Source organism: Salvelinus alpinus, chromosome 25 (genome assembly GCF_045679555.1).
Source record: "Salvelinus alpinus chromosome 25, SLU_Salpinus.1, whole genome shotgun sequence".
Taxonomy (NCBI): Eukaryota; Metazoa; Chordata; class Actinopteri; order Salmoniformes; family Salmonidae; genus Salvelinus; species Salvelinus alpinus.
In genome coordinates this window covers 7,410,499-7,665,389 of record NC_092110.1, presented here as the reverse complement: position 1 = coordinate 7,665,389, position 254,891 = coordinate 7,410,499, and the positions used below count along the sequence as shown (strand labels likewise).

The 254,891-nt window shown below is 42.3% G+C and overlaps 5 protein-coding genes and 1 long non-coding RNA gene across 13 annotated transcripts; 2 read left to right on the top strand and 4 right to left on the bottom strand.

Annotated features, from left to right (window-relative positions):
• Positions 1-11,738: 11,738 nt before the first annotated feature.
• On the bottom strand, positions 11,739-27,651 carry LOC139553284 (serine/threonine-protein kinase VRK1-like). Of its 3 annotated transcripts, none has more exons than XM_071365452.1 (13): positions 27,571-27,646; positions 26,536-26,695; positions 26,299-26,354; positions 25,930-25,999; positions 25,226-25,313; positions 23,862-23,970; positions 23,505-23,597; positions 20,635-20,767; positions 19,920-20,040; positions 19,762-19,820; positions 16,210-16,382; positions 14,385-14,481; positions 11,739-14,300 (listed from the first exon to the last, which is right to left on the bottom strand). In XM_071365452.1, exons 2-13 carry the CDS (start codon positions 26,693-26,695, stop codon positions 14,089-14,091), a joined length of 1,371 nt encoding a protein of 456 aa, XP_071221553.1. In that variant the 5' UTR covers positions 27,571-27,646; the 3' UTR covers positions 11,739-14,088. The 3 variants fall into 3 exon arrangements, with proteins under 3 accessions (XP_071221553.1, XP_071221552.1, XP_071221555.1); XM_071365451.1 differs by having other exon boundaries at positions 13,946-14,300; positions 27,562-27,651; XM_071365454.1 differs by having other exon boundaries at positions 13,946-14,300; positions 14,385-14,478; positions 27,562-27,651.
• Positions 27,652-28,055: 404 nt separating this feature from the next.
• LOC139553069 (protein phosphatase 1 regulatory subunit 37) lies at positions 28,056-97,774 on the top strand. Its single transcript, XM_071365040.1, has 11 exons — positions 28,056-28,527; positions 29,614-29,711; positions 36,237-36,282; positions 37,457-37,557; positions 37,728-37,847; positions 39,287-39,434; positions 45,942-46,097; positions 46,536-46,648; positions 66,237-66,378; positions 66,596-66,762; positions 96,318-97,774. The coding sequence occupies exons 1-11, from the start codon at positions 28,374-28,376 to the stop codon at positions 96,447-96,449; spliced, it is 1,377 nt and encodes a 458-aa protein (XP_071221141.1). The 5' UTR covers positions 28,056-28,373; the 3' UTR covers positions 96,450-97,774.
• A 3,121-nt stretch (positions 97,775-100,895) lies between these two features.
• On the bottom strand, positions 100,896-116,703 carry ak7b (adenylate kinase 7b). Of its 2 annotated transcripts, XR_011670627.1 has the most exons (19): positions 116,410-116,703; positions 115,981-116,163; positions 115,744-115,852; positions 115,092-115,186; positions 110,366-110,476; positions 110,160-110,243; positions 109,495-109,583; positions 105,708-105,798; positions 105,523-105,600; positions 105,181-105,330; positions 104,803-104,931; positions 104,461-104,563; positions 104,219-104,347; positions 103,938-104,003; positions 103,468-103,665; positions 102,995-103,215; positions 102,195-102,353; positions 101,744-101,841; positions 100,896-101,361 (listed from the first exon to the last, which is right to left on the bottom strand). XR_011670627.1 is itself a non-coding variant. In XM_071365448.1 (18 exons), the coding sequence occupies exons 1-18, from the start codon at positions 116,701-116,703 to the stop codon at positions 101,803-101,805; spliced, it is 2,328 nt and encodes a 775-aa protein (XP_071221549.1). In that variant the 3' UTR covers positions 100,896-101,802. The 2 variants fall into 2 exon arrangements, 1 of the variants encoding a protein (XP_071221549.1); XM_071365448.1 differs by having other exon boundaries at positions 100,896-101,841.
• LOC139553283 (galactocerebrosidase) lies at positions 116,618-125,448 on the bottom strand. 2 transcript variants are annotated; one of them, XM_071365449.1, is made up of 17 exons: positions 125,238-125,448; positions 125,027-125,095; positions 124,832-124,895; positions 124,539-124,652; positions 124,230-124,369; positions 124,063-124,101; positions 122,227-122,357; positions 121,875-122,030; positions 120,385-120,509; positions 119,954-120,081; positions 119,383-119,472; positions 119,204-119,293; positions 118,785-118,929; positions 118,453-118,633; positions 118,061-118,224; positions 117,724-117,800; positions 116,618-117,538 (listed from the first exon to the last, which is right to left on the bottom strand). In XM_071365449.1, the coding sequence occupies exons 1-17, from the start codon at positions 125,376-125,378 to the stop codon at positions 117,395-117,397; spliced, it is 1,998 nt and encodes a 665-aa protein (XP_071221550.1). In that variant the 5' UTR covers positions 125,379-125,448; the 3' UTR covers positions 116,618-117,394. The 2 variants fall into 2 exon arrangements, with proteins under 2 accessions (XP_071221550.1, XP_071221551.1); XM_071365450.1 differs by lacking the exon at positions 122,227-122,357 and adding an exon at positions 123,523-123,650 and having other exon boundaries at positions 125,238-125,447.
• A 1,189-nt stretch (positions 125,449-126,637) lies between these two features.
• LOC139553280 (myb/SANT-like DNA-binding domain-containing protein 4) lies at positions 126,638-130,383 on the bottom strand. 4 transcript variants are annotated; one of them, XM_071365447.1, is made up of 11 exons: positions 130,005-130,383; positions 129,637-129,707; positions 129,373-129,549; positions 129,221-129,282; positions 129,039-129,125; positions 128,910-128,951; positions 128,668-128,841; positions 128,553-128,588; positions 127,900-128,454; positions 127,507-127,618; positions 126,638-127,412 (listed from the first exon to the last, which is right to left on the bottom strand). In XM_071365447.1, exons 1-8 carry the CDS (start codon positions 130,160-130,162, stop codon positions 128,553-128,555), a joined length of 807 nt encoding a protein of 268 aa, XP_071221548.1. In that variant the 5' UTR covers positions 130,163-130,383; the 3' UTR covers positions 126,638-127,412; positions 127,507-127,618; positions 127,900-128,454. The 4 variants fall into 4 exon arrangements, with proteins under 4 accessions (XP_071221548.1, XP_071221547.1, XP_071221546.1 ...); XM_071365446.1 differs by having other exon boundaries at positions 128,553-128,841; XM_071365445.1 differs by having other exon boundaries at positions 127,507-127,830; positions 127,900-128,841.
• A 65,165-nt stretch (positions 130,384-195,548) lies between these two features.
• Positions 195,549-197,256, top strand: LOC139553279 (uncharacterized). The gene is made up of 2 exons (XR_011670626.1): positions 195,549-195,963; positions 196,076-197,256. It is a non-coding gene; the product is annotated as an uncharacterized lncRNA (long non-coding RNA).
• The last annotated feature ends 57,635 nt before the right edge of the window (positions 197,257-254,891 follow it).

The following is a 254,891-nucleotide window of genomic DNA, read 5'->3' as shown; positions in this document are numbered from 1 at the left end:
TGGGAGGGGCAAAGGGGGAGGAAGAAAGAGACATACGAGAGATGGCGAAAATGAGAAGAGGATCATTGTGATCAGCAGGAAAAAGGTCTGGTTGTTTTTATTGTAGATGGTTGATGTTCTAGTACAGGTGAACGCCGATCCATCCCATGTTCTTCTTCATGATAAAAGGGGGAAGAGAGGAAGTGGGAGTGCTCATTAAAGGAACAACGGGTTGTAATCGCGTGAAGTACTTAGACGTGTAGACTACACATGTCTTCATAATGGAGCAGGGCACTTTACATGCTTTACACACGTCATGGTAAAATGCTTCATAAAACATCAACCCACACAAACACACACACTAACGCTTCTCTGTTATTCTCTGAGTCACACCGTTATTGATAACTATTAGCACATAAGCTGTAAAAAGATATATTAACATATTAACTCAAATCAAATCCAGGCTCAACCAGAGCCCTGTGAATAACCTATTGCACTGTCTAACCTATTGCACTGTCTAACCTATTGCCCTGTCTAACCTACTGCCCTGTCTAACCCACTGCCCTGTCTCACCTACTGCCCTGTCTCACCTACTACCCTGTCTAACCTATTGCCCTGTCTCACCTACTGCCCTGTCTCACCTACTACCCTGTCTAACCTACTGTCTTACCCTCAGAAAGAAAGGACAAATCCACATCCAGTTGTAAGTTATTTTTGGCAGAAATCCTATTCCCTTTCTATCACGTGATCTCTCACTACGTATCCATCATATTAATGTTGTTTTGAGGCACCATTTTTGTCATATTGTTGTTCCCTGAGGTTGGATGTGGAGAGGTCTCTAAATGGTTTCCAAGGGGACAGTAACCAGGGCTGGGTCCCAGGGACTGTGCTAGGGGTAGGGGTAGAGAGAGAGAGAGACAGACTCTGTTAGGGAGAGAGGACAGGTGAACTAAGGACAATGTGACGACACCATCGTGAGCAAGGTACACAAATACTAGTTATGCACATAAATGTGAGGTTAAGTTAGTCAATGATTTACAGAGTATAACAATAATGTCCATGTCTAGGCATTCATTGTGTTTCACAGACAAAGACGGAGATATAAGTACACACACATTGAAGATTAGGCTATCTCTGGTTCTGCTCTTCTGCAATATTTCCCTCAGACTTTCACATATTCACTATTTCAATATCTGATGCCCTTTGGGTGCAGTAGGCTCTGGGTCACATAATGGACACTGAAATACAGCATAACTCAACAAAAATTGACGTATGTGTATTTGAATGACCTCCTCTGTAACCCACCTGCTCGACTCTTGACCTATGCTATAGTATGCACCCTATGCACCCCAGATACTGAATTAGATTAAATCCAGCACACACCTGCAAGCGCCCATCCCAACCTCACCCTCTCGGCCCGACCCCTTTGCATGCTCCTGCTCCCAGTCTATATAAGTGGGTTACCACTTCAGCTTGGTTCCCCTCATGTATGTTTAACTTTACAGTATGGAACAGAAGTCCTAGGACTGTCCTCATTTTGAATGACATCCATATATAGGAGGAGGATGATGAGAAGAGGAAGTGCAGGAAGAGGAGAGGTGAGGAGGAAAGAAGGGGTGAGGAGAGGAGGAGAGGAGGGAGGGGGAAAGGAGGGAGGCGGAGAAGGGGACATGAGGAGGGGAGAGAAGCTGTGGTCCTTTGGACTTGAACTTGGTCATGATCTTCCTCCAGCTCGGATATCCAAACATAGTGCCATCTGGCCCCAGAGCCTGGCCCTGACACTGACACTGATACACACACTGACTTGACGGAGGGCTGGGGAGAGGGCTAGGGAGCAGAGGGGTTAATATCATACGGTTAGGCAGCGGAATAGAGACTGCAATTATCTTCAATTCCAAGACACAAAATCCTATTATTTGATGGTGAGTCTGACAGATGGACGGGCCAGCCACATCCTCTCCTCCCATTCCTGAGCAAGTCAATCTGGAGGCCAGGGGCCGGGGGTGAGGAGAGGGGGAAGGGGAGGAGGGATGTGGGGAACACAATGGTGAGAGAGGGCAGAGGGGGCAGCTAGGTTGTGTGGTTGTTTTAGGTGGCGGGTGGTGAGGGGAGGGTGTGCCCATGACACCTGAGATGGGAAGGGTTACCCCTTCTCCTCCCCTTCACCCCTACTCTCCCCCCTCTGTCACAATGGGAAGCAGGGCCGTTTGAAAAGCTCAGCTGTTGGGAGGTGAGGCAACAGATGAAGATATCTACTCCCTGGGAACAGCGAGAGAGAGAGAGAGCGAGCAAGGCAGCACACTATGCATTTTGTACAGTCACTGGCAATTGGCAAATGAATGTCCTTGTTACTGTATATACAGTTAAAGTCAGAAGCTTACATACACCTTAGCCAAATACATAAAACTCAGTTTTTCACAATTCCTGACATTTAATCCTAGTAAAAATTCCCTGTCTTAAGTCAATTAGGATCACCGCTTTATTTTAAGAATGTGAAATGTCAGAATAATAGTAGAGAGAATGATTTATTTCAGCTTTTATTACTTTCATCACTTTCCCAGTGGGTCAAAAGTTTACATACACTCAATTAGTATTTGGTAGCATTGCCTTTAAATTGTTTAACTTGGGTCAAACGCTTCAGGTAGCTTTCCACAAGCTTCCCACAATAAGTTGGGTGAATTTCAAATCAAATCAAATCAAATTTTATTTGTCACATACACATGGTTAGCAGATGTTAATGCGAGTGTACCGAAATGCTTGTGCTTCTAGTTCCGACAATGCAGTAATAACCAACAAGTAATCTAAACTAACAATTCCACAACTACTACCTTATACACAAGTGTAAAGGGATAAAGAATATGTACATAAAGATAAGTGAATGAGTGATGGTACAGAACGGCATAGGCAAGATGCAGTAGATGGTATAGTGTACAGTCTATACATATGAGATGAGTAATGTAGGGTATGTAAACATAAAGTGGCATAGTTTAAAGTGGCTAGTGATACATGTATTACATAAAGATGGCAAGATGCAGTAGATGATATAGAGTACAGTATATACATATACATATGAGATGAGTAATTTAGGGTATGTAAACATTATATTAAGTGGCATTGTTTAAAGTGGCTAGTGATACATTTTTACATAAATTCCATCAATTCCCATTATTAAAGTGGATGGAGTTGAGTCAGTATGTTGGCAGCGGCCACTAAATGTTAGTGGTGTCTGTTTAACAGTCTGATGGCCTTGAGATAGAAGCTGTTTTTCAGTCTCTCGGTCCCTGCTTTGATGCACCTGTACTGACCTCGCCTTCTGGATGATAGCGGGGTGAACAGGCAGTGGCTCGGGTGGTTGTTGTCCTTGATGATCTTTATGGCCTTCCTGTGACATCGGGTGGTGTAGGTGTCCTGGAGGGCAGGTAGTTTGCCCCCGGTGATGCGTTCTGCAGACCTCACTACCCTCTGGAGAGCCTTACGGTTGTGGGCGGAGCAGTTGCCGTACCAGGCGGTGATACAGCCCGACAGGATGCTCTCGATTGTGCGTCTGTAGAAGTTTGTGAGTGCTTTTGGTGACAAGCCGAATTTCTTCAGCCTCCTGAGGTTGAAGAGGCGCTGCTGCGCCTTCTTCACAACGCTGTCTGTGTGGGTGGACCAATTCAGTTTGTCCGTGATGTGTACACAGAGGAACTTAAAACTTTCCACTTTCTCCACTACTGTCCCGTCGATGTGGATAGGGGGGTGCTCCCTCTGCTGTTTCCTGAAGTCCACAATCATCTCCTTTGTTTTGTTGACGTTGAGTGTGAGGTTATTTTCCTGACACCACACTCCGAGGGCCCTCACTTCCTCCCTGTAGGCCGTCTCGTCGTTGTTGGTAATCAAGCCTACCACTGTAGTGTCGTCCGCAAACTTGATGATTGAGTTGGAGGCGTGCATGGCCACGCAGTCGTGGGTGAACAGGGAGTACAGGAGAGGGCTCAGAACGCACCCTTGTGGGGCCCTAGTGTTGAGGATCAGCGGGGTGGAGATGTTGGTACCTACCCTCACCACCTGGGGGCGGCCCGTCAGGAAGTCCAGGACCCAGTTGCACAGGGCGGGGTCGAGACCCAGGGTCTCGAGCTTGGAGGGTACTATGGTGTTAAATGCTGAGCTGTAGTCGATGAACAGCATTCTCACATAGGTATTCCTCCTGTCCAGATGGGTTAGGGCAGTGTGCAGTGTGGTTGCGATTGCGTCGTCTGTGGACCTATTGGGTCGGTAAGCAAATTGAAGTGGGTCTAGGGTGTCAGGTAGGGTGGAGGTGATATGGTCCTTGACTAGTCTCTCAAAGCACTTCATGATGACGGAAAGTAGATGCCCCCACCAACTTGCCAAAACTATAGTTTGTTGACAAGAAATTTGTGGAGTGGTTGAAAAAACGAGTTTTAATGACTCCAACCTAAGTGTATGTAAACTTCCGACTTCAACTGTATTCCTATATTGTACGTGAAAACGTTTGGAATATTCTACTATATTTCTAAACATTTTACATTTAAATAATACAGTATAAAGGACACTCAAAGTGCAAAACAATAAGACAAAAAACAGGGTCTACAGTATATTGAGGAAAAACCGTTGAGGTTAAAAGATTTACCAAGCCAATTCCCAAAGCTAGTGCTCCTTGTGTATATCACACACAACCCCAGAGTCTCTCTGCACACCAAGGGCTATGATAATGCATGTATTTCCCATCTAGACAGAAGGCTGAGTGTAGATTCAGCAGCGTTGACTTTTCATGTACTATCAGACCCAGGAGAGTAGCTTTACAGGGCAGGAACCAGATAAAAATTCATTCTAATTACAGTCTATCAGGCGCATCAAAATGTTGTATCTCCCAGTTTAAATGGAAAGTGGGACAAATCAAACACTTGCACTGAGGGCAGACAGTGAATAAATCAACACTAATGGTGTCACGGATACATTTTAAGGCTATTTATGAAGCTTGTTTTTTAAGTTGTAAATGTTGTTTATCAGTGAAAAGTTATATAATAAGTACATCAAAATTACTCTCGGAAGCTGAGGCAAAAGGCGAGTTTGGAAATATTGTACCTCCCTTTTTCAACAATTCCACTGCCAGATACTGTTACCACTTCAACTCAACATAAAGGGAGATTTCCCCTTGAAAGCCATTGGCCTGCAGGCAGACAGACCTTCCTACTCAGACCACTGACTGACCACAGACAGACCGGTTGTCCCAGACCCTGAACAGCCTACAGGCTACCACAACAATGTTCTGTGGCCCATGTGTGGGGACATCGCCCCGGGCTCCCTACCAGGCCTCTGTGTTCAGTGGATAAGCACAAGTGCCCTGACAGGCCCTATCTTCCACATCCCCCCACTCCCACCACCCCCCCAGCCACAGCACTCACACCCCGGTCAGATGGATCATGGCCTGGGGCCAGTCGACCAGCTGGACCTTGTCACCCCTCCCAGACATCCAGGAAGAAAAACAGCAGCGGTCTCCCTCCGGACTCTCCCCCTCACCACTGTATGTGTGTGTTTGTTGATAACATAGGGCTGAGGTCGCCTGGGCAAGGGGTAGGGAGGGGAGAGCAGACGGGGGGGACGGGGCAGTTGTGGCATGGCAGAACCAGGGAGAGAGGATGTATGGAGGGTCGAGAAGTATTTTGCAGCAAAATTGAGCATCATCTATAACATATGAAATACATTGAGGTATGAGATCCATTCACCGGCAAAAAATCTTAATCTACATTCAAGAAACGCTTTATTTACATTTTGCTGCACAATTTTAAAAAAACAGCTATGAGTGTGTTATGTATTGGCTATGAAGGGGTATAGTTATGAACCTGTTATAAAGTCCTTGTTCCTCAGCCATCTTTGTGAAGCTAATCTTTGACTGTACGGTAGGTATATCTGTGCGTGCTATTGAGCAAAGCCAGGGGTAGAAAACAACGGCTAAGCCCCGTGGACTGTAGCATTCAGCAATCAACTACGCTCCCTCCCTGATTATCCACTAATAGACGCTCCTCAGCCAACATGTAGATTGGTTAATAAATATGTCCACATAGGTTTATTTCCCCTTAATGGCGCTCCCAGCTTGTTGGCCATTAGACACTGTGACCTAATTTAAGATCCATTGCTCACACGTTACGTTAGCATCATCAGGGCCTGTGCACAAATGGCACCCTATTCCCTATTTAGTGCACTTCAATGGCACCCTATTCCCTATTTAGTGCACTTCTTTTGACCAGGGCCCCAGGTCCATTTGGGAAACAGAATACTTGTGCATCCTTTCTTTTCCTCGCCTCGACACAGCCATGGCGTGATTTTGATATGACCAGCCGCTGCCCCCATCCCTACTGAATGACAATGATCTGAAGGGGAGGTGGGGTGTAACGGGGCGTAACGTAAGTTTGAAAGTCCTCTTTAGGACCCCATCAGAGTTCATTAGAAGCCCCAGCCAACACTTAATTAATAAGATCTCTCTCTCTCTCTCTCTGTGTGATATGTGTATGTGTCAGAGTAATTAAAAACTGCCGTGGCTGATGCCGTTGTTGAAGGTTAACACCGTGCTGTCACCAACATTTACCCACTCCCATATCATGGCCACTCACTTGTCCAAGTGGCAGAGGGGTGGAGAGGGAGGCGAGGGGTTGAGAGGGGACGTTTCAAGACTGAGGAAGGTTATGGGTGGGGAGGGAGGTGGGTGTGGTGGTATGCAATGAGGAGGGTTGTGGTGGTTGAGCGTGGAGGGAGGGAGGGGATGAGAGAAAGAGGGAGGGGGGGGGGACGTTAAGCACGGACAGTTCCAGAGTCAGGCAGCCTGCCGCACGCTGATGAACATGTCTTTTTGATGACCACTAAGCACACTCAACATCGCTGCCAGGGCTAAATCAAATTAAAGCCCTTCAATTTGGCCCGCGGACGGAGTACTCCGCTTTGGCACTTTCTTCGTGGAAGAGTCCTCCTTTCCTCTGCCTGGGGGATCACAGGCTGCAGAGAGGAGACAACACTTTCCCTTATGCTCTGTCCCCTGAACTTGAACTTCTACAGCCCTGCCGAAATCCCAAGCACACACACATCACGTACAGACATAAAAACACACACACAGACACACAACACACACACACACAGCTCTAAAGGACACAACAAAAGAAAGAAAATTAGAAAAGTATAAAGAGAAACAACCGTAATTTTCTGGTGGCGTTTTCTTTCTCTCTGCTGCTGTTTCACCCAAAACAGAAATGAAACGTGTATCTACATTTTATCATGTCTGGTATCGCCTTTGAAAATTGCAGGTAGTGGAGTGTTTAACATTCTCTTGTCAAGCATGCCCCCGCTGAGACAATAAATGCCTGTCCAGTTTTGCTCACAGCGGCAGCAGCAGATTAGAAACAGCAGGAGGACGGTGTAGTGTGAATACAATACCGATAAGGACGCATGTCTTAGCCCCCACTGCCAAGCCTGGATTCTCCCAATGTACTGAGAACCCGCTGTTTCTAATATTTTACGCACAACTACAGTCACAAATGTACCATAACTGCATTGAAAGAGCTTATTTTCACCCCACCCACCTGAAATCAGGGTATAGTTTAGGGTGTTTTTGTCTTTTGGGAGACGGGTTGTTTTTGTAGGAGGGAGGGAAGAGTGGGAGGGAGGGGTGGGCAGAGAGGGGGAGTGGGACAGAGGAAGGTAAATCAGAACACAATAAGAGTGAAATTTCTGTGGTTTCTTTTCATCAGAAATGCTGGTGGAGATAGATAGGTGTGGACAATTGTGGCAGTGAAGCTTTTATCTAGGTATTTATTTTGAGAGAGAAATACAGAAAGTGACTGTAGGGCCTCGGCTGTATGAGCTACTGCATGAACAGGTGGTAGAAGCCAGAGCTCTGGACAGACACACACAAAACACAGAATCATATAAGTTATATATACACACACAACATACATTCACATAACTTTTACCCAAACGCACACAGCAAATTCTCCAGTGTAAAAAAACGAAACAAATCAACACTGACAGTGTTAAATCAGCACTGAACAAACACTGAACATTGATTTAACACTCAGTTTGAATTTGTTTTGTAAGTATTTAAAGTATTTTGAGAGCCTAGTTTTATGATAATACAGGGGCATGAAACTCATGCACATCACTTTGAACCAAAACATTCATTATCATATTTCCCAGCATGCTCTATTGCAGGTTGATTTTTAGAATAGTTTGTTTCAAAATCAATGTTTGTGCATGTTCATTGATTTATTCATTAATCTTATGCTACACAAAGATAAATAGCCTTCATATTTATAAACTAATCCTGATTGTTTGTTCGATATTTTTTCCCCGTTACTCAAATGTGTGTTCCAGTTTAAATAGTTTAGGTAGTCTACTGACAAAATGCCAAACCCTGGCATGCATTCCAAATGTTGATTGCAGGTGAATAAAAAATTCCAACTGTTGGGAGATCCTAATTCTGTCTGGGATTGTGCAGGTCTGATGTGGCGTGGCCTGCGTTATGAACTGGGGGACAGGCATGCACTTCTAAGTAAAAGTACAAAGGATGACCTTACAGGGTACCACTAGTGCCAAGTGTTTGTACCCCTTCAGGAACAAAATAATAAAATGCAAATTCTGAGTTTAACATACTGGATGAATTTACAAAATGTTTGTAATTTATATTTGAGCAGCATAAAATTAATGAATCAATCAATCAATGTGCAAATGTATAAACGCAACACCCATGTTTCATGAGCTAAAATAAAAGATCCCAGACATTTTCCGTATGCACAAAAAGTGTATTTCTCTCTTGTTAGTTAGCATTTTTCCTTTGCCAAGATGATCCATCCACCTGACACATGTGGAATATCAAGAAGCTTATTGAACAGCATGATCATTACACAGGTGCACCTTGTGCTGGGGACAATAAAAGGCCACTAAGAATGTCTAGTTGTCACACAACACAATGCCAGAGATGTCTCAAGTTTTGAGGGAGCGTGCAATTTGCATGTTGACTGCAGGAGTGTCCTGTGTTTCATTTAATCTGGTAGATGTCATTTGCTGTCAGCGAACACCTATACAGTACAGTCAATGGTCAACACAAACAGAAATACTCAAAACACTTCAGACTCACAGGAAAAATAACTCTCCCTGGTCTTCTCTTAGAGTTCATATTTTCTTAACTTTGAACTCTGAGTGCGCCTCAATAAATGCGACCTCACATTGCCTCAAAGTTACAAGACTTAAAATAGTGACACTAGTGAGTTAAAGAGTTATTGAGTTTTATGAGGCTGGGTCTGTCTATATCGGTCTGAGATCCATATCATGGCCTGGTGCTTCAGGAGGGACAAGAGGTGGTTATACTACTGCTGGGAAGGTAGTCACGATTCAGCATGTGTCCATCCAGTGTGTGTGCTGCGGATGGTGTATGTGTTTCGGACAGTGGGTGTGTTGTGTGTGTGTGTCCCTCAGCCACATCCCGGCCACGGAGAGCATGTAGACACCCACCTGCAGTCAGGCACTGGATAAAAACACAGGTCAATCAATGTCCGCAGTCGGGCACCGCAAAACACTGTCACCCCCTACCACTAGTGTAACTGTTACAAATGGCATCCTATCCCCTACAAAATGCACTACCTTTGACCAGGGCCCATAGTGCTACCATTATGTGCCATTTGGGACATAGTCTGTGACTGTGCCTGGCCATGAGCGTTAGTGAGGGAACAGGTGGTATTGTTATGTTTAAGTGTCATCTCCTTCACCCCTCCCCTGGTTCTCCAGCCCCCCTCTCTGTGCCATCATTATGTGCTACTGCCCCCTACTGAGGAGCGATGGCTGTGCGCCCCCAAGGTCACGGTTTTGTCCCAATCATCTATCCTTCCTTTCTCCCAAAGTGTGCATTTGTTCACTGCCCTCCATGGGTTTGAAAGGAAATGACTGGTATATGAAAATTCCCTGTAGCCTACACCAATACAATACTTTAAAATTTGTGGGGAGCAGTGAACGAGTGCACTCTTCAGGAGGATGGAGAGATTATTTGGGCGCAACCCAGGTTCTGGGAAGGGAAAGAGAAGGGAACAGGCAGGCAGGGGTGCACTTACTACCTCCCTCCATGTGTCCGGGCTGGGCTGAGGGGATCGATGCCACCACCATGCAGCCATGAGACCCTGCAGGCTCACAAAACACAAACATTTACAAAGACATCTTCCTCTGTGTGTGGTGTGTCACTTATAGCCAGGGCAGCGTGTGCCTTACAGTGTGTGAGGGACGGAGGGAGAAAGGCAGGGATCTAACCAGAGTTAATGGGGGATAGATAGGTCTGTAGTTTCCCTTCAACAGAAACACCTGGTGCTGAGATGTCTGTATGGGCCGAGGGAGTGCATAATGGAGACAGTGGTGGTAAGGTGGACAGCGTATATGACAAAATGCAGCTCAGGTGACAAAAGGATGAATGTTTTTAGAAACAAGCAGGTTTCCTTTTTTTTTTTATATATATGGTAATATCCTGAACCATTACCAACTATCAGGTGAGGAAAAGGTGGATGTCTTTTCAAAGCTTAGATCAATATGCATCATAACAATGTGACTATATATTTAAAAAAATGAACAGGGTTATTACTTTAATCAGTAATAGAGGCACTATTCCACATTGACCTGTCTTTCAAAACATTGACGTTCAAAAGAACCACTTCTCCGGACCAAAGACGATGGTAAAATAGTGAACTTTATCAGTAGTACGGGCTACAGACACACTAATCTATGTCTGACCATCTCTTCTCGCCAAATGTAAACCGAATGACCGTTAAATAATCTCCAATCTCCTCGCATTAGTCCCTTGACCCTAAATACTACGCTCGGCCCCAGTCAGGCGATTTCAGTTACAGAAGTTAGACACAATCGGTCTAATTTGCGACAGTTTTAGTAAATCCTGTCACTTAATTTGAAGTCCTGCACATCAGGCCTAATTACTGCACTCTGAAGCTGTGGCCTCCTGGCCTGGGTCCAACCCACCGGTGGCGGATAGGCCATGGGAGAAGATAGAAGCGGGGAGGGAAGAGTAGAGTAGAGTGAGGAGATGGAAGGGGGAGAAGAGAGGAAGAGAGGGAAGGGATGGGGCATGAGCCCTGGTACCCAAACATGTCAGACACGCTAGAGCACCAAACTGACGCTTTACATTCCCATTAGCAGATTACAATATAGACGGAGATACTTATCTATTAGGGTTCACGAGAAGAAGAAAGGATGACCAGTTTCTACTTAACATTATGTTGTAACTGGAAACTATGCAGGATAAACAGTTTAGGAAACCAAGTGTATTGTATGTGTGGGATGACTGAGTAGCATGGAGGCATTTTAGATTGCCACATATTTTTCACCTATTGGATTCAAAATACCCGACACACGTAAACATGATATAGGGTGCCCGATCAAAAACACATCTTTTTTACATTTAATTCAGCTCGTCATGCTGACAACTTTGACGACGACAACCACAAAATGTAAAATCTTCAACAGTTGTTACGAGAAACCTGCACCACATCTCTGTGCTTATTATCAGATGTATTAGGTTAGGGAATCCATTTTTTTTTTGATACACAATAACTGTTAATGATATGCCTGAGGTTAACACCCCACTTAACATTTCATATTTGTCTTGGTAAGATGTATCTTATAAACATAAGGAAGTGAAATTTCATCACCAAATAAAGAGTGGGTGGACATCCTGCATGACACACGTTTTTGGTGTACAGAAAGCATACCACAGAAACTCTCATCACTATTATTTTATTATCCGACTTACAGAAGGCCTTGCGTGTTAACAAAATGAAATATAAAAAAATATGCAGTGCAGAAGAGATACAAACGATACTGTACAAACTTTTAAAAGGGAGTATCTCCTAAAGTGGAACTGACAGCATTTTAGAAATATGAAATCGTATTAAAATCTGTTCATATACACCCCCAGGAAGAATGACACGTAAAAAATATTTAAAAAATCTGACAAGCAAGCATAACGTCAATTTCCCATTTTTTCATAAATTTGGGGAATTACGTATACTAAGGTGGTTGTGAAAATTCTTTAGCAATATAGAGTGGGAAATTGGCAGTGCGTTTGGACAATTAATAGACTGCAGCAAATAAAACCTAATAAAAACATCTGTCTTGTCCAAGACCGGAGTCTACACAGACTGGTGTGCTATAGCAAATCAGAGCTACGGTAGGGCTTTATACAAACAAGCCATTTGCCACACGGGCCTGCCATCATTCACTTTGAACTGGACTGTGTGTTTACAGGCAGTTGCAACAGCACAACTTTAGATCATTAGAACACATTCGCCAAAAGCAACAAAATACACCTGAATGGATTTCTGCAAATATGTAAACACCAGAGTCCTCTTACATTTGGGAACATTACAATCATTAAGAGGTGGGCTCTCTCTCCCTCAGTTATGCAAATCAACAACAACAACAAGATCAACAACTAATGCTAGCCAGAGCAAGATGAGCTAAAATCTAACAAAGGGACATTAGATACAGTTGAAGTCGGAAGTTTACATACAATTAGGTTGGAGTCATTAAAACAAAAGAAATCAGCCAAGACCCGAGAAAAAAAAAATAGTACCTCTCCGGGAGCAATTTCCAAACGCCTGAAGGTACCACATTCATCTGTACAAACAATAGTACGCAAGTATAAACACCATGGGACCACGCAGCCGTCATACCGCTCAGGAAGGAGATGCGTTCTGTCTCCTAGAGATGAACGTACTTTGGTGCGAAAAGTGCAAATCAATCCCAGAACAGTGAAGGACCTTGTGAAGATGCTGGAGGAAACAGGTACAAAGGTATCTATATCCACAGTAAAACGAGTCCTATATCGATATAACCGGAAAGGCCGCTCAGCAAGGAAGAAGCCACTGCTCCAAAACCGCCAGAAAACGGTTTGCAGCTGCACATGGGGACAAAGATCGTACTTTTTAGAGAAATGTCCTAAAAATACTCTAACATTTCACATTCTTAAAATAAAGTGGTGATCCTAACTGACCTAAGACGGACTTCAACTGTAAACCGTCTCAAACTTATTCAGCTAGTTGGCTGTCAAAATTGCACTGATAAACAACGGGGAATTGTAGCCTACTCGTCCTTCTGCAGCTTGCCTGCCAATGCATGCTTGTCCCAACAAAGCACCCAAGCTAACTGGCTAAAGTTGGCTAGCTACTTCCAGACACAAACGAGAGAACACCTCACTCTGACCATTTCACTCACCGTAGCAGAGCTGGTTAGGCTGTTTACATGTTAACTAAATTGTTTGTGATGGACTATCACATGTTTACTGACACTGGTCATATTCCGCAAGTGTAAATGCATCAGTCATTCTGGGCTCTGGCACACTCAGGCGAGAGTGCACTGAAATCGGAGTAGAGAGCCAGAGTAAATTTGCAAACGCAAGAGATATGCTAACTGAATAACAGTCGTTCAAATTCTTGCTAGCTAACCAAATGACACCTGCATCTCTAGCTGTGTATAGCCACCGAAAAACAATGAGGGGAAGAAGCCAGTCACTCACCCACTCCTCCAATGGCATGACATCCTCCTAGCGTTAGGCTCCGCGTTTTTAGCTTATTACATAAATAGATACTCTAGCCTATTAGTCACGTTATGACTGACTTGTGACCATTGCCCTTGCTAGTTCGATTGTATTGACATTCCCATCCTTAGTTACATTCATCAGTTTTTGTCCAAAATATTGAGTCATTGAAACGGTGCATCCCGATTGGAGGAAGCAAACAATGTACCAGGCCAGCTGTGATTTACAACCTGATAGCAATATTTTTGGGGCGAATTATATTAATCATGCATTGAACTGCATCCAACTACTCTGCCAACAATGCCTTAGTGTACATCATGGAATGTTTAGTCAAATAGAAGCTATTTCTTAAAACCGTTACAAAGCGATTTTGTAGCGTAAACTGGGAATTTGACTTTTTTTGACTGGTATTATGATTGTTTGTTTAATATCGGCAAATTAGTTCAAATTAAAGCTGTCAGTTCCACTTTAAAAAGCGGACAGTGAGAGGAAGGTGAGCGAGGGTGGCTGGAACACAGAATGAGAAGAACAACTCATTCTGATTCTAATGGGTCTGCCTTTTTCTTGGGTCTACCTCTGCCTCTCTTCAGGCCAGGAGTGGTCTGAGTAGCCATCTCCACCAGTATCTTCTTGGGGCTAGCAGCCTTCTTCTTTGGGCTAGCAGCCTTCTTCTTTGGGCTAGCAGCAGTCTTTTTAAGGGTCGCTTTCTTCTTGGGGACGACTACCCTTTTCACTCCATTCAGCTCTGTAGGGAGGAGATTACAATTTAAAAACGGTAAGATTTAACCTGAAGAGAGGGGAGAAGGAAAAAAGGAAAGGAGATTCTTACCTTTCTTTTCAGCTTTTCTTTTCTTGGCGGGAGTGCCGTCGGTCTCGTCATCAGCCTCCTCTTTATAATCTACCGCTCTCTTTCTTTTGGGAGTCTTCTGTGAGGAGAGGGAAAGAAAAGAGGGATGAGAACAAGTGCAGAGAGAGAGAGCGACAGCAAGAGAAACAGCGAAAGAGAGAGCGAGCGCAGTGGTCAAATCTCCCGGTCCGCTCGCAGAATCCTTGGAGGAGGCCGAAATCAAACATGAAATGAGAAACTCTGCTTGGGTACACGACGACGACCGAACGTTTACATCTGCCCAGAGCCTTGTGTGACATCCGAGCAAATGCAAATGATCACTGCCATCTCGCAGAGTAAGAAAACCTTCTACAGGAATAATCCATTCAGAGTACAAATTAAATTATGGTTTCCATGACCGTGACTATCTAAATAACAACAATGGTCAGGGCTAATTCTGTTTCTTGGGTCATCATTTAAGGCACCTGGAACTTTCTTTGGGGTCAAAGTTGAGATCTGATGGTTTAGTAACTGACAAATCTTTGCGGTCAAAGTTGAGATCTGATGGTTTAGTAACTGACAAAGCAGAGCTGTATCCGTACTTAGTGAGGTGATCCCCTTGGTACCATTTTCATAAACTATGACTTCATTTCCCCCCCCCCCTTATACAGATTAAAGACTAAAACGAAATAATAACATGAAATCATACCGGCCGAGAATGAGGCGACGAGAAAGATGCACTTAACGACAGCAATCAAATCCTCCATCTCTCCTTCCTTCCCTCCTCCCTCCCTTCCACCTTCTCCTGCATCTCTCAGACTGTATAATGAACGCTCGCCCCTCTCTCGGACTTGAACTATCACTCACCCAACCCCCCCCCCCCCCCCTCTTCTCTTCCCTCTCTCCTCTCTGCTGACTTCCATTTTGCCAATTGCTACCTCATGATTACCAGCAGACCCTGCTGAGCTGAACAGATTGGCTGGATAATTACATACAATAACGGCAGTGGGCAGGTAACCCTCAACTGGCATGGGCCAGCTCCCCGGTGGCACCTTCCATATGCAAACGGCATTGTGGGTAGTGCGAGGAGGGGGGAGGAAGAGGGGCTGAAGGGAGAGGGGAAGAGGGAGGAGATCCCTCCCTCTGCCGTGAGAGCGGTGCGCTGATTGCGGGGCCGCGCCGACTCCAAGGTTACCGTGTCAGCAAATTTGTGATACATTAGCGAGGGATAAACACAGGTACTCAGACCTGTCGGAGAAGAGGGATGGAGGGAGGGAGGTAGAGAGGAAGGAAGAGGGGAAGATAACGAAGAGAAGAAAGGGGAGAGGAGGAGGGAGATAGGTAAGATGGAGAAGAGAGGGCAGGAAAGGGAGGGAATTGTGAGAATTGAGAGAGCGGGGAGGAGAGAAATGGAAAAAAGGCTTTTTGAGATGGTTGGAGGAAACCCAGTGTGTAAGCCAGAGTAATGTAGAAATGGCTTTGATCAGCAAAATGAAGGCTCTGTGTGTGTGGTTTGGGTGTAAAAACGGCAATAAGCAGCGGTCAAGGTACATCTGTTAAAAGCATCACACCTTAATTGGATTTGAAAATCAATGCACTTGGCAGCCATTCACACTAACGTGCACAATTAGTCTGGGATCGCGCTCAGGCATTTTTACATTTCAAATGGATTTTAACAGGTAAACACATTAGGGGTGGTTGAAATGGGCTCCGTTTGAAAGGCCGGGCTTCAAAAAGTTCTGGCGCGTGCCAGGTTTTAAATGCTGAGGCTACCATGACCGCACAGCAACACGTCTCTCTTAATGTGTTGGGCTGTGTGTGAACCGACCTCGACAGAGGACGATGGCCCGACTCCGTTGACCGAGGAGAACTTCAGCTTGTCGTCATCTTTGGCGCCGATCGACTTAAGCCCCGCCTCCAGAATGGACCGGAGCTTCTGATAGGCCGGCTTGTCTGTGTAGCCTAGAGTCTTCACCTCTTCCATAAACTTCTGAAGTTCGTCTAAAAAGGAGAGAAAACAATAGATATGGGGGGGGGTACAGGGTGCACACCATGAAAATACAAGTTTGATATTAATCACATTTATTGATGCGTTTCAGCCCCTGTGCTTCAGCTGCTGCCTTCCTCAAGGGAGGCAGAACAAAGCAGCACCATCTCCAGTATATAAAAAATAATTAAAATAATAATAATTTAGATGTTCCATTTATGGTAATATCTACTGGGAGATTTAAGAACACCTTTTAAGTGAGTCCTATCCACAATTAAAAAGGTAGCTAGCTGCATCGGTTACATTTCTACTGTTCAATGTAGCACACAGTAGAAAATAGTACGAGGCAATGAATTTCTACCTGTTTCCCCAAGCTGCTCCAACAGCATTGTGATAAGAATACAGTCATCCAACACAGAGAAACAACGGACCATACTGAACCAAAAACAGACAAACTAAGTCAAATCAACGATTCACAACTGACGATAAACTGAAAAACTGACGCTCCGAACGGCTGTTATCTAGGTGTTGATCCACCTCTATGCAGACGACACCATTCTGTATACTTCTGGCCCTTCTTTGGACACTGTGTTAACAAACCTCCAAACGAGCGTCAATGCCATACAACACTCCTTCCGTGGCCTCCAACAGCTCTTAAACGCAAGCAAAACTAAATGCATGCTCTTCAACCGATCGCTGCCCGCACCCGCCCACCCGACTAGCATCACTACTCGGGACGGTTCTGACTTAGAATATGTGGACAACTATAAATACCTAGGTGTCTGGCTAGACTGTAAACTCTCCTTCCAGACTCACATTAAGCATCTCCAATCCAAAATTAAATCTAGAATCGGCTTTCTATTTCGCAACAAAGCCACCTTCACGCACGCTGCCAAACATATCCTCGTAAAACTGACTGTCCTTCCGATCCTCGAGGATGTCATTTACAAAATATCCTCCAACACTCCACTCAGCAAACTGGATGCAGTCTATCACAGTGCCATCCGTTTTGGCACCAAAGCCCCATATACCACTCACCACTGCGACCTGTATGCTCTTGTCGGCTGGCCCTTGCTACATATTCGTCGCCAAACCCACTGGCTCCTGGTCATCTATAAGTCTTTGCTAGGTAAAGCTCCGCCTTATCTCAGCTCACTGGTCACCATAGCAACACCCACCCTTAGCACGCGCTCCAGCAGGTATATCTCACTGGCCATCCCCAAAGCCAACACCTAAATTGGCCGCCTTTCCTTACAGTTCTCTGCTGCCAATGACTGGAACGAATTGCAAAAATCGCTGAAGTTGGAGACTTATATATCCCTCACTAACTTTAAACATCAGCTATGTGAGCAGCTAACCGATCGCTGCAGCTGTACACAGCCCATCTGTAAATAGCCCATCCAACTACCTACCTCATCCCCATTTTGTTTTTATTTACTTTTGCTTTTTTGCACATCAGTATTTCTACTTGCACATCATCATCTGCACATCTATCACTCCAGTGTTAATTTGCCAAAATTGTGATTACTTCGCTATTATTGGCCTATGTATTGCCTTACCCCCTTCCCCCATTTGCACACACTGTATATAGATGTTTCTATTGTTATTGACTGTACTTTTGTTTATCCCATGTGTAACTGTGTTGTTGTTTGTGTCGCACTGCTTTGCTTTATCTTGGCCAGGTCGCAGTTGTAAATGAGAACTTGTTCTCAACTAGCCTACCTTGTTAAATAAAAGGTGAAATAAAATAAAAACAGGATTTAAAAAAAGGTGTTAGCTACTGCACTTCCTTCCAGTTACACTCCTTCTCTACTCGCATTCCTTTCCTCTCTCCTAATACAGCACTGGCACTTTGACCTTGGGGCTAAGTCAAGAGAGAGTGAGGAAGAGAGGAGAGAGGGATGAGGAGAGGAAGTGGCACGGTGCGTCAGCCCCTCTTCCTTCTGCTCCGTCGCTCCCAAACTGTTGTTTACCGTCTGGGTGAAAGCTAAAATAAGTCACACCAAACAGAATTAGTGATGATGGCGGACACAACAGAACCATGACGGCTCCACTGCAGTCACCTCTCTCTCTGTGCTGTTGTGATGCGTGTTGCTGTACGCACAAGACAACAGCCCGCGGAGAAATCTCTCCTTCTGTCACACGGCTGCCACAAAGCGCAGAGCGGGCGCTGCCACATAGGGATCAGAGGAGAGGAGGCCGACAAGAGTAGGCGGAGGGGAGGAGGGAGGCAAGGCCCTGGCTTTAGGATTAAAGGGATAGTTAAACTCCCCAAGTCAAAGTTTGTTATAAGGCCCAGTGCAGTCCAAAACGTGATTTCACCTGAAACGTTTCCACACTATGAAGTTGGAATAATATTGTAATATTGTGAAAATTATGAAAATGCCCTTTAGTGTAAGAGCTGGTTGAAAAGACCGCCTGAAACTTCAGCCTGTTTTGGTGGGATGGGGTTTTGGCCTGCCTGGTGACGTCACCAAGTGGTAAATTAGTTAATAGACCAATGAGAAAGAGTTCCAAACCTCTCTGCCAGTAACAGATAGTTTTCAGACCACTCCCAGACAGTCCTAGCAAAAGTCTTGCTTGAGAAATTGCTCTTTGCTAAGATGCTATTTTTGTTTCTTTTTGACCACAATTGAAAACAATCACAGTAAAGGTACTTAATTGTTAACTAAAAAGGATTTGATATCGTGTTCCTACTTCAGATAGAATTGTCTTGTCGACTAGGCCCCCTAGTCCATATTCTAAGGTGAATGATATGTAGAGCCAAATTAAATCTACAGGCCTCAATACTGTACGAATGACAAATCGTTCAAAAATAAAATCATAGATATTTAACAAATCCTCAAAAAGTTTACACCATATTTGTAGTGTTTTCACTCTAAATGGCTAGAAAACTTCAGTGAGCACTCTAGCCGTCCCCCATACTGACTCTCACCTATGCTTCACACTAATGCACTCAACACATATGTAAGTTCACGGCTTCACAACAAAGTTAAAGTGGAAAGTTTTGTTGCGGTCGGAGAATTAGCGGTGGTGCTAATGAATTAGCATTCATTACGAGGGAAATCGGCAGGTCCCATTATTATGGAGTGAACAGCCACTCTCCTCTCCGCTGTGTGTGTGTGTGATGAAGAAGTGCTTCAGTTCAATTAGGGCTGGTTGGGGCTGTGAATGGAGCAGAGGCAGGGCATGTAATGTGGAGGGCTGAACTCACAACGCAGGTGTTCTCAAGGACCACAGAGAGTCAGTCAGTTCGGCTAGTAATGGCGACGTAACTGGCAAGTCCCCACAGCAATATGGACTTCGACGTCCACACAAAAAGGAAACTGATACGAGGGGCGTATCCAAAGGAGTCCAAAATAAATAAATAAAAAGTGAATGAAAAGACCTCACCTGGCTTGTCTTGTGAGGAGAAACACTTAGACATGAACTCTGAGACGTTATCTCTGCATCTGTAACGGGGGGGGGGGGGGGGGAAACTTAGAGGGATGTGCGCACAAATGTGTGCTTGTGTGTGTTCTGCACATGCAGGTATGTGTGTGACATCTTACCGTAGTTTTGAGTCTCTGACGTAGAGAGAGTCTTGCAGCTTGTCTTCCCAGGGCAGTTTACTACAGAGCCACTGGACCATACAGTACCACAGGATCTCCAGATCACTCCTTCTACAAGGTGCTGTAGACATACAACAGTTGAGTTGACCAATAGACACTAAACTCTGGACTTACATTTGCCGACATAATCAGCGTTGGAGCTGTTGAAATCAGCCCGCGTAGGTGTGCATTACAGCAGTTGTTGTGGTTATCCAATTGCAAAGCGTGATTGTGAGAGCAGCCCACCCCAATGGGCTGTCGCGAGGTTGCATAGCAGAAATGTGCAGAAACGTGGGAATTTTTCAACGCAGCTCGCGAGCTCTCAGGTCGCCACCCATTAAGTGGGTGTGTCCTTATGTTTCCTCCTCCCATCGAAAACGACTGGTCGCTGGTAGCTAGGTGTGAACGGCAGGTTATATACACCTTAACGACTGGTCGCTGGTAGCTAGGTGTGAACGGCAGGTTATATACACCTTAACCGCTGGTAGCTAGGTGGTGTTGATACAAGTAAAGACACATTAAAAAAAATAATAATAATAATTAGACACTTGACCAGACAAAATTTCAAAATCGAATGTTAAAATGTTCCGTTTCAAACCATTTTCCCGCCACCACATGCTCCCAAATGAACGTGCCCTGGCTTGGCTCAGTCAGAGGTGAGGTGTGCTGTACTTACAGACTCCTTTGTGTGCATCGATGGAGGTGAACTCGATGGTCCCGTCGTGGCACCTCTTAGGGTCCTCCTTGTACTCCTTCAGTATGCCTTCAGGAGAGTACCTATAGGCCAGCCCATAATCTACTAAATAAACCTAGAGGTTTGCAAACAAAACAGACAAATTCATGCATGCACACACACACGGACACATATCCAACCTAAGGAATATACACGAGATGGGCCTAGAACTAGTATATTACTAATAATAAACTGTACATGTGTACGAAGTTCCATGCTTTTATAAAAAAGTGGGGGGGGGGAAATCACCTGGACTACAAGAATAAAATAGGGATCTTTCCCTTTCAATAAGATTCGATACATGGGCTCCGATACAGGAACGATACGTTATACAGTAGTTTGAAATGATTCCATACGATTCGATTTGATTAGAGAACAAATCGATGCAATTTGGTTGGATGCACTAACATTTGTTGCATAAACACATTCATTTCCTATTCTAAATTCAAATCTGCTGCTGATGGAGCTCATGAGCTGGGCCTCTCTGAGCTAGATCTGTCTTGAGCTGACTTCTATGTGTGTGTGTGTGTGTGTGTGTGTGTGTGTGTGCGTGTAAACAATGTATGGTCTATGTACTACGTAGTCACCTGAGCTGAGCCATAAGGGAGACCAATACCACCCCACTATAAGATTGTGGGGGGGACAATGTAGCCTGTTTTTTGTCCCCCCCCCCCCACTTTGTTTCTGAAATCACCATCACCCACTAATTAACTTGTCATTTTGGCAGATTCAATGTTTAAGATAGCAATGTATCAATATTTATTGTTTACAAATTAGCTATGACATAGCCAATGAATATATATAGCACAATTTTGGATTTCACCCCATCTCAAAATCGAAGGGTTTCGACCGACAGTTTGGAAGTTCTCCTCTTGCTTCAGCCATGCAGTGCACATTGCAATAATGATAGCTCATTGTATATCTAAAAATGACCATGAAAGCAAAATGACCAACGCTGTTGTTGATGATGTCCCTGATCAAAATAAAAATCTATGGTAAACCCCGTTTAGGAGTTAGAGCCAGATTAGAGTTGTCTCTGGCAGCTTACTTTTATTTCGGTAAAACACCCTGTTCAACAGCACATAGATAACAATAAACCTAGCAAATGACATCGGTTGTCACTCAACTAATAAAAGCCCAACATCACGCAAGTAAGTTTATCACTTGAACGCTAAAAGGTGCCACGCAGACGTGCAAGATCAGGAACAGGCCACCAACCTGGCATTGGTAAGCACGCGAAACTGGGCATAGCACTCAGTTTGACGAGGTCATTGATATTGATGCCAGCAGCATACCACCCTGCATACCACTGCTGGCTTGCTTCTGAAGCTAAGCAGGGTTGGTCCTGGTCAGTCCCTGGATGGGAGATCAGGTGCTGCTGGAAGTGGTGTTGGAGGGCCAGTAGGAGGCACTCTTTCCTCTGGTCTAAACAAAGATCCCAATGCCCCAGGGCAGTGATTGGGGACACTGCTCTGTGTAGGGTGCCGTCTTTCGGATGGGACGTTAAACGGGTGTCCTGACTCTCTGAGGTCATTAAAGATCCCACGGCACTTATCGTAAGAGTAGGGGTGTTAACCCCGGTGTCCTGGCTAAATTCCCAATCTGGCCCTCAACCATCACGGTCACCTAATAATCCCCAGTTTACAATTGGCTCATTCATCCCCCTCCTCTCCCCTGTAACTATTCCCCAGGTCGTTGCTGCAAATGAGAACGTGTTCTCAGTCAACTTACCTGGTAAAATAACGGTAAAATAAATTTAAAAAAAATAAAAAAATTGCCTGGGGATGTTTGGCACGCACGCAAAATGACGTGTAGATCAATGACAGTCAACACAGTTTACAAGCAGTTCGACACTGAAAGAGAGGACCCATCAGTCGTCCCAAAAGATGGGTTCGGGAAGGTAGAAGGAACGCAATATGAGCAACAGCAGCAATTCGTACCGCTTTTCTGACAGACGCGTGCTACATTTGGATAGGTTTGGTTTCCACGGACCGATGCGCACCGGCGAATCGTCACATCCGTACAACAAAGCATAGAATACAAGTCATGGCTACAGTACAGTAGGTGGCTCCCTCCTTGCTCAAATCATCAGCTCCCAGAAAGTCAAACAAATCTTCCCAACAACTGCAGGGAGGGAGGGAGAAGGCAGATTGAGAGAGAGCTAACCCCGAGTCTCCCAAGGGGCCGCTTTCTAAATTGTCATTTAAAAATAGCACTTTAATAACACACCGTGGATACATTATTAATCTCTAAATTAAATATTTGCCCCTGCCCCCACCTTGTTTGCTTGAAAGATCTCTTACCAGTCATCTAATCTCTCCCCTGTTTAGAGGAATGATGAACGCCCCCATCACCCTCTTCTCTCTCGCATTTGTTTAATTGAATCTAATGAACCAGTGGCAGGAGCATAATCAAATAAATAAATATATCCAACGTTTTTTTCAACTTAGCTACATATCGGGTCAAAGGAATTACTTCCCTTGAAGAGGTAGAGACAATCATTTGAAATCGTACCCAGACTGAGAAATAGGCCTCCTGTGAAACTGTAATCCACTTCACACAAAGCACATAGCCAGGCTACATAGCCCTGATAATATAGTGTACCATGTACGCGAGCCATATCAGGACTAAAAGCTCCACTACATGACCGTTTCTCAATCCATTCCCGCGGTGCCGTCACACCCGATTGAACTAAACTTTTACATCAAGCAATGGCTTAATAACGAGCTTAAATCGGGCGTGTTAGCACAGGGCCAGATCAAAAATGTGTCAATCAATGCAGAGTGAATAGCACAGGTGGGACAGCCACTGACCTGATTGGGGTTGTCGTGGCTGAGGAGGAGGTTGGAGGCTTTGATGTCAGCGTGGACATACTCATGCTCATGGATGTACTCCAGAATGTCAAGCTACACAAGTGAGGGGAGAAGAGAAGTCAACATATAAATATCAAACCCATTATTTACTGAGATAGTAATGCATAGGCAAACAAAATGAGGGAGAATATTTTTTTTAACACAACACTCAAGACACAGTAAATTAAATAAACAGCCAACATTATTTTAGAGCGTGAATGAAATAAATCAATGCTTTAGTTAGCTGTTGTTTTAGTCTTTCCCCCCCCCCTTTGGCTCGGTTATATAAAATCGGCAGTTAAGATGACTAAAACTCACGAGTCTCAGTCCGAGCTGCAGGACCAGTTTTCGGGGGAACCTCCTCCCACTCTCCTCAAACTTCTTCTGCAGGTCCGTCCCAAACCGGTCCATCACCATGAACCTGTACCTGGGAAGGGAGGAACCAGAGGGAAACAGATTCAGGGTGCATCCCAAATGGCACCCAATTCCTATAGTGCACTACTTATATGGCACCCTATGGGCCCTGGTCAACAGTAGTGCACTACAAAGGCAATAGGGTGCCAATTGGGAAGCACACAATCGCATATGTTAATCAATCAAGATCACTTTCTTTGCAGCTGGAGAAGCAGTGGGTTGGTTGGACATTCATGAATGCATAACTTTATGAGTGTCTGTAAAGTAAACAATTGCTATGTTGGTTCAAAGCAGTGTTGTCACGATACCAGAATTTTGACTTTGATACCAGGTTCAGTATCACGATACTCGATACCAAAATGCCACCACGGCGAAACGAGAAAGCGTATTTGCCAAAGTCATGGAATGGCACTTGATCCACAAATATTTTTGGTTTGTTCAATATCACTACATTTAAAATGTTTGAATGTATGCATTAATGAATCAATTAAACAACCAATTTGACGCCGGTAAAAAATAAACGAAGTATATAACAACATAACATAATAGTCTATTGATAAACTGGGTAAATCAAGATGTAGCCTAGGCCTATTCACAATGCAGGTGGATGCATATTAAATAGGAGTGTGTGCAGGCATTGAGTTATTGAGCTTGTTTTGGCTGATTTCAAATCAAATGTTATTTGTCACATGCGCCGAATACAACCTTACCGTGAAATGCTTACTTACAAGCCCTTTTCATGGGCCTACAGTTGAAAAACAATATTTCCATTCAATTTGGGACTTGTTTTCAATATCTTCTTTAATAAAAGTGTGTGCTGTCTCTTTAAGACCCATGATGGCATTCACACACACAGTTGCAGGCTCAAGCAGAGATGATTTTGACTGGGAGAGACGTGAGGCTGGGGAGATTAAGTGAATAAATCAAGTTTTTCGGTGACAATCAGCTTTGAAATCAGCAATATTCTGTGGACAGGGTAGAGCTAGCAATGAGTAAGCGGAGCAGGCACGGAGCGCTAGCGCTATGAGGGGACATCGGCTGCGTTGATCGACTTGATCCTCTCTCGATCAGTAGATGACTTGAGAAACATTTGACAAAAGTACCGAAAGTAACAGAAATTCTAGTACCGAACTGTTTTTCATGTTATACTATCGAAAAAAAGTACTAAGGTTTCGGTATATTGTGTAACACTAGTTCAAAGGTATTTAAATGAGGCTGCCATCAAGGTACTGAAAAAAAACAGGTTTTAAAAGGGCACTAGTCAATACCTTTTCCCTCCTTTCTCATGCAGTCCAGACCCCCAGTACTTTGGCACTCCCAAATACTTTGTCTTGTGAGACTTCATCCAACTCTGAACTACAATACAGAACAAGTGTAGAACGGTTATAAAACAATACTACATATGAAAAACAGCAAAACACTCACCTAAAACAACATTACAACATGCTAAAAGACAGTCACTTGTTAAGGGTTAAACTACATGACTGCAAGTGAAAAGTAACAGTAAGGCAAATCAAGGTAGTACTATTTAGCCTTCATACGAATGCTTCTAAACACACCTCCTAAAACTTGGTGGTGGTGCTCAAAGTAATGAGAAGGATAATTCCATGGGAGGGGAGCCAGAGGCAGTCGCAAGCTAATCTGCTACCGGGACAAATATTTACCAACAGACACCACCATATCCCATGAATAAAATATGAGCCTTCGTTCCTTAGTAATATAACAGTTAATTGTCAGGGGAGATTGACATTTGGATTGTTATGATATAAAATGAAAAGTTGTGGCCTTGGGGCGAACGCAGGAGCCAAAGGCACCATGTTGGAGAGAGAAGACCTCACTGCATGGCCCTACTACTTCACTTATTTAATTAAGAAAGTTGTTCCATTTCTCTATTCGTGTTTGTTAGTTCCAGTGTTGAGGGACCGCGTGGGTGTGCGATCACGAGGGAGGGAGTGGTATGTGGTATGCATACTTAGATCCGGCTTGGCAGCTCGCATGTAGAACTTGAGCTCTGAGAACAGTGGTCCGTTGTCACTGGGCTCCTAGATGAAGAAAAATAAAAACAGGACAGCTTTATTCATCCCATTAGTGTCAGTTTATGACATAATCAGGAGCATAAGATCAGTTATACTCATCCTGGAAACACTACACAGAACATGCAGCATAGGTAAGCCTGGAGTCATGCAGGGTAGTCAGAGTATATTGTCATCAACTGTACAGGCATACAGTAAGGATGCTAAATGTTTCCTTTGTCTTGCGTGTGCATGCATGAGATAGAACTGAGGCCAATCAGGCAATCATATACAAAAAGGCATGGGTTACCAAGCCAGAGTTGTCTTACCACTTTGATGACATATGGGGCACATGCACCAACCGTTTCAGATGAATTCTCATCGGCTGTAAAACAATAACAGACCTCAGACTAGCCTAGAGTTTAAAAGGGAATGGGCTGGAAATACATATGCAAGACATGTAGTCCTCCTGATCTTCTGAGGTCAGCGGATGAGGAATTCCCGATCAATAATCAATGAACTAGCCTAGATGTGTTTTATAACCCATGTTGCCATGCCTCTCTTACCCAGATAGAGCAGTCCGAAGCCGCCCTGTCCAATGGGGGCTCCCAGTTTCCAGGACTTCTTGCCAGTATCTGTAAGTACTTCTCCAGGGGGGAACTCCTCAGCAAGCTTCCTCTTTTCTGGTCCTCTGCCCTTCCTTGCTGCCTTGGCTTTAGGGGGCATCTGGAGGGACAGGATAGAGAATCTATGCAATCTAGTGATACATCTAGCAGATGTAACAGTGCTTCATTCAACAAAACTATCTTGTCACTGCCAGCCAGTAAGGGAGCCTGGCTCCTCCCAAAACATATAGCTTGTTATAAAGCTAGCAATGCCTTAATTTGACCTACACCAACATAAAGCAGTTTACTTGAATGTCTCGGTGAAATTTGAATATGACGTGTAAACAGCATATCACATGATACATCACTTGAGTGGCAAGCGACTGAATGAAGGTAACCAATAAGGTAGCTAGCACATAATGCTCGTGGCTGAATGGAAGCAAGTCCCCGCATTAATGTTCCAACATCTAGTGGAAAGCCTTCCGAGAAGAGTGGAGGCTGTTATAGCAGCAAAGGGGCTCCAACTCCATATTCATGTCTATGAATTTGGAATCAGATGTTAGACGAGCAGGTGTCCATATACTTTTGGTCATGTTGTGTAGCTTATTATCGTCAATCTAGCCAGTTTCACTTTCACCAAATGGGTCGAGAGGGTTTTCCTATTTAGCTAACGTTATTAACTACTAGTTGGTAGCAAAATTTTGCGAACTTAAACGCCAATATCGGGTAAACAAGCGTGCATACGTGTGAAAGATTGTCAGGCAATTTCAAAAGCCAGTGAACATATAGCTAGTTAGCTTAACTATTTTGCTAACGTCGTAGATACATTAGCAATGGCCTTCATTCTGATGAAGCCTTGCCTTTGGATGATTAGATTGCAAAACCTAGCGTTGTCGTGATAATCGTGTTCTTAAACACGGTATATCAATATATCTAAAGAAAGGCATTGGATTTCACATGTTTATAACATAAACCTTTAACGCAAACCTCGCTGACTTTGTTGTTATTTCCAAGCTATCCTCGAAGCTTCTCAAAAATTCCCGCACTACAATCCAACCGGAAATCGATTGGCGCATTCTGCAACACTGCTCAAGCCTATTGGTCAGAAACACTTTCTTTAATTTGCATATTTACAGGGGTGCTGGGAAATGAAGTTCTAAATCGAATGTGACGTTGATGCAGGTGCTCATGCTGAGGAGGAGATGGAGGAGGATAAAGGAGTAGAGCAGCAGCAGCGTATACCTCTATCTACATGCAAAAGTAGAAACATTTGATAGGTTTAGTAAAGGTAGTAGAGATTGGAGGCAGTACATTTGTATGATATATATTATATATTGTATAATTATCAATTATATTGTAACCTATTTTATACAAGTTTAACGGAATTATTATTGTACTTGTTGCTGGCCATTTGATAGCTTTAGAAAATATCGGGTTTCACTTGCATCACATGGCACGGGCTCATGAATAAGATATGGGCACATGAGTAGCCCTATCTTGTTTCTAGCCTGAGCATCTCCCTGGAAGTGTTGCACTGGAAACCTAAACTTTGGGAGAGTTTGAATCCTGTGGTCACTAGACGAGGAGTTTATTCAATGCCATCGCTTTTATAACAAAACGTGTAGTTTGATGACCTGTGAGCTACGACTGTATAAAACAAGAATGGCCCTTGAGATGTCCAACGGTAAACGGATAAAACTCGGAGCGCTCTGGTGACTCGAATCCAATTGCGCCCCTATCCAAAAAATATCCTCCCCAACCGGGAGATTCATACTGGACGTTTGGAAGCGGAACGAACGATGACTAGACGCAGTGACAGCGATAATGACGGAGAGACTTCATCCCCGTCTCCGTCCTGGCGCCCAAAGAAATGTAAAGGTGAAAAGCATGTGTCTTTCCCTCCGGATGAGGAGATAGTGTCAGGCTTCGCTGAGCGCAAGGACACGATCAATGGTGAGCTGATGTCCTCTACCTCTTCTCATCCTTGATGGCTCTGAGGGAATAAGGGAGGGATAACTTTTAGTGATTGATATAGGCCCACTTAGAATCTGCACGTAGGTATGGTATAGGCCAGTCGGCATAGGCTAATGTTGTTCTGTGTAGTGTGGAGGGCTGATTGATGTAAGGTAGACCTAGCACTAATCAGTTTCATACTCCACTCATTGGACACTTTGACATTTTACATGGTCTCAAGATCAAGTCTCCTGATTTATATTCTGGTCCTCCCCTCTTTCCCTCCCTGATTCCCCACCCTCCTATATTTATTAGTGATTTGCATAAACATGGTAACCAACACAGAATCGCAGCAGTATCTCCTAGTGACCTAAATGTTTTGAAGTAAATTAATTAATTACTGTATATATGTTTTAATTAATGGCAAGGATTTAAGCATCCTGAGGCGCGCACACACACACTTTTCTAATCAGATTCAAGATAAGTGTTTTTATTGGTTTAGAGGGAGCTGTCATTCTCTGGATATACTTACATGATGTTTACAGAACCATTGGAATGACTATGGAGGCCATTATCATGTTATGGTTTTAGTGATAAGTGGTGTGAAATACATTGTTTGTGAGCGTTATAACTTTAGTGTGACAGAAATTATGTATCAAGTTTGAGACAGTCAGTGAGTCAAGTGTTTCCAAGTCCTATAGGCCTAGCTACACCTGCTAGGCTCACTCCATAAGGCATCTTGGATGAATTTGATCGCTTGATTGGTTGATTTATCAGGCAGATACTCATTCTCTCTGCCCTTCCCACTTCCAAATGACTGACATCTTCTCCCTTCCCCACAGTCAGTCAATCAGAAGTGTACAGTGTGCATCCAAAATGGCACCCTATTACCTATAAGTGCACTACTTTTGACCAGAGCCCTATAGGCCCTGGTCAAAAGTAGCACACTAAATAGGGAATAGGGTGCCATTTAGGATGTGGGACAGTTTACCATCCATATGGCCTAAGCACTTTGGAGTGGGAGCTCCCAGTTCATTGGGACAGAGAGACATTAAGGTGGGTAATGAGTGTATTCTTCTATTTTAGTTGACAGCCTCACCTTGGCAGAGGTAATTGAGGCCTACAAGAGGAGCTGCGACAAGCACCAGGTGGAACCTAAACCCAAGATTCTGGAACAACTTGAGGTACATTCCACAGAGATCCTATTAAAAGATTAGTTTCATGTAATTCTATGGTACATCCGTAGAAAATATGCTTCTAGAACCAAGACTGCTTCAAAGCCATATTTCATATATATTGTCCCTAAAATCTTTTATTTCAACCCATTTTTGCCAGTAATTGAAACCTGGTATGGGGTCGTTTTAACCCTCCCAAAATAATCCCCAAATAACCTTGTTTTTTTACAGTATACAGTACATGTTGCACTGTGGCACATTAGTAGTGAAAAAGAAAGACAATTATGATCAGTTCATATCGGTATAATACCCAGTGATATGAATAATCTCTGACTATACTGATTTGTGGTGACAGGATACATTTTTTGTCAAGTAAGACAAGATTTTACCACAGATAGGCAGAGATACTGTGGTCCCTTGGCTTTCTAGCAGACACTCACAGTAGTAGACACACAGTGTGACTGCACATATTAAAATTCCAAGGGTAATTTGGATCAGTTCGTTCAATCAGCCTCAATCAGGCTTATTGCACAAAAAAATTAGAACTGCATCTCTTGTGCAAATAAGAGGCTAAGAGCAGGTTAACTACTACATTGGATTTAAGTTAGTGGCTTTGTAAATAATAGCACAGCTGTAGACAAAAACAAATAAACATGGGCTAGTGCGGGTGTACACACGCACACACACACACACACACACACACACACACACACACACACACACACACACACACACACACACACACACACACACACACACACACACACACACACACACACACACACACACACACACACACACACACACACACACACACACACACACACACACACACACACACACACACACACACACACACACACACACACACGCACTCCGACATGTATAATTTATTTTATGTACTTACTTATTATACTTGGACCAGCCATGTTAAGAACATCAGTTTCCCTCCTGCATAAATGTAAGATTAGATCAAGGAGAATTCTTTGTTGGAAATTAGAGACTTAGCAGTGCTTATATTAAGCACACACACTCACACATTCCCACACTGTATTATGTTGGACGCACTAATGAACCCAATTGCGTTCAAAATGAATGTAGGTGGTCCTCCTAAAAGAGTAAAATATGTATGGTTAAGGAGTAGCTAAGAGGAGAAATATTTAGCCGAGAGAGAGAGTGCTGAGAGTGAATTCATAATAAGAGTATGCAAAATGAGAGTGTGAGCTTAAAGAGCATATTTATTAAATTAGGTATTTTCAGCAGGGTAATCCCCCTGAGGTTGGCCGTTGAAGACTATTTAAAGCTTTTATTGTACCCGTGGGCTTTCGCTGTTTCTTTGAAATGTTTTAAGTGGATAAAACAGTATTGCTTTTGGTTACATCTTCATAAACAATAATGGGTTTCAGCCCAGGGCCCTGGGCTTCCTTAGTTAAACACAGACTCTCTTACGCTTTCATTTCATTTTCCCTCTGAAGTCTGGAATTTCATGAAGCTTTATTTTCTGGGTTAGATCCTGTGATTATTTACATAATTCTGATAAGTCCTATCAACATAGTTAAGCCCTATTTAGGCATGGGGTAGAAAGGTTAACTTTTCAAAATGCTGCAATCATTCAGATTCAAATTGAGACACTTGACTTTGACATGAAGGACTGTTGTAATTTTTGTTTGAATGGCCCAATGGCAGCCATGTTTGCATCAATAAAGTACCTTACTCTAATAGATTTCCATTCAAATTTGGCAAAAAACTATTTCTCAAGCAATAATTTTGCTGGAATGTCTGGGAGTGGTCTGAGTGGGGAGGGGAAACTTAAAACTAGAAGTTATTGGCTGAGAGGTTTGGAACTCTCTTTGTAATTGGTCGATTAACCAATTTATCGCATGGTGATGTCATCATTGAGGCTGAAACTCCCGCCCACGCAAATCTGATGATTAGAAGGTCCTGTGTAGATTATATTTTCAACCAGAAACTATCAGGAAATAACACTGAAGACATTTTCTCTCACTTTTACAGTGTTAGTTTCATCAACTGTTGTACAATATGATACAAAACACAGGAACAACCGAATGTTGACTGCACTTGGCCTTTAAAGTATGATTTGTTTACTTTTATGTTCATTAATTTCAAAAGCACCTCCAATTTTATTATTGTCCTGTATTCATTTGGAGCTCTCACCTACAGTACAAGGGTGAAATTCAGAAATGATTTAATATGATTCCAAAATACTATAAGACTCAAATCACAATGACCTATATAGGATTTAGTATTCTCTCTGGGTTGTAGGCACCAGGTGGAGTAGCCTAAGCTAGGAATTAGTTGCTTGTTGTTGAATCATTTAATGAATAGATATCGGTTATTTCTCTTGCAGATTTTTCAGTTGAGTGGACTGAGGAGAAATCAATTACCTCGACATAAATTCCCTATTTATTGAAGGATGAATTATCCCTCCCGGTGCAAAGCTGCCAACGTGATATTCTATTGCTGTTAAATTCACAAGGTTTAATTCACAGAAATGTCGTTTTTGTTGTGTGTGTGTGGCTAAATCCATCCCAAAAAATCCCCCCCCTAAGGAATTTAAAGACAAGAAAAAATATTTGTGCATTAGATGCAAACCCTGCTGGTTTCTCATTCTCTTGATTAGCGGTAATATTGTTCTGCTGTAGCGGCCTACCTACAGTACGGTACGGTAGCGTTACAACATGATCCTTGGCTGCTGCCAGCCAGTGTGCCTCTCACAGCACACAGAGATCTCTCTCTCTCTTCCTCGCCTCGTGTAATTCTAAAGAGAAACACATTAAAACAATTAAATGCATTCAATTATTGTTATTGTGTCTCCCCAGGTGTAGAGAATAGGCAGATGAGAGGTAAATGTCACTAAGTAAGTGTTGCACTATTTACAAGGCTGTTGTTAGTGCTTCAGATGCAAATAAAAGCTGAGAGAGGTGAAAGGGATTTGAATGTTTCTGACTGAATGCAGGCTTATCAACAAAAAAAAACAGGGGAACCGGACATATGTCTCCTCGCTCATTACAACACAGACAGCGATAAGAGGTGACGCTTACTGGGGCAATGCCCTAACCACAGCTATCTGAACGCAGGAGTGTGAGAGCCTGAAGAGAAGAGTGCTTCCTTTCCTTAGCTTGGCTGGAGGCCATTGGGAACCTACACAGGCTCACACTCAAGATTGTAGTTTGGTAACGCTCAGACAAACCTTCACTAAAACATCCTTTTTTAGAAGTGAAAGGATCGGTGCCTCCTCTCAATACACATTTTAATTTGACGGGAGCCCTCTAATATGGTTCATTTTGGTTTAATTCAAATACATTCAACATTGGACAAAATAGCTTTGAAAGTTTTGGGAAATAGATAGTGATTTTATAAGTAACCAAAAATGTTATATAAGTAGTATTACTCCTATTTTAGAATAACAGCAGTATTAGTATTAGTGATTATTGAATTAATTTGCAGTTGTAATATTGCTGTTGCAGCAGCACCATCTTGATAAGATCTGACATATCCAGAGATCAGGCATAGTTTTTTTTAAATAGCTTACATTTCAAACCAAACGGTTCCCATTTGAGTCAATTCTGTTGTCTGTGTGTACCCATCTCTCCCTCTCTCTCCTGTGCTCTCTGTCTCTCTCCCTCTCTCTCTGAGCCCTGTACCTCAGCATCCATCAGAAAAGCACAGCGTCTCTGATATGCAATAACCCTCTGTCTGCCCAGCGATACGATACAAACTCACAAACATCTAAACACCATCCAGTCTAAATAACTTCCCATGCAGACTTTTTAAAAACTTGAATGTGTGGTAACACACACCCTCTGGACTTTACTGATACACACACCACACACACAAAGACCCCCCCCCCCCCTCTGGACCTGGCTGATGCTGTGCTTTCTGTAGTATGGAGATGATATTTGTGATGATATTTTTAGCTCTGCTACACACCACAAAAACACACATGCACGCAGGCACACACACGCACGCACACACACACACACACACACACACACACACACACACACACACACACACACACACACACACACACACACACACACACACACACACACACACACACACACACACACACACACACACACACACACACACACACACACACACACACACATATGGAAGAGCGGAAGCATGCAGAGGCAGGTGGTGAATATAAACATTATATTTTACATCTAGCATTTAGGGATACAATACACAGGTACTTTACATGAAGACTCATTAATAATGTTACCAAATGTACTATCACACATTTCAAAATCATTACAGATGAACAAAGAAAGACAGTGGGAAATATTTTCAAAGTCAATTCGAATTTTGTGTACTGTACGTTACATTTTTTTTTAATGATAAATGAAGTTACTAATTTTGTCTCTTCTCTTTCTAGACACTGCAGGTTTAATTGCTAATTGTTAACTGGGAATGAATACATTTGCATATTAATTCGCTCCCAATTTACTTTTTTTTTTTGCTGCCTTCAAAGGGTGTGAGATAAAAGGTCGTGTTATTTTAAATAATTTATCCTTTATTACAGAAAAGATGCTGAATGGAAAATGTGCTGGTGATTTTAACCCCTAAGAGCTTTAACTGTAGAAAAGTGCTCAGAAAAAAAACAACTTTTTTTTCAACTAATTAAATGAGTAAAAAAAAAAAAAAAAAAGCTGCAGTGAAACATTTGTTAATACAAAGGCAGAGCGCGGGACTGGGATTCCTGGACCGACGACTGAGTGATGAATGGCAAATGCACCAGAGATGACTTCGCCAGAAGTCAAGTTTATAAACCATATCCCTCTCTGCCTGGGAGAGGGAAAGCGTTTCTTTTTATCCCTTCATTTTGTCCCTCTCCCTCCTGGTACATCAATAGGTTTGGCACTCGGTCCCTTCGTTTTTCTCCTCCACGCTAGGCAGCACATCTCAGCAGCAGAGCAACAGGGAAAGGAAGGGGGCTCATAAGTTCAGAAATTCATTAAGATGAAAATAAAGCAACTACTCTGTGTGTGTGGGGGGGGGGGGGGGGCACTTGCACTTGTGTGGTTGTTTGTGTGATCGGAGGGGTCGGCCGGTGGTTGCACAGCCTCAAATTATTTTACAGACATTTGTCACATCTCTGTACTCTATCCCAAACAGAATATATACAGTGTATTGACCGACCACACTGTATAATACTTTCATGTCTCCTGCTCATCAATAAAATCCTCTCTTCAGGTTATTCTGCTCGGTACTCAGAAGAGATGCTATCATAAAGTAGAACAATATCATAACTCATACTGCTATAATGTTATATTAGGGGTTTTAATAAATTGATATGCATGCTCTGTTTTGTGGTGGTGGTTCCTCTATAAATAAAATATGGATAATTCTCAGAGGGATACACATTTCAGAGACAGACAGAGAGGGAGTACTGTTTCAGGGCATAGTAGGCCTACATGATGCTGTTCATTCCAGGCTCTAACCTATTAGACTGTGTGTGTGTGTGTGTGTGTGTGTGTGTGTGTGTGTGTGTGTGTGTGTGTGTGTGTGTGTGTGTGTGTGTGTAGTCTTTTCTGCCGCCAACATTGTCTTTGGCACAATATGTGCTGTACGTTCTTTTTAGGCGAATGTGACACGTCACTCATGTGTCTTGCGTTATTCCTTGTATTGTTTTGGTGCGTTTCTGCACACTGATCATTTCAAAGGAAATGTGTAATTATAACCAATAATACGCCTCTATTTACAAAGTGTAATTTATTTATGTTATATCGATTAATGTAGTTTGGTTCTGGCTGAGAACATTTTTAAGGGGTCTATTGTCTCTCCTCCCTGCTCCTAGACAGACAAATATAGGAAATCATTCCTTCAAGGTATTTTGTACTCTCATGTCCCTTCAACAACGAATCATATTTAAGGATGAAATAAAACAGGCAGTATATGAGAATAAGCCGGTGGCGTCTTCACACAGTGGGATTTGGCAAAACGAAGACGGCGTGCGTTCGGTTCCTCCACTTGATGTGAGGGAGAAACAGTTGAAATGATCGCATTCCTTCCTTTCCAGAGAGAGAGAGAGAGGGGGGGGGGGGGGAGACGAGGGAACATGCTATCACATTCTTTTTTCATCTGCATGTAAGGAGGGATTCTCTTTCGCTCCTTGGCTGTTGTGTTCTGGCTGTCAGGAGAATAAAAGACGACAATTTCCACGATGCACACAATTATGTCACCTTTTGGAGATTGATGTAGTCAAATTAGATGTATGTGGAACAGTGGCTTGGCAAATGAACGCCTCAACAGATGACCAGCTGTTGCTAATTAATATACACTGGTTAATTAGGACATGGTGTTGCCATCAATAGTAAACTGTGTGAAATCCATAATTCATGCTCTCATGTTGCTGTTGTGGTGGTGGCAGTGGAAGCTGGAGCTTCTAACTCTGAACAAACAAGTCAGAGAGCCATGGAGGGATGCAGAGGCCTCGTGTTAGAGGGGTACATTAACTGTATTGTTTATGTTAATGAGAAATGCTACATTTTCTCTCTCCATCAGCAGGTTACCAGTTTAAATGGCAGGGCCCCATGTCTGGATTTGAAAGGTAAGCTAATGTGAAATGTTTGATCTAACTTTATTTACGACATAGGGTATGATTAATACGATATTTTATACAGTGAGTGGTGTGGTGCTTGTTGAGTGTAACACGAATGACTATTACAACCGTTATAACAATGTAAGATTGCAATATTACAATACTAGAAAGTTAGTAGCCCGAAAGACATCACATTCCAGTACATTATACAGATTATTTCTAAGTAGCCATCGGTTTACTGTAACATACATTTACAGTACCAGTAGAAGTTAATCACTCCTCTGATGTTGTGAAGCTTCAGTTGGGGGTTAACCCCTGCCCCCCTTTGATGAGTGTAACAGGAGAGCTGCCACCCCAGTGGGGATGTGTGATTCCAACATGGGGTCATCTTGTTCCCCCCTCTCAGTTGTCACGCACTGATGACATCACACTGGGTTGATGACACCCTGCATTAGTTATTATCTTCCCCAACACAGAGGGGATTAGATAGAGGGGATTTCAGTTCCTCCCCTTCCTTGCGGTTCTCCCTGTTCCTACGGTACAGTTAAGTGATTATTGTTTAAACATGTATTTTTTTTTTTTTTACAAATGATTATGCTAATGATGAATAAAGGAGGATGTGTGTGAGCTGTGAGACAGCGATGTGCTGTTTGCTCCCTCCCTTCGCGGTCATGGAGATAAGAGTTTATGAGGGGAAGGAAGGAAGGAGCTAGGGCCTCTAAGAGAGGCGGACTGATGCTGCGGCCATCAAAGTCTCTCTCTTTGTTCAAAAGTCATCTGGTGTTGAATAATCAGACACCCTTTAATTCATGACTGGGAGGGAGGGAGGAGGACAGTGGATGGGATCTTGTTAGAGAGAGAACGTCTTTCGCCTTTTAACTCTGAGTCGTCGCATCACACTGTGCACTAACTACCAGTCACATAATCTGCGGAGACGCTTTTCTTCTCTCAGAGCTTACTGTACAACTTTAATTCAGAAAGTAAACAATTGCACAGATAAAGAGATGATTTACGTTTTCTAAAGGAGGGGTAGGAGGGGAAGGTTGTTTTGTGTGCTCTAGCCTCCCTGAGTTTCCTAAAATTCCAATCACAAAATAACATTGACTCCTGACTGGGGACATGGCAATCTGACTGTTAGCAAACAGTCCCAATTATCTTCTGTTTGATTGCTTTCCCTACTCAGGTGAGCGATTAGACCACCTTTCCTGCGAGGCTCTGGAAGTCATACTGAAATCACTGAGCTTTGATTTCATCAATCTGCAAGCGGCAGAGCTGGAGGAAAATGTGAGTTTTATGAGCAAAAACTTTCTTTTTTTCATTTTTACTTTCCAATTGGGTTTTGTATTCAGCTGTCCCTGTGTATCGGATTTTACTCTCCATCAAAGGAACTGGGAACTCCATTACTATTTTGCTGTTGAATTTAAACCTCGCTCCCTTTTCTTTTTTTCTTCCAGGGAGCATCATCCTTGCTGGATATGATTTTGTATTATGAATCTACCCCCCATCTTGACATCTCTGACAACACCAGCATGGGGATATCTGGTTGGAAGGCCCTCTCTCATTTGATAAAGCAGGTACATGCAGTTCAGTGTAATGTGTTTCTATGTGTGGATTTAGGCCAGGGGTGAGAGAGTGTACATACTATAGGAGGGAATGTATTCCAGAAGTAAGACGAGTGAGTATTGAGGGCAAAAAAGTATATTCAAGTTCAGCAGTTCCCAGAGAAGCTGCCTAGCTTTGTTAGCTAACACACATGCATGCACACAATCGCGCACGCACGTGCCATTACCCCCCAGTCAGTACCTCAGACTTCATTACCATGGGCATCTGATTAGCTAGCAGAGCCAGGAGAAATGATCCTGCTGATCCCAAATGCTATTTCTGAAGGCCTGCCTGCCAGCCTGGTCGTGTCCTTGGGGTGATAAACCTCTCAGGGCCCAGGGCAGGACTCAAAGTATGCAGGGAAAATCTTCCCAAGCATCTTACGTTAGCTGACTGTGTCTGAGAGACAGACAGATAGGCAAACAGATGAGGGATCTAGAAGTCATTTGCCAATGACAAAATAAGCCCAGATGGCAACCTCTACCATTCCTTAGAGTTTCAGAGTGCTAGATGGAATCGGATAGTTATAGTATACATTTATTTCAATGTTTGTTCAATTAGTGATAGTTCTTAGATGAAAGAGAGGTGAGGTTTTGCCTCGTGGTGAAATGGACTTCAAGGGTGAGACCAAAAGCCGGCTCTTAGGCAGTATTACTCAAGATCAATCAAAATCACCTTGGTGTAGAGCGAGAGATGGAGGATGCAGCAGGGGAGAAAAAATCTGGACACGTTTGATGTGCCGACCAGACGGACGGAGAGATGGCGGGGGGGGATGGAGACTAACAATGGCCCCCAGACCTGCCGCTCTCCCTCCGTCACTCAGGACTGTTTTCTTCTCATCCTTTTTTGATATTCTTCCTCTCCTCTCCTCCTTCAGACGGGCTAGTGGTTGCTGAGGAGAGGTGATGCATGGAGGCCAGTCCCCACCAGGGACGCAGCCTAGCCCTTCAGCCACACTCTCGCTCTGTCACTCTCTCCACCTCTCTCGTTCTGTCAGTCAGTGTTGTTTTGCCTTACTGGCATTCCCCTCTTCCTCTAGTGTTTGAAGGTGAGGTAGAATAGGGAGTTCAGTCCACACTTAGGGCACGGCCTAGCCCTTCAGCCTCTCCTCCCTCCCTCCCTGCCATCTTTTTCTGACAGGTTCTGGAAGTGTTTGATCAGAAGTAAGGTACAGAGGCCAGTCCATAACCTAGCATCTCAGACCCTCACTCTCTCTTACACGTCTCTCTCGCTCTCGGTCCCTGTCATACCCTGTCCTTCCCTCCATCTCAGTTTTTCCATCCCCTCAAAGTTTTGCTGACTTTCTCTCCCTTTATCTCTGTCCTCTATCTCCCCACCCCTCTCTCTCTCTCCCTCTGTCCCCCGCCCTCCCCCTCTCTCTGATGAGATCCTTGTGTTTGTCTCTCTGTAGAGTGTGTGTCTGTTGAGGCTGGATGTGTGTAACGTGGCCCTGCTACAGTATCCAGCCCAGGTCCTGTCAAGAGCCCTCCTCAGCAGCAGACTCACCATGCTGCACCTCCAAAGCACCTGCCTCAGCGGCAGACCCCTCTTCACGCTTGGTATGCCCTGCACGTATGCATAACACATACACACACAGCTTTGTTTTAGAGAATTATCAGGACTTTTTGGGGAGTAAAAATGTGTTCCCATTCAAAAATCTATTTTCCATAACTCTAACCTTAACCCCTAACCCTAACTCTTAAACCCAAACGCCAAACCTAACCCTAAAATAGCATTTTAACAAATTCAGGACATGGGAAAAAAAGTCCTGACCTTTCCAAAATATTCTTATTTTCCTACCTTGTCAGGACATTCTGGTGACTTGTCAGGAAATTGTGGTCCTGATAAGGTAGCGAAACATGTACAAATACACACACACACACACACAGTTTTGTACAACTAACCTTGTGGGGACACACAATTCAGTCCCATTCAAATCCCTAACCCTAACCTTAACCCGAAAACCTAAGCTTAAAAAAAAAGTCCCCAGTTGGTAACATTTTTGTTTATTTACTTCTGGTACCCACAAGTATACATAAACATATACACACACACACACACACACACAATCTGTTATTTCTGAGTTCTTCTTCATGGCCCGATAGGGCTCAGTAGTATCTCCTGTGTGTGTGGGTGTGTGTGCGGGACTGCATATATATGTGTTTCTGTGTGTCTGTGTGTATTTTGTGTGTGTATGTGTGTGCACTCGGTGTTGTCCATGCTCGGCCGTGGCCAACAGGAACAGATGACGGAGGACAAGGAGCGGAGGAGCAGATTTTGGCCCCGTGACCCTCACAGTGGGACTGGCCCGGGATTAGATGTCCTAATCTTCAGCCTGTCACTTTACACACCGCCGCACCGATCCACACCGTCACCGTGGCCAGAGACACTATCCTCTCTACCTAGGACTTTCTGTAGCCAGGTACGAGGACCAGTAACCAGGCCTCAGAACAGTTATTTCCCCAGGCATCAGGTCTTTCACCAGAGATGCTAAACTCATTTTGCCCCGCATTTGGTCTTCACCGAGGTCCAGAGTGCCGCACTTACAATTAATTGTATTTCCTCACTGTCAAAATGTGCAAAAAATAATACTTTATCCATCGCTTTTTTCCCCTCTAAAACCCACATACCCCCAAAAAATATATTATATAAAACATTAGGAACACCTTCCTAATATTGAGTTGCACACCCAACTTTTGCCCTCAGAACAGCCTAATTTTGTCAGGGCATGGACTCTACAAGGTGTCGAAAGTGTTCCACAGGGATGCTGGCCCATGTTAACTCCAATGCTTCCCACAGTCGCGTCAAGTTGGCTGGATGTTCCCTTTGGGTGGTGGATCATTTTTGATGCAAATGGGAAACTTTTGAACGTGACACAAACCGGTGCACCTGGCACCTACTACCATACGCACTTAAATCTTTTGTCTTGCCCATTCACCCTCTGAAGGGCACGCATACATAATCCATGTCTCAAATGTTTCAAGGCTTAAAAATTATTCTTTAACCTGTGTCCCCACCTTCATCTACACTGATTGAAGTGGATTTAACATGTGACATCACTAAGGGATCATAGCTCTCACCTGGATTCACATGGTCAGTCAATGTCATGGAAATCTCAGTGTATAATGTTTTGTACACTCAGGGATTTCACCATAAGGCCAATGGTGACTTTAAAACAGAGTTTAATGGCTGTGATAGGAGACAACTGAGGATGGATCAACAATATTGTAGTTACTCCACAATACTAACCTAAATGACAGAGTGAAAATATGGAAGCTTGTACAGAATACCATTTTTCCAAAACATACATTCTGTTTGCAATAAGGCACTAACATTAAACTGCAAAAAATGTGGCAAAGAAATGAACTTTATGTCCTGAATACATAGTGTTATGTTTGGGGCAAATCCAACAGCACATCACTGAGTACCACTCATCATATTTTCAAGCATGGTGGTGGCTGCATCATGTTATGGATATGCTTGTCATCGGCAAGGACTAGGGAGTATTTTAGGATAAAAAGAAACAGAATAGATTAAGAACAAGAGTTGCTTACCAAGACGTCATTGAATTCTCGAGTGGCCTAGTTACAGTTTTGACTTATATCAGCTTGAATATCTATGGCGAGATTTGAAAATGGCTGTCAAGCAATGATCAACAACCAACTTGACAAAGCTTGAAGAATTTTTGAAAGAGCAATGTTCAAATATTGTGCAATTCAGGTGTGCAAATCTCTTAGAGACTTACCCAAAAGGTGATTCTAACATGTATTGACTCAGGGGGTTGAATACTTATCTAATCAACTATTGTTTAATTTTCCAATCATATTTTTCTTTCTTTGTCTTTCACTTTGACAGATTATTTTGTGTAGATCGTTGACAAATGAAATCCATTTTGACTCCACTTTGTAACACGACAAAATGTGAAAAAGTCAAGGGGAGCGGATACTTTCTGAAGGGACTGTGTACATATACAGTACCAGTCAAAAGTTTTACAACACCTACTCATTCCAGGGTTTTCCTTTATTTTTACTATTTTCTACATTGTAGAATAATAGTGAAGACATCAAAACTATGAAATAGCACATATGGAATCATGTAGTAACCAAATAAAGTGTTAAACAAATCAAAATATATTTTATATTTGATATTCTTCAAAGGAACCACCCTAAGCCTTGATAACAGCTTTACACACTCTTGGCATTCTCTCAACCAGTTTCATGTGGTAGTCACATGGGATGCATTTCAATTAACAGGAGTACCTTGTTAAAAGTTCATTTGTAAAATGTCTTTCCTTCTTAATGCGTTTGAGCCAATCAGTTGTGACAACTTGGGGTACAGAAGAAAGTCCTATTTGGTAAAATTCCAGGTCTATATTATGGCAAGAACAGCTCAAATAAGTAAAGAGAAACGACGGTCCATCATTATTTTAAGACATGAAGGTCAGTCAATAAGGACAATTTCAAGAACTTTGTTGTTGAAAGTTTCTTTTAAGTGCAGTTGCAAAACCTATCAAGCGCTATGATGAAACGCCACAGGAAAGGAAGACCCAGAGTTACCTTTGCTGCGGAGGATAAGCTCATGAGAGTTAACTGCACCTTAGATTACAGCCCAAATAAATGCTTCACAGAGTTCAAGTAACAGGAAAAATGATTTAAGGACAACAAAGTCAAGGTATTAGAGTGGCCATCACAAAGCCCTGACCTCATCCTATAGAAAATTTGTGGACAGAACTGAAAAAGCGTGTGCGAGCAAGGAGGCCCACAAACCTGACTCAGTTACACCAGCTCTGTCAGGAGGAATGGGCCAAAATTCACCCAACTTATTATGGGAAGCTTGTGGAAGGCTACCCAAAATGTTTGACCCATGTTAAACAATTTAAAGGCAATACTACCAAATACGAATTAAGTGTATGTAAACTTCTGATCCACTGGGAATGTGATGAAATAAATAAAAGCTGAAATAATGTCACGGCCGACGAATGAAGTGTACCAAAGCGCAGCGTGGTGAGCGTATATTTTCCTTTTATTAGGATGACGCAATCAAAACAATAAACAACACAAAAACAACCGAGAAGCTTAAGGCTATGTGCCACAAACAAAGTTAACTTCCCACAAAGAAAGGATGGAAAAGGGCTACCTAAGTATGGTTACAGCTGTCCCTGATTGAGAACCATACCTGGCCAAAACATAGAAATAAAAAATCATAGAAAAACAAAACATAGAATGCCCACCCCAAATCACACTCTGACCAAACCAAATAGAGACATAAAAAGGCTCTCTAAGGTCAGGGCGTGACAAATAAATCATTCGTTTTACTATTATTCTGACATTTCACATTCTTAAAATAAAGTGGTGATCCTAACTGACCTAAGACAGGGACTTTTTACGAGGATTAAATGTCAGGAATTGTGAAAAACTGAGTTTAAATGTATTTGGCTAAGGTGTATGTAAAATTCCGACTTCAACTGTATTATACAGTATTGTGCAAAAGTTTTAGTCAGGTGTGAAAAAATGCTGTAAAGTAAGAATGTTTTAAAAAATAGACATGTTAATAGTTTATATTTATAAATTAACAAAATGCAGAGGTGAGTGAACAGAAGAAAAATCTACATCAAATCAATATTTGGTGTGACCACCTTTTGCCTTAAAAACAGCATAAATTCTTCAAGGTACACTTTTTGAAGGAACCCGGCATGTAGGTTGGCCCAAACATCTTGGAGAACTAACCACAGTTCTTCTGTGGATTTAGGCAGCCTCAGGTGCTTCTCTCTCTTCACGTAATCCCAAATAGACTTGATGATGTTGAGATCAGGGCTCTGTGTGGGCCGTACCATCACTTCCAGGACTCCTTGTTCTTCTTTACGCTGAAGATAGTTCTTAATGACATTTGCTGTGTGTTTGGGGTCGTTGTCATGCTGCAGAATATATTTGGCGCCAATCAGATGCCTTCCTGATGGTATTACATGATGGATAAGTATCTGCCTGTACTTCTCAGCATTGAGGAGACCATTAATTCTGACCAAATCCCCAACTCCATTTGCAGAAATGCAGCCCCAAAACTTGCAAGGAGTGCTTCACTGTTGCCTGCAGACACTCATTCGTGTTCCGCTCTCCAGCCCTCCGGTGAACAAACTGCCTTCTGCTACAGCCAAATATTTCAATTGACTCATCAGTCCAGAGCACCTGCTGCCATTTTTCTGCACCCCAGTTCCTGTGTTTTCATGCATAGTTGAGTCGCTTGGCCTTGTTTCCACGTCGGAGTTATGGCTTTTTGTCCGCAAGTCTTCCATGAAGGCCACTTCTGACCAGACTTCTCCGGACAGTAGATGGCTGTGCCAGGGTCCCACTGTTTTCTGCCAATTCTGAGCTGATGGCACTGCTGGACATCTTCCGATTGCGAAGGGAAGTAAGCATGATGTGTCTTTCATCTGCTGCAGTAAGTTTCCTTGGCCGACCACTACGCAGTGGTGGTCCTCAACATCCTCAACGTTGCCCGTTTCTTTGCTTCTGCAAAAGAGTTTGGACAGCATATCTGGAAACCCCTGTCTGCTTTTGATTTTCTGCGTGGGAGAGACCTTGCAGATGCAGTATAACTACCTTGTGTCTTGTTGCCGTGCTCAGTCTTGCCATGGTGAATGACTTTTGACAAACTCACCTTGTTATCTGAGTTTTATTCCTCCTACACAGCTGTTTCTGTTTCAGGTAATACTTGTGTTTCAACCTACATATTGAATTGATGATTATTAGCACCTGTTTGGTATAATTGTTTAATCATACACCTGACTATATGCCTACAAAATCCCTGACTTTGCAGGATTTTTTCACACCTGCTTAAAACTTTTGCACAGTACAGTACATTTTTTACTCACACCAGCCACAGGCTGGACTGAATAGGCTCGCAGGCCGGAGCAGTATGCTTGACACCCATATGTCACCCACAAGAGGCCAACACTGCCCTCCAGCACACAGCATTGGACTTCCAATAAAGGGACTGGACTTTCCCTTACAATAATATTACCTTGGTCAGGAGCAAGATATACAAATACCTTAATTTCTTTTTGAGAATTTTACAAGTTATGTTGAGGGGTATTATAACATTTACTTCAATCATATTTCTGTAATTTACTAATTTGTTTTTTTAATCATTTTTACCACAAGGCCTTTAGCCAAGTAGAGTTTAGGGTTAAGATGAAAGCTTTCACCGATGTCACACCCTACGGCTCCATGGTGATGGCTTTGGTCCTGCTGTCCTTGGACAGTGACCTTCATCGATTGGCTGGTGTTTCATCTCTGGGACGTAACCGTGACGACCGAGGGAGGTGTTCCTCTTCTGTGAGCAGCAGGGGGCTGGGCCGGTGTACTCTAGTGATCAGGGAGGAGACAATGACCTGTAAATCTGTAAATGAGCCAGAGGAAGAGACAGGCACATACACGTACACGCTCTTCCTTCTCACCACTGAGACAGAGACCCTATCTCTTTAAACCCTCCTGGATCCTTTTGATATTTTTGGGCCGTGCATCCAGCCTCGTCGCCCCTGCCTACCCCCCTGTCCTCCCCCGTTCGCTTCCATCCTTCTCTGCGGGGGGCCCAGCTGTGGATCATTGCCTTCGATCGAAGGGGCCCTGATTGCGGCGCTCGACGGGCCGCGCGCCGTGGAGTCGTCCAGATCAATCCAGCGATCCCTCCATTTGGTTCCCACTGTGCATGATGACAATGTTGGCATTCCACATGCAGCCCAAAGGGCCTGATCAAATCTACTGCATCGATCCGCTAAGGCTGGGCTGCGTGACAACCCACCAATGCACACACAGACACACACTTCACTGTACAATTTACCGAGAGATAGTGTGCAATAAAATTATGCTTTGAAATATTTTTGGTAGAATAATGGGAGATTTGTGCTTTTGAGAAACGCTAGTTGACTCTTGAGAAATACTATAAATACAATGGTTTAGTCTCAAACGTTCTTAAGCTAAAGTAGGTTATTTATTAGACTAGCATGATTCTTTACCATCAAACCAAACTTTACTTAAAAAGTAATATTGCTTTGGTTTCTTTGTCCATAGTGGCTGCTCTGAAGAGCAACAGAGCACTCCGGGAGCTGTACCTGTCCAACAATAATCTGAACAGCGAACAGGACTCTATGCAGTTAAGAGACCTGCTCAGATACAACAGCTCAATCACTACTCTGGACCTCAGCAACAACACCATAGCAAACTCAGGTAAACTTAAAGAACATATTCGGTATGAAACAGTACCAGTGGAGGCTGCCGGAGGGAGGACGGCTTCTAATAATGGCTGGAACTGAGCGAATGGAATGGCATCAAACACATGGGAACCATGTGCTTGATGTATTTGATACCATTCCACTTATTCCGCTCCAGCCATTACCACGAGCCCGTTCTCCCCAATTAAGGTGCAACCAAGCTCCTGTGAACAGTACCATCACTATCCTGGACCTCAGCAACAACACCATAACAGACTCAGGTGACGGTCCTGGTACTGTCAAAGAACAGGACCATTTTCACTCTGTATCACTCACAGAGATTGAGGTAGCAGCAAACTGTTAAATTCCCCTTGTCATTTATGTAAGCCCTTTAGGACTAGCCTAGTGCACTGTAGTCTTAAGTGTTTCATCTCTCTTTTCTGGTCTTGTGCAGGACTGGAGGAGATCTGTGAAGGTCTGAGAGGTCAGACAGATGGACTGAAGGTTCTGATTCTATGGAACAACCAGATCACTGACAATGGACTGGTCCATCTAGCCAAAGTTCTGGTGAGGAACACAGATCTTATGTTGATCCTGTATCAGAAATTAGCTGTGTTGATCCTGGATTACCATTTAGCTCAACCCTTAGCCTTTGACTCAGATTTAGCCTTTCCCTTTAGCAACATAAACTGCACCTTTGTCATTTGAGTGGTGGCGATTTGGAAATCAAAGGGGTATACATTAAAAGCCTTGGCCCACTGGCATATTCAAAGAGAACTCACCCAGGCCAAAAATAAAGTGCCCCTCGCTCTCTCCGTTCTGCCACCACCAACAGTTTGATTAAATAATAGATATGTGTTTAGAAGTGGCTATCATGCTGCCTGCCACTAAGAAGGAGAAGTAGAAGTCTTGGCAAAGCATAATGACGATAATTAGGCCAATGGCTGGTCTTGTCAAATATGACACAGGAAAAGCTGTTATTAACCTTTCTCGTTTGTTGTATTTCTCTTTTCCTTTTGTCCTCTGGGCTGTCTCTGTTGGAAGAGATAGACAACAGAGTGAGAGCGGGTTATTTGGGTCGGACATGGAACCACTTTGGTGTCACAGAATGTAATTGGGTTGTAATGTTATCCAGAACACACATTTAGTGTAGTGACAAATCACTATACAGTATAACTCCCTTTTTCTGTGAGTTTTATATTTGTTATTGGTATAGGTACTCCGGTTTTAGTTCCTCTTTTTAGGCATTTATTTGTCATTTTTTTGCTTCTTAATGGACTAGTTCAAGGATACTCAACTACTTTTTGAGAAGGTCCGTTCACACAAATGTCCTATCTGGCAAATGTTCTGATGGATATTGTCATTTATCGGCGTAGTAGCAAACCACCACCTCACGACCCAAACTTTTCACACCCCTCTTTTTGGCGGAATGATTTTTTTTACAGTTTTTAAGCTAATTTCTTTCAACTCTACACATTTATCCATGTCTTATGTGTGTTCATATGATACCTGAGCGACTCAACAAAATCAATGGGAATCAAAGCTGGCCTTGATAACTACAAGATTTAGATAGGTAAGTTAGTTGGTTAGCCTAACTAACATGGGCTAGTTAAACATAGATTATAAATAGCTCTCTAAATTAATGTCTTAATGACATAAGAGGAAAGCTGCCATGCACTACAACATTTACAAATTGCACCTTGTACATTCTACTAGTACAACTCTCAAAAACATTAAATTGAAAGCCCGACTGAGTTGTTAAAAAAAGTTGTTTTTAAGTTGGGATCTGCGGTCCATACCAACCCCATTCTGGGTCCAGATTCGTACCGCGGTCCGCCTGTTGAGTATGGCTGGACTACATCTTCACAATTTATAGTTCTGGGTGTTCACTCTGTTTAATCCATTTGTTTTGTCATCTGAAACCTCAAAATCTGTCTTAGAATTTTTGGTTTTAACTGAAGCCCTGTATTGTGTTTTCCCCAAAGCTCTCTTCTCCAAACCTACAGTGGTTTACATGCGACAGGCCTCATCCATGCTTGACTCAAACCCTCAAACAACCAGTCAAGTCTTTAATTGGTCGCTATTATCCCCTGCGTTCCCCTTCAAGCATCTCCTCTCTCTGGGAAAGGTTTCAGTCGTCCATCGGACGTGTCGTGCCTCTGTGTATCCCTCTCCCCTCTGCACATCTCTGAGCTGGCATTAGCACAGACACAGCAAGGGCCTCTTGAGTGTGCCACACACACACAGCGAGGGGCTCTTGAGTGTGTTTGTAGTCACCACTGTACAAATTAACTCTGAAGACGCACTTCCTCAGGTCTGCAGTTGCCAGCATCTTTCCACCCTCGCGTTCATTCATTACCTCCTCAGCCGGGTGACCAAAGGAGTGGAACGGGGGTGGCATTGAGGTACGCTGGTGTATCGCTCCTCACTCTGACTATAGTATACTATAGTATTCGTGTTATTGCGGATATGACCGTAGTATATTGTAGTGTTTTTGCTGACATGACTGTAGTATACTGCAGTGTTTACAGTAAATACTGTACAGACATGTTTGCAAAAACACTACAGTAGTCTCACGATGCCATACCTCCAGAATCACGTCATGGTCACGCCTCTCTTGGAGGTCTGGAGAATTTGTTTTGCAAAAACATTTTGAATGGCCCGCTGGCTCCCAACGGCAAGATTTTGATTGGATGTGACATTTCATGAACCCTCCCCCCACACACCCGTAGAAGTGGTGCTGTGTGTTATGTGCACCACTGTTTACCGTCCGGGTAATTGTTGCCTATGCTAGTTTTAAGTGCTAGTTTTTAAGTTATAACTGTCGCCCACAGTTATGCGATTTACATTTAGTGAAATTGAAAGTGGATTACGCTGGTGAAGTCAAACATCACAATATGGTCAATACCTCTGGTGGTACACCTTTTTTTTTTACTAAATAGTTTTTTCCTCCATTCATCCACATGGCTGCTGGCGGCGCTTTAATACGACCAAAAATATTGTGAATATTGTCCATTATTTTATTTTTTTGAGCCAGTGGGAGAACCTATTCAAGTAAGTAAATACATGTTTTTAAATGTTAATGTATTATTAGCTAGCTGGCTGGCTACAGTAGGCCACTTTGTAGGCTAACTCAACTGAGCTGCTAGCTAGCTTGACACACTGTTTAGCTAAGTGAATTAAAATGTCATCAGCTAGCTAACTTCCCATTAGCTAGCTATCTTGATGTAATCCTTGTACATTGTAAATTAAAAACAGTCTCCAAATGCATTTGTAGATAACAGCCATGGAAGAGGGTGACATTGCAGTTCCAGCTGTCAGTAAACAGAGAGTGTAGGCTACTGGACAGGGCAGGTATCTTTGTGGGATGACATTATGAAAAGTGTATCCAATTCCAGTCCCCAGAGGGGAAAACTTTGAGGACAGAGATATAATAGTAATATATTATTTAGTGCTTTCTAATTTGAGTATATCTGTTTGCCTGTTTGTGATTTTCTTTTTCTGTTCTCAGATATGGAAAGCTTTGAAAGCCTGTTCGCAGATGGAGAGCGCTCCCAAGGAGTGTCCCAAGAGACGAAGAGTATATCCTATATGCCATGGATTATATGTGTAGGCCTACCTATTTTAGCAAATGTCGCATACAAAAATACAGTTAAACACAACACACAATGTATAAACCTAATACATGTCTGCCTACCCAGTAGATCAGGGATCAGTGGAGCAAGATTGTAAGGTGGGTTTTTTGGTCACCTGAAATTATGCTTTAGTAATATTTGCATACTTGTTATTGCTCAATTATCTTTTGTTGTTTAGACTAAGATTTTTGATCTTTACGTATGTGCTTATTTGTACATTTTGAAGTGCTGAAGTGTTGATTCTTTGAAGTGAAGTGTTTAAATTTGTTTTAATTGTTCAACTATTATTCAAAATGAACTAGTGTCAATGTTGGTCAATCGCATATCACAATTCTGCAATAAAGAGGGGAAGGGGTTCTGTCTCTAATGTGTCTGTGTTGTAGTGCTGAGCGATTAGTGCTTTTTGAGTTCGGTTCGATTAAGAAATAATCCCGGTTTTTGATTTGTTTCAATCTTTTTTTTTCATGACTGCTGAATACCAAATATAAAATCACTTAGATCGTGCATTTCCAGGTGGAAATACCTCGCACGAAGCAAATGCTCCTCTAGATCGAGCATTCTTCTGTCTCTTTTACGCAGCAGGCCTATAACACAGGCTGGCCAAGTAGGCATGCAATGGATTATGGCCATTGTAGTTAATTACCACATTTTCTGCACTAAACTAAGTAGAATATTAGTCTGTTGCCAACCAACTCCCTACTACATCGCACAGTTCTGGCTTGATCTGATTTATCTTTAGAGAAACTTTGCAATATGCGCATTGAGCTCATAGAAAAAAACAGAACGAAATGGAATTCAAATATTTATTTTATTTTTACCCCCTTTTTCTCCACGATTTCGTGTTATTCAAATAATTGAACCGACAGTCAATTAGTCGTTTCCTTTTCTTTTTTCATAATGTCCGTTAATCTCTCAGCGCTACTGTGTTGTATTTTCAAATGAACATTTCCATTTATGTCTACTTGTAAGATTTCCAATCTGTTTTATTGATTGTCATCCTCAGTATATCAGCTATCTGAATCCATTTAGCAGCTTATCATATGGCAGGCATCGCCAATGCAGCCATAGGTCTATAGTAAGATGGCATTACTGGCCTTATGGGCATCTGTCATCTGAAGCAGAGAATAGCAAAACCCACATTTGTTTACATTTTGAGCTATACATTCTCAATTTAAAATGATACCAGTAGACAATGTATATGAGGCAAACCATATACCAGATGTTGTACATGGCTTATGTGCTGACAAATACAATTGTTTAGTGCAAACCCAACCATTGTAAAAGTAGCTACAGTATGAAAATAATGAGATGACAATTTGGCTACAGGAGATGAGCATTACAGGTAACATTTTAGTTCATTCATTTTAGCAATATTGCTTGCAAAATGATTGCTGTTGTTCCCATAGACCCCTTAAACAAAGATTGCAGTTTTGAAACTACAATAAAAGTGCATTAACTGCAGTTGAAATGCAATTATTGCAAAAGTACTGCAGTAAAAAAAATATATATATAGGTTGCAGTATTTGTAGCGTACTGCAGTTATACTGCACTCGACCCTGGATAAGCTAGCGATTGGGCTAAGCTAACATTGTAGGTCAATAATATGGTTAACATGTTGGCTTTATAATCGAGAGAGAAATTTAACTAGCGCGTAAGTTCATTTGCCTAGGTAGCTTACAAGGTTAGCTTACTTTTCTCAAAACAAACCTCTTTGTAGCTAGCCAGCTACTTTTTGTCCTACTTTAGAAACGTACAGATTTATAATCCTTGATATGGCTAGCATTGTAGACCATTTATCCCCTCTTGCTGCAACTTTAGCTCATCTCAAAATGTGAAAACCAGCAACGCATTTGATTCGTGTGACAGGTTTGCAAGTCGTTACTGATTTACACCGGGTTCCAACCCCTCTTTAGCTGATTTCTGCCATGGAACTTCCCCAGGCTACCCATTTTAGGGTAGCCTGGTTCACGACGAGGCTATATTTACTGTGGTGTTTTTGCGGACATGACTAGTTACCATAGTGTGTTCGCGGACATGATTGTAGTAACTACCAGACTACACCTCAACCAGAAGATAAGACAGGTTGGTGACAGGCCACCTATTCAGTTGAGTCAACATTCTGAGAAATTCAACAGACCAGACAACACCTTAGCAAAAATATACAATTTTAATAAAAATTGTAACATCTAAAACTTTAGACACAGGTTGTAGGTGACAGGTGTCAAACTCATTCCACGGAGGGTCGAGTGTCTGCGGGTTTGTACTTGATTGATGAATGAGGGTCACTAATTAGTAAGACACTCAACACCTGATTGTCTTGGGCTTAATTGAAAGGAAAACAAAAACCTGCAGACACTAAGCCCTCCATTGAATGAGTTTAATGGGCATAGAACAGGGTTGTCAAAGGGAAACAGTACAGAAGCAGATATAAAGAACAAGAAAAGTTGATTAAAACTTAGACCAGGTATTCCAAACTGGGGAACGTGTTTGAACATGTGAATATATTTATATTTTCCAATGGGGCTATACATTTGAGTGAGGTTTTTTTCTCGCCTGAGTAGCCTCGTTTCACTGCCCCCCCCAAAAATGAAACCATCTAGTGTTCAGCGAAATAACAATGTGAAATACAGATAGCCTAGTCAAATAATTAACATCAAATCACATTAACCGTTACTCTCTTGCGGGAATTCCACTAACAGTCTGTACAGTGCCTTGCAAAAGTTTTAAAAAAGTACTTCTCCACAACTTTGTCCCTGACCTGTTTGGCGAGCTCCTTGGTCTTCATGGTGCCGCTTGCTTGGTGGTGTTGCAGACACTGGGGCGTTTCAGAACAGGTGTATATATACACTGAGATCACGTGACAGATCATGTGACACTTAGATTGCACACAGGTGGACTTTATTTAACTAATTATGTGACTTCTGAAAGTAATTGGTTGCACCAGATCTTATTTAGGGGCTTCATTGCAAAGGGGAGAATACATACGCACGCACCACTTTTCTATTCTTATGTTTTTAGAATTTTTTTGAAACAAGTTCTTTTTTTCATTTCACTTCACCAATTTGGACTAATTTGTGTATTTCCATTACATTACATTAAATAAAAATAAAATACATTTAAATTACAGGTTGTAATGCAACAAAATAGGAAAAATGCCAAGGGGGTGAATACTTTTGCAAGCCACTGTATGTAGCCAAACGTTGCTGCTGTTCATTCCGTTTGCTCAAAAATTGATAAATGGTTAAAAAAAGCAGTACTACACGCTGTACTACACCTGCACCTGTCGACAACACAAGTTGTTCTGCTTCCACGAGCACATCCAATGCTAGCATCAGTAATTCTACATTTGTTGCTAGCCCAGCTAGCATGGACACTGAAAAATTGTGAATCTGATGCAGCCGAAGAGCTACTGCTCCCTTACCCGGGAAAGCACCGAACAACAGACAGGGACGTTGGACCACCGAAGAGGCGCAAATATGATGAGAACTATATTGATTTGGGGTTCACTTATATTGGGAGTAATGCCTTTCCTCAGCCACAGTGTGTTATATGTGCAAAAGTACTATCTCACAATTTGATGAAACCTTCACTCTTGCACAGACATTTAGAAACAAAACATGCCAATTTGAAAAATAAGCCACTGGAGTTTTTTGAGCGAGAATTAAGATAACTTTCGAGTAGTGAGACTTATAAAAGCAACAGACACCATTAATAAGAAGGGTCTAGAAGCGTCTTATATGGTGAGCTACCGAGTGGCTAGGACAGGCAAGCCCCATACTATTGTGGAGGACTTAATTATTCCTGCTACCGCCGATATGGCTGGGACAATGCTGGGGGAAAAGGCCCCAAAAAATATACAGACAATGCCTTCATCAAACAACACTGTTTCACAACGCATCAGTGACATGGCAGGAGATGTTTTGAAACAATTACTGCTTTGCATACAGCTGGATGAGTCAACAGATGTGGCGGGCCTGGCACAGCTCCTGGTATATGTCCGTTACGTTTATGGGGGGTCAATTAAGGAAGACATCCTCTTCTGCAAACCACTGTAAACCAGGACAACAGGCGAGGATATTTTTTAAGTACTGGACAGCTTCGTGACATCAAATGGACTTTGGTGGTCAAGATGTGTTTATGTTGGTATCTGTACTGATGGCACAAACGCTATTACAGGGAGACATAGTGGAGTGGTAACGTGCGTGCAAGCAGTTGCTCCCGACGCCACTTGGGTACACTGCAGCATCTACCGAGAGGCTCTTGCTGCCAAGGGAATGCCTGACAGCTAGAAAAACGTGTTGGACACTACAATGAAAATGACTAACTTTGTTAAAACAAGGCCCCTGAACTCTTGTGTATTTTCTGCATTATGCAATGATATGGGCAGCGACCATGTAACACTTTTACAACATACAGAAGTGCGCTGGTTACCAAGGCGCAAAGTATTGACACGTTGTTTTTAATTGAGAGACGGGCTTAAAGTTTTCTTTACTGACCATAATTTCCACTTGTCTGACCGCTTGCATGATGACAAGTTTCTCACATGACTGGCCTATCTGGGTCATGTTTTTTCTCGCCTGAATGCTAACATCAAGGCGGTGACCCGTTCCTGTAGGTTCATGCTCTACAACATTCGCAGAGTACGACCCTGCCTCACGCAGGAAGCGGCGCAGGTCCTAATCCAGGCACTTGTCATCTCCCGTCTGGATTACTGCAACTCGCTGTTGGCTGGGCTCCCTGCCTGTGCCATTAAACCCCTACAACTCATCCAGAACGCCGCAGCCCGTCTGGTGTTCAACTTTCCCAAGTTCTCTCACGTCACCCCGCTCCTCCGCTCTCTCCACTGGCTTCCAGTTGAAGCTCGCATCCGTTACAAGACCATGGTGCTTGCCTACGGAGCTGTGAGGGGAACGGCACCTCCGTACCTTCAGGCTCTGATCAGGCCCTACACCCAAACAAGGGCACTGCGTTCATCCACCTCTGGCCTGCTCGCCTCCCTACCTCTGAGGAAGTACAGTTCCCGCTCAGCCCAGTCAAAACTGTTCGCTGCTCTGGCACCCCAATGGTGGAACAAACTCCCTCACGACGCCAGGTCAGCGGAGTCAATCACCACCTTCCGGAGACACCTGAAACCCCACCTCTTTAAGGAATACCTAGGATAGGATAAAGTAATCCTTCTAACCCCCCCCCCCCCTTAAAAGAGTTAGATGCACTATTGTAAAGTGGTTGTTCCACTGGATATCATAAGGTGAATGCACCAATTTGTAAGTCGCTCTGGATAAGAGCGTCTGCTAAATGACTTAAATGTAAATGTAAATGAATGATCTGAATCTAGGATTACAGGGACTCTCCGCAACTATTTTCAATGTGTGGGACAAAATTGAGGCTATGATTAATACGTTGGAGCTCTTCTCTGTCTGCATTAACAAGGACAACACACAGGTCTTTCCACCATTGTATGATTTTTTGTGTGCAAATGAACTCAAGCTTACGGACAATGTCAAATGTGATATAGCGAAGCACTGAGTGAATTGAGTGCGCAATTACGCAGGTACTTTCCCAAAACGGATGACCCAAACAACTGGATTCGTTATCCCTTACATGCCCTTAAGTACACTTACCGATATCTGAACAAGAGAGCCTCATCAAAATTACAAGATGCGGTTCTGTGAAAATTGAATTTAATCAGAAGCCACTGCCATATTTCTGGATTGGGCTGCGCTCAGAGTTTCCTGCCTTGGCAAATTGTGCTGTTAAGACACGGATGCCCTTTGCAACCACGTACCTATGTGAGAGTGGATTCTTGGCCCTCACTAGCATGAAAACTAAATACGGGCTCAGACTGTGTGTGGAAAATGATTTAAGACAGAGAATCTCTTCAATACAACCCAACATTGCAGAGTTATGTGCATCCTTTCAAGCACACCCTTCTCATTAACCTGTGGTGAGTTATTCACAATTTTCAATGAATAAATAAGGTTTTATGTAAGATGGTTAAATAAAGAGCAAAACTATTGATTATTATTATTATATTATTATTTGTGCCCTGGTCCTATAAGAGCTCTTTGTCACTTCCCACGAGCTGGGTTGTGACATAAACTCACATTCATTCTTATGTTTAATAATTGTATCGTATAGTGTGTGTGTGTGTGTGTGTGGCAGGCTTACAATGATGGCAAAAAAACAACAGGTGCTAGAGGGGGTAGGCAGCTTTAGGTTGAATGTTTGAAGGGGTACGGGCCTATAAAAAGTTTGGGAACCACTGACTTAGACAATTAGATTTGCATGTTTGACAGATAACACATATTAAGTTCACCAAAATGACTTAGATCTGTTACTTCCACTGGATAGGTTTCTGAAATGCAGTGCTTGGCTTTCAGAGATTCAGATGACCAACTTAACAAGATGACCAAAAACAGTGTCAAACAATACTGTACTTCTGATGGTAGAGAACAGTTAACCACTGCATTTACATAAACAATAGATATTTTTGAAATACAAATGACTTTACAAAGTCAACTTATTGGAGGGCGCTGCCAATAAACTGCCTGGACCTCAAACCAGCAAAGTCTCTCCAAACAAAACAACTGAAAATGGTGGCTTTACATAATGAACATCTTGAATATTGTCACACATTAATAAACTCACTGATGGTCAAACTCAACACATACCATTCAGAACATTAGAACACCCCTCAAACGTTTCTTCAAGACCGCATGGTCACAAAATAAACAAACTGCACCGCCACCGTACAACCTACACAACCACAAATGACCTTCCAGGTATACAGCTCTCCCCTGAATTCTTCGATGGGGTTTAACGGCGGTTGGCATTCAATGTTAATGGTGCATTACCGCCACCAGCTGGACGAGTTATTGAATAAGAAACTTAAAAAAACATTCTGGGAAAGGTGGATAACAACATCATACAAAATAAAACACGCCAACAAAAAAAATGTAAAATTATATCAACATCATACTTCTTCAATCATAGTCCACTCCAAAATACATCCCTACACAGGCTCAGGGGCCTGTGATGAGCAGACATTCACCGACAAGATTTCTCCCATAGAAAATCTTTGGAGGGAGTTGAAAGTCCGTGTTGCCCAGCAACAGCCCCAAAACATCACTGCTCTAGAGGAGATCTGCATGGAGGAATGGGCCAAAATACCAGCAACAGTGTGTGAAAACCTTGTGAAGACTTACAGAAAACGTTTGACCTCTGTCATTGCCAACAAAGGGTATATAACAAAGTATTGAGATAAACTTTTGTTATTGACCAAATACTTATTTTCCACCATAATTTGCAAATAAATTCATAAAAAATCCTACAATGTGATTTTCTGGATTTTTTTTTCTCATTTTGTCTGTCATAGTTGAAGTGTACCTATGATGAAAATTACAGGCCTCTCTCATCTTTTTAAGTGGGAGAACTTGCACAATTGGTGGCTGACTAAATACTTTTTTGCCCCACTGTATATCCTCTGCCTTTCTTTTTTGCGCCAGCCCAGAAATAACCCCCTTGATTGGCGCCCTGCTACGAACATCCATGCAGGAAACATTCCAGTCCGACATCTTTTTGAGTTTTAACACACGCTTCTTCTGCTCCGCAGACCAAAAAATAAAATAAGACCACTTCTTGTAACTCTCACCGACTTTGTTCCAACACATTCCAGATTTTCTTGGAGACGTTAAACGGATTTACCAAGTAGCATTCATCCAAAACCCTGACTCCGACCAAAAACGAGTCTAGTGGTTTCCTATTTTCCAACATAGCTTTACTTCTCCTTTCCCGCCACTGTAACCCACTCATTTTCACTTTCTGTACTATTAGCTTCACTCGATTCACTGGCAGTTTCAAACAAAACCTCAGTTTCCGCCATCTTCCGTCCTCTCTGCCCTCCCCAATATTTCCCCGGCCTCTTCAATATGGTTTATCTAAAAGGAGACACCGATAATAACAGGCATAAACAGTAATGAACATACATAATTAATAGGCTGTTAATGGCAATAATCATGAATTGCTAGAAAGGGGGTACAATAGCATGCGGCATGGTAGGCCGAAGCTATAGCTGGCTAATTTATTAATGGCTACATAGCATAGCATGGCAAGCAAACAAAATATAAAATAAACAAAAGTAACAAGCGTAATTGGGTCGCTGAGCTATGATCCACCGGGTCAGATAAGACTTGAGGTGTGGTTTAAGGGGGGCGTGGCTTTCACAACCAATGAGAGTATTTTCACACACATATTTTTCATTAACATTATTTAAATATTATAACAAAGTGGAAACTATCCCAGCATTGGATGTGCATAGGCACTTAACTCTTAGGGATCCCTTCACCCCCATTCCCGCTCGGATCCCGTTAACGGGATTAATTTGACAACATCCAGTGAAAGTGCAGCGCACCAAATTCAAAAACAGAAATACTCATAATAAGAATTCATTAAACATACAAGTGTTATACATCAAAATACAGCTTAACTTCTTGTTAATCCAGCCACAGTGTCAGATTTCAAAAAGGCTTTACAACGAAAGCAGACCATGCGATTATCTGAGGACAGCACCCCCCAAACAAACACATGAAAATCAGATTTCAACCAGGCAGGTGCTACACAAAAATCAGAAATAACGATATAATTCATGCCTTACCTTTGAAGATCTTCTTCTGTTGGCACTCCAAAATGTCCCATAAACATCACAAATGGTCCTTTTGTTCGATAAATTCCTTCATTATATCCCCAAAATGTCAATTTATTTGGCGCATTTGATTCAGAAATACACCAGTTCCAACTCGCCTACAAAGTATCTAATAAGTTACCTGTAAACTTGGTCCAAACATTTCAAACAACGTTCCAAACTTATGTATCCTAAAACGTAAATAATCGATCAAATTTAAGACGGGAAATACTGTGCTCAATACCGGACGGAAAAAAAGTGAAGCGAGTTCCAGATCGCACGCTCCAAAAGACTTGAGTCCCTTTGTGTGACACATGGAAAGAACAGGGCTACTTCTTCATTTCTCAAAGGAAAAACATCAACAATTTCTAAAGACTGTTGACATCTAATGGAAGCCATAGGAACTGCAAGCATATTTCTATTAAAAAGAGCTTCCCATAGAAACCTAATGGAAAACACATTGAGCTCAAACATGTTTTCCCCTGGATGGATTGTGCTCGGGGTTTCGCCTGCCAAATCAGTTCTGTTATACTCACAGACACTATTAAAACAGTTTCAGAAACTTCAGAGTGTTTTCTATCCAAATCTACTAATAATATGCATATACTAGCTTCTGGGCCTGAGTAGCAGGCAGTTTACTTTGGGCATGCTTTTCATCCGGACGTGAAAATACTGCCCTCTAGCCCAAAGAGGTTTTAAGGAACTGATACTCTTGTGTAAGCCTTATTAAAGCTACAAAAGTGTCAGTGCTCAACCTTAACATGTGTTGACAATACAACAGAACAGATTAACTGGAATGACATCATGGGTGGCCAAAAATAACTATCTGTAAGCCATGCCTCCAACTGGCTGGTTCAAAATAATCTAATGTGTGTTCTGTCCAATATTTACCCAAATTCGGTTGTTTTTAACCCAGCATATATTTTTTTTTGGGGGGGGGGGGGGGTGTAATGAGCATAACAAAGGCAATTCAGAAAAAGTGCAACAATTATTAGCGTGTCCATTAGCACTACAAGTACCGAAGACAACAGATCAATATTGTAGCTCTCAAACTCTAAGCGGCATTCTGCTGTCTCCCTACAGTTTTCAGCCATTAGTTTCGCCCACAATAATTCATCAGAGAGAAAGAATCGTTCAAATAAAAAAGAAAACTTACTGTAGAATTTTTGCACAGATCCATACAGCCATCGGTGCCTCAATCCGACGAAACTACACTTCCGTTACACTTCCCAAGTCACACGCTTGAGCTAATTAGCACATGCGGTCGCCTCGTCTTCTGTCTGTTTTCCGTAAAAACAAGCACTGTAACATGGAGATATGGCCGTGTGGGTACACTAACCTGATAAGATGTGTATCAATTTAACCTTTCGTTATACAAAATAAAAAAAAGATTTCTAGATGATATTTAAGATAAGATCTTTATACTTCCAAAACCGTACCACAAGCAACGAGTGTTAATGTTTAGATTGAGAATAAGGACTCTTAACAAAACTCCCCTGTACAGAAGGTGCCTTCGTCCAATGACTTATGTGTAATTTAATGGAACTGAGAGTCATGATCAAGGGATAGGAATTCTGTACAAAGATTCAAAACCAACTGGCAGTTCCTTTTGGGTTTACCAGTATAAATCAACAATTATCAGACAACCAGTAATACATACCCAGACAGTGGCTTGCTCTACTCAGGCAATCATAAATATGGTAGGTATTTCAAATGATCCTCTTCGATGATATGTGACTTAAAGTCCTAAGTATTTATGATTGAGTAGAGCAAGCCACTATCTGGGTGTGTATTATTGGTTGTCTGATGATGATTTATACTGGTAAAGCTGGTTACTGTGCTCTGTGACGTGGATGCGGGGGAGGGCATTCGTGTCAGGTGTGCCCTCTAGAAAACCAGTATGAGTGTTTGCACTCAGGCTAGAATGGAAGGCGACCGGTGCGTAGGAGAAGAAGATATCTGTAGAGTTCAAAGGGTACTCGCACTGAAAACCATGAAAAAGGCATAACCCTAGGAGGCCGAGATTCAAAAAAATAATGCACTTATTTTTATCCATGCGCAAAAGAATACAAAAGGTGAAAGTGCAAGGTGCGAAAAAACAAAAACGAAGCATATGTTTCAGCCTTATGCCTTCATCAGTGCTGTACAAACAAATTAGGAAGACAAGTACTTAAGGAGACACACCTGCTGTGCGTAACAGGCTCAACAGGTGCAAGCAGATAGTTGATTAGATACTGGAGAATAGGGAGTCAATAAATATTAACAAGGAATATGTAGAAGAAAATAGAAAATGGACAATTCAAATGTCACATATAATCGGAAAAAGGCTAGGCTACAAAACAATATCAGAAGCAATAGATATAAAATACTCAAGTAGACTAAAAATCTGAGTGCTGGGGGGGACTGCTGGTGCTTAACCGTAGTTGTCTGCGTGTAACGCTAGTGTATTGCAAGCCACATGGTGGTACTGTAGATACACTACATTGTTAGATCCACAGGTAATACATCTATTGATAGTGTACCCATCTGTATGGCCACGTGAGGACAGCGAGCACTCGTGGCAGATGTGCCCTCTATATAACTTTATGGCAAGGTATTTACTGTATGGGCAGGTTCGAGGGCACCTCCTTTCAATCCGGGTCCTTCACCCAGACAGTGTAGTTGAGCACGACAAACAACAACCACCAGTATGTGTAATTGAAATGGGAGTACAAGCCTTTTCTCTTACAAAAGAGGATAAGACGAGGACGCCCAAGCCATTGTTTGTTTTTTATAGTTGATATTGGCCGCGAAATGCTAACAGCTCATTCAAACAGCCATTTTGAGTGTATTGATCTTTTCTCTTTGATACTTGTGTTAATGGCCACATGTTAATAATTGTTGCACTTTTTGTGCATTGTCTTTGTTATGCTAACTAGGCCTGCTTTATGGCTATACTTTCTACTTCTGCTAGCCTAATATTGTTTATTTGCTTGCCATGCTATATAGCCATTGATAAATTAGCCTGCTATTGCTTCGGCCTACCATGCTGCACGCTATTGTAACCCTTTCTGGCCATTCATTGTTAACTGCTGCTATATTTAAATAGTTTTACCCATTAAATGCTGCTATTAACAGCTGATGAATTATGTATGTTCATTGCTGGTTTTGCCTGTTATTATTTGCACCTTTCTCTATCTCCTTTTAGATAAACCATACTCCAGACAAATCCAGCCAAGTCTCAATTCAAAACGAGTCTCATGTCAACCATTCCCTGCCATGTATCATCTCCATTACCTGAATCTATAATGACTCTTTAACTGAAGTCCCACAGTAGATGGGCATCACCATAACCCTCACCTAAACCTCAATCAGTTACAATATTGTAACAGAAGAATATTGTGTGACAGGCCAGGAACCAAAGTTGTAGTCAGTGTTTCTCTGTGCACCCTTATTAGGGGAGTACATGCAGGGTGGGGTGGGGGATACGGCGTGGCGTCATTGCTTTTTATTCCTGTGAGCAACTGTTTTGTGACCTTGCGGTCTTGAAGAAAATGTTTGGTGTGGTCTATTATGAGTGGTATGTGTTCAGTTTGACCATCAGTGAGTTTATTCATGTGACAATATTCAAGATGTTCATTATGTAAAGCCACTGAAATGTCTTTTTGTTTTCAGTTGGTTTGTTTGGAGAGGCTTTGCTGGTTTGAGGTTGAGGCAGTTTATTGGCAGCGCCTAAAATACATATTATTTATGTAAATACAGTGGTTAACTGTTCTGTCTTTTCTACAATCTGAAGTACAGTATTGTTTGTCACTATCACTGGTCATCTAAATCAACAATTATCAGACAACCAGTAATACATATTTCAAATGAAACTTGGTCAGCTGAATCGCTGTGAAAGTATTGTTGTATTTCAGAAAGCTATCTAGGATAAGTAACAGATACAGTGGGGAGAACAAGTATTTGATACACTGCCGATTTTGCAGGTTTTCCTACTTACAAAGCATGTAGAGGTCTGTAATTTTTATCATAGGTACACTTCAACTGTGAGAGACGGAATCTAAAACAAAAATCCAGAAAATCACATTGTATGATTTTTAAGTAATTAATTTGCATTTTATTGCATGACATAAGTATTTGATCACCTACCAACCAGTAAGAATTCCGGCTCTCACAGACCTGTTAGTTTTTCTTTAAGAAGCCCTCCTGTTCTCCACTCATTACCTGTATTAACTGCACCTGTTTGAACTCGTTACCTGTATAAAAGACACCTGTCCACACACAATCAAACAGATTCCAACCTCTCCACAATGGCCAAGACCAGAGAGCTGTGTAAGGACATCAGGGATAAAATTGTAGACCTGCACAAGGCTGGGATGGGCTACAGGACAATAGGCAAGCAGCTTGGTGAGAAGGAAACAACTGTTGGCGCAATTATTAGAAAATGGAAGAAGTTCAAGATGACGGTCAATCACCCTCGGTCTGGGGCTCCATGCAAGATTTCACCTCGTGGGGCATCAATGATCATGAGGAAGGTGAGGGATCAGCCCAGAACTACACGGCAGGACCTGGTCAATGACCTGAAGAGAGCTGGGACCACAGTCTCAAAGAAAACCATTAGTAACACACTACGCCGTCATGGATTAAAATCCTGCAGCGCACGCAAGGTCCCCCTGCTCAAGCCAGCGCATGTCCAGGCCCGTCTGAAGTTTGCCAATGACCATCTGGATGATCCAGAGGAGGAATGGGAGAAGGTCATGTGGTCTGATGAGACAAAAATATAACTTTTTGGTCTAAACTCCACTCGCTGTGTTTGGAGGAAGAAGAAGGATGAGTACAACCCCAAGAACCCATCCCAAACGTGAAGCATGGAGGTGGAAACATCATTCTTTGGGGCTGCTTTTCTGCAAAGGGGACAGGACGACTGCACCGTATTGAGGGGAGGATGGATGGGGCCATGTATCGCGAGATCTTGGCCAACAACCTCCTTCCCTCAGTAAGAGCATTGAAGATGGGTCGTGGCTGGGTCTTCCAGCATGACAACGACCCGAAACACACAGCCAGGGCAACTAAGGAGTGGCTCCGTAAGAAGCATCTCAAGGTCCTGGAGTGGCCTAGCCAGTCTCCAGACCTGAATCCAATAGAAAATCTTTGGAGGGAGCTGAAATTCCGTATTGCCCAGCGACAGCCCCGAAACCTGAAGGATCTGGAGAAGGTCTGTATGGAGGAGTGGGCCAAAATCCCTGCTGCAGTGTGTGCAAACCTGGTCAAGAACTACAGGAAACGTATGATCTCTGTAATTGCAAACAAAGGTTTCTGTACCAAATATTAAGTTCTGCTTTTCTGATGTATCAAATACTTATGTCATGCAATAAAATGCAAATTAATTACTTAAAAATCATACAATGTGATTTTCTGGATTTTTGTTTTAGATTCCGTCTCTCACAGTTGAAGTGTACCTATGATAAAAATTACAGACCTCTACATGCTTTGTAAGTAGGAAAACCTGCAAAATCGGCAGTGTATCAAATACTTGTTCTCCCCACTGTATAAGTCATTTTGGTGTTCTCTTGTTAATGTGTTTCTAAAAAACAAACCTATCCTCTGTTCTAATCAACTTTGCTTGTTCTTTATATCTAGTTCTGTACTGTTTCCCTTTAATGGGCCTAGAATCTGTCGAATGTTTTGGATGTTACAATTGTAATAAATGTTTTATATTTTTGCTAAAGTGTTGCCTGGTTTGTTGCATTGCTCAGAATGTTGACCCAACTCAATAGGTGGCCTGTCACCAACCTGTCTTATGTTCTGGTTGAGGTGATCCACTTATTATACAGTAACTGTCGTAGTCTGGTGGTTCTGCAATTTTAGCTAACCCTAGTCAGCAGGTGTTACTACAGTCATGTCTTCAAAAACACTACAGTGAATACTATAGTGTATATACATTTAGACCATAGTATACTTTAGTATACTTTAGTATTAGTATTAGGCTGTGAATGTCTAAAATATTTGAACTAGAACCACAATGGAATTAAATACTTAATGAATTAACTTTGTTTTCGACAAATCTCTAAATGCATTGTATCGACGTTTGTGGTTGTATTGTGTTTTTAAATCGATTTTGACGATCAGTCAAGGGATACTACAGTGTGGAGTAGAGTATTCTACAAAACTCTATAGTTGGCACACCACGATCTAGGGGGAACCTCAGGAAATCCCCGGCATGAGCTCCCTAAGGACATTTCACATACTTTTCAAATCAAAATGGCATTGTTAAAGCTAGCTAGCCGTCCAATCTGAAAATTCTCAATTAAGTACTACGTGACAAAGGATATTACAGATAAGTGATAATGCCCGACAAGCCGGTGTTTGGAGGAAATATTGACACAGGTGTTAGGAAAATATATCCTACAAACACTGGCCCTGAGGGCATTATCACTTTTATACAACGGGTTACCAACATCTTCAAATAATGATTGACATATTTTCATGAATGTTATTTTGATTTATTTATTCATACTATTTCCTCCTTCCACAAGATATAGTCCCAAAACAAATCTTGGGTTGCTACCCAAGCCGGCTGGTCGTTGGTTCTATCTGTTCGGTTGCTAAAGACGCCACCCAGTCATTCAGTCTTTTTGTTCTGTATCTATGGACACGACCCAGTCGTTTGTTCTAAATGTTACATTGCCATACTGGCTGGCAACGTTCTTAACCCTTACTTGCTAGCTAGGAAACTATGGCTAACAACTACGGCTAGCCAGAATAACAGCAAAGTAGCTTCATTTGCATTTGTTTAAGCTGTTTTCTAGTGACATTTATTTGGATGCATCCATAACAATGAGCTAAAGAGGCGTGATTTCGCCTGGCATAGAAAATGTGCTCACTCGTCAGGACACTGTTGTTCAGAGGAGCTAGCCAACAACAAAGCTAACACAATCACTTCAAACTGAAGCTGGAAAGATTAGCTGTACTTCGTATCATTTGACCTTTTTTCAATTTACATTTCTTTGTATATATCCATAAAAATTATGCCAGCTGATTCATGATTTCGATTGGGTGAGAAACATTGCCTGCCTGTCTCGAGACTCCCGAGACATTCATTACTATGGTACAGCTGTAGATCGAATTTGAATATTGAAACAATGTTGCAAATGTCGGAGAGACAGACAGCAAGGTTTATACAAGTCGCCGCTGTTGAAAACTAAATGTTAGTCTAAAAGAAATGTGAGATGATGTATAGATTCTTTTTATAGTGGAGATCAAGTTCATACATTTCCTGGCTGGGCTGATGAGACAGAGGATTGAGCAGTCAGATGGAACAGAGTAAATAGGCATTTTAACGTCATAGATTTAGCCGGTGGTAACTTGTGGAAAAGACACTGGCTGGAATGCGGTTTTAACCAATCAGCATTCTGGATTAGACCCACCAGTTGTATAATGTATAGTATTCTACACAGTATACTACAACATTCTAAAGTAAGCAGTACATAATCAAGGAAACTACAACATGGAGTATAGGATTCTACACTGTACTATAGTTTACTATATAATTCTATAGTAAGTACTAGAGTGAACTGTAGCATTTTTTTATGTGGACAGGAAGAGATTAAACATCCTGTAACAGATTCATAAACACCATAAACAACTTGCTGCAAAATATCTAAAAATGTAGTTGAATGTGCAGATTTATTGTCCCTGCTTCACTAGTTGTGGTTCTATAAGAATGTCAGAATTGTTATATTTTATTGGATGTTATATTCAGGTTGAGGATATAAGCTATGTGCCAAACGGTGCACTATATAGAGAATTCGGGACGCACACAGAGTACGATCTGTGGCCTTGTGTTTGTGCTGTATTCCAGCCTGTCCTAAAGACTCTGGAGACATTGAACCTGGGGGAGAATAACCTGCAGAACAGAGGTATCCACACACTGAGGGAATCTCTGATGATGAACCACTCACTTTTGCAGCTAGGCCTGGAACACACACACATCACGTGTGAAGGTACTCACCTTTCACACAGTCGTCACTCATGTTATTTTGTGTGTTTGCTATCTCTTCATACTACTGTGTTACTATAAATGTGTGTGTGTGTGCGTGTGTGTGTGTGTGTGTGTGTGTGTGTGTGTGTGTGTGTGTGTGTGTGTGTGTGTGTGTGTGTGTGTGTGTGTGTGTGTGTGTGTGTGTGTGTGTGTGTGTGTGTGTGTGTGTGTGTGTGTAGGTGCTGTGGCTTTGGCTGAGTTCCTAGCTGAGAGCCGTCAGATCCAGCGTCTGGACGTGCGTGAGAACGAGGTCAGGGCTGGAGGTCTCATGGCCCTCTCTCTGGCCTTACGAATCAACCACAGCCTCACCTCACTAGACCTGGACCACACACCCAAACAGGAACAGGTACATCAGTCTCAAGCATCTCAAATTCTACCCTATTCCCTATGTAGAGCAGTACCTTTGATCATAGCAACTTTTCCCTATATAGTGCACTACTTTTGGCCAGAGTCAGACACTAAAAAGTCATCCATGGCGATTAATGTTGCGATACGTCTTCAGTGTTGTTGCCTTTTTGTCCTCTGTGTCTCTTGAGGAGACGCAGAGCTGAGGAGAACGATGCGGCCACAACTTAAATATGAATACTTTAATCCACAGTTGTTGGTTGGTCATGTTAAAGTTCACAATTAGAAGTCAGATAAAGACGACTAAAAAGTCATCCATGGTGGTATGTCAGTGTTTTTCTCCTCTGTGTGTGTCTGTGAAGGCCTGAGGAGAACTATTCTGCCACTACCTTAATACAGGCCCCTGCTGGATTCACAAAATAATTACCCGCACTTGCCATCTGTTTGTCATGATTTTATCTCAGCTAACTTATTTGCATATTAAAGCATTAATTAAAATCTCCAAGGAACGGAATTCTTACTTTAAAATTAACTCCAACGGCTTCTTGTGGATGGGGCTCTAAACTTGTTTTATTTTAGTGTTTGCAGTTTCATTTTGGTGTTTACTCATTTAATTCAAATTCTATTAAATTTCTTCCCCGGTGACAGAAGTCAACTGGATATACAGTATATGCCTGTTTATGTGGGGAAAAATGGGAAGCTATTATTTGAAATGATGATAGGTTAACGTACTGTGCATACTGTGAATGTGTACCTATACCAGGCCAGGTACTGTATCAATTTTAATGGGGACAGAAATAAATTCCTTGTTGGAGAAAAGCATTTCATGCCTAGCATCAGACACACAACCTTATGATTAGCGTTTCTGTTGTGGAGACAGGAGTTACTGTGGTTTCAGTCCGGGATGTTTAAGGCATGGTAATAAGGAATATTTTTGCGCTGTGCCATCGTAAGGTTTGGAGTCACACAGCTGGGATTTGTCTTGGCGGTCGTGCTGATCCAGGTGGGAAGAGTGACGATTGTATTAAAAAGCAAATCTTTCCATCAGAAAGCAGCAGGGGGCCAGATCAAGTGTTCCTCACTCAGTCCCGCTGTATTCCCCGGGTCGCAAAGAAATGTGAAAATTTCATTTTTCGAAAGGAAAATGACTGGGTATGTGTGTGGGAGTGTATGTGTGTCTGTAAAAGAGTGGGCGTGGGATGCCGTTGGTCTGCCCGTATGTGGTGTGTGTGTGGCTATGTGTGTGTGGTTCAATTGTGGATGCGCATATTTAAAAGACAAAAAGGTGGCGGGGCCTGGGACTCGGAGGGATGGGAGGAAATCTGGGTCCTTGCATCTTTGTTTACAAGCGTCAGATTTCTCATGTCTGCTGCCGCACTGCTCCATTTGATCATTGGCCTGTTTGCTGTTAATTATTAATTATTTACCCATCTAAAATATTCATTGAGCCAGCAGCCTTATGAAAAGCAACATTCAGAGCGTGTAGATATCTGTAGCCGCTGCTTCCCTGCCTGCAAGGCTGCAAGGTGAAGAGAGGCTGTTTATCCTGCTTATCAACCTGCCTAATAAACAAACTACATGGGCTGCGTACCAAATTGTCACCCTTTTCCCTATGTTGTGCGCTATATAAGAAATAGGGTGCCATTTTGGACAGACCACCTCTTCATCAAACTTCATTTAGCAGCTGCCTCTTAATCGCTAGTTTGATGTGTGGGTATTTCGTTTTGTTGGTCAATATCCTGTGTGGCTCAGTTGGTAGAGCATGGCGCTTGCAACTCCAGGGTTTTAGGTTCGATTCCCACGGGGGACCAGTCTGAGAAAATGTATGCAGTCACTACTATAAGTTGCTCTGGATGAGAGCATATGCTAAATTATGTAAATGTAGAACGGCTCTGCCCTACAGTGGAGGGGTACAGTGAGGAAGTTGAATACCTAGACTAGGTTGTCATTGTGAAAGTGTAGTTCCCTTCAAAGAGTGATCATTAGGAGAGCAGGGGGTGGTCTAGGGTTACTTGAGCTGGGACTCTGTGGGGAAAGATGCAGAGTGGAAGACACAGCCTTTTGGAAACTGTTTTAGAATGCTGTGTGTTGGAAAGTTATTTTGTTGCTTTGTGTGATGGCATTGGGGCGTTGGTAGAGGGGTACAGGTGTGAAGGGAGGAGGATGTGGAGGGGGTCTCTGGGGAGCTGTTTTGGGGGGGCTCTTTATCACACAGGGGTGCAGTAAGAAAGGGAGGATGAGGCAGTCATTGGGGAAGATGTTTTTTGGGGGCCCCTCTCTTTTGGCTTGGTCAGTCTCGGTGGCTGGTTGTTTGACGGCTGGGATGGGACAACCTGTCCATGCATATAGTCAGCACTCAGGTTCAGGCTCAGAGGGGTGATGGGCTGCATCATCATAGGCAGAGCCAGCACAGCGCTCCAGAGACCACAGCAGAGGTCGCGTCCCATATGGCATATTCCCTACGGGCCCTGGTTAAAAGTAGCGCACTAAATAAGGAAAAGGGTGCCATTTGGAACACAGACGTACGCCACCCGACCCACCCAGAACCACAGAGATGATGCCTCAGAGATGGAGCCCTCACACAGAGAGCGAACTGGCATTCAGACCCTCCCTGCTTTTCACCGCATTGCTGCAATAAGAGAGGCACGGAGGCTTTAACGAGGACTTCTGCATATTACCCTAACTCAACAACTATCAAAAGACCACTCTGACCACTGTTTCGGACATTGCTATAATCACAAAGCCATCTACTGCTGAACTCCGACTGTAACCATCACCATTAGAGCTGCTAGTAATGCATCAGAGGATAGAGCCTCTCAAACAGAAAATGAACCAGTGTCTCTCAAACACAAACACAACAACAAACTCGTAGCTCGCTGCACTCCTGATGTATTTTCAGGGAAAAATAGGCATATTTGCCAGCTGTGTAATTTACTGCTGCTCTCATTTGCATATTAAAGCCTTAATTAGCCCCTCCGAGCGTGTGTGTGTGTGTTTTGGGGTGGGGCGTGGGGGGGGTAGTGTAATCATCGGACGTGTAGTCACGGGGGAGGACGATGTGTTTGTGTCCGGGGGGAGGTGGAGAAGGGGGGGAGTGGGCCCGTGTGGGAGGGATCCGGGAACGGGCCAGAACAGAGGCAGACTGCACAGTCGTAGTCTTCTGGGGGTCTCTGTTGACCATGTACTGCATGCTGTATCCCTTTGTTCCCCCTGCTGCTCTGGGGGGGAGGAAGGAGGGTGAGGGTGCTGTATGTATGAAGCAGGGGTTGCGTTGCGCCGTTTCGGAGCTCTTTCCGGGCCCTTTGATGTGTCACACTTGGTCTATCTATCTTGCTATCATTTTAATGGCTCCTCCTCTCCTCTCCAACACTTCTCAGCAGTCAGAGGTGTGACCCACACGTTCACAGGAAGTACAGAGGGCTGTTTTTTTTGGTTGTGGTAGACAGGGAGATGGAGAGGAGAAAGGAGGTGTTGGGAGAGAGGGTGGCAATATGCATGAGAAAACAAACTCAAGGGCACATTTGGTCTTTTCAAGGCTGGCACGAGGGTGTTCTAGTTTATTGATTAGCTCTTATATGTTTTCCTGCTCCCTCCTCCCCAGTTGATACCATATGTGTATGGTTATTATGAGGTCATGAACTACATAAACTCAGCATAAAAAGAAACGTCCCTTTTTCAGGACCCTGTCTTTCAAAGATAATTCGTAAAAATCCAAATAACTTCACAGATCTTCATTGTTAAGGGTTTAAACATTGTTTCCCATTCTTGTTCAATGAACCATAAACAATTAATGAACATGCACCTGTGGAACGGTCGTTAAGACACGAACAGCTTACAGACGGTAGGCAATTAAGGTCACAGTTATGAAAACGTAGGACACTAAAGAGGCCGTTCTACTGACTCTGAAAAACACCAAAAGAAAGATGCCCAGGGTCCCTGCTCATCTGCGTGAACGTGCGTTAGGCATGCTGCAAGGAGGCATGAGGACTGCAGATGTCGCCAGGGCAATAAATTGCAATGTCCGTACTGTGAGATGCCGAAGAAAGCGCTACAGGGAGACAGGACGGACAGCTGATCGTCCTCGCAGTGGCCAGACCATGTGTAACAACACCTGCACAGGATCGGTACATCCGAACATCACACCTGCGGGACAGGTACAGGATGACAACAAAAACTGCCCAAGTTACACCAGGAACGCACAATCCCTCCATCAGTGCTCAGACTGTCCGCAATAGGCTGAGAGAGGCTGGACTGAGGGCTTGTAGACCTGTTGTAAGGCAGGTCCTCACCAGACATCACCGGCAACAACGTCGCCTTTGGGCACAAACCCACCGTCGCTGGACCAGACAGGCCTGGCAAAATGTGCTCTTCACTGACGAGTCGCGGTTTTGTCTCATCAGGGGTGATGGTCAGATTCGTGTTTATCGTCAAAGGAATGAGCGTTACATTGAGGCCTGTACTCTGGAGCGGGATCGATTTGGAGGTGGAGGGTCCGTCATGGTCTGGGGCGCTGTGTCACAGCATCATTGGACTGAGCTTGTTGTCATTGCAGACAATCTCAACGCTGTGCATTACAGGGAAGACATCCTCCTCTCTCATGTGGTACCCTTCTTGCAGGCTCATCCTGACATGACCCTCCAGCATGACAATCCCACCAGCCATACTGCTCGTTCTGTGCGTGATTTCCTGCAAGACAGGAATGTCAGTGTTGTGCCATGGCCAGCGAAGAGCCCGGATCTCAATCCCATTGAGCACGTCTGGGACCTGTTGGATCGGAGGGTGAGGGCTAGGGCTTTTCCCCCAGGAATGTCCGGGAACTTGCAGGTGCCTTGGTGGAAGAGTGGGGTAACATCTCACAGCAAGAATTGTAAAATCTGGTGCAGTCCATGAGGAGGAGATGCACTGCAGTACTGGTGGCCACACTAAATACTGACTGTTACTTTTGATTTTGACCACCCCCCCTTTGTTCAGGGACACATTATTCAATTTCTGTTAGTCACATGTCTGTGGAACTTGTTCAGTTTATGTCTCAGTTGTTGAATCTTGTTATGTTCATACAAATATTTACACATGTTAAGTTTGCTGAAAATAATCGCAGTTGACAGTGAGAGGACGTTTATATTTTTTTGCTGAGTTTACATGTATGCAATACATACAGTACCAGTCAAAAGTTTGGACACACCTACTCATTCAAGAGTTTTCTCTTTATTTTGACAATTTTCTACTTTGTACATCAAAACTATGAAATAAAACATATGGAGTCATGTAGTAACCAAAAAATCCAAATATATTTCAGATTCTTCAAAGTAGCCACCCTTTGCCTTGATGACTGCTTTGCACACTCTTGCCATTCTCTCAATCAGCTTCATGAGGTAGTCACCTGGAATGCATTTGATTGAACAGGTATGCCTGGTTAAGAGTTAATTTGTGGAATTTCTTACCTTCTTAATGTGTTTGAGCCAACCGGTTTGTGTTCAAATCAAATCAAATCAAATCAAATTTTATTAGTCACATACACATGGTTAGCAGATGTTAATGCGAGTGTAGCGAAATGCTTGTGCTTCTAGTTCCGACAATGCAGTAATAACCAACAAGTAATCTAACCTAACAATTCCACAACTACTACCTTACACACACACACAAGTGTAAAGGGATAAAGAATATGTACATAAAGATATATGAATGAGTGGTGGTACAGAACGGCATGGCAGATGCAGTAGATGGTATAGAGTACGGTATATACATATGAGATGAGTACTGTAGGGTATGTAAACATAAAGTGGCATAGTTTAAAGTGGCTAGTGGTACATGTATTACATAAAGATGGCAAGATGCAGTAGATGATATAGAGTACAGTATATACATATGAGATGGGTAATGTAGGGTATGTAAACATTATATTAAGTGGCATTGTTTAAAGTGGCTAGTGGTACATTTTTACATAATTTCCATCAATTCCCATTTTTAAAGTGGCTGGAGTTGAGTCAGTATGTTGGCAGCGGCCGCTAAATGTTAGTGGTGGCTGTTTAACAGTCTGATGGCCTTGAGATAGAAGCTGTTTTTCAGTCTCTCGGTCCCTGCTTTGATGCACCTGTACTGACCTCGCCTTCTGGATGATAGCGGGGTGAACAGGCAGTGGCTTGGGTGGTTGTTGTCCTTGATGATCTTTATGGCCTTCCTGTGACATCGGGTGGTGTAGGTGTCCTGGAGGGCAGGTAGTTTGCCCCTGGTGATGCGTTCTGCAGACCTCACTACCCTCTGGAGAGCCTTACGGTTGTGGGCGGAGCAGTTGCCGTACCAGGCGGTGATACAGCCCGACAGGATGCTCTCGATTGTGCATCTGTAGAAGTTTGTGAGTGCTTTATGTGACAAGCCGAATTTCTTCAGCCTCCTGAGGTTGAAGAGGCGCTGCTGCGCCTTCTTCACAACGCTGTCTGTGTGGGTGGACCAATTCAGTTTGTCCGTGATGTGTACACCGAGGAACTTAAAACTTTCCACCTTCTCCACTACTGACCCGTCGATGTGGATAGGGGGGTGCTCCCTCTGCTGTTTCCTGAAGTCCACAATCATCTCCTTTGTTTTGTTGACGTTGAGTGTGAGGTTATTTTCCTGACACCACACTCCGAGGGCCCTCACCTCCTCCCTGTAGGCCGTCTCGTCGTTGTTGGTAATCAAGCCTACCACTGTAGTGTCATCCGCAAACTTGATGATTGAGTTGGTGGCGTGCATGGCCACGCAGTCGTGGGTGAACAGGGAGTACAGGAGAGGGCTCAGAACGCACCCTTGTGGGGCCCCAGTGTTGAGGATCAGCGGGGTGGAGATGTTGTTACCTACCCTCACCACCTGGGGGCGGCCCGTCAGGAAGTCCAGGACCCAGTTGCACAGGGCGGGGTCGAGACCCAGGGTCTCGAGCTTGATGACGAGTTTGGAGGGTACTATGGTGTTAAATGCTGAGCTGTAATCGATGAACAGCATTCTCACATGGGTATTCCTCTTGTCCAGATGGGTTAGGGCAGTGTGCAGTGTGGTTGCGATTGCGTCGTCTGTGGACCTATTGGGTCGGTAAGCAAATTGGAGTGGGTCTAGGGTGTCCGGTAGGGTGGAGGTGATATGGTCCTTGACTAGTCTCTCAAAGCACTTCATGATGACGGAAGTGAGTGCTACGGGGCGGTAGTCGTTTAGCTCAGTTACCTTAGCTTTCTTGGGAACAGGAACAATGGTGGCCCTCTTGAAGCATGTGGGAACAGCAGACTGGGATAAGGATTGATTGAATATGTCCGTAAACACACCAGCCAGCTGGTCTGCGCATGCTCTGAGGACGCGGCTGGGAATGCCGTCTGGGCCTGCAGCCTTGCGAGGGTTAACACGTTTAAATGTTTTACTCACCTCGGCTGCAGTGAAGGAGAGCCCGCAGGTTTTGGTAGGGGGCCGTGTCAGTGGCACTGTATTGTCCTCAAAGCGGGCAAAAAAGTTGTTTAGCCTGTCTGGGAGCAAGACATCCTGGTCCGCGACGGGGCTGGTTTTCTTTTTGTAATCCGTGATTGACTGTAGACCCTGCCACATACCTCTTGTGTCTGAGCTGTTGAATTGCGACTCGATTTTGTCTCTGTACTGGGACTTAGCCTGTTTGATTGCCTTGCGGAGAGAATAGCTACACTGTTTGTATTCGGTCATGCTTCCGGTCACCTTGCCCTGGTTAAAAGCAGTGGTTCGCGCTTTCAGTTTCACGCGAATGCTGCCGTCAATCCACGGTTTCTGGTTTGGGAATGTTTTAATCGTTGCTGTGGGTACGACATCGTCAATGCACTTCCTAATGAACTCGCTCACCGAATCAGCATATTCGTCAATATTGTTGTTGGACGCGATGCGGAACATATTCCAATCCGCGTGATCGAAGCAGTCTTGAAGCGTGGATTCAGATTGGTCGGACCAGCGTTGAACAGACCTGAGCGCGGGAGCTTGTTGTTTGAGTTTCTGTTTGTAGGCTGGAATCAACAAAATGGAGTCGTGGTCAGCTTTTCCGAAAGGGGGGCGGGGGAGGGCCTTATATGCGTCGCGGAAATTAGTATAACAATGATCTAGGGTTTTCCCAGCCCTGGTAGCACAATCGATATGCTGATAGAATTTAGGGAGTTTTGTTTTTAGATTAGCCTTGTTAAAATCCCCAGCTACGATGAATGCAGCCTCAGGGTGTGTGGTTTCCAGTTTACAAAGAGTCAGATAAAGTTCGTTCAGGGCCATCGATGTGTCTGCTTGGGGGGGAATATATACGGCTGTGATTATGATTGAAGAGAATTCCCTTGGTAGATAATGCGGTCGACATTTGATTGTGAGGAGTTCTAGATCAGGTGAACAGAATGACTTGAGTTCCTGTGTGTTGTTATGATGATCACACCACTTCTCGTTAATCATAAGGCATACCCCTCCGCCCCTCTTCTTACCGGAAAGATGTTTGTTTCTGTCGGCGCGATGCATGAAGAAACCAGCTGGCTGCACCGACTCCGTTAGCGTCCCTTGAGTTAGCCATGTTTCCGTGAAGCAGAGCACGTTGCAATCCCTGATGTCTCTCTGGAATGCTACCCGTGCTCGGATTTCATCAACCTTATTGTCAAGAGACTGGACATTGGCGAGTAGTATGCTAGGGAGTGGAGCGCGATGTGCCCGTCTCCGAAGCCTGACCACGAGACCGCCTCGTTTGCCCCTTTTTCGGCGTCGCACAGGGTCGCCGGCTGGGATCAGATCCATTGTATTGGGTGGAAGGCAAAACACTGGATCCGTTTCGGGAAAGTCATATTCCTGGTAGGAACGATGATGAGTTGACGTTAATCGTATATTCAGTAGTTCCTCCCGACTGTATGTAATGAAACCTAAGATTACCTGGGGTACCGATGTAAGAAATAACACATAAAAAAACAAAATACTGCATATTTTCCAAGGAACGCGAAGCGAGGCGGCCATCTCTTTTCGGCGCCGGAAAGGTACAAGGTAGGGGTGTTATAGAGATGATAGCCGTATTTGGTAAAAGTTCACATTATGGCAAGAACAGCTCAAATAAGCAAAGAGAAACGACAGTCCATCATTACTTTAAGACATGAAGGTCAGTCAATCCGGAAAATTTCAAGAACTTTGAACGTTTCTTCAAGTGCAGTCGCAAAAACCATCAAGCGCTATGATGAAACTGGCTCTAATGAGGACCGCCACAGGAAAGGAAGACACAGAGTTACTTCTGCTGCAGAGGATAAGTTCATCAGAGTTACCAGCCTCAGAAATTGCAGCCCAAATAAATGTTTCACAGAGTTCAAGTAACAGACACATCTCAACATCAACTGAATCAGGCCTTCATGGTCAAATTGCTGCAAAAAACAACAACTTAAGGACACCAATAATAAGAAGAGACTTGCTTGGGCCAAGAAACACGAGCAATTGACATTAGACCGGTGGAAATCTGTCCTTCGGTCAGATGAGTCCAAATTGGAGATTTTTGGTTCCAACCGCCGTGTCTTTGTGAGATGCAGAGTAGGTTTCCAGGTGAAGCTGGTTGAGAGAATGCCAAGAGTGTGCAAAGCTGTCATCAAGGCAAAGGGTGGCTAATTTGAAGAATATCAAATATATTTTAATTTGTTTAACACTTTTTTGGTTACTACATGATTCCATACGTGTTATTTCATAATTTTGATGTCGTCACTATTATTCTACAATGTAGAAAATAGTAAAAATAAAGAAAAACCCTTGAATGAGTTGCTGTGTCCAAACTTTTAACTGGTACTGTATATTTCAAACTGAACTGTCAAAGTGTCATGTAGCTTTGACTCTCACAAGTCATAGAGTTCCCTTTTAACTGTCCTAACCCAAGTGCATTCAAACACACGTGGTTCATTCATTCAAACAGTGTTTTTATAATGACCAAAAACACAGAAAGTTCTGCAATTTATATCATACCGCTCTTCGTTAGAGGGGGGTTTAGTGTGTATATACACTACCATTCAAAGGTTTGGTGTCACTTTGAAATTCCCTTGTTTTTGAAAGAAATTCACATTTTTGGTCCATTAAAATAACATCAAATTGATCAGAAATATAGTGTAGACATTGTTAATGTTGTAAATGACTTGTAGCTGGAAACTCTGCCTAGAAGGCCAGCATCCCGGAGTCGCCTCTTCAGTGTTGACGTTGAGACTGGTGTTTTGTGGGTACTATTTAATGAAGCTGCCGTTTGAGGACTTGTGAGGCGTCTGTTTCTCAAACTAGACACTCTAATGTACTTGTCCTCTTGCTCAGTTGTGCACCGGGGCCTCCCACTCCTCTTTCTATTCTGGTTAGGTGCAGTTTGCGCTGTTCTGTGAAGGGAGTAGTACACAGCGTAATATAAGATATTCAGTTTCTTGGCAATTTCTCCCATGGAATAGCCTTCATTTCTCAGAACAAGAATAGACTGATGAGTTTCAGAAGAAAGTTCTTTGTCTCTGGCCATTTTGAGCCTGTAATTGAACACACAAATGCCGATGCTCCAGATACTCAACTAGTCTAAAGAAGGTCAGTTTTATTGCTTCTTTAATCAGGACAACAGTTTTCAGCTGTGCTAACATAATTACAAAAGGGTTTTCTAATGATCAATTAGCCTTGTAAAATGATAAACTTGGATTAGCTAACACAACGTGCCATTGGAACACAGGAGTGATGGTTGCTGATAATGGGCCTCTGTACGACTATGTAGATATTCCATAGAAAATCTGCCGTTTCCATCTACAATAGTCATTTACAACATTAACAATGTCTACACTGTATTTCTGATCAATTTGATGTTATTTTAATGGACAAAAATTGTGCTTTTCATTCAAAAACAAGGACATTTCTAAGTGACCCCAAACTTTTCAACGGTAGTGAAAAGGTAGTGTTGATGTTATTTTATTTTAATGGACCAACGGTAGTGTGTGTGTGTGTGTGTATATATATATATTTATATATTTATATATATATATATATATATATATATATATATATATATATATATATATATAGTTGAAGTCGGAAGTTTACTTCACCTTAGCCAAATACATTTAAACTACGTTTTTCACCATTTTTGATATTTAATCCTAGTTAAAATTCCCTGTCTTAGGTCAGTTATGATCACCACTTTATTTTAAGAATGTGACGTGTCAGAATAATAGTAGAGAGAATGATTTATTTCAGCTTTAATTTCTTTCATCATATTCCCAGTGGGTCAGAAGTTTACATACACTAAATTAGTATTTGGTAGCATTGCCTTTGAATTGTTTATATTGGGTCATACGTTTCGGTTAGCCTTCCACAAGCTTGCCACAATAAGTTGGGTGAATTTTGGCCCATTCCTCCTGACAGAGCTTGTGTAAATGAGTCAGGTTTGTAGGCCTCCTTGCTCGCACACACTTTTTCAGTTCTGCCCACAAATGTTCTATGGGATTGAGGTCAGGGCTTTGTGATGGCTACTCCAATACCTTGACTTTGTTGTCCTTAAGCCATTTTGCCACAACTTTGGAAGTATGCTTGGGGTCATTGTCCATTTGGAAGACCCATTTGCGACTAAGCTTTAACTTCCTGACTGATGTCTTGTGATGTTGCTTCAATATATCCACATCATTTTCCACCCTCATGATGCCATCTATTTTGTGAAGTGCACCAGTCCCTCCTGCAGCAAAGCACCCCCACAACATGATGCTGCCACCCCCGTGCTTCACGGTTGGGATGGTGTTCTTCGGCTTGCAAGCCTCTCCCTTTTTCCTCCTTCTATTTTTGTTTCATCAGACCAGAGGACATTTCTCCAAAAAGTATGATCTTTGTCCCCATGTGCAGTTGCAAACCGTAGTCTGGCTTTTTATGGCGGTTTTGGAGCTGTGGCCTCTTCCTTGTTGAGCGGCCTTTCAGGTTATGTCGATATAGGACTCGTTTTACTGTGAGTATAGATACTTTTGTAGCTGTTTCTTCCAGCATCTTCACAAGGTCCTTTGCTGTTGTTCTGGGATTGATTTGCCCTTTTCGCACCAAAGTACATTCATCTCTAGGAGACAGGACACATCTCCTTCCTGAGCTGTATGACGGCTGTGTGGTCCCATGGTGTTTATACTTGCGTACTATTGTTTGTACAGATGAACGTGGTACCTTCAGGCGTTTGGAAATTGCTCCCAAGGATGAACCAGACTTGTGGAGGTCTACAATTCTTTTTATATATATATACAAAATATATATGCGATGCATAAGTAGGGGTGTCGGATGGTAGCGCCTCTGTGGGCATGTCCTGGTGCTCTACGCTCAAATGCCCCCGAGTCACCAGTCACCCATCGTAGAGCCCAGAGAGCCTGACGCCCGCTCATCTGAATACCATGAAGCTCTCTGTCTCACTCTCGATCGCGCTCGCTTGCTCTCTCCCCGCTTTCATCAGGATCTCACCATCCACTGAGAACCAAGCCATCCCTTTCACTTTCAAATGGCTGCTGCCTGCCTTCTCAGCTGCTGAGAAGGAAGAAATTGACCGGTCCACGCTGGCTGAGGAGGATTTGGGTATAAATATGGATAGTTTAATTTCTTCATTTCAGTCACTTGCCCCAGCGAGGGTGAGTGCTCCACCACAACCACCCCGCTCTTCGTCCATACGATGTCCCGCTGTCTGATCGTCTGTCAGGGAGAGGAGCAGCGGGGACCTTGGTGGTTGGCCGATGGAGCCGGGGAGGAGAGACACTCTAACGGCTGAGTACTCGGCTGGGTCGGCCCAGTGGCAGAGAGAGAGAGAGAAAATAAGTTGAGACACTTTCCCGAGTGTCTCTCGAAGACGAGAGGAGAGTGGGAGAGGAGTGGTAGGTGAGGGAGAGAGGAGAGTGAGGGAGGGGAGATGAATTGGCAGGTTACCTCTGTGGCTTTTCCCTCTCTCTCTCCTCAGACCCCCTGGAGTGGTGATAATTCCCCACACTTCCTCCAGGTCTCCTTCACCTTTAGCTCTGCTGGGATGGTCTGTCTGCTAACAGATCAATACTCAGCCCTTATGATCAGCACTTAACATGTAGTGTCCCAGTCCGCACCTCTCAACCAATTTGTTTATGAAGATTTAATTGAGTTATTGTTAAAAACAGGACACAGACTCTGAGAGCCATGCAGCGATGATTAAATGCGCCCAAATGGCACCCTATTCCCTATGTAGAGCACTACTTTTGACCAAGGTCTTTTCTTTATTTCTGTTCTTTCTTTCTGTTCTTTCTTTCTTTCTTTCTTTCCTTTCTTTCTGTTCTTTGTTTCTTTTGAAAAATCACTTTCAAATTGTCTGTAAATTATGCAATTGTTTGACACACATGGACTGAAGTACGGTGCTGTATACTGTAGCATGTGTTTCCCCAGATTGTCCCAGGGTTTTCTCACATAAGTAGGCGGTGGTAATATTGCGAACAGATCCCCAGTATAGACAGTATCAGGGAAGCACACTGCTGTGAATTAACTCTGTCACCTCTCCACAAAGGCATTGTTAGTGTGACTGTTTCTCCCCTTCTCCCACTCTCCCACTCTCCCACTCTCACTCACTCACTCACTCACTCACTCACTCACTCACTCACTCACTCACTCACTCACTCACTCACTCACTCACTCACTCACTCACTCACTCACTCACTCACTCACTCACTCACTCACTCACTCACTCACTCACTCACTATCTTCTTCAAATGATTGGCCCGCTCATGTTCTCTCTCCCTCTGTTTTAATCCTCTTGAAAGACTCCTTTCCTTTACTGAAACTTTTCCTGTGTGTGTCCTTTGTCCCCTGTCCCACTGTCCCCCCCATCCCATACCTCTGTCCCCTGTCAGCTCTAACCCCTGTGGTCCCGGCCCGGGCAGACGCCGTTGAGGGTAGATAATTGGATATGTTGTCACCTCCAGTAGCTGCCAGTTCCGGGCGCCGGGCGTCTGCTCCGCTTAGTGATGAAGACATCAGTGTGACATGGGCCCTGCATGGGAGAGGATCAGCTGCAGTCCTGGACAGCCACTAATAAAGTGCTGGCCAGCCAGTCACGGACAGACAGGCTGGGGGCAGCTGTTACCCCTATAGTCCCCCCACAGTCCCCAAGCCAGGCCTGAGAGGGGGGAAAGGAAGGGGAGAGAGGGGTCAGGTCTGTTCCCCGTACACTCCCTACGCCAGGCCTGAGAGGGGGGAGAGAAAGTGGTAAGAGAGAGGGGGGTTGAGGTGAAGGGAGAGGGGGTTGAAGTGAGGGGAGGATAGTAGTGGACAAGTGTTAATCATAGCAGATGCCATGATGCCCCCATGATGCAGGTGTCCCTCCACAGAACAGACAACACTGCTTGAGAGGTCATGGTATTCACTCATCACACTTCACCTGTCCGCTCATCCATATTGTACGACTCAACCGTACCAGAGAATACATTGTTATGTTATTCACCTTTGTTATCCATTCCACTGAGTACCCGCTTGTTGTCCCCTAGTTAACCCCTCTGAATCGCATGTGGTGTGTGTGTGTGTGTGCGTTAACATGCAGTGTGAGGCCCTGGCTCTAGGAGGCCCTGGCTGTATCCTAGTTCTCTGCTCCCTGGCAGGTTATGTGTGTGTATGCTCGCACATGCGTATGCTAGAGGTGTGTGTGTGTGTGTGTGTGTATGCGATGGGCAGAGGAGCGTGGCGGACACTGGTGGCACAGTGATCGGCACCTGTTTGGCTGAGGCGTGGTGTTTGTGAGCTCAAGGGTGGGTGGGTAGCGGTGGGGTGGTGGTGGGTAATGACGGGCGTGGCGTGCGGAGCGTGTGGAGCATGCAGAGGGCCAGGTGAGGAACCCCAGAGGTACTCAGTAATTAACAGACTGGTGCTCCATCATGGCTGCCCCATGCCTGAACCCGTCAGGGCCCTGCTGTCAACACCGCTTTTATTAAATTCAGCTCTGAGGAGAAGAGGAAACTGAGTCCCAATTCCCTATATAGTGCATTTCTTTGGTCAAAAGTAGTGCACTATATAAGGAATAGGGCGCCATTTGGGATGCAACGTCTATGAATGAGACCGCATGGCTTGGGCTGTGCTGTGCTCTGACCTGATAGGATAGGATGAGGCAGGTGAAGGCCATTTTGATAGCCATCATGTGGGTTTGTTGCTGAGAAAATACTCTTGTTGAACAATGTTTACATACAGTATCATTCATTGTATGGACATAGTGGCTACCCTGGAGTTGGTTTAGATTTGAACAATCTGATTGGTCCTGGCTGTGCTTTTGGGAAGTGTTTGTTTGTGTGTGTGTGTGTGTGTGTGCGTGTGTGTACAGTTGTACCCGTGCCTGTGTATTCGCGTGCCTTGTGTGTGTAATTGGGGAAGAAGTGGGTTCTGCAGGCTGAGACATCCTCTCTCCCAGGGGATCAATTACGCAAGGCCTCGTTCAGCTCTTTCTATTCAAATGAACACCTGAAGAACCCGGTTGTGTGTGTGTGTGTGTGTGTGTGTGTGTGTGTGTGTGTGTGTGTGTGTGTGTGTGTGTGTGTGTGTGTGTGTGTGTGTGTGTGTGTGTGTGTGTGTGTGTGTGTGTGTGTGTGTGTGTGTGTGTGTGTGTGTGTGTGTGTGTGTGTGTGTGTGTTTGTGTGTGTGAGCGCACACAGGGTCTCGCTGTTCCATGGAAGCCCAGGATACCGCCGGATAAACGCACACCCAATACGAAAACTCATCAACAGCAATTTGTATGCTTTTAGGCTGGCAGCAGAGAGTGGTACCTTTTTCAAATGTCGTCTTTCCCTTTGACTCCTGCCCTATTTTTATCTCGCCTACATAGGGAAACAGGTAACCCACCATTGAAGTAGTACGTACGGCATACTGCTCCTCTATAGTGAGTATTCCTTTGGGAGTTGACCCTTAATGTGCACACATTGGCTTGCCCTGCCAGTTGAAGCTCCCATAGATTAAATGAGTAAAGGAGAAATGGTATATTGTAATCAGTAATCAGTGGACCTGTACCAACATGTACTGATTCAACATACTGTATAGTTGAAACCAACATACATCTGCTGAAATACAAAATAAATATGTTTCTAATGAACAAACTTTTTCTACTAGTACTGACTTTCATGATAGCTACTGCATTGAGGAAAAATGTGCTCTCTATGACTGAGATATGTGGTTGTCTCGCCTAGCTACCTCAAGGTGAATGCACAAACTGTAAGTCACTCTGGATAAGAGCGTCTGCTAAATGACTGACGTGTCAATGTAATAGCTGCGGCCCACAGCAATGTTTACATCTGACAAACAGGGCAAGTTGTGGTATGCTTCCCATTTGCGTTAAAATGATTGTAAGTTGTGTAAGTATATGCCTGGGCAGCTGATTGGTTTGTGAGGTGTGGTGATTCATTTGTACTCCCTAGGCACCTCAATCACTGAATTGTTTTGTGAGGCCTGCAGCCCAAAAACGAGGCACCATGTCCTGTCCTCAAACTATCCACCAACATAACAATTAAAGCATTCCGCTGCGGATTCTCAGAGTTACACCATAGTGATGTTTTTTTTAAAGTCACACTGAAAGCACATAGAGGAGCATTAGATATGTATGTGATGATGATGCAGAGAGAAAGGGACGGTGAATGGTGGTGGTTCCTCTCCCTGAGTCTTCCTGGGTGTCAGAGACTTAGTGCCCCCCCTTTCTCACACCTTCTCACCAGTCTCCATCCCCTTGGAAGGGTTACGCTTCCACTCCCACGGCACCGGCTCTCACACCTGCGGCGACCTAGCCCTGCCATCCGTCTCCACGACAACCTGCGTCGGGCGGATTATGGCGCCTGCCACACTTCCGTACAGATGGCGCTTTACCGGCAGCGATGCCGGACGGTGCATAATCTTTGTACACCGCAACAGAAGAGAGAGGGAGAGACTGAAAGGGTGAGAGGGAGAGACTGTGAGGGAGAGACTGAGAGACTGTGAGGGAGAGACTGAGAGACTGAGAGGGAGAGACTGTGAGGGAGATACTGAGAGGGAGAGACTGAGAGACTGTGAGGGAGAGACTGAGAGACTGAGAGACTGAGATACTGAGAGGAAGATACTGAGAGGGAGAGATTGAGAGGGAGAGACTGAGACTGAGAGGTAGAGAGTGAGACTGAGAGAGAGAGACTGAGAGGGAGAGACTGAGAGGGAGAGACTGAGAGGTAGAGAGTGAGACTGAGAGACTGAGACTGAGAGGTAGAGACTGAGAGAGAGAGACTGAGACTGAGAGAGAGAGACTGAGAGGGAGAGACTGATACTGAGAGGTAGAGAGTGAGACAGAGAGACTGAGACTGAGAGGTAGAGACTGAGAGAGAGAGACTGAGAGAGAGAGACTGAGAGAGAGAGACTGAGAGGGAGAGACTGAGACTGAGAGGTAGAGAGTGAGACTGAGAGACTGAGACCGAGAGAGAGACTGAGAGAGAGAGACTGAGAGGGAGAGTGAGAGGTAGAGACTGAGACTGAGAGGTAGAGAGTGAGACTGAGAGACTGAGACTGAGAGAGAGAGACTGAGAGGGAGGGTGAGAGGTATAGACTGAGACTGAGAGACTGAGAGGGAGCGAGTGAGATAGAGAAATAGAGAGAGGAAGGAATGAAAAAGCAAAGCAAGATGCAGAGAGAGCAAAAGAGACAGAAAGAGAGTGAACTGCTCTCTCTCTCTCTCTCGCTCGCTCTCTCTCTCTCTCTCTCTCTCTCTCTCTCTCTCAATTCAATTCAATTTGCTTTATTGGCATGACGTAACAATGTACATATTGCCAAAGCTTACTTTGGATATTTCTCTCTCTCTCGCTCTCGCTCTCGCTCTCTCTCTCTCTCTCTCTCTCTCTCTCTCTCTCTCTCTCTCTCTCTCTCTCTCTCTCTCTCTCTCTCTCTCTCTCTCTCTCTCTCTCTCTCTCTCTCTCTCTCTCTCTCTCTCTCTCTCTCTCTCTCTCTCTCTCTCTCTATAGTGTGCCCTACACTAGTGCTACTGTCATACCACCTGAAAAATGAACAAAGGCATTTAAACAACAACACTTAATTCCTCTTTTTCTCTCTCCATTTTTAAGCCTTTAATGAAAATGTCACAGTGCAAGAGACCAGCCGAGGCAGGGTGCTCTGTTTTATCTAAGCAGTATGGCTTTTAGAAGAGTCTGTAATCCAACCCCTCTCCTAAAACACAGAGACAAAACTAATGGGAAGGCAATTGGCAAAGTTTACCCTCAGGGAGTCCATTTTTTTAAATGTCACAGACAGACGTGAAGCGTTTTAAATAGCCTGGATGCATATTCACCTGTAAAAACACAATAACAGGTACTATGATTTCTGGGCTAATTCATTAAACACCTGTGAAGGCATGTTGTGGATGGAAGGCAAAGGAATCAGGAGGAGGAGGAGGAGGAGGAGGAGGAGAGCGAGCAAAACAAAAAGAGTTTTTGTATCGAGAATAAGCCCTTCCACGCCCACCCAGAGCTTGCTTTAACAGCACTGATATGTAAATGTAAAATAAAAAATACAACTTGCAGAGATCAATTAAATGAGCTGTAGCTACAGCTGGTGGTGCTTGAGCACGGCCCGAGGTCACAGCGGTGGGCTCTGTGATCATTTTGTGTGAATCTAGACCCTCTTGACACACACAAACACGTACGCACACACGCCCGCGCACAAACAGACACGCACGCGCTCTGTGATAATGTGTTCATCAAGACCTTCTTAAACCTTGTGTCCTCCCCTCCCTAATGACAGGTAGGAGTGTGAGCGCCGCTGTTAAAGAACAGATAAAAACTCACAATGGTGACACATGTAGAGAGGGACACGTGCAGGAGCTCACCAAGACAGACAGAGAGAGGGAGGCGGAGGAAGACAGGAAGGAGGACGAAGGTCGCTAAATTAGGAGAGAGGTGTTGCTCTCATAACACTATGGAAACTCTGGTCGAGGTGTCCGTGTGTACGCAAATGTATATGTGTTTTAAATCTATTCACATTCATTCTCTTCTTTTTTATCGCCGTGACTATTTCTCTCTATTTATCCATCCCTCTGCTTCTTTCCAAATAGAAAAATCCTCACAATATAATTATTGCATCATGACTTCCCCTAATCTGCTGATGTTATAATTATATAATGCCCGGAAGGAAACCACTACAATCAAATCAAATGTTATTTGTCACATGATTCGTGGACTACAGGTGGAGACTAACAGTGAAATGCTTACTTACGGGTCCATTTACAACAATGCATGCTGAAGTTAAACATAAGTGTGAGAATTCAACCCAACAAATCCTTTTCCTAATTGCTATAATGAATAGGCTGGCAGTAGAATTCACTCTGTTTTTACCTCCTTATTTCTACGGGGGGAGATGTATTGTAAATACTGTACAGTACACACTGTAACCACAATCGGATCTGCTACCTCAGAGATTCAGGTATTTCACTCAGGTGTTTGAGCATAGAATCTTTTACAATTGGTCCACTGTGTTCTATTGAATGAAAGGCCTAATAAGTTGTGAAATACAGATTGTTAAGTGTGCACATCATGTTCGTGTGCAAATTATTACCTGGACATGTTTAACAAGGAAAGTACAAGCTTGATTTGGTAAATGTAGTGGATTTCCAGACATTCAAAGTTCAGGCAGAGCAGAGTTGTTTTAAATGTAAAATATGCTTCAAACATCCAGCTTCGTATTGTCCTCGTAAAGATGAACATGCAAACATTTTTCCCCCCAAGTAGTGTCTCTCTCTCTCTCTCTCTCTATTTTCTCCTGAGTATCCATTTTGTATACAATAGTGACATCTTCAGTTGAGTTGGGAGAATAGAAAGAGGCAGAGGCAGCAGCCAGTCTACCTGGTATACAGTACTACAGTAGACAGAGATACTGTAGGACAGTAGAACAACACTCTATTGATGTAACTGCCCCAGAGAGACCAGGAGAGGAAAAACGAAATGCACTGATAATTATAGCAATTTATGTGAAGAGAAAAAGGGCATTGTAAGATGCTTAAAGTGCATTCATTAACATTTACATATCGACAACATTAGTCGCCTTTAGAGAGAATAAAAGAGCAATTCCACAGCTTTGTCTTCTAATACGCCTAACGCTGAGATAGGGCAGAAGAAGGTAGAATACATCCGGTTTGATGAGTAAACATGGCTAGATGGAGAAGTTTATTTCTTTAAATAAATAATCGGCTTGGTAGAGAAACTACTGTCTTAACTTAATCATGCATTGTGAAAAATATTTTCATTGCCTCTGAAATGTTCTGCTATTAAACGTTTGAATTTTATATACTGAAACTTTTCATTTTAACAGTTTATTTTACTGTGCAGAAAATAGTTATGGTGTAAATTATCATTATTGTGAATATTTGTTTTAGTTGGAGAGTAAATGTTAAACAGAAGTGTTTATATTGCATTATTTCAGTGTACCCAATACCGCCAGATCCTAGGAAAAATGCCACAGAAAAAAAACAATATATACGCCTCGAAATGTAAAGCACTTGCTTTGTTGATCTGCTTTAAGAATATTACTTTAAATAAAATACAATACACTACTTGCATATACTTGTAACTGGCATCTGAAATGTTTAGTCATTTACATATATTAGCATATAAAGTAATTGGCACAGATGCCAAGGAAGCAGTGGCAAACAGATTAATTGTCATGCAGCAGTCGCAGTGACATAGTTAAAAATGAGCTCCTTTTAAGAAGCCAATTATCATAGAATTTCCAAAGTAGCCTTTTTTCATCAGTGATTCTCTTCATAGTCTCATTCTCACCCACACACCCACAAACACATGCCACACACACACATGCATACACAAATGCAAAAATATGCATACTGTAGTATGTAATGTAATGTAATGTATTAATATTGTAAATGCGCAGCCTTCGCTCTCAAGTTTCGCCTTTGAAATTTCGCCTCTCCGCATCCTTGTTTGAAAACACACGCGTTCGTCTTTGTATAAAGAAAGAGAAGAACAAGCGCTAGATCCACACATGTTTATTATAGTGAGAATACATTCTGAGTTTCTAGAGATGGAATGGAGTATGTAAGGCTCCTGAGGTTTCCAGTCTTATAAATACTCTGCTTTTAATAGTACAACTCTTGATCTAAAGACAGGCACAGGTTGTTAGTCGTATTTAGAGTCCATGAGAATTGGGGTATTTTCTACCTCATGACCTGTGCCTGTTTACTAGTACATACAGATGTAGGATCCTAATTTCAGCCAGCTAGCTTCAGCAGGAAAAGAATCCTGCAGCAACAGGGAATGTTAATTATTGTGTGGATTATAATTAATGGACGGTTTTGTAGGGGTTGATACATTTTTCATTAGGGAAAATCAAGTCTGAAATTACAAAGTGGAAATTACAAACTTTAGTAGCCTTTTTAAACTCATACACTACAAGTTTGCATTTCCTGTAGTGTAGGGAAATTCTCTGCAACAAAAGAGTGATCAAATTAAGATCCATGCCCAGAGAGTAACTCTCTCTGGGCACGTCTGGGTCTCATTGTCAGATGACACCAAAACTTCACATTTACGATATATCAACATGATGATAATCAACTATTCTATCCCATTCCACTTCCATATTCTAAAGACAAATTCCAGAATATATTTACAGTACATTCCAGAATGTCTGGGAATGCAGGGTCTCTTTCTGCAGCCGACTAAGTTGGGGATTGAATCAGTCCATGTGTAAGGTTTTCCATGTGGGGTTATAGATTGTGGTGTGGCCAGCCTACAGCAGCAGCAGCAGCTCTTGTTCATCCCCTGTAATAATTGGATGGTGCCTCCGTTTACGGGTCTGTCTGAGGGAATGCACAGCTAACAAATGAGTTAGTTTAGTTGCCAAGACCACTGTTCAGGGAGAGGGGCTTAAGCGGCTCCTGTTCTCGCTGCCATTGTGCGCTGGCCATCTTAAATAATATTGAGATTACACCAGGGACAAAAGCCCGCGGAGGATCCTTTTGTGGCGAGGCAGACATGTAAGGAGGGGAACAATACCCATAGTGAAGAATGACACACAGTCGTTGTTTGACAATGTAGTACTGTGATTACAGAGGAACAAAAGTAACAGTTTTTGGCAAATAAAATACATATTTGTGGAGTGTGAGGAGGTGGAGGTGGTGTATTTTTGAAAAAAGTTTGTTTTGTATTGTGATGCAGAGGAGCAGTTTGTGTGTCAGCTCCTCTTCAGTTATGAGTGTGTGTCTGTTTGTGTGTTTGACGCTCACAGTGAAGTCACTCAAGGCCTCCAACCTTACACACACACACACGTTACCTTAGCCTAAACTGCACCAGGGGTATGGCCTAGTCAGCTCGTCCCCTCTCTTGGCCCCTGTATGCCGTGTGTGTGTGTGTGTGTGTGTGTGTGTGTGTGTGTGTGTGTGTGTGTGTGTGTGTGTGTGTGTGTGTGTGTGTGTGTGTGTGTGTGTGTGTGTGTGTGTGTGTGTGTGTGTGTGTGTGTGTGTGTGTGTGTGTGTGTGTGTGTGTGTGTGTGTGTGTGTGTGTGTGTGTGTGTGTGTGTGCACGCTTGTGCATGTCTGTGTCTGTATATATATATGTGTGTGTGTGTATTTGGATTCCTTAATGACTTTATAATTCCAGGCCAGCAGGAACCTGCCTTTATGTCTATTAGTTTAGTAGCCTGGCAAACAAAGGGAGTCTGTGCCCGTGGCACCGCGCCAGCAGAAGCTTCAGCCGTAAAAAGCACTTGTCCATCTGTGTTGCCTTCCTTCTCAAGCTCGCTGTGTAGCTCTCTCTCTTTTTCCTCCTCCTCCTCGTCTCCTCTTGTCTCTTTCTTTTTTGGGTGGATGTGAAATGCTGTCTGCTCCTCCTATCCTCCTCCTTTCCTTTTTTCATCTCTCCTTTTTTTGTTGGGGTGTGAAATGGTCTCTCGTGCTCTGTGTCGGTTTAAGGAGAGAGGAAAAAATAAACCCAACGAGACATCCCCATCCCTACCCTGGTGTTCTACTCACTCTGTCTGAGGCTATTGATCTCTACGACGACCAATCGAGTGCAAAAAGAGTGTTTACTGGGATGAGAGAGACAGGATAAGCCCATTCAAGCGGGTGAGGGGGGGATGGATGGCATTGTTGTGTGTAGACACACACTGCTGCTGTGTGGATATGCCTGTATCACAGTGCCAGTATGGAAGTCTATAGTATGGAATGCATGGTTGTTTTCAGAATACCTTCACTATTGCGTGAATTAAGAACTGTGAAGTATTCCGAAAATCAAGTCAAATCAAATTTAATTTGTCACATGCGCTGAATACAACAGGTGTAGATTTGACAGTGAAATGCAAATTTACGAGCTCTTTCCCAACAATGGAGAGTTAGAAAGCGTGATTTTTTCAAAATAATAATACAAAAAAAAAGGAAATAGAAACACAATAAAATAACAAATTACAAGGCTCAATACAAGGAGTATTTGTATTTTGTACCGGTACCGATTCAATGTGCAGGGGTATGAGGTAATTGAGGTATATACATGTAGGTAGGGGTAAAAGTGACAAGGCAATCAGGATAGATAATAAACAGAGTAGCTGCATTATATGTGAAGAGTATGAAATTGTGTCTATGTGTGTGTGACGTCAATATGCATGTGTGTTTTGTGTGAGTATGTGTGTTGGAGTGTCAGTGTAGTATCTGTGAGTGTGTGGGTAGAGTCCAGTGAGTGTACATAAAGCAAGTGCAAGAATGTGGGGTGCGACAAAAAGGGGGGGTCAATGCAAATAGTCCGAGTAACCATTTGATTAACTCTTCAGCAGTTTTATGGCTTGGGGGTAGAAGCTGTTCAGGAGCCTTTTGTTCCCAGACTTGGCACTTCGGTACCGCTTGCCGTGCGTTAGCAGAGAGAACAGTCTATGACTTGGGTGACTAGAGTCATTGACAATTTTTAGAGCCTTCCTCTGACACCACCTGGTGTAGAGGTCCTAGATGGCAGGGAGCTCAGTCCCAGTGATGTACTGGACCGTACACACTACCCTCTGTAGCATCTTGCAGACGGATGCCAAGAAGTTGCCATACCAAGCGGTGATGCAGCCAGTCAAGATGCTCTCAATGGTGCAGCAGTAGAACTTTTTAAGGATCGGAGGGCCCATGCCAAATCCTTTCAGTCTCCTGAGGGGGAATAGGCGTTGTCGTGCCCTCTTCATGACTGTGTTGGTGTGTTTGGACCATGATAGGTCCTTAGTGATGGGGACACAGAGGAACGCTCTCGACTCTGCTCTTCATTTCCTGTAGTCCATGATCAGCTCCTTTGTCATCCTGACGTTGAGGGAGAGGTTGTTGTCCTGGCACCACAATGCCAGGTCTCTGACCTTCTCCATGTAGTCTGTCTCATTGTCGTCGGTGATCAGGCCTACCACCGTCACGTTGTCGGCAAACTTAATGACGATGTTAGAGTCGTGCTTGGCCACGCAGTCGTGGGTGAACAGGGAGTACAGGAGGGCACTCAGCATGCACCCCTGATGGGCCCCCGTGTTAAAGGTCAGCGTGGCAGATGTGTTTTTTCCTACCCCCACCACATGGGGGTGGCCCGTCAGGAAGTCCAGGATCCAGTTGCAGAGGGAGGTATTTAATCCCTGGGTCCTTAGTTTAGTGATGAGCTTTGAGGGAGGGCACTATGGTGTTCAAATCAAATCAAATCAAATCAAATTTTATTAGTCACATACACATGGTTAGCAGATGTTAATGCGAGTGTAGCGAAATGCTTGTGCTTCTAGTTCCGACAATGCAGTAATAACCAACAAGTAATCTAACCTAACAATTCCACAACTACTACCTTATACACACACACAAGTGTAAAGGGATGAAGAATATGTACATAAAGATATATGAATGAGTGGTGGTACAGAACGGCATGGCAAGATGCAGTAGATGGTATAGAGTACGGTATATACATATGAGATGAGTACTGTAGGGTATGTAAACATAAAGTGGCATAGTTTAAAGTGGCTAGTGGTACATGTATTACATAAAGATGGCAAGATGCAGTAGATGATATAGAGTACAGTATATACATATGAGATGGGTAATGTAGGGTATGTAAACATTATATTAAGTGGCATTGTTTAAAGTGGCTAGTGGTACATTTTTACATAATTTCCATCAACTACAGTGTTGAGCTGTAGTCACTGAGCTGTAGTCAATGAACAGCATTCTCAGGTAGGTGTTCATTTTTCCAGGTGGGAAAGAGCAGTGTGGAGTGCAATTGGATCTATTGGGGCGGTATGCAAATTGCCGTGGGTCCAGGGTGTCTGTGATGAGCCATGATCAGCCTTTCAAAGCATTTCATGGCTACAGATATAAGTGCTACATGGCGATAGTCATTTAGACAGGTTACCTTGGCATTGGTGGTCTGGACTATGGTGGTCTGCTTGAAACATCCTAGGTATGACAGACTGGGTCAGGGAGAGGTTGAAAATGTCTGCAAATATTTCAGTGAACTTGCCAGTGAACTCACTGGACAGCTCGCAGCTGGCTTTTCTTTTGTAATCCGTGATAATTTGCAAGTCCTGCCACATCCGATGAGTGTCAGAGCCGGTGTAGTAGAATTTGATCTTGGTCCTGTATTGACACTTTGCCTGAGGCATAGCGAGATTTTTTATAATCGTCCGGATTAGTGTCCCACTCCTTGAACCCGGCAGCTCTAGCCTTAGCTCAGTGCGGATGTTGCCTGTAATCCATGGTTTCTGTTTGGGATATGTACGTACGGTCACTGTGGGGATGACGTCGTCAATGCACTCATTAATGAAGCCGGTTACTGATGTGGTAAATTCCTCAATGCCATCGGATGAATCCCGAAGCATATTCCAGTCTTTGCTAGCGAAACAGTCCTGTAGCTTAGCATCCGCTTCATCGGACCACTTCCGTATTGAGCGAGTCACTGGTACTTCCTGTTTGACTTTTTGCTTGTAAACAGGAATCAGGAGGATAGAGTTTTGGTCAGATTTGCCAAATGGAGGGCGTTGATAATGATGACATATACAGTTGAGATGCTACTGAGTCTACAGATAGTTTGTTGAACATCTCTAGATGGACTAGACACACTTTCATGTTGAAAGTCAACAGACATACAGTTGGCATGTTACTGATAAGTTACTGGTATGTAACTGATAAGGGGCGGCAGGTAGCATAGCAAGAAGCCTAAGAGTGTTGGGCCAGTAACCGAAAGGTCGCTGGTTTGAATCCCTTTTCCCTTTAATAGTCTGTAGAGCACCTACAGATGGACTATCGAAATAAGGTGTTACGCATGTGAACTGCAAGGGTGATAGATAGTCCTGATACTCTGAGGCACCATTTAAGTGTTGGATATTAAAGAATGCACTGTATTTACAATCCTGCACCCACGTGACATAGTGGTGGAAGACTGACAACCTAGCATAAAAGCTGGTGACACATTGAAGATTGCATTGCAATTGCATTCAGGATAGGCCTAGTGTTGCTATCACATTCATTATACATTGTGAATATTCTAAAACACGTATAGTGGTTTTATGTACCAACGTGTGATATGTGAGACTGATATGTGCCACACATACAGTACGTATTGAAAATGGCATTGTGATTGTATTCAGAATTCCAGATTGATGCCCTGTGAATCTACTTAAACAATTACGCCGTTATGTCTGTTTTTATATGACATACTAATGCAAGAATGTTATGTACTCTAACAAAGAAAATATATATTTCTCAGGGCCACAGTGATCCTAAATCATTACACTCTTGATACACACAGCGCCATGATCTTATGAACATGTCAGTGTGATGGTCATACATATTGTCTGATGGTTGTGACGGTTTCTGTGTTTTCCCGTGGCGGAGAGCGAGCATGTGGTGTAGCTCCAGTGTGGTGGTCATGCTGCTCCTTTGTATAAAACGTTTCATGCTCGTTATACAGCATATGGCCATTATTGCGGTGTGTCAACCTTGTATGTCAGAAGGTAGCTAGGCTACACAGTATAAGGCTGTATTCCAATTGAACCCACATTCATAATCTATACAGATGGTCTTTTCCCATGGTCCAAATAAAATCGTACAATGGTATTGTAAAACAAATAAAAATGACTATTACTAAGTAGGTAGTCTCCCCTCTTAGGTAGATGCTTCCAGTGTTCAGAACAAGAAGTGTGTGTGTGTGTGTGTGTGTGTGTGTGTGTGTGTGTGTGTGTGTGTGTGTGTGTGTGTGTGTGTGTGTGTGTGTGTGTGTGTGTGTGTGTGTGTGTGTGTGTGTGTGTGTGTGTGTGTGTGTGTGTGTGTGTGTGTGTGTGTGTGTGTGTGTGTGTGTGTGTGTGTGTGTGTGTGTGAGTGAGAAAAAAGCTGCTCTCTGTCTTGAAGAAGAACAAAACAACCCCAGAGTAAAATATACAATGAAGGCTTCTGATCTGCTCTGGCTATGCAGCGCTGTGATGAGAGAGAGAGAGGAGGAGAGGGGAGAGGAGCAAGGAGCTGTCGGCCTGCCATGCTACTGAACGCAGTAGCATACTAGAGAGGAGTGGAGAAAGGCCTCTCTCCGGATGGACATTTTTTTTTCTGGTAGCACATTGTGTGTAGTACTAGCATGTTCATCTCACATTGTACAGTAAACAGACAGTATAGGCTACAGCGTTCTGCGTTTACTAACTACTGTCGGTTCTCACACACACACACACACACACACACACACACACACACACACACACACACACACACACACACACACACACACACACACACACACACACACACACACACACACACACACACACACACACACACACACACACACACACACACACACACACACACATATATATGAATTGTCTTTGAACAATGCACTGTTTGAACAGGGTAATGCGGCAAGCTGCAACTCAGCTGGAAAGGATGAATCCACTGTTGTCACCTGATGTTATCAGTGCTGGGATTTCATTAAAAAGGGGGTACGGTGTTGGGGATTGGGGGATGCGCTGTTGTTGGACAGACAGACCGACAGGCAGGCAGGTCCCAAACTTCAAACAGAGTCAGAAGGCGGAGAGGTGTAGCACCCAGACAGCCTTCAGTGCAGGGGAGGAGTGACACTGAGAGGAGCACAAAGTGAACGAGTAGAGCACCTGCCTGGCTGTCTGGGCGTACCTGTGTGCTGTTAAATCATTAATTAGGGTGTGGGCTGTGCACTCGGCACTCAACACCTCCCCTTCTATCACCGAGCCAGGGATATCCTCACTAGTATCCTCACTAGAACGCTATGTGGCTGGCTGTGCATGTCTGTGTTTAAGTAAATGTAAATGTTACTCAAGATAATACCTAAAACCTGTGTGTGTGTGTGTGTGTGTGTGTGTGTGTGTGTGTGTGTGTGTGTGTGTGTGTGTGTGTGTGTGTGTGTGTGTGTGTGTGTGTGTGTGTGTGTGTGTGTGTGTGTGTGTGTGTGTGTGTGTGTGTGTGTGTGTGTGTGTGTGTGTGTGTGTGTGTGTGTGTGTGTGTGTGTGTGCATACGTACTGCATATGTGACCTCGGCGGCAGTACAGTATGTCATCACTGGCATCTCTTTCTCCTCCCCCCTCCCTCTCTCTCCCTCCCCCACTTCTCTTGCGCTCTCTCTCGTGCTTTCTCTCTCTCCAGAAGGCAGCGGCTGTGAACTCTGACTCTCTGACTCTGGCAGTGAGAGTCACCAGCCGCTGATTTGCTCTCCTCATCTCCTTCTCCTCTCCTCCTCTCCCTGTCTTTCTCTCTCCTACTCCAGAAGGCTGGAGCAGTGTGCTCTGCATGCCCCCATCTCTCTCACCCTCCTCCCTCTCCCCCGGCAGGCAGCAGTGTTGGCACGGCTTGAAGCGGGGTGTCGGGTTGGGTGCCGGGGGTGTGGGTGGCACGGGGCGGTTGGAGCGGGTAGAGCGGAAGGCGGTGTGGTGCCTGTGCCTCCTCTCCTGGCTGCTGTGCGGCGAGCGTGCCCTCTGTCACTCACGCCGAGACGCCCTGTCCAACTGTCACTTCCTGACAGCCTGATAATCAATCTCTTTATTAACTGCTCTGCTGCAGACCGGCCCGGCCGCGCAGTGGGAAGGAGGAGGAGGAGGGAGAAGGAGACCCATGCTGCTGCCTCTGCTTCACAGTAACACATGGGCCTGGACATGGGTTGGGTTGGTGTGGGTTTTGCTCGGGCTGCGGTTGAGTGTGGGTGGGTGGGTAGTCACTGTGGGATGACAGCGGGTCGACGCAGGGTTCCGTCCCCAACGCTGAAAGAATCACACTGGTGCGCTGGAGGGCCTGGTCGTCACGCCGATAATTTATGAGGAGGAAACAGCATCTCTAATGCTGTCCTCCAGCCAGCTCGCTACGCGTCAGATCTCTCTCTCTCTCTCTCTCTCTTTCTTTCTCTCTCTTTCTCTCTCGCTCTCTCTCTCTCTAAACACAACATGGCAGCAAGAAGCATCTGTGTGTTTGTTCCCCTACTTACTCATGAGTTCCCCTCTATCATATAGAACTCAAAGAAACACAAAGGAATAGATAAATAAATAAGAATAAGACGAGATGGAAAGACAGTGCTGTAGGAGATGAAATATGCATCCTGTGGTCCTCCCTACTGTACTCTACTGTACTCAGTGTCTTTGACTGTTTGTCATTTCCAGGAGGACTTTCTGATGGAGACCCAGAAGAGTCTACTGAGAGAGATCAGTGAGCTCTGCACGGGGAACGCTGCACGTCACCGCATCGCCACGGAAACAGAGCTGCCGTGGCCCGACTCCTCTGAGACCCGCTGACAACCCCACAACATGACTGAAACGGATACGCACACGTGCACGCAGACGCACACTTTCTCTCTCTCACTCTCTCTCGCGCACACACACACACAGACGTCCTGTCCTAATGTCCATCCCAAACAGTTGACTAGCAGATCTATTCGAATAATAATTCTATGGCAAATAATGATAACCATAAAACTCAAAATCTGGGTAATAAAGCCGGAGCTCTGCTCCCTAATGAAACTTTGGAGTTTGTCCCAAATAGCACCCCTATTCCTTATGTAGTACACTACTTTTGACCCGGACCAATGGACTTTGGTCAAAAGTAGTGCACTAGGTAGGGAATAGGGTGACATTTTGGATGTAGCCCCAGCCGCCCAGGGTATTGCTCCTGCCTAGGCTCACACACTTTCCATGAAGCAATATTGCAAGCCCACTCAAAACGTGAATCACCTAGGAATGAAGAGAGCTGTTCTCTCTGTTCTCCGCCTCGTTCTCCTCTTCCTCCCCCCGTCTCCCTCGTTTAATGTCCCCGGAGTGTGATGCGGACTAAAGCCCTGTGTGTGTGTCATGACTAATGTTCAGGGGAGCACTTTTGTTTCTGGTTGTTACTTATGTTCCACAGCATCATCTGCATGACAGCCACAACTGAACTGAACTCTGCTAACTTACATTCACACATGGACAGCCTCAGGTATGTCACACAGTCTTAGCCACAACAGTTTACCTTTTGTTTTTATTGCGCTGTCTTGCTTCTTTTATGAGTTTTCACATAATCAGTTTGTACCCTGGTATTTTTAGGATTCATGTTCAGGAACTTGATGTAGTTCTAAACAGGTATGAACATTTCAATCATTGGCTTGGAGCTTCTGGTAAAACTATTTTACCAGAAGAGGGAACAAGGGATCAAAATGCTTCACATCAACAGGGAACAGTACGATTTTAATGTTGTATTATATGACTTAATTTCTCTATCTAGGATTTTATATACGTATGATGATGTCATCTCGTTGTTGCTGTGTATTTGTCACACTTACAAAAAGTGGATATTTGTCACACGGATATTTTTTTTTGTCTCTGCAGTAAAAAAGGAATGACAGAATTGCAGCTAAGGAAGGCATTACATGATTTTGAAATAAGCATCATGAAAATGAGAGCGTGGGCAAAATGCTTCTCTGCATAACCACTCTGTTAATGTATAGGCTAATACATAGTACTTACGGTACTTACTGGACACCATTTCCACTTTGAATCATACAGGGATTGAAGTTTGTAGTGATTCTGATGGATTTGTGCTTTTTGTGGCTATAACAGTTATACAACTTTGTGCACTTTTTGTTAAATATCAAATAAATACCAATACAAAAACCCATTTCCCCCTGTTTTCTCTCATGTCTATGTCTGCGTCCCAAATGGCCCCTTGAGGCCCTGGTCAAAAGTAGTGCACTACATAGGGAATAAGTTGCCGTTTGGGACGTAACCTATTTCTCTCCTCTCCTCTAAATCCATGTTTATTAAAGATCTGCTGATTGACAGATGAGGGTAGACAGGTGTATTTAACAGGGGATGATCTCTCCCTCTTTGTCCTTGGGTGTGAATTGGGTTTCACACTGCCTGGATAACCACCCAAACACCCCTGCCGGCCAGTCCCTTCTCCTGGTGGCCTCTCACACCCCCTCCTTCCTTTCAGCTCGGGCAGGGGTGTGTCTGTGACTATGTGTTTGTGTAGAGAGAGGGTGATGTGGTAGAGTTAGAAGCAGATTGACAGAGCAGCATGGAGCACCCCTGCCCCCCTTAGTCCACTGTGCCCAAACCCCCACACTCCACCTGATGTTTTAACAAAGGCTTCCATCTCCACCATCGGCAGCACCCACCACAACCATGGCCATGGCTCCCTCCCAACCTCCAAGCCCCAGCCAGCCCCTACCTGAGCCAGGTCAGCCATAGCCAGGTCCTACCCTAGCTCCAAGCCTCTAGCCAGGCCCCATCCCAGCGGTGCCTCCACAATCCTGGAATCAACTAGGTATGAAACCTGATGGCAGCGAGACGAGGAGAGACAGAAGCAGATGCACTGACAGTGGGAGTAGGGCTGGGTCCTCTACGGCTGCTGCACATGAGTGAAACACCTACACCCTTTATCACATTTGGGGAAAGCAGTGAGAAACAGCACAAGGTCAGCACTATTAGCACTTCATTCAACCTATTTGTTTTGTTTAATCACACACATATGAAAACTGGGGGGAAAAATGAATAATTAACTACTTGTGTGGTTGAGCTTAGAAGTGCTGAACACATTTTTTACGAAAGCAACTTTTAGTTTGTGATTAAACATTGTTACCGTAACAGGTGCTGGACACATGTTAATGACCCACTTAATATCCACTTTTAGACATATCAAAGTAGTAAAGGTGCAGCGCAGGGGAAATCTGCATCACCGATGTGGAGAATAGGTCAGAGGGAGTTTGATCATTTCTCCTACACTGACAATTATGGGTAAGCAATTAGACAGGACAGTAGCATACATTACTAATGAGCAATACTCTAACGAAGACCACCTCAACTCTCCCATCCATCACGGAGAAATAGCCCTGACTTTCCAATAGGAATGAGAGCAACACACAGAAACACACAGACAGAGCTCAACAGAGCCTGCTGTTGCAGCGTGGCTCTTGGAGGTGTTCCCCTAGTTTGATGAATTTCCGTCCCTGCTGTAAATGTGTCTGCTTCTCCTTCTCTCCTCTTTCCCCCTGTCAACACAATCCCTCTGTCGATCCGTTGTGAGGCCGGGGCGCGGTGGGGGCCGTTCCGCCCCTTGCGGCGTCCTCTAGGCGCTCACTGTGCCCCCTCTTTCCCCGCCCCGCCTGAACGCACCCCCTCCCTCTGTCAGCGCCTGTCATCTACTTCCGAAAGCTGGCATGGCCCAGCCGGAAGAGGGAGAGTGATTGTCCCGTCGCCCCACCACTTTCCCTCTCTTTTTCCTCCTCCTCCTCCAAATAATTTCCTTGGTACTTATCAGTGGCATATTAATGAATCTGCCTTGCCATTACAATAGGCAGAATCTAACTTCAGAGGGAGAAAGAAGGAGGAAGCTCTCACTCTGGGCTTGCTATGCTGTCCTCACACACTAATGAGAGAGAGCAGCTTCTTGGCTTTGTCAGAGGAGGATGTTTGGAGCAGAAGAGCAGTGCCTCTGCTGTGTGTGTGTTGATCATGTAAGGTGAGAGTTTTCACACTTGGGATATAAATGTAAGCTACTGAGGATATTTCAAAGTCAAGCATGTTTTCACAGGGAAGGGTGTGTGTAGGAAATGTTCAGGTGCCACTTATTTAGAGGGTGGCTCATTTATACTCATCTAAAGGACAAAACACTCAAAATAACTCGAGACGGATACAAATACAAAGCTGAGAATAAGAACAATTAAGTAATATAGTTGTGTTTTTGTATTATTTAGCAAATAGATTGTCTTTGCAGATGTCCCCATAAAGCAAAACAAAACAATATTGTCTGTAAGCTTGAAGCTGTCCTCTAGAAATATAATGTTGACAAATTATGTTAAAGGTAGGTGACGTCTCTCACAGACTTCGCCTGCCTAGCACCCCCTTTAATCAATGAAAGCATTTTCCAGACCTCCCGACAGTGAGTGGAGCAGACAATAAATATTGGCAGAAAAGAAAAATGTGTCGTCCTCCCGACTCGAGGGGCACATAATGATATTCACAAGGAGACCACCCGCAGAGACGGAAGGCAAACTGTTCCTAAGCAACAAAACACATTTTCTTTCTGAACGCCAATGAGGCAAGGTTTTCTGGGGGAAAATTTCCCCACCAAGTTAAGGCCTTGGCTCATGGTGTGTGTGTGTGTGTGAAAGAGACATCCCTCCATGGCTTAAGCGGCATTAAGGAACAGTGACCAGCATCACACAGTGGATTCTGTCCACCTGCAGCTCAGCATATTGACCCATGTGCTGAATTTCTTTATGGTAAAGATGAATTTATCTATTTATGATTAAACATATACATATATATATATACAAATAATATACAATGTCTAGTGTATAATTGTTGTTATTGGTAAAGCCAAAAAACTACATTATCACAATTAGCCCATAGCTGAGGCAAGGCTGCCATCTAGTGTTATAATGCTGCCATTCAAAAGCAGTAGAGACTGACCCCTGTTGGATGATATTGGACATGACACCAGTCTCTATTACAAAGGATGCATCTCTATACTCTTTGGGGCTTCCTCTTCTCTCCTAGTCTCCTCTCCAACAATTGCATGGATCAGAAAAGCTGAAAAGCAATATGCAATGTGGAGGTGGATGTCAACCACTATTTTCACCTGTGAAGGTAGGGACCGTCGGTGTCAGTTCAGATGACGAAAGGGAGACTAGAAGAGGGTAATGTAGCCTAACTGTCAAGAATCTGTATTACTTTCCCTCCGAATAAAACAATTTCAACAACAAAGACAAGCACATCTTATTTAGTTTGAGGGAAAAATTCAGTAAAATTCCAAGTAAAATGCACATTTTTACCTCAGATATGTGGTTTGATTTACACCTACATATCAGAAAGGAAAATATAAAAACACAGCTTGAAATTGTGTTGTTGTGGCTCGCGCTACAATGTTCTCAAACAAAGTGATTTCCCAGTGTGGTGATTAAGCATGTACAATGAAATAATTTGGTGTTCCAGTACAGCTAATTATGTACACTTAGAGCTGCGAGTGGAAACATGAGAGAGTGACGCAATTAGCTGCCATTTTTAACATTTATCCTTTGAAATCACAAGCCAAATCAAAGTCATTATGACCCGACTGGGTCTACTTTTTAGTTACCAAGCGCACCCAAGTTCATTACGCAAATTAACATGTTAATTAGCTGTTGGCTTCAGTCAGGCTTTCATCCAGTTCTCAGGGCTTTTAAGTAATGGTCTGCAGAAAACAACACAAACAAAGCTGTGTGTTAAAAAAACAGGGCAGGGAATGACATAATTTACTAATCTAGCTTATCAAAGTCACAGCATGAAATGGGGGGGGCACTTAAAATGTTATGGCTGAAATATGTCTGCAACGTTTAAAGTGTCTAAATATTACTTTAGATGTAAACTCACTAAGTTGAAATGTTATGAGTTGAACATCATGGCGTCATTGCATCTTTTACAATTGTGTTGTAATCACGTTATTGGTGAAATAATATAAAACAGCTACAATATACTGTAAATGTATAAGAATCCTCCCTAAATATAATCTAAATAAAAACTCTTCTTGTGAGAAAAGGATTTTACTAAATCACTTTTAAATATGATGTGAGTACATTTCTGAATTGTAGATGGTACTGATATGAGGTTATAAATCTTGACGACAAGTCCCATTTCACTCCACTTGGGGGTTGCTCTTGAAGAGATATTCTGCCTGAAATACAAAACACAGAATACAACATTTGAATTTGTTTTAAATATATGTATAGTCGCTGTCGGATTAAAACCTTGTAACTAACCTCAACTACGTATATAGCATAGCTTGATATGGAAGAAATGGCCATATTTCAATACATCACTTTGATTTGAGGATGTCTTGGAAACTCTTTACATATTTTGTATGAGGATTTGTTCAACAAATAATGCTGTGTATGTGGTAGTTTTTCGCTACTTAACGTAGTTTAATGCACTACCTAGTTTAATGCACTAACTGTAATTCACTCTGGATAAGACTGTCTGCTAAATTACTGAAATATATATATTTGTTTATCTATGATGTGGACTCACCAGGAAATCAACAGGGTCCTGAGGCCTGGTCTTGCAGCACTCGATGAGGCCCTGGGTGAGAGTGGGCATGACGTTCTTCATCAGATAGTTTCTCAGGGGAACAGACTGGACCTCCAGGAGATCATGCTCCTGCTTCTTCACCTCCTCCAGACACTTACTCTGGAACACATACAGAAACATTCAAGTGCGACTCCACCACTTTGTTACTATCGCCAACACAACACCAGTGTCAACATATGTGAAAACGGCTTATTTCTACGTTTTGTAGAAGAAAATACGAAGCTAAAAAAGTGCTACCCGATGACATCATCAAAAGTTGCAACATTTTAAAAAGAGTGATTTTCAAACACTATGAGATTCATGGTGATATGGGGAGCAAGAAAAAACCCTCCCCTGGACAGAAACGTGTTGCAGGTTTTCTTTTTATCTTTTTAACCACCGATCATAGAAACATGCTGTTTTTACATTTACATTACATTTACATTACATTTAAGTCATTTAGCAGACGCTCTTATTTTTTACAAATGTAGACACTGGTTTGGTGCTGGAGATGATGAATATGAGGTTGAAAAGTGGCAGAATTGTCCATTAACATACAGTAAGAGGACTGCTACTAAAAACACCATCACAGCGGCTGTATTGAATAAACTAAATATGGCAATTATGAGAGATGTTCCCATAGGTGTGTTGAAAAAAATAATTGTACCTACCCCTCAATCACTTCCTTCAAGAAAGCTACAGGTAAGAGGAAGAGAGTGGGTAAGTTCTAATCTCCCTTATACCCCGCCTCTTGAACTCACCCACTCCTCCCAGCGGGCTGCTCTCTGCTGGGCCTCCTCTGTCTCCCGCCTCTCTGTGTCAGCCCTCTTCTGGGCCTCCGTTCTCAGCCGGCGGTCTGCGCTCCTCCTCTCCTCCTCCTCCAGCTCCTGGCTGGAGGGGCCGTAGTTCTTAGGCTTCCCCACTGACTTGATGATCCGCTCTGTCACCACCAGGTACTCCTGGTCGTCACTGCTGGTGATCTCTGACACCAAAATAACACAAATGAGTAGGTAGTAGTCAGTAAAATCACACTGTACTGTACCTGAATTCATAGATGAATAGTAGAATATAATTAAATAGAAAAGTACTTTATAGCCCCAACAGAAATGGACAATATGGAGATCTACTTATGACATAGTGGTATGCGTGGTACTAGTACAAGTGGTATGCCAGTGGTTCATTTCTATGGGTACACCGCCAAACTGTTCAAAAAGTTAGTTCCCTCAGTATTTACCAATGTGCTCCGGGTGAATATCTAGCTCTTCAAAGTAGTTGAGGACGGTCTCGTCATCCACATTGCTCTCCCGGAACCTGGCAAGGCGGCGCAGGAACTGCTCCTGGGAATAGGACGTTCCCTCCACCAGGCTCTCCGGGAGGTTCAGGACACGGTTCTTCAGGAACGCATCGGAGGTGTCCAGGGAGAACACAAAGTCTAGAACCGAGAGAGTACACAACATAAGAAAACCACTATAATCTCCAGTGGGGAGACGCAATCTCTAACGCAATATTTTGGTTCTGGGTTTTTCCGAGATGAGAAAAGCACTGAAGACATAGTGTTCTGAAAGATCTCAAAAGACAGGGACAGCTCTGTAACTACTATGAAATAATGATGACCACTGTGTCTGGGACTACTTGGCCTGGTATTCACGTTCATCGTGTAATGAACAAAAAGGCAAACATATGTGTTTCCCAGCTTGGACAGACCTGGAATGATCTTCTTGTTGAATGGAGGGATCTTTGACCTCATATCCTCTGGCTCATCATCATCAGCTAAACAAACAATACAGATTTTGGTCAGTGAGCTGAAACTATAAACATGTGTCCCAAATATCACCCTATTCCCTATATAGTGCACTACTTTTGACTAGAGCCCACAGGGAATACATTTCTTGGTCAAAAGTAGTGCACTATATAGGGAATAAGGTGCTATTGGGCCGCCGCCATTGTAACATACTTCCAGTAGTGAGGATACATCTCTGTCTCACCATAGAACAGGTCCTTGGCCTGTTCATATGTCTTGGGAAAGCTGTCCAGGACAAAACCCTGGTTCCTGCACAGCTTTGACTTCAGCTTGTCTCTCATGATCCTGATCACATACGGGTCATCCAGTCGACCTTGGAGAATAGAACAGGATAGAACAGACAGAGAAAACATGTATTGCACTGACTATATCATCTTGTTTTAGGAAAGGAATATGGCCAAAACAACAAATTGCATCATTCTGTACCTCCATTTTGATCCATGTTCTCCTTCAAAGTCTCCAGGAGTTCTGATGAGGTGGCAAAATCCTCTGCCTCAGTCTCTCCGTCCTCCATCCTAATGATAGACTCCTGGAATGAAGGAGAGTTAGCCTCTGCAGCATGGATCTCATTTAAAAGGCATACATTGGTATGGTGCACCTGGATCGTTAGGTTGCCTTCCAAATGGCACCTTATTCCCTTTATAGTGCACTATTTTTGACCAGAGGCCTATGGGCTCTGGTCCAAAGTAGTTCACACCATAGGGAACAGAGTAGCATTTGGGACATAGCCCTGGTTTGTTAGTCTTTGTCTGCTGGATGGAAACTGACCAGGTGTGCAAGGGTCTCAGTGATGGTTTCCTTGAGTCTGATGTGGTGCAGTTTGTAGTGTTTACAGATCCTCTCTGCTACTGTGCTCTTTCCCACCGCTGGAGGGCCCATGAAACACACTCGGATGGGCTAGGGAAAAGACCACATTTACTATACCAAGAGTAATTTACAGTACATACCACATAACTTATTCAGTCAAACGCAATGTGGTTTTACATTAAATCATTTCAGCAACCCACACTCGGAATTTAGTCTGATCTAGTTGAAATCTACACACCGTCATGCAACAATATACACCCGTTCAATACAAGAGTGGCTTTGTTTAATCTTAAATGATAGTATGGGCTGCTAGCTTGCTACAGCTGCTGTCAAACTTACCAGCAAGCCCCTGGTTTGCTTGTATTCCTCCACAACACGGTCAATGTTGTCTATGAGACCAGACTCACACACCCAGTGGATGTTGAAGTTCTCTTTCAGGTAGACAGCCTCAATCCGAAGGTTGACAAAAAGAGCATCGATGTCCATTTGCTGAGGAACAATAAAAAAAAAAGGACCAGATTGAATGATTTGCTTCTTGAATAAATATAATGATGAACAGTAGACCATGGTAATAAAACTGCCATCTAAACCTTGTATTTACCTTAGATTCTATGTGAAGCATATTGTAACGTCTGAATCAAAACTATTATGAATAAAGTTTGATTTGATCTTTGTACGTACTCTCAAATCCCGAGTGAGAAAAGCATCCTCTTTTGGCACTCTCTTGGTCTTTCCTGGCCCCACCACATAGGCTATTGTCTGGTGATGAAAAAATAAGAATTCAAATAATCCTTAAAGCACTTTTTTGGGATGATTGAACATATAGAGTCGAATTTCCAATGATCAAACATATTTGCTTTAACTACCTTTACAATGTCATCGATAGTGGTCTTGGAATCATCCACAGCGACTAAGTAATGTGGTTTTGGCTTATGGTCAATTACATTCTGGATCACACTTCAGGAGAGAAAAAAAGTGTCTGATTAATAGATACTGTGCCTAGTGAAAGTCTACACATCCCTTGCACAGTCTTCACATTCTGCTGCCTTAAAAAGACATCTAAAAAGGGATTAGATTGGATTTTTTCCCCCCTGCTGTCTATACAACCCACTCCACATTTTCCAAGTGAAAGAAAGTTATAGAACAGAAGAAAGTTAGTGCAACATATGTCCATTGTATTTGTCAAAATTGCTCAAGCTCTGTAAATTTGGTTGAGAATAATTGACGGACAGCAATATTCAAACCTTGTCTCTGATTTGCAACCCAGGAACACTCAACACCTCTAGGAAAGCCATTCTAGTGTGTCTTTGGCATGAAAATGTATGTAATTGTCTCGCGGAAAAATAAAACTCTATCCCAGGGATAAGTTTTCAAAAGACCAAAGCGGGTTTTCCTTTAACTTTTTTACCTGGGCTTTGCTCCTTTCACATTTATTTTAAACCTGACCAACTCCCCAATCCCTGCCGATAACAAGCATACTCATAACATGATGCTGCGACCACAATACTTGAAAATACAGAGGGTTTCACTCCGTGTTGTGTTCTATTGAATTTGACCCAAACCTGTAGTTTTTAATTCAGGCCAAAAAGTGAATGTCTTTGTCTTGTTGTCTTGCAGTATTAGTTAACTGCCTTGTTGCGGTTAAGAATGGATGATTTGGAGTGGATTTTTTTTGGAACACAGGCTTCCTTCTTTTCAGTAATGTGGAGTGAATGCAATGTTGTTGATCCCTTTGTATTGTCAAGTATTGTGGTGGCAGCATTAGGGCTGTGGAGGTCATGAAATTTTGTCAGCCGGTGATTGTCATGCAAATAACTGCCGGTCTCACGGTAATTGATCGTTAATTAACATAAACACATTTAGCGTCTCCTGGCTTCCACGCATACAAGCCACTGACGCAGACATCTACATTTAAAGAAATCTGATAAATCAATTTAATATAGCCTATACCATTACAATAAATCCATAATTTATTTTAGACAGGTCTAAAGAAACATGATATGAAGAAAATGTAGTCTATATCAGAAGAACAGAATAGCATACGCTGAGTTGTCCTTATGTTAGGTCCTGATCTGGCTATGCCAAATTGGCTACACTAGTTCATTTAGCAGACAAGATTTGCTTAGAATTCCGTGGCATTATTTGATTGTATGAAGAATATAATTGATCATAGTTGAATAAAATAGAAACTATATTTTTTCCAAACAATTTGAGGGAGTGCCCACATGCGGCTATTTTGTGTTGAGCGGTTAACAAAGAAACAGGTCTTCCTATATGCTTAATTTAGAGTTATTTATGAAACTGTAGTTCTGATACAAACGTTGGGCTATATGTTCTGATTTTTAATACATTCTAAGGCTGCATTATGCGACTCTAATGATGATTTGAAAAAAGTTGCATGAAAGGCATGAGCTCTGCTTTGTTTATTGCATAGGCTGCACACACTTCATCAGTCTATCATTTACAATTTGACAAGGACTTGATAATGCCTTAAATTTCCCGGTGGCATCCTCTTTGTGTGGCCGTAATGCCCCCTAAAAAAATAGATTCCCATTGTGCCCATGGGCTGAATATAATAATTATAATTCCCTTCTTCCGGCTGCGTGCTCCGAAGCATCTCTCACTCACATGGCTCTCTCAGTTATCTCAATTCTTATTAGCCAATGCCCGTCACATGATCGGGTCTTTCTCACAGGCTACAAGTGAAGACAAACACATCGGGGACGCAACTGCATGTCCTTATTGAATTCCGAGGCACATATTGAAGATGATGGAAGAACTGTCTACATTAACTTTTCGTCAGCCAACAAGATGAGTAGGCTTAACGAACAGCAAAAGCACTAGTCTATGTCAATCTGCTATCCCCCATAATACAAAAGTTTACCTATTCTATTCTGTGAGAGAAATAAATATTTCAAACATAGTCTGGGACAGTTGTGGGATTCGATAGATTCCAAATTAATACAACCACTAGCTTCAAAAAAACTTTTAAAAGCTTAGCTTAAAATGCTGACAAACTATTAGGCTAATTCTTCACATTATAAGCGCAGCAATGCGACACGGCAGTAGGCTGTAAGCGCAAACGTTCCAAAATGCAATCAATTAGTGATCGCAAATGCGTTATGCATGTAATGCTTTTATTATAAAGGTGCATTTGTATTGTGAAAACCATCAGACTATTCTTGATTTCATCTTGTCTTTACATATACTAAATCATATATGTGAGAATTTGTTTTGATTTGGAATGGACCATTATCATGCACCTGTCTCAAAACAGGAGCAATGGGAAAAAAATACATGTCATCTATGCACTTAAATAGTGAATGGAGGACGCTATTCCCCCGTGGTTCCTTTTCATGCCTGTTGTAAAGAGAAGCAATGTGCTTAATATTAGGAAAGTTGAGAAATATAGTAGGCTTAACCTATAGAAAGCTGATGGACATCAAAACTCTGCATAGTCTATAGAAATGTTGCCCAACATGAGTTTATGGGCTCTCATGAAGTGTTTGATTCAATTTTTGATTATATTTGCATTGATGTCAAAGTGATTAGAGGGACAATAGAGTGTTGAGTACCAGGCAGTTAGAAAATTCGGTAGGTTACTAATGACCATCCGCAGCATCAGAGCTTGGAGAAGCCTAATTACTGTGAATAAACGGTCACGTGGAATTTGACTGCCGTTACGACTCGTGACCGCCGGTGTGGCGGTAATACGGTCACCATAACAGCCCTAGGCAGCATCATGTTACAGGTATGCTTGTCACCGGCAGGGACTGGGGAGTTTGTTAGGATCAAAATAAATAGAAAAGGAGCGAAGCCCAGGTAAAAAGTCTTCTGAAAACCCTGAAACAATTTCACACATTTTAATGCCAAAGACACACAGGAATACCTTTCCAAGAGGTGTTGAGTGCTCCTGAATGATCCAGTCTCCATCCTGACTTAAATCTGCTTAAAAAATCAGAGACAAGGTTTGAAAATTGCTGTCTATCAATGATTCCCAACCAAGTTTACTGAGCTTGAGCAATTTTGACAAAAGAATGGATATACTGTATGTTGCCCTAAGAGTTGTGCAAGGTTGGTAGAATCTTATAAAAAATGTTTTTACAGCTGTAATGACTGCCAAAGGTGCTTCCGCCTAGTATTAACTCTGGGGTGTGAAGACATACGCAATCAATACATTCAAATTTCTGTATTTCTTAGTAATTTGGGAAATGTTACATCATTTTTCTTTCACTTTGAAAATGTGGAGTAGGTTGTATTAATCAATTTAATTTATTAAAAAAGGCAAGTCAGTTAAGAACAAATTCTTATTTACAATAACGGCCTACCCCGGCCAAACTCGGACGTCACTGGGCCAATTGTGCGCCGCCCTATGGGACTCCCAATCACAGCCGGATGTGATACAGCCTGTAATCGAACCAGGGACTGTAGTGACGCCTCTTGCACTGAGATGCAGTGTATTAGACCGTAGAAATCAATAGGGGGAGACATCTAATTTAATCCTTTTTGAGATTTAATTTTATTAAAGCAGCAAAATGTGAAGACCATAAAAGGGGTGTGTAGGCTTTCACTAGCGACTGTACATGACAGAGCTTTTGCTTTATAAAGACAGGCCTATTTCATGTTTTGAAGGAAAATAGGAATAGGACTCACCCTGCAAGGTCATTGATATGAATTGTAGGAATGACATTGGTGCCTTCTCCAAAGATAGGGACTTTGGGCAAGTCTCCCAACCAAGATGTCTAATGAAAAAGGAACCACACAAGACAACTTACATTGAATGATCCCTTATACAAATATACACAGAGTATACCAAATATGAGGAACACCCTCCCCCCTTTTGCCCTCATTACAGCCTCAATTCATCAGGGCATGGATGACTCTACAAGGTGTCGAAAGCATTCCACAGGGATGCTGGCCCATGTTGGCTGGGTGTCCTTTGGGTGGTGGGCCAATCTTGATACACCACAGGAAACTGTTGAGCATGAAAAACCCAGCAGTGTTGCAGTTCTTGACATAAACCAGTGCACCTGGCACCTACTACCATACCCCGTTCAAAGGCACTTAAATCTTTTGTCTTGCCCATTCATCCACTGAAGGGCACACATACACAATCCATGTCTCAAGTGTCTCAATGCTTAAAAATCAATTTTTTTTTTTTACCTGTCTCCTCCCCTTCATCTACACTGATTGAGGAGAATTTAACAAGTGACATCAATAAGAGATCATAGCTTTCACCTGTCATGGAAAGAGCAGGTGTTCTTAATGTTTTGTACACTCAGTGTAGGTAACAATAATCAATCGATGTTATGATCTACCTTGAAGAAGAAGTGGAAGACTTGCTCCCCCATTCCATACTGAACTCCTGAGGCCACTACGTATGTGGAGAGCAATGCACTTTTCTATAGCGAAAGAAAAACATTGGAATGAGCAGGTTGAAAATAATGTTATGTATTGGCACTGAACAGTAATGCCTACACACTTTTAATAACACAATAAACTGACAAAGAATATGCAGATTAACCGTTTTGCCCATTTTGACCACAAGCTTTTCAACGTTGATATGCTCTTTGAAGTTGGGATGGGCTCTTCTTCTCCTGTAGTCTTCCTCAGTGAATGGAATCTCAGGGTCATCCTGAAAATGTAACGGCAAACATCATACATTCAAAAAAACTTCCAGTGAACAAGTCTGGGTTGAAACAGTTAAAGCTATTGATTACAAGTGAATACTCTATCATACAATACTTTGTAAACACACGTGGATCATTTTAGATATTGTAGCGAGTTCGGGGGTGGCTCTAACCGGGACTTGAACACAGGTCCAGCGACTGTCAACCCAACACCATAGCCGTTACGCTAAGAGATCCGAAACCTCTTGACAAGGTCGCTAGGTGTTGGCTAGCCTGGGTACCAGTCTCTTTAGCTAACATTCAACTCCTTGCCACTCCTCATTGCCAAAGAGACTGGCCTTTCAGCAATCTCAACGTTCAATACGCAGCCAGATTTACGGCGCAGTTGCTGATTGGTAGTTGGAAACAACATTAAAACTTCTTATGGCTGCAATCCCGGTAACGGGATCGATATGACAACAGTCAGTGAAAGTGCAGGGCGCCAAATTCAAACAACAGAAATCATTAAAATTCCTCAAACATACATGTGTCTTATACCATTTTAAAGGTAATCTTGTTGTTAATCCCACCAAAGTGTCCGATTTCAAATAGGATTTTCAGCGAAAGCACCACAAACGATTATGTTAGGTCACCGCCAAATCACAGACAAACACAGTCATTTTCCCAGCCAAAGATAGGAGTCACAAAAAGCACAAATAGAGATAAAATTAATCACTAACCTTTGATGATCTTCATCAGATAACACCCATAGGACTTCATGTTACACAATACATGTATGTTTTGTTTGATAAAGTTCATATTTATATAAAAAAATCTGAGTTTACATTGGCGTGTTACGTTCACTAGTTCCAAAAACATCCAGTGATTTTGCATAGCCACATCGATTCAACAGAAATACTCATCATAAATGTAGATGATAATACAAGTTATACACATAGAATTATAGATATACCTCTCCTTAATGCAACCACTGTGTCAGAATTCAAAAAAACTTTACGGAAAAAGCAAACCATGCAATAATCTGAGACGGCGCTCAGAACAATAGTCAAATTAGCCGCCATGTTGGAGTCAACAGAAACCAGAAATTACATGATAAATATTCCCTTACCTTTGATGATCTTCATCAGAATGCACTCCCAGGAATCCCAGGTCCACAATAAATGCTTGATTTGTTCGATAATGTCCGTTATTTATGTCCAATTAGCTACTTTTGTTAGCGCGTTTGGTAAACAATTCCAAAGTCACGAAGCGCATTCCCTAAAAGCTGACGAAATGTCCAAAAGTTCAGTAACAGTCAGTAGAAACATGTCAAACGATGTATTGAATCAATCTTTAGAATGTTGTTAACATAAATCTTGAATAACGTTCCAACCGGAGAATTACATTGACTTCAGATGAGCGACGGAACAGAGATCCCTCTCATGGCAGACCTGACTAATTCCCCTCTCATTCGGCAACCCTTCACAGTAGAGGCATCAGACAAAGTTCAACAGACTGTTGACATCTAGTGGAAGCCATAGGAAGTGCAAACTCATTCATATCTCGCTGTGATTTCAATGGGATCTTGGTTGAAAATCGACCAGCCTCAGAATTTCCACTTCCTGTTTGGATTGTTCTCTCAGGTTTTTGCCTGCCATATGAGTTGTTATACTCACAGACATAATTCAAACAGTTTTAGAAACTTCAGAGTGTTTTCTATCCAATACTAATAACAATATGCATATATTAGCAACTATGACTGAGGAGCAGGCAGTTTACTCTGGGCACCTCTGTGCACCTTTCATCCAAGCTACTCAATACTGCCCCTGCAGCCACAAGAAGTTAATATTTTCCATGACAACGTTCTGGAACGTGCATGGAGTGAGTACAAATTTGGCGCAATATAAAATACACATTTTACGTACAACAAACAATACCGTTACGACCTGCTGCAGTAATTCCCTTTGTGAGAAGGCAGTGCTAACGCAAGATCATGTTGTTCAAAGTGGCTAGAGAGGACTCCGTAATGAGAGAGAAATATATTAGCCTACAAGATTCAATCGAGTAACGTTTTCTTCAGTTGCATCCCATAAATGTGAGGAAAGAAATGCAAAACAGACACCTTTCGTCATTCCTCGCACACATGCTGATCATAAGGACTTGCTTAGATTTTGACAATTTGCTAAGCTAATTTCAGATACATTATTTGCTACTTTAGGAAACATTCTGAATAGACTTAGAGTGAATTCGCAAACTCACACACACACATACACACCCTAAAAGGACCCACCAATCAAAACCACCAGCGCACCTCAAACACACACAAATCACATTTGTCCTTCCTAAAAACATATTAAAAACCCAGGCTCACCTTCAAAATCTTGGCTGTAGTCCATCAGAAAGTAGGCCTAGGCTACATTATAGCGTAATGCTAAAATAATATTGCCTATCAAATGAATTGACAAGGAAAGTTTGAAGGGGGAGAGAGACAACTATAGTATTACCAGAAACGTTGGTAATGTAATTATTATCCACGTATGTGACTTACTCCAGAGAAAGATTAGCACGGGATTCATTTTTCAAAACTGCTCCATGTAATTCTTAATTTTTGTCATTCATTTGAGTCTGACGGAAGCCTGGAAGTTTTTATTCTAGGCGTGAAGACATTTCAACATTATGTCTCGACGATAAAAGGCTACAATGATCACTCGTGCTTGGCTGCCAAACGTATAGGTGTCCCCATAGGTCAAATATTAAAATTGAGGAAATGTGAAAGTAATTATTTTAGTGATCCACGTTAGACGTCCCTCCTAATGAAAAGGCTCCCCATCCTGCTGATGTGAGCTGATGGACAGTGCACTTGCACTTGATATCCGTATATGGATGAGAAAGTAAACTTGCCATTCCCAAAAATCAGCTCACTGGGGAATGGGGATTCCATGCTTTGCGATCCGCTGCCTATGTCAACAACCCAACAGCCAGGGTTTCATTAAATAGGCCTAGGCACACTACTTTTTTATTGCACATTTAATTAATGCGATGCTCAACTTCTATTCATTGGCACAAAGCGTGTGTCAGGGCTTGCATAGCACAGGAGGGGGTGCCTAAATTCCCTGTAGTAGGATTAGGTTAGGCCTAATATATAGGCTAGCATACGAATGGTGGATTAATAGCCCAGCCTATGAATTAAGTTCTATTTTACACATCTCTGTCTTGCCTGTTCCCTTCTTGTGCAAATCAAATCAAAATTAATTTGTCACATGCGCCGAATACAAGTGTAGACCTGACCGTGATATGCTTACTTACAAGCCCTTAACCAACAGTGCAGTTCAAGAAGAGTTAAGAAAATATTTACCAATTAAACTAAAGTTTAAAAAAGTAACACAATAACATAACAATAATGAGGCTATATACAAGGGGTACCGGTACCGAGTCAGTGTGCGGGGGTACATATTAGAGGTAATTTGTAGACGTAGGTAGGGGTGAAGTGACTATGCATAGATAATAAACAGCGAGTAGCAGCAGTGTACAAAACAAATGGGGAGGGGGGGGGGGGGGGTCAATGTAATAGTCCGGTGGCCATATTATTAATTGTTCTGCAGTCTTATGGCTTGGGGGTAGAAGCTGTTAAGGAGCCTTTTGGTCCTTGACTTGGCGCTCCGGGTACCGCTTGCTGTGTGGTAACAGAGAAAACAGTCTATGACTTGGGTGACTGGAGTCTCTGACAATTTTATGGGCTTTCCTCTGACTCCGCCTATTATATAGGCCTGTTCAGCCCCCCTTTTCCTGTAGTCCACGATCAGCTCCTTTGTCTTGCTCACATTGAGGGAGAGGTTGTTGTCCTGGCACCACACTGCCAGTTCTCTGACCTCCTCCCTATAGGCTGTCTCATCATTGTCGGTGATCAGGCCTACCACTGTTGTGTCGTCAACAAACTTAATGATGGTGTTGGAGTCGTGTTTGGCCACGCAGTCTTGGGTGACCAGGAAGTACAGGAGGGGACTAAGTACACACCCCTGAGGGGCCCAAGGGTTGAGGATCAGCGTGGCAGACGTGTTGTTGCCTACATCTCCGCTGGCATCTCCACTGGCCTCTCTCTCTTCCATCCTCTGTATTCCTCTTATAGCTCTCGAACCAGTAGCCTAGCCCAATGCATGTCCCAAACGTAGCAATGTACAGTAGTTTGGTTATTAAGTTAAGTTATTTTGAGCAATATTTTATTATTGAGGAAAGAAGCACCTTGCTCTTGCTTGCTGGATATAAAATAGGCTCAGTATTCACAATGAACTGCTGGGGAATCCTCTGCTTTCCCCGCGTCCAATGTTTATGTTTACAATGAAATGCCCAATGTTAGAATGTTTCCAATCAAATTGATGAATTAAGTTAGAGAGTTTTCCTATTAGTCTAATGTTCATTAACATTGACATTGAATGATAGCTGTGAGGGTTACCGAATCAGAATCAAATCCTCTGATTTCCTCAAGCTCATTAATGATAGAATGTTAATATTTGAAGATTGCCAAAAGGACAGTCTCTTTGGCAATGACAAGGAGTGGAACGTTAGCTAAAGAGACTGCTACTTAGGCTAGGTGTTGGCATAAGGTCGCTACAGTAAAGCGGAAGTGAATCCTGGCCCACTCACCGCATCGACAGGCTTGCTGAGAGCCCAGGTCATTACAGTTGATATGAGGATGAACATCTTCGGCTGACTGAACCTGGCCATCTCAGCATGAAGGGCTGGTGAAAGAACAGTGAACTGTGAAGTAGGCATTGATTTCTAGGGTCATGCAATGCAGACATTTCAATTTAATCAATGGTGTGTTATGCAATGTGTTATAATTCCCAGACCAACACAGAGAGATAGTGTTGTAGTTGTGTGTGTGCGTTTGTATTGTAACGACCCGGTATTGTGTTCTGTGTTTGTGGGTGTGTTATGGTTCTCATGGCTACTAGCAGGGGTTAAATATGTCAGGACAGATGGAAAGGTTGGGGGGGTATGATGGGTAATACCGCGGGATTTGGAAATGCATAAATAGGGATTACTGTCTCATTGTTCTCTCTCTTCTGTTCGTGCCTTGATCTGTTCCTATGAGAGTGACTCTTGACCCGACAGGGTAACATTGTGTACGTTCGGCATTTAGCGGCGTGGGTTGTGGCCGGAACAATAGCCCAGTTTATGAATAAACCTGTGTTCTGACCTGCACACCTAGAGTCCGTCTCTTTTCCCTTTATGACCCAGCCGGGTCATTACAGTATTAATAATCAGAGTCAATGAGAGACAAACAGTAGCCTACCTGAGATTGCCCAAGAGGCCTCGTCCATCACGTCAGCATCCTCAGTGATGTTGTAAATTATGATATCACACTCCATCAGGCGCTCCAGGAGTTCTTCCCTTTTCAGTTGCTGAAATCATTGAAACACATAGCATAGGACTTGTTTAGGTAACACTTAACGTTAGTTTCCTTCTTTGATAAGATGCAGAGCATGTGGAAATGAAATTTTGCTTCACATATTAGGCTAATGTTACTCACAAAATATTCATCCAACACATAACTTGGTCTTCTTTCGTTTTTGTTTGCAATAGTTCCGACAATTTTAAAGGTTCCGTCTTTGACTTTTGGATGGTCATCTTTGGATAGCCTCTCTTCCCCTTCCTCCACCTCTGGCTCGTCAGTTTCCACCAGGGACGCCCCCACTACACAGGCAGACAAGAACTGCACACAGCAGAGAGAGACATTTTAAGCAGGTATGGTTCTGGTCAACCCAGTCTAACCCATTGCTGTAGCAACTTTCTTTTAGATAGCTACGCATACAACCGACACATATTTGATTGGATAGCAACGGTGAAGCACACAGCTAGGCTAACGTTAGCTGGCTAGCAATGGATGAGACACACGGTTTAGTTCCAAGTCGTAGCTTCATTTTTATTTACACAATATGTCAGTTTCAGAAAGCCCAACCTTTGCGATACATTTCGAGGCATAGGAGTCAACGTTGTTGATAAAAATATGCTTGGTGTGATGAATAATCTTCTCAACTTCTTCCTCAGCCATCTTGCGCTCAGATGTTGACTGGGCGTCTCTCCCGTTACTTAGCAACAACCGTTCAAGGGGTATCGTTTTGCCCAATGTTTGACACAAACTTAACAAATATGCACAAAAGAAAGAGTCCGTTTCAAAATACGCCTTCTCTTTATTGTAAAGAGTATTAATTGTCATACTTAAAAATAAAAAAAAATCTAGATTTACAGTCATTAGGCAATGATTATTTTATCAGTGGACAGACAAAAAGGCTTAACAGAAAAGTAATTCCATCACAGTAATTCTCAGATCCAAACTGTTGCGTAATTTCAGCATATTTCTGGGGAAATACTAGGCATTTAACAATCTTTAAAGCTAAGGCTTGCACTTAAGATGGTGGATAAATGAAGAGGTCTTACTAACAGGTAGCCTAGCAGTTCAAAATCGTTGGGCCAGTAACCAAAAGGTCATTGGTATGAACCCCAGAGCAGACTAGGGTGAATAGTCTGTTGATAAGACTGTTAAATGATGTAACCATTACTCAGGCAGTTGACAAAAAAAAAAAATATGGTCACAGTTCTGGTCTAAGGGGTGGCTATCCCATAGAAACCGATGCAACAGCAACTGGGTCTTGTCTACTTAGTTCATTGACTGTATAGGAGACAGTGAGATATCTCGCTCCCTCTTCAGTCACTGCTTGCACACACACAAAATAACAATAGAAAGTATGGATATTTGTGCTAGTGTTTGATTGTTAATGAAATAGCACTGAATCCAAATTAATCCCTTTAAAAAATATTTGTGTAAATAAAAAAAAACACCATTCTCATTTTACACACAATCACATTTAAGGGATCATAGAGGCATAATTTTGCTAATAAATTAATGACCAAGGTTTATTCACCACAAACACACAGAAAAATTATCATTTTGCTTCCACAGCAAAGTTGTCAAACTGTGCCAGTTCAAATGAGTGTGTTCCTATGGCAGCCCAGCCATTCTTTGGTCCCAATACCACAGCATCCTTCCATAGTGGATATCCATTCAGCAACCCTGTGGCATACTCCCCCTGAAAAAAATAATTATAGTTTTCTATTTAGTATAGCTAATGTGCCCATAGGCAGACAATATGTCACCCTACAAAGGTCAAAGTCATTTAAATGAAAAACAAAATTGAAAGAGATGCATTTTGATGATGAACATGAGGTTTCTCTGGTTGGTGTACCGTTTCAGAGATTGAAGTTTTAAACATACCTCGACTGTGAGGGTTAACGTGTGCCAGCCATACGCTCTCGTTCCAGACAGACCCTCTGCCAGTACAGTCTTGCCAACTGTGGAGTAATAAGACTTGGCATATTGATTTTTCTCAACACCTTGTGCTTTAAAATGATACATAATTTACTGATAAGCAGGAATGTTTCAAACTCAGGTATAAACATTATGGCGCCGTTTCCCCAGACAAGCCTAGTCATGGACTAAAGTTATTTCAAAGGAGATTATCCTTTGACCATGGTTTTCAGTCCTGGATGAGGCTTATTCTGTGTTCGGGAAACTAGCCTTTAATGTGTATGTCTACGATTGAAATACTGACCTAGGTCATTGGTGACTTTGTAGGAGCCATCTGCAAACACCCAGAAGAAGACTCCCTTGGCGCTGCGGACAGACTGCCCTCCTTTGTCCACTCTGGCTGCGATGAACACTCCTCCAGTCTTCACCGTCTCCATGAAGACATCACACATCACTGTCAGGTTCTGCCTGGAAAACATACAGTATACAACATTACAAAATACACAGTAAAATGCCCACTTTCTTGACCTGAACCGTTTTCCTTACCAGGGTAATATTACTATCATTGTGGATTTGAGCAGAGGAGTCTAAGGCCTATTGCTGAAACACTACTGTACATACACAATACATTACAAAGTGTACACTTCGACCCTCCAGGATAAGGGTTGGCGTCAGCCCTGACCCCTGCCCTCTCACCATTTATAGTCTCCAATGACGCTGATGGTCTGGTCAGCATCTGTTGCCCAGGTAACAGGCATCTGTGTGACCACCTGGCGCAAAGTGAAGACATGAGGACCAGCGTCCGTCAGGTTAATGTAATACTCAAACACCCCCGTCTGGTCAGCAAAGTCTGGGGCCTCAGAGAAGGAAGGGTTGGCTGCAGAGAGAGTGAAAAGAGAAGGAGAAAGGCAGCGAGCAAGACTGACAAAAGCATTTAATTAATCGTTTAAACTATAATTAGAATTTCCGGATCATTTGCAGGTTGTTTTTGGCAGATAGTGACATTTCTAGCTTGAAAATGCTCTTACCAACATTAAAGTCATCCTTGTATACTTTAGGGAATGGGCCAGAGGCGGGTGGATCAGGGTAAGTCCCTTTCTGCCCAGTGGATATGGTGGTTAAAGTGTAAACCTCATCAACATCCAGGCTCAAGGTGAACGAACCATCATAAATCTACCAGAGAGGGAGGGAGCATGAAACTCACGACAATGTAGTAAATAAAAAGAAATGCCCACATCAAAACATCTTCAACCTAAAATCATAAAACCTCTCAATAAAAAGTTAGTGAGGAGATGTGAAATGTCATGGAGGAGTAATATCACTTTGTACACCACTCACTCTAAAAACAAGATCCAAAGAGTGTCAACCTGTCAGATATCTTGTCATAATCTTTTAGAGGCTGGCGTGCCCTATTGCAGAGCTATTTCTGTCAGAGGAGTATGTTTACCTTTAAGGGGCTCAATTTCTTGAAGAAGAACGGCTTTTTAGTCTTGAAGTCAAACTTTGACTGCCACACCTGTAGTTCCTTGATCGAAGCCTAGGACAGAGAAACACGTAGTCAGTCAAAGTAGCCTCTCAATCATTTAAGTGGGTAGAAAAGTCTCAGGGGATCGCGACAGTACTCACAAAAGATCCCTTGAGTTGGAATGTTACATTCTGGGCTGTGACATTGAAGGGCAGGAGTGGAGGTCTGATGCACACAGAATGATCATGAGTCTGAACAGAATAAAAATAAAATGTATAAACTAAGGTGATAGCCCAGTAGTCAGATATCTTTGTGTTTATGTGATAAGAAATAGTAAAGTTGCTTGAAGCGCAAACCACTCTGGCTACACCATCCTTGCGTCAGCAGAAAGCTAAGTAGAAGTGAGCTGCTAGCTCACAAGACTTCCTTTTGCTTTTCTAAAGCTTAGATTGTAGGCTCCTGGAGAGAGCAGAGCTTAAATTTGGAAGAGAAAGTCAACAATGTCCTCTTCAGGTTTCCATTCCAGTCAAAAGCAGACTTAAAAAGTTAAGCGTCAGAGATAAAAAAAAAAAAAAAGGGCTTTACTATAATTGTTTATTCAAAATTAGAAAAGTGTTCATAGCACAGTGTACAATCAACAATAGGATTAAGCCTTTAACTCACATTATACAGCATTACTCAGAATAAAGATCCTGGTTAACAGGCATAATGTATAGGAAGATAAATACTGACCATGGTTTCTATTACAACAGTGAGGTTTCCTTTACTGTCTGTCAGGGCAACATAACTTCCCCCGTGTACCAGATGCCCAACAGTTTGCAGATAGGTCCATCCTGGCTGGCTAAACTGGGTGGTGTGGGCTAGGAGATAGAATTACCTCATGTAAATCAACTAAATTATTAGTCCTTTTTACATTAGCACTTGTCACATACTTGTCTAAAACATGTTGGTGAGCTTTGTACTGTAGCAGGATATGGCCGCTAATGTCACCACATCACATGTGAGCTGGCAAAACTTTTGGGGAAGCAGTAATAAACCACTCAAAACAGTGACACGGTAATCAAACATTATTGTGCTAATCTGTAGCTAGCATGCAAGTTAACCGTACCAATAACGAAACAATAATGTTAGGGTGAACTATCCATTTAAGTGCTGTGGGTTACCAGTTATCCAGATGGGCGATTCCACCACATAGTTCCCAGTCCAGGGCTCCTCTGCGGTCATTAGGCCATCTCTCCCAAAGGGAAGGTCCTCATAGTAACTGGCTACCAGGTTCCAGGATATGGTGCTGAAACAATAACACAGATATATTTCACTGACCACTCTTTTACAAAAAAGGACAACAGGTAACCCTTTTAATGGCTGACTACTTTTGACCAGGGTCCATAGGTTCCGGTCATAATTTTAATCGAACTAGGCAAGTCAGTTAAGAACAAATTCTTATTTACGATGACGGACTACACCGGCCAAATCCGGACGACGCTGGGCCAATTGTGATACAGCCTGGATTCAAACCAGGGTGTCTGTAGTGACGCCTCTAGCACTGAGATGCAGTGCGTAAGACCGCTTCGCCACTCGGGAGCAATGTAGGGAACAGGGTGCCATTTGGGACGCAACCCACACCTACCATTATACATTTACATTTAAGTCATTTAGCAGACGCTCTTATCCAGAGCGACTTACAAATTGGTGCATTCACCTTATGATATCCAGTGGAACAACCACTTTACAATAGTGCATCTAACTCTTTTAAGGGGGGGGGGGGGGGGGGTAGAAGGATTACTTTATCCTATCCTAGGTATTCCTTAAAGAGGTGGGGTTTCAGGTGTCTCCGGAAGGTGGTGATTGACTCCGCTGACCTGGCGTCGTGAGGGAGTTTGTTCCACCATTGGGGTGCCAGAGCAGCGAACAGTTTTGACTGGGCTGAGCGGGAACTGTACTTCCTCAGAGGTAGGGAGGCGAGCAGGCCAGAGGTGGATGAACGCAGTGCCCTTGTTTGGGTGTAGGGCCTGATCAGAGCCTGAAGGTACGGAGGTGCCGTTCCCCTCACAGCTCCGTAGGCAAGCACCATGGTCTTGTAGCGGATGCGAGCTTCAACTGGAAGCCAGTGGAGAGAGCGGAGGAGCGGGGTGACGTGAGAGAACTTGGGAAAGTTGAACACCAGACGGGCTGCGGCGTTCTGGATGAGTTGTAGGGGTTTAATGGCACAGGCAGGGAGCCCAGCCAACAGCGAGTTGCAGTAATCCAGACGGGAGATGACAAGTGCCTGGATTAGGACCTGCGCCGCTTCCTGCGTATATTATATTATAGGAGTGAGGGTTGCGTGTTTTGGATGCTGATCTATCAGATTCTTATAGCTGCACCTTTTCTCAGGTTACCAACTGGAAGTCACCTGCCCAATGGGGCAACCTTAGAGCCCAACAGATCAGTTCACTTACCCCGGGCATTAGGGCAATCCTTAAGGTCAATCTCTGTGTTGATCATAGTTCTACCCTCTCACCCTTCCAATACTACAGCTGATTTTAGTAGCCTTGTTTAAATCAGCCCAATCTCACATCCTGTTGTGAAATGAAAAGTGAGCATAGGAGTCAGTCTGGTTCCACGAGGCTATGATTTTAGTAGAAATCAGTAACTACGACAGTTAGCTACATACGCAGTCATGAGTCCGTTGACATAGTTCTGGTTGAGGATCCGGGCCCAGCAGCCTCCTCCCACCTCGTCGTTAAAGGTGCTGTAGTCTTCAGACGACCATAGCTTCTTCTGGGTCTTCAGGGCCTCCATCACTGTGGTGGTGCCTGGGTAGTGGGCCCTGTCAGGCCACACAAATGGAATTATAAAAAGTGATGAACACGAAGGCACACTTAAAAGAATAAGCACTGTGTGTGCAGACGGTAGTTCTGAGGAATAACTTATACATAGATGGTAGAAGCGCATGCAGTAAATTGAACAGAGGTGGTCTCTTGTAACACAGTAGAAACTCAGAAACAAAGTAGAAACTCTCCTACCCTATCACGTCTACTGCGTCGGCCAGCTCTTGATCGACACACAATGAATAGGTTATGGGCTGCCAAAGGTTATCACTTGCTATGATTCTGACCCTCTCCAAACCACTCTTATCCAGAGTGTACCGCAGCAGCTAACCAGTGACAGTCAGAAAGAGAGGCGAGTGAAAAGGTGATCCTGTATTGAAGAACCAGTCAGGACAATTGACTACATTGCCCTTTTACTTTAACATGTGCCAATGTCAAGCAATAAACGTAGCTTGCATACTAGAGTGTGCACATTCTCTATTAGTATGGAATCAACTCCTGATATTGCTGTGGTTTGAGACTGTCATAAATATATGCACTACATAAGATTATTCAGATATGCAGAAGAATAATGAGGAATTTATTTGAATTGGTACTGGTGTACTGACAATCACTTAGTGATACTTTGGGATTATGGCAATGAAGCTCTTTATCTACTTCCCCAGAGTCAGATGAAATCATGGATAACATTTGTATGTCTCTGCATCCAGTATGAAGGAAGTTAAAGGTAATTTTGCAAGCCAATGCTAAGTAGCGTTAGCGCAATGACTGGAAATCTATGGTATCTACTAGTACTTACCATAGACTTCCAGTCATTGGGCTAACGCTAGTTAGCAACTTCCTTCAAACTGCACGCAGAGACATAAAAATAGTACCCACGAGTTCATCTGACTCTAGGGAAGTAATCCTGAAGTATCACCTCAAACAAAATTTTAATTGATCAGGAGTAATTGTGTTAAGACATCTCTCTTCTGACCGCTCAGGCATTAAAAGAAAAAAAACAGCCACCAACATTCAGCTTTGTCTGACAACAGCGCAATCAAAGTTACGAAAGGTGGCACGCAGACTTCCTTATTGCGTGCCAAGTGTTCTAAAATCGTAGAGTGGTATAACTAACTCGTGACAGACGCAAACATACCAGATCCAGGGAACTGAAAGGCGAGACACACCCATGGAGAACCCATACTCTATTACAGTAAACCCCCGTGTGTTCAGTTCCTCATTCACCTTGACTGGCATCTGGGTTTAATGATACCACGTTCTTTAACTTTATACTTTAGTGCAAAAGCATCTGAGAGCATGTTTGTTTAGCATGATCATTGCATTTCTAGACCCACAGAATGCTATTGACTACACCTGTGACATTAGTCAGCTTCGTGTGAGAAATACCATGTCATGGAGGAAACCGAGTGATTTGCTGTGAGCCGGAGTTGCAAAGGCTGTTTTGTGTCACTTCAGTGCAAGCTGTGGTCCATGTTGTCCCTTACTTACCCTACTACCTCAACAGCGTCGTTGAGGTACGGGTCTACACCCATGGCATTGGAAACATCCCAGTTGCCGTCTGCTGCGATGATGCCCACACCGGTTAGGCCAACTTTATCCAATGTGTCTCGGAGCACCTTAGTAACAAATGATATGCTCTCAGATGCAAACAGCTGATCTTGATCGGATTTGGATGAACAATTGTCTGTCTCTCTCTCTCTGCCAATAGCCCTAAATCACAGGAGGCTGCTGAGGTGAGGACAGTTCAGAATAATAACTGGAATGGAGTCACTGGAATGTATCAACCACATGGAAACCATGTGTTGGATACCAGTCCTTTGATACCATTCCATTCCAGCCATTACGATGAGCCCATCCTCCTCAATTTAGGTGCCACTGGCCACCGGTAACATAAATTAACTAATGGCTGCAACAGTAAAAAACAAATGTTGGTGGCAGTTTTTTTGTCATCTTTTTCTTCTAAGACATTGCACATTGTGTAATGGTAATGGCTGGTAAAATATGAACAGAAAACATGACAACACCAACCTTGATGTACTTGCTGTCGAAGTTCCGTTCATTCCAAATCTATATTAGGTATAAAAACATCAACAGCAGAACTTTAAACAGGTGGGTAGAGTAAGTGAATACATCATGTCTGTACCCAATTACAATATTGTCAATACACAACGCACAAAAATGAATTGAATACACACCCCAACATAATCAATATCCAGGTCATGGTAGTGTTTGGCTCCTAAGATCCACGACACCACGTAGGATGCAGTTATATCAGGGAAGTCATACGGCCAGTTCTTCCCATGTCCAACCCAACCCGGGAAGGCCCATGGCAAGCCTGCAGTTACAAAAGGAAACATGAACAGAAACTATTGTTAGAGAGACCACACCTGACGCTTACCTGTCGAATCGTCGCAGATATTTCCAACCGTCTTGTGTTCTAGTTTGATACAGGGATGAAAGGGTACGGCGGCAATGAAAGGTGTCTACTGCTCCTTCAGCCTCACCTATGAGCGTGATGTTGGGGTTCCTCTTCTTGGCTTCTCTCATCAGCCACCATTCATAGCCCCGGAAGAAGTTTTCATCGTTTTCATAGTGCATGTGAGAGGGTTCCGTTCCATCTAGGTGGAAAAACAGAATTGACATGTAGTCTTCAGTTAACATTACATTCGTAACTCAAAGCCACTCTCGGCCTGTGTCATACTTGATAAAACACAAAGAATGCTTCCCAAATGGCACCCTAATCCCAAAATAGTCTTGGTCAAAGTAGTGCACCATAAAGTACATTTTCCACATTTACCTGTGGTTTGGGCATCACCTCCAATCTCCACTTTCAGGATGTGTAGAGAAGCCCCAAAGTTTGGCTACAGACAGCAAATAACAGTTACATACTGTTATGGATCGCACACCAAGATAAGATTACTGGCTGGCTACCTTGCATGAAATGAGAGGAATTCAGACCTAACATAAGAATGTATACAGTTGTAGCAGCTACCTTGAAGAGGTAGTCCAATATCTGGCTTCGGTAGGGTTCTGCATAATTGACAAGTAGACGAGATGTTGCCTAAAACGAACAGGGAAAGGTGGCAGAAAAGTGACAAAACTATTTAGATTGCAACGCACTCGTTTCATTGATTGGTTCACAGTACAGCCGAACCAGGAAGTAGCTACTAGCCTAGTATTAGCAACTAGGATAAGTTACTTACCCCTCCACCACTCAAACCACCAATGCCGTCAAACGTTCTTCCTAATCCAACTTTATCATCCAAAACGTAGCTCTCGGCAATACAGAGATCAAAACACAAACTAAAACACAATGCGATAGCAAAAGATAATTTATAAATCATCCTGACCAATGTTTGCAAAAGGTCTGACTGCACTGTCAACGCTGCAAACTCACGAGTTATTATATAACCACGCCCCTGTTTAGATCACGTGACAGTCACGAGTTACATGATTTCGAATTATATTTTCTTACAATGATGAGACTGGGTATAAATACCCCCCCTTTTATCTGTGTTTATATATATATGATATAATTTTCCTTGTTTCAGGTCAACATCATTAACAAATTGTACATAGTATGTAGATATATTTGAATTCCAAAAAGAAACAAGGTAACATAAAACATAACATAACCAGCAAACACCAAAACAAGAACATAGAAAAAATTATAATTATACATTCTCTTAATTTTTCATTACTTTAATATATTTTTAAAATTCATTTCATTACCATTATCATTTTAAATTTTCTTTACATAGCATTAATACATTGACTGTCGCTAAATGTGTGGATGTAGTGTGTAATATACCACTACCAGAGTAAAGAGGCCTATAGAATAATATATTTATTTTTTACAAAAAAGCATCCGCAGTCCAGGGGCCTGTTGCACAAAACTAGGATAAGGGATTAAGCCAGGATATCTTGGTGATCCTGGCTCAATTGATCCGTAATCCGGTTGCACTAAAGATGGATAGGGGGCAGGAGGATATGTTATGGTATAAATTACCATGGAGATTTATTCTGTGGAGCTAGCCTGCTCCAGACCAGGCTAAATTCCAGGATCTATTTAATCTCATCCCTAATGTCAGTCAGCAGTCACCACAAATGGAAACCAATAGTTATTTCACTGCTCACTATACATTGTTATCACATATAACTAGACCCACTGTTATTATTTAAACGTTTGTGATCATTAATTTCAATGATTTTGGATAAAAAATGATTTTTAGATGATGTTGCTATCATTAGATAATTTACAGTTTCCCATAGACTATAAGGCTATATATAAAATGATAGAATATTAGGGCCACAGAGGGGAAAAAAACACAAGTCATAATATTGTAACCAGTTGTTTTAAAGGAGGACAGTTGTTAAAATGACAGATGTGGGGCATTTCGTGAAATTGTACTTCAGTATGGTTTCATAAACAAAGACATGCTGATGTGCCAGAATATTAAGTATCACATTGTCATAAGTATCAAAACTGTAAAAACAATATGTAGCTTTTCTGCAGAAAGAACCAGCCTCATAAATGTATGACTTTATCCTTTTTCTTCAGTGTGGCCCTAGTACTCTGTCATATAAACAAATACACATTCCATATGAATATAAAAACACAATGTGTAACATTATGTTCCTTTATTGAATAAGGACAAAACAAAGCAGGTAAACCATCAGCTCCTTTCGAAACTGAAGTCACAGTGACTCTACAAGATGGAAAGCACAGAATCCAAGCATATTATACAAAATGATACATACACATTCAAAGGTCTGTATATAACACACCCTGCATGTCTGCACACTAAAATAAATGCAGGACAAATCCATACACATCAACTGAACAGACAAATGAATGGATGCAGTAGCCTCCCTGCAGCCTTGTATTACACACAGTATACCGCACAAACATCATAAGAGGCCAAATTCGTCAAAAAACGAACCCAAAAAAACCCAAATTCCTCTGCCACCGCAGGACATATTTAACCAAAATTGAAAGCACACATACTAACTAAAATAATTCAACACATATTGGTCCCTCAGCAGCCGACCACTGTCGTCATCAGGGAAGATTGCCGGATTGTCCCAGTCCATGGCTGGTGGCACTCTGGGGGCCCTCTCCTTCCTCAGGCAGGCCACATTGTGGAGGACAGCACAAGCCACAGTAATATCACATGCCCTAACAGGGCTGACCCTTAATTTGTGAAGGCAGTGAAAGCGTGCCTTCAGGAGGCCAAAGGTCATTTCAACTCTGGCCCTGGTCCTGGCATGGGCATGGTTGTAGGCCTGCTGTGCTTCCTGGGGGTCTGTGAAAGGTGTCAGGAGAAAAGGCTGGCAGCCATACCCCCTGTCTCCCAGCAACACACCAGAGAATTCACCTGTCAACACAAAATCTCATCATTACTACCTCATAAACACAGTGATATTCTTGACACAGCCATGATGGTTATAAATAGGGGTTGTGTGGCTTACCTTGTGATAGGCACTGATAGATTTCAGAGGCCCGAAAGATTCTGGAGTCATGGACTGAGCCAGGCCATTTTGCCACAACATTGCTGATCACACAGTCAGCATTGCAGACCATCTGAAATCATAAGATGAGGAATATTACACCAATCAATGCACATCACTGGCAATGCAGAGTGTTCGTCAATGGACAATATCAAAAAGTTATGTTCACCTGAACATTAATGCTGTGAAAGGATTTCCTATTCACAAAATCGGCCTCATGGGCACCTGAGGGGGCTTTTATCCTTATGTGTGTGCAGTCCACTGCACCAATGACATTGGGGAAACCTGTCACACAAAGTAATGAGTATCCTACTATGTGTTAACAGTTGTCCTGTAATTTGTAGATCCTCTTACCTGCAATCCTATAGAACTCCTCTTTGATGTCACAGAGTCTTCTGTGGCCAGGGAAGGAGATGAAGACATCTGCTAATGCTTTGATAGCTAGACACACACTCCTTATTGTGCGGCAAATTGTGGCCTTGTTCAGCTGTTCTGCATCCCCCACTGAGTACAGGAAGGCTCCACTAGCAAAAAAGCGCAAGGCCACACAAACCATTTGCTCCACACTCAGTGCATGGCTCCGTGCAGTGCGGTGCTTAATCCTGGGACCCAGTAGTCTGCATAGATACCTGATGCCATCTGCAGAAAACCTGTATCTTTCATATAGATGGTCATCAGGGAAGGCCAGTGGGTCCAACCGGTCCCTGAAGACCCTTTCTCGCCTGAAGGCTCTCCTCAGCACAAGTGCTTCTTCATCCACCACATCTCGCACGAATGGGCATGCCATTGTCAGAGCAGAAAGGAACACACAATTTTGGGCCTTCATATAGGCTAGTGGCCACACCTGGTGCTGGGGGGGTGGGCAAAAGAGGGCGATGCCTTATAACGATGACTTGGTTGTACTGATTGCTGGGAAAATAAAAAAAACCTTAGAAAGATGCCACCGTCCTGTGTGCTCACAATAAGAGCTCATATGTCATGGCTCACTTGACTTTACGAGAATATACCTAATTTTTATTTTGAGCTGTGTCATCTTCTTGGAGCTGGGGGAGGAAAGAAAAATAATGATTAATACATTTGTGTTACAGTTAGCATACAGTGTACATTGAAGGCATATCTCACCTCCCTCTCAAGTTTTTTTATTTCAAGGTCCAGTTTCCTAATTGCCCTCTTTTTTATTTCGGACTCCAGTGCAAGATTTTCCATCTTTTTCTTCTTGTACTGAATGTCTATGTCTGCCAGTTCTATTTGGCGCCGGAGGTGGTTGCCATACAACTTTCTGATAGCTTGTGAGCTCTGTGAACACAATACAATTAGCGCAGCTGGAATTTGGCAGGATGTGGTGTCCTTTTATTAATACGCACTATGTTGCCAGGCTGGTTTTCCCACTGTATAGCATCTGGGTCCTGTAAAAGAAATTAGATTTTTTGATTTTGATGAGGACTCCTCACCATTGTAGAGTAAATAGTACTTTCACAGTCTTAACATGATACCTCATGCCTTCTGGAATCCAGAGAGATGGTCTCCTCCTCATCATCGTCTCCATCATGTGCTGTTGCTGCTGCACTGGGGCCTTCACCCTATCACATTTAATCGGATTCATATTGAAGCAGTAGACAGTAGACAGTAGACAAGACATGCCAGGCCTACAGTATGCCTTTGATGGAGTACTCACTGGATCAGCATCGTCTGGTGCTTGTGCTGGTGGCTCTAACAGGAACACAGTGCTGCCAGACACTGCAAGGCAATAGGTAAACCAAAGTCAGACAGTCCAAATTGATTCAATATGAATGTGGTTGTATCCCATGTAGAGATGGAAGGACATACCTTGAATGAAGCGGGTGGCATCTTGGGAGGAACCTATGCTCGTCTCTTTCCCCCCAGGGATCCCCTCTAAGACGGGCCTGCCTTTATTTAGCTCCAAGGCCATGTCCTCTGCTGGGGTAAGGTCAGCCTTTGGTGACCCACCACCCGTGCCTTGTCTGTGGGTATTCTTTTTCACTGCTAAAACAGTACAGACAATGTGTGAGCAGGCACCTTCTGGGTACAATATATGCTTGTGCTTTGTTAAATATTAGTCAGGGACCATACCATTCTGCAGAATGTTCTTGTATTTGATTTTGACCTGCTGCCATGTCCGTTTTGGCCCGTTCATGTTTAATCTACACACACACACACACACACACACACACACACATTTAATGGAGTCACACTGCAAAAAATTACTTGGTATTTTTGTCTTGTTTTCAGTAAAAATATCAAAAAATTTATCATAGCTTTATACAGTGTGATGGAGTTACTTTACACAATTTCACTCATATCTGCAGTGCATTTCAATTAAAAATTTAACCGTTTCATAATTACAGTACAACTGCATTTTTGGAGATGTGAATTAAATATTTGAATTGTAATTGTGATGTTTCAGCGGAGCGGTGAGTGTGTAATTGTGCACTACTTACGCATTCAGGCGGTCTGCAATACTTTGCCACGCTTTTTCTCTTTGCTTTATCACTGTGGCGGTGTTGCCTTTCTTCTTAATTATATCTTTTACCTCCTCGTATGCCTCCATGAGGATTTGTGCTTCCGACGGGGAAAAGTACGCGGCTCTAGTTGCCATGGTAAATCAATTAATCTGTGATCTGTGGCGGGGTCTATTTGAGTGAGCCGTGAGCGCGCACCTATCCAGGATTGGTTTCACCTGGCTTAATGAATCCGTGTCTGCTCATCCTGGCTTGGTCTTTGTGCAACCAATTAAGCCTGGACGCACATGTTTTGGCTTCATTGAGCTCAGCTGAGTCATTTATCCCGGATGTCTTAATTCTACTTTTGTGCAACAGGCCCCAGTTGATCCATAAATTCATAAAATGTTTATATTTACACTTTTTATGGTATCTGCAAGATTAGGGAAAAGAGATGGCAAAAAGGGATCCCATATTGTAAGGACTGGGTGTCGGAGTGCGAAGTCAGGCGCAGGAAAAACAGAGGATTCAATAACAATGTTCCTTTTAATGAAACACGGCACTTCGGCCACCCCACTAATACACTGGGTGCTCTACGTAAACTGCCCCAGACACGGGGAACGAAAAACAGTCCAGTAAACAAACTCGAACATACATAAACACGTAGTCCGAACAAACACCAAGCTTACACACTAACAATCCCGCACAAAGAAACGGGCGGGCCCGCTGACTGATAAAGCCAAACTAATTAAGCACAAACACAAAACAGGTGTAACCAATAAACACCTAAGGAGGGGGAGAAAAGGATCAGTGGCAGCTAATATGCCGGTGACGACGACCGCCGAGCGCCACCCGAACGGGAAGGAGAGCCTGCCTCGGTCGGAGTCGTGACACATATTGTAAAGAAATCTCCTTCCTTGTTCCTAAATATTACACTCATTTTCTCCGGTGGTAACACTTTAAAGATCTCACGATACCACAGATTTATTGTTGGTGGCTGGTCTTTTATCCAGTTAAGGAGAATGGATTTGCGGGCCACAAAGAGTTTTTCTTTTAAAGAAGATTTAGCTGTGCTAAGTTAAGTGAGGGCCTGACGACACACAGTAGAAATAGCCATGGGTCCATTCTTATAGGACATATGAACAGCTCCTTTTTTACATTTTCCCAGAAATGTATTATTAATGGGTAAGTCCAAAACAGATGGCCATGAGTGCCTTTTTCCTTCTTATACTGTACTTAGAACAAGTATCAGAGAATTCTGCTTTCATTTTACTTTGCATAATCTTATATTGCATCTTGTGGTTGTATCACTGATGACTGTATCATTGGGACTAGTTCTTATTATACCTCAGTGGGATACTCACGCCACGAAAACATTAACTTCCTCCCCGGATTATTGCGCACAGCGCATATGATGCTTTGTTTATAACCATAATCAAGTGGAAAGGTGGTAATTACCTGCTGTAAAGTCATAACTTGTTGGATGTTTTCACGTTGATGTTCTCCGTTTTGCTCTATGACTCGTCTGAAGGTAACCGGTTACCAGGCCGGAAAAAATTATGGAAGTGAATGGGGCATTTCCATGTCAAAGGTATACAGATTATTCCAAGGTAAAATTATAATTATAAATCCAACGCTCAGATATAGGACAGACACTTCAAAACATACTTCCTTTTGCATTATTTTTGGACTATCTGTTTTTCCATGTATGATCTATTCAATGCGTTTCTATGGTATAGGCCAAATGCAATGTTTCATCAAATGTTTGTTTTTTTGGGCCACCAAAATGTTCCTAATTATTGGACATAAATGACTGTAAAAACACCAGCAACTCAGCTACAAGTGATTTTAATTTGGAAAATATGTTCCAAATTATTCCCATGCATAATAGAGAGATATGTGTAAGCAAGGTTTGAAATTATTATGTTTTAGTCAAATATTATCTGTTTGTGCTGCCTTAGGGCCAGATTTCCCAAACGACATAGCTGATTCAAATAATCAAAGCTTCAAGATGAGTTGGTTATTTGAATCAGCTGTGTAGTGCTCGGGCATGTCAAAAACCAAAACATGCACTAGGGGGATGGAGACATAACATGCTTAGTGCTTCTCCAGAAAGTGACGTTGCAGGCTACAGAAACTCAGTGCTGCCCCCTCTCATTCAGTAACTCAAGTTGAAGGCCGATCGGGGTACAATTAGCAACTAACTTATCATTAAACTTCTTCTGTGTGCAATTTTAAAATAATTGGTTCAAGGACATACATCTGGTGTATTAGAAGAGGTTATTGGTACCATGACGGTCTTGTAAATACAATTTTTATTTACACTAAGATTGACCACGAAGATTGCTATTTTTTATTAATTATAATGGGGGATCCTGTTTTCCGCTAACAATGCCTGCAGTACTGCGGTCAGCCTTGAACTTCCTTGGTTTCAATGAAAGGGGGCAGTCGTTCTCCACTGGAGAAGTCGGAGCTCAGGAATAATAGAGTTTCCCACTAGTAATTACCAGTTGGAGGGCAACTAGTGGATTTTCCCCAGTCGTATGTGGTAAATACCACCTTTGCACTTGGTCATGAATGCAGCATTAGCCTGGGATATCAAAGATTCAATGTTGGCCTTAATAGGAGTCACCATAGAATTCTATGGGAGTGATCTACTTAGTAAAGTATTTTTCATCATTTAATTTTAGCGAATCACACAACTGCACGGTGTGTGGAGGAAGGTGTGGGAGATGATTGATCTAAAATCTCTGATGAAATGGTTCGTCCAAATAATGGTCCAAAAATGAATGCACTTTTTTGCCCCCATCAGCTGACACCTATGACATACACTACCGTTCAAAATGTTGAGGTCCTCTGTCCAGTGTCTGTGTTCTTTTGCCCATCTTAATCTTTTATTTTTATTTTATGAAAGTACTTTGTTTCTGGACATTTTGACCCTGTAATCGAACCCACAAATTCTGATGCTCCAGATACTCAACTAGTCTAAAGAAGGCCAGTTTTATTGCTTCTTTAATAATCAGGACAACAACTTTCAGCTGTGCTAACATAATTGCAAAAGGGTTTTCTATTAGCCTTTTAAAATGATAAACTTGGATTAGCTAACACAACGTGTCATTGGAACACAAGAGTGATGGTTGCTGATAATGGGCCTCTGTACGCCTATGTAGATATTCCATTAAAAATCTGCCGTTTCCAGCTACAATAGTCATTTACAACATTAACAATCTCTACACTGTATTTCTGATCAATTTGATGTTATTTTAATGGACAAAAAAATAGCTTTTCTTTCAAAAACAAGGACACTTCTAAGTCACCCCAAACTTTTGAACGGTAGTGTACACTAGATCAAAATTGAAAACAGGGAGATTTGATTGGTTGAAATGGGAAACGTCACTATCGTGGGAAAACTTAAAGGCAGACAAAAAGATGGGAAGAGGACTCCTTTGAAATATTCAGCTGAAGACTAAACAACATAACTTTAGCTTGATGAAGAGTGAGCATGAAGTAGCATTGGTGAAGTTCTTGATATACCTCTCTGTTCATTTGCAGTCAGAGGATGTGCTTTTTGACAGGTGAGTGTTGAAAATGCTAGCTAACGTTACATTTCTAGCTACTGCTTGTTTTTGTTTGTTTTACTTCAGCGGTGACAATCTAGTCTCAAAAGCCCAACCCTAGGCAACCGTGACTTGGCAGGCATGCCAGAACGTCACAATTCAAATCCAAAGTTGGCAGGCAAAGCGTTTGCAGCTCTTGATTTTATTGAAGGTAGGTTGATGCAAGGTTGATGCAAACTAGCCACTTGCGAAATGCACACACAATTTTTTTTTATATGATCTCCATCTTGCTAGCTAGCTACTATTTTGTATAGTAGTGACGTAGGCTGTGACGTAGTTCCTCTATGCCAAAAGAGTCCATCATTGAAACCAGACCCTTAGAATGACCTGGTGGTAGAAGGTGTCTCTGAGCCTGTTGATCTGAGACTCAATGCTCCGATAAAGTTTGCCAGAGTACCAGAGTGAGCAGTCCATGGCTCGGGTGACAGTAGTCCTTGACGATCTTCCAGGCCTTGCTGCTCAGTTACCACCTGGTGTAAATGTACTGTAAGGCTAGAAGCTTGCCCCCAATGATGTACTGGGCCATCAGCACCACCCTCTGTAGAGCCTTGAGGTTGAGGGCGGTGCATTTGCCGTACCAGGTGGTGATGCAGTCAGACAAGATGTTCTCAATGGTGCATCTGTATCAGTTCTTGAGGATCTAAGGCACCATGCCAAATTTCTTCAGTTTCGTCATCTGCTCCTCCTAGTAGGTGGATGCCTTCATAGCTAGCTACAGTTTGTGTAACAGTATGGTTGCCTGTATGGTCTGTGGTTGTGAGGCTGGTTGGACATAATGCCAAATTCTCTAAAACAAGGCGGCTTATGGTAAAGAAATTAACATTCAATTCTCAGGCAACGGCTCTGTGGTTCATTGCTGCAGTCAGCATGCCAATTGCACGCTCCCTCAAAACTTGAAACATCTGTGGCATTGTGTTAGGTGACAAATTACATTTTATTGTGGCCTTTTATTATCCACAACACAATGTGCACCTGTGTAATGATCATGCTGTTTAATCAGCCTGTTGATATGCCACACCTGTCAGGTGGATGGATTATCTTGGCAAAGGAGAAATGCTCCCTAACATTTTAGAGAAATAACATTTTCTGCATATGGAAAATTTCAACTCAACAAACATTGGACCAACACATATGTTGCGTTTCTATATTTGTTAAGTGTATTATAATAATATACTGTATTTTATGTATGATGGTTTAACGAACATCTCAATGTGCAGTACAGAAAGAAAGAAAAAATGCATAAAAATACTGCCCAGTGACATGAGCCTACCAGATGAGCTAAATCACTTCTATGCTCGCTTCAAGGCAAATAACACTGAAACATGCATGAGAGCACCAGCTGTTCCGGAAGACTGTGTGATTCCTCTCTCTGCAGCCAACAGGCTGGGCTGGGTTTGCGCCCAGGCTCTGTCGCAGCCGGCCGCAACCGGGAGATCCGTGGGGCGATGCACAATTGGCATAGCGTCGTCCGGGTTAGGGAGGGTTTGGCCGGTAGGGAGGGTTTGGCCGGTAGGGATATCCTTGTCTCAGTATGTAAAAAAAAAAAAAAAAAATGTAATAAAATGTATGCACTCTACTGTAAGTCGCTCTGGATAAGAGCGTCTGCTCTTGGCCGGTAGGGATATCCTTGTCTCAGTATGTAAAAATGTAATAAAAAAATGTATGCACTCTACTGTAAGTCGCTCTGGATAAGAGCGTCTGCTAAATGACTAAAATGTAAAATGTAACAGTAAGACAGTAAGACCTTAAAACAGGTCAATATTCACAAGGCCGGAAGGCCAGATGGATTACCAGGACGTGTACTGCGAGCATGTGCTGACCAGTGTCTTCACGGACATTTTCAAGCTCTCCCTGTCCAAGTCTGTAATAACATGTTTTAAGCCGACCACCATATTCCCTGTGCCCAAGAACACTAAGGTAACCTGCCTAAACGACTACCGACCCATAGCACTCACGTCTGTAGCCACGAAGTGCTTTGAAAGGCTGGTCATGGCTCACATAAACACCATCATACCAGAAACCCTAGACCCACTCCAATTTGCATACCGCCCCAACAGATCCACAGATGATGCAATCTCCATTGCACTCCACACTGCCCTTTCCCACCTGGACAAAAGGAACACCTATGTGAGAATTCTATCCATTGACTACAGCTCAGCGTTCAACACCATAGTGCCCTCAGAGCTCATCATACGCTAAGAACCCTGGGACTAAACACCTCCCTCTGCAACTGGATCCTGGACTTCCTGACGGGCCGTCCCCATGTGGTAAGTGTAGGTAACAACACATCCACCATGCTGATCCTCAACACAAGGGCCCCTCAGGGGTATGTGCTCAGTCCCCTCCTGTACTCCCTGATCACTCATGACTGCACGGCCAGGCAGGACTCCATCACTATCATTAACTTTGCCCATGACACAACAGTGGTAGCCTGATCACCGACAACAAAGAGACAGCCCATAGGGAGGAGGTCAGACACCTGGCCGTGTGGTGCCAGGAAAACAACCTCTCCCTCAACGTGATCAAGATAAAGGAGATGATTGTGGACTTCAGGAAAAAGAGGATCGATGGGGCTGCAGTGTAGCAGGTTGAGAACTTCAAGCTCCTTGGTGTCCACATCACCAACAAACTAACATGGTCCACGCACACCAAGACAGTCGTGAAGAGGGCACGACAAAACCTATTCCCCCTCAGGAGACTGAAAAGATTTGGCATGGGTTCTCAGATCCTCAAAACGTTCTACAGCTGCACCATTGAGAGCATCCTGACTGGTTGCATCACTGTCTTGTATGGCAACTGCCCGGCCTCCGACCGCAAGGCACTACAGAGGGTAGTGCGAACGGCCCAGTACATCACTGGGGCCAAGCTTCCTGCCATCCAGGACCTCTATACCAGGCGGCGTCAGAGGAAGGCCCTAAAAATTGTCAAAGACTCCAGCCCCCCAAGTCATAGACTGTTCTCTCTGCTACCGCACAGCAAGTGGTACCGGAGAGCCAAGTCGAGGTCCAAAAGGCTTCTAAACAGCTTCTACCCCCAAGCCATAAGACTTCTGAACATCTAGTCAAATGGCTACCCAGATTATTTGCAGTTCCCCCCCCACCCCCATCCCCACCCCCTCTTTACACCACTGCTACTCTCTGTTGTTATCTATGCATAGTCACTTTATTAACTCTACTTACATATACATACTACCTCAAATAACCGTTGCCCCCGCACTTTGACTCTGTATCGGTACCCCCCTGTATATAGTCTCGCTGTTGTTATTTCACTGCTGCTCTTTAATTACCTGTTACTTTTTTCCCTTATTCTTATCGATATATTTTTTTAACTGCATTTTTGGTTAGGGGCTTGTAAGTAAGCATTTCACTGTAAGGTCTACACCTGTTGTATTCGGCTCATGTGACTGATAAAATTTGATTTGATTTGATACTTGTAGTAAAAACAATCAGTAATAATACAATTTAAAAGTGTAGAACGCCACCACAGATGTAGTGAACAAAATGTTTTCCATTTTTTTTTAGCAGTGGTGGTTTCTGCTGGTCCAGCTCAAGGTATCCTGAAAAAAAATGCACCCCTCTCCTAACTTTAAACATATTTTCACATGACCCTCCCCTTGTGTTGTAAAATAAATTGAACACCCACCCAGAAGGTTGAGGGTTCGCCGACCACCACAGAGGAGCTCACTCTCCCTGCCTGTTTCATTACTTCACGATCAGAGCCGGTTGCAGTCAATGATCAGCTAGGGGGAATCAGATTTTAAATATTTTGATGACATATTTATAATTATATACAATATATGCAACAGATTTTCCACCAACAGGTTTCTGTGCAAATGCACCACACAACCAATAAACAAAATATACCGACTTCGGGCACTTCAATATCATGACTTGAGTTTTCAACACCACAATAGACTATGTGAATCTTGACAAATCGAAAACACATCCCTCACTGCCTTCTCGGTTTACCCAGTATCGAAGGCTTGGGTTGACAATCTCTGAATGTCATTAAACTTTTTGGTGTTTTCTAACAGATGTCTCTTTCCATTCATCAATATTGGCCGCTGCACAGTTTGGATTGATTGATTGATTCTATTTGTCAGTTAAAATACATGCACTACATGACAAAGTGTGTGGACACCTGCTCGTCAATCATCTCATTCCAAAACCATGGGCATTAATATGGAGTTGGTCCCTCCTTTGCTGCTATAACAGCCTCCACTCTTCTGGGAAGGCTGTCCACTAAATGTTGTACCATTGCTGCAGGGACTTGCTTCCATTCAGCCACAAGAGCATTAGTGAGTTCGGGCACTGATGTTAGGCGGTTAGGCCTGGCTCGCAGTCTGCATTCCAATTCATCTCAAAGGTGTTTGATGGGGTTGAGGTCAGGGCTCTGTGCAAGCCAGTCAAGTTCTCCACACCGATCTCGACAAACCATTTATGTATGGACCTTGCTTTGTGCACGGGGGCATTGTCATGCTGAAACAGGAAAGTTACATCGGCAAACTGTTTCCACAAAATCTTTTAGAATGTAATTGTAGCGTTAAGAATTCCCCTAGCCCAAACCATGAAGAACAGCCCTAGAACATTTTTCCTCCTCCACCAAACTTTACAGTTGGCACTTTGTATTGGGGCAGGTAGCGTTTTCCTGGCATCTGCCAAACCCACATTCCTCCGAGGGACTTCGTTGGACCAACCTGACCGAGAGGGTAAACCGAACCCTGAAGGGGATGATTGCTTCATTTGTGGGGGAGCAGCACACAAGGTGGGATCAGCATCTTCCTGAATTTCGCTTTGCACTGAACTCTGCCGTGCGGGAGACTTCTGGGGTCACTCCCGCCGAACTCCACCTGGGAAGACCACTAAAAGGTCCGATGGACAGAGTCTTGCAAAGTTCCAATGTTTCACCTGACTGCCCAGCGTTTGATGCCGTCCAACACCACCACACCTTGCTAGCCAGAGTGGAGGCCAGCAAAACCAAAGCCAAACAACGACGGCTGAGAAACTATGACAAACATAGACGAGACGTGTGTTTCCCACCCAAGTCTCGTGTCTGGGTACGTTCACATCTTCTGTCAAAGGCGTCTAAGAAGTTCACTGCCAAGCTAGCTTTGAGATGGAAAGGTCCATACCGTGTAGTGCAGCAGTTGGGACCAGTGAACTAGGTTTGGAGGACACTGGGGAAGATGTCAGGACGGTGCATGTTGTTGACCTAAAGCCCTGCTACCCTACGGCAGAAGAGCTGGATCGCAGGCAAAAGCAACACCTGCAGGACCTCTTCAGTGGAGGACTCTGATGATGAGGACTTCCCTGGTTTTGTGTAGCAGGAACATGAACCTGTCAAAGCCTGCATCCTCTCTGTTTCTACAGGCTTTGTGGTTCATGGGGGGAGGAGTGTGGCGAAATCCTGCACGGAGCCTTCACCGTGCTCTGCCACTTTAAGATAATACAGATTACTGCAAATTCTCTGTTGATGACTGGGTTCTTTCTTGTATGAAGTTGCTGTTCAATTGCTCTGCTATTATTATTATTGTAGTATGAGGTATTCTTGGTGGGGTTACCCCTGTGCTGTGATGTGTGTATTCTCTTTTCTCTCCACTGGCTATCTGGTAAACAGGCTACAATCTAGGCAGTCTCTTCTGCTGATGTGTGTGGGTCTGGTAGTGGTACTCTCTCTATTCTACTCTTTTCCTTTCGGCATGGTTAATACCTGCCTGGCACCCGAACAAAATCTTTATATTTACCCCTCTCTAATAAATACCGCTACACACTAAACGCAAACAAGATGGGATGGCGTATCACTGCAGATTGCTGTGGTAGCCATGCTGGTTAAGTGTGCCTTGAATTCTCATTAAATCACAGACCGTGTCACCAGCAAAGCACCCCCACACCATCATACCTCCTCCTCCTCCATGCTAGCATTCTAGACCTTATAAACTGTTGAGAGTAAACAAACAACTGCTCCAAATCGAATAAAAACATTCAAATCACTTGTATTTTGCGTCATTATTCAAATTATTTTCACTGCAGCCTAGAGTAGAATGTTGTACTCATTTTAAAACAATGATGCAATTATTCATTGCATTGTGGGGTTGTAAAATAATCTGGGTAGGATACTTGTATTGTCCCTAAACAGGATCAATAGTGGAGATTTCTTAGCTCTGTGTCTCAGGTCTTCACTGTTCTTTCATGCACAATGATGCACCTGGCCTCTCTGCTGCCTGTCAGCTATTCCTATTTGTTCTTGTTGATTCATATAAAAAAAAATTATGCAGCTTTGAAGGTGTGAAATGATTGTTAGTTTGCCTATTACAGATCTGGACAAACGATCCACCTACCACTATTGTCGATTATGAATGGTGGTTAGAGGGCAGGATAAACCTTTAGACTGGTAGATTATACTGACCTGTGGTACAGTAAAAGTTAGCACACAGTGAAAGCGTAGTGCATGAGGGAATTACCAAAACACCTTGGTATAGGGGAGGCGCACGCAAGCAGATGAGGAAATGTGTCTAGAATGGAATAAGTTCAGTGGCGACCTGTCATTTCAGGCAGGTGGGGCAGAGCCCCAACATTTTGCGGGGGAGCTTGCTGTTTTGCATGTTATTTTTGCATTAATACATGTCACACATCAGTTTGCAAACAATGTAAAAAAAAAATATCATTGAGTTAATAAAGCCGCATACAAACAGGCAGCTCCAAAATGCAGGTGTTTCAGCCTAGCTCAGTGCTTTCTGTGATGGTGGGACAGGCCAGGAGAAAGTAGGAGCATTGCACCGTGATTGGTTCAGTGTTCTGTCACTCATGGGGACACTACATCACCTGCCTTTAAGGGTAGACACCAAGGATGTGAGCCCTTTGGGTGCTGCCATAGAGTTACATTAGAAGTGCCCTTCCAAGAAGGCTCAAGGTCATTGACCACAGATAAAATGATGTCAAATCATGTTATACCTACAATAGCTTTGATTGGACTGGTCAACATCTTACTTTCAAAATCTTAGCAAGCAGTCATCACAAACCAAGTAGACAATCTACTGGCAAATCCTTTTTAATTCTTGTCAGATGTAGAGAAATAATGAAGATAAATTATAGATAAAACGTATCGGTGCTCATCGGCCATTGGACATAAACACTACACAAGTTGGAAATCGAAAATTCAACAATGAGTTGTTTGGAAGGAATTGGTGATAGTGGCTAACCGCAAGCATTGCAACTGGGAAGTCAGACTGGGAAAATACGTTTTGAACGGTCATCCAACTCGGAATTGTAACTCTTTTTCTTTGACAATTTGCCAACGAAAGACAGCCATGCAAAACAAGGTGAGTCTTATATGTTGCTGTATAAATTATGTAATATTCCAGGGAGATATGGGCAGCCATATGAGCTATGTTTTTCAAAAAGGCAAACGAGGCTGAATGAATTGTCTCTCAAAATGATTGCTTTCTCCCTTTCAATAGCCTCCTCTGCCCTTTGGTACATCTCATTGGTATAGTACCCTCCATTATTATTGCTGAGCGATTAGTGCTTTTTGAGGGTAGTTAGGTTTTCGGTTGGATAATTTAAAAAATATTACTGGTTTTCGGTTTTGATAATATTTTAACATTAAATGGACTATTCATTATGTGGGTTGAAGGCTGTAACAACACATAAAACAATTAATTACTGCTTATCACTTATTAAAAAATATATTTTTTGAGCAAAATAGTGTTTTTTTTTAGACACAAGTGCAAACTTGATGGAGAATGCCATTCAATGAGCTGGCCTGACGGTGCCCTCTGATCTCATCATGCTGAACTCATCATGCTTGAGGAACAATATGAGGAGCAATAGAGAACAAAATAGGAAAGCCCCCCCCCACGTGTGCCATGTCAGAGGACACCCAGGTCATCTATTGAGATGTACCTTTTAAGTAAATCAGGAGATACATGAGCTGAAAATGAGACTTGAGTAGAACTTTAATGTATTTTTTGTGTTGTCTTTTTTTCTGTATCATTGCCAAATGATCTACTAAACATGTTAACTTCATTCACGTCTCCCTGCCTTATCCTTGTATTGAATGAAGTAACAGTGGTCAGCAGTTCAGTCAGTAGATGGGAAGTTACCGGTCTCGATGTCAGTCTAATGCAACCATAGCGACCTGCCACTTGATGTCAGTGTTGTCCAGTGGTAATACAAAACTTGAATCGCTGTCTTACTGGTACCTTGATTCTCATTAGTATCATCCTCATCTTACAACATATTGCTAGTATGGAAACGTTTCAATTGAGCACAAGTTGGACACACACACACACACAGATTGATAAGAATTATATTAGGGCAATTTATGAATTTATTTTTTAATATTAGGGCAATTTATGAATTTATTTTTTAATAATCTGACACACAAACATTGTTTTTTCTTATACCTTGGCGTGACAAATTTCATACACCTACTGTCTGGAGGCTTTGATTGTGTATCTATTTAAATTCTAAATGTGCATATTCAGAACAATTAGTGGCAGTCACTTGAAAGGAATTTAAATTGGGCGGTGCTGCCAGACAAAAGATTTAGATTTAAACTGTCCTCTATTGGACTGCCAAGAGCACAATCAGATTTAAAATTACACTGCTTGAAAAAAACCAGCATAACTGCATTGTATGTTGTAAAGTGAGAATGAATTGAACAAACTACACAACCAAGCCTTCTCGTCATGTACACATGCAACCTCTTTAAATGCAGACAGAAAGGTTTATCACCAGTGAGTTAAATCATTTGTGAAACATTTGCATTCTGTGACATTTTCAAAATGGCAGGTACAGGAAGAGGGAAAGTGATTGAGGCACAGTCTGCAGTGGTTGTGAGCAACTGTCAAATACAACATTAGGAAACATTAGGAACACCTGCTCTTTCCATGACATAGGGGATCCAGGTGAAAGCTATGATTCCTTATTGATGTCACCTGTTAAATCCACTTCAATCAGTGCATATGAAGGGGAGGAGACCGGTTAAAGAAGGATTTTTAAGCCTTGAGACAATTGAGACATGGATTGTGTATGTGTGCCATTCAGAGGGTGAATGGGCAAGACAAAAGATTGAAGTGCCTTTGAACAGGGTATGGAACACCGGTTTGCGTGTGTCAAGAACTGTAACACTGCTGGGTTTTTCACACTCAACAGTTTCCCCTGTGTGTCAAGAATGGTCCACCAACCAAAGGACATCCAGCCAACGTGACACAACTGTGGGAAGAATTGGAGTCAACATGGGACAGCATCCCTGTGGAACACTTTCGATAACTTGAGTCCATGCCTCAACAATTTGATGCTGTTCTGAGGGTAGAAGGGGGGTGTAAGTAAATATTAGGAAGGCGTTTTATAACATCAACAAGGAAGTGATTTTGATTACTTAAACTTTTCTGTAAAGCAATCAACCCATTGTGACTGGTAGGTAGCTGTGTCACGTTTATTCAAGATTGGAAAGGGAGACGTGATATCAGATGAATATGCATCAGAGTATATTCCACAGTTATGTCATTATATATGTTTACTGCAGTGTTGTGGTGCATAAAATGTTAATATACTGTACTTCCAATCTATATGAAAGCATCTTCGGACAATACCCTCATCTCACAGGAGACATATGCAAGACCCTATATAGCTACAAGCTGATGAGTAGCTCGAAATAGGAACATTTGAAACACAAATGTGAAAACTTCACTCAGTCTTTTGGAAGACCTTCTCAGGGACAAAACCTGTTGTTTTACAGTGCTTCTTTGTGTACATCAAAATTATGCATATTACTCAGATTACTTTTTAAGTAATTTAACATTAGAAAGTACACTCCTTTCTGTGAGTCACATTGTTTATTGTTGAGGGCAGGCAATCAGTCACTGTGCTCACGACACGGCCAGGGGCATTTAACCAGGTGGTTAGGCCCTGATATGTATAACCACTCCTGCCATCAGAGCATGCTCTGGGGAATACTGGTTAAGGTTTGGGGTCTCACAAACAGCAGAGGAATACCATTGTGGTGTGTAGGGTCTCAGACAAAGTTCTGTGTTTGTTTAACCAGCATACAGGTAGCTTCTGTATAGAGTGCTGTGAGTGTCAGGGAATACCATTGTATAGGTTCTCAGACAAGACACAGCTCTGCTTTGTTCAGCCAGCATACAGGTAGCTAGACTTACATTTACATTTAAGTCATTTAGCAGACGCTCTTATCCAGAGCGACATACAACGACTTCCAGTTGTTGTTGCTGGTGGCAGTTTAAGTCGGATGACCGGCTCATAGTAACGGCTGGAATGGCATGATATCAAATACATGGTTTCCATGTGTTTGATACAATTCCATTCACTCCATTTCATCCATTATTATTAGCCATCCTCCCTACACCAGCCTCCTCTGGCATAGGAAGCTTCAGCATCGACTGCTGGAGAAAAGAGGGAACAGTCATTGGGGCTAACTGAGTGACGGAATGACAGTGTCTGATAGTGGATGAGGGATGTGTGTAGGAGTGTGTGTGTGTGTGACAGAACCCGGGGGCGGTGGAAGGCAGTGTGTTGTCAGCTGATTGTCTGTTCCCTCAGGGAAGTACGGGGTATGGGAAACAACTCGCGTGACGACTGTGTCCCTGGCACGACAGAGATGCAGAGTGATGAGCTGTACATGATTAACCACACACACACACACACACACACACACACACACACACACACACACACACACACACACACACACACACACACACACACACACACACACAGTGGTGAGCTATACATGATAACTCTGAGCCCAGGCATGAAGCCACAGGGTATTCTTTGTGAAATATATCATCTGAAGGTTATATGAAAGACGTTTTTCTCTTAGAGTTGTTTATTTTAGTACCTGTAATGCTTGATGATGTATGGTGATTGTACCTGTGTCCTAACTATGAGCCAATATGCTCTTTTATCTCTAGAGGGACTATTGGTAAGAGACTGAACATCCAGTTTTCTTTGCAACTCAGTAGCCTACAATTAAATTTGTCACCTCAATGTTCTCCTAACTAATCATTTTCAACATCTGTGTCAAGTACACTATATCACCAAAAATATTGGACACCTGCTCGTCGAATATCTCATTCCAAAATCATGGGCTCTAATATGGGGCTGGTATAACATTGCTGGGGGGAGGACAGAATTATCTAGAATGTCGTTGTATGCTGTAGCATTAAGATGGTGAAGCATGATTCAGGACTGCAGAGAACGCGTTTCCACTGCTCCAGAGTCCAACGGCGGTGAGCTTTACACCACTCCAGCTGACACTTGGCATTGCGCATAGTGATGTTAGGCTTGTGTGCTGCTGCTCGGCCATGGAAACCAATTTAGTGAAGCTCCCGACAAACAGTTCTTGTGCTGACGTTGCTTCCAGAGGCATTTTGGAACTCGGTAGTGAGTGTTGAAACCGAGGACATACGAATTTTTACTCACTACGCGCTTCAGCACTCGGCGGTCCCGTTCTGTGAGCTTGTGTGGCCTACCACTTCAAGGCTGAACCGTAGTAGCTCCTAGACCTTTCTACTTCACAAAAACAGCACTTAGTCAGACACATAAAAAAAAAAAAAAAAAATAGGGCACTTTAAAATATGCTAGTGCCATCTATAAAGTTTTGACGAACTGACTTTTTGTAAAGGTGGCATCCTATGACGGTGCCACATTGAAAGTCACTGAGGTCTTCAGTGTGTCATTCTGCTGCCAATGTTTGTCTATGGAGTGTCCACATACTTTTGTATATATGGTGTAGATATACAGTATATCAATATAGGTGAGCAGCAAATGTAGAACACAGTTCTAAGGTTAAGTCCTACTATTTCCACTATGCCACGGTGTCCATATTAGGATAGCATCAGAAGTCCTGCTGAGACTGTCCTAATATGGACACTGTACTATCATCACCTCAAACAAGCTCAAACATCTTCATTCCATTGTTGTCCGTGATATTGAGTGTACCTGGTTCTTGAGTGAATATCTATTTGTCTGTCTGCATATCTCCTGATTTTATTCTGCTGATATCCAGTATACTAACCCCTGCTGACCAAAGAAAGGGGGCTGACGGCATTCCAATCTGTAACCTCCCACGAAAAGTGTCTACTCTGCCCTAAATCACTCTTAGTCCTTCAGGGAATGTCCCTCTTGTATTGCTCTTAGTTTCTCGAGAGCATGCCCTTTTCAAATGTTAATAATGTGCACAATAGTACAGCTATCTGAGACAAGCTAGGCTGGGCCTGCCCTGAAATATAGACATGCAGCTGCCTGATGTCATTTCAGCTGAGTCGGTGCGTGTCAGTGCACAAATGCATTCAAGCTGTGATGTATTGTGTTAAAAACAGCAGCGGAGCAGGTTTAGGGTAGGGATGCTGTTTGTTGTGAGAAATGAGGATTTGAGGAATGAGAAGGAGAGGAAGATCTCATCACTGACCATCCAATGGGGACACACCCTCAAACTCGCCGAGATTTGGGAGAGTAATAGGGAACACAGTCACTGTCAGCCTTCAACCCTCTCTTCTAGGATTTGACTAGAACACCTCAGAACGAAACAAGACGCTTGTAATACCTGTCAATGTACTTCTGATGTGTTTCATGTTGAAGTAGTCATGCAATGTCATCTACTCATAGGCCTTAACCATATCTCCATTCAAAGATATTCCAAACTGCTTTACACACAGTATACATTTTCTTATTTTTTTGACTCATTTTACTCATCTAAAATAAAGTCCATTAACGACCAAAATGTAATGTTTTTAACTCAAAATAGATTAAATTAAACATCAAAGTTTTAATTGTGAGCGAGATTTGCACCTATTGCTTCCAATTGTTAATTTTCCTCTTAGAAATTACATAAGTACCTGGATGCAAGTATGTTCTTCAGCTTTTGTACATAATTTATAAAAGCACCATTTTGGACAACCTCTTCTCTTAAAAATATTTTTTCTGCTCCTATCTTTGTATGCCCTTTTAAATGAAATTGCTCTCCCAATCAGAGAGAGAAAGAGGAAGCTGATTTAATGGCACAACGAGAAAATGCTTTCAGGCTTCAAGGCTTATCAATCAGCTCCATCTTTCAGTCGGAGCTCTAGCACCCACCACCGCCACCGAAACGTTTCCCTTTCCAATGTTGTGAATGAGTAAGAATAGTAGCAGAGAGTGGACGGGGGATAATACCTGACACCTCACATGGTTTCTGAATGCTGAATGTTTCATGGACTTGCGTCCTAAGACGTAGACAACATTAGCCAAGGATTTTAGAATTCTGAAATTATTATTCTGGTATGGTTCAATAGCGATTTTAGCATGACAATCTTGGTGGGGCAAACTCACCTATTTTTTTTTTTTAGATGCATGCCAGCAAAGCCACTACACAACAAAACACTAAACAATCGATTAATTGCACTATAACGGTGACAAACTGTGCCCACAAACTGTTAAGGGCTACATAAAGCTGTCCCAACAGCAGAGCTCTGCTATCAGTTGAGCATTGTCTGGCAGCGAGACAGTTAATTCAGCCTCCTTTATTGCCTTTTAAAAAAACATAGCTGATATGGCTGACTTGCTTAAACAAATTGGATTTCTACTGACAATTGAGATGAACAAGCTATGGCATAAGGGGATGACGAGTGGATAAGAGGCAATCCGTAATTTCGATTAAGACATTAATGAGCGAGCTAGGACAGATGTAGTCAATATAACTATTTGTCCAGCACCTTTGAAATGTACAGTGACAGAATTCAGAACATAGGCCATTTTTACAGTATTCTCACTTTACACCAAGTCAGAACCATAGGATAAATAAAGGTGGCATATAAGCAGACACTGGAAGCTCTAACAATATTCAATGATTACATTTCTCTAAAACAGGCTATAGACTAGATGTGAACCACCAAGTCAGAACAGTACGCTAAGTTATTAGGGGGAAAGGGACCAAATTATTAGGGTGAGGCACTTAGCTACTAACAGCTTACTACACAACTTACACTTAGTATTACTTTCTTAGCTACAGTATACATATCTCCCTGCATATTACATAATTTTTATGCAGCAGCATACAAGACATTTTCTGACTCTCGTTGTTGTGCTGTGCTCACTTGAACAGGAAAGTGGCGCAGCGGTCCTTCTTGTGAGCAAATTTTGTCATCAAACTTTGTCATTAAAGTCTGGCATTCTCTGGATTTATGGTGCTTTCAAGAAAACTGGGATCTCAGAAAAAAACAAGGTTGAATCAGGACGCCAGTGAACTTCAGGTCGGAGCACTAGAAAGAGGCCCGAGTTCCCGACTTGGAAGTCCGAGTTGGATGACCGTTAAAAAGTTTTTTTCCCAGTCGGAGCTAGTTTTTTTTCTTTTCTTCAGAGTTCCCAGTTGTCTTGAACTCACTGAAGTCTGAGATTTCCCAGTACCGAGTTTCCAGTTGTTTTGAACGCGGCAGAAGTCATGCTGAACTCACAGCATGGCCAATGTATTCAACCATTTCTGGTCCACGGTGTTGAATATTTATCCTTTTAAGCTTGTTAAAGAGCCTTAAACCCAGACTTGGACTACACACCCACTCCACTGAATAGCAGGCTAGTGATTGCTTAGCAACGTTTGCAGTTAGCTACTGATTCCTTCCAAACCACTCATTGTTGAATTTACGATTATTAACTTGTTGTGTAATGTTTAAGTCCAAATGCCGATGAGCATCGATACGTTTTGTCTAATTTATCTTCATGTGACAAGGACTGCCAGTAGATTGTCGACTTGATTCATGATGATGACTGCTTGTCTAGCTTGCTAGCTAAGATCTTGAAAGTATGATCCAATCAAAGCTACGGTAGATATAACTATAATTATTTTATTTATTTATTTATTTATTTTTACCCCCTTTTCTCCACAATTTTCGTGGTATCCAATTGCTAGTAATTACTATCTTGTCTCATCGCTACAACTCCCGTACGGGCTCGGGAGAGACGAAGGTCGAAAGCCATGCGTCCTCCGAAACACAACCCAACCAAGCCGCACTGCTTCTTAACACAGCGCGCCTCCAACCCGGAAGCCAGCCACACCAATGTGTCGGAGGAAACACCGTGCACCTGGCTCCCTTGGTTAGCGCGCACTGCGCCCGGCCTGCCACAGGAGTCGCTGGTGCGCGATGAGACAAGGATATCCCTACAGGCCAAACCCTCCCTAACCCGGACGACGCTAGGCCAATTGTGCGGCTTTACATTGTTTGCAAACTGATATGTGACACATATTAATGCCATAATTACATGCAATAAAGAGCCTCCCGAGTGGCGCAGCAATCTAAGGCATTGCAGTGCTAGCTGCGTCACTACAGATTCTGGTATGATCCCAGTGTGTCGTAGCCGGCCGCGACCGGAAGACCCATGAGGTGGTGCACAATTGGCAGAGCGTTGTCCAGGTTAGGGGAGGGGTTGGCCGTCCGGGTTGTCCTTGTCTCATCTCGCTCTAGCGACTCCTGTGGCGGGCCGGGCGCAATGCACGCTGACACGGTCGCCTGGTGTACGGTGTTTCCTCCGACACATTGGTGCAGATGGTTTCCGGGTTAAGCCAGCATTGTGTCAAGAAGCAGTGCGGCTTGGCGAGTTTGTTGCGGAGAACACACGTTCCTCGACCTTCGCCTTTCCTGAGTCCATATGGGAGTTGAAGCGATTGGACAAGACTGTAACTACCAATTGGATATCAAGAAAAGGGGGTAAAAATAACTTGTTATAATAGCTAAACAGGTGGGGATCAAAATAGGTGGGGCTCGCCACTGGATATGTTTATTAATCTCTTGCTGCTTCTTACATCTTCCTCATTGAATTTTCATTCCAGGTAGAAATGTCAAATAGATTGACACAGAAGATCAAATGGGAAAGAGTTCTTATTTTTTCTCTCATATATGACTATGTATGTGGTAACTTCAATACTAATCTTCGCTTTAGAACGTCTCTCATCTATGTCCTTGTGTGACTGTACAATACTGACACATTAAATGTATTTGAATGTAATGGAACATGGAGGGGTTAAAACCTACCATAAGGCAGAGATTGTACATGCATTTACTGTAGCTTTGCTGGCAAACATGTGTGTGCTTTCTAGCCTGAATTGCAGGAAATGAGAACTTGATTAAAACTTCTTATGGCTGGGGGCAGTATTGAGTAGCTTGGATGAATAAGGTGCCCAGAGGTGCCCATAGTAAACTGCCTGCTACTCAGTCCCAGAAGCTAAGATGTGCATATTATTAGTGGATTTGGATAGAAAACACTTTGAAGTTTCTACAACTGTTTGAATGGTGTCTGTGAGTATAACAGAATGCATATGGCAGGCAAAAACCTGAGAAGAAAATCCAACCAGGGAGTGGGAAATCTGAGGTTTGTAGGTTTGCCTATCCAATATACAGTGTCTATGGGGTCATATTGTACTTCCTAAGGCTTCCACTAGATGTCAACAGTCTTTAGAACCTTGTTTGATGCCTCTACTGTGAAGGATGAGGGAATAAGAGCTGATTGAGTCAGGGCTCTGGCAGAGTGCCACGAGCTCACTCAGGCGCGCCCCCGTGAGAGTTAGCTGCGTTCCATCGCATTTCAACAGACAAAGGAATTCTCCAGTTGAAACATTATTGAAGATTTATGTTAAAAACATCCTAAAGATTGATTCTATACATCGTTTGACATGTTTCTACGAACTGTAATTGAATTTCTTTACTTTTTGTCTGGGCTGCGCATCATCAATTTGGATTTTGGAACTAAACGCGCAAACAAAAAGGAGGTATTTGGACATAAATTATGGACGTTATCGAACAAAACAAACATTTATTGTGGAACTGGGATTCCTGGGAGTGCATCCTGATGAAGATCATCAAAGGTAAGTGAATATTTATAATGCTATTTCTGACTTCTGTTGACTCCACAACATGGCGGGTACCTGTATGGCTTGTTTTGGTCTCTGAGCGCTGTACTCAGATTATTGCATGGTGTGCTTTTTCCGTAAAGCTTTTTTGAAATCTGACACAGCGGTTGCATTAAGGAGAAGTTTGTCTAAAGTTCCATGTAAAACACTTGTATCTTTTATCAATGTTTATTATGAGTGTTTCTGTAAATTGATGTGGCTCTCTGCAATATCACTGGATGTTTTAGAGGCAAAACATTACTGAACATAACGCGCCAATGTAAACTAAGATTTTTGGATATAAATATGAACTTTATCAACCAAAACATGTATTGTGTAACATGAAGTCCTATGAGTGTAATCTGATGAAGATCATCAAAGGTTAGTGTTTAATTTAATCTCTATTTCTGCTTTTTGTGACTCCTCTCTTTGGCTGGAAAAATGGCTGTTTTTCTGTGACTAGGTACTGACCTAACATTCAGATGGTGTGCTTTCGTCGTAAAGCCTTTTTGAAATCGGACACTGTGGTGGGATTAACAACAAGTTTGTCTTTAAAATGGTGTAAAATACTTGTATGTTTGAGGAATTTTAATTATGAGATTTCAGTTTGAATTTGGCGCCCTACACTTTCACTGGCTGCTGTCAAGTCGATCCCGTTAACGGGATCTCAGCCATAAGAAGTTATTAAAAATACATTGACAATAAATCAGCGTTGTAGAGCGGATTAAAAATTAAACATCTGTCACGCCCTGGCCTTAGTATTCTTTGTTTCCTTTATTATTTTAGTTAGGTCAGGGTGTGACATGGGGAATGTATGTGTTTTTGTATTGTCTAGGGTGGTTGTATGGTTTAGGGGGTTAAGTAGAGTAGATGGGTTTGTGTTTAGTGTAGGTGTCTATGGTTGCCTGAATGGTTCTCAATCAGAGACAGATTAATTGTCTCTGATTGGGAGCCATATTTAAGACAGCCATAGGCACTAGGTTAATGTGGGTAATTGTCTATGTCTATGTTCTATGTTCTATGTTGCATGTGTGCACTTAGTTCTTCTTAGCTTCACGATCGGTTGTTTTGTTCATTTTGTAAGTGTTTGTTTTTTCCTTCATTAAAAGAAGATGTGTTATTTTTCACACGCTGCGTTTTGGTCCTCCATTCAAAGTCAAGACGATCGTGACAACATCTCTGCTTCAGAAATGTATTTGATAGCTTCTATCAGTTCACCCATTGTGTGTTAGTGTGTACTCTTTTTCTCTCCCTCCAATCATCTCGTTTGGCACTTAGTGTACTGTACCAAAGCATAAAGTGCCTATTATTGTGCAATTACAGTGATATTATTTTAGATTCTGTATAATCCAAAGACAAAAATAATGGATTCTCCACCATAGCTAACTTAATTCATTGTTACAGTAAAAAAATCTATTTGAGTTGAATTTCATGTTCACTAAGTGCTCTCTAGAGTGACAAGAACTGCATGATGTGCTGCAATGTCCTGGGCTACCGATAAGTGATCACATCATAATGTCTGTCTGCCACTGTGGAACTATCTACTGCTCTCAGAGAGACTGTGGTTAAGGCTAGTATTATTTCCTGAACATGGGACATGGACAGGAAAAACTCTGTCTGCTATAGTTACTTCAATCCGTGGTGATAACTAAACCCAGTGTCAGGTTTTGGCCAGGACTGTTCAGGTTTTGTTCACTAGATGTCCCCCTTGCACCTTTTTTGTACCTTTTGTTTTTCTTGCTCTAATTATTGTTTGCACCTGTAAGTCATTCCCTTGTTAGTATTTAAACCCTGTGTGTTCCTCAGTTCCTTGCTCTGTGTTTGTATGTTAGCACCCAGCCCCAGCCTTTGTGAACATTTTTCTCTTGTTGGATTTTCCAGAGGTTCTCTGGTTTTGTTCTCGTGTATTTTTGGATTGGTCTTTTGAGGTTTGTTTTTTCCCTTGCTGTTTTTACCACTTTGTGGATTTTCTTTGTATTTTGGAAGATATCTATTTTTTATTAAACCACCATCTCTAGTACTGCTGTGTCTGCCTCATCTTCTGGGTTCTGCCAATTATTAGTGACTGTTTCTCGCACCGGGTCCTGACACCCAGAGTATAAATACACAGTACCAGTCAAAGGTTTGGACACACCTACTCATTCAAGAATTGGTCTTTTACCAAATAGGGCTATCTTCTGTATACCACCCGTACCTTGTCACAACACAACTGATTGGCTCAAATGCGTTAAGAAGGAAACTAATTCCCCAAATTCACTTTTAACAAGGCACACCTGTTAATTGAAATGCATTCAATGAAGCTGGCCATGTAGTAACCAAAAAAGTGTTAAACAAAAATATATTTGAGATTCTTCAAAGTAGCCACCCTTTGCCTTGATGACAGCTTTGCACACGCTTGGCATTCTCTCAACCAGCTTCATTAATGCATTGTTAAAAGGGAATTTGTTTCCTTCTTAATGCGTTTGAGCCAATCAGTTGTGTTGTGACAAGGTACGGGTGGTATACTGAAGATAGCCCTATTTGGTAAAAGACCAAGTCCATATTATGGCAAGAACAACTCATAAGCAAAGATAAACAACAGTCCATCATTAATGATGGATTGAATGCCAAGGGTGTGCAAAGTTGTCATAGTGGCTCCTTTGAAGAATCTCAAATATAAAATATATTTTGATTTGTTTAAAAAAAAAATTGGGTTACAACATGATTCCATGTGTGTTATTTCCTAGTTTTGATGTCTTCACTATTTGTCACGCCCTGACCTTAGAGAGCCTTTTTATGTCTCATTTTGGTTTGGTCAGGGTGTGATTTGGGGTGGGTATTCTATGTTCTTTAGTTCTATTATTTTTATTTCTATGTTTTGGCCGTGTAGGGTTCTCAATCAGGGACAGCTGTCTATCGTTGTCTCTGATTGAGAACCATACTTAGGTAGCCCTTTTTCCCACCTGTCTTTGTGGGAAGTTAACTTTGTTTGTGGCACATAGCCTTAAGCGTCACAGTCGTTTTTATTTTGTTAATTGTTTTTGTCGGTGTCATCACCTAATAAAAATGAATATGTGCGCTTTGGTCCTGTTCCTTTGACGGCCGTGACACTATTATTCTACAAAGTAGAAAATAGTAAAAATAAAGAAAAAACATTGAATGAGTAGGTGTGTCCAAACTTTTGACTGGTACTGTATATTTACTGTGCATTCAGGAAGTATTCAGACCCCTTGAATTTTTCCCAATTTTTTTATGTTACATCCTTATTCTAAAATTTATTTAAATATTTTTTTCCCCTCATCAATCTACACACAATATCCCATAATGACATAGCAAAAATAGGTTTTTAGATCATGTTCTCTTCTGTCATAACTTGCCCTTGAAGACCAGATAAAGTAGTGCTTACTAGAATAATGTCTTACATCGATAAAATGAATGCATTACTAATCTAGTTAACGCCGGTAAAGTTGTCTGAATCGTTTAGGGACCGGGGAGAAAATGCAATAACTCCAAAACAGTGGAAAGATTGGTCCTGTGCAAAATGTCCAAATGTCATCAGTTTGAACAGTTTTTTAAGGAAATTTAAAGCTAAGAAAACAACCAAACACATTTCTAATAAGAAATCAGTTTGTTTTTGGTGCATATTTTATGTGGTTGAAATCCTGACTGCTTGCATAAGTGTTAAAGATAACGCATTACACGCACGTTCACATTTTCTCAAGATGCTGAAAGAAAAGAAAATCACATTTCTCCACTCCTGTTCCTGAGACAAAATGTACATTTGTTGTACAATTTCACTGCAAGAAATGCATAATTCTGCAGGAGTTAATATTATACTATGCTACATGTGAGAGGTTATAGGCCTACAGTCAGAGTCCAGATTTCAGTTACTAGTCCATTTAACCCATATGAATTTAAACTATGAATATTCTGTTTATTCATGGGTACAGGGATACCAAAGGTGCATGTAAACAGCTTATCCCGAATAAGACCTTAAGTGGGATATGAGCTACTAAACAGAATACTGTGTTCATGTAAACATGGTCAGTGAGACAACTACTACTCCAACACCTGCATGGAGAGAAACTTGTTCAGAAAAGTCCAGTCATTGTGCAACAATTCTAAATGCAACCACGGGAAAAACATATCTTTGATGGCTTCCCTGAGACAGTTTCTGCAGAAATGTTTCGGTTGTGCTAACCCACAGTTTCATCAGCTGTCCGGCTGTCGGGTCTCAGACAATCCCGCAGGTGAATAAAGGAGATGTTGTGGTCCTACGCTGGCGTGGTTACACATGGTCTGCGGTTGGGAGGCCGGTTGAACGTACTGCCAAATGTTCTAAAATTACGTTATGTTAGAGAAATTAACAATAAATTATCTGGCATTCTCTGGTGGACATTCCTGCAGTCAGCATGCCAATTGCACAGTCCCTCAACTTGAGATATCAGTGGAATTGTGTTGTGACAAAACTGCACATTTTAGAGTGGCCTTTTATTGTACCCAGCACAAGGTCCACCTGTGTAATGATCATGCTGTTTAATCAGCGTCAGGTGGATGGATTATTTTGTCAAAGGAGAACTGCTCACTATCAGGGATGTAAACACATTTGTGCACAACATTTTGAGAGAAATAAGCTTTTTGTGCGTATGGAAAATTTCTGGGATCTTTTATTTCAGCTCATGAAACATGGGACCAACACTTTACATGTTTTGTGTATATTTTTTTTCAGTGTATTTCCACACTATGAAGTTGGAATAATAGTGTGAAATTATGAAAATGATAATTCCCTTTTTAATGTAAGGGCTGACAAGACTGCATGAAATTTCAGCCTGTTTTGGTGGGATGGAGTTCTGGTCTGCGTGGTGACAACCTCTCTTGGGTAGGGGGCAGTATTTTGAAGTTTGGATGACAAACATGCCTAAAGTAAACTGCCTGTTACTCAGGCCCAGAAGTTAGGATATGCATATGCATGGTAGTATTGGATAGAAAACACTCTGAAGTTTCTAAAACTGTTAAAATAATGTCTGTGAGTATATCAGAACTGATATGGCAGGTGAAAACCAGAGGAAAATCCATCCAGGAAGTGGGATTTTTTTAATGTGAATTGTTTTCCATTGAATGCCTATTGACTATGTTATGGGTTAGGGCCCAGATTGCAGTTCCTATGGCTTCCACTAGATGTCAAGTCTTTAGACATGCTTTCAGGCTTGTATTTTGAAAAACGACAAGTAAAAATACCTTTTGGTCAGTGGACAGGGGAAGTATGCAGAGCTGGATTGGGCGCGTGACCGTGAGCGTGCCGTTCGTTGTTTTTCCTTTCTATTGAAAACGCTATTGTCCGGTTGAAATATTATTGATTATTTAGACAATAGACAACCTGAGGATTAATTATAAACATGAACTCCAGAATGGAAGTCAGGAATTCAATTGCTGGTGGGATAAGTTTCTCAAAAACAAGTGATTTTGCTAAAACACTGTCTGGAAAAAATACAGCTTAGGGTCCTAAATCATGAAATTCGCCTTTAACAACTCCCTAGAGTCGATTGATGCACCCCAGCGTCACATGGTGATGTCATTTTGAAAATTAAATCGCTCCTAATGTGTTTACGACTTAGTGTTTCTTGTAGTGGCTGCAGCTCAATCCCCTCTTTCTGCCAATATAAAGTATGCACCCTTTCCATAACATAGGGCTTGTGAAAGCTGCCTTTTTCTACACACAAGATCCATAAGATCCGGACAAGAAAATCCTCACAATCTTCTGTAAACCCAGAACCGTGTGATCTACAAACTAATAAGTCACCACTAATAAGATGAAACTCTCACAAACATGACAGCGTCGGTTGTTTGGCTCTACAACATCCACAAGCTTTACTTCAATTGTCTGAACCCCAAAAAGAAATACAAAATTAATAAATTGTCTGAACTCTGCCCTGACCTCCGAAGAGATCTTCTCACAAAACCGACTGTTCAGACCAAACCATTGGAGGTGCAATCTAATATGTCACGAACACGAAGGTATCGGTTGTTCTGCTCTACCACACACACAAGCTTCAGGGAAGTTGTCTGAAGGTAACCCAGTACTGGACTGTAAAAATGGCTAAATCAAGAAAATTCCAGGCCTGTGTGTAACTGCAGCAGGCCTGTTTGTAACTGCAGCTGAGTCGAGGTGTAGCCACTGAAGCAGATGTCGTGGGTCCGGTTGGTGAGGTATGATTGTAATCAGAGTATGGTGCCCTTAACACCCAGACTCTCAAGCCTGGTGAGTAGGATCTGATGGCTCACGGTGTCAAAAGCGCCACTTAGGTTTAGGAGAATCAGGATATTGAGGGCATCAGCAAAGGTGAGGAGGTTGTTGGCGACTTTGAGGAGTGCAGTTTCAGTACTGGAGGGGCTCAAATAGATTGTTGATCAGCAGGTGGCTTTGTAAATGGGAGGCAATGGTCCGTTCCAGGGTCTTAGCGAGGAAGGGGAGGTTGGAGATGCGTCAGTAATTATCGAGGATGGTAGTGTCCAGTTTTGTGGGTGACTGCAGCTGTTTTGTAGTTGAAGGGAACAGTTCCCGTAGGTGAGGGAAAGGTTGACAATGTGGCTTTGATGCGAACCATGAGGAGGGGATCCAGGGAGCAGGTTGTAGTCCTTGATGACATGATGAGTTTTGAGATATAGGGACAGTCAATGGGGCGAATGCAGAGAAACAGGTTTCGGGGGTGGTGATCGGGATGTCAACATTGGTGGTGAGGTTGTTGACAGGGGAGGGGCAGCAGAGGCAGATTGGGCAGTGATGAATTTATTTTGGTGCTCTTTTCCTTGAAAAACTGAAGGAAGGAGTTGCAGAGTTCAGTGGAGTAAGTAGTGGTATCATTGCAGGGCTGTAGTAGTTTGCTGACAGTGGACAACAGAGTTCGGTAGTTCTTGTTGGAGCTGTTGATGGTGGAGAAGTAGGCGGACCTGGCAGGACTGAAGGTATCTCTTTATGTGGAGATTGTAGGATTCAGTGTAGACTGTGAGCTCCAGGAGGCCATCTTGCTTCAGGGCACGGAGCTCAGGTATTAACCAGGGGGAGAAGGAGACTTAGACGTGGTTAGTTTTAAGGTACGGTGAACTTTCTCATTGCTAAGGACACATTTCCTGAACAGTTCAGGGCACGGTTTCCCAAAAGCATCTTAAGGCTAAATTCACCGTTAGAACCTTTGCCTAATGCCTGCCTCAAACCACTCATAGAACAGCTAAGTGTGTCGTTAGATGCTTTTTTTTGCCCTCCCACCTCACTTTATATACAGAAGATCCGCTAAACATAGAATTACATGGTTTTTCTGTGGTTTATGTGACTGCTGATAACTTCAGACCAAAGTTGACTACAAATACAAAGTTGCCAATGTCTTTGCAAATGACACAAATAAGTGACATATATAAAAATATCCTTCAAATGAAAACCGAGATGGCTGCATTAAAATATAAACAGAAGGCTACAGGCCTATTTCTTTCTTACTGTTGCACCACTCTGGAAAATATTGAAATAGCCTTCATTTCATGTTAAATCTATTGAGTTATATTTTGCTACTTGAAAGCTACTGTCTGTATTTGTCTCTATAAATGTAATGATGTGTAGCCTAACATGTGTGCATTGATGTGTCAAATCTGTGATTTAGTGTATTTTCATTGAGTAAGCACTATAATAAGCAGCGTCGATATTTGCAGCCGAAGGTGACAATGTCTCTAATCAAATCAAGCTTTATTTATATCGCAAACAGACATGGATTCTTTCCCAAAACAAAAACGTTCAAAATAAAAACAGAAATATTTACTACACAACAAACATCAGAGGATAAAAAAACAAAAGAATAACAAACTGAAAGACTAAAAAGCACCTTAAGGAAAAGCAGAGCTAAAAATGTGTATTTTAAGATCCCTTTCAAATATGTCAACATTTTCGGCCCCGCTCAGGTTCTCTGGCAGGCTATTCGAGAAGCCGGGCACATAGTAACTAAAGGTTGCCTCTCCATGCATCTTGGTCCTAAGCTTTAGGATAGTTAAAAGGACAGTGCCAGAGGACCTGAGGGACCTACTGGGCACATAACTCAAAGGCAAGTCTGTCATGTATTGGATGCACAATCGTGAATTGATTGAAAAACCAATTGAAGAATTTAAATGTGTGCTATCTGTCTGGTCTTGGTCAGTACCCATGCTGCAGCATTCTGTATGTTTTGCAGTTGACCAATGGCTTTCTTGGGTAGACCAGACAGGAGAGCATTACAGTAGTCAAGCCTGCTAATAGAAGCATGGATGAGTCTCTCTTTATCAGCCTGAGAGAGAAACGGCCGCACCTTGGCAATGTTCCTCAGGTGGTAAAAAGCTATTTTGTTTTATCTTTATTATCTGAATTAAAATGTGCTGACAGATTCTCTCTGTGCTTTGGTTCCAGCAATAAGTCACTTGGTCTTGTCTAGATTTAGCTGGAGGAAGTTATGAGCAATCCATGTATTTAAATCACCAATGCAGTCTATTCATTTTCCGTGGAGCTAAAATCCTCTGGTGACACAAATGTCAAGTTTTGTGTATCGTCTGCGTAGCAATGAAAACAAATGATGTGCTTTCTGATAATTCTGCTAGGGGGTAACATATATACACTGAGCGTACAAAACATTAAGAACACATTTCCATGACAGACTGACCAGTTAAAAACTATTATCCCTTATTGATGTCACTTGTTAAATCCACTTCAATCAGTATAGATGAAGGGGGGGAGACAGGTTAAAGAGGGATTAACCTGTCTCAATATTAGGAAGGTGTTCGGAATGTTTTGTACACCGAACAGTAACGGACGCAAAATCTAAAATCGAAATCCAACCTTGTGATACGCCACATGGGTTATATATTTTCTAAGTCATGTTCACCAAGGGTGACAAAATTCTCGACCGGTTAAATAGGTCATAAACCAAACCACCTCTCCAGTCTGTGTAGAAGGACATCAAGAGTACAAGGACAGAGAGCTGTTTAGCATCTGTGTTGGCTCTAAGACCATTTGTTACCTGTTTAAGAAAACTAGGTGTATGTCGCATGTCACTACTTCACAGGAGAGGCATTTGAAAGTGTGTGTGTGTGTGTGTATATACAGTGGGGAGAACAAGTATTTGATACACTGCCGATTTTGCAGGTTTTCCTACTTACAAAGCATGTAGAGGTCTGTAATTTTTATCATAGGTACACTTCAACTGTGAGAGACGGAATCTAAAACAAAAATCCAGAAAATCACATTGTATGATTTTTAAGTAATTAATTTGCATTTTATTGCATGACATAAGTATTTGATACATCAGAAAAGCAGAACTTAATATTTGGTACAGAAACCTTTGTTTGCAATTACAGAGATCATACGTTTCCTGTAGTTCTTGACCAGGTTTGTACACACTGCAGCAGGGATTTTGGCCCACTCCTCCATACAGACCTTCTCCAGATCCTTCAGGTTTCGGGGCTGTCGCTGGGCAATACGGACTTTCAGCTCCCTCCAAAGATTTTCTATTGGGTTCAGGTCTGGAGACTGGCTAGGCCACTCCGGGACCTTGAGATGCTTCTTACGGAGCCACTCCTTAGTTGCCCTGGCTGTGTGTTTCGGGTCGTTGTCATGCTGGAAGACCCAGCCATGACCCATCTTCAATGCTCTTACTTAGGGAAGGAGGTTGTTGGCCAAGATCTCGCGATACATGGCCCCATCCATCCTCCCCTCAATACGGTGCAGTCGTCCTGTCCCCTTTGCAGAAAAGCATCCCCAAAGAATGATGTTTCCACCTCCATGCTTCACGGTTGGGATGGTGTTCTTGGGGTTGTACTCATCCTTCTTCTTCCTCCAAACACGGCGAGTGGAGTTTAGACCAAAAAACTCTATTTTTGTCTCATCAGACCACATGACCTTCTCCCATTCCTCCTCTGGATAATCCAGATGGTCATTGGCAAACTTCAGACGGTCCTGGACATGCGCTGGCTTGAGCAGAGGGACCTTGCGTGCACTGCAGGATTTTAATCCATGACGGCGTAGTGTGTTACTATTGGTTTTCTTTGAGACTATGGTCCCAGCTCTCTTCAGGTCATTGACCAGGTCCTGCCGTGTAGTTCTGGGCTGATCCCTCACCTTCCTCATGATCATTGATGCCCCACGAGGTGAGATCTTGCATGGAGCCCCAGACCGAGGGTGATTGACCGTCATCTTGAACTTCTTCCATTTTCTAATAATTGCGCCAACAGTTGTTGCCTTCTCACCAAGCTGCTTGCCTATTGTCCTGTAGCCCATCCCAGCCTTGTGCAGGTCTACAATTTGATCCCTGATGTCCTTACACAGCTCTCTGGTCTTGGCCATTGTGGAGAGGTTGGAGTCTGTTTGATTGAGTGTGTGGACAGGTGTCTTTTATACAGGTAACGAGTTCAAACAGGTGCAGTTAATACAGGTAATGAGTGGAGAACAGGAGGGCTTCTTAAAGAAAAACGAACAGGTCTGTGAGAGCCGGAATTCTTACTGGTTGGTAGGTGATCAAATACTTATGTCATGCAATAAAATGTAAATTAATTACTTAAAAATCATACAATGTGATTTTCTGGATTTTTGTTTTAGATTCCGTCTCTCACAGTTGAAGTGTACCTATGATAAAAATTACAGACCTCTATATGCTTTGTAAGTAGGAAAACCTGCAAAATCGGAAGTGTATCAAATACTTGTTCTCCCCACTGTATATATATATATATAGTGGGGAGAACAAGTATTTGATACACTGCCGATTTTGCAGGTTTTCCTACTTACAAAGCATGTAGAGGTCTGTAATTTTTTTATCATAGGTACACTTCAACTGTGAGAGACGGAATCTAAAACAAAAATCCAGAAAATCACATTGTATGATTTTAAAGTAATTAACTTGCATTTTATTGCATGACATAAGTATTTGATACATCAGAAAAGCAGAACTTAATATTTGGTACAGAAACCTTTGTTTGCAATTACAGAGATCATACGTTTCCTGTAGTTCTTGACCAGGTTTGCACACACTGCAGCAGGGATTTTGGCCCACTCCTCCATACAGACCTTCTCCAGATCCTTCAGGTTTCGGGGCTGTCACTGGGCAATACCGACTTTCAGCTCCCTCCAAAGATTTTCTATTGGGTTCAGGTCTGGAGACTGGCTAGGCCACTCCAGGACCTTGAGATGCTTCTTACGGAGCCACTCCTTAGTTGCCCTGGCTGTGTGTTTCGGGTTATTGTCATGCTGGAAGACCCAGCCACGACCCATCTTCAATGCTCTTACTGAGGGAAGGAGGTTGTTGGCCAAGATCTCGCGATACATGGCCCCATCCATCCTCCCCTCAATACGGTGCAGTCGTCCTGTCCCCTTTGCAGAAAAGCATCCCCAAAGAATGATGTTTCCACCTCCATGCTTCACGGTTGGGATGGTGTTCTTGGCGTTGTACTCATCCTTCTTCTTCCTCCAAACATGGCGAGTGGAGTTTAGACCAAAAAGCTCTATTTTTGTCTCATCAGACCACATGACCTTCTCCCATTCCTCCTCTGGATCATCCAGATGGTCATTGGCAAACTTCAGACGGCCCTGGACATGCGCTGGCTTGAGCAGGGGGACCTTGCGTGCGCTGCAGGATTTTAATCCATGACGGCGTAGTGTGTTACTAATGGTTTTCTTTGAGACTGTGGTCCCAGCTCTCTTCAGGTCATTGACCAGGTCCTGCCGTGTAGTTCTGGGCGGATCCCTCACCTTCCTCATGATCATTGATGCCACACGAGGTGAGATCTTGCATGGAGCCCCAGACCGAGGGTGTTTGACCGTCATCTTGAACTTCTTCCATTTTCTAATAATTGCGCCAACAGTTGTTGCCTTCTCACCAAGCTGCTTGCCTATTGTCCTGTAGCCCATCCCAGCCTTGTACAGGTCTGCAAAATCGGCAGTGTATCAAATACTTGATCTCCCCACTTTATATACTGTATATATATTTTTTTAATCAAAATGGCTTCTTGAACTTGTGAACTTTCGTGTGCCTTATGTTCATCCATGTATACAGGTTAGTCTGGCTACGTTTTCAGATATGATACTTTTCTAATTTTGTCTGAACTTAATTTTCATTGCAAGTTAAAGCATACTGTTCGCTAGCTAGCAAACTTTATCTTCCTGGCTCACTCGCTAATATTACGTGTATGATCTGTGTACTAATATTATTAGTATTCCAGAAATCCGTTTGCGTTGCTAGTTATAGCCTAACATTAGCTAGCTAACATTGACACTAGGTAGTTAGCTTTAGCTACCTGCAAATTCATACTCCAGCATTTCAAGCATGGTGGCTAGCTATGACAATCCGTTTGTACTGTAGCTATAGGGTTGGATTATGGTTCACTGTTTAGCTAGCTAGCTACATGTCAAAACAAAAGACTCCATTGCACAAGAGAATGATTACATGACCCATCAAGTTAGCCAGGTGTGTCTGGGGATGAGTACGGCCATTTGTATTTCATGAACATGTGTACATGTCTAGACAGTAGTGACCCATCCACTTAGCTCGATGTGGCTGGGGGGATGGTTTAGCATTTATTTGACATGACCCATCAATTTAGACAAGTGTGTCTGGTTAAGCCTCGTCTAATAATCATACAATATTTATAAACAAAGTTTTTGTCTGGACACTTTCAAAGTCACATTAGGATATAGGCCAAGGACTAGATAAAGTGTATTTTTTTCCTGGAGTTGTTCCTTATTGTAGACTACTACTTAAACCACTTTTAGTCTTGAATTATTTAGTTGTTTACTACACTACCTTACTTACTCTGTTTAGCACATAGCTTCATGTGAATCCTTAGAAGGGTGGGGCTAAGGCTTAAGAGGGTGTGAACGATGCTGAATAGGTGTCGACAAAGAAGAGCTCTCCAGTAGATGTACCAGAACATTCAGGGCCATTTGCATTGATATTAAAATCATCCAACACAATGAGAAATCAGTATAGAAAGTGGGGCAGTGCTTTGGTGGCGTATACAGTGTTATAGACACATTTAAACAGTATAGCATGCTGCTTAAAATATCCAAACTCGCCAAACGAAATGTCCTTACAGCTGAGTGCGTTAGTTAAAATAGAGGCTACCCTTTTTCCCTTTTCTGACTTTGTGCTCAGTAATGATTTCATTCATGAGTAAGGTTTTACTAGTGATTGCTCTGACATTTTAAAAGCGCCATATTCAGTGTGTGTGCCACTCTGCCCCTGGGGCATCAGCTTCGAGGTAACCAATGGAAAAACAACCAAATTATGAACGTTACAACCATGTTTTCTGACATTCTCGAATCTATCAGAATAGTAGATGACAGTTTTTATAAACTCACTAGAAGGCGGAGTTCTAGGAATTTCAACTAGGTTACTCACAATAACCATAGTGCCATTTCTACGGGAGTTGATATGTTTTCCAAGTCCTTTGTTGCTTATTCTGACAAGGCAGACTGGAGCACCACATTTTGCGATGTTGCTGGAAAAAATTCTGGAACCCCTGCGGTAAGAGTGAATCCTGTCAGTTTTAAAAAGTGCTGGTTGCTCCCACAGCAAATCAAAGTTAGAAAAACAATGGAGATTCCTGTCATTGTAAAGTTTCTTCAGGTATTTCTTTAGGGCAAGGAGTAGGTTGAAACGTTCCGAACCCCTTCGATAGCACACGAGGGGTCCAGAGATAATTATTCTCTTTCCTGTGGTGGCGAGGGTGTTTAAACATGTTTTGTAGTCCTCCCTCAGATTGCCTAAAGCGAAGGTATTTAAAACCTATGTGATTTGACAATGATGTCAATATTGGAGTAGTTGGCCAGGACCGTGGGCAGGAGGTAGTTGATGTCATGGACACAGGCTCCTGGGTGACAGTGGACCTTGGTCAGTCCACAGACCCTAGGCATGCCAAAATCTCTCACCATCGAGCTGCCCATAGTGATGGTGGTCATGATGGAATCCAATGGGAAAGGAAGAGGGGGAGCGGGATGGGACTGCCTCAGGCAGAGGGGATGGAGGCTTCGAGCCAGGCTAGCCTGACTCTTAGCATCAGCAACAGCGGATGATGACGGAAACCCTAGAAAGGTGAAGGATGGCCTGAGACCCTTCTGTCTTGAGTCAGCAACCTGCTGAACTGTGGTGGCCGTGGAGTAGGGTACTGGGCAGCCGCCGGCTGTGGGTATATTCCAAGGATCTGTCTCAAGCAGGGCAAAGCTGTTTTGATAGCTGGATTGGATCTTCTCGGATAGATGAAGGGTGGCCAGACTGCCTGCCCGATCTCCTACGCGTTGCGAGTGTCCAGTCTCCCATGGGCTGTGGAGTTGAGCTTAACATCTAAACTCAGCAAAAAAAGAAACGTCCCTTTTTCAGCACCCTGTCTTTCAAAGATAATTCATAAAAATCCAAATAACTTCACAGATCTTCATTGTAAAGGGTTTAAACTGTTTCCCATGCTTGTTCAATGAACCATAAACAATGAATGAACATGCACCTGTGAAACGGTCATTAAGACACTAACAGCTTACAGACAGTAGGCAATTAAGGTCACAGTTATGAAAACTTAGGACACTAAAGAGGCCATTCTATTGACTCTGAAAAACACCAAAAGAAATATGCCCAGGGTCCCTGCTCATCTGTGTGAATGTGCCTTAGACATGCTGCACGGATGCATGATGATTGCAGATGTGGCCAGGGAAATAAATTGCAATGTCCGTACTGTGAGACGCCTAAGACAGGGCTACAGGGAGACAGGACGGACAGCTATTCGTCCTCGCAGTGGCAGACTAGGTGTATAACAACACCTGCACAGGATCGGTACATCCGAAAATCACAGGTACAGGATGGCAACAACAACTGCCCGAGTTAGGAACGCACAATCCCTCCATCAGTGCTCAGACTGTCCGCAATAGGCTGAGAGAGGCTGGACTGAGGGCTTCTAGGCCTGTTTTAAGGCAGGTCCTCACCAGACATCACCGGCAACAACGTCGCATATGGGCACAAACCCACCGTCGCTGGACCAGACTGGGCTGGCAAAAAGTGCTCTTCGCTGATGAGTCGCAGTTTTGTTTCACATGAGGTGATGGTCGGATTTGCGTTTATCATAAAAGGAATGAGCATTACACTGAGGCCTGTACTCTGGAGCGGGATCGATTTGGAGGTGGAGGGTCCGTCATGGTCTGGGGCGTTGTGTCACAGCATCATTGGACTGAGCTTGTTGTCATTGCAGGCAATCTCAATGCTGTGTGTTCCAGGGAATACATCCTCCTCCCTCATGTGGTACCCTTCCTGCAGGCTCATCCTGACATGACCCTCCAGCATGACAATACCACCAGTCATACTGCTCATTCTGTGTGTGATTTCCTGCAAAATAGGAATGTCAGTGTTCTGCCATGGCCAGCGAAGAGCCCGGATCTCAATCCCATTGAGCACGTCTGGGACCTGTTGGATCGGAGGGTGAGGGCTAGGGCCATTTCCCCCCAGAAATGTCCGGGAACTTGCAGGTTCCTTGGTGGAAGAGTGGGGTAACATCTCACAGCAAGAACTGGCAAATCTGGTGCAGTCCATGAGGAGGAGATGCACTGCAGTACTTAATGCAGCTGGTAGCCACACCAGATACTGACTGTTACTTTTGATTTTAGCCCACCATTTGTTCAGGGACACATTATTCAATTTCTGTTAGTCACATCTGTGGAACTTGTTCAGTTTATGTCTCTCTGACTATTGTTATGTTCATACCAATATGTACACATGTTAAGTTTTCTGAAAATAAACGGAGTTGACAGTGAGAGGACGTTTCTTTTTTTGCTGAGTTTATATGTTGGATTAGGACAGATCAATGGTGCCCGACTCATCAACAGTTTCAAATCAAATTTAATTTGTAGCATACACATATTTAGCAGATGTAGCGAAATACTTGTCTTCCTTGCTCCAACAGTGCAGTAATATCTAACAATACACACATCTAAAAAGTTAAAGAATGAATGTGCTTCTACACCTGCATTGCTTGCTGTTTGGGGTTTTAGGCTGGGTTTCTGTACAGCACTTCGAGATATTAGCTGATGTACGAAGGGCAATATAAAATAAACTTGATTTGATTTAAGAAAATAGAAATGTTAAGACGAGCAATGTCGGAGTTCTGAGTGTGTGTTTGTATATACAGCGCCTTAGGAAATTATTCAAACCCCTTGACTTTTTGTACATTTTCTTACTTTGCAGCCTTGTTCTAAAATGGATTAAATGAAAAACATTCTCAGCAATCTACACACAATACTCCATTATGACAAAGGGAAAACAGGTTTAATTGTTTTTCTTCTAATTTATAAAAAATAAAAAACAAATACCTTATTTACCAAAGTATTCAGACCCTTTGCTATAAGAATCGAAATTGAGCTCAGGTGCATCCTTTTTCCATTTTTCATCCTTGAGATGTTTCTACAACTAGATTGGAGTCCACCTGCAGTAAATGCAATTGGACATGATTTGGAAAGGCACACACCTGTCTATATAAGGTCCTACAGCTGACAGTGCATGTCAGAGCAAAAACCAAGCCATGAGGTCGAAGGAATTGTCCGTAGAGCTCTGAGACAAGATTGTGTCGAGGCACAGATCTGGGGAAGGGTACCAAACCATGTCTGCAGTATTGAAGGTCTCCAAGAAAACAGTGGCATCCATCAATCTAAAATGGAACCAACAAGACTCTTCCTAGAGCTGACCACTCGGCCAAAGTAATCGGGGGACAAGGGCCTTGGTCAGGGAGGTGACCAAGAACCCGGTGGTCACTCTGACAAAGCTTCAGATGGGAGAACTTTCCAGGAGGACAACCATCTCTGCAGCACTCCACCAATCAGGCCTTTATGGTAAAGTGGCCAGATAGAAGCTGAAAGGCACATTAGAGCCTACTTGGAGTTTGCCGAAAGGCACCTAAAGAATTCTCAGACCATGAGAGACAAGATTCTCTAGTCTGATGAAACCAAGATTGAACTCTTTGGCCTGAATGCCAAGCATCACGCCTGGAGGAAACCTGGCACCATCCCTACGGTGAAGCAGGGTGGTGGCAGCATCATGCTGTGAGCATGTTTTTCAGCAGCAGGAACTGGGAGACCAGTCAGGATCGAGGAAAAGTTGACTGTAGAAAAGTACAGAGATACTTGATGAAAACCTGCTCCAGAGCACTCAGGACCTCTGGGGCGAAGGTGCATAGGTTCACCTGGGGCGACGGTTCACCTTCTAACAGGACAACAACCTTAATTACACAGTCAAGACAATGCCGGAGTGGCTTCGGGACAGGTCTCTGAATGTCCTTCAGTGTCCCAGCCAAATCCCGGACTTGAACCCAATCTAACATCTTTGGAGAGACCTGAAAATAGCTGTGCGGCAACTCTCCCCATCTAACCTGACAGAGCTTGAGAGGATCTGCAGAGAAGAATGGGAGAAACTCCCCAAATACAGTGGTGCCTAGCTTATAGCATCATACCCAAGAAGACTTGAGACTGTCATCACTGCCTAAGGTGCTTCAACAGAGTACTGAGTAAAGATCAGAATACTTATGTAAATGTGATATTTACGTTTTATATTTTGAATATATTAGCAAAAATGTCTATGGTTACATCCCGAAGAACCCCTATCTGGTACTATTTAGAACCATTCTTTTTTAGTGTTTATCTCATTGTGGGGGCCGACCCGGACGACCAACATAGACGATGACCATATCCTCACATACTTTTGCCTGTAATCTTAATATGATTAGCCTGATTAATTGTTTACACGTTAGATAACTGTCTGAAGTTCAAGTGATTTTCAAGTGTTTTCCCATCACACCTGTTCATTACATCACACAGGACACGGAGGCCTCAACTCTTGACAATTTAAACCTTGACCTGGCTCAATCTGTTGAAATCCACACTCTGTACCCAAAATAGCAAATGTTCCCATATTTGAGGACCCTTTTAAGATGTTTTTATTCAATTCAGTCTGGTATGAGAATGGTAGCCCCTAGCTACAAAAGCTGCGTGTCTGCGGAAAGCTACGTATCTTGGCTATTGATCTGTGCCTTAAAATATTGGGTGTGACTTACTACCATATATGGGCATACGAATGTATAAGGGCAGGCCGAGTCGATGACATCTTGTAGCTACCAAGATGGCTGCTAGCTACATTCCGGTTAGCGTTGTGGAGCATAAATGAAATATGCACAGAATACGTCGAACCACACCGAAAGCCGGGACTCCACAGGTCATGATGATGTCTTATTTGTCTGCCTGTGACCTAACGATATTGATCACCAGCCCGAGAGTCAATGTTCATTTTACACAACGTTTTCTCCAAACAGCAAACATCTTACAAGGTAAGCTTCCACTTGGTTTGTGTTTGAGATATAGATACATATAGATGAATTGAATCCTTAAGTTGGTAGGAACAAATCTAGCATATTGCCAATGTTATCTGATCATGTATGACTTAATGGCAACGTCGAATGTCAACCGAGTGACTATCTTTGCGCATCAGAAATATGATATCGCCTGCTTACGTTCCGTAGGCATACATTACACAGGGGATTGGCTACTATGGGACCTTGACAGTCTTGTAGCCAATGAGATAAGCTTGCCAGGGATATGCAGTTTACCTGGGTGGGACAAAGCAAGGCCTAGAACATTTAATGTGTAATGCAAACTATTGCTACCTGGCTCTGAGACGAGACTCACCAAGCATGCTACATTACATTGAAAACAGATTTCATCGCTTTAGCATAAAATATCACTTCTCAAGTGGGAAAAAATAAGGATATCGAACAGGAAGCTAAAAAAAGGCAGCTATGAATAAGTATACCAACAGAGAATCTTTGAATAAACTACTGGTCGGCCTCGGATCAGCGGAGCGATTTGGACAACAAGTATTTTGACTCAGCCTCCGAAGATTGCTTTCCAGAAAGATTGGATCCACTTTTAGATCTGTAAGTAAATTATTTTCATAACTTTCTATAGCTAATTTACTATATGTATTTAGTTTATTATAAGTTGTCTGCTTTTTCTGCTTCGGATTTAGTTTACATAGGCATATGTAACAAGTCATTTCAATGTTATATAATTACAATGTAGTTATTGTCTATGTTTCATATTAGTTAATTGTTTGTTGTTCTAAGTTTTATCCTTGTCACTTTGGAGAGGCCACTAAACTCTCATGGCCATTGTTTATTTGTGGTTCTCACCTCTGCCTTTGTCTCCAAAGTGTTACTGTTTGCATTGAGTGTGTGCTTCACACCTTCTTTGTGAGTCACTGTACAGATAAAGCTTAGACTTGGTGTTTTTACTTTACAGTAATGTTGTTTTGTACATTTAGTCAAGGACACTAGGGAAGTAACCATGCTCACCACACAGCATCAAATTGTATTTGTCACATGCGCCGGATACACAAGTGTTGGCAATGACAGTGAAATGCCTACTTACAATGCCTACTTACAAGCAGTTTTAAGAAAAACAAGTGCGATGTTCAGAGGGTATCGGAGTCAATGTGCAGGGTCACAGGTTAGTCAAGGTAATAGAGGTAATATGTACATGTAGGTAGATTTAAAGTGACTATGCATAGAAAATAAACAGATAGTAGCAGATGCATAACGGGGGGGGGGATGCAAATAGTCTGGGTAGCCATTTCATTAGCTGTTCAGGAGTCTTATTTCTTGGGGGTAGAAGCTGTTAAGAAGCCTTTTGGACCGAGACTTGGCGCTCCGGTATCACTTGCCGTGCGGTAGCAGAGAGAACAGTCTATGACTAGGGTGACTAGGGAGTCTTTGACAATTTTTAGGGTCTTCCTCTGACTCCGCCTGGTATAGAGGTCCTGGATGGCAGGAAGCTTGGCCCCAGTGATGTACTGGGCCGTTCACATTACCCTCTGTAGTGCCTTGCGGTCGAAGGCCGAGCAGTTGCCATACCAGGCAGTGATGCAACCAGTCAGGATGCTCTCGATGGTGCAGCTGTAGAACGTTTTGAGGATCTGAGGACCCATGCAAAAAAAAATCTGTCTCCTGAGGGGGAATAGGCTTTGTCGTGCCCTCTTCACAACTGTCTTGGTGTGTTTGGACCATGATAGTTTGTTGGTGATGTGGACACCAAGTAACTTGAAGCTCTCAACCTGCTCCACAACAGCCCTGTCGATGAGAATGGGGGCGTGCTTGGTCCTCCTTTTCCTGTAGTCCACAATCATCTCCTTTGTCTTGATCACGTTGAGGGAGAGGTTGTTATCCCGGCACCACGCGGCCAGGTCTCTGACCACCTCCCTATAGGTTGTTTCATTGTTGTCGATGATCAGGCGACACTGTTGTGTCGTCGGCAAACTTAATGATGTTGGATTTGTGCCTGGCCATGCAGTCATGAGTGAACAGGGAGTACAGGAGGGGACTGAGCACGCACCCCTGAGGTGCCCTTGTGTTGAGGATCAGCGTGGCAGATGTGTTGTTACCTACCCTTACCACCTGGGGGCGGCATTCAACAACAACCATGTCTCTCAAGGAGGGTGAAAAAGGAAGAATGTCCCTGTTTCTGTGAAGAACTACAATGCCAGCATGGGGGGTGTCAACCTATCTGATGCTCTGATAGGCTACTACCAAGCCCTCCACAAGACAAGGAAATGGTATAATACTTTTTTTACCACTTTGTGGCATTGCTACAGTAAATGCTTTCATTCCCCACAAGCAGATGGCCAAAGCAAAATGTCAAACCACTCTCTCCTAGTTGGCCTTCCGAGAGCAGCTGGTGTTGGAAATGGCTGAATTGGGGTCCCAAAGCAACCTCACAACCATTACAAGACCCCCCACTCAAGGTGTGCGCCACTATCTAACACACATGACAGAAGGAAGAACTGCAAGCGTTGCACAAAACACAGGGGGGGGGGGGGAATTACAGTTCGCTTTTTGGTTCCTGGCAGAGAGGGACTGCTTCAAAGACTATCAGAACATGTACAAGTTATGATGAAAGTGAAATCTAATCTACACCTGGGGTGTAAAACGAAAACGAATGCCATTTGTAAATAGTTCAGCGTGTGTAACAGTTTTTGTTTGATAAGACATTTTATATATTTTTTATGTATATCTGTATCTTTTAAATTGTTTTTGTAAACTGTTCATTTGTATGGGACCAATACATTGGATATGTCTAGGCTAAACATTCAGGCACTTTGGAGACGGTGAAAAAACACTTGGAAATCCCCTATACAGTTGAAGTCGGAAGGTTACATGCACCTTAGCCAAGTACATTTAAAACTTCTTCGGACTAGGGTACTTTTTTCTGAATTTCCTCCTGACTGACGTGCACAAGGTAAACTGCCTGGTACTCAGGCCCAGAAGCCAGGTTATGCATAGAAAACACTTTGAAGTTTGTAGAAATGTTAAAATAACGTGTGAGACTATAAGACAATAGATATGGTAGGAGAAAATCCGAAGAAAATCAGAGGCAGATGTTAGTCGTTGTCTCTGATTGGGAGCCATATTTAGGTAGCCTGTTGTCTATTGCGTTTTGGTGGGTGGTGGTTTCCTGTGTCTGTGTTTGCACCATACGGGACTGTTTCGATTTTCGTTTGTTCATTCACTTTGTTATTTTGTATTTTTGTAGTGTTCAGTTTTATATATTAAAATGGACACTTACAACGCTGCACATTGGTCCGATATCTCTTACTCCTCGTCAGAAGAAGAGGAAAGTCGTTACAAGAGTTTTTGGGATATAAAGAAGGATTTTATCTAACAAAATCACACTACATGTTGTAGCTGGGACCCTTTGGATTGCAAATCAGAGGAAGATTTTCAAAAAGTAAGTGAATATTTAATTACTATTTGTGATCTTATGAAGCCTGTGCCGGTGGAAAACTATGTTAACTATGTTAATGTTTATGTTAAGCTTTAAACCAATATAAGACACTTGCATGTACAGTACCTAAATGTTTAATATCCATAATTTTTATGAAGAATTTATTTGAATTGCGCGCCCTCCAATTTCACCGGAAGTTGTCGACAGGTGTTACGCTGGCGGGACGCCTAGCCCTAAGGCGATTTTAAACTCAGTTTTTCACAATTCCTGACATTTAATCCTAGTTAAAATGTCCTGTCTTAGGTCAGTTAGGATCACCACTTCATTTTAAGAATGTGAAATGTCAAAATAATAGTAGAGAAAATAACATTTTTCAGCTTTTATTTCTTTCATCACATTCCCAGTGGGTCAGAAGTTTAAATACAATCAATTAGTATTTGGTAGCATTGCCTTTAAATTGTTTAACTTGGGTTAAACGTTTTGGATAGCCTTCCACAAGCATCCCACAATAAGATGGGTGAATTTTGGCCCATTCCTCCTGACAGAGCTGGTGTAACTGAGTCAGGTTATTAGGCCTCGCATGCACGTACATGCTTTTTCAGTTCTGCCCACACATTTTCTATAGGATTGAGGTCAGGGCTTTGTGATGGCCACTCCAATACCTTGACTTTGTTGTCCTTAAGCCATTTTGCCACAACTTCGAAAGTATGCTTGGGTTCATTGTCCATTTGGAAGACCCATTTGCGACCAAACTTTAACTTCCTGACTGTCTTGAGATGTTGCTTCAATATATCCACATAATTTTCCTACCTCATGATGCCATCTATTTTGGGAAGTGCACCAGTCCCTCCTGCAGCAATTCACCTCCACAACATGATGCTGCCACCTCCGTGCTTCACGGTTGGGATGGTGTTCTTCGGCTTGCAAGCCTCCCCCTTTTTCCTCCAAACATAACTTATGGGCAAACAGTTCTATTTTTGTTTCATCAGACCAGAGGACATTTCTCCAAAAAGTATGCTCTTTGTCCCCATGTGCAGTTGTAAACCGTAGTCTGGCTTTTTTATGGCGGTTTTGGAACAGTGGCTTCTTCCTTGCTGAGCGGCCTTTCAGGCTATGTCGATATAGGACTCGTTTTGCTGTGGATATAGATACTTTTGTACCTGTTAACTCTAGCATCTTCAGAAGGTCCTTTGCTGTTGTTCTGGGATTGATTTGCACTTTTCGCACCAAAGTACGTTCATCTCTAGGAGACAGAACCTTCCTGAGCGGTATGACGGCTCCACAGGTACACTTGCAATTGACTCTAATTATGTCAATTAGCCTATAAGAAGCTTCTAAAGCCATGACATAATTTTCTGGAATTTTCCAAGCTGTTTATTAAAGGCACAGTCAACTTAGTGTATGTAAACTTCTGACCCATTGGAATTGTGATACAGTGAATTATAAGTTAAATAATCTGTCTGTTGGAAAAATGACTTGTGTCATGCACAAAGTAGATGTCCTAACCGACTTGCCAAAACTATAGTTTGTTAACAAGACATTTGTGGAGTGGTTGAAAAATGAGTTTTAATGACTCCAACCTAAGTTTATGTAAACTTCCGACTTCAAATGTATGTCCCCCAACACCACCACAATATTTGAGTGAGGTTGATATGGTAGAAATTGTGTTTATATACTGAACAAATAGCATTTAGGGATTTCAGATATGTAATAGTACTGGAATTATCTCATTTACAGACATATGACACTTTGGAGAGGTTTAGGTACAGTTGGAAACGTCCCTTTACCACACCTGACACCATGTACAAAAACATCTGCCCATTTGTAGTTGTTTGGTCTATCAACACCATTTTTTTGGTTGATATTTTGGAAGCCATCTGATCTGTTTCCAGCAATGGGAATCAATAATTCACTCATAGCTTGTCAATGAAAATTGACTTTCAAAATAAAAAACTGTTATTTTGTGTGTACTTGATCTTGTGTATTCTGAACTATGTAACTTCTATCTTCTGATATTTTCCCCATAATCTCCCAGATGTCTTCTTTCCAAATATACCAAGTTTTGGCATGTTTTGGCATAATCATGTAATTACACATGAATAGCAGATACTTTTGGGTATGTCTTTTTTAGGTGGAAGTACACATTTTGCAATTACATTTAAGAGGTTAATTGAAAGGTGTTCGTTTCAACCAACGTCTGTAATACTGTATGTATATGTAATTCAGAATGACTATATTATCTTGAAACTCATAATTTGCTATTTTTAGCCACTTTGCAAATGGCCTGATGGTAAAAAGGCATTCTCATGACTACCTGTACCCTTGAAAAGCTCTGTATTTGACCTTTTACATCGACCAGATCCTGGAAGTCAAGTCTCCTCTTTTACCTTTTTAGAATTAAAAGACATCATAAATTTTCCTTACGCACAAAGAGCATATTTCTCTCAAATTTTGTGCACAAATTCGCTTACAACCCTGTTAGTGAGCATTTCTCTTTTGCCAAAATAATGCATCCATCTGACAGTTGTGGCATATTGAGAAGCTGATTAAACAGCATGATCATTACACAGGTGCACCTTGTGCTGAGGACAATAAAAAGCCACTCAAAAATGTGCAGTTTTGTCACACAACACAATGCCACAGATATCTCAAGTTTTGAGGGAGCATGTAATTGGCATGCTGACTGCAGGAATGTTCACCAGAGCTGTTGCCAGAGAACTGAATGTTGATTTCTCTACCATTAGGTGCCTCCAACGTCGTTTTAGAGAATTTGGCCGTATGTCCAACCGGCCTCAACTGCAGACCACGCGTAACCACGGCAGCCCAGGACCGCCACATTCGGCCTCTTCACCAGCGGGATCGTCTGAGACCAGCTACCCGGACAGCTGATGAAACTGTGGGTTTCCACAACCAAAGAATTTCAGCAAAAACTGGCAGAAACCATCTCAGGGAAGCTCATCTGCATGCTCGTCACCAGGGACTTGACCTGACTGCAGTTCTGCGTCATAACCGACATTAGTGGGCAAATGCTCACCTTCTATGGCCACTGGCACGCTGGAGCAGTGTGCTCTTCACGGACGAATCCCGGTTTCAACTGTACCGGGTAGGTTTCGTGTGTGTGAGCGGATTGCTGATGTCAACGTTGTGAACAGAGTGCCCCATGGTGGCGGTGGGGTTATGATATGGGCAGGCATAAACTGCGGACCTCGAACATAATTGCATTTTATCGATGGCAATTTGAATGCACAGAGATGCAGTGAGATCCTGAGGCCCATTATCGTGCCACTCATCCGCCGGCATCACTTCCATGTTTCAGCATGATAATGCACGGCCCCATGTTGCAAAGATCTATACACAATTCATGGAAGCTGAAAATGTCCCAGTTCTTCCATGGCCTGCATACTTACCAGACATGTCACCCATTGAGCATGTTAGGAATGCTCTGAATCAACGTGTACAACAGCGTGTTCCAGTTCCCGCCAATATTCCACAACTTCGCACAGCCATTGAAGAGGAGTGGGACAACATTCCACAAGCCACAATCAACAGCCTGATCAACTTTATGCGACGGAAATGTGTCACGCTGCATGAGGTTAAATGGTGGTCACACCAGATACTGACTGTTTTTCTGATCCACACCTATACTTAAAAAAAAAGAAGATATCTGTGACCAACAGATGCATATCTGTATTCCCAGTCATGTGAAATCCACAGATTAGGGCAACATTTATGTACTGTAATTTTTGAATTGTGTAAACAATGTCTTGATGGGTTCGTGTAATGGCAGACAGGGAGATCTAAAACTAACTCTAAAGGACAGGGTTAAGGGCAGACGAGGAAGTCTAAAACCTATTCCAACCATTATTATGAGCCATTCTCCCCTCACCAGCTTCTTCTGGTTAGGAAACTACTACATGAAGCAGGCCTATTGAGACGGACATCTTGGATTTGTTTTTAGGCCTTTAGCCATGCAGTGCTATGATGAGTAGCACAGGTTGTTGACTGGCCTCTCTGAGATGCTGCTGCTACATTGGTATGAAATATTCATGTTGATTAACACTGTAGTAGCCTTGATCTCAATTAACCAATGAGTAATTAATGATCCATAGTCCATGTCATTGATTAGATGATAATGACCACTAAATATTTACACGTTTGCGTATTAATTGGAGTTGAAATTAGTTGGCCGCATTCCTACTCAACATGTTACTGCTATTAACTAGTGCAGGCTTTTGACCCAAGCCAAGGAAACAAGGACGTGCTATACAAAGACACATGGTATTAAAATTGAAAGTTTGTTTCTTTATAGAAGTGATCTACTCTCATCCATAATTAAATCCCTTAAACCTCATGGATGTGTCATATGACCCATTTTTATCATAGTGACTGGCTAGGATATGAATTATAAAAAGAGCAACACAACTGCAATAAAATGTATGATCGGACATAAAACTGACATTTTTTAGAAACTGGATTTAGTTTAAAACCAGCAGAGTAAAACCAACAACATGAATCCCAGAGCTTGAACCACCGCTTGACTGATTCTGAATCTTCTTACCGACGCCAATGAATAATATTCCAATCGATAAAAGGGAACATTTATATGACGGAGGGCTCATTCCCATTCGGAGTAGACAGCTTATGACTCAGTGGCTTGGTGGAGTGAGGGGTTTCGCATCAATATAAAACTAATGTAACGTTGATACCCGGATAAGAGCGTGACGTGGGCTGGGGTACTGGAGCGGCGGGCGCCTGCCATGAACGGGGATTAGCAGCCTATCACACATTGTTTATTGGCATTCTCTGACCCTGAGATCTCAGGTGAGATTGTTTCCAGCTAAACGTTGCTTTCGATTGCGTTGTCCTGCCCTGCCCTGCGCCTCCGCTCCCTCCCTTACCTCCACTCCATCCGCTTCACCCTGAAGCCATAATCTATATGCTTATCAGCGTCATTCCACAGTCGGCGGCTGGGTTCTTGCCTGCCCCATGGCCTGCGCTGGAGCGCTAGTACAGTGTAGTGGTATGCACCTGCGGTAGTGGCCACTGACCCAGGTGTGGAGGGAATACTGAGACTTTAAAGCCAGAGTCTGTGTTGGGGATGGAGGACAGCTTCACCTCTCCACCCTGTCAGGGTCATTCCACAGTCTTCTAATGTGCCCCTGCCCCACAGCCTGTCTGGAGAAATGAAAGAGTAGAATACAGTATGATCCTGATGACAGTCCAGATGTTATGTCCAAAGGCTCAGCCATGTAAGAAATACAAAGTTTAGGTCTCGCTCGCTCTCGCTCTCGCGCTCTCTGAAAAGCAACTCAGTTTGTATTTTTGATTTAATTGAATAAACACAATTATACAGGTAATGTAAGTGAAAGCAATGCAATTACGTTTCATGGTTTCCCACGATTGCCTCAAGCCCACACACCCTAACACATGTAATCTAAACAGAAAGGTGATATCAAAACAATGCAGTAATACACTGAAGTTAGTCAATTGTTATTTGTTGCTCCAAGCCAATTGTATTGCACATATTTCACAAGAACCATGAATGTATATCGTTTTATTTGTTATTATAGGGGAAACCCATTGTATGCTTTCTGTTAACCACCTGCGTATAATGCATAGTGCATTCTATCATAACCACAGATCATCTTGATTTTATTGCCCTGGTAACGAAATAAATACACCATGGACATCCAAATACAATGAGAAACGCAACCTTGGATGGTAAAGTTGCCCTATTGCTCTTGCAGAACAAAAAACATAGATTTTATTTTGAAAAGGAGGGCTATACGTAGACATTGTCAGACCTAGAGATTGGTTAAGTTAGTCAAAGCACAAAACAAGTTCCTTGACCATAGTATCACGATGGCAGGCAATTCCATCTCCTGAAGTTAAGGCCAGGCCTGAGAGGTTGTTTACTGATTGGCTTCGGGAGGCTTCAGGGGCAGAGTAGACAAAACAATAGCACCCTGAAGGTGGGAACATTGTGCCGCTACCACAAGTGCTTATGGGGGAAGAGGACATACTTACAGCCTAAGAGCTGCTGCCTGCCCAAGTGAGGACCAACACCTCCCATCTACCCTGGGACCACAGCGATTTTTTTTTTATTTGTATTTTTTTTTTGTGTGTTTTTTTTGTTGCCATTTTCAGGATATCATTTTTGTTGTTGTGAAGCTTGCATTCAATTGCCAAGCTTTAATTCTCCCTGTTGCAAGGGAATTATGGCTTATTTTAAGATGAAATTGTCAAACCTGTTATTTTATTTGGCACTTAATAGGAATTTACTATATTCATTTATAACATTTATCTTGAGATGGAAAAACTGTTTTTTTATGAAGTTGAACATGTGCTCTTTATAACAATGTTAACATCAGGTGAAATCAAAGGTTTTTTTGTTTTTTTTACCAAGTTACACTTCTGTGTCAATATTGTTGCGTCTTTTGCTGCATCTGCAGTGGCGTAGCTGAGACGCACTGAGTTGTAAACACGTGGACAAACACAATTATTTAGAAAAAATGATACCACACCTGAGTAGAATTACACACATTAGACCAAGCCATATGAGTTTCAGGCATTGTACTACAAAGGCCCTTAATTTGCCCCATCAAACAAACACTAAGAAAGCAGTTGACATGTGCAAGGAATGAGGACTTATTGTTGTAAATTTCTTTCTGGATCAATACCTGTGGCAACCTTATAGACTGATTACAGCCACCTCAAAGATTTAGACCTGTTTGGTTGTCATCGCCACTTACACTGAACAAAAATTGTTACGCAACATGCAACAATTTCAAAGATTTTACTCGGTTACAGTTCATATAAGGAAATCAGTCAATTGATATAAATTTATTAGGCCCTAATCTATGGATTTCACATACCTGGCAATACAGATACCTTGAAAAAATCCTGGTTTCATCTGTACCGGACAGATGAGATGTGTTAGGCGTTGGTGTTAGGCATATGGCGTTGTGTGGACGAGTGGTTTGTGCCCCATGGTGGCTTTGGGGTTATGGTATGGGCAGGCATAAGCTACAGACAACGAACAAAATTGCATTTTATCAATGGCAAAATGAATGCACAGCGATACCGTGACGAGATCCTGAGGCCCATTGTTGTACCATTCATCTGCTGCCACACCTCATTTCCAAGATGATAATGCATAGCCCCATTTCGCAAAGATCTGTACACAATTCCTGGTAGCTGCCAATGTCATACATGCTGTCTGCCATCTGCCCAGTACAGATGAAACGGGATTCATCTGTGAAGAACACACTTCTCCAGCATGCCAATGGCCATCCTAAGGTAAGCATTTGCCCATTGAAGTCTGTTACGATGCCGAACTGCAGTCAGGTGAAGACCCTGGTGAGGACGACGAGCAGGAAGATCTTCCCTGAGACTCGGTCTGCGGTTGTGAGGCCGGTTGGATGTACTGCCACATTCTTTAGAATGATGTTGGAGGTGGCTTATGGTAGAGAAATGAACATTCCCTGAAATTGAGACATCTTTGGCATTGTGTTGTGTGACAAAACTGCACATTTTTGAGTGGCCTTTTATTGTCCCAAACACAAGGTGCATCTGTGTAATGATCATGCTGTTTAATCAGCTTCTTAAAATTGCCACACCTGTCAGGTAAGTGGATTATCTTGGCAAAAGAGAAATGCACAGTAACAGGAATGTAAAAAAAAGTTGTGCGCAACATTTGAGAGACATAAGCTTTTTGTGCGTATGGAACATTTCTGGGATCTTTTATTTCAGCTCATGAAACAATGGACCCACACTTTACATGTGTTTTTATATTTTTGTTCAGTATAGTTGGAGGTGTGGGAATCGTTTACTATGGTGTCAAATCCGATTCAAAAGTTGAACGAGCACTAGATGAAACAAGATTCTTTGCTGCAAAGAAACCACTACTAAAGGACACCAATAAGAAGAGGAGACTTGCCTGGGCCAAGAAACACGAGCAATGGACATTAGACCAGTGGAAATGTGGCCTTTTGGTCTAGAGTCCAAATTTGAGATTTTTTTGGTTCCCTGTCTTTGTGAGACTCGGTGTGGGTGAACGGATGATCTCCGCATGTGTATTCCCCACCTTAAGGCATGGAGGAGGTGGGGGTGCTTTGCTGGTGACACTGTCTGTAATTTATTTAGAATTGAAGGCACAATTAACCAGCATGGCTACCACAGCATTCTGCAGTGATATGCCATCCCATCTGCTTTGCGCTTAGTACCACTATCATTTGTTTTTTTTTACAACAGGACACTGACCCAACACACCTCCAGGTTGTGTAAGGGCTATTTTACCAAGGAGAGTGATGGAGAGCTGCATCAGATGACCTGGATTCCACAATCCCCCGACCTCAACCCAATTGAGATGGTTTGGGATGAGTTGGACCGCAGAGTGAAGGAAAAGCAGCCAACAAGTGCTCAGCATATGTGGGAACTCCTTCAAGACTGTTGGAAAAGCATTCCAGGTGAAGCTGGTTGAGAGAATGCCAAGAGTGTGCAAAGCTGTCATCAAGGCAAACGGTGGCTATTTGAAGAATCTCAAATATAAAATATATTTTGATTTGTTTAACACTTTTGGTTACTACATGATTCCATATGTGTTATTTCATATGTTTAATGTTTTCACTATTATTCTACAATGTAGAAAATAGTACAAAATAATGAAAAATCCTTGAATGAGTAGGTGTTGTAACACTTTTGACCGGTTGTATAGCTAGCTCATTACTTGTTAGCCAGCAATGTTTGTCTATAAAATAAAAAGCAGCTCTAGCATAGACCATAAAACGAGTCCACTAACTGCAGGCAGGAGCCAATATTTTGGGTAATAAGCCCAAGGACACACACACACACACACACACACACACTCAGCAGATGGGGAATTTTGAAGTATATGAAGACATAAATCATCCACCTCTGGCCTGCTCGCCTCCCTACCTCTGAGGAAGTACAGTTCCCGCTCAGCCCAGTCAAAACTGTTCGCTGCTCTGGCACCCCAATGGTGGAACAAACTCCCTCACGACGCCAGGTCAGCGGAGTCAATCACCACCTTCCGGAGACACCTGAAACCCCACCTCTTTAAGGAATACCTAGGATAGGATAAAGTAATCCTTCTAACCCCCCCCCCCCCTTAAAAGAGTTAGATGCACTATTGTAAAGTGGTTGTTCCACTGGATATCATAAGGTGAATGCACCAATTTGTAAGTCGCTCTGGATAAGAGCGTCTGCTAAATGACTTAAATGTAAATGTAAATAAAGGGGAGAATCTGCTAGCTGCTACATTTCATCCAGTACATAACCAGTCCCAAATAATAGAATGTAAACTGACATGATATACCAGCTAAACTAAGGTTAACAAGTCCGAGTCAGATTTATTGGCCAAATATGTTTGCATGTACAGGAATTTTACTCTGTGAAATGGTCCTGCCACAATAAGCAGAATATACAGACGATAAACAGAATATACAGATGAAAAAAAAATATATAGATGCAACATTTTCACAGATCCACATAGTATGTAAACTCAATAAGGGTGTCTGCTAAATGACTAAGACGTAAAAAAAATAAGCTATATTATTGATATAAGAGATGTGCAAAGAGCAATGTGCAGTGTAGGGTGCATAGTCTGTGGATGCAGAGTGCAAAGTCCATGGAATGAGAGGATCATCGTAGATGATTGGTGAGGCCACGGCACGGGAGAAGAAACTGTTCAGGTGGCGGGAGGTTTTGGTTGTGATTGACCTGAACCATTTGCCAGAGGGGAGTCTTTGGGAGAGGGGAGTCATGCAGGACCTCGATGGCGGGCAGGAGGCAGCCAATGACCCTCTCAGCGGACCGGACAATCTGTTGCAGTGTGGTGAGGATTGACTCAATGATGGTCATTTAGAACTGAATCAGTACACGCAGCATTCAAAGGAGGACTGAGAACAAAACAACACCATGTATTCACCAAACATTGCACAGAGGAAAACAGCTTTTTTTTATAGTAATTGTCTGATTTGGGACAACCATTATCTATGAATTACAGAATCCCCAATTGATGTGTTCTTATTTTTTATATTTAACACAGTTTAATTGAGTCAGTAATAGAAGAGTCAAATCGCATAAAGAGTCTCATCAGATCAGATGTTATCAGCAAGCCGGAGACATCTGTGGAAAGAGCACAAGTAGAACAAAGATACGTCCAAACAGAATACATGTATCATTCAACATAAGATTCCACCTAAAACAATGACGTGAGCTCTGTCCCAATTAATCTATGCTCAACTCCTCACTTTCTCTCTACTCGCATCCTTCTCAAAACCCATTGGAGGAGTTCTGTGGCGAGGAACCTTGGGTCATCTCCTCGACTAAACGGTGTCCCCGCACATTGACTCTGTATCGGTACCCCCTGTATATAGCCTCGCTACTGTTATTTTTCGTATTTTATTTTTTACTTACGTTTATTTTAGTAAGTACTTAAGACTTCTTTTTTCTTTACTGCATTGTTGTTTAAGGGCTTGTAAGTAAGCATTTCACTGTAAGGTCCTGGTGTATTTGGCGCATGTGACAAATTTTGACTTGATTTGACAACGGGGTTTTAGGAGGAGGTGCAATGGTCAGTCCTTGCCATATAGCTCTGTTTATGAATTTGAGAGGGTTTACATTTCTCCAGCCCCCACCCCTCAGCTTTTTACGAAACAGGGGCAAGGAGAATGCTTTGTTATTGTTTCAACTGCTGATTGCCACGTTTTAATATGAAACACATAAATGAGCATACAACTATGTTTAAGCATCCATGACTGTTGGAGGTGCCGTGCCATACCGTTAGCTCCCAGGTGCAACAGAGCTGACCCACTAAAGATGACGTTGCAGATGTCTTGTCCACCCTCTGGCTGTTCTCTAGACAGCGTTAGTGCTGGAAGATCTCCTAGGCACTGTTTGTGGTCACATCACCTCCCTCAGAACCAGTGAATATCTCCAGGTTTTTACAGTATCAGCATAATCTATCGAGAGGGCAGAACAGTACAGGAGATGGAATGAGATTTAGCATGGAGTCGAAGTCCCAACTTTAAAGCCTTGTATAATCCATAGACATTGGTAAAAAGGTAAACAAAAACATGCCACTGGAGTTTGAGTAGCGATACCCAACTTGTGCCAAGTTGCGTAAGGCATACGATTAGTTTGTGACTCCCTGCTCCAAACTTGAGGTCCTCTGAGTCATTGGTGTAGTGGTCCAGGGCGATGAAGTAGAAGCCTGACTCCACCTGGTCAAATGTGTTCTCTCTACACACACTGGCCTGTCTCCTGAGAACTGGAGTGAGAGAGAGGAAAACAAGATAACTCAGGAAATGTCACAAAGAGTTCAATTGGAGTTCAAATGTTTCAACATTCATTAAGACCGCTGTGACTGTATCAACAGAGGAAACTGTGGTTAATCATTTATCCAAATAAGTGATAACAAGATTTGGGACTGGACTGAGTCGAGCTGTAGGGCATTTCCACTGTAACAGAGTGATGCTGACACTCAGATGTTTCACTTTAAAATGTATGTCAAACCAAAACCAATGATTTCAAAGTGAAACAAATCAGACAACTATAGGCACAATGACTACTTTTAACAATTTGCAATCATTGGTTTGTTTGACATACATTTTATAGTGAAAAATCGGAGTCCCAGCATCACTCCATTCAATGGAATTTCCCTGTACCAATCCACGCTACTTGTCAGTCAGCATGGTTCGGTATTGAACCGCATGCTGTCAGTTCATGCTCAACCCAGCTCGTGGGGAGCTATCCTCCTATAGGTTCACTTCATCCCTTACCTACAATACTTACTGTAGCTGTGTGTGACAGTTTCCGTCCCAAATGGCACCCTATTCGCTATATAGTGCATTAGTTTTGACCAGAGCCCATCTTTGACCAGGGCCCCAGTTTCAGAGGGGGGAAAGGATGGCCACAATTACCCACCATATAATGAAATATAATATTTTTCTCTCCAGGAATCCCAGAGAAGGTTGTCATGGCAGAAATCCATGAGTAGTTGGCCGTGTGAGACTATGTAGGACAGTGTTCCCAGGGGGATTTGATTGAACCAACAACAGGGTCACTATAGGCCCTTTTCATCTCTACCTGCTGACAAATGGGAATGAGAGCAACATCTCACTTATATGAGTGTGATTTAGATGCATGTTCCGTGCTATTGCACTGGACCCGAAGAATAGGCCTTACAGAAATATCTTACAGTACTTTTATTATTATTGTACACATGATGGCCAGAGTTTAATAAATGTCAACCTCAGAACATAGTCTGCACAGACACCACTGTTAGGTAAAATGTAGGAATTCATCCAGATGGATAGATTCACTTATACAGTAATCAAGATAATGCAGGCTTGTATTCATCTTGAACCACTTTCCTCCAATCTTAAAAAATAAGATTCTTGGAGAAGCTCATGGGGTGTCCATGAAGTGATTCCACAGGGGCCACCCAGGTTTTGAAGATGAGACAGCTTTCCTAAACAACCATTTGGACTCTTCCTCCGTCTTACCACAGTCTCATCATGCAGCCAACAAGCCTGTGTTGAGAGAGGACAGACTACACAGGCCCTGAACATCAGATCAGCACCAGTCAGTCAGTCAGTCAGTCAGTTGGGCCCAACATCTGACAACCACTCCTGGAAAGACAACTCAGGAAATGATGTCACAAAGAGTTCAATTGGAGTTCAAATGTTTCAACATCCATTAAGACCGCTGTGACTGTATCAAAAGAGGAAACTGTGGTTAATCATTTATCCAAATAAGTGATAACAAGATTTGGGACTGGACTGAGTCGAGCTGTAGAGCATTTCCACTGTAACAGAGTGATGCTGACACTCAGATGTTTCACTTTAAAATGTATGTCAAACCAAAACCAATGATTTCAAAGTGAAACAAATTAGACAACTATAGGCACAATGACTACTTTTAACAATTTGCAATCATTGGTTTGTTTGACATACATTTTATAGTGAAAAATCGGAGTCCCAGCATCACTCCATTCAATGGAATTTCCCTGTACCAATCCACGCTACTTGTCAGTCAGCATGGTTCGGTATTGAACCGCAAAACTGAGCCTCGAAAAAATGCTTCTGAGGTGGGTTGCTGTAGATGGAAATGCTTTGCATAGGACTACCTTGCTTACCCCTGGAGATTATGGCATAGCATGAGAGCATACATTATGTTCAGGAACATCCAAATGAATGTTTACATATAGGCCTGTCCTTGCCCGTTGTCATGTTTGGTATGTAAAATAGATTTGGGTGTTATTTTGATAGTTTTGCTGTTTCACATACTGTATAAGCAGGTACTCGCATTACAGTCACTAAACCTTGAATTGGATGACTTGTAGGTAAAATCATAATAGACAAAGTCAGAGGTAGACTTAAGTTCTGGAGGATCCTTGACTTATAAATAAATGCTTCAAGAAATATGAGCACTTACTCGCTAGAGCTGTCATCATCTACTGTACTCTCTGTCAATGTCAAAAAGATCATGTCTGCCAAGCTTAAAGGTCCAATGCGGCCATTTCTATCTCAATATCAAATAATTTCTGGGTTAAAATTAAGTGCCTTACCTGTGATTCTTTTCAATTAAATTTGTAAAATTAAAATGCACATATTGTTAGCAAAGAGGTGGCAGGTAGCCTAGTGGTTAGAGCGTTGGACTAGTAACCAAAAGGTTACAAGATTGAATCCCTGAGCTGACAAGTTAAAGATCTGTCATTCTGTCCCTGAACAAGGCAATTAACCCACTGTTCCTAGGCCGTCATTGAAAATAAGAATTTGTTCTTAACTGACATGCTTAGTTAAATAAAAGGTACACGTTTTTTTTAACAACAAACAAGAATTTTGCTAATTTTGCTTTCTGGGAGTGGTCTGATTTGGGAGGGAAAAAGTGAAAACTACCTGTTATTGGCAGAGAGGTTTGGAAATGTATTTCTTGTTGGTCTATTAACTAATTTACCGCCTAGTTATGTCACCAGGCAGACCGGAACTCCATCCCACTAAAACAGGTTTTTCAGCTCTTACATTAAAAGGGAATTATCATAATTTTCATATTTTCACAGTATTATTCCAACTTCATATTGTGAAAATATAAACGCAACATGTAAAGTGTTGGTCCCATGTTTCATGAGCTGAAATAAAATATCCCTGAAATGTTCCATACGCACAAAAAGCTTGTCTCTCAAATTTTGTGCACAAATTTGTTTACATCTCTGTTAGTGAGCAGTTCTCCTTTGCCAAGATAATCCATTCACCTGACAGCTTTGGTATATCACGACGCTGATTAAACAGCATGATCATTACACAGGTGCACCTTGTGCTAGGAACAACAAAAAGGCCGCTCTAAAATGTGCAGTTTTGTCACACAACACAATGCCACAGATGTCTCAAGTTTTGAGGGATCGTACAATTGGCAAGCCGACTACAGGAATGTCCATCAGAACTATTGCCAGAGAATTGAATGTTAATTTCTCTATTATAAGCTGCCTCCAAACTTGTTTTAGAGGATTGACCTTACGTCCAACTGGCCTCACAACCACAGACCATGTGTATGGCGTTGTGTGGTCGAGGGGTTTGCTGTTAACGTTGTGAACAGAGTGACCCATGGTGGCAGTGGGGTTATGGTATGGGCAGCCATAAACTACAGACAACGAACACAATTACATTTTATCGATGGCAATTTGAATGCACAAAAATATTGTGACGAGATCCTGGGGCCCATTATGAGGACCGTTTTTATTTATTTAAATTGTATTATTTTTTGCCATTTGTGATCAACAGATCTGTGTCTGTATTCCCAGTCATGTGAAATCCATAGATTAGGGCCTAATGAATTCATTTCAATTGACTGATTTCCTCATATGAACTATAAGTCAGTAAAATCTTTGAAATTGTTGTATGTTGCATTTATATTTTTGTTCAGTGTGTGTGTGTGTGTATATATACAGGAAATTACATTTGACTGCACTAGGCCTTGAAATGAGTGAGACAGAAAAAGGACTTGATTGAAATATGCTCTTGTGAGAGCTAGCTATGACAATCTGAGAGGGGGAAAAAAACTCCATTCTGTAGTATAATCTCTTAAATACTCATTCAGTCATGATTATAAGATTTGCGTACTGGCTCATCATGGGGCCGGAGCCTTTTACCGTGTAAGAAAGACATACACACTATGAATGCATAATTTTTCTCACTTCCGTAGAACATTCTCTCCTAACTAACGAACTAACCTGCGTATCATGTGTACGAGACACTTCCATAATCCAATGCGTGAATTTGATTACCTGCCTAAAATGTATGAACTTTTTTCCCCTCTTGTGGCTTAAGGGGATCACAATCACTCTTGATTTAAGTATTTGTCTTTCTGTTCATCCCGTAAGCCAGAAGTAGAGAGTAGCAGAATACACATTTCTCCGGAACATGTTTCTTATTCAATCTAGTCTCATATACATTTGCATTGCAGCATGATGTGAATGCAAGCAAGCACCAAAATGACAGACTAGCTTGTCACATTCCTCTCATTTGGTATGAGGAAAAGAGGGAGCGAGGACTCTCTTGGCTCTGTGAGAAAGAAAAGGAGGGCTGCCAGAGTTAAAAATGAATAGGGTTAACTGAGATAAAGTGAGAGTTTGAAGTAACTTGTTTACAAACTAGACTAGTGTCTCAAGATGGTATGCGTCCCAATCCCACAGCCCTATGAGGCCTGGTCAAAAGTAGGGCACTTTAAAGGGAATAGCGTGCCAATTGGGACACAGCCACGGTGTTGCTACTCAGGCCTTTTGGAGACACACGTCCTCCAGAGGACTAATAGTTGTTCTAGGATTCTGCCGCAGGACTTGAACAGCATGGACCACACCGTTGTGGTGGCTTTTCAGAGGAAATTTAAGCCAAACAAGTCACCAATCTGATCTCTCTTATGACCCAAAAGGGTTTGAAGTGATGGTAGTAGAGTGTTTCAACTCTGTAGTGGGCTCTGAAGTGAGAGCGGGTCATTTGGGGATAATGTTATATAGAGTGGATTGTTGTCGGGAGAGAGTGAAGCATTCGTTCATAGTTGAAGCAATGTCCCCAAGTACTCCTTCAATTACAGACACGTGAGTATGCTACAGGTCGCTTGCCATCCCCTTCCCCATCCCCTAGCAAAAAAAATACCACATTGTGTGGGTGTGTGTGTGGGGGTGGGGGTGGGGGGGGGTGTATGAGTTATGGTAAATTGCGTTGCTTGCGAGCAGAAATTAACTCTGCATCAATTACGGTGCTTCAGTCTACATCAGCATTTCCACTTGCTCAGGACAGAGGACACGCTGCTCAAATTAACACTCCTCCATTCGGACTAATTGGAAACGCAGTGTCTTAAATGGACCTACTTTACTCTCTCATACTGTACATAGCCTCATTCTGTTTGCTTCCCAAATAGCACCCTATAATAGCACCCAAATAGCACTACTTTTGACCAAAGCGATCTGCCCAACGCATTACCGGGGGCAAACTACCTGCCCTCCAGGACACCTACAGCACCCGATGTCACAGGAAGGCCAAAAAGATCATCAAGGACATCAACCACTCGAGCCACTGCCTGTTCACCCCGCTAATAATGTTTACATATCTGGCATTACTCATCTCATAAGTATATACTGTTTTCTATACTATTCTACGGTATCTTAGTCACTTAAAAATGTTTACATATCCGGCATTACTCATCTCATATGTATATACTGTATTCTATGCTATTCAACTGTATCTTAGTCCGTTCCGCTCTGACATCGCTCGTCCATATATGTATATAGTCTTAATCAATTCCTGCTTAGATTTGTGTGTATTGGGTATATGTTGTGTAATTTGTTAGATATTACTTGTTAGATATTACTGCACTGTCAGAGCTAGAAGCACAAGCATTTCTCTACACCACCAATAACATCTGCTAATCATGTGTATGTGACCAATACAATTTAATTTGATTTGGTCCTGGTCAAAAGTAGGGCAGTAATTATTAAACAGGGAGAGCCATTTGGGATGCATACAAATGATGTACACTAGTGCAGGTTCTGAGGATGCTGGCACAAAGTTATTTTCCAAGAAACAAACCACTACATATATGTGTATGTGTGTGTGTGTATATATATATATATATATATATATATGTATAAATATGTATTTGTGTGTATATATGTGTGTGTGTATGTATGTTTGTATGTGTGTGTATGTATGTGTGTGTATATGTATGTATACATGTGTGTGTGTATATATATATATATGTGTATGTATATATATGTATATGTGTATATGTATGTATATATGTATATGTCTATGTATATATATGTATGTATATGTGTATATATATAGATATGTGTGTGTGTGTATGTATATATATATATACATATATATGTGTGTGTGTGTATATATATATATATGTATGATACCCGTGTACTGTATATGGATGTCTGTATATGCTGTGTTCTTTATCAGAAGTCATATTTTCATTTGCCTACATCATGGTGACAAAAATAACTGTTGTTACTGCATAGTATACACCTATGTTCCTGACTGTTGCTGGTTGCATGAAAACTTACCTGTCTTCCTTACGTGGCAGTACCCAGGGTTACGAGAGCTGCTGTGAATCACAGGGTGTGTGTGTTTTTAGCAGGGGATCCTACTGATGAAAGATAATATTCCCCAGGAAGCCTTGGTGGTAATAAGCATTTTCATTTCAAATAAAGTATCTTATTAATCTCGCTAGCACGCTCCCCGACTGTTCCAATGGACATAATATATTACATAAGCAAATGACTCATCTCTGTAACAAACACAGGCAAAGAGTGGTGGAATGTGTTAGGAATACAGGGGTGCCTTCTTATTAATCTCAAAAACTGCTTGCATTGACTAGGCTCTCGGTATTAACGATGGCTGTGATGAGAAAATATGGGGTTTTATTAAATGTGTATTTGTAGCTATGGCTGGTGCCTATACATTCAAGCTTTGTCTGTTATTAGTCTGTCTATGGGTTGACTAAGTTTGAACCTGCCTGCTAGATGTCTTAGACTGACAAGGTATAACTACAGCAGTTAAGGACACACAGGTGATCTGAGGACAACCTTTACGTTCACTCTTACCATCCTGCCTCTGTGTCTCTACCGTAAAAATAGAATATTAGTCTCTATAGCTTCTAATGAGCTCTGTCATCCCACAAGCTCTGTGGAACTTTACCCACTGGGCAAAACCCAACTTTGAACCTAAATCCAATGACATGGTGAATTGTTTTGTCGAGTTCACATTGAATTCACGTTAGTTGACAACTCAACCAAATGTAATTCAAAATTAGACGTTGAACTGACGTTGAATCAAATTTGATTTGTCACGTGCCGAATACAACTGGTGTAGACTTTACCATGAAATTCTTGCTTACGAGCCCTTCCCAACAATGCAGAGTTAAAAAAGAATAATACAAAATAAAATGGTAACACGAGGAATAAAATAAAATACACAAGAATGGAGCCACGTACAGGGAGTACCAGTACCAGATCAATGTGCAGAGGTATGAGGTATTCGAAGGTAGATATGTATATGAAGGCAGGGTAAAATGACTGGGCAACAGGATAAATAATAATATGAGTAAAATAAAGTAGCAGAAGCAAATGATGAGTGTAAAAGTGTGTGTGCGTGCGTGCGTATGTAGTGAATGTGTGTGTATGTAGGTTCAGTGCAAGATAGAGTCAGTGCAGATAGCAGTCTGGCAATTTAGCAGTGTTATGGCTTAGGGGTAGAAGCTGTTTCAACCGTTTGCCGGACGGTAGCAGAGTAAACAGTGTATTGCTTGTCTGTGTCCAGTGGGTACATTCTACTGAAGAACAGGCCCTTTGACCCATTGTCCTTTGACATTTGGTGTCACTCCTACTTGATGCTCTTCCCTTAAACCCTCAGTGCAGTCTTAGTTGCTGCACGATCTAACCTTATACAACTCCCTGCCTTTAATGAGGTTGAACCTCGTAAGCTGTCCTTCACTTAGATGGGCCGATCTTAATGGATGCGGACACGACACATTGTTGTTTATGGCTCTACGCCTTTTGCAGACTCTCTCATTATGGCTATTGATCTGGATAAGGTCCCTTAACACAGAGATTCAGACGGACATGTTATTTATGTCAGTTGAGGTAAGAGCTGGAGGCTGTAGCACTTTCCTGATATTGACCTGGTATTGGGGTTGTAAGTCAATGGCCATTTATTTTCCATACAAAATGTATACCTCAATATGTGTAATGAAATGTATCATGACCATCTTGCATTCTGGTTGTTTTGCTGTACGACTTTCCAGATAGCTCAGTATCTGTTCCTATTGTTTTCCTCGATTCTCATAAATTGTTGTATGAAGCTCCATTTGGGTAAATACATCATTTTGTTGGTTTTCCAGGCAAACCCAAGCTTGTCTGTCTTATTACGTGAGTGCTGGGAATGTATCATTTTTGGGGCATCTCCCCCACAACGGAGACACCATCTCGAGACGAGTCTCGCCTGACTTTGAAAATGCTTCACGTCGATCAATTCATTTCCAACATCATTAACAGCCAGCTTTTGTGTTTAATGTTCTGCTTAACTACCCTACTGAATGCTTTTGACTCCTGCAATTTAATAGGCATATCGAAATAATCCATTTCATTTTGGGCCGAATGCATTATTTTGTTAATGCTGCAAGTGGGGAGAAAAATCTGAGGATTAACTGAATGTCCAATCCTCATAATACAAATCTCTATCTCAGACTATAGAAAAAAACATCTCATTGGAGGTAAAGGAATTTGAGAGAAATTAAAGGTTGGCTGGCTTATAAAGCCCATTCTAAAATGAGCCGTAATAAAATAAAGCAAAAGATTATACTCCTGAAAACAATATATTTTCCTTCTTAGCCTTTGGCTTGATGCCTCTAAATGAATTGGTTTATTTAATGAAAACTCAGCAATAAATCTGTCAAAACTAATCTACTTGTGTACAGTGGAATATATTGCAATGTCAATGAGCTGTTTGTAAATTTGGTTTAGGTTTTGGATCCTGATATACAGAATTACATAGAATCCAATTACATTCCAAGACCCAATAAATAAAATGGCAACTGATCATCACTCCAAGTTTCATCAGTAATGAGCCTCAAGGGCTGCATTTACACAGGCAGTCCAATTCTGATATTTTTTCCACTAATTGGTCTTCTGACCAATCACATCAGATCTTTTCACAGAGCTGATTAGTCAAAAGACCAATTAGTGAGAGAGAATTTCTTTGGGACATATAATGATGGGAGTTCAAGTGCAAGGATTGTGGCGGAGCATAATTCCCTGCACTTCTGGTACAATGAATGCATGTTTTATTAGGGTTATAAAGTATTCATGGTGCATGGATGATAGTGCTAGTCTTTCAGCGTAGCCCTGAACGGCACTCGTTGGAAGACTAATCTGGCCCAATAAAGTGTAGAAAGGCCAACTGGAGGAGAACTCAAGCAAAACCCAGCCAGATATGGGTTCAAAAAACGATTTAAAGTCTTCCAAATACTTTTAGCGTTTGTTTTAGTCTGGCTGGACTTCCAGATGGGCGGGGTTTGCACTTTTGAGACAATTTGATTTGGTTCCATTGCGCCAGGAAAGGTCAAGTAAGTACATTTACATTTACATTTAAGTCATTTAGCAGACGCTCTTATCCAGAGCGACTTACAAATTGGAAAGTTCATACATATTCATCCTGGTCCCCCCGTGGGGAATGAACCCACAACCCTGGCGTTGCAAGCGCCATGCTCTACCAACTGAGCCACACGGGACCACGGGACCACACGGGACCAAGTACAGATAAAGTATTTGAAATGATTTCCAATAGTTTTTCAACACAGGTCTGTACCCAGTAGCCTGCAGGATCCACAACCAGGATAAGCTGTTAACCCTTGTGTAGTCTTAACATTCTGTATACTCCCCTTGTCCTAAGGGTAAAAAATCACCCGCCTTCACTAAACCCCTAAAATAAAGCAGCTTAATTGAATTTTAAACACCGAATCTATATTGCATGAAGAAACAACCTGTCATTCATCACAAACTTTGTGAAAGCTGGGTTTTCCCTCTTCACAATGCAGAAAGACTGCATTTAATCAGTAGGCACCACTCGTTTTTATTACAACACACCTGTCATAATTGTTTGCTTTACTAAAGTAGAGGTTTATTATTATTATTATTATTGCTAAAGGTACTGCATAGGTGTTAACATATATATTTTTAGTAAGAGATAGCACTTGTTTAGCCTAATAAAGTAGCAGAAATGTGCAGAAAGTAGTTTTGAATGCATTTTATTGAAGGGAAACAATAAGTCTTGAACTTTTTTTGGCACATAGTGATATATTGTCATATACGTACTGTACAATGAGGAATTCAACTACAAAATACTAGTCTTCTCCCATTTTTTTAACCATTGCCCCCACCCAGAAGGTGTGTAAACAACAACAATACATAAGAATAAAATAAGATAATATTTTAAACAAAAATGTGAAGAATATAAATAAATAAACTCTAATTAGCACATGTAGGCAAGTGTGTGTGCATGGATTTTGCAGATGTATTTCTCACATGTGCAGCACATAGTATTTGTTTTACAATCCTTCTTTGGGGGGCAGAATTGGCATCTCCTCCTCTTGCCTGCCCCAGGTGCAGCCTCAGGTGGATCAGGACAAGATTCAGCCCCCTGAACAGCTTTCACAAGCGTTGCAGAGGCTGCTTTCCCAGCTGCTCCAGGAACACCCCCTCTTGTTCCAGGTATCCAGGTAGAGTTGATCTTGTTCCATATCACGAAAGCATTGTATGAGGACACATCAATGATGTTATGGAAGATGACCAGGGGCCAACAGGCAGTCATCCTCCTGCAGCTGTAAGTTCCAATCACCTTGTCCAGATTGTCCATGCTTCCTTTGTTGTGGTTGTAGTCCAGGATAATGGTTGGCTTCCTGTCCTCACGATCACTGGTCTCAGCCATTTTGTGCAGTGTGCTCAGGAGGACCACATTCTTGTTCCTCTTTGGGAGGTAAGAGACTAGAGTGGTGGTGGGGGTGAAGGCAAACTTTGATGAGAAGGCGTCTCTCCCCTTTGTTGCGAGGAGTGCAGGGGGGAGCTCAGGCTTGTTCTTTCTAACTGTGCCAACCATGTTGATCTTCCTCTTCAGGAGCTGCTGGCTGAGTTCATAAGAGGTGAAGAAATTGTCACCCATGACACTGTGCCCCCTCAGTCCATCTGTCACATCAAGCACAACCTGCATCCCCTGGTTCTTCTCCGGGCCTCCACTGGTCGGCTTCCCTGTGTAGACTTGCATCTTCTTGCCACCCATAACCTTGATGCCATACTTTGCTGGTTTGCTGGGCATATACTGCCGGAAAGGACAGCGACCTTTTGTAATTAGTATCAGTGTCACAGAAAACAGTCACATATATCAATGATATTACTGGAATACATAATAAAATTACCAGTGAAAATCACTTACATTACAGATATGAAAATAAAAATGTACCTCTGAATGGAACCAGTTGCTCATTCACTGTTACGTCTGGCCCAGGGTTGTAGAGGTATGGCAGACGCGCCACCCACTTCTCCCAGACCTCTCTTATGGCCGCCAGTTCGTCTCTCACACGTAGGCCTTGAATCACGATTATCAAATTGTAGCATTCTTGTGAAAGTGTGAAAGACTTTCAGTGGCATCGTGGAATGGAAAATCACCCTTCCACTCTCTACATCACAGAGACTACATTTGGCCTCGCCTCGGGACCTATACACACCCACTAAGATTAGCAGCCCTATGTAGGCACGCAGGTCAATCTCATCCATCCTTTTCCAGTTTCTCCATATTTACCGGAAACCCTCCAAATTTGTCATCTTTAGTAATATTTTTTTCGATGGCTGGTTTGATGAACATGTAGAATGTTGAGGCGATGTCCTAGGAATGGGCAACTGCATGTCTTTTGGGCTCTGGGGTCATACTTATGACATTTTGTGCTGCTATCCTGCCCTGGTTGTCATATGGTGCGGCAGGTAGCCTATTGGTTAGAGCGTTGGACTAGTAACCGAAAGGTTGCAAGATCAAATCCCTGAGCCGTCAACATAAAAACCTGTTGTTCTGCCCCTGAACAAGGCAGTTAACCCATTGGTCCTAGGCTGTCATTGAAAATAAGAATTTGTTCTGAACTGACTTGCCTAGTTAAAACCTCTTATGGCTCAAATATCAGCAGTGAGTATCAGCAGTGAGTAACCTGGAAAGAGGTGGCCATTTCAAACGGCCTCGTACTCAATTCTTGCTCGTACAATATGCATATTATTATTACTATTGGATAGAAAACACTGTCTAGTTTCTAAAACAGGTTTAATTATTTCTCTAAGTGAAACATAACTCTTTTTACAGCCCATTTTCTATCCGGAAGTGAAATTTCCAAGAAGCTATGTCTCTCTTCAAGATACTCTCTATAAAAGGCCTTGGCACTTAGGACTGTAGAAACACGTCACACGCCTTCCCCTGGGTGTCATGCGGAAGTGAGAGAAGAAATGACTTGATTATCTCTGTCAGGGACTGAAAACAACATCTTGGAGTGAGAAGTGCGCACTTTATTTTTTTTTCTGGGCGCGAAGTAGGAACTGGACTGCGCTCCTGGAAAACCCTCGTTATAGGTGAATATGACCTCCGGCTTCGATTTTATTTGATACATGTCACAATATCATCCTAAAGTATGTTTTTTCAATATACTTTAATTATATTATTGAAATTTATTCTGGACTTTAGACGTGATGCGACGCAAGAATTTTGTCAAGACGGAGAGGTTAGCACGGCATGGCCAGTGTGCCATGCTAATTCAAGAGGGACATCGTTCGTTCTGGGTCCAAATGAAGACGGTTCTGAACAAAGGACCCTTTGGAGAACATTCTGATGGAAAATCAACAAAGATAAGGACCCAATTTGGGATGCTTTTTCATATATCTGTCGAACTGTGCTATCGCTAGCGTTTGACTAGAATCAATGCTGCTGTGTGTTAGCTATTGTAGTAAGCTAATATAACGATATATTGTGTTTTCGCTGTAAAACACTTCAGAAATCGGAAATATTGTCTGTATTCACAAGATCTTTCTCTTTCATTAGCTATCCACCATATATTTTTCTGAAATGTTTTCTGATGTGTAATTAGTAGTTGACGTTGGTGTCTGTATTTTCTCTGGCTACTGCCGTGCGATTTCTGACTGTAGCTATGATGGTGGCTAAGATGGTAGCAGTAATGTAAAACTGATTTATAGCTAAAATATGCAAATTTTTCGAACAAAACATAGATTTATTGTGTAACATGTTATAGGACTGTCATCTGAGGGAGTTTTTTCTAGGTTATTTAGGTTGGTTCTAGGTTATTTAGGTTGGTTCTAGGTTAGTTTGGTTAGCTTTGTGCATGCTACTTGCATGCTACCGTTGCTGTGAAAAATGTCTGTCTGTCTTTTGTATTTGGTGGTGAGCTAACATAAATATATGTGGTGTTTTCGCTGTAAAACATTTTAAAAATCTGAAATATTGGCTTTATTCACAAGATCTTTGTCTTTCATTAGCTATCCACCATATATTTCTCTGAAATGTTTTCTGATGTGTAATTAGTAGTTGACGTTGGTGTCTGTATTTTCTCTGGCTACTCCCGTGCGATTTCTGACTGTAGCTATGATGGTAGCATGAATGTAAAACTGATTTATAGCTAAAATATGCAATTTTTTTGAACAAAACATAGATTTATTGTGTAACATGTTATAGGACTGTCATCTGAGGTAGTTTTTTCTAGGTTATTTAGGTTGGTTTTAGGTTAGTTAGGTTGGCTTGTGCATGCTACTTCATCCTACTTGTGCTGTGAAAAATGTCTGTCCTCTTTTTTATTTGGTGGTGAGCTAACATAAATATATGTGGTGTTTTCTCTGTAAAACATTTAAAAAATCGGACATGTTGGCTGGATTGACAAGATGTTTATCTTTCAAATGCTGTATTGGACTTGTTAATGTGTGAAAGTTAAATATTTTAAAAAAATTGATTTTGAATTTCGCGCCCTGCACTTGAGCTGGATGTTGTCAGAGGTGTACCGATATCGGGCTTGCAGCCCTAACAGTAGTTGAACACAGCGTAAAGTCTTCCATGAATCTTCAATGATACCATAAAAACATTTTGTTTCTTTGTTCACTTCTATCTTTGTTCACTTCTCTTCTCACTTCAGAAAAACTTGTGTGCTTAAATCTCTGTTTTTCCTAGTGCCATACCTATTGTGTTGTCGAAATCACTTTCGACAATCACTTTGAACTCACTCTTGCTGCAGTTCAGAGCAGAATGACTTGAAGGTGAACGGACAGAGGGAATAGGAGTAAGGAATCAGAAAGTGTAGAAGACATTAAATCAGCTTTTTGCAAAAAATGACAGTTGGTGATCTCTCTTTTCCGCTCTACTCATTTAATGTTAAAACATGCAAAACTCTGTCTCTACGCTCGATTGAGAACAATAAAACTCCATGACAGATCCACCAGCACTTCATGTTCTCTGAAATCCCCTCGAGTCTGCATGTGGTTGCACAGACTCAGTGCTTTGATTCTCCCCAAAGTGTGAACTTTCTCGCATTTGGATTTAACAACGGTGGGAACTCTCTCAAGCCAGTGGCTGCACCAATCCTAGGTTGTTAAATCTATGATGGGGAGTGTGCAAGTCCACACCGCAGAACCTGTCTGATTTAAACACTATGCAGACTTTCCCTCTCTTACTGTTACATCTCGCCCCCCGGCCCCCCCCACAAATGCTTTATGAATTACCTGCCCGGTTTTGCCAATGTAGCACTGCTTGGCCTGCTAGTAGCTGAGCTATGGCTGAGATCCCGCTAACGGGATCGATATGACAAGAGCCAGTGAAAGTGCAGGGCGCCAAATTCAAACAACAGAAATCTCATAATAAAAATTCCTCAAACATACAAGTATCTTATACCATTTTAAAGGTAATCTTGTTGTTAATCCCACCACAGTGTCCGATTTCAAAAAGGCTTTACAGCGAAAGCACCACAAAAGATTATGTTAGGTCACCGCCAAGTCACAGAAAAACACAGCCATTGTTCCAGCCAAAGACAGGAGTCACAAAAAGCAGAAATAGAGATAAAATTAATCACTAACCTTTGATGATCTTCATCAGATGACACTCATAGGACTTCATGTTACACAATACATGTACGTTTTGTTCGGTAAAGTTCATATTTAGATCACAAAATCTCAGTATACATTGGCGCGTTATGTTCAGTAGTTCCCAAAACTTCCGGTGATTTTGCAGAGAGCCACATCAATTTCCAGAAATACTCATAATAAACGTTGATCAAAGATACAAGTGTTATACATGGAATTTTATATCCACTTAACTTCTTATGGCTGCAGGGGCAGTATTGAGTAGCTTGGATGAAAGGTGCCCAGAGTAAACGACCTGCTCCTCAGTCCCAGTTGCTAAAATATGCATATTATTATTAGTATTGGATAGAAAACACTCTGAAGTTTCTAAAACTGTTTGAATGATGTCTGTGAGTATAACAGAACTCATATGGCAGGCAAAAACCTGAGAAGAAATCCAAACAGGAAGTGCGAAATCTGAGGTTGGTCGATTTTCAACCCAGCCCCTATTGAATACACAGTGAGATATCGGTTATGTTGCACTTCCTAAGGCTTCCACTAAATGTCAACCGTCTTTAGAAACTTGTTTGAGGATTCTACTGTGAAGTGGGGGCGATGAGAGAGGAATGAGCCAGGTGTTTGGCAGATTGCCATAGGTTCTGAGGCGCGGTCACGAGAGAGTTAGCTCTCGTTCCATTGCTTTTCCACAGACATAGGAATTCTCCGGTTGGAACATTATTGAAGTTTTATGTTAAAAACATCCTAAAGATTGATTCCATACATCGTTTGACATGTTTCTACGGACAGTAACGGAACTTTTTGACATTTTGTCTGCAACTAGGGAACGCGCTTCATGACTTTGGATTTGTTTACCAAACGTGCTAACAAAAGTAGCTCTTTGGACATAAATGATGGACATTATCGAACTAAATCAAACATTTAATGTGGAACTGGGATTCCTGGGAGTGCATTCTGATGAAGATCATCAAAGGTAAGTGAATATTTATAATGCTATTTCTGACTTTTGTTGACTACCCAATATGGCGGATATCTGGCCATGTGAAACCTGGCCATGTGGTACCAGGACAACAACCTCTCCCTCAATGTGATCAAGACAAAGGAGATGTTTGTGGACTAAAATATTTGGTATTGGTCCTCAGATCCTCAAAAGGTTCTACAGCTGCACCATCTAGAGCATCCTGAGGGGTTACATCACTGCCTGGTATGGCAACTGCTCAGCCTCCGACCGCAAGACACTACATAGGGTAGTCCGTACGGCCCAGTACATCACTGGGGCCAAGCTTCTTTCCATCCTCTATACCAGGCAGTGTCAGAGGAAGGTCCTAAAAATTGTCAAAGACTCCAGCCACTTTAGTCATTGACTGTTCTCTCTACTACCGCACCGCAAGCGGTACCGGAGCGCCAAGTCTAGATCCAAGAGGCTTCTAAACAGCTTCTACCCCCAAGCCATAAGACTCCTGAACATCTAATCAAGTGGTTACCCAGACTATTTGCATTGCCCCTCCCCCCTCCTTTACACTGCTGCTGCTCTGTTATTATCTACCTGGCAGCTTCGTTAAATAGTACCCACAAAACACCAGTCTCAAGGTCAACAGTGAAGAGGTAACTCCGGGATGCTGGCCTTCTAGGTAGAGTTCCTCTGTCCAGTGTTTGTTCTTTTGCCAATCTTAATCTTTTATTTTTATTGGCCAGTCTGAGATGTGGCTTTTTCTTTCTTTGCAACTCTGTCCCTCATGTAGTGTGTAGACCAGCCTTAATTTGTATACAATGGGGCTCATTTGTCATTTCCATAAAATACTGTATGTAAAGTCTGTCCTTCCAATTTAATCAGTTCAAAGCAATAAACATCAATAGTGATGATAAACCTTGTTTCATTTATATTTGTTTCAAGTCTGGATTATAATTGACATATTATCCCCAAAAAACGAATAGCACTATTATTGATGAATGTGATCTAGCAGAGGTAAATGGACATTTTAACCATGTACTGTAGGCTGTCTATTGCTTGTAATTGATATAAGTCAACAACATGTATGTAAATTGTTAGGGCTGTATTGTTTTGAAAACAACAAAAAAATGTTGTGGGTCCATCAAACCCACACACATTGGGTGAATAACAAAAACATGAACACCACACAAGGGTTAAAACAAAAATATCCAAAACAACTTTCTAGCGCTGGATTCGGGCTTGCAACCTTTGGAATCAGCTCTGTCTTACGTCAGATTTAGACATTCATCCACGTTTCTCAAACGTCAAATTTCAAAGTTGTTCCAAAAATGACATTTTAAGGTTAAGTACAGGCATTAACTCCACATTCTTACGTTTTTTTATTTGACCTTTATTTAACTAGGCAAGTCAGTTAAGAACAAATTCTGATTTTCAATGACACCCTAGGAACAGTGGGTTAACTGCCTTGTTCAGGGGCAGAATGACCGATTTTTACCTTGTCAGCTCAGGGATTCAATCTTGCAACATTTCGGTTACTAGTCCAACGCTCTAACCACTAGGCTACCCTGCCGCCTAGGCCTTCACTCTGAATGGTTAAGCTAAGTGTTAATGTTTGGGATAGGCTTAAAACAAAAATATAGAAAAACACTTTCTATTGCTATATTTGAACTTTGGAGTCAGAGGCAGATGCTTACACCCATCCACAATGCCCAAGCAAAACTGAAACCTAAGGTAACAGAGCTCACTGTTGGCTGGACATCGAATACTGACTTGTATCACGGTTGATGTTGCTGGAAATGAGCCTTGACTGAGAACACATAATCATTACAGCAACGACCTGGGCCCAGACTCGCAAAAACTTAAGAAGTATCTTAAGAAAGTTCATAAGATAGTCCGTAAGTGCAATTCCTCAAAAACATCTTAAAATTGAATGATTTTCTCACGAGCTTCTGATGTTCGTTGCTAGCCAGCCGTTATAGCTATCTATCTAGCTAGCAATGGCAATCATGTTCGCATTTCTCTTACTGAGATCTTCTGTTCTTAAACATGTTCTTGGGTTTAAAATAATCAATACTGACATTTTCAGATCAAGTTTGTGAGCGAATTATACATGTTCAATTGCTTTTATGAGCTTTTCTCTCTCGCTGCCCTGAGTTAAAAAACAAGGGTTTAGCTATCTTGGAATTTTGCTTCAGGAGAAACAGAAGAAATGGCGCAAGGATATTTCCAATAACCTTTTCGAGGAATAGAAACTTTGCTTAACTTTCTTCTTAAATCTATAGTTAAGGGAAAAATGGCAGTTAAGAAGAAATGTCAACTTAAGAACGATTTGTGAATCTGGGCCCTGGGGAATAGTTACATGGGTTGAATGAGCCAATTGGAAGCTGGGGATGATTAGGTGGCCATGATGGTTTGAGGGCCAGATTGGGGATTTAAAATGATGACACCATTAAAATATACATTTCCCCTAAATAAACAACATATAGGTCCATATTATCAGGTTGGTGTGTTATTTAGCAAATGTCACTGCAACCTTAAGGGTCCTAAAAATGATGTTACTATTGCCCTTGATTCTAAGCAATGTTGTGCTGCTATTTTTATTGACTTGGCCAAAGGTTTTGATACGGTAGACCATTCCATTCTTGTGGGCCGGCTAAGGAGTATTGGTGTCTCTGAGGGGTCTTTGGCCTGGTTTGCTAACTACCTCTCTCAAAGTGTGTAGTGTATAAAGCCAGAACCTCTGCTGTCTCAGCCACTGCCTGTCACCAAGGAAGTACCCCAAGGCTCGATCCTTGGCCCCTACGCTCTTCTCAATTTACATCAACAACATAGCTCAAGCAGTAGGAATCTCTCTCATCCATTTATATACAGATGATCCATTTTATAAACTCAGCTGAACCCTCCCCGGATTTTGTGTTAAACGCTCTACAACAAAGCTTTCTCTGCCCTTAACCTTGTTCTGAACACCTCCAAAACAGAGGTCATGTGGTTTGGTAAGAAGAATGCCGCTCTCCCCACCGGTGTGATTACTACCTCTGAGGGTTTAGAGATTGAGGTAGTAACCTCATACAAGTACTTGGGAGTGTTGCTAGATGGTACACTTTCCTTCTCTCAGCACATATCAAAGCTGCAGGCTAAGGTTAAATATAGACTTGGTTTCCTTTATCGAAATCGTTCCTCTTTTACCACAGCTGCCAAACTAACCTCGATTCAGATGACCATCCTCTCCGAGCTAGATTTCGGAGACGTAATCATTCATAGATCGGCAGGTAAGGGTGCTCTCGAGCGGCTAGATTTTCTTTACCATTCGGCCATCAGATTTGCCACCAATGCTCCTTATAAGACACATCACTGAACTCTATACTCCTCTGTAAGCTGGTCATCTCTGTATACCTTTAGCAAGACCCACTGGTTGATGCTTATTTATAAAACCCTCTTAGGCCTCACTCCCCCCTATCTGAGATATTTACTGCAGCCCTCATCCTCCACATACAACACCCGTTCTGACAGTCACATTTTGTTAAAGGTCCCCAAAGCACACACATCCCTGGGTCGCTCCTCTTTTCAGTTCACTGCAGCTAGTGACTGGAACGAGCTGCAAAAAACACTCAAACTGGACTGTTTTATCTCCATCTCTTCATTCAAAGACTCAGTCATGGACACTCTTACTGACAGTTGTGGCTGTTTCGCGTGATGTATTATTGTCTCTACCTTCTTGCCCTTTGTCCTGTTGTCTGGGCCCAATAATGTTTGTTCCATGTGTTGTGCTGCTGCCATGTTGTTACTACCATGTTGTTGTCATGTTGTGTTGCTACCATGCTGTGTTTTCATGTTGCTGCCATGCTATATTGTTGTCTTAGGTCTCTCTTGTCATGATGTGTGTTTTGTCCTATATATATATATTTTTTTAAATCCCAGCCCCCGCAGGAGGCCATTTGCTTTCTGGTAGGCCAGCATTGTAAATAAGAATTTGTTCTTAACTGACTTGCCTAGTTAAATAAAGGTTAAATAATTTTTTTAAATAAAAATAAGCACTATCGCCTATAGCCCAACTAATGCAGCTTGGTGGCTATAAATAAATAGGTTGATGCATTGGGTTGCCCATCTGTATTTGTGCTAATCATTAGCCAGATCAGTGCTTCCTAAACCCTTTCAGTCATGGCCTTCTTTCATCATGGGGGAACATCCTATGCCCAACATGGCCCTATTGAATTAACTTCTTCTATTGTTACACAAAAATATGTTTTAAGAATACATTATACTCATCAAGAAACAGCACACACACACACACCAGTACCCGGTTTCCCTTCTATTTTGCAATCAATAAGAAAACATGTATAAAGGACAAATAAACCAGCTTACTGCTGTGCAATGTCACATGCATCTCTTTCAATAAAGACTAGGATGGACCTATTTCTGTTGTGGATTTTCTCAATTTAAGTTGGTTCTGGTTGTATTCTTACACTCTAAAAAACAATATGTGTTAAAACAACCCAGTGCTGGGTACATAGTGGAGAGAGAACACGTTAGGTTACTTCTGACCCAGCCAGTTGAGTCACTTCGTTGGGTTATTTAGCTATGGTCCATCAGATCAGAAGACTGATTGGACAAAAATAACTACCTGAACGCCACGCCCCTACTAAGCCACGCCTCCAGTCTTCTGATCTGACCCAGTGGATCTTAGCTCAATAACCCAGCATCAACCACCCAACTTAAAGAAAACTATAGGTTGTTTGTGACCCTGCCTGGGTCAAAATAACCTAACGTGTGTTCTGTCCTATATTTACCCAAATTGGGTTGTTTTTAACCCAGCATTTTTTGTTGTTGGTGTAGGGTGATTATTAGATTGAATAAACATGACTGCTTTATTTTGCCTTTCAAATTTGTTTCCTAAACCTAAAGAAGGAAGAATACTGTAGGTTGTTGCTGCTGGTCAGAGTGTGTGAGACAGGCAGGCTGCCTCTGACTGGGGAGAGAAACAGGCATGATTGAGCCTACTGAAACAACTTTTCTCTAAATATGTAGCCTGCTAGCAACAGTTTCTTCAACGTTTGTAATACTACCAATGTTATCTTTGAGCCCAATATAACCGTTACCAATTATCACTAGTTTTGAGAAATAACACTCACATGCAAGATGCGCATCTTGTCACTTCAAAATAGAAACTTTCTCCATTTAAAAAATGCCCTTTTCTATATCATTCTTATTTGTGCATATGAATTTACCATGTTAAATGTGGCAGTACTTATGTATTTGTTAAACGTTAGCTCAGAAAATGAAGGGTTTGTTAAGAAGAGGGAGGTGAGAGAGAGAAGAGAGGAACTATTGCTCCTTTTTCCTTACAAGCCTTGCACAACTTTTATTTCCTTCACAAACCACAGCTTCTGAGGACTGGGCCAAACCGGAAGCTTAATTGGTGGCGGGGATCCAATCATACAATGAGGAATTGAGTAATACTGTGTAGTGTAAAGCCACAAAATAATTTTCAATCCATAAAATTCATCATGGTATATTATTTAGGGGGTCAAATTGGCCTGTCTCTAATTTTGAGGGGGTCATGACCTAGGGGTCATGAATGTACACATGCATCTCAGGTGATCACCAAGGAAAGCAGAAGAGGAAATGAATTGATTTAAGAGTTTTGGGACGTAGCCTGACATTTATTCACCCTCTTTAGAGTTTTAGGTATTTAAAGGAAAACAGAAAACCATTGAAGATGTGTCTACCTTCCTACCTGAGGGGTTCAGCTACCCTGTGCCAGATTCTAGGTCTGTATACCAAATGGCATGCCATTTGGGATGCAGATTTGGATTCTGGAGTAGTTTTGGCAGGCGAGCTTCTGAGAGTGGGATTTGGCACAGAATCAGCTGTATATAGAGAGAAATAGAGTGTCTGCCCAGACGAATGTGTTAATTTATAATTACAGAGAAACAAAAGGGCCCGGAGTGAACAAAACACTCCTGGAAGTCAACACTAGGGCTGTATCCCAAATGGCACCCAATTCTCTATGTACTGCACTCCTTTTGATCATGGACCATAGGGTGGCAGGTAGCCTAGCGGTTAAGTGCAATGGGCGAGTAACCAAAATGTCACTGGTTTGAATCCTGAGCCAGCTAGGTGAAAAATGTGCCCTTGAGCAAGTCACTTAACACTAATTGCTCCTGTAGGTTGCCCTGAATAAGAGCGTCTACTAAAAAGGTCCACAGTAATTTGTGAGTATGAAGGATCATAGTTATTATGTTTCTATCTTTTCACCCTGCAATCTTAAAACTCAGATATAGCTGAACGTTTTATTTAGCTAATATGATGTTTCTTAAGACATTAGTTTCACCATACATGCACACTAATACACATCTATATAACCAGGTTTGGCATATGAATAATGTAAGGGGAAAACTGTTCATGGGATTTGTTTTGTAGGAAGAAGAGAAGAGCAGAGAACAGAACATCGTCCGTGTCTCTATGAAAAGACTGGCCCCATCCAGACTTGTGGGGGTGGATCGTGGCTAAAGCATTCATCGTTGAAGGTAAACTTCTCTCTCTTTCTGTCCTCTGGGGCTGTGGAGAGAGAATGGCGCCCACACTCTGGCTTTGTATGCACCCATAGCGAGCCGCTCTTTTCTCATTCCTTCTCTCCATCCCTCCTACACAGCACATCCGATGAGAACGACAGAGCAAGCGAATCAGAGAGTGAGAGAGATTGAGAACGAGAGGGACCTGAACCTCAGACGCCCACCACTGTAACACATGTATTAACATCAGGGCCTGGTGAAGGTCTCCAGTCCATTGATTCAACTTCATTCATGAATCAATCAATATGTTCTGATCAAAGTGAGCTACAGACGGTGTCAAATTGTAGATCAGATGTTTGCGCTGCAAATCACTCCTCTTTTTTTTCTTTTAGTTGCCAGTTTTTATGTTCCTGTCAGCATAAGAGAAAAGAAAGAGAGAGGGAGGCAGAGAGAGAGGGAGAGAAAGAGACTGCATCTTTCCATGTTCCTTTACCGTACCCTTAGGCTTTGTGCTCCAGCAGAAAGGAAGAACACATTATTTAAATCAAAACCTCTCTTATAAATGCTGGGGAGATGCCGTTTGCACAAACAAATGTGTTCAAAATAAACTCTAACATATTCACCAGCAGTGTAATTATGGGAAACACAGCTTTAGAAAATATGAAAACAATACATTTTCCCCGTCATCCCCAGGCAAACATTTAAATGTTGGGGAGAGGTGTTTCCAAGAGTATAAAGAGTTTAGGTCAAAGCTTTATTTTTCTTAGATATGGTGATTGCTGGATTGCAATCTATCCCCCCCCCCTCTCTCTCACGCACAGAGAGAGATGCACACAAACAGAATAAATCTATGTAGCATACTCACATTGAGAGGAGGAGAATCTACATTCTTCAAATACGCTGATGTATCTTTTTGAGTGGATTGCCAAAACACTCCTTGCTTGCACTTACAGTATTTCAGATTCCCCCTGGATTACTTTTGGTTGTTTCTACCTTACTGAATTGTATGTGTGAATAAGTGAGTTTGGCATCTGAGTCGAGAGACCGAGATGCCATGTAGGGAAGGAGTCAAATAAATAAGCATTACTAAGGCTTGAAATATCCAATATTTTGTAGCATTCAAGTGACTATAAAAACTTGATACATAGGCCTACTTCAAAAAATCTGCTGTTAAATTTGACTGTATACCAATATTATACACCACGCTGCCTATGATATTTCAAAACTTGAAATACATATAACCAATATATTTACTCAGTCAACTTACCTGTTAAAATTAGGGCTAAATAAATAAAATACAATTAAATGAGAGATGCATATGGTAATTTGTTGCATGGCTCTTTCGGGAACATGAACACGTCACCACCAGAAAAGGTGAGGAATATTCTGCAATTGTAACGGGTTGAGTGACTGGTTGCCGGGAAGTCAGGCGCAGGAGAGCAGAGATGGGTGATAACAGGAGTACTTTAATATACACCCTGGCCCAAAGGCACAGGCGAGGCAGCACAAAGAACAACCACGGTAACATGAACCGGATGAAACAAAACAAACAAACCTAGGTTTGAAACAAACCTAGCGCAAGCCAGCCTGTAGCGTAACACCCTACACAAAGAACAATTCCATACACAGACATCTGGGAAACAGAGGGTAATATACATTTAGTCTGATGAGGGAATGTGAACTAGGTGTGCGGGAAAACAAGACAAAACAAATGGAAAATGAAAGGTGGAGCGGCGATGGCTAGAAAACCGGTGACGTCGTCCGCCGAACGCCGCCCGAACAAGGAGAGGGACCGACTTTTGGCGGAAGTCGTGACAGCAATGGATATGAAAATCAAATAAATTGGAAAAAGTTTCCTGTGTCTAATTATTTTAGATAAAAAAACACAGATTTTTGCTCTTCTTTCTAATGGCAAATGGTTGCATTTTTGTTAATATTTGTTCCTGTTTTTAGTTTTTTATCAATAAGCTTTTCATCATGTACCCCATTTGCACAAAATACTTACTTGGCAGCTTACAATACAAGATTTTAACCAATAGTAGATGTGCCTCAGCATGGTCTAAAGTTTCCAGGGATGAGTACATTCTCACATTTAAGTCACATTTTTATAAATGCTAACTTTTGCATGAACTGGCGCACACACATTTTGGGGTATATTTTGTATACGCACGGTTTATAAATGAGGCCCCTGGTGACTGAGACGGCCATGGCATATGGTTTACATCACTTTCAAATCATCAAACCATTCTGTGACCACCTGTGCCCAGTGTATGGGGGCAGTGTCATCCTATAGAGCTATAGCCATGGTAGCCAAAATAATGGCCTGCACTTCATTTTTATACATCAAATCAAACTTAATTTGTCACATGCGCCGAATAGAAGTGTAGACCTGACCGTGATATGCTTACTTACAAGCCCTTAACCAACAGTGCAGTTCAAGAAGAGTTAAGAAAATATTTACCAAGTAAACTAAAGTTAAAAAAGTAACACAATAACATAACAATAACGAGGCTATATACGGGGGTACCGGTACCGAGTCAGTGAAAAATGTCGCTTGGATAGGAGTGTCTGCTGAATGACTCAAATGTAAACTCTGTAATAGCCAAAAATTAAAGAGTAAAAACATGTCCCAAATCGCACTCTATTTCCTACATAGTGCATTACTTTTGACCAGAACCCTATGGGCCTGTGTCAAAAGTAATGTACTTTAATAGGGAATATGGTGCCATTTGGGACGTAGCCTAACATATCCTCAACATCTGGCCTAATCATCAATAGAACACAGTCACTGCAGCATGCTGTGTTATTCCGTGATAACACCTCCTTATTCCTCCGCTCGCTGCTTCTCTCCTACCCACTTCATGCCTTGGCTTCAGGTGGCAAAGCAGAGAGAGTAGAGGGAAAAGGCCCTGTAGACTCTTGCCGTACTCCAGAGTTAAGATTATCTGAGGTGTTAATGCTCTTCTCTCACCTCCCCTTCAGCCTTTGTTGCTTCACCCCTCAGGGCCATGCACCTGTTAACGAGTGCCGAGCCCAGATCATAGCACGTATTAAATATTTACCACCGTTTTCACCTCAGATCTCACCACGGAGCCTCTCCAGAGGTTGTCATAATGTGGTTGGAGTTTCCGGCGAATAAGCTCTCACTGAATATAGATATACTGCTTCCCAAATGGCACCCTATTCCCTATGTAGTGCACTACTTTTGACCAGAGGCCTTTGGGACACAGGCATAGAGAAACTAGTGTAATGATAGGGAATGGAGATGGGACGTGTTGGAACTTTTTTTAAACGCCCATCTTGTAAATGATGCCACCCGCAAGGAAATACGAGTTTCACTGCTAAATTAGCCTACACCTCCCGCAAGAGATAAACCAAAACACTTTGCACATTAATACATGTATTAGATACTGCAACGTTACATACTGAAGCCTCATGATTCAGATAAGATGCCATCTAGTTTTAGGTCCATCTGTATTCATTTAAGCTCGGGGGCATTTGGATTGATATTCTTACATGATCCTCAAACCAAACCGCATGCACTTCACTTAACTTAAGCACATGCAGTCCACAGTCTATTTGGTTTCATATTCCATCCATCCATGGTCAGGAACTTCGAAATCTGTTTTCATAACTCAACTTCTTAACAGCAGAAACCCCCATGGCACTGCATGCAGCAGTCAATCAATAAGATGGCCCCGGCACTTACGGTTTGTGTGTAGAAAAATAATATCCCCAAATAAATGCACAAATAAGGAGAGGGAGGAGGGAATGGAGAGGAAGGGGGAATAAATCAAACCGGTACAGCCTCAGATGTGTGACGGCTGGGCAGTGAGGAGCGTAGAAATGGATCTGTTATCGGCGAGCGGTGGACAGGCAGACAGCTCATCCTCACAACAGAGGTGGCATCCGTGGAGGAGGTCAGCAGTGTTACTGAGCAGCCGGAGGGCTGACGATAGGAGAGGATAGGATGGTCCCCTGGGACGGAGAGGAATGGAATAGAGGTGTTAGAAAACAGGCGTTGTGTCCCGAATGGCACCCAACAGTGCACTATTTTTGACCGGGGCTCTGGTCTAAAGTATTGCACTATATAGCGGATAGGCTGCCAGTTGGGACACATCCTTAGAAACAGGATTCTGCTGGATCATCTCCAGGCTCTGTGCATTGTCATAAGCAGAAAATATACCTATATTAGCCGTGGTTATTATAGCTAACCGGGAGCTGTTGTCAGAGCAAATTAAGGACATTCAAAAGCATAGATCTGCCTACCAGATGTAAGAAACACATGGAAACATGCTCATCTAATATCAAAGGCCTTGATTTGTTTGTTTTCAAGCTCTTGCTTTTGAATGAACAGGCTTAGTAAAGTGTACTCATTTAAATTGTAAATTGTACTGATGTGCTATATCCACCTGCATACTGTGACACACCTCCCATAGTTACCTGTGAATTACAGTGCCTTATTCATCCTTGGCGTTTTTCCTATTTTGTTGCATTACAACCTGTACTTTAAATTGATTTTTTATTTGGATTTCATGTAATGGATATACACAAAATAGTCCAAATTGGTGAAGTGAAATGAAAAAAATAACTTGTTTCAAAAAATTAAAAAAGTAACTGTACAGATAAGTGGTGCGTGCATATGTATTCACCCCCTTTGCTATGAAGCCCCTGAATAAGATCTTGTGCAACCAATTACCTTCAGAAGTCACATAATTAGTTAAATAAAGTCCACATGTGTGCAATCTAAGTGTCACATGATCTGTCACATGATCTCAGTATATATTCCCCGTGGTCTGCAACACCACTAAGCAAGGGGCACCACCAAGCAAGCGGCACCATGAAGACCAAGGGGCTCTCCAAACAGGTCAGGGACAAAGTTGTGGAGAAGTACAGATCAGGGTTGGGTAATAAAAACATTTCCAAAACTTTGAACATCCCACGGAGCACCATTAAATGCATTATATAAAAAATTGAAAGAATATGGCACCACAACAAACCTGCCAAGAGAGGGTCGCCCACCAAAACTCACAGCCTAGGCAAGGAGGGCATTAATCAGAGAGGCAACAAAGAGACCAAAGATAACCCTGAAGGAGCTGCAAAGCTCCACAGCGAAGATTGGAGTATCTGTCCATAGGACCACTTTAAGCCGTACACTCCACAGAGCTGGGCTTTACGGAAGAGTGGCCAGAAAAAAGCCATTGCTTAAAGAAAAAAATAAGCAATTACTTTTGGTGTTCGCCAAAAGGCATGTGGGAGACTCCCCAAACACATGGGACAAGGTTCTCTGATCAGATGAGACTAAAATGTAGCTTTTTGGCCATCAAGGAAAACACTATGTCTGGCACTATGTCTGGTGCAAACCCAACACCAACACCAACATAGTGGAGGCAGCATCATGCTGTGGGGATGTTTTTCATCGGCAGGGACTGGAAAACTGGTCAGAATTGAATGAATGATGGATGGTGCTAAATACAGGGAAATTATTGAGGGAAACCTGTTTCAGACTGCTAGAGATTTGAGACTGGGACAGAGGTTCACCTTCCAGCAGGACAATGACCCTAAGCATATTGGTAAAGCAACACTCGAGTGGTTTAAGGGGAAACATTTAAATGTTTTTGAATGGCCTCGTCAAAGCCTAGACTTCAATCCAATTGAGAATCTGTGGTATGACTTAAAGATTCCTGTACACCAGCAGAACCCATCCAACTTCAAGGAGCTGGAGCAGTTTTGCCTTGAAGAATGGGCAAAAATCCCAGTGGCTAGATGTGCCAAGCTTATAGAGACATACTCCAAGAGATCTGCAGCTGTAATTGCTGCAAAAGGTGACTCTACAAAGTATTGACTTTGGGGGGTGAACAGTTATGCACGCTCAAGTTTTCATATTTGTTTTGTCTCTCATTTCCTGTTTGTTTCACAATAAAAAATATTTTGCATCTTCAAAGTGGTAGGCATGTTGTGTAAATCAAATGATACAAACCCCCCAAAAATCTATTTTAATTCCAGGTTGTAAGGCAACAAAATAGGAAAATTGCCAAGGGGGTGAATACTTTCGCAAGCCACTCCACTCTGTATGTGTTAATTACATGGTACTGCTGTCCCACTGTCTTCCAACAGGTGGAGTCACTTCTCCACGATGCTTGTCCCTCAACGCTATCTCAACGCTATCTGACGTAAGACAATGACTGCTATCCTACATTGATCGATCCCACCGTTCATCCACAGGCCTGCCTCCCATGGCCACGTCATTGGTTTTGTGATGTGTGAGCTGTGTGACCCCACTGAGGTATACATATCTTACAGTCCCAGAAATCCGACACACTTATCCCCATAATATACTTCAAAAAGAGGCCTCAAAAATATGAAACGTTTCCTTTCCTCCTCACCCGAGCCAGCCAAAGGTCTTCCCTGACATGTCTTTAAATTACCCACAAAAGCCCAAGTGTCAGAGAGAATTCTACTGCTGACCTTTACCTCCTGGGAATGAGACTATAAAGAGGAAGCTAGTTAATGTTCCTTAAAGGAAGACTGTAACTTAGGGATACTGATGAACATTTTGAAGAACATTTTTACTGTAAATTAATTTCTTATACAGTACCAGTCAAAAGTTTGGACACACCTACTCATTCCAGGGATTTTCTTAATTTTTTACTATTTTCTACATTGTAGAATAATAGTGTAGACATCAAACTATGAAATACACATATGGAATCATGTATTAACCAATTTTTAATTCTTTAAAGTAGCCAACCTTTGCCTTGATGACAGCTTTGCACACTCTTAGTATTCTCCCAACCAGCTTTATAAGGCACTCACCTGGACTGCATTTCAATTAACAGGTCTGCCTTGTTAAAAGTTAATTTGTGGAATTTCTTTCCTTCTTAATGCGTTTGAGCCAACCAGCTGTGTTGTGACAAGGTAGGGTTGGTAAAATACCAAGTTCATATTATGGCAAGAACAGCTCAAATAAGCAAAGAGAAACAACAGTCCATCATTACTTTAAGACATGAAGGTCAGTCAATCCGGAAAATTTCAAGAAACATACATTTTCTTCAAATGTAGTTGCAAGAATCATCAAGCGCTGTGATGAAACTGTCTCTCATGAGAACCTCCACAGGAAAGGAAGACCCAGAGTTACCTCTGCTGCAGAGGATAAGTTCATTAGATTTACCAGCCTCAGAAATAGCGGCCCAAATAAATGCTTCACTGAGTTCAAGTAACAGACACATCTCAACATTAACTGTTCAGAGTAGACTGAGTGAATCAGGCCTTCATAGTCAAATTGCTGCAAAGAATCCACTACTAAATGACACCAATAACAAAAAGATACGTGCTTAGACCAAGAAACACAAACAATGGGCATTAGACCAGTGGAAATCTGTCCTTTGGTCTGATGAGTCCAAATTTGAGATGTTTGGTTCCAACCGCCATGTCATTGTGAGACACAGAGTAGGTGGATGGATGATCTCTGAATGTGTGGTTCCCACCGTGAAGAGGGGGTGTTTTGGTGTGGGGGCGCTTTGCTGGTGACACTGTCAGTGATTTATTTAGAATTCAAGGCACACTTAACCAGCATGGATACCACAGCATTCTGCAGTGATACGCCTTCGCATCTGGTTTGCGCTTAGTGGCACTATCATTTGTTTTACAACAGAACAATGACCTAACACACCTCCAGGCTGTGTTAGGGCTAGTTGACAAAGAAGGAGAGTGATGGAGTGCTACATCAGATGGCCTGGCCTCCACAATCACCAGACCTCAACCCAATTGAGATGGTTTGGACCGCAGAGTGAAGGAAAAGCAGCCAACAAGTGCTCAGCATATGTGAGAACTCCTTCAAGACAGTTAGAAAAGCATTCCAGGTGAAGCTGGTTGAGAGAATGCCAAGAGTGTGCAAAGCTGTCATCAAGGCCAAGAGTGGCTACTTTGAAGAATCTCAAGTATAAAATGTATTCTGATTTGTTTAACACTTTTTTGGTTGCTACATGATTCCATATGTGTTATTTCATAGTGTTGATGTCTTCACTATTATTGTACAATGTAGAAAATAGTAAAAATTAAGAAAAACCCTTGAATGAGTAGGTCCAAACTTTTGACTGGTACTATCTTCTGTATAGTCTTTATCTCACATTATTCAGACTCTGTAGCTGCTTGTCCATAACAAGACAGAATAGTCCATCCACAAATTACAGTAAACTATTGTAAATTTCAGGCACATAAATTCCATGCAATGCCCGATAGAGTTAGCATTAGGAAATCTATGATTATGCTTCAGAGTATGCTTTGATGAGCCATATCAGTGGTGCTTGGTGCTACTGTGTAAACACAAAGGCAGAGCAGCTCCAATTTTGCAGAAGTTCTACCTCAGCAGAATTGTCTCTTTGGGTGTCGTCCTTTAGAATAACAGCAAAGACATAGCTAAAATAAAGAAGTGCTGTTTTGCACCCCTTTGAGCCTGTCATTATCATCCTCGTCTCTGGAGGTCATGGCATTTATGACAATATAATAACTTCATCTCCAACCGCCTTCACAAAGATTAGGCCTTTTCAGAGAAAAAAAAATATATTTTTATGCACTGTCTTTTACACGTGTGCGTGTGTTTGTTACTGTGTGTGTCTGTGTCTGTGTCTGTTTGAGTGAGAAAGAGAGAGAAGGAGAAGGCAAGAGAGCAGAAAAACAGAAAACTAGAGAAATTGTATACAAAGGAAAAAAGCCAGGTCAGTGTTTTGAGAGGGTAATGTGGGGTGATTGAGTGGTTCAACAAGCATAAATCTCTCTCTCTCCTCTCTCCCCATCCCTTGCCTCCTCTACCTGTCCCCAGAGGGGGAGTCTCTCTGGATGCCTCCCAAATGGCTCCTATTCCACATTTAGTGCACTACTTTTGACTAGGACCTATAGGGCTTTGGTCAAAGGTATTGCACTATATACGGAATAGGGTACCATTTGGGACACAGCCTCTCTCACTGCCTCTCTTTCCTCTCTCCCCATCCCTCCCCTGCTTGTCCTACGTGGGGTAATTTGGAGCGGAGCTGAGAGGAGCTTCTCATTACCGTGGCCTTGCCCAGCGGCCAGAGCAAATCACAACGGCCATAGCTCAGTGGTCATGCCCTCCCTGCAAGGGGAAAAGTGGAGGAGAAGAGGGAAGAGGGGGGGAGGTGATCAAAAGGAAGAGAGTAAGGGAGAGGAGGAGAAGAGGGTATTGATCCGCTGCCAGGGCAAACACCACAGCCACCCGTACATCATCCTGAAAACGGTCCTGGGAGCCAGCTGCACTGTTCGTCTGAGCCCTATGGACCCTGGTCAAAACATTATATAGGGACTATGGTGCCAGTTCAGACAAACAGAGGAGCTAATGAGAGACTAGCTCTACCTGTCCTTATAAGACCCTGTTAATTAGCCCAGAGGTACTACCGTCTACCTCTGCCGAGACTCCCGATTCAGCACACTTCTTCTCCTCTTTTCTGTACCGGCCTCTCCTGTTCACTCCCCGCAAGGGCTCTTAAATCCCCCGAGACGAACAAGCCAAGCAAACATCAGCACCGTTGGAGCTGCTGAGAGAGAGAGAGAGAGACCCCTTCAGTAGGGGGCAGGGATTGTGAATGCCAGGGAAATTATGTCAACAGTAAACTCTGTTGTTGTGACTTTGGTGCTTTTGGGGGCATATTCCTGTAATTAGTGAAATTACAGAGCTGTTACTCAAAGGTACCTCTCTTTCTCTCTATCATGATACTTTGTTTAAAGCCTTGGCAATTTAATTGCCATTTTATTCCCTCACATACTGTTGTTCCCCATAGTGATGCATTAAATCCGGTAGTCCACCGAAGGGTTCTGAAATGGACCATGAATGGAGTTTTTACTGATCAGAGCCACGTACAGGAAAAACCCCAGTTAGAGTAACTGTGATAGGTCAGCAATAAAAATGGCAATATGGTGACACTGGTAAAGTAGACAGTCATTTTGACAAAGTTCTGTCTCCTTAGTCTTGTTGACATAGTTCCGTCTATGTGGTGCAAACAGCAAAAAGCAGGTGTGGCAGACTGACTAACTGCCAGCAGTGTGTGCGTGCGTGTGTGTGGAGTTTAGCCCTGGGACTTGACAGGTAGCTCTGTATACTCACCAGGTAGTTCTTGATGATGCCAAATTCATTAGCATCGTCAAGTACTCTGCCAGATGGGAGAGTTTTCTGTACTGTCCCCGGACATTCCCACAGCATCATTCTCCTCCCACAGCATCATTCTCCTCCCACAGCATCATTCTCCTCCCACACCATTGTCTGTCATATAAAAGTTGGCTAATGAGAGAGAGTATAAGTTTGCTCTTCCCTACTGTGTACTATGTTTTTTTTTTGTCCATTTGACCACAAATGAATATGGGTCACTGATGTTCTCATCTTTTTACCCCAGGCCTTGATAATGGACCGAAATAGTTCAGGTGTTGAAATTGGGCAACTTTTCTTTTTGTTTCACTAGCTGAATGTTGCATAGGGTCTCTTGCTGAAAAGGTTAGCCATATTATTTCAAACGATTGAATACCATATATTTGCATGGCTTCCCCTCCCCTTCCCTGCCACCTTCAGCCTGGTTGTGTCATTGTGGTTGTGTTTTTAGTCTGGCAGAAAAAGGGCATCTCATTACCGTGTGATGAATGATCAAACCAAAACAGCCAAAGCTTCTGCAGCAGAAAAGGTGCAGCCCTTTTCTTGGCCCTCAACTCAGATGTATGAAGTCAGGAATAAGTAGCACGTACATTTTACCAACGTTTTCATTACGATTCCTATTATTTTCTATTTCATTTGACTTGATTCTATTCAATTTGATTTGATTCTATTCTGCCATATTTCCCATCACACAAACCAAGCAGTGCGGTTTAGCAGGCAAAGCCTGGATGACCTGATGCAGGTTGGTTTTTACGAATTAGTTTCTAACCCCTGGCCATTACATGTGACCCTATCAATGCCTTTCTGTTGGATCTTTTCCTTTCAAGTCTAGGACTTTGTCTCGATTTTATAAATAATTTATTATATCGACGTCCTCTATGTCCTTCTTCTTCAGAGTTTTTCTTTTTTGTCTTTGTATTAATCTTCTGCTCGTTCTGACCCTCGTTATTAGAGTACACAGAGACTGTGATTCCACTGAATAAAGAAACCGCAGAATGTTTTTCTTTAGACAGTGCAGCAGGGTTGTGTATCCTTGCAAAGTCGTGAGAAATTCAATGACTTGATTACTTCATTCCTCCATCCACTTTACCGCTGATAAGAGGAGAGATTCTCTGTGAATGTCATTATTCTTATCACAGGCTCATTGTGTTAGATATTACACAACTTTGTTTATTTATCTGTGCAGTTCTTACCACCCATTACAAAGGAGGGCCAATTTGATGTTATAGTGTGTCTGTGGAGGAAACTAAAAGATTAGACCATTAGAAAAAAGAACAGATGTGATGTTCCCAACAAAACACAGAAGGAGCTAACTGATGTCAAATCTATTTTTTCCAGAAACACAGATTAACTTCAAACTCTCGATTTAAAGTTTGTCCGTTTTTTTTGTCGTTGTGTGTATAACCATTGCATATAAATCAGTTGCTGCATAATATAACTCTGTTCCCTATTTTCCCCTCTATGTGAACATTAAGATTTGAAACTGTCTCATTACATATTTGTAATGTTGGTGCAGTCCAATTAAATACAATTAGTCAAGCCGTTTCTGAATTCAGGTTCTCATTCAGGTTTCTCACAACACCTATGAAGGACTGAGGATGTGTCCCAAATGGCACCCTATTCCCTACATAGTGCACCACTTTTGACCAGAGCACTGGGCCCTGTTCAAAAGTAGTGTGCTATATTGGGAATAGGGTGCCACCGGGGCACCCAGAGTTTTTCTCCAAAAAACGATCACAGCTTTTAAAACATTATTTTAGTTGGTCCATGGTGTTTTCGCTGAATCTCCAACTCTGTACACGGCATTAGGATCTCCGTCCCAAATGGCACCCTATTCCATATACAGTGCTACGTTTGACCACAGCCCTGGTCAAAAGTAATGCACAAAATAGGGTGCCATTTAGGATGTGGTTGGAGTATTCAACGCAGGTGGTAGTGATGCACACAATCACACCCCAGGTTCAATTCTGCTTCTCTTTGAATAATACATGTTTTTCTGTGGATCAAACATGGGCCTGTTCTTGCTCTGGGCAGTAGTTTAAAATGTCTGCAGAGTTTATTTTTGATGTTAGGGAGAGAGAATGATAAGCTTCCTTCACTACGACGACATCATAGCATTGTGTAAATAATGTAGATGCAGAAGTTGGGATAGTAGCTTCGTAATGACTAGTCTTATCTATGCAGTTATTATCTGTTATACTGGTAAATGACAGGGAACAATTCTTCTCCCAGCAATATGGCGATCAGTGGATGCCTCGGAGAGAAAACGGCAGATCATTACGAGCTGTATTGTAATGATCATTTCATGTGATTCAGTTTCAGCTTGTCAGCTGCATTATATAACAGTAAAGATTAAGAGTAAGGCTGTTCAATCTCATCCAGTGTTCTTCTCGCATAGAGCCTCATAGGGCTCTGGTCGAAGGTAGTGCACTATGTAGGGAAAAGGGTGCCATTTCAGACTCATTCACATTCTCTTTCATCTGAGTCACGTCAGCAGTCGTTTGTACTGGAAAGAGAAGGTAAGAAGGCCATCAGAAAGGACAGACACTTAGCTGTAGCGCTTCTTTGACTCACTGTCTGGCATTCAAGATGAGTGTACGAAGCTGCAGATATGTATACTGTATGATCCTGGCATTGTAGTAGTAACATAAAGACTACGTGACTCAGACAAATGATGTTCTATGGTGAATTATTTTAAATAGGGACTACAAGGTATCATATGCTTGCATGATGATCGATTGAAATACATGACTGTATCAAAACTGAACCTTGATGTTAATCTAGAACATTGTGAGAGTTCCCTACTCAAACAACTTGAGGCTCGAACAACTTGACAACAACTTCTCCAGCGGTAAATCTACACTGACAGTGTTAAATGTAACACAGGGCCAGTGTCTATACTGGTCCACATTTTGAATTAACACTGTGCTTAGTGCTGATACTGTAACACTTTGTCAGTGGTAGGGAATGAACAATTTCATTGTTATGCAATAACACCTCATATTGTATTTTTAACACTAGGAATGGGCGCAGCGGTCTAAGGCACTGTATCCCAGTGCTAGAGGCGTCACTACAGACCCTGGTTCAATCCCGGACTGTATCACAACCGTTCGTGATCGGGAGTCCCATAGGGCGGTGCACAATTGGCCCAGCGTTGCCCGGTGTTAAGGGAGGGTTTGGCTGGGGTAGACCGTCATTGTAAAATAGGAATTTGTTCTTAACTGACTTGTCTAGTTAAATAAAGGTTGAATAAAATAAATATATAGCTACACCAATGATGTTATGAAATAACACCTTTTATAGTATTGGAACACTAGGAACATGCAACAATTTCAAAGATTTTACTGACTTACAGTTCATATGAGGAAATCAGTCAATTGAAATACATTCTTTAGGCCCTAATCTATGGATTTCACATGACTGGGAATACAGATGTGCGTCTGTTGGTCACAGATACCATAAATATGGGCCTCACAATGGGCCTCAGGATATCAACACAGTATTTTTGTGTATTCAAATTGCCATCGATAAAATGCAATTGTGTTCATTTCCATACCATAACCCGACCGCCACCATGGGGCACTCTGTTCACAACATTGACATCAGCAAACTGCTCGCCCACACGACGCCATACACAAGGTCTGCGGTTGTGAGGCTGGTTGGATGTAATGCCAAATTCTCTAAAACGACATTGCGGCTTATGGTAGAGAAATTAAATTCTCTGTTAACAGCTCTGGTGGACATTCCTGCAGTCAGCATGCCAATTGCACGCTCCCTCAAAACTTGAGAAATGTGGCATTGTGTTGTGTGACAGAACTGCACATTTTAGAGTGGCCTTTTATTGTCCCCAGCACAAGGTGCACCTGTGTAATGATCATGCTGTTTAATCAGCTTCTTGATATGCTACACCTGTCAGGTGGATGGATTATCTGGCAAAGGAGGAATGCTCACTAACAGGGATGTAAACAAATTTGTGCACAAAATTTGAGTTTTTTTTTTTTCGCATATAGAGCGTTTCTGGGATATTTTATTTCAGCTAATCAAACATAAACACTTTACATGTTGCATTTATTATTTGGTTCAAGGTAGTTTGCACCAATGGTGTTATGCAATAAGATAGTCATGTTACCTTTGATACCGGAGCTCCAATGCACACGTCAAACGCTTTAAGCAGCTAACTTCGAAGTATGAGTGTATCTTTCTTTCAGAAGTATGTCATCGATGACGTCCAAAGCTTCATTTGATCACAGGCTTTTTCAAACTGTGTGTTGCAAAATGCAAGATCCCACTTATTTCACCGTGGTTCCAGTGTTTTCAGTAATTCCAAGTTGTTTTCAAACACTGACCTCGACTGGACACGTACTTACAAATATAGTTGGGAATTTTCACCTGACCATTAGCTTAGCAGGTAGAGTAGGGAACTATGGAATATTCAGAGTGTTTTTGTTAAAAAAATATGTGAAACAACACTTTCTGCACTGGTGTTCAAATACTTTGTTTTATTTGATATAGTATAAGCATCTGTGTTAAGCATCTGAAATAATGCCATAGATTTTGATCCATAATAAACTTGAAGGCAAAAAAGGGAAGCATGATGTAAGACGCAACCCTGGTATTCCAACTGATTATAGGCTACTTAAGCCAACGTATTACCACTGTGCCACAAAGTTGATAAAAACAGTGGAGAAAGACAATGTCTACCTGATAATCAAACACGGATATTAAATAAATAAATGTTATTGCTGACCAGCAGATATCACTAATGTATCACTGACGTTTTACGTACTCTTAACCAACTGTGCTATTTTGTTTGTTTTATTGCGTTGTTTGTAACTTATTTTTTTACTTATTTTGTACATAATGTTGCTGCTACCGTCTCTTATGACCGAAAATAACTTCTGGACACCAGAACTGGGATTACTCACCACGAACTGGAAGAAGCTTTTTCCTTTAATGAGCGACGAGAAAGATATACTGCTTTCCTGGGAACAGGTCCAAATCCCCATCATTTGCGTGAAGAAAAGACGGAGGAAAAGAGGACGCAGATTGGGCTGCCATCTGAGAATCTGTAGGCGAGCGAATCAACTCCCACTGCCATACGTTCTACTTGCTAACATGCAATTATTGAACAATAAAATTGATGACCTACGATTATGATTATCCTACCAACGGGACATAAAAAACTGTAATATCTTATGTTTCTCCAAGTTGTGGCTGAACGACGACACGGATAATATAGAGCTGGTGAGATTTTCCAAACACCAGCAGAACAGAGAAGAAGCTACCTCTGGTAAGATGAGGGGTGGGTGGGGTGTGTCTTTTTGTCAACAACAACTGGTGCGGGATGTCTAATGTTAAAGAAGTATTGAGGTATTGCTCGCCTGAGGTAGAGTACCTAATGATAAGCTGTAGACCACACTATCTACCAAGAGAGTTCTCATCTATATAATTCGTAGCCGTCTATTTACCACCACAGACCGATGCTGGCACTAAGACCGCACTCAACCAACTCTATAAGGCCATGAGCAAACAAGAACTGGTGCTCCTAGTGGCCGGGGACTTTAATGCAGGCAAACGTAAATCAGTTTTACCCATTTTTTTACCTGCATATCACATGTGCAGGAAAAAAAATCCGGACCACCATTTGGCAAATCTGACCATAATTCTATCCTCCTGATTCCTGATTACAGGCAAAAACTAAAGCAGGAAATACCAGTGACTCGCTCAATACGGAAGTGGTCAAATAATGCGGATGCTACACTACAGGACTGTTTTGCTAGCACAGACTGGAATATGTTCCGGGATTCATCCAAGGGCATTGAGGAGTATACCACCTCAGTCATTGGCTTCATCAATAAGTGCATCGACAACGTCGTCCCCACAGTGACTGTACGTACATATCCCAACCAGAAGCCATGGATTACAGGCAACATCCGCATCAAGCTAAAGGCTAGAGCTGCCGCTTTCAAGGAGTGGGACACTAATCCAAACGCTTATAAGAAGTCCCGCTATGCCATCAGACGAACCGTCAAACAAGTAAAGCATCAATTTACGATTAAGATTGAATTGTACTACACCGGCTCTGACACTACAAAGGGAAACCAAGACGCGACCTGCCTGTTGACGCGAGCCTACCAGACAAGCTAAATGCCTTTTTTGTTCGCTTTGAGGCAAGCAACACTGCAGCATGCACGAGAGCACCAGCTGTTCTGGATGACTGTGTGTGAACGGGCTCGTACCCGATGTGAGCAAGCGCTTTAAACAGGTCAACATTCACGAAGCCCCGGTGCCAGACGGATTACCAGGACGTGTACTCAAAGCATGCGCGGACCAACTGGCAAGTGTCTTCACTGACATTTTCAACCTCTCCCTGACCGAGACTGTAATACCTACATGTTTCAAGCAGACCACCATTGTCCCTATGCCCAAGGAAGCGAAGGTACCCTGCTTAAATGATTACCGACCTGTAGCACTCAAGTTGGTAGACATGAAGTGCTTTGAAAGGCTGGTCATGGCTCACATCAACAGCATCCTCTCGGATACCCTAGAACAACCCCTAATTCGCATACCGCCCCAACAGATCCATAGATGAAGCAATCGCACTCCACACTGCCCTTTCCCACCTGGACAAAAGGAACACCTATGTGAGAATACTGTTCATTGACTACAGCTCAGCGTTCAATTCCATAGTGCCCACGCAGCTCATCACTAAGCTAAGGACCCTGGGACTAAACCCCTCCCTCTGCAACTGGATCCTGGACTTCCTGACAGGCCACCCCCAGGTGGTAAGAGTAAAACAACAACACATCCGCCACACTGATCCTCAACACTGGGGTCCCTCAGGGGTGCTTGCTCAGTCCCCTCCTGTACTCCTTGTTCACTCATGACTGCTCTTCCAAGCACAACTCCTACACCATCATTAAGTTTGCTGATGACACAACAGTGGTAGGCCTGATCACTGACAACGATGAGACATCCTATCGGGAGGAGGTCAAATACCTGACCATGTGGTGCAAAGACAACAACCTCTCCCTCAATGTGATCAAGACAAAGGAGATTATTGTGGACTACAGGAAAAGGAGGACCGAGCACGCCCCCATTCTCATCGACGGGGCTGTAGTGGAGCAGGTTGGGCGCTTCAAGTTCCATGGTGTCCACATCATCAACAAACGAACATGGTCCAAGCACACCAAGACAGTCGTGAAGAGGGCATGGCAAAAACTATTTCCCCTCAGGAGACTGAAAATATTTGGCATGGGTCCTCGGATCTTCTAAATATTTTACAGCTGCACCATCTAGAGCATCCTGACGGGTTGCATCACTGCCTGGTATGGCAACTGCTCGGCCTCCGACCGCAAGGCACTACAGAGGATTGTGCGAATGGCCCAGTTTATCACCGGGGCCACGCTTCCTGTCATCCAGGACCTCTATACCAGGTGGTGTCAGAGGAAGGCCCTAAAAATCGTCAAAGACTCCAGCCACCCTAGTCATAGACTGTTCTCTCTGCTACCGCACGGTAAGCGGTACCGGAGCGCCAAGTCTAGGACCAAAAGTCTGCTGAACAATTAATCAAATGGCTACCGGACTATTTACATTGACCCCGCCCCATTTGTTTTGTACACTGCTGCTACTCACTGTTTATTATCTATGCATAGTCACTTCACCTCTACCTACATGTGCAAATTACCTCAACTAACCTGTACCCCGGCACACTGACTCGGTACCGGTAACCCTTGTATATAGCCTCATTATTGTTATGTTATTGTGTTACTTTAAAAAAAATTCTATGTGTTCATTTGATACATTTTTTCTTAACTCTTCTTGAACTGCACTGTTGGTTAAGGGCTTGTATGTAAGCGTTTCACGGTAAGGTCTACACTTGTTGTATTCGGCGCATGTGACAAATAAAGTTTGATTTTATTTGACCGACGATATAATTTCCCAGGGTAGCTTGCCTTTTCGAGTGAATTGTAGAGCTACCCCCCCATGACTGTAGTGACAGAGACATGGTTGATGGAATCGTTCATTTTGAGACCTGTGGACTTCCCCGAATGAGTTGCTACTGTAGGCAAATGTTTTCATTAAAATTAGACTGTTTATGATCATGTATTGTAAGGACTTACTTTGAAGGCCAAGTTTTCCCCTAATACAGTGGTGTTTGGAACCTCCTGGTTTACAAGCCACATCAGGCCTGCAAGTCACGTTATGGTGGCTTGCAAAGTGATGTGTAATTCCAATTGGAATTCAGCCAGAGCATCCAACAGTTGGAATTTTAAATCACCCATTAATCTACATTCAGAATCACTCAGGGTTAGGAGAATTGATGAAGAAGACGTTTTGTTGGAAATGTTTTACTCTACACAGAATAAAACTGACATAATCACACTTTGACACTTAATACTGGTTATTAACACCAACACTGGATTTATTTTACACCTCTGAGTGTTAATTTCACTCTTAGAGAGTTAATGTAACTCATGAATCAACACTAGAAATGTTACACTGACAACTCAACACTAGGTAACGCTGGACAATTTGATGTGTTGACAGCTGAAGTCTGTGGCTTTGACTGCAATAAAAAGTCTTAACTTTTTCTTTCAGGGAAAACAAAAGTTCACATTTCCTTTTCTTTACACCTCTTGACACTGACCTTGGTCTTTCACAGGGGATATATAATTCATGTAATATTTAGTTTTTGCTATCTTGTAGAGGTCAAGAAACAGGGTGATTTCAACTCCATTTGCTCTTTTCACATTGCCTTACACATGCACACACACATGCGAACACACATGTACACACACGCGCACCCACCAACCACAGTAATTTCAATCTCCTCTGGGTTTATAGGTTCCCTTTTAAATCTTTCCTCTGTGGGTTGGATCATGTGCGCACAGCTTCAAATAAATGGACTGCCTGCTCGGAAACAATGAGATTTTCTTCAGCTCTGACAAAGATCAATCTTGGCTGCAAGCAAGGGAGGCATACTCAGCCTGGCAGTAGGGTGCAATGCACTCTGATTCTATCTCAACCGTAGACCTTTATAGAAGCACATCTTTCGCTCTCTCTCTTACTGTTTCTCTCCTTCTCTTTCTTCTCATCTTTATCCCTCTGTCTCTGATTCTACCACTCGCACTCTGCGTAGGGTTTGTATGCATGGACAGTTGAATGAAGGATCCCTATGGAGCACTGGGAGTTGAGGATTATGTAAAACCATTTGGAAGAATTTATTACCGAAGCTATTTTTAATTTTTTATCTATACAATCCCTGCAACACTGAAGAGAAGTTCCATCTTTATTTTAATAGATTAAACAAAATGATACTAGAACAACACAGTGGAATTGTTCCATACACTACAATATGAACCAAAATCAAAGTTTATTGTCATATGCACACGTGCTGTACCCATTACAATGAAAGCTTACTTGCATTCTGCAAGTTGCAAGTTCATCTCTCAACATGGCAACAACAGTAAAATAATTGAAGTAAGTAGAGTTTTCAGTATAATAAAATATAATATAAAAAGAAGGCACTGAGAATTTTTACAGTATGTGTATTTACAGATACAGGAGGGGGATATGGAGAGCAAAGTGTTTGACCCTTATTTTACCAGGTAAATTGACTGAGAACACATTCTCATTTACAGCAACAACCTGGGGAATAGTTACAGGGGAGAGGAGGGGGGATGAATGAGCCAATTGTTAGCTGGGGATGATTAGGTGGCCATAATGGTACAATATGAAGACCAGATTGGGAATTTAGTCTGGACACTGGGGTTAACACCCCTACTCTTACAGTAAGTGCCATGGGATCTTAAGTGACCACAGAGAGTTAGGACACCTGTTTAACATCCAAAAGACAGCACCCTACACAGGGCAATGTCCCCAATCACGGCCCTGGGGATATTTTTTTAGACCAGAGGAAAGGGTGCCTCCTACTGGCCCTCCAACACCACTTCCAGCAGCATCTGGTGTACCTTCTAGGGACTGACCAGGACCAACCCTGCTTGGCTTCAGAAGCAAGCCACCAGTGGGATGCAGGGTGGTATGCTATATGAACCGTACTTTCCAGCTGCTTTACCCAGAGGTGTATTTTCAGGAGGACAGGTGAGCAGAGCAGAGCTGTGACAGTCTCTAAATGTGAGATGTCAGAGGTAACCATGAAGAGAATGTCCTCTCTCTGCAGTCCCACCCGCAGACCCAGGCACAGCCGCAACCCTTGGGAAAAAGTGCTGGATGCTCAGATCACAAATTACTGTCAGATCAAATTGCCATCAGTCGGTGTTATCAAGTCGCCAGCTATTTATTTTCCTCCTCATCAGAAAGTATCGAAAGTGACGTCCAGTCAGACGCAAAGTTCACAGGTCCAAATGTACCACATCAAACGCTGAAAAGGCTTTTATGAAAACTATATCAAACAACTCAGTCAGAGGCCTCTAAAGTTTAAACATCAGCGGAGAGATAAAATTGACACCATTTCTCACTGAAAGTAAAGAAGTCACAGTTGCTCTGCTCTTGTTCATCCATTCTATTTCACTAGTTTTTCATGGCGTTTTGAGAATCAAGTCCCTCAGTTCAATATCAATAAATTAATATACTTCTAACAGACATAATATTTCTTCCTTACAGTAGGCTACAGTTTGAACATAGCAGATTACTACAAAAAACCCACTGGACTATTCCACAGAAGGATATTTCATTAAAAAAAGCTCATACACAGAAAATTGGCCAGTGTTGATTTTTCACTGTGTAACATTTCTGGTGTTTATGCAGAATTCAATTAAATCTGTTAGAGTGAAATGAACACTCAGTGGTGTAAAATAACCCCAGTGTTGGTTCAGTAGAGTTGAAAATGCGATGGAAATTAATTTTATTCGGTACATGGGAATTTAACTGCAAATATTATTAAGTGCACTATGTCATCGCGCACATCCTTTTATGCGTAACAAGGCAATCTTCTGCCAATTGGATGGAAACCTAGCTTCTGTCAATCACAAATAATACAGTCATGGGTGGAAACTACAATTCACTTGAAAAGAAAAGGCATGATGGGAAATATGCCAATTCGGCTTTACATCATATAGTGTTAAAACAACACCCAAAAATCACTTGCCGTAGCAGTGTTTTTGCATAACACTAATAGGCGTTAACTCTATATTCATACTAGTGTTGAATAGAAATAACACTGTGAGTGTTAATTAGCCCATAGTGTTATATTTTTACACTACAAAGTGTTAAATTAAGACTAAAAATGTAACACTATAATCAGAGTACATTTTACACTCTAGAGTTGGATCATATATTATCTGATTTAGTGTTAAAATTAGCTATTTTTAAGTGTTGATTTAACAAGGAAAATGTACTCTGTATACTACCTTGGACGACAGGTGCTTAGTGTTTGGCCAGTAACCAGAAGGTTGTTAAATCAAATCCATGAGCTGACAAGGTACAAGTCTGTTGTTCTGCCCCTGAACAAGGCAGTTAACCCACGGTTCCTAGGCTGTCATTGTAAATAATAATTTGTTCTTAACTGACTTGCCTAGTTAAATCAAGTTAAAATAAACAATAAAACACAAGACTCCCCTCAAAAAAAATTATCCTTGTTTCCAACCACTGTGCCTCCTGTCTGTGTGGGTGTGGCTGCTATGGCACATGCTTAATTGCATCTCTGCCCGTTGGCAGTGTTTAACGACAACGTGTGACGACAGATTGGGCTGGGAGAGCCGGACTGGTGGTGGGCAGAGTGCTTTGCACCGAGAGAGAGATGTGTGATTGGGTGTGACTGTGATCGCCGGGGCAGTAGAGGAATGAAACATGGAGTTTGCATCCCAAATTACACCCTATTCCCTTTATAGTGCACTACTTTTGACCAGGGCCCATACAGCTCTGGTCAAAAGTATACACTAAGAAAAATGATGTTCCTCAAGGGTTCTTTGGGAAGGGTGATGGTTCTATGTGGAACCATAATGATGCAAATAACCCTTTGAGTGCTTCAATGGTTCTTTACAGTTGACAAAAGGGTTCTTTGCTCTTTTCGTGATGATTCACATGTGGTGGCCGCGGCTCTTTAAATATTTCGGGACGTGGTTTGCGCACAGATTTTTGGGTATAACCATGGATGAGAGTGTCATTCCAGTTGATCTAATCTGTTTTTTTTATGTCATAACATGTTATCGATGACTATGGATAGTAATGGCATCTTGTGAAAGACTAACATATGGCCTTGTGTCAACTGAGAACTGTTGTTTTAGTCAGTGGTTCTCAATTCTCTCCCGTAGGGACCCCCAGCAGCTCCAGAGCTACCCACACCTGATTCAACTTGTCAATTAACGCATTAATAACACCTGTGGAATTTTATGGCTAACCAGATTAAAAAACCCTGTGTGGTTCTTCAAAATGACCTACAAAGAATTGTTGAGATTGAGAAAGGTTCTTTATAGAACCATTCTCCATAATGGTTCTATAAAGAACCATAAAAAAGAGTTCTATACAGCCCCCAAAAAGGTTGTAACCATTTCAAAACCCTTTTTTGGTGCTGTATAGAACCTTTTTTTTAATGGTTGTTAATAGTTTAGTTTAATTTGTTAGGATCCCCATTAGCTACTGCACATGCAGCAGCTGCTCTTCCTGGGGTCCACATAAAATGTACAAATTCATGACAAAGTACAGAAGAGAAATAGATAAGAGCAACAAGATATCACATTAAATTCTAAATAAAAAATACAATAATAGTTATAGGATAGACACCGAGAGACAACCACAACACAAATATATTATTGCCAGACTATTCATATGTACATATTCATATTCTTATATACAGTAACTTAAATTAGATATTTAGAAAGAGGAGAGGCGCTTTCATACAATATGCTTTTGTATCTGTTTTTTAAAGCTAAACTTGCTTTTTGCCCGAGTAACCTAAGAAAGGGTTCTTTATAGCACCATTCAGGTTCCATTTAGAACTGTATGAGCATGGTTCTTTATAGAACCTTACAAAATGTTCTATATACTGTAGCACCAAAAAGGGATTCTCTATGATTACAAGCCAAAGAACCCTTACTTGACACTATATGGCACCATTTGTTTTAGTGTGTAGTGCACTATATTGGGAATAGGGTGCCATTTGGGACTAAATCAGTGCCAATGAGATGAGATGGTCCCTACATTTAACGAGCGCCAAGGATCCACAACACTACTTTTAAACGTACCAGCTCAGACCGAAGGGCCAAGTAAGCAGTCTTTAACTGCATTCTGTAGTAGTCTGTTAAATGTGGTATAGCTATACTCTATATGGCTTGGTTAGCTAGAGTATGGTGCTGGAAACACCAATGTTGTGGGTTAAGTATTTGTGTTAACAATTGTAAATTAAATGATAATACATTACCCTGCATGACATCACATTGTTTTAACATTACTTGAGGCCTATTGAAAGTGAGGTCTTTCATCTTTTGACTTACTGCTGGTACTTGCTGTATTCCTTTACTAAAAGCAGAAAAGACTAAAGAATTTTGAAATGTGAGAAAAAAGAAGAAACCCGAACACTACTCTTGCTGGTATCACTGCTCTTGATACTAGCAAAAGCAGTGTGCAGGTTTCTTTTCTTCTCATCGTATTCAATTGTTACCATGCACCTGCAACAAAGATAGCTCTAATGTGCAAGTGCCTTTTGACTAATATACATCAAATATACATCTCACAAACTGAGATTAGAGATTTTTGTCCTTCCTGGTCTGACTGGATACCATCTGAAAAGAAAAGTCATTCAGTGTAAATCTGGAGGGAATATATATAAAAAAATGCAGAGAAATAATAGTCCAGAAATTATAGGGGAGCGGCTACTTGCTCCTTTATGGAGTTAATACGACAGACATTTCCCACTTTAATTCAAAGTAAATGGACAATACATTTCAGAGATCGTTAAAGTCGGGAAAAAATATTACCTTAACTAATCTAAATGACTTTCTAGAAAAACAGTTGGATATGTTGTATTTGGCCACTATACTACTTCATGAATTATTTCTTTCTTTCAGCAGTGATGAATATAAAAACTGTGGGCACATTGACAGTGCCTCTATACACTGCGATGTCTGGTTAAGTATAAAAATGACTAAATGATTTATGAGTAGCTGATACTAAGTGCTGTATAATGACAAGGAAATGATCCATTTATGAACTTGGAATGTTACTATTACTATGTTACTATTACTATTACTATGATACTATTACTATGTTACTATTACTATGTTACTATTACTATGCTTCCTCTTAGGTACTTTACTTTAAAGGATTGTATAGAAGTGTTGAGTGTAGAAAGAAGGGAGGGAGGGGACTAAGAAGAGATTACCATGCATCACTTTCAAGTTGAAATCAGTTCAGGATTTAGCTTCTGACTCATCAAAACAAACCAAACCCATGACCACGGATATAACTCAAAGCCATCTAAATCTCAGAGAATATTCACCTGTTTACTCTCAGTTGCTGCAGCAGTATGAACCCAGTTAAAAGCTATAAGATATTACTGTCAGACAGAACCAACACAATGTTTGACAAAGCTGGAAGAGGATTGAGCCCTGGTGAACCAGGTTTACTGGTCTGTGATTACATAGGGACAGCTCACCACTGCTTTTAAGACACTTTGAGCTGGGTCTGGCCATGTCCCAAATGGATCCTACTCCATACAGTGGGGTCCGGAACTATTGGATCCCTTGATAAAAATGAGCAAAATGACTGTTATAAAATAAATAATACAAATGCTGAGCTATATTGTACATTCAATTGTTTAATTGTATTATTATTTTATACTAATACAATTGCTCAGAGAAAGAGATTTTGTTTAACAAGTAATATAATAAAACAAAAAGAAGATTGTGGTCAAAATGATTGGATCCCCTGTTTTCAATACTCCGGCACCCTCCCCTTGCGAGGATAACAACACTGAGCCTTTTCCTAAAATGTTTTCTGAGACTGGAGAACACATTGGGAAAGATCTTAAACCAGTGATATTTATCTGGTTGGTTGCGACCCAAATCGCGGGAGGTTTTGAGTGGTTCGCTGGTGTCTGAGGAAAGAAATACTTATGTCTGAAATACTCCAATCTGAACATAAGTCTTTAACCAGGTATAAAGTGTGTAGAAATTATAATGAATTTAAATGTTTTTAATAATTTAATCTCTGAACTACTTTTCTTGAATCACAGTATTTTTTAATATAGAACTATTAGCGGGGTTATTTTGGTTGATTTTGTGGTCTCAAACCAGTGAGTTTATTAACATTCTTCATCGAGAATATGGTGAATATCAACATTTTATTATTGACAATAGAAGAGGTGGGAATGTACTTCCCTTGTCATATACAGTACCAGTCAAAAGTTTGGACAAAACTACTCATTCCAGGATTTTCTTTATTTGACTATTTTCTACATTGTAGAATAATAGTGAAGACATCAAAACTATGATATAACACATATAGAATCATGTAGTAACCAAAATAGTGTTAAACAAATCTAATTATATTTTATATTTGAGATTCTTCAAAGTAGTCACCATTTGCGGTGCGGCAGGTAGCCTAGTGGTTAGAGCATTGGGCATGTAACCAAAAGGTTGCTAGATCAAAAGGAAAGGAAGACCCAGAGTTACCTCTGCTGCAGAAGATAAGTTCATTAGAGTTACCAGCCTCAGAAATTGCAGCCCAAGTAAATGCTTCACAGAGTACAAGTAACAGACACATCTCCACATCAACTGTTCAGACAAGACTGTGTGAATCAGGCCTTCATTGCTGCACATAAACCACTACTAATGGACACCAATAATAACAAGAGACTAGCTTGGGCTAGCTTGGGCCAAATTTGAGATTTTTGGTTCCAACCGCCGTGTCTTTGTAAGACGAAGAGTAGGTGAACGGATGATCTCTGCATGTGTGGTTCCCATCACGAAGCATGGAGGAAGAGGTGTGATGGTGTGGGGGTGCTTTGCTGGTTGCACTGTCAGTGATTTATTTTGAATTCAAGGCACACTTAAACAGCATGGCTACCACTGCATTATGCAGCGATATGCCATCCCATCTAGTTTGCGCTTAGGGGGACTATCATTTGTTTTTCAACAGGACAATGACCCAACACACCTCCAGGGTGTGTAAGGGGTATTTGACCAAGAAGGAGAATGATGGAATGCTGCAGCAGAAACCATGGCCTGCACAATCACCTGACCTCAACCCAATTGAGTTGGTTTGGGATGAGTTGGACCGCAGAGTGAAGAAAAAGCAGCCAACAAGTGCTCAGCATATGTGGGAACTCCTTTAAGATTGTTTGCAAAGCATTCCAGGTGAAGCTGGTTGAGAGAACCAAGAGTGTGCAAAGCTTTCATCAAGGCAAAGGGTGGCTACTTTGAAGAATCTAAAATATATTTAGATTTTTTAAACACTTTTTTGGTTACTACATGATTTCATGTATGTTATTTCATAGTTTTGATCTCTTCACTATTATTCTACAGTGTAAAAATTAAGAAAAACCCTTTGAATGAGTAGGTGTGTCCAAACCTTTGACTGGTATTTCATTCCTGCATTTAATACCAATAGATCATTAAAAATAGTTTTCCAGATTGTACTTTGGCTATTATTTTTCGCGATGCGAATATTGAGTTGCGACTGATACAACCCGGTTCAATTTGGGTTCCGAGGCAAAACCAGTTGACCCACTCTCTTAGACCATTCTTCCATACACACTCTTTCCAGATCCTTGATATTCTTCATCTGTGCTTATGGACTGACCTCTTCAATTCAAATCACAGGTTTTCAATGAGGTTCAGGTCTGTAGAGTGAGATGGTCAAGTTCTTAATTTCTCAGTGGATTTAGATGTGTGCTTGGGGTTATTGTCTTGCTGGAATATCCACTTGTGGCCAAGTTTCAGCCTCCTGGCAGAGACTACCAGCTTTTTTGGCTAAAATGTTCTGATACTTGGTTCATGATGCCGTTGACCTTAACAAGGGCCCCAGGATGAGTGGAAGTAAAATATCCCCGTAACATCAAAGATCCACTACCATTTTTTACAGTAGGAATGAGGTATTTTCTGCCTATGCATTTTTCTTTTGACTACTGGTGTGCATGGCCAAAGACCTCTATTTTTGTGTCATATGACCATAGCACCTCTTCCAATCCAAGTGCCAATCCCTTTTAGCAAACTCCAGGTGGTGCTATGGCCAGACGGAAATATAACTTTGTGAAAAAACAATACATGTGCAGAAAATAGCCCATCCCTACTGTAAAAAGTAGTGGTGGATGTTTTAAGTTATGGGGCTATTTTGTTTCCACTGGTCCTGGGGCTCTTGTTAAGGTCAACGCCATCATGAACTTTACCAAGTAAGAAGACATTTTATCCAAAAACCTGGTTGCCTCTGCCAGGAGGCTGAAACTTGTCCACAAGTGAATCTTCAAGCAAGCACGCATCAAAATCCATGAAGAAATGGTTAATTGACCACAAAATCAATATTTTGTAATTGGCCATCTCACAATTTTAGAAAAAGACTCGGTGTCATTATCCTTGCAAGGGGAGCGTGCTGGAGTATTGGAAACAAGGGATCCAATCTTTTTTGAATACTTTTTTTATGACTTGTTAAACAAAATCTATTTCTCTGAGCATTTGTATTAGTATGAAATGTATATATTTGTTTACATTTTTTGGAGCATACAATATAGCTCAGTATTATTATATTATTCTAATAATATTCTAATATTTATTTTATACTGTCTTTTCTGCTCATTTTCATCAAGAGATCCAATTATTCTGGACCCCACTGTAGTTCCCTAGGGGCCCTGGTCAAAAGTAGTGCATAGGGAACAGTGTGCCATTTGGGATGCACCTTTTGTGAATTCTTGCTGTTATGTCAGTCTCTGTCTCCACCTTTTTGCCATCCTCATTTATATGTAATACCTTGACTGCCCTAAATCTACCAGAGTGATGTAAATGTTATGGGTCTGGCTGGCCAACCATAAAATTCCCACAGATAAAATACCAGGACTCTGGCATAGGTATGGTGGGGGCTGGCCGGTATTATTTTTTTTCTCCCATTTATTTTTGCCCTGTGAAAGTTTAATTAAAAGATATAATCTTTATTCTAAGCCCCCTAACACTACTGCTGCTCTAAGTCAGGAGGTTATCTCTAGTTGGTTCTGCTTCCCACTATAGGAGAACATTGCAGTGTGCATGCATGGGTCCCAGCCCCAGTCAGAACCTATAATGTTTATTATCACATCCACTACCATGCCACACTGCCACTGAACCCTATTGACAAAGTCCCTTTTCAAATGTGTTTGTTTATCACACATCATGTTACAGATATGTTTAAATGATAAAGGACGCATCCAAGTGTTGCTTTCATGTGGCAGGACATGATGACGCTTTGAACCAGCATAGTACACACGTCATGCTTGCTTTTAAAATATGTGTGCCTTAGAAACGTTGGTACGTTTACCCATTAAATTGTTGGGAGCATATATAGAGAGTTTGCAGTTCTTCTTTTTTATGCTGTCATGTACCTTTCCACAGAATCAGCACCATGGACCGCGTATAACAATGACAGTACAGGACTGACCATACATTATCTTATCCTTGTCCTTATTCTGGACAGATCCTCTTGGAAACTGTCCTGAAATTCTAAAGCAAAACTCCTCAGATAACTAACTCCATCTATATCCAAACAGACAACACTTCCTGGAACTCAACTACACATTTGATTTGTTTGTCGTTGCCTTGGTAATTACACCGAATGACCAATCAAATGGCTAAATTGTGTGTAATCGATCATAACCCAGTCCCTCAGTCTGAATAAGCTCTGGTCTGCGGACCTCTGTGTGCCTCATTTATGCAGACTCATAATCATATCTCAGACCAGAGGGTTGTAATGGGGAATAGGGGAGGACATGTGGTACGGTTCGATTGGTGCATGGCCCTGTGCCACACTCCCTTGTTCCGTCAGAGGCGCAAAGTTAAGGGGAAGGACATGAGGACGTGTGTCCAGTAATTGCTATTAGGATCAATGGCCTGTGATCAACCTGAGCCTCATTGATCACATGTTGATTTATGGCTTTGGAAGTCCATGCCATTTAGGATGCAGCTCGAAGCTTTTTGATCCAATTGTTAAGTTTCTATTTTAAGCATCGGAAATCAATGTATGTACATTTATATAGACATAAAACATTTTGATATTGAATCATGTGCGTTTGAATAACAGCTAATGACAACGCTTCTATTGCTTGCATTACGATGATTAGGTCTCAGTAATACTTTGATTATCGTCAATTGAATTAAAGTCTAGTAGTTTGACATTTAGCTTTAGTCAGCATTTAAAGGTTCCGGCCTGAGGCCATTTATATTATCTTATATTATCCTCCTGCGGAGCATAGACGTTGCTATTCCAATTGTGGATATGTTATGACAACAGGATGCATCCGGTTGCATACGTATTGATGGCACCCTAATCCCTACATAATGGTGCCATTAGGGGGACGCATCCACTGCAGTTCTCTATACGCAAACATGCCCAACAGAACAATTCCCTTCGATCGTCTTCATAGAAGGCTCTAGTTCTGTACGTGGGTTTAACATTGTCATACTCTCTACACAACAACTAAAACAACTAAGTCCAATATATTCCCGTATTAATTTATTCTATTTTATATAACCGGGATTACTATTTTAATCTGCCACTTTTCTTTCTATAATAAAGACATATCAAAAATCCCTGATATTCTTGACAGTATCAAGTACTTAAATGTGTACAGAGCCAGACAGATCACGTAGATATAGCTCCAAACAGACACCAAGGCTGAGATTCAGACGCTGAATGGGAACTCTCCATTGCACAAAGACAAGTGCAGCATGTCGCGACCACACAGTGTAAAATACAAACACACTAAGCGGGGGTGAGGCACTCAGAAAGGTCCAGCGTGATAGATTTTTATAAAATGCAATGTGAGGCAATACAAAGATTTAACCACCTGGCAACCTGCAGCCCCAGCCACAGCGGCTATGAGATTTGATATCTGTTATATACGCCAGTAGAAGCCAGATAATTATGTGCATTAGTGATGTATTGACAGGAGTGGGACATGATGCACGGAGGCTTGGGCTGAAGGTAATTAACTTTGGATGTTTTTATAAAAAATGCTCATACCCCAACCCTGAATTGATAACTGCAGTGTGTGGGGGCACTAGGAACACCATATTTTATATTTGAAGATAACTTATTCGACAAGATGATGCCACACAATAAACCTGTCTGTAGTTTTAGTATTCAGACCTGTAGACTGTAATGCGTCGGTGTAAACGTTGAGATTGTGCTGAAGGGAAGAACCTATAGCGCATGGTATGTACCTACAACTCAACTATAATGCGTTGCACACTGCAGTTATCACTTCAGGGTTGGGGTATGAGCATTTTTTATAAAAACATCCAAAGTTAATTACCTTTAGCCCAAGCCTCCATGCATCATGTCCCTTATGGAAAAACCACATGATTTCACATGTGGAAAATCACATGATTTACCATGTGAAATTTACACATTTGAAATTACACTTGTGAAATCACGTTTTTTTTGGACCACTTCACATGTGATGAAAAACAAGATCAGATAAAGGATATTTTTTTCTAGAAATCAAATAGGGAGAGCCAAGAAAAGGTGTTAACCATCCACATCTCTCAAGACCATTAGAGCTCTGGGCTCTCATTCTTAACCCTTGTGTAGTCTTAACATTCTGTATATTCACCTTGTCCTAAGGGTAGAAAATGACCCGCCTTCACTAAACCCCAAAATTAAAGCAGCTTAATTGAATTTTAAACCCCGATCTATTTTAATTCCCAATCTATTTTGCATGGTGGGGGTGAAGGCAAACTTTGATGAGAAGGCCTCTCTCCCCCTTGTTGCGAGGAGTGCAGTGAGGAGCTCAGGCTTGTTCTTTCTAACTGTGACAACCATGGTGATCTTCCTCTTCAGGAGCTGCTGGCTGAGTTCATAAGAGGTGAAGAAATTGTCACACGTGACATTGTGTCCCCTCAGTCCATCTGTGACATCAATCCCAACCCGAATCCCCTGATTCTTCTCCAGGCCTCCACTGGTCGGCTTCCCTGTGTAGACTTGCATCTTCCAAGCATAGCTGGATTGTGCGTCACATGCCACCCATATCTTGATGCCATACTTTGCTGGCTTGCTGGGAACATTCTATCGGAAAGGACAGCGATCTTTTGACAAAAGAGATTACTATCAGTAATTAGTATCAGTGTCACAGAAAACAATCACATAAATCAATGATATTACAGCAATACATAATACAATTAACGGTGAAAATCACTTACATTACAGATATACAGTGGGCTCAAATTACTGGCACCCCTGACTCGCAATGCACAAATAATGCTTAAACAAATATAAACAATATAATTATAGAGATAAACTCAAAATACCAACATGTGAGAAATACGATACTGTATTAATGTTCAATGGAACCGACCAAAATAGACCAAAATAGACCAAAATAATTTATTGATTTAATTAAAAATCAATGTCCTCCAAATCAAGGTTTCACAATTAATGGCACCGTTAAAGATTATTGTAAATAACATCTACCAAAATTAAACCACAAATTAAATTCCACTTATTTAAGTTTATCTAAGTCTTAAGGAACTATATTGAGCCATTACATCACTTCCTGTTTCACTAGGGTATAAAAATGAGGTAACACACATGCAATATCCCGCTGTCATCCAACACCATGAAGAAAACAAAAGAACTGGCAGTTCAAAAGAGACAGATGGTCGTAGACCTTCATAAATCTGGTAATGGCTACAAGAAGATCCACAAACGATTGAATATACCACTGAGCACTGTCAGGGCAATTATTAAAAAATGCAAAAGATATGGAACAGTTGAAACCTCATGGGTAGAGGACGCAAATACATTTTGTCCCCCAGGATAGGGAGGAGGATGGTGAGAGAAGCAACAAAATCCCCAAGAATCACTATGAAAGAATTGTAGGCCTTGGTGGCGTATTGGGGTCACCAGGTTTCAAAAAGCACCATCAGACGCCTCACACAACCACAGGCTCTTTGGAAGGGTTGCCAGAAGAAAGCCCTTTCTGACCACCAGACACAGACACAAGCGCTTGGAGTTTGCCAAACGTCATTTGAATTATGACTGGAAGAAGGTGCTCTGGTCAGATGAGACCAAAATGTAACGTTTTGGTCAGATACAGCATCGGCATGTTTGGCGTTGAAACAGAGATGCATACAAGGAGATGTACCTCATACCCACGGTGAAATATGGAGGGGGGTCAGTGATGTTTTGGGGCTGTTTTAATTCCAGAGGTCCAAGGGCACTGGTTAAGATTGATGGGATAATGAATTCCACCAAGTATCAGGCAATTTTGGCTGACAATCTGGTTGCCTCTGCCAGAAGGCTGGGACTTGGCCGTAGGTGGACTTTCCAACAAGACAATGAACCGAAACATACCTTAAGATCCACACAGAAATGGTTATGTGACAACAAAATCAATGTTCTGCCATGGCCATCTCAGTCGCCGGACCTCAATCCAATCGAAAACCTGTGGGCTGAGTGGAAGAGGGCAGTTGATAAGCGCAAACCCAAGAATGTGAAGGATCTTGAAAGGATCTGAATAGAGGAATGGTCCAAAATCCCTCCAAATGTGTTCCATAACCTTGTCAAACATTACAGGAAAAGAGTCCATGCTGTTATCCTTGCCAGAGGTGGTTGCACTAAGTACTACATGAGGAGTGCTTAATACATTTATTTTGTATTAAATAATTGTATGATTTTGGTTGGTTCCATTGAAACATTAATAAAGTACAGTATGTCTCACATGTTGGTATTTTGAGTTTATCTCTATAATTATATTTTTTTAAGTATTGTTTGTGCATTGCCAGTCAGGGGTGCCAGTAATTTTGGAGCCCACTGTATATATATTTATTTTACCTCTGAATGGAACCAGTTGCTCATCCACTGATATTCAGGCCCAGGGTTGTAGAGGTATGGCAGACACTCCACCCACTTCTCCCAGACCTCTCTTATGGCCACCAGTTTGTCTCTTGTCTCTCTGTTATCACATCGTAGCATTCTTGAGAAAATGTGAAAGACTTTCAGTGGCAACGTGGCACGGAAAATCGCCCTTCCACTCTCTGCATCCCAGAGACTACATTACAATGGCACCGAAGAAGAAGGCTGATGTTTTGTGTGTCTCCAACCGAATGTGTTTTTGTTCGTTCATTTGCGTTGTTCGTAACTTATTTTTTAACTTATTTTTAACATAAAGTTGCCGCGACCATCTATTATGACCGAAAATAGCTTCTGGACATCAGGACTGCGATTACTCACGACGGAATGGCAGAATCCTTTTTTTCCTTTCACGAGTCTGACAAGCCTGATGCGAATGATATACTGCTTTCTCGGGAACCGGCCCAGATCCCCGAGATTTGCATGGAGGCGGAGAAAAAGGGGCCAGTGGGCGGGCTGCCTTCTGAGAATTCGTAGGGGATCGAATAAACCCCCACTTCCTTCCATTCTGCTGGCAAACGTACAATCTTTGGAGAATAAAATCGATGACCTACGCGGAAGATTAAACTACCAACGGGATATTCAAAACTGTAATATCTTATGCTTCACGGAGTCGTGGCTGAACGACAACATTATCAACATATAGCTGGCTGTTTATACGCTGCACCGGCAGGATAGAACAGCGGCGTCTGGTAAGACAAGGGGCAACAAGACAATGTATTTTTGTAAATAACAGCTGGTGCACGATATCTAAGGAAGTCTCGAGCTATTGCTCGCCTGAGGTAGAGTATCTCATGATTAGCTGTATACCACACTATCTACCTAGAGAGTTTTCATCTGTATTTTTTTGTAGCTGTTTACATACCACCACAGATGGAGGCTGGCACTAAGACAGCATTGAATGAGCTGTATTCCGCCATAAGCAAGCAAGCAAGAAAACGCTCACCCAGAGGCGGCGCTCCTAGTAGCCGGGGACTTTAATGCAGGGAAACTTAAATTTGTTTTACCAAATTTCTATCGGCATGTTAATAAATGTGCGACCAGAGGGAAAAAAATTCTGGACAACCTTTACTCCACACACAGAGACGCATACAATGCTCTCCCTCGCCCTCCATTTGGCAAATCTGACCATAATTCTATCCTGCTGATTTCTGCTTAGCTAACAAGCAAAAATTAAAGCAGGAAGCACCAGTGACTAGATCAATAAAAAGTGGTCAGATGAAGCAGATGCTAAGCTACAGAACTGTTTTGCTAGTACAGACTGGAATATGTTCCGCGATTCCTCCGATGGCATTGAGGAGTACACCACACCAGTCATTGGCTTCATCAATAAGTGCATTGATGACCTCGTCCCCACAGTGACCGTACGTACATACCCCAACCAGAAGCCATGAATTACAGGCAACATCCGCACTGAGCTAAAGGCTAGAATTGCCGCTTTCAAGGAACGGGACTCTAACCCGGAAGCTTATAAGAATTCCCGCAATTCCCTCCAACAAACCATCAAACAGGCAAAGCGTCAATGCAGGACTAAGATCGAATCGTACTACACCGGCTCTGACGCTGGTCGGATGTGGCAGACTACAAAGGCAAGCCCAGCCAAGAGCTACCCAGTGGCACAAGCCTACAAGATGAGCTAAACTACTTCTATGCTCGCTTCAAGGCAAATAACACTGAAACATGCATGAGAGCACCAGCTGTTCCGGAAGACTGTGTGATCATGCTCTCCGCAGCCGATGTGAGTAAGACCTTTCAACAGGTAAACATTCATAAGGCTGCAGGGCCAGATGGATTACCAGGACGTATACTGCGATCATACGCTGACCAACTGGCAAGGGTCTTTCACTGACATTTTCAACTGTCGGAGTCAGTAATACCAACATGGTTTAAGCAGACCACCATAGTGCCTGTCCCCAAGAACACTAAGGTACCCTGCCTAAATGACTACTGACCCATAGCACTCACGTCTGTAGCCATGAAGTGCTTTGAAAGGCTGGTCATGGCTCACATCAACAACATTACCCCAGAAACCCTAGACCCACTCCAATTTGCATACTGCCCCAACAGATCCACAGATGATGCAATCTCTATTGTACTCCACACTGCCCTTTCCCACCTGGACAAAAGGAACACCTATGTGAGAATGATATTCATTGACTACAGCTCGGCGTTCAACACCATAGCGCCCTTAAAGCTCATCAATAAGCTAAGGACCCTGGGACCTCCCTCAGCAACTGGATCCTGGACTTGCTCCAGGTGGTGAGGGTAAGTAGCAAAACATCCACCACACTGATCCTCAACACGGGGGCCCCTCAGGGGTGCGTGCTCAGTCCCCTCCTGTACTCCCTGTTCAATCATGACTGCACGGCCAGGCACGACTCCAACACTTTCATTAAGTTTGCCGATGAAAGAACAATGGTTGGTCTGATCATCTAGTGCCAAAATCTAAATTGCAGCTTGGTTGGAATAATACATTATGGCCTTTCTCTTGCATTTCAAAGATGATGGTACAAAAAAATACAGAAGAACAGCTGTTTTTTCTTTGTATTATCTTTTACCAGATCTATTGTGTTATATTCTCCTACATTCCTTTCACATTTCCACAAACGTCAAAGTGTTTCCTTTCAAATGTTACCAAGAATATACATATCCTTGCTTCAGGGCCTGAGTTACAGGCAGTTAGATTTGGGTATGTCATTTTAGGTGAAAAAAAAAAGGGCCAGATCCTTAATTAGATGTTACTTTTATTTCATATTCTTATCAGTATTTATTTAAACTGCATTGTTGGTTAGGGGCTCGTAAGTAAGCATTTCACCGTAAGGTCTACAAATGTTGTATTCGGCGCATGTGACTAATCAAACTTGATTTGATTAGATTTTTGATTTGATATTACCTCGCCTCAGGACCTATACATACCTGCTAAGATTAGCAGCCCTATGTAGGCACGCGGGTCAATCTCATCCATCATTTTCCAGGTGTTCCTATATTTACAGAAACCCTACAAATTTGTCACCTCCAGGATGATTTTTCCGATGGCTGGTGTGATGAACATGTCGCGGCGATGTCCTAGGAATGGGAAACTGCGTGTTTTGTGGGCCCTGGGGTCATCCTTATGACATTTTGTGCTGCTATCCTGCACTGGTTGCCATATGGTGACAAGGACCACGTTATTTTTCTGTTCTTTGACAAACATGTCTCTCTTTCAGCTTGGCGGATTTCTTCTTCATCTGAAGATGATGCATCTTGCTCTGGGTTGTATTCGTCCCCCATCTTCTTCTTCAGATACCTCCTCCTCTTCTAAATTATTGTTCTCTTGTTCCTCCTGGACATCTGAAAAAATGAGATCTACGACCTGTTGGGCACTGAAACGTGCCCTCATGGCTTCAGCAAAGAGAGAACTGGGGGGACTGTCATCTGCAGCACCTTTATAACCTCTGACTGCATTCCCCATTAGTAAACAATGCTTTCAAGAAATGTTTATTTTGTCTGAATTTTTGTTTATTTTGTCTGAAACTGTTTTCATTTTGTCTGTGAACTTGAGTCATGTGTGGTGTCGTGGAGGGGAGATGCTGCACATGCACAAAACATTTTTAGTTTTGTTCAATCAGTAGCACACAATCTCAATTTCTCATTGTGTGTGTGTGTGTGTGTGTGTGTTTTTGTGGTGTGTTAATGATTTTATAGCTGCCGAGTCAAAAGTGACCCTAAGATCTTTGTACTCTGGTGGTGTACAGCTTTCATGGAAATATGAACAAAGGCGATGTTTCACTTTTTCTAATGTTGGGGTCACTCTAGGAAAAGTAATCCAATTTCAAGATGAAAGAACATCATTTAGGTGGTTTTCTCTAATTTCTCTAATTTCTCTCTCTCATGTGTATAACTTGTATTATCATCTACATTTATGATGAGTATTTCTGTTGAAACGATGTGGCTGTGCAAAATCACTTGATGTTTTTGGAACTAGTGAATGTAACGCGCCAATGTAAACTCAGATTGTTTTATATAAATATGAACTTTATCAAACAAAACATGCATGTATTGTGTAACATGAAGTCCTATGAGTGTCATCTGATGAAGATCATCAAAGGTTAGTGATTAACTTTATCTCTATTTCTGCTTTTTGTGACTGCTATATTTCGCTGGAAAAATGGCTGTGCTTATTGTGGTTTGGTGGTGACATAACATAATCGTTTGTAGTGCTTTCGCTGAAAAGCATATTTGAAACCGGACACTTTGGTGGGATTAACAACAAGATTACCTTTAAAATTATATAAAACACATGAATGTCTGAGGAATTTTAATTATGAGATTTCTGTTGTTTGAATTTGGCGCACTGCACTTTCACTGGCTGTTGTCATATCAATCCTGTTAGCGGGATGCAGCCATAAGAAGTTGTAAGGTAGCCGAGAGAGAAAGAGAGAGGGAGAGAGAGAGATGCTTCATCCCTTACTCTCTCCTCATATTAATTTCATAGGAATCATACTGATTTGCCAAGTGCCGTGAGATGACTTCCAATTCTTTCTATGCAATTAACGATACTGGGGCTCTTACAAAGTTGAATAAGATCTCTGAATATCTAGGTCAGATAAAAAAACGAAATCTGAGACAACAACCAAGAAAATAACTTTGCGTTCATCACCAAACACATCTCAGTTTACAACCCTTCCTGCCTCTCAAAGAGATGAAGTTATTGAACCGGTGAGAGATAGTAGATCAGATATTTTCTGGGGTGGCTGTCTCAATTAACATGGTTGTATCTCCACTGGCAGCAGTCTGATTCTCTGCAGAGATATGATAGAGGGCTGTGATTATCCAACCTGCACTCAGGGGTAGACATAACATAGTAAAAGAAGATCCGGGACACTCAAATTAGTATGATATGTTATGTTTAGTATTTTATGTATTAATTTGTGGATGTCCATCATCCATTCCATATGATTTGTTACAAATTACAATTCGTATGATATGTTAGGAATTGAAATTTGTTGTGGCTAATGTTAGCTAGGTGGCTAACGTAAACTAGGATAGGGGTTAAGATTAGGAGTTAGGTTAGGGTTAGGGTTAGCTAACATGCTAAGTAGTTGCAAAGTAGCAAAAAAATAGTAAGTAGTCGCAAAGCTGATAATTACCTAAAATGCTGAAGTGTTCCGTGATGAGTTTCGAACACGCAACCTTTGATTTCTAGACATTCACATTATACGCTTACCCATCCACCCCAACTAATCATTTTTGTCTTAAGTAACCTTCTGTCTTATGTAACCATACCAAACAGAACAGATCATACTAATTGTGTTTACTATGTTACGTCTAGTCTATGAGACCTGGCTGGATTATTAGGGGCTGGGTTGGGGGGAATTCATTAATGACATAGACTCCAAATTGATAACTGTAATCCTGTGCTAGGGAAACTCCTATTTAACCGAACCCAGCCTCCTCCTGGGGAATCTTCCCCAGTTTGTATGTCATCCCTTTGTAATTACTTTCAGAGAGAGAAAGAAATTCCTTCAGAGGCTAACTGGGATTAGAGTGTTTGGTTACTGCATACTACATACCAAGGACATGATCCTTGTCCATCAAAACCAGATATTTTATATGATTTTAGAAGGATATCTGTCTGAAAGCAATCCTTACAAGATGCTCGCTGTGTAATTTGCTCATTGACGGCTACCCTATATCTCATTTTGAATAAGTTTTGCCTTTGAAATACACGACATCGACCAAAAGTATGTGGACACCACTTCAAATTAGTGGATTCGGCTATTTCAGCAACACCTGTTGGTGACAGGTGTATACATTTGAGCACACTGCCATGCAATCTCCATAGACCAACATTGGCAGTAGAATGGCCTTACTGAAGATCTCAGTGACTTTCAACGTGGCACCGTCGTAGGATGCCACCTTTTCAACAAGTCAGTTCATCAAATTTTTGCCCTGCTAGAGCTGCCCGAATCACTGTAAGTTTTGTTATTGTGAAGTGGACACGTCTAGGAGCAACAAGGTGTCAACCGCGAAGTGGTAGGCCACACAAGCTCCCAGAACGGGACTGCCGAGTGCTGAAGCATGTAGCGTGTAAAAATGGTCTGTCCTCAGTTGCAACAGTCACTACCGACTTCCAAACTGCCTCTGGAAGCAACGTCAGCACAAAAACTGTTAGACGGGAGCTTCATGAAATGGGTTTCCATGGCCGAGCAGCCGCACACAATCCTAAAATCAACATGCACAATGCCAAGCGTCGGTTGGAATGATGTAAAGCTTGCCGACATTCTCTGGAGTGATGAATCACACTTCACTTACTGGCAGTTCGACGGACGAATCTGGGTTCTGCGGATGCCAGAAGAACGCTACCTGCCCCAAGCATGGTTTGGGCTAGGCCCCTTAGTTCCAGTGTAGAGAAATCTTAACGCTACAGTACACAATGACATTCTAGACGATTCCGTTTTCCAACTTTGTAGCAACAGTTTGGGGAAGGCCATTTAATGTTTCAGCATGACATTGCCCCCGTGAACAAAGCGAGGTCCAATGGTTTGTGATGGTGGTGCTAGCTCACTATAAATGCATTCAAATGTTGTTGTGCCATTTCTTCCCCGATCTACTTATGTAAAGCTTCTTTTAACAAGTTGTGTTAATTAATACAAGAGTAATGAAGTCCCTGCTGAAATTGGGTAGAATCACGAAGTGTTAGAAGTTCCGGAAGAAACAGTAGTTGTTAGACAGTCTCAATGGGGTGTGCTGTACGTCGATTGGAATTGTAGATAATCCAGTGAATTAGGAAGGACGCTGTAGCCAGTTGTCAGTGGGTCTCAGTGGGGTGTACTGTATGTAGATTGGCTGTGCGTCTACTCTACATAGTTCTTTAAATTAAATTAAACTACTCAAATGGAAGTCTCATAAAACAGCATTCTGATTGTGTCATAATTACTGTAATTTGCTATGGATGATGACAACTTGTTTGGGATAAAGTTTCCAATGAAAAACAAAGATGAAGATTTCTCAGTGGCATCACTTTGGTTTCGATTGACATTAATTTATCAATATACAGTGGGGCAAAAAAGTATTTAGTCAGCCACTAATTGTGCAAGTTCTCCCACTTAAAAAGATGAGAGAGGCCTGTAATTTTCATCATAGGTACACTCTTGAATTTGCAGACGTGTTGCTGTGCGTTTTGTTGCCAACTTTACTTTGCTAGCTTTGCTTTGCTAGCTGATAACTTTACGTTTATATTTTTAGTTTTTCCATCACAACTTTTTTCCCTCATTCAACTTTTTCACTCCGGACGCTTTATCTGGACATGGTTCGTCAGCACCTTCAACAGCCGAAGCTAAGTAGTAACTTTAACATGATGTCATCTAACTGCATTCGCTGTACTCATAATATACAGGAGAATGATCGCCTAACGGCGAGGATAGCTGTGCTGCAAGCCCAGCTTCAGACGCAATCGTTAGGCAAGGGTAATTTCAGTGTAGGAAAGGGTGAAACAGCGTCTGTGCCACCAGTAAGTACAGATAGTAACGTTAGTATAAATCCCCCCGCACTGTCCCCGCAGCCGGACAATTTTCTCATGGCTTCTGGAGGGAAATGCTGTTGGAATGCTCAACCGGTGTCGCTCATTCAGCCGACAGAAACTTTCAACCGGTTTTCCCCATTGAGTAGCGAGTCGGAGTCTGAGGCCGAGTCTTCTCTTGTCTCTACTCCTCCCGTTACGGGGTCTGAGACGCCGAAGGCTCCCACCATTAGCTCTGACAAATTGAAAACCCTAGTCATTGGCGACTCCATTACCCGCAGTATTAGACTTAAAACGAATCACCCAGCGATCATACACTGTTTACCAGGGGGCAGGGCTACCGACGTTAAGGCTAATCTGAAGATGGTGCTGGCTAAAGCTAAAACTGGTGAGTGTAGAGAGTATAGAGATATTGTTATCCACGTCGGCACCAACGATGTTAGGATGAAACAGTCAGAGGTCACCAAGCGCAACATAGCTTCAGCCTGTAAATCAGCTAGAAAGATGTGTCGGCATCGAGTAATTGTCTCTGGCCCTCTCCCAGTTAGGGGGAGTGACGAGCTCTACAGCAGAGTCTCACAACTCAATCGCTGGTTGAAAACTGTTTTCTGCCCCTCCCAAAAGATAGAATTTGTAGATAATTGGCCCTCTTTCTGGGACTCACCCACAAACAGGACCAAGCCTGACCTGCTGAGGAGTGACGGACTCCATCCTAGCTGGAGGGGTGCTCTCATCTTATCTACAAACATAGATAGGGCTCTAACTCCACTAGCTCCACAGTGAAATAGGGTGCAGGCCAGGCAGCAGGCTGTTAGCCAACCTGCCAGCTTAGTGGAGTCTGCCGATAGCACAGTCAGTGTAGTCAGCTCAGCCATTCCCATTGAGACTGTGTCTGTGCCTCGACCTAGGTTGGGCAAAACTAAACATGGCGGTGTTCGCCTTAGCAATCTCATTAGGATAAAGACCTCCTCCATTCCTGCCATTATTGAAAGAGATCGTGATACCTCACATCTCAAAATAGGGTTACTTAATGTTAGATCCCTCACTTCAAAGGCAGTTATAGTCAATTAACTAATCACTGATCATAATCTTGATGTGATTGGCCTGACTGAAACATGGCTTAAGCCTGATGAATTTACTGTGTTAAATGAGGCCTCACCTCCTGGTTACACTAGTGACCATATCCCCCGTGCATCCCGCAAAGGCGGAGGTGTTGCTAACATTTACGATAGCAAATTTCAATTTACAAAAAAAAAAATGACGTTTTCGTCTTTTGAGCTTCTAGTCATGAAATCTATGCAGCCTACTCAATCACTTTTTATAGCCACTGTTTATAGGCCTCCTGGGCCATATACAGCGTTCCTCTCTGAGTTCCCTTAATTCCTATCAGACCTTGTAGTCATAGCAGATCATATTCTAATTTTTGGTGATTTTAATATTCATATGGAGAAGTCCACAGACCCACTCCAAAAGTCTTTCGGAGCCATCATCGACTCAGTGGGTTTTGTCCAACATGTCTCTGGACCTACTCACTGCCACAGTCATACTCTGGACTTAGTTTTGTCCCATGGAATAAATGTTGTAGATCTTAATGTTTTTCCTCATAATCCTGGACTGTCGTACCACCATTTTATTACGTTTGCAATCGCAACAAATAATCTGCTCAGACCCCAACCAAGGAGCATCAAAAGTCATGCTATAAATTCTCAGACAACACAAAAATTCCTTGATGCCCTTCCAGACTCCTTCTGCCTACACAAGGACGTCAGAGGACAAAAATCAGTTAACCACCTAACTGAGGAACTCAATTTAACCTTGCGCAATACCCTAGATGCAGTTGCACCCCTAAAAACGAAAAACATTTGTCATAAGAAACTTGCTCCCTGGTATACAGAAAATACCCGAGCTTTGAAGCAAGCTTCCAGAAAATTGGAACGGAAATGGCGCCACACCAAACTGGAAGTCTTCCGACTAGCTTGGAAAGACAGTACCGTGCAGTACCGAAGAGCCCTCACTGCTGCTCGATCATCCTACTTTTCCAACTTAATTGAGGAAAATAAGAACAATCCAAAATTTCTTTTTGATACTGTTGCAAAGCTAACTAAAAAGCAGCATTCCCCAAGAGAGGATGGCTTTCACTTCAGCAGTAATACATTCATGAACTTCTTTGAGGAAAAAATCATGATCATTAGAAAGCAAATTACGGACTCCTCTTTAAATCTGCATATTCCTCCAAGGCTTAGCTGTCCTGGATCTGCACAGCTCTGCCAGGGCCTGGGATCGGAAGAGACACTTAAGTGTTTTAGTACTATATCTCTTGACACAATGATGAAAATAATCATGGCCTCTAAACCTTCTAGCTGCATACTGGATCCTATTCCTACTAAACTACTGAAAGAGCTGCTTCCTGTGCTTGGCCCTCATATGTTGAACATAATAAACGGCTCTCTATCCACCGGATGTGTACCAAACTCACTAAAAGTGGCAGTAATAAAGCCTCTCTTGAAAAAGCCAAACCTTGACCCGGAAAATATAAAAAACTATCGGCCTATATCGAATCTTCCATTCCTCTCAAAAATTTTAGAAAAAGCTGTTGCGCAGCAACTCACTGCCTTCCTGAAGACAAACAATGTATACGAAATGCTTCAGTCTGGTTTTAGACCCCATCATAGCACTGAGACTGCACTTGTGAAGGTGGTAAATGACCTTTTAATGGCGTCAGACCGAGGCTCTGCATCTGTCCTCGTGCTACTAGACCTTAGTGCTGGCTTTGACACCATCGATCACCACATTCTTTTGGAGAGACTGGAAACCCAAATTGGTCTACACGGACAAGTTCTGGCCTGGTTTAGATCTTACCTGTCGGAAAGATATCAGTTTGTCTCTGTGAATGGTTTGTCCTCTGACAAATCAACTGTACATTTCGGTGTTCCTCAAGGTTCCGTTTTAGGACCACTATTGTTTTCACTATATATTTTACCTCTTGGGGATGTTATTTGAAAACATAATGTTAACTTTCACTGCTATGCGGATGACACACAGCTGTACATTTCAATGAAACATGGTGAAGCCTCAAAATTGCCCTCGCTAGAAGCCTGTGTTTCAGACATAAGGAAGTGGATGGCTGCAAACTTTCTACTTTTAAACTCGGACAAAACAGAGATGCTTGTTCTAGGTCCCAAGACACAAAGAGATCTTCTGTTAAATCTGACAATTAACCTTGATGGTTGTAAAGTTGTCTCAAATAAAACTGTGAAGGACCTCGGCGTTACTCTTGACCCTGATCTCTCTTTTGACGAACATATCAAGACTGTTTCAAGGACAGCTTTTTTCCATCTAGGTAACATTGCAAAAATCAGAAATGTTCTGTCCAAAAATGATGCAGAAAAATGAATCCATGCATTTGTTACTTCTAGGTTAGACTACTGCAATGCTCTACTTTCCGGCTACCCGGATAAAGCACTAAATAAACTTCAGTTAGTGCTAAATGAAGACTTATCTCTTCAGTAGGTCATATGATTGAGTGTAGTCTGGCCCAGGAGTGTGAAGGTGAACGGAAAGGCTCTGGAGCAACGAACCGCCCTTGCTGTCTCTGCCTGGCCGGTTCCCCTCTCTCCACTGGGATTCTCTGCCACTAACCCTATTACAGGGGCTGAGTCACTGGCTTACTGGTGCTCTTTCATGCCGTCCCTAGGAGGGGTGCGTCACTTGAGTGGGTTGAGTTACTGACGTGATCTTCCTGTCTGGGTTGGCGCCCCCCCTTGGTTTGTGCTGTGGTAGAGATCTTTGTGGGCTATACTCGGCCTTGTCTCAGGATTGTAAGTTGGTGGTTGAAGATATCCCTCTAGTGGTGTGGGGGCTGTGCTTTGGCAGAGTGGGTGGGGTTATATCCTTCCTGTTTGGCCCTGTCCGGGGGTATCATCGGATGGGGCCACAGTGTCTCCTGACCCCTCCTGTCTCAGCCTCCAGTATTTATGCTGCAGTAGTTTATGTGTCGGGGGGCTAGGGTCAGTTGGTTATACCTGGAGTACTTCTCCTATCTTATCCAGTGTCCTGTGTGAATTTAAGTATGCTCTCTCTAATTCTCTCGTTCTCTCTTTCTTTCTCTCTCTCGGAGAACCTGAGTCCTAGGACCATACGTCACGGCAAACCGGGCATGATGACTCCTTGCTGTCCCCAGTCCACCTGGCCTTGCTGCTGTTCCAGTTTCAACTGTTCTGCCTGCTGTTATGGAACCCCTACCTGTTCAACTCTTAATGATCGGCTATGAAAAGCCAACTGACTTTTATTCCTGATTATTATTTTACCATGCTTGTCATTTATGAACATTTTGAAAATCTTGGCTCTCTCTCTAATTCTCTCCTTCTCTCTTTCTTTCTCTCTCTCGGAGGACCGGAGCCCTAGGACCATACGTCAGGACTACCGGGCATGATGGCTCCTTGCTGTCCCCAGTCCGCCTGGCCCTGCTGCTATTCCAGTTTCAACTGTTCTGCCTGCGGTTATGGAACCCCTACCTGTCCCAGACCTGCTGTTTTCAATTCTTAATGATCGGCTATGAAAAGCCAACTGACATTTATTCCTGATTATTATTTGACCATGCTTGTCATTTATGAACATTTTGAAAATCTTGGCTCTCTCTAATTCTCTCCTTCTCTCTCTCTTTCTCTCTCTCGGAGGACCTGAGCCCTGGGACCGTGCGTCGGGACTGCCAGGCGTGGTGGCTCCTTGCTGTCCCCAGTCCACCTGGCCTTGCTGCTATTCCAGTTTCAACTGTTCTGCCTGCGGTTATGGAACCGCCACCTGTCCCGGACCTGCTATTCAACTCTTAATGATCGGCTATGAAAAGCCAACTGAAAATTATTCATGATTATTATTTGACCATGCTTGTCACTTATGAACATTTTGAACATCTTGGCATAGTTCTGTTATAATCTCCACCCAGCACAGCCGGAAGAGGACTGGCCACCCCTCATAGCCTGGTTCCTCTCTAGGTTTCTTCCTAGGTTTTGGCCTTTCTAGGGAGTTTTTCCTAGCCACCGTGCTTCTACACCTGCATTGCTTGCTGTTTGGGGTTTTAGGCTGGGTGTCTGTACAGCACTTCGAGATATTAGCTGATGTACGAAGGGCTATATAAAATAAACTTGAAACTTGATTCAACTATGACAGACAAAATGAGAAAAAAAAATCCAGAAAATCACATTGTAGGATCTTTAATGAATTTATTTGCAAATTATGGGGGAAAATAAGTATTTGGTCAATAACAAAAGTTTCTCAATACTTTGTTATATACCCTTTGTTGGCAATGACAGAGGTCAAACGTTTTCTGTAAATCTTCACAAGGTTTTCACACACTGTTGCTGGTATTTTGGCCCATTCCTCCATGCAGATCTCCTCTAGAGCAGTGATGTTTTGGGGCTGTTGCTGGGCAACACGGACTTTCAACTCCTTCCAAAGATTTTCTATGGGGTTGAGATCTGGAGACTGGCTAGTCCACTCCAGGACCTTGAAATGCTTCTTACGAAGCCAGTCCTTCGTTGCCCGGGCGGTGTTTTTGGGATCATTGTCATGCTGAAAGACCCAGCCACGTTTCATCTTCAATGCCCTTGCTGATGGAAGGAGGTTTTCACTCAAAATCTCACGATACATGGCCCCATTCATTCTTTCCTTTACACGGATCAGTCGTCCTGGTCCCTTTGCAGAAAAACAGCCCCAAAGCATGATGTTTCCACCCCCATGCTTCACAGTAGGTATGGTGTTCTTTGGATGCAACTCAGCATTCTTTGTCCTCCAAACACGACGAGTTGAGTTTTTACCAAAAAGTTATATTTTGGTTTCATCTGACCATATGACATTCTCCCAATCTTCTTCTGGATCATCCAAATGCTCTCTAGCAAACTTCAGACGGGCCTGGACATGTAGTGGCTTAAGCAGAGGGACACGTCTGGCACTGTAGGATTTGAGTCCCTGGCGGCGTAGTGTGTTACTGATGGTAGGCTTTGTTACTTTGGTCCCAGCTCTCTGCAGGTCATTCACTAGGTCCCCCCGTGTGGTTCTGGGATTTTTGCTCACCGTTATTGTGATCATTTTGACCCCACGGGGTGAGAGCTTGCGTGGAGCCCCAGATCGAGGGAGATTATCAGTGGTCTTGTATGTCTTCCATTTCCTAATAATTGCTCCCACAGTTGATTTCTTCAAACCAAGCTGCTTACCTATTGCAGATTCAGTCTTCCCAGCCTGGTGCAGGTCTACAATTTTGTTTCTGGTGTCCTTTGACAGCTCTTTGGTCTTGGCCATAGTGGAGTTTGGAGTGTGACTGTTTGAGGTTGTGGACAGGTGTCTTTTATACTGATAACAAGTTCAAACAGGTGCCATTAATACAGGTAACGAGTGGAGGACAGAGGAGCCTCTTAAAGAGGTCTGTGAGAGCCAGAAATCTTGCTTGTTTGTAGGTGACCAAATACTTATTTTCCACCATAATTTGCAAATAAATTCATAAAAAATCCTACAATGTGATTTTCTGGAATTCTTTTTCTCATTTTGTCTGTCATAGTTGAAGTGTACCTGTGATGAAATTACAGGCCTCTCTCATCTTTTTAAGTGGGAGAACTTGCACAATTGGTGGCTGACTAAATACTTTTTTGCCCCACTGTATTTTTGAGTTGCAATACAGTGGATTGAGGTCTGTATTCAAGGGTTATGAAGAATAACATTATATTCAAGTTCACCTAATTGAAACTACCCACAGGCACCGCAGTCTCAGTAGACACAAGCAGAATACAAATGTTGGACACAATCAAACAAACCTGTGTCCCTCAATAGATCTCGATGATGAAAAAAATATTGGCATTATTAAAGGCCCAAGGCAGATGTTTTTATCTCAATATCAAATCATTTCTGGGTAACAATTAAGTACCATACTGTGATTGTTTTCAATTAAACTGGTCAAAACGAAACAAAAATTGCTTTTCAACAAAGAACATTTCTCCAGCAAGAATTTTGCTAGGAGTGGTCAGAGGTGAGGGGAAAGAGAAAAACTAGCTGTTATTGGCAGAGAGGAATGAACTCTCTTTAATATTAATATTGGTTTATTAACTAATTTACCGGTGATGTCACCATGCTGGCCAAAACTCCAACCTACTCAAACAGGCTGACATTTCAGGTGGTCTTTTCAAACAGCTTTTATACTAAAAGGGCATTGTCATCATTTTCACAATATTATTCCAACCTCATAGTGTAGAACTATACTGTATATAAAACACAGGAAAATCACGTTAACTGCACTGGGGCTTTAATAAAATTGGTTTTGGGTCAAGTTTAATCTTGAGAGAACTAATAGTGTGGTGCTGGTTTGAAGTCCACTGATGATTTCTGAGGTGGCAGCTCAGCCTATAGGGAGACCAGTCGCACAGACCCCAGTGGATAACTAAATCAGTTCTCTAGCCCTCTCTGCCAAGGAAAGAATGAAACAGGGTAAATAGACTTCACTTTTCACAGAATGTGTACCCTCCTTTAGGAATCTAAAAGTAACTTGCATGACAAATACCCAGTGAATTGGCTGGCACTTGTCTTGACAAGTGGATGAATTTTACACTAGATCGAATGGGCAATGGAGCCTCCTGTTTTGAGAAGTGAAAAATAAGTCACGTTTATGCTCGCAGTCTGCCTTCTATACTCACATGGCTATGTCTAATTCTACAATTTTAGTAGAATTTTAAGTGTGCCTCTTCAATGTTTTGTCAGGATCATACACACATTTTATCAGGTCCGTCCAAGAATGCAAATTGTTTCTGGGAAATTAGATGTTGAAACAATTGTGAATATGTGTTATCATCTACTAAAACCGTTCTTGAAGGCACATTTACTTAGAGTGCAGTCAAACAATCAAAAAATAGGACCTGCAGGACTTAAAGCCTGATTCATACAGGATGTATGCAACGCAAGAATGCAAATGTGAAATGGTGATCTGGCATACTTGGATCAAGTTTATAATTGCGGGGCTGCACACGTCTGCTTAATTTTGCTAAGCCATTATACAGGATCAGCATTATGCGTGGCTATTTGTAGTTCCTGTGTTGCGTCCTGTGTAGGGTATAAATTCAACTTAAATGACAGATGTCTTCTATTTTTGGTATGTGCAACACATCCACATCGGTCCTCATCTGTTCTGTTATCGTAGTGCCACTAGTTCCCGAAACTTAAGATGGGAGCATCGAGTGATTTATCTGTATGGATTTTTAGGACACGTTTGAACAG

Bases quoted from the DNA above. Each gene is read 5' to 3' on its own strand.
- LOC139553284 (XM_071365451.1), bottom strand. From the start codon at position 26,695: ATGCCCCCTAAAGCCAAGGCAGCAAGGAAGGGCAGAGGACCAGAAAAG. The intron at 25,314-25,929 runs GTATGCATACCA...TCTGTATTGTAG, and splicing joins AGCTGCCAAGCCGGATCTAA to TTCAGAGTTGGATGAAGTCT. The intron at 20,041-20,634 runs GTAAGTACAGCA...GTATGTCTACAG, and splicing joins CGATGCACACAAAGGAGTCT to CACCTTGTAGAAGGAGTGAT.
- LOC139553069 (XM_071365040.1), top strand. From the start codon at position 28,374: ATGACTAGACGCAGTGACAGCGATAATGACGGAGAGACTTCATCCCCG. The intron at 28,528-29,613 runs GTGAGCTGATGT...CTTCTATTTTAG, and splicing joins GCGCAAGGACACGATCAATG to TTGACAGCCTCACCTTGGCA. The intron at 66,379-66,595 runs GTACTCACCTTT...GTGTGTGTGTAG, and splicing joins CACACACATCACGTGTGAAG to GTGCTGTGGCTTTGGCTGAG.
- ak7b (XM_071365448.1), bottom strand. From the start codon at position 116,703: ATGACTGTAAATCTAGATTTTTTTTTATTTTTAAGTATGACAATTAAT. The intron at 110,477-115,091 runs GTGAGTGGGCCA...TTACATTTTCAG, and splicing joins TCAGCAAGCCTGTCGATGCG to GATGACCCTGAGATTCCATT. The intron at 101,842-102,194 runs GTGAGTCCACAT...TTTGTATTTCAG, and splicing joins AGGACCCTGTTGATTTCCTG to GCAGAATATCTCTTCAAGAG.
- LOC139553283 (XM_071365449.1), bottom strand. From the start codon at position 125,378: ATGATTTATAAATTATCTTTTGCTATCGCATTGTGTTTTAGTTTGTGT. The intron at 118,930-119,203 runs GTAAACATACTC...CCTCTCTGGTAG, and splicing joins AGAAATTGAGCCCCTTAAAG to ATTTATGATGGTTCGTTCAC. The intron at 118,634-118,784 runs GTAAGAGCATTT...CTCTCTCTGCAG, and splicing joins CAAGGATGACTTTAATGTTG to CCAACCCTTCCTTCTCTGAG.
- LOC139553280 (XM_071365445.1), bottom strand. From the start codon at position 130,162: ATGGCAACTAGAGCCGCGTACTTTTCCCCGTCGGAAGCACAAATCCTC. The intron at 129,550-129,636 runs GTATGGTCCCTG...GTACTGTTTTAG, and splicing joins CAAGAACATTCTGCAGAATG to CAGTGAAAAAGAATACCCAC. The intron at 129,283-129,372 runs GTATGTCCTTCC...ATTGCCTTGCAG, and splicing joins TGCCACCCGCTTCATTCAAG to TGTCTGGCAGCACTGTGTTC.